Source organism: Drosophila novamexicana, unplaced genomic scaffold, assembly GCF_003285875.2.
Source record: "Drosophila novamexicana strain 15010-1031.04,08,12 unplaced genomic scaffold, DnovRS2.1 tig00000137-arrow-arrow-pilon, whole genome shotgun sequence".
Lineage (NCBI taxonomy): Eukaryota > Metazoa > Arthropoda > Insecta > Diptera > Drosophilidae > Drosophila > Drosophila novamexicana.
The window spans coordinates 790,798-1,023,205 of record NW_020824777.1 but is presented as its reverse complement, the minus strand read 5'-3'; the positions used below and the strand labels follow the sequence as shown (position 1 = coordinate 1,023,205).

General features: G+C 40.2%; 32 protein-coding genes and 1 long non-coding RNA gene across 41 annotated transcripts; 18 read left to right on the top strand and 15 right to left on the bottom strand.

Moving 5' to 3' along the window:
- Positions 1 to 11,722: 11,722 nt before the first annotated feature.
- LOC115758167 (ubiquitin-like modifier-activating enzyme 1) lies at positions 11,723 to 17,834 on the top strand. Its single transcript, XM_030698708.1, has 4 exons — positions 11,723 to 12,884; positions 13,769 to 15,484; positions 16,052 to 16,360; positions 16,428 to 17,834. The coding sequence occupies exons 1-4, from the start codon at positions 12,033 to 12,035 to the stop codon at positions 17,211 to 17,213; spliced, it is 3,663 nt and encodes a 1,220-aa protein (XP_030554568.1). The 5' UTR covers positions 11,723 to 12,032; the 3' UTR covers positions 17,214 to 17,834.
- A 171-nt stretch (positions 17,835 to 18,005) lies between these two features.
- On the top strand, positions 18,006 to 19,033 carry LOC115758243. Its single transcript, XR_004017415.1, has 3 exons — positions 18,006 to 18,431; positions 18,510 to 18,754; positions 18,828 to 19,033. It is a non-coding gene; the product is annotated as an uncharacterized LOC115758243 (long non-coding RNA).
- A 6,855-nt stretch (positions 19,034 to 25,888) lies between these two features.
- Positions 25,889 to 129,267, top strand: LOC115758261 (matrix metalloproteinase-2). Of its 2 annotated transcripts, XM_030698818.1 has the most exons (8): positions 25,889 to 25,929; positions 48,376 to 48,477; positions 48,626 to 48,831; positions 124,680 to 124,820; positions 125,298 to 125,443; positions 126,421 to 127,178; positions 127,622 to 127,763; positions 127,828 to 129,267. In XM_030698818.1, exons 1-8 carry the CDS (start codon positions 25,927 to 25,929, stop codon positions 128,367 to 128,369), a joined length of 2,040 nt encoding a protein of 679 aa, XP_030554678.1. In that variant the 5' UTR covers positions 25,889 to 25,926; the 3' UTR covers positions 128,370 to 129,267. The 2 variants fall into 2 exon arrangements, with proteins under 2 accessions (XP_030554678.1, XP_030554679.1); XM_030698819.1 differs by lacking the exons at positions 25,889 to 25,929; positions 48,376 to 48,477; positions 48,626 to 48,831 and adding an exon at positions 63,464 to 64,137.
- Positions 129,268 to 131,153: 1,886 nt separating this feature from the next.
- LOC115758298 (alpha-tocopherol transfer protein) lies at positions 131,154 to 133,219 on the top strand. Its single transcript, XM_030698864.1, has 4 exons — positions 131,154 to 131,480; positions 132,021 to 132,380; positions 132,439 to 132,811; positions 132,879 to 133,219. The coding sequence occupies exons 2-4, from the start codon at positions 132,058 to 132,060 to the stop codon at positions 133,131 to 133,133; spliced, it is 951 nt and encodes a 316-aa protein (XP_030554724.1). The 5' UTR covers positions 131,154 to 131,480; positions 132,021 to 132,057; the 3' UTR covers positions 133,134 to 133,219.
- A 51-nt stretch (positions 133,220 to 133,270) lies between these two features.
- Positions 133,271 to 134,445, bottom strand: LOC115758303 (glutathione S-transferase theta-3-like). The gene is made up of 4 exons (XM_030698871.1): positions 134,117 to 134,445; positions 133,935 to 134,037; positions 133,553 to 133,869; positions 133,271 to 133,493 (listed from the first exon to the last, which is right to left on the bottom strand). The coding sequence occupies exons 1-4, from the start codon at positions 134,232 to 134,234 to the stop codon at positions 133,345 to 133,347; spliced, it is 687 nt and encodes a 228-aa protein (XP_030554731.1). The 5' UTR covers positions 134,235 to 134,445; the 3' UTR covers positions 133,271 to 133,344.
- A 773-nt stretch (positions 134,446 to 135,218) lies between these two features.
- On the bottom strand, positions 135,219 to 149,052 carry LOC115758300 (alpha-tocopherol transfer protein-like). 2 transcript variants are annotated; one of them, XM_030698869.1, is made up of 4 exons: positions 148,973 to 149,052; positions 136,221 to 136,532; positions 135,785 to 136,151; positions 135,219 to 135,718 (listed from the first exon to the last, which is right to left on the bottom strand). In XM_030698869.1, the coding sequence occupies exons 2-4, from the start codon at positions 136,517 to 136,519 to the stop codon at positions 135,449 to 135,451; spliced, it is 936 nt and encodes a 311-aa protein (XP_030554729.1). In that variant the 5' UTR covers positions 136,520 to 136,532; positions 148,973 to 149,052; the 3' UTR covers positions 135,219 to 135,448. The 2 variants fall into 2 exon arrangements, with proteins under 2 accessions (XP_030554729.1, XP_030554728.1); XM_030698868.1 differs by lacking the exon at positions 148,973 to 149,052 and having other exon boundaries at positions 136,221 to 136,771.
- On the top strand, positions 137,135 to 139,930 carry LOC115758299 (alpha-tocopherol transfer protein-like). 2 transcript variants are annotated; one of them, XM_030698866.1, is made up of 5 exons: positions 137,135 to 137,172; positions 137,489 to 137,992; positions 138,055 to 138,427; positions 138,992 to 139,637; positions 139,700 to 139,930. In XM_030698866.1, the coding sequence occupies exons 2-4, from the start codon at positions 137,682 to 137,684 to the stop codon at positions 139,244 to 139,246; spliced, it is 939 nt and encodes a 312-aa protein (XP_030554726.1). In that variant the 5' UTR covers positions 137,135 to 137,172; positions 137,489 to 137,681; the 3' UTR covers positions 139,247 to 139,637; positions 139,700 to 139,930. The 2 variants fall into 2 exon arrangements, with proteins under 2 accessions (XP_030554726.1, XP_030554725.1); XM_030698865.1 differs by lacking the exons at positions 137,135 to 137,172; positions 139,700 to 139,930 and having other exon boundaries at positions 137,212 to 137,992; positions 138,992 to 139,246.
- Positions 140,254 to 141,616, top strand: LOC115758185 (neuropeptide FF receptor 2). Its single transcript, XM_030698725.1, has 3 exons — positions 140,254 to 140,280; positions 140,348 to 140,977; positions 141,039 to 141,616. Exons 1-3 carry the CDS (start codon positions 140,254 to 140,256, stop codon positions 141,549 to 141,551), a joined length of 1,170 nt encoding a protein of 389 aa, XP_030554585.1. The 3' UTR covers positions 141,552 to 141,616.
- Positions 141,731 to 155,576, top strand: LOC115758293. 2 transcript variants are annotated; one of them, XM_030698859.1, is made up of 14 exons: positions 141,731 to 141,807; positions 141,886 to 142,290; positions 143,830 to 144,704; positions 144,957 to 145,131; positions 145,197 to 145,363; positions 145,420 to 145,479; positions 145,691 to 146,425; positions 146,914 to 148,006; positions 148,071 to 148,453; positions 148,510 to 148,685; positions 149,296 to 150,038; positions 150,096 to 150,290; positions 154,669 to 155,110; positions 155,234 to 155,576. In XM_030698859.1, exons 2-14 carry the CDS (start codon positions 142,122 to 142,124, stop codon positions 155,556 to 155,558), a joined length of 5,538 nt encoding a protein of 1,845 aa, XP_030554719.1. In that variant the 5' UTR covers positions 141,731 to 141,807; positions 141,886 to 142,121; the 3' UTR covers positions 155,559 to 155,576. The 2 variants fall into 2 exon arrangements, with proteins under 2 accessions (XP_030554719.1, XP_030554720.1); XM_030698860.1 differs by lacking the exons at positions 154,669 to 155,110; positions 155,234 to 155,576 and adding an exon at positions 150,363 to 150,421.
- On the bottom strand, positions 142,323 to 149,052 carry LOC115758302 (RWD domain-containing protein 2B). The gene is made up of 2 exons (XM_030698870.1): positions 148,973 to 149,052; positions 142,323 to 143,209 (listed from the first exon to the last, which is right to left on the bottom strand). The coding sequence occupies exon 2, from the start codon at positions 143,198 to 143,200 to the stop codon at positions 142,361 to 142,363; it is 840 nt and encodes a 279-aa protein (XP_030554730.1). The 5' UTR covers positions 143,201 to 143,209; positions 148,973 to 149,052; the 3' UTR covers positions 142,323 to 142,360.
- On the bottom strand, positions 150,314 to 152,710 carry LOC115758294 (WW domain-containing adapter protein with coiled-coil). The gene is made up of 2 exons (XM_030698861.1): positions 152,173 to 152,710; positions 150,314 to 152,106 (listed from the first exon to the last, which is right to left on the bottom strand). Exons 1-2 carry the CDS (start codon positions 152,442 to 152,444, stop codon positions 150,984 to 150,986), a joined length of 1,395 nt encoding a protein of 464 aa, XP_030554721.1. The 5' UTR covers positions 152,445 to 152,710; the 3' UTR covers positions 150,314 to 150,983.
- LOC115758295 (putative N(4)-(beta-N-acetylglucosaminyl)-L-asparaginase GH22932) lies at positions 152,805 to 154,355 on the bottom strand. The gene has a single exon (XM_030698862.1). The coding sequence runs from the start codon at positions 154,255 to 154,257 to the stop codon at positions 153,022 to 153,024; it is 1,236 nt and encodes a 411-aa protein (XP_030554722.1). The 5' UTR covers positions 154,258 to 154,355; the 3' UTR covers positions 152,805 to 153,021.
- A 2,055-nt stretch (positions 155,577 to 157,631) lies between the features above and the next one.
- On the bottom strand, positions 157,632 to 158,144 carry LOC115758305 (60S ribosomal protein L31). Its single transcript, XM_030698873.1, has 2 exons — positions 157,901 to 158,144; positions 157,632 to 157,836 (listed from the first exon to the last, which is right to left on the bottom strand). Exons 1-2 carry the CDS (start codon positions 158,122 to 158,124, stop codon positions 157,686 to 157,688), a joined length of 375 nt encoding a protein of 124 aa, XP_030554733.1. The 5' UTR covers positions 158,125 to 158,144; the 3' UTR covers positions 157,632 to 157,685.
- Positions 158,145 to 158,475: 331 nt separating this feature from the next.
- LOC115758304 (transmembrane protein 234 homolog) lies at positions 158,476 to 159,295 on the top strand. Its single transcript, XM_030698872.1, has 4 exons — positions 158,476 to 158,562; positions 158,623 to 158,928; positions 158,983 to 159,066; positions 159,160 to 159,295. The coding sequence occupies exons 1-4, from the start codon at positions 158,547 to 158,549 to the stop codon at positions 159,270 to 159,272; spliced, it is 519 nt and encodes a 172-aa protein (XP_030554732.1). The 5' UTR covers positions 158,476 to 158,546; the 3' UTR covers positions 159,273 to 159,295.
- Positions 159,296 to 159,327: 32 nt separating this feature from the next.
- Positions 159,328 to 160,839, bottom strand: LOC115758296 (uroporphyrinogen decarboxylase). Its single transcript, XM_030698863.1, has 3 exons — positions 160,721 to 160,839; positions 159,794 to 160,537; positions 159,328 to 159,735 (listed from the first exon to the last, which is right to left on the bottom strand). Exons 1-3 carry the CDS (start codon positions 160,733 to 160,735, stop codon positions 159,424 to 159,426), a joined length of 1,071 nt encoding a protein of 356 aa, XP_030554723.1. The 5' UTR covers positions 160,736 to 160,839; the 3' UTR covers positions 159,328 to 159,423.
- A 103-nt stretch (positions 160,840 to 160,942) lies between these two features.
- LOC115758209 (death-associated protein 1) lies at positions 160,943 to 161,922 on the top strand. Its single transcript, XM_030698759.1, has 4 exons — positions 160,943 to 161,038; positions 161,098 to 161,162; positions 161,454 to 161,542; positions 161,620 to 161,922. Exons 2-4 carry the CDS (start codon positions 161,117 to 161,119, stop codon positions 161,773 to 161,775), a joined length of 291 nt encoding a protein of 96 aa, XP_030554619.1. The 5' UTR covers positions 160,943 to 161,038; positions 161,098 to 161,116; the 3' UTR covers positions 161,776 to 161,922.
- Positions 161,923 to 162,361: 439 nt separating this feature from the next.
- Positions 162,362 to 163,201, bottom strand: LOC115758231 (trypsin iota). The gene has a single exon (XM_030698783.1). The coding sequence runs from the start codon at positions 163,189 to 163,191 to the stop codon at positions 162,412 to 162,414; it is 780 nt and encodes a 259-aa protein (XP_030554643.1). The 5' UTR covers positions 163,192 to 163,201; the 3' UTR covers positions 162,362 to 162,411.
- A 159-nt stretch (positions 163,202 to 163,360) lies between these two features.
- On the top strand, positions 163,361 to 163,774 carry LOC115758205 (coiled-coil domain-containing protein 103). The gene is made up of 2 exons (XM_030698753.1): positions 163,361 to 163,582; positions 163,644 to 163,774. The coding sequence occupies exons 1-2, from the start codon at positions 163,434 to 163,436 to the stop codon at positions 163,750 to 163,752; spliced, it is 258 nt and encodes an 85-aa protein (XP_030554613.1). The 5' UTR covers positions 163,361 to 163,433; the 3' UTR covers positions 163,753 to 163,774.
- A 39-nt stretch (positions 163,775 to 163,813) lies between these two features.
- On the bottom strand, positions 163,814 to 164,713 carry LOC115758204 (trypsin beta-like). The gene has a single exon (XM_030698752.1). It carries the CDS (start codon positions 164,582 to 164,584, stop codon positions 163,814 to 163,816), a length of 771 nt encoding a protein of 256 aa, XP_030554612.1. The 5' UTR covers positions 164,585 to 164,713.
- A 2,563-nt stretch (positions 164,714 to 167,276) lies between these two features.
- LOC115758193 (trypsin beta-like) lies at positions 167,277 to 168,107 on the bottom strand. The gene has a single exon (XM_030698735.1). It carries the CDS (start codon positions 168,059 to 168,061, stop codon positions 167,291 to 167,293), a length of 771 nt encoding a protein of 256 aa, XP_030554595.1. The 5' UTR covers positions 168,062 to 168,107; the 3' UTR covers positions 167,277 to 167,290.
- An 865-nt stretch (positions 168,108 to 168,972) lies between these two features.
- On the bottom strand, positions 168,973 to 173,084 carry LOC115758279 (trypsin beta). Its single transcript, XM_030698841.1, has 2 exons — positions 172,310 to 173,084; positions 168,973 to 169,006 (listed from the first exon to the last, which is right to left on the bottom strand). Exon 1 carries the CDS (start codon positions 173,082 to 173,084, stop codon positions 172,314 to 172,316), a length of 771 nt encoding a protein of 256 aa, XP_030554701.1. The 3' UTR covers positions 168,973 to 169,006; positions 172,310 to 172,313.
- On the bottom strand, positions 168,976 to 169,804 carry LOC115758277 (trypsin beta-like). Its single transcript, XM_030698840.1, has one exon. It carries the CDS (start codon positions 169,779 to 169,781, stop codon positions 169,011 to 169,013), a length of 771 nt encoding a protein of 256 aa, XP_030554700.1. The 5' UTR covers positions 169,782 to 169,804; the 3' UTR covers positions 168,976 to 169,010.
- Positions 173,085 to 173,371: 287 nt separating the features above from the next.
- Positions 173,372 to 175,173, top strand: LOC115758184 (transmembrane protease serine 9-like). The gene is made up of 2 exons (XM_030698724.1): positions 173,372 to 174,154; positions 174,322 to 175,173. Exons 1-2 carry the CDS (start codon positions 173,387 to 173,389, stop codon positions 175,111 to 175,113), a joined length of 1,560 nt encoding a protein of 519 aa, XP_030554584.1. The 5' UTR covers positions 173,372 to 173,386; the 3' UTR covers positions 175,114 to 175,173.
- A 1,724-nt stretch (positions 175,174 to 176,897) lies between these two features.
- Positions 176,898 to 177,726, top strand: LOC115758183 (trypsin theta). Its single transcript, XM_030698723.1, has one exon. It carries the CDS (start codon positions 176,898 to 176,900, stop codon positions 177,681 to 177,683), a length of 786 nt encoding a protein of 261 aa, XP_030554583.1. The 3' UTR covers positions 177,684 to 177,726.
- A 1,320-nt stretch (positions 177,727 to 179,046) lies between these two features.
- On the top strand, positions 179,047 to 179,942 carry LOC115758181 (trypsin eta). The gene has a single exon (XM_030698722.1). It carries the CDS (start codon positions 179,047 to 179,049, stop codon positions 179,854 to 179,856), a length of 810 nt encoding a protein of 269 aa, XP_030554582.1. The 3' UTR covers positions 179,857 to 179,942.
- Positions 179,943 to 180,054: 112 nt separating this feature from the next.
- On the top strand, positions 180,055 to 180,926 carry LOC115758203 (trypsin zeta). The gene has a single exon (XM_030698751.1). It carries the CDS (start codon positions 180,055 to 180,057, stop codon positions 180,856 to 180,858), a length of 804 nt encoding a protein of 267 aa, XP_030554611.1. The 3' UTR covers positions 180,859 to 180,926.
- A 1,147-nt stretch (positions 180,927 to 182,073) lies between these two features.
- On the top strand, positions 182,074 to 182,915 carry LOC115758244 (trypsin eta). Its single transcript, XM_030698800.1, has one exon. The coding sequence runs from the start codon at positions 182,074 to 182,076 to the stop codon at positions 182,851 to 182,853; it is 780 nt and encodes a 259-aa protein (XP_030554660.1). The 3' UTR covers positions 182,854 to 182,915.
- Positions 182,916 to 183,406: 491 nt separating this feature from the next.
- LOC115758210 (trypsin alpha) lies at positions 183,407 to 184,265 on the bottom strand. Its single transcript, XM_030698760.1, has one exon. The coding sequence runs from the start codon at positions 184,263 to 184,265 to the stop codon at positions 183,468 to 183,470; it is 798 nt and encodes a 265-aa protein (XP_030554620.1). The 3' UTR covers positions 183,407 to 183,467.
- A 1,124-nt stretch (positions 184,266 to 185,389) lies between these two features.
- On the top strand, positions 185,390 to 186,434 carry LOC115758197 (trypsin alpha-3). The gene has a single exon (XM_030698742.1). It carries the CDS (start codon positions 185,574 to 185,576, stop codon positions 186,354 to 186,356), a length of 783 nt encoding a protein of 260 aa, XP_030554602.1. The 5' UTR covers positions 185,390 to 185,573; the 3' UTR covers positions 186,357 to 186,434.
- A 210-nt stretch (positions 186,435 to 186,644) lies between these two features.
- LOC115758157 (myeloid leukemia factor) lies at positions 186,645 to 192,684 on the top strand. 4 transcript variants are annotated; one of them, XM_030698695.1, is made up of 5 exons: positions 186,645 to 186,790; positions 188,001 to 188,230; positions 188,287 to 188,806; positions 190,004 to 190,270; positions 190,777 to 190,831. In XM_030698695.1, exons 1-5 carry the CDS (start codon positions 186,735 to 186,737, stop codon positions 190,814 to 190,816), a joined length of 1,113 nt encoding a protein of 370 aa, XP_030554555.1. In that variant the 5' UTR covers positions 186,645 to 186,734; the 3' UTR covers positions 190,817 to 190,831. The 4 variants fall into 4 exon arrangements, with proteins under 4 accessions (XP_030554555.1, XP_030554554.1, XP_030554553.1 ...); XM_030698694.1 differs by lacking the exon at positions 190,777 to 190,831 and adding an exon at positions 191,854 to 192,684 and having other exon boundaries at positions 186,646 to 186,790; XM_030698693.1 differs by lacking the exons at positions 190,004 to 190,270; positions 190,777 to 190,831 and adding an exon at positions 191,854 to 192,667 and having other exon boundaries at positions 186,652 to 186,790.
- LOC115758158 (thioredoxin domain-containing protein 15) lies at positions 192,681 to 193,821 on the bottom strand. Of its 2 annotated transcripts, none has more exons than XM_030698697.1 (2): positions 193,730 to 193,821; positions 192,681 to 193,671 (listed from the first exon to the last, which is right to left on the bottom strand). In XM_030698697.1, the coding sequence occupies exons 1-2, from the start codon at positions 193,767 to 193,769 to the stop codon at positions 192,791 to 192,793; spliced, it is 921 nt and encodes a 306-aa protein (XP_030554557.1). In that variant the 5' UTR covers positions 193,770 to 193,821; the 3' UTR covers positions 192,681 to 192,790. The 2 variants fall into 2 exon arrangements, with proteins under 2 accessions (XP_030554557.1, XP_030554556.1); XM_030698696.1 differs by having other exon boundaries at positions 192,681 to 193,674; positions 193,730 to 193,784.
- Positions 193,822 to 199,575: 5,754 nt separating this feature from the next.
- Positions 199,576 to 200,992, top strand: LOC115758276 (kelch-like protein 26). Its single transcript, XM_030698839.1, has 2 exons — positions 199,576 to 200,545; positions 200,606 to 200,992. The coding sequence occupies exons 1-2, from the start codon at positions 199,665 to 199,667 to the stop codon at positions 200,868 to 200,870; spliced, it is 1,146 nt and encodes a 381-aa protein (XP_030554699.1). The 5' UTR covers positions 199,576 to 199,664; the 3' UTR covers positions 200,871 to 200,992.
- A 13,529-nt stretch (positions 200,993 to 214,521) lies between these two features.
- Positions 214,522 to 215,946, bottom strand: LOC115758219 (lambda-crystallin homolog). The gene is made up of 2 exons (XM_030698768.1): positions 215,388 to 215,946; positions 214,522 to 215,202 (listed from the first exon to the last, which is right to left on the bottom strand). The coding sequence occupies exons 1-2, from the start codon at positions 215,796 to 215,798 to the stop codon at positions 214,666 to 214,668; spliced, it is 948 nt and encodes a 315-aa protein (XP_030554628.1). The 5' UTR covers positions 215,799 to 215,946; the 3' UTR covers positions 214,522 to 214,665.
- Between the last annotated feature and the right edge of the window lie 16,462 nt (positions 215,947 to 232,408).

Sequence of the window (232,408 nt, the reverse complement as noted above, 5' to 3'; positions counted from 1 at the left end):
AAAAATTAAGATAAATAAACTGTGGCAGTAAGACGTGGTTAAGCGTCTGTCCGAGAGTTGTCTTTGCGTTTTGGGTAGATGTTATCTCTGCTTCAACTTGAGGAGTTGCAATTGCTTCCTGTCGCACAGCTAATTACGCGCAGGATAACAATGCAAAACAGGAAGCGGAAACTAAAGTGGTCGCTTGGATGAGCCTCTAACTAAGTGACTAGCCAAAAGGCAATGTCACAACACACACACACACACACACACACGCACACACAGAACACGCAACTAAGCAAATTTAAATTACGTGCGCGTCGCTCCGGGCGCATTCATTAAACGTCTGCCCGATAATTAACGCCCTTATGCAGGACCTCAACGTTCAGTCCAGAGTAGCCCAGAGCCATAACAAAATATAGGGAATATCACATTCAACAATGCGCTCGCTACGTCCGGCTGGGCCAGGCAAAAACTGTCCCATTGGGCTATTGTGACTAATTGATTTGCTCGAAGCAAATGCGACGTCGCGTTTGTCCACAGTTTTTCTCAGTTTTTTCCACATTATCCGTTTGCAATTTATTGAGTCGAATTTGCGGCGGCTAGTTAATCGCATTGTAATGTCACTCGAAAAGATTTCCAAACACTTTTCGACTATGCTGTAAATAGACGATTCTGCATGCTCTTTCAATGGAAAACTTAAGATGTGTTGTTGGGCTATAATAGTACTTGTATAGCAAGCAAATGAGAAAGACAATAGTTCGTTTTCCGTAATAACAAATGGTGTATTATTAAACAAGAAAATCATCTATAAAGCGTTTTCATGACGTTGCCAGAAAAATGTTTGCAGATATTTTCTGGATTCAAAATAGAAAAATAATTTTAATAACAGATAATAAAAGTTGTATTGTTAGACAAGAAAATGAGCCTTAAGACGTGGACAGAAACAAGTTTGCATATTAATTTCCTTTATTTTTGAATAGAAAAAATGAAAATAATATATTTATAATAATAATAAAATATTTGATTAGCTGGCTCGAGTTTATCAAAATAATAATAATTAATATAATCTAATAATAAAAAAATATTATTAAGAATAATAATTGTAATAGTTTATAACTCTATTAATAATAATAATTATACTAATGATAATAATCATAGTAATAATAACAATATAATAATTATTATGATTGATAATCAAACTCATACTTTATTAGTACGACTTTTTGTGGTCCAATGAAATTAATTTACATATTAAAATAAATGTATGATTAATTTCAGATAATTGCAGTAATTATGCAGTTATCAGCAGTAGTAAGCAGTATTACAATCCCGAGAGTCCTTTGGCATATGGAAGGCATGTGGAAGGTAATTTCCATTTATTACCATTACATAGATCAATCATTATGCTATATACATATATATTTGTATTTCTTTTTTCTTTATATAAATTATATACTAGTAAACATTTGATATAGAGCTCCATTAACATGGTTGTGTATTTCTATATATGTTGTATTCACATTTTTATTAGTATTAATATTTCATATCATTAATATTTATATATTTTTTTAATACTTGTTCTGGCGACCTTACTATTTTATAAATTCTTATTTGGAACAGACCGCGATCCAGCTAAATAAACATTTAAATATGTTATATTTCTATATTTAGCCATGTTATGCTGCATTTAATTAAGTGAATTTTTAACTTGAACTGTTTTGGTTCTTACTTAAGTTAGGTGAGGTTAGAAAATGTTGGGTAAGGTTCGGTTAGATTAGGTTGGAAAAATTGGTATTATTTTGAGCCAACCAAAGTATGCTTCATTATTCTTACAAAATAACTTATATAACTTAATGCCATTGCATAGATATATATTTATATAAATAACTAATTACAAACTCATATTTTGGTTACAAAAAATACTTTTATCTAGCTGTAAGCTTATGATGACAAAATTAAAAATGGGTCTGGAAACTTTTATTAGGCGCGGCATAAAATACTTTCTGAAGCCTAAAAATACACGAGAATATTGTAATTTTATTACCAAAGAACGTTGCTAAGGAAGTCATTTCTTTTGCTGCGTCATTTCGAGCTGTGTTCACAACAAATAAAATTATTATTTTTAGCTTATTTGAAGAGTTCAAAATGCAGCCCACGACCTTTATGCACTCCGCGCAAACATCTTGAAGTGCGGAGCGGGGGGACACTAAGACATTTCGGCAAAAATTATTGACCCGTGCGGCGCATTCAAGTGAAGCAGTTTGGAAAATGTTCGAGTCACAGCCGATGCATGGGTATGACAGATAGAGGTCGCCGCCAAGAGGGGTACGGCAAGAGGAGGGGGAGCTTGATATATAGAGAAAAACTGGCTCAAGTGGTTTTCTCTTGAGCAACCCTTTGCAACTATCTACGCTTACAGGCTGCTTGAAAACTGTCAAAGGATTACATGAGGATTTTCTATGCCTGCATGTGTGTGTGTGTGTGTGTGTGTGTGTGTTGCCTGAAAAGGCTGACAGGAGGCTGTCGCTAACAGTTCTCCAGACGTTACATCATGACCAGTTTGTTGGGAGTGGGTAATAGTCAAACGATGAGGTGGAAGAGAGGGGGGGGGGGGGGGGGGCTGCTGCTGCACAATATCAACTGGCCAATGCCCGCAGCTGTTTAAAACGTGATGCTACGACTTCTGTCTCGAGCTGCTTCTGACTTATTGAAATTAATTTTGTAAGGTAGCCTTGGGCAGCCCTTTTGTTTTAGGGGCGCAACTACCCCGCTCTGCACCCTATACCCCCCACCCCTTCTTCTCCTATGCCTCTCTCAGCAATCACTCATAATAATTATGCTGCATTGTTGCAGCGAGTTTTTCATTCCGTAATGATTCAATTAACGGCAGAGCTGACCAATGGCTCGGCTCTCAGTGCATATATGTATATATTTTCATTTTATGTGCATTTATGTGGCATGTGGGAAAAACAAAAGGGGTAACTCTCGGACGCTTTTCTCTGATTACATGTCGCCTCTTTTTCCATTGTTGCATCTCAGACTTGTCATAACTTTGGCTACGAAATTTATGTGCCCGGGTTTCGCTTCTATCCTTGACTTTGTCTCCTGTTGATGGTCATTTGAGATGCGTAAAAAGCATTTGCTTCGTTCTTTTCATTTACATGGGGTTGAGTCAGGTAAAAGATTGCAGAACTGTTTTGCATCAACGGAAAATTAACATACATTCAAAATGGCATGAGAAAACTTCATTCACCGACAAACACTGAGTTTCGTGAAACGGAACAACAATTTTTAATTAAATGCAACTTCCTAAGAACTACAAAGAAACTAAAGATGCTTCGGAAAAGCCGAAATTTTTTATAGTAATGATAAAACCGATAAAATGGAAAGATCGTTATAAAATAAAATATACATAGATATAAAAAATCCGAACTAACTCCCTTCTACTCGATTCTCATGAGCTCAAGTAAGTCTTATATGCTTTACATCAAAAGAAGGAGGCGGCAGCTATTATATTGGAGGAGACAGCTTCAACCGAGGAGAAGACGACGGCTTGAACATCAAATTAAATAACTCCCTTCTCCGCGAATCTCATGAATTTAAGTAAGCTTCATAGGCTTCTACTGAAGGAGAGAAGGCGGCATTAACTTAACTGAGTCCCTTATATGCGATTCTCATAAATTCAAGTAATCATCTTAGGCTTCACTTCTAGAGGAAGAGGCGGCGTCCTTTATATTAGAGAAGGCAGCGACTATGACCTTGCGAAGTCCATTGAAAAAACTGATGCGTATTGTAAGCAAAACTTTGTCTTGTTATATTTAATATAAAAGTAACGACTATAACAATCGTATGTATGTATGTATGTGAGCTTGAATTCAAATATGTGAGTATGTTGAGCTGCCTTTCCAAACTAATTATCAATATCTCTGCTTTCCTGTACTTTCCGTGATAGGCTTATATAAAAGTTCGTCTCCCGTCTTCTGAAAGATGACGATTTAATAATCATGCGTCTAATCTCAACATAAGTATTTGTTCCGAATGATTGACTGACTGATTGATTGGTGATCAATGCACAGCCAAAATGGTTTTGGAAAATTCCACCCGCAAACGTGGAAAAAGCGTGACAAACGTTTGTACGAAACTTTTTTCGTTTAATTTTCAAAAATCGTTGTGAAAATTTAACTGATACCCGTTAGTATATTACATAATATTAATAATAAAAATAAAAATAATACCTTATGTACCATTAGTATACCTCAAAAAATGATAACATTTTTAAAGGGGTTATTGAGAAGCAAAAATGATCTGGACTTAATATTTTAGCCCAGAAAGCGGCGTGTGTGTTCGCTTCATGTTAAATTACTTTGGTATCACTAACTCAACCTCAAACAAAATTCCACGTATTGCCACATAGGAAAAATGAAACACACTCCTACACACACACACACACATACAGACACTGTGTGGGGCTGCCAAAAACGAAAAGAAGAAAACCATGTCCTTGTCCTTGTTCCTGTCCACAGCTGACAGCGACAGTTGCTCGGTTCTCAGTTTACGCTTGAGGCCGTATCATGTCAACGCTTTGAATGGCATTTAACTTGAGCTAACCTGGCGCTTAATGTTTTCCAGGGTATTTAAAAGGCTTAAGCTTTAATTAAAAGGTGAGGTGCAAGCGAATGAAAAGAAATACGCGCCACAGCTGTGCTCAGTCGGTAACTGAGAGCCGAGAAACCGAGGAACTGAGGAACTGAGGAACTGTTCGTTAGCATTTGATCTACGCGTTGACAGGCAGGGCCTGAGCCCGAGACGAGATCCTTTCAGTTGCGACGGCGACGTCATGTGAAAAAGTGCAGTTAGTAATCGGATACTTTTATTGCTGAAAGGATAAACCGCAAAATGCTTTTGTATGCAATGCCCATAATATAATACATTTTATAAGTTTGCGTTCTCGCTCTTTGTATACCCTGTATACCCACCCATTGAAACTGAGTAATAGTGGGTATAATGGTTTTTGTTTTCTCAGGAAACTATAAGCATAAGCGTTTTTATTTATATTTTCCGTTTCTTCGTAAAATGGTATATATTGATTTTGAAGTAGGCTTCTTTAAGGCATATCTCGAGGATTCTAAGAGCAACAGTTCTTAAAATTGGTATGTAGTTTCTCGAAAATTATACACATATGCAAAGTATTTGACTTTTATAATAACTTTTGCAGACTAAGTAAAAAATGGACATGAACCTCTAGTCTTGTGCTAGAATGTTGGCAAGAGGGTATCTACTAGTCGATCACCCTCTTGTCTACTCTAGCCCCTCTCTGTTATATATGGTCGCATAAGCAGCTTAAAGCCGACGCTGCAAACTTTACGACTGGCAACTGTTGTAACCATTTCGGCTGTTGGCAAGCGCGTCTTTTGTTTCAGACCAGAAGCTGGCGTTAGGGCCCAGCATGGAAGGTGGAGGGGGGAAGCCGCAAAAATGCCCCTCTCTCTCTGTGTGTGTGTGTGTGTGTGAAAAAGAATCATAATAATTGCATGGAATCGGAAAGGGAATTCGAACTGTGGCAACTGGGACATAAATAAAAATACTTGGCCATAAAATTGATGGATTCGCTGCGCGCATAAAACGTAAAGAGTAAGCGTTGGCCAAATCGAAAAAAACCAAAAAACCAAAAAACAAAAAAAAATTAAATCAAAATCACATATCTACACAAAAAGGTGCAGCAAAAGGCCGGAAGTGCAGCTCTACTGCTTCTTCTTCTTCGTCTTCGACGACGTTAACTCCTTCCGGGCTAAGCACATTAAAGCGTTAACTGTGCATTATTCAAATACGGGCCGCAATAAGCACATTAACGGGATTATGCATGGCCAATAAACGGTCAGAGTCGGCTTTAAAAAACGATATTACATATGCAAAGGACTAAAGATGAGAATATGAGAAAGTCCTTGCTCGCTAGCTTTGGCTCTGGCAGAAACAGATAGAAAAAGAGAGAGAGAGAGAGAGAGAGAGAGATAGCAGAGACTTCTCTAAAAGAACAACCCGTACAATGCGGGGTGGTTTGCTCAATTTAATTGTATGCCATAGAGTCTAGTAAAAGGAGTGTGGGGTGTAGATTATTTTGTAAAAAGGGTTACAGTTACATCCACACTCTTTTAATAGAGTCCTGTCAGTGCGAAATACTGCTGTGCCGCAAGGATCGTCACATTTTGCAAAAATCCTCGCCTTTGTTCGGTCTTGACGGCGATCTGATGTGCATGTTAAGTAGATGTGCGATAAATGGGATTTACGTATAGAGGGTTATTTCCTTCTCTTTTATCCCCTCTGCCGTTGGCCACGTTGTAATAAAATGTTTACAAATTTTTGCAAATGATTTTGCATTTGGCTATTGAAGTATTCGCAAAGGCTGTAAGTGATTTATTGTTGAATCAACGCTGGGAAATATTCAAAGATCTTGATGACTTTGTTAAGCCTGCCTAATAGATTGGGCCAGCGTGTTTCGAGAGAAGTTGTGAAAATGATATTCCCTGATAAGTTTATACAGCTTAAGGAAGAGGGCTAAGCATGCGGAAATGGGCTTTTATTTTGCTAGCTTTTTCGCGTTTTTGTTGCTTATAATTCACAAGTGGTTATAGCTTTGGACTATGAAGGGGACCTTGGGAGTCTCTAGAGTCGATAGCAAAGTCTGCTGATGCTAGAGATTGGAGTTGAGGTGATCTGTAAGAGTTAAGTTCGCCTGCTTATGCAGCTATACGAAGTCCAATTGAATAAACCCCAGCTACATATAGTCGGTTGTCTTATAAAAATAAACACGTACACGTTTGTTGTACTATTACTTTGTTTTTTTTTCGGAACCTTTGAAATAGTTAAACTTGCCTGAGCAATTCTCGGTACTACCAGATAAACTCTATACTGTTTAGTTCCGGAATAAAAATCTACTGACAGAATTTTCTGGATCGATGATTAAATAATGATATGAGCATACGGATATCTATCATATAATATAATTTGCAATAGATAAAGATTACTTTTATAATAAAATTAAAATTAAAATTAATCTTACTTTGTAAGATGGAATAAATGCCTGAATAAACTTAGTTTAAGTATAGCTATGAGGCTATAAGAACTGAACATCTTACAGAATTCAAAAGCATATGCCCAAAGATTAAGCCACAAATCGAAATAAGAAGTTAAGAAAAATATATTTTATTTCAAGAACAAAGAAGACGCATCCTAGAGTTTTTATAACCTCAGCCTCAAATGTCAGTTAATCTCTCGTAAGGTAACCTAACCCAGTGCCTCACATTTGAAGACATCGCACATTCCAACAATCGCTCATCAGAGAGAAAAGCGCATCTGAGAAAAGGCCACAGCGTATTTTTATGACTTGATGACCATCTTTTAATTGTCTGGGAAAATGCATTTTATCAACGCACCGAGATCAAGCGAACGCAACGCAACATAAATGATATCAGGGCCTCAAACGCCTTATATGTTGGGTGCGCCTAGGCAACCAGGAGGAAAGGAACAAAAAAATACGTTACAGATGTAACGCTTGGCTGACGAAGGCACCGGGAAACAACTACGCGGAGTTGGTCAAGTGCTGCGTGAAGTCGCTGAGACTTTTGATGTCGCCCCATTTTCGCGCCTGTGTTTCGTCTACACTAACTGCAGGGGTGTTATCACTTTGATGTGAAGCATGTGACGACTTGAGGGCGGCATTGAAAGCCGGGCTTGAACTGGCTTTAGAACGAACCGGGCAATGCCGGATAGCCCAATTTAGTATTCACAATTAAAAGTACCTTCAACCTGAGCCTTAATCAGACCCTCAACTTAATCACATTTTGAACAAAGTTGGCTTAACTGCATAGTTAAAAACAGTTCCAATAAATATTGCCAAATTCTCTTCTTATTTCAGAATTCCTTATATGAGAAATGTAAATATTTCGATCTTTAAAAACTATTTAGGCATCACAAAGTTAGTATACCATAAAAATAATTGTTGCATTGAAAATGATTGAAAGTGTGAAAATCTGGGTTTGAACTGTCAACTGGTTCAATTTAAGAGCCAGGTTGTACAAATTTGATAAAGATGAAAGTTTTGTTCAAAATCTTAGAAACAGGGTTCTAGCCGAGAACTGGTTCAATCTTAGCGCTAGGTTGTACAAATGATGCAAAAACTTTTATAAATAAAAGGCGCAGAGTTTGAACTGTGAACTGGTTCAACTTAAAATTTTGGTAAAGATGCAAGTTTTTTTTTATAAATTTCAGAAACAGGCTCGAACTGAGAACTATTTGAAACCAAATTATTTTACAGATGCGAGACACAGGGTTTGAACTGTGAAATGGTTCAACTTTTCAAGTTAGACCTTAACAATTTGGTAAAGATGCCACCAAAAATGATTTCCTTTTATGCTATGACTAATTGGGCTGCTATAGGTCTAAATTAAAATGATGTTTGTGAGTGTATTTAATAGTCGTCAACCCTCATTCGACTCATTTCCGCTGTTTTTTTTTTTCATTTCTCTTATGCTCATTGGGCAACGTGTGAACTGCGATGGCCGTAGGAAGTGTCTCTGGACTCGCTGCAATTTTGATTTGAGGCCCGCAGGCAAAACGGCTACAGGTGAGTGCTCCTCGACTTGGCCAGGGGTAACTTGTTAGCTTGCCAGGCTGGGCTGCTTGGTTGCGGGCCATCATCCCAGGCCGGGATGAGGGCGCGCTGCTAATTGGGCAACTGCTGGCAATTGGCGAATGCAAGCCGAACAGAATTGTTGCTGGCTGCAAAATGCCGCCAAATGCAATCAAAATATTTACTGCAGTCGCAGCCCAGTCGAGTGTAAGGATATGCAGTAAGAATGGGAAATCATAGAAAAAGGTGTGAAAGGACAATAAGCCCGCTGTGGGCAAAGAAGTCACAGTCAGACATGGGGGACAGCTGAGGAGATGCAAATGTGCCAAGGGAAAATGCGCTGGGAAATGCTTCAAAGAAAAGCCAGGTACTTGAGTTGGAAAAAGGGGTTTGTGCATTGTCCTTTTCGGGCAAGACAAAATATTTTCCAAGCATTTCGAGTGTCTTTTATTATTCTTCTACGGAGATTTATGCAGCGAAAATGTAAATGCGAAAAGTCGAAATTAAGTTGTAATCCTTGTAATTTTTGGCCGCCTCAAAGGGGTTGACAGCTGTCAGGAGAGAGAAAGTGAGAGAGAGAGAGAGAGGACAGTTGCGGCGCCTGCGCAGCGCCTCAGCTCACACCTTTTTGTTGGCAGGACATGTCCCATGTCCTGGCGCAGACAAAGCGACACATTTGTTTTGTAAATATTGCGTTCGTAATTAATGCACTCGCAATTTGAATATGTCGCTGCTCAGTCAAAAAAAATAGAATTTACATATCGATAGAAATTTTTTGCTGTTGATATCATTTTTCATTTTGCGTTGATAAATAGACATTTTTTTGTTGTTGTTGTTGGTGTTCTTCTGTTATTCAAATTTCCATCAAGATTAATGGCCTGGCAGTGGACAAAATTTGCATAGGGCCACGGCCAACTGTGCATTGGCCAGATGTTGACTGAGCCTTAATTAAGGGGCACGCGATCAGTTAGCCAAACTCGGTCTAAACAGATGCGCAGCCCAACCCCCCTCCCACTCAGACTCAGACTCACACATTCCGTATGCTAATTTTGTGGCCAGCCCACGCGACGCGACCGCACGCGATCAACAAAGGATCGTCAGGATCTGGCAGCTCCTGTGACTAAATTTAAGCGGCGGCTGCAGCTGTTTAACTGTAAATTAAAATGCATTTGACGCAACTGTGGCAGCCAGCTGTTCTAATGCCACGCACTTAGCACTTCAGAAAGGACATCCCCCACACACACTCACACACTCACACACACACACACACAGACACACACACGCCCGCGCTAGACGGGCTCATTGTCAGGATCTGTGTCGAGTTTTTGTGTTTTTCGTGGAAATTTCAGCATTTTCATGCTCGGCCGCACCGAAAATAGATTAGCTGCAGTGAAAGGATATTGAACCCAACTGGGCTAGACAAAAAAAATAAATGAAAGGGCAACAAGGATCGCGCCTAGCAGCAGCAGCAGTTAGGGCTCACTTAGCGGCTGCCTCGCAGGAGCAGTTGTTGAAAGGCGCGTGCCAAGCGGAAACTAGGACATTTGCAGGACTACCTTTAAATAGAACAAATGAATTCAGCAGCAAATTGACACGATCCAAAGGACATTGCATAAGACTGGACTATTTCGACGCGTACGCAGTTCTTTTATTCAAAGCACATTTGCTAAGCTATTTCTAATTGAATTTTTTTCAAATTACATTTTTAACGCTTTTTAAATTGTAATCAAATTGTTCAGAAATCAGAAAAGTTTGAGTTAATAATATTATCAACCTTTCTAGCTAGAAAATAAAAAGTTATAGAAATATAGGAAATATGATCTTGAAAATTATAAAAAAAAGAGAATCAAATACTCTTTAAGACATTGACTTTTTGCAAATATTTGAGAAGAGTTAAAAGTGAAGCTCGTAGTTTAGTTTGAAAATATCCTGTAAGATAGAATATTTGTTCATGTAAGATCCTACTATTCCTTTAATCTTTCCTACAGCAGCTATGATATAGTAGCCTGATGTTGATAGGCTTTTGCATATCTTTTGGGAGGACAGCGAAAGTTATAAATGCCGAATTTGATTAAAAATATTGATAAAGCTATTTTTCGCATACAAAAACGTACTTTTGAAGCGTTCTTTCCGATCGATAGATCCTGCCGTGTCCTACATAGGAACTGCCTGCAACGGAAAGACGGACCTTTAAGACTGAGAGACTAGTTTGCAGAAAACTAGACTGATAGACAAGTCTATATGAGCTCGGCTGTTGATCCTAATAAAGAATATATATACTTTATGGGCATCCTTCTGGCTCCTTTTTTGCGTTACACAATTCACGGGAAAATTGTAATACCCTCTAAAAGAGTATAAAAAGTTAGTTATTTTCTCTTATTGCTTATAACAGATTGAAGCAAAAAACTCGAAAAAAATAGAAGTAATATTATTATACTCTTGACAATGAGTTAGTATTAAAAATTCATATATAAAATATTTTCTTTGTTGTTGCTTTCTATATCTCAAACAATTGGCCAATAAAAATCATGAAATCAATGAATTTGATATATTAACAGCAAAGGCTCAGCTATTTGTTTTTTAAGTTGGATTTTCAGTAAACCGAATAACATTGAGAACTGCCTTGAGCGGCCAAGAAGTGTGCGCCGAATAGATGGTGAGAGGATATGCCCTTAATTAAATTCAGGTGCAAACTTTTGCAAGCTTTTACATTCATTACAACATAATAAGCTACCATTATTATGGCAAACTAATCCATATTCATTTTTTCAACCATAATTTACTCAAAGACTTTTCTCGCTGCCGTTGTTCGCATTTTCAAATAAGGCGCCAACATATTGCTTGTGCGTACAAAACGTAGTAGTCTGGCAGCGCTGTGCTGCTTGTCATGTGGCAACGCTATGGCAGCATGACGCCACATTTCGCCGCACCGCAACCACTTCGCCGCACATTTTACGCATAACCACCAATAGTTATCGCTCAGTACTGCTCAACTGATTTATCGAAATAGCTTACACAAGGAAATGTTATTTAAACCACAACTCTGTTATGTGGCAACTTATGCTGGTAAGTGCGTAGTCTAGGCCATCTGGCAAGGCCGCAAGCAACACTATTGTGAACCGCAGAGCGCAAGCAACACTAAAAAATTGCGAATTAATTTTTGGCAACAGCTTAGTTGAGTGCTGCTTATAAAAAATTACAGATAGTTAAACGTTCTAAGTGTAAAGTGTGTGCAATTAGTTGATCGCTGTTTGCGTTGTGCATCAGCATTGTGTGTGTGTGCCACAGACACAGCCGTATAATCGAAAGCCATTCAAAGAAACAGCAGTCGTCGCCGTCGCCGGACCCACACTCGTGCACATTTCGCAGTCGTCGGTCTGACCACGACACGCTATTTTAGGAATTAAGCATATAAACAATAAGCATGTCCCGCTCTGACTCAGCCTCCTGCACCAGCACCAGAGCCAGCAGCTCGGAGCCGCCGCTATGCAAACGCCTTAAATTGGATGAAGCCGGCGAGGATGGGGTTGCCGGTGGAGCAGCCGGGGTGCCAGAAGCATCATCGAGCAGCAGCACCACCACCACTAGCAGCGGCAGCCAGCAGCGGCGCAAGCTCGCTGCCAACAGTAGCAGCGGCAGCGGTGTCGGCGACAACGGCAGCAACAACAACTACGAAAATCACGACAAAGCAAACGACGTTGACATGTTGAATGTGACAGAGACAGCTATACCTACAGCTGCTCTTGCTGCAAACGAAACAGACGTGTGCGTATCGTCGTCTACTTCTGACACGGGCGCAGCGAATACGTCAAAGCAGCCAACTGCCGGTGGCGGGGACGTTAGTACATCGTCAGCAGTGAATAAGGAAAGTAGTAACAATTGTGCGTTGTCCTCGTCCGCGACAGAAACAAATTCACTGGATACGGCAACAATTGCGCGCACTGTCAGCTCAACAAACTCCAACGTTAGTTCCACCAACAGCAATAACCAGCACAGCAGCACCAGCAACAACAACAATAACAGTAATAACAGTGCAGTTATGGCTGCCAACAGCAACAGCGCTGCCGGAGCTTCAGCTGCCGCCGCCGCCGCTGGAGACATTGATGAGTCGCTTTATTCGCGCCAACTTTATGTGCTGGGACACGATGCGATGCGTCGCATGGCCAATTCGGACATTTTGCTGTCCGGTTTGGGCGGTCTTGGCCTCGAGATAGCCAAGAATGTCATTCTGGGCGGCGTTAAATCGATTACCCTGCATGACACAGCAACTTGTACGGTAAGTGCGGCCGTTTGCTTTTTGGCTAAAAATCAATAATTGACTTTGTGTCGAATTATAATTGCCGCGCGCGCGAAACAAAAATGAAAAAATGCAGCGGAACACGCAATCCGACCTGATTAGTGAGAAGAAAAAAAAGTCACACATGATTCATGATTCTGCAAAAAACAACAACAAAAAGAATTGGCGAACTCGCTAATTTTCATAGAGAGCAGCGCGTCGTTCTTTTTGTAGGTTATGTTTGCGCTTTGCCTAGTTTTCAACGCACTAGTTGGGCAAAAAAAAAAAAAAAAACGCTTAAGAAAAAAGAAATTGCTTAAACTTTTTTCATTCGTTTTTTTCTTCGGCGCTTTTTGCTATTCCCGCTCGCTTTTTGGTTCTCGCTATAAAGTGTGCGAGCGAGACGACTAGCGTGTGCGCTGACTGTAATTGTTTTTGCACTGCGCTTTGTGTGCACATTCGCTATTGTTTTACTTTGTGAGCAAGCAATCAGCAATGCACATCGGAGTTATTCGAATGTATTTAAGCAACATTAATCACATGCCGTGTAATTAAATATTACATTTCTTTTAGCTTTTATCTAAGTCTATTTTCCAATCGACTCGCGCATTAACAGCTATTTATGCGCTTGCAGAGCGTTGCCACATTGCACACAAATTAACAACTGTTATGCATATATCGCAATAAGAGCTTTCGTATAAACAGGTCACGACAATAGCGTCGTCGACCGTTCGTTGCTCCCCACACTCCCCTTTTGCGCCCTGCATCCCCTGTCAAAGAGTCAGCGACTTCAGTTGAATTTCACAATATTTTTTGCGTTCGCTGAACTTTTCCCATTTTGCTAATCTTCTTTATTCGTTGTCTTCTTCTACTACCTCCTGCAGCTCAACGACTTGGCTTCGCAATTCTATCTGACCAAGTCGGACATTGGCAAGAACCGTGCCGATGCCTCATGCGCCCAGCTGGCGGAGCTGAACAGCTATGTGCGCACCCACTCATACACTGGCGCTCTGACGGATGAGTTTCTCAGCCAGTTCCGTGTCATCGTCCTGACCAATTCGGATGCCGCCGAGCAGCAGCGCATCGGCCAGTTTGCCCATGCGAACAATATTGCTCTCATTATTGCCGAGACGCGCGGCCTGTTTGCCAAGGTGTTCTGTGACTTTGGCGACAAGTTCACCATTTACGATCAGGATGGCGCCCAGCCGGTGTCCACCATGATAGCCAGCATTACACACGATGCACAGGGCGTGGTTACCTGCCTGGATGAGACGCGTCATGGCTTCAACGATGGCGACTATGTCACCTTCTCAGAGGTGCAGGGCATGCACCAGCTGAACGGCTGCCAGCCCATCAAGATCAATGTGCTGGGTCCGTATACCTTTAGCATTGGTGACACCAGCAAATATGATGAATATAAGTCTGGCGGCGTGGCCACACAGGTGAAGATGCCCAAGACCATCAGCTTCAAGTCTCTGGCCGAGGCCGAGCAGGAGCCCGAGTTCTTGATCTCTGATTTTGCCAAGCTGGATGCGCCCGCCACACTGCATGTGGCCTTCAAAGCTCTGGACTGCTATTTGCAAAATAATCACGCCTTGCCTCGTCCCTGGAACAACGAGGATGCCGATAAGTTTTTGCAGCTGTGCAAGGGAATCAAGAGCGATATCGACGATCAGCTAGTGCTGCAGTTTGCCAAGATCTGTGCGGGCAACACCTGCCCGTTGGACGCCGCCATTGGTGGCATTGTTGCTCAGGAGGTGCTCAAAGCGTGCAGCGGTAAATTTACGCCCATCTTTCAGTGGTTCTACTATGATGCACTCGAGTGTCTGCCGGCCGAGGGTGTTACCGAGGAGGATGCACAGCCACTGGGCACACGCTATGATGCACAGATTGCCATATTTGGACGCAAGTTCCAGGAGCAGTTGGCCGATGCCAAATGGTTTATTGTCGGCGCTGGCGCCATTGGCTGTGAGCTGCTCAAGAACTTTGGCATGCTCGGACTGGGCGTTGGCAATGGCCAGATCTTTGTTACCGACATGGATCTCATTGAGAAATCAAATCTGAATCGTCAGTTTCTGTTCCGTCCGCACGATGTGCAGAAGCCGAAGGCGTTGACAGCTGCCGATGCCATCAAGCGCATGAATCCCGATGTCAAGGTGACGGCATATGAGCTGCGCGTCGGCGCCGAAACGGAGAAGGTATTCTCCGAGGACTTCTTTGGCAAGCTGCATGGTGTGGCCAATGCGTTGGACAATGTCGATGCACGCATCTATATGGATCGCAAATGCATCTTCAATCGCATACCGCTCGTCGAGACCGGCACCCTGGGCACCATGGGCAATGTGCAGGTGATTGTGCCATTTGCCACCGAATCGTACAGTTCGTCACAGGATCCGCCAGAGAAGAGCATACCCATTTGTACGCTTAAGAACTTTCCCAATGCCATTGAACATACCCTGCAATGGGCACGCGACTGCTTCGAGGGCGTCTTCAAGCAAATCGCCGAGAATGCTGCACAATACATCTCCGATCCGCAGTTCACCGAGCGCATCCTAAAGCTGCCTGGCATACAGCCACTGGAGATACTTGAGTCCATTAAGGTGAGTTGTAGACATCGGTTCTTTAACATTAACAATGAAAACCTGATTTAGCTAGTTATATGCTCAGATCTATGTGCTAAAAACTATTTTCCTATTTGATAAAACATAGGCATGTTCCCAAAGCTGTTTAATTTCTTATAAAAGAAATCGATATGTATCACGGTTTGCAGGCAAGATCGGAAATCGATTAAGATTTGTTTGACTACCAAAAGAATTTTATATGTATATTTGATATATTCTTTAATATTAAATATTTTAGATGCTCTAATGGTCCTTAAGTTATCCGCTTTCAGTAATATATTTTTAAATTATTTAAATAAATATCGAATACTATCTTAAGTTCTATCTAGAAGTCACCCATAAATTGTTGGATATGCATCTATTGCTTTCTGACAATTTCGAAACCGTCAGCTCTACATACTAAAAACTGATCGATACAAATTTAACTTTTCTTAAACACTAAAAAATAAAGAACTCTCAAATAATTTGGGTTTGAAGAACCCCCATTCTATAACGTTAAGCATTATGCACACTCATTTGCTTAAATTGGTCCCCTCTCTTTTTTAGAAAGCCCTGATCGATGACAAACCGAAAAGCTTTGCCCACTGCGTGGAATGGGCGCGTCTTCACTGGGAGGATCAGTATGCCAATCAAATCAAACAGCTGCTCTTCAATTTCCCACCCGAGCAGGTCACATCGAGCGGTCAGCCCTTCTGGTCTGGGCCCAAGCGCTGTCCCGAACCGCTTGTTTTCGATGTGAATGAACCGATGCATTTGGACTATATCTATGCGGCGGCCAATTTGCGTGCCGAGGTCTATGGCATACCCCAAGTGCGTGATCGCCAGAAAATTGCCGAGCTGGTGCAGCAGGTTAAGGTAAGGATTGGGGATAACAGCAAATCTATATAGGATTCAATCTCATGTACACAATTTTCTGTCTTAGGTGCCCGAATTTAAGCCACGTTCTGGCGTTAAGATTGAGACAAACGAGGCAGCCGCCGCTGCGGCAGCCAATAACTTTGATGATGGCGAGGTGGATCAGGATCGTGTGGACAAGATCATAACAGAGCTGCTGAAAAATGCGGATAAGAGCTCGAAGATAACGCCGCTGGAGTTCGAAAAGGATGATGATAACAATCTGCACATGGACTTTATTGTGGCCTGCTCCAATTTGCGTGCGACCAACTATAAAATCCCACCGGCCGATCGTCACAAGTCCAAGCTAATTGCTGGCAAGATTATACCGGCCATAGCCACCACTACCTCGGTGCTGTCCGGCCTGGCTGTGCTGGAGGTGATCAAACTGATTGCCGGTCATCGTGATTTGCCCAAGTTTAAGAATGCGTTTGCCAATTTGGCGCTGCCATTCCTGGCCTTCTCGGAGCCGCTGCCGGCGGCCAAGAACAAATACTACGACAAGGAATGGACACTGTGGGATCGTTTCGAGGTCACCGGCGAGATGTCGCTGCAGGAGTTCCTTAACTATTTCGACGATAGGGAGAAATTGAAGATCACAATGCTGTCGCAGGGCGTCTCAATGCTCTATTCATTCTTCATGCCCAAGGCCAAGTGCTCGGAGCGCCTGCCCCTGCCCATGTCCGAGGTGGTGCGACGTGTGTCCAAGCGGCGCATTGAGCCCTACGAGCGCTCCCTGGTGTTTGAGATATGCTGCAACGATGTCGATGGCGAGGATGTGGAGGTGCCCTATGTGCGTTACACGCTGCCCTAAGTCCCGGTGCAGCCGATATGCCACGCCCCCTAATCTTAATTGTAACAGTTAAATTATTATTTAAACAAAAGAGAAAATAACATTTTTTTTGGTCGTCGCGTTTGGAGTTGTGCGCCTGAAAGTTTACAGTGTGGAGCAGGTTTGCATTTTAAACAAAAAAAAAAAACAAAAACAAAACAAAACAAAATAGGAAAAACCAGAAAATGGCTAAAAACAACACACTCTCACCCACATCTCCCGCGCGCGCGCACACACACACACACACACACACAACCCACACACACGAACACAACTAATCGATATAGAAATTATATATTATATATGTATGTGTAATCCTATAAGGAAATGGCAAATATTGAATTCGCGTTACACGAAAATACAAAGACTCGACTTAAAAACTAAAAAAAAAAAAAAAATTTACAAAAGAGAAAAAACGAAACAATTAAAAATCAAATTTTGTGTCTGCTCATCATAGGTTAAAAATCGTTTAAATATGGAGCGCATTTCGTTTTTATTTTATTTGAAATTTGATATAAACTAAAAACAAAAAATTAAATTGTATTAAAGGCGAAGCAACTGAATAAAGCTGTATATTTCATATGCTAATCGAGTCTGGGTTAATTTCCCTCGCCTTAACTTCTTTTTTTTTTTTGCCATTTTGAAAACTAATTTCGTTTGGAACATCTTTTGCATAAAACCGCACACACAACCGCGCGACCACCCTTCTCCCGCCGCCGCCCCCCCCCCCCCCCCCCCCCCCCTCCCACCCAAGGAGCTTAAGCCAAATTGCTGCAAGCCCATCCATCTGCAGATGCAGCCCATCTCGCCCATCTTAACCCCGCTGCCATTATGTTTGTTGCACTCGCAGTCAGTTAGTAAAAAGTTACGTGACACAATTAAATATTTTATGCCCCAAGACGTTTATGCCGTGTCGGTGGCAGCGGCTGCCACTAAAGTGCAATTGGCAAGTGCCGCCCCCAGCACGCCTTGCCCCAGACCTAGCCGCCCCCTCGAAAGTTGTGTGTTATAATTAAATATTACACGCAATGCAACTGAAGTATAGCAAAGTTATGCAGCTTCTTTCTGCACTGCGGCCGGGCAAAGTTTTCCCTCAAATTATGCAGTTAATGAAACAAACTCCTGAGTGAAATACATATCGCGTGGGCATCACGTCGACCTGAAACTGGATACGCAACGCAGCAGCTGCTTATTTCACATGTACGTCATTTAATAGAAATAATATATAAAAACCCCGCCCATCATTTTTCACTTTAGCTAAAAGTTTCTTTATTTCAGGTAATTTGGCTGGAAGCTAACTTATCAAATTGACGGCGGCGCATAAGGTCCTTGCAATCCGTGTATTTCGTGTGATACGTGTAGAGCGAAGCAGCTATCAAAATCCTTGCAGGCAACATCCATTTGATTAAAGTAACAACATTTTGGGTGTATTTAGATTAACTGCGAAAGGGATTTCCAGCCACAAAGCCAACAGAAATCAAAAGGAATTAAATTGAATCTATGAGAAAACATCGCATACTCCGGTAAGATTTATAAAATAGTTGTCATTAAACTACATATAATTATTATATTATATTACAAAACAATCTTCAATAGCACTAAGGTACTATTCGACTAAGAAGAGGAATTTGAACTGGTAACCTTCTTGTTACTAGTTCAACTTGGACAACTTATGGACCACGACTTGCTTTTTATTATTGAAAACTTCTAAAAACCTCATAAAAGCCATCTGGAATAGCTCTCTATTAAACCTATAGATTAAATCTAAAAAAAAAAGCCCAACTATTTATGATAAGATTATTATAATGTGAAATAATCATATTATAGTATGTTTTATCATTTGTATCTAAAATACAATTATTCGTGATAATTAATTATAATATGATTATATCTGTCTATGATAAATAGAATACTCTCAAATTTGAGCTCTATTTGAATTTATGATAACTTAAGGAATTTTAGAATGGGTATTAAGGATTAAATACTTGATAAAAATTTGAAAAAGTTTATAAACTCAATATTATTATCCATATTTTATTACACATACCGAAGAGTTGGGTTTTTTGTTTTCAGGCATAATCGATAAACATATAGAATGCTAGCTGTCCATATAAAGCTCTTCTTGAGCTTATGATAACCTAAGGAACTTTTGAATTGGAATTTTGTAAGGATTAAATATACTAGTTTGAAAATTCTATAAACATAAAAATCACTCTTATTATGCACATTTTAAGCCGCATAAATAGTTAGATAATTTTTTATTATAATATAGTACAAGCTCTTCGTGACCAGCTCTATTCGAGTTTGTAATAATCCAAGCACTTTTTTATTTTTCAACTTTGTGCTTGGAATTTCTTAAATATTAAATGCTAGATTGAAATATAGCTCTGGGTTTTTATGCGACTACAGGACTAAAAGCCCATAAAGTGCGCTGCGTAAGATTTATTAGGTGCGGAAATCGATATAATCCACTTGTGAAAAATGGGTGTATTTCTCTGTAATATATTTCATATTATATTCACAGACATTTCATATGATTGTTCTCCAATAATTTATGCGAAAAACTTTCCATTCTCACGTATTTTAGCTCTTTGTGTCTTGGTCAATCCCATGCTCAATTCTGCGTAATATTACGAACCGGCAAAAGGCGTAATCTCGGAGCTTTGATGCATATCGCTCGGGGTTGTGCGTCAGCTTTTGTGATTTCGGGTTGAGTCATTGGAACTTGGCACAGTGTGTTGACGGGAAAGCACCCAAGCATGGCTTTCGAAAATTCGAAATTTCGCACAGAAAAGTTAACGGCAACGAAATCAGCTTATTGTACAAGCGACCGGCTGTCAGAACTGAGTGCGAATTATAATATTAACTGGAATTTCGCAGATAAGCTTACGTTGGAATTTGTGGAACATAATCGAATGGGTTATTTCTGATGCGTAAAGCGCATTTTTTAATAACACAAATTGGCATCAAATATGTATTATCTTATTAATTACGCCATTAACAATTATATTTAATGCGATGATACATTTAAAAGAGCATTTCAAATTCCCCATTATATGACTAAATACGTGTCTTTTGTGTGTTCCGCTTCTTTGTTGTTGTTGTTGTTGTTGTTGTTGTTGTTGTTATTGTTGTTTCATGACATTTTTTACGTATATCCGGTGACGTTGCAAACCTGTTAGCTAAAATCAAAAGAAAAAACTCGAGTTCTGCATTCGGGTCTATGCGAACTGCAGACACCCTGTACTCAGCGCCGAGCTACGTTTAAATTTCAAAAATTTCTCTCGCTCTTATAGGTTCTAAGATCCTTGCAAATGTACAGATGGACATGGCTAGATCGACTCGGCTTTTGATACTGACCAAGAATATATATATACTTTATAGGGTCAGAGGTGTTAAAAGCATTTGCCAAAAGCCATATACCCTTTTAAGGCATGGTTTTCATGGTTACAGGGTATAAAGAGTACAAAATAAATGTTAAATAAAAGTAACTTTTTTTCTGGTCGTTATGTTGGCAATTTGAATATTTTTCATATCTCACATTTGTTTTGTTGTTTAATTAATTAAATTCAATAAATTTTCACTCGCTTGTGACACTTTTGGTGATAATGAGGCGAAGCGGCAAAAACGCCAACATCGATCGAATCTGATTAATGGAACATTCTCCATTTAAATCGTCAAGGTGGACGCCAACCAGCTGATGGACACGGACACGGACATGGACATGGACACGGACCCGGGTGCATTGCACGGCGCTCGATTGGTCCAAGGGGAACTTGCAGCAATTGCAATTGTTATGACAACGAATTTGTTGTTGCTTTATTCAGTTTTTGTTGTTTCTGTAAATATTAATTGCACAGATAGCCAATTGGGGGCCATGTGAAGGCCGCTGCTTACAATTAGGCCGGCATTTCCTGTCTCCACATAAAATAAAACTTTTACATGCAGCTTGTTTCGATGAGACATTTGAATAATATTCAAGTCCGACATCCGCTGCCAAATTCATGCCAACAGCATGTTCAAATGTGGGAGTAGACACTAAATGGTTTTTTTTTTACAAGTATTTTATTCACCTGTTAAGTGATCCACCTGTAAAAGCTGGACGTATCTGTGCAGTGCAGCTAAACTCATAATTCGAATATATTATTTAATAAATTATTTCTGTAAAACGTTTAAAAGGTTTTTAAAGCAGTTTTATTGCTATGAGATTATATTTCTTATGGAAATATAAATTCTGAAATTAATATAAACTCATGATTTAAAGCTCTTTTTGTTAAATTACTTTCTCTGCAGAAGAATATTTCTTAGCTAAAGTCGATTTATGTCTATAAAGAAGTTTAAATATGTTTCATAATTGTTGACAAATTAAGATAAAAATTGATATTTAACCAGACAACAGCAATCGAGTAGAAGGCTCCTGGAATAGCTGAACCAAAATATTTTGGTGGGCTATAATTTATTTGTTTATTATATTAAAATATTGAATAAGCTGGCTCTTTAAAAATAAAAATAAAAATAAAAGGTCGCCAAAGCCAGCATTAAATATTAAATATATTTTTTATATAAATTATTTTATTAGCATTCTTATTCATAGACGAAGCTCAAGCAAGCTAAATTTAAATTGATTATTATATTTTAATATATTATATTAATTATCATTATAATATAATATTATAATTTTTATAATAAATATAAAACAACATTATTCTCGTGCCGTCTGGACTTACATAAGTATTTTTTAAATAAAATATTAAAATATTACTAAATAATATTATTAAATAATATTACAAAAATATCTAATGAAAATTATGAAAGTTGGAATCTTAAGCAGATTTTGAGTAATAATTTAAAATTGATATAGGAATAATATTGATAAAGGTATAAAACTAAAAATTTCTTATAAATGTAGTTTAAGTAAATGTCCGACTTACAGAGTTTATCATCTTAGTTTCGCACAGGGTATTTTGAGGTCCATCAACTAGCAATTGAGAGCACACATATTGGACAATTAATGGCAGTTAGCACAAATTTCGAAATAGTTTTTGATTTCCTGCCTCGTTTTGGACACCGTGTCGTCTGTGGAAGTGGAACGTGTTCGATTTTGCGCACCTCTAAAAATATGAATATAGATATATATACATATATATACTTATGCATATATGGCGACATGTAAATCGCATGTACACGCGGCCAGAGTCCATTTACGAAAGAGATCGTATGTAAATATTTAAATTGAGTCATTAAAAAAAAAACTCATTGCACAATGGAAAGCGGCGACAGGAACAACAGCTTATTAGACATTATCCATATCGGCCAGACGGCGACGTCCGTGCGTCGCCTCGCTCGGATCTATATAGTATAGTGCATAAGCGATCTCTACTTGGCACACGCTGCGGACCATAATTGATTTATGTCACGAACTTGCCACAGACGTTCAAAGCTACAAGATATAATGTATTTATCAACTGCAATTAATGTGAGAACGCAATATACATATAAAAAATAAATAAATATGCTTATATAAAGGAAAAACAACGTACAGATAATGCCCACTGAGTCATTGACATCGGCGTATGCTAACCTTAGCCCCCGACCAAATGCATCTCTTTTCTTCATATGCGCACTATCAATGCGTATGAAAACAAGAAAGAATATGACATATGCTCGGCACACCGAAGCCCAAATATCCTTAGGGTACTTTAAAAACAGAAAACTTATCCATAAAAATACTCATTTGGGAATGTTGAGTATTTCCTATAAAGCTCTATGATATAAGTAGTAAGCCTTAAAGCCTTAAGAGTCTTAAATGTCAAGTTTTTTTTAGATATATCGAAAGGCAAATACTTCTCCGATTATTCCTATAGCAGCTATACGATATGACGATTCAATCCGGCCGATTTCAACCTGCAGCAGAGGAACATGGCTATAAGGAACAAGAATAAATATAGCCATGATATAGACTATATATACTTTATGTTGCATGCCAAAATCATAATACCCTCGACAAGCGTATGAAAATGCAATAAATATAACATTATTATAAGGCACATAAATCTTATATGAAGCGGATGTGATGACATCCGCATATGCGTCTATACTGGCCCGATACCGAGAACCACTTTATCGATAAGTCAAGGCGTTTGATCTTGACCATGGCGGCGCTACGTCAACTAAAACTATGATCAATTACGGTTCTATTGATCGGAAGTTACGCCATGACGTACCTACGCACCTATCTAGAGGTATTGAGTGAATATTGTTGCTATTGATAACGTATTAGACTTATATTTATTTGGAAATTCTTATAATCATATTGGGTCTTTTTTGGGTCACAACGTGCATTGCTCAAACGACCACGCCCCTTGCACAGTGGGCCAGTGGAGTACTGAAAATTCAATTGACGATTGATCCCAAAAGACCTCAAGACTGACTCGTAATTTGAGCGATGAGATATATGTATCTATATATGTATATATATATATGGGAATATGTATAGTCGTTTCTGTGTTGTCTGGGGTCTAGGTCTACGATTATACGTACACACATGGTACACACATTGATTAAATGACAATAAATTACATTTAAATGAATATGGATCACAATTATCGACAGTATCACTCATCATCCACATAAGCACCGGGACTAGAGGAAATTTTTCATTTTTTTAAGTATTACCCATAAAAAATTTAAGAAATTTTGATCTCTTGATAACCAAAATAAATATAAATAAAAATAAATAGATAGTAAATATATTAAGAAATTTAATTTTAACTTTCTTAGCTATTTTCTAAACATTTATCAGTCTTCAAGTCTTCATCTCACAAGACTCTTCCGATCACTTCATTCTATAACTTAATTAAGAGCTAAATGATTTGATTTCATGCTCTTAAACTGACGTGTGCCACACGATCGCTCTTGAGGCAAGCTGCAGTTGCAACAAGGCAGTGACAAATATGTAAACAATGCGTGCGTGTCTTAGTTGAGTCAACTGCAGCTCTGCAACACTCGCAATTCGCACACGACAACACTCTCTTCCGAAGAAGCAATGGTCGTAAAACAGAAATGGCGAAGAGGCCTAAAAAAACATCGCCATAGACGAAGCGAACAGTAAAAACTGCACTCGCTTTAGGCCGCGCAGTCGTTGTGCAGTTATTGCTATGCCTCGAGCTCTTAGCAGCTGCGATCGCTGTACGCTCACGCGTCAGGCTCTCTCGCCACTTAACTAAATCAACAGTCAGACAAACCAAAACGGTTTTGTGTCGCGCTCATATACGCTGTCGCACTCAGTATCGGGCCGGCAGCCAAAGCCAGCACAAGGCGCACAAAAGGCGGTCTGATGAGATTTTCTGTGTTGTTTTATACGATAAAAAGAAGGATTATTTGAATATATGTATATAAAAAGCGAGCAAAACCGAAACGAGTAAAACGAAATAAAGAAGACGCATTGCCAGGCGAGCGAGTCGCGTGAGCTGTTTTTGTTTTTGTTTCTGTTACTGCGCCTTCTTTTGTAAAAAGGCGCGCACAAAAGCAAACAACAACAAGGCATTGCAGGCGTCTTGTCGGTGTGCGTGCGTGCGTGTGCGTGTGTGAGCGCGTGGGATTACAGCAACAAATGCAGCAGCAGCGCAGCAGCAGCAGCAGCGCAGCAGCAGCAGCAGCAGCAGCGCAGCAACAGCTCCTTTGTGTACGCATCGCGTGCTAGTTAATTGTGTCGTTGCATCTACAAAAACAAACAAAAGCAATAGCCCAACAGCCAAACAACAACATCAGCTAATGTGTGTTTAATAGTGTCGGTGTCGTGTCTTTTAGTTTCGAAATTTAAATTTAATTTATTACGAAAACGTCTGCGCTAACCCCCTCTGCTACATTTTGTATGCGTCATATGTGAAGAAAAAAAGGGCAAAGCCATAGCCCAAGAGCGAAGCAGTTGCCACAACAAAAACAAAAAAGAAAAGAAAAATAAGAACTACACCCCCGCAGTGTTGCTGCTTCCGCTGCTGCTGCCGGCTGTTTGGCACTGCGCATGTGTGTGGTAACGGCAACCACAGCAACAATAACAACAACACCAACAACAACAACAACAACAGCACGAAGCAGCATTCAAAATAAAAGTGAAATGTTCAAGCCGTAACGGTAAATTCTAATTTGTTTTTGTTGGCAGAAGAATTAATAAAGCTTCAAAGCTGACTGCAGCGTAGCATCTGCAGCAGCGTCAGCCAAAAGTGGAGTAGCAGCACTTAAGTGTAACGAAAAAAAGTGCGAGTGTTTTTTAAGTGTTGCCGACTTAAAGTTATTACATACAAAAGCACATGCAAACACTGTTCAAGTGTTGCCGACTTAAAGTTACAAATACATATAAATTTGCATATGCATGCATATATGTAAGTGAATTTGTTGGCATTGCACTGCACAACCTGCCAGTGTTTCCATGTTGGCATACAGGAGCAGAAAAATGTGTTACACATATGGATTCTTGTTTGCCCTGCCCCTGGTGGCCGCGCTTCTCTGTTTGGCGTCGCCAACTTCTGCATCAGCCAATAAGCATCAGCTGCAGATGCATCACAGCCACAACCAACAACATAACAACAACAATAATAATAATAATAATCACCATCATCAGTATGGCGAGCCAGGGGAGCAGCAGCAACTATTGGGAATGCCTGGCAAAGCGAAAAGCGCAGTCTCTGAGGATTTGATGGTAAGTTCTATCAGATTTTATATATCATTTACTAAACGATTGTCGATCGTATACATCATTTGAATTGCATTGATAGAACATTTTCCTGAATAGCGATAACTAATCACCATGTGTCTATAATAACTTACACAGCACGCCCTGTTGTTATAATTAGTTGAAATATCCTAATCATTGCATCTGCCAGCACACCCTGTGTTTTTGATTCTTCATTTTTGCATCTGCCCAGCACACCCTGTAACCATGCTTTGAAACATATTGTCTGCTTGAATGCTAAAAATATATTTACATTTTTTTTTGTAAAACAGGAAGAGACGCATAAACAAGCCGAAATATTTTTTCTAAACACAAATAGTTTAACGCTTGAAAAATGGAGAATACTAAAATATTCAAAATCTTCTTGAACTCTCTTGTTCTCAATGAAAACGAAACTAACAGAACAATTTATTGTTCTGAAGAACACTCGAAATTGGGCTAATGACTTAAACACTGATCAGACAGTTATCAGTAAGGCCAGCCAAAGATTTATAGAAACAAGTCATTCATGATGACTGCAATACAATAAAACTCAAGTTATCTTATCGGCTGTACGTATCTAAAAAGGCACTGACTTTCCGTCTAAGATACCACTGTAAAACTTATGTTAAGTGTGTCATTTTTTTTTGTATGCATTATTGAGACGCAGCGGGGAACATTGTTTTTGAACTTCAAACAAATGTTGATGTTTATCAGATTTTCATTATTTTTGACACTCGAGCAGTTCTTAAACTTTGATTTATTATTTTCCAATCAAGTAGTAGGATTTAGCATAAAGTGTGTGCACACAAGATTCTATTATAAATCTTTCTTGGCGCCCGAGCAGGGATCGCAATATGTAACCTCGCCTGAGTTAGGTTTTATGGACGCTATTCGAATTAACACAATTAATATAATTTAATTCAATATATTAGCATCAATATTTACTTTATTTTATGTCCAATTCCTGTTGTTTAAATTCCCAACCTAAAATAATCTTTGTTGGCGGGGGATCAAAAACATTTCTCATGAGTAATCGTAATTAACCTTATATTGTAATTAACCTTATATTATTGCAGTGTATTTACCTGTAATTCAATACTATTACATTAGCTGAGGTACCTTTTGTTTTTAAGTCCTTAAGTCCTACCACCCTTATGATTCATTGAAGGCAGCTCTTTTTTTCTCCACCCGAAATGCGACACCTGCCCGTTGCACATCCGCCAATCTAATTCTTTGAATTCATTAGAAAACTACCGAGTGACAGAGCAACCGAAAACAACTCGGGAAAACCGCACACAATGAATGGCAAACAAACACAAACACAAAGACAACAGACAACAAACAGTTGCAACAACAACAACAACAACAATAAAGGGGACTTCAATGTCTGCGAATGACATTTTCTTCGCTGTACTTTTGCCAATTAGAATTTGGAAAAGTTGAAAGCAAATTGCAACAGTTGCGCGACAGTGTCAGCAACTTTATAAACAACTCAGTGGCAAGCACAGCAACAACAACAACGACAACTCAAGCGTGCATGTGTGTGCGTGTGCGTGAGTGTGAGTGTGAGTGTGAGTGTGAGTGTGAGTGTGTGTGTGTAGATAACTGAACTTTATTTCACTTCACTTTCTATGTACATTTTCCGGGCAACTTCCGTTTGGGCATGCAACCGCAATCGCCTTTGCCCCCTTGTTGCATTCTACTGTTGCTGCTTTAACTCCGCCACCTCCAGCCCCCTCCCCTTTCTTCCTTCTACTTCTTGCTGCACCCGCTCCCCTATCATTTTGTCTTGGTCTTCGACTTCGACTTCCACTTCGCCGTTGCGTCGTTTATTTGATTACGCGCCACTCATAAGCGCGAGTGCGTGAGTGTATGTGAATACACTCATTGCCATGTGAGTGTATGTCAGCGTCTGCTGCTATGTGAGTGTGTGTGTGTGTGAGTGCGTTTGTTGAACCGGGAGCTGCGGCAGCGCCTAGCTGGCGACACAGCTACAGCCAGACGACGTTGTCGTCGTAGCTGCCGCTGCCACCGCGTCCGTTCGTCATGTGGCACATATCTACTTTGCTATGTACACGCACACACTCACACACACACACACACACACACACACACACACATGCGTACATTAAGCGAGGGCGGTTCCATTAATAAGCATAACTCTAAGCATAACTATTTAACAAATAAATATAGATGTGACTTTTATTTTACTTCAGACCTTTCCGAATTTGCGAAAAGTCTTGTTCAATTGTTTTCGAAACGGATTCCATCAAGAAGATATTTTTGTTTGTATTTTAAATTAATTAAAACCATTGAGCCACCCTAATAAAGATTTTAATGATTCATCTAAAAATGATATAAATTAAAAAATATAAACAAATTTTCCCTTATCATAGACCTTTTCATATTTCATGGTAAATAAATTTAGAATCTTAAAGTAATGCAAATAATAAAATAAAAGAAAAATAAATAAAAATAATTGAGTGGTAGATTGTAAATGAAAACTTTTTGTTTCTAGAAATGGTATTAAATTCCATAAAAAAATAGTTGGAAGTTCTTCAATTTGCGAATTCCTCAAAATTTCTTGAATATATAAAAGTCCTTTCAGTTCAGTCCGCCAAGTTATTTGAAGTAACTGCCCTCTCATACACACACACACACACATGCATGTACATCACATTGCCCAGCATAGCTCGGCATGTATGATATATGCGCCTGTGCCTCGGGTTTCGATATCCTTACTAAATAAACAATATGCGGGCTCGATTGGAGGGCTGCTCGCCTCCGTGTTGCAAGTAGTTTTTATTTCAGCTGCTCGCAACGCGACGTCGCTCAATTATAATTTTCTCACTCTGCATTTTGTTGAGGGCCTTTAATAAATATAAAAATTTTGTCTTTTTATATGCCATTCACACATACATATACTTAGTTTCTTGTAAGTATATTCTGCATGCCAATCCAGTGGACATGTTGTATAGTCTTGTTAGTGGTGGGCGTACTTAGTGCCACTTGCCACGTCGCGTGTCTGCAGCGGCTTGTTTCTGACTCATCAGCTGGGCGGGGCGTGGCGGGGCGGGTGGTTCAATGTCCTTAAGACTTTGCCCCGTTGCCTGAGCTCCTTGTGGCACGAATAAATCGCGCATATTTTGATTAAAAATATCAAAAAAAAAAAATAAAAGAAAAATTCGCCAAGACGCCCGCGCTTAATGAACGCCTGCTCAGAACAGGGGTTGCTGTGGCAGGGGTAGGGTTGGGGGTAGGTGGCATGGCAACTATGTTTAGTATGAATAACGACTCGAATGTGAATGTGAATATGAATGCGAACGCGTATATCCTAGCGGGCAGACAAAATGCATTAAGCCCTGGACTGCAGCCAAAACAAAAAGCGTGCATTGTGCGCTCAGCAACAGCTAACATATCGTGCATATATATTCATAATATATATATATATATATATATACATATAGTATATTTATATATAGAGTATATATATATATATATATATATATATATATAATATATGCATGCAATTATGTATGCAGCGCAACTCTTTGTGTGTGTAAGTGTGTGTGTGTGTAGTTCGTTTTGGGATTTTGGGGTCATACACTCAGAGAAAAAGCCTACTATGCCTGGGCAAGAATTACAACCAATTTCTGGTTAAAAAGTTACGATAATTTTATGCTGAAGTATTCTTAACTTAAATATGAATAATATATTTAATTTTTTTATTTTCATTTATTTACTATTCATTAAAAAAAATTGCTAAAAATAAAAGCATGCTTACATTACATTGAATATACTTAAAACTAGTATAAATATGTTACATTCAAAGTATTTGAAACTTAAACTCATGCATTTTTGGATTTTATGGCAAATACTAGAAATAAAAATTTCTTTTTAAGAACTCGACTTTTGTAGAGTAAAAACTCTTGATTTGTTGTATACCCTGTATCCTGTATTGTAAGCGGTTAAAAAGGGCATACTGTTTTTCTCTGAGTGTAGGCACGCGACGCCGGGCAGCCCATCTGCAGAGAGTCGGGCAGCCTTATCTTGATGTTGGTCCGCTTGGAAAATGCATAGCCCCAGATCTGTACACATACACATATATATGTGTATATATATATTAATATTTATATATATATATATATATATATGTGTATGCATATGTATGCGTGGCTGTGTGCTTGTAGCGCATGTAAATGTGCTACTGGGCGCTGCATGTGCATTTCTATGTGTTGATTTTATTTCCAGTTGTTAAAGTTATTGTCGTTGTTTGTTGTTGTCGTTGCTGCAGTTGTTGTTGCAGTTGTTGCTACTGACCTCCGGTGCACGCATTTCATGTTCTTCAATTTGTGTGCACACGCAGTATGTTGGGAATTCGTATTTGTTTACCAGCAATTTTCATTGTACATTCATAATTGTTAATAATGCATAACGCTCTCGACTGCAATTGCAATTCATTTATCGTTGCACATTTTTGGCTAAAGCTTTATTAAACGTTTCGACTTTACAAATTGTTCAATTCGCGGCAGATCCGTATTTAATAATTAGCATAGGCATATAGGCAAATAAATCAGAAAAATTAAAATACTTAACATAATACATAGAAATACAAAATATAGCTTACAAATCAATTATTTTTCAACCTATTTTGTATACATCCAATCTTTAAGAAATGCGCATTTTTGCGATTTTATAAAGAAAGGATCCTTATGAAAATACTCTTAAATAAGAGCAAGTGTATCAGTATGAGAAATAATCCAAAAGTCGCCAAAACATCGTTTTATCTTTAAACGATTTTCAATTCAAATTGATTCTTGATCATTCTTGACTCGAGATATATATTCCAGCAAGCCAGTCTCTCAGCTTAAAGCTAATGTCATACAGCTTCTGTCTAAGTGTTGTAGACATTATATGTGCGGTAACTGGCCGGATCGTAAGACTATATCATATAACAGCCATAGGAATGATCGGTGGAAAATTAAGTTGAGCAAACTGAGTAACATACTCCTGGCATATCAGCAATATCTTATCAATATCGGACTGCTAAAACACTTAGTTATTTAAAAAGAAACGGTAAAAACGAGTTTTCTTCTGCTATTTGTAACTTGCTTTCTTTTGCTAAAGAACCTCATACTAGCTAGTCATATTGCCGCCACCTTTGCCTGACAATCTTTGGGTTTTGCCCACACTTTCATTGATTCACATTCCAGCTAGTACGTTTTTTCTCCTCTTATCACTTACAAATGTTCAAGTATACTTGAACCTCTCGGCCGTGTTTTTGTCACACATTAGCGGCAGTTCGGCAAAACAAGTGCTGACGGATTTGTCACTGGGTGCCCACACACAGTCAAGCTTGCCGTTTGACAAATGATTTTCAATTTAAAAATGTAAATTTATTGCAAAATAAAAACGCTCGTCCAACAATGCAAACGGAAATATTTTATTGTCATTTGTAATTGCATTAAAACACCAACGGGATTTATTAAAAATATATATATATATATATACTCTGAATCAGCTTGACTTATGTGGCTCAGCTCAAGTTAACTCGACGCGACTTGCAATCGTCGTCACTTAATTAATAGCCGCACATTTAATCTGTTCCAAGCTGTCCCCTTTGGTTAATTGATACCCCTCTGCCACCGCTCACCGCTCACCCCTGCCCCGCCCCGACCCCTCGCTCGCTTTTATGGAGCCCGGAGCATGGCCATATAATAATTATACGATCGGTCGAGTCTTCAGCTTTTGTGCGCTTAGTGCATTCAACTGGAGCTCAAAAACGAATTGTCATAAGCCTATTAAGCAAGGCTTTATAATTATTATGATTGTTTTTTATTTTCTTCAGCTCGTATTGTTTTTCGTTGTTTTCTTAAAGTGAAATGCTGGCAAAGGCTTTAAGTGTGCCATAAAAAGTAAACACTGACCGAGGATTGGCCCAGGGGCGCCATTACCAGGAAGCCATTAAACGATCAACTAATTAATGAAAGCCATCCATCCAATATATATATATATATATATGTGTATATGTATTGAAGACCATATATGTTCTCAATATTTCCATTTATATTTTGGGACAATCATCAGACAGCTCTGCGGAAGAGAGATGAATGATCAGTTTGATGTGAACAAAAATCGTTTGGTATAATTAGTTGAAGCTTGTAAAAAGTTGAAAGAGATTTAGTCATCGTTGTGTGTACATAAATGTATGTGTATAGATACATGCATGAATAAATCTTTGCGGTTTTTTAAAATAAGTTTTGGTTTTTTTTTTAATTTTGTTTATATTACCATTCTACGGGCCATTATTTGATTTTTTATGAATGATAATGATTTTGCTTAGCTGTTGCTTTTATCGCCCAATGTTATTCATTGTTTTTAGAACTTAGGTATTTGTTATTATTATTATTTAAGAACTTATTATAAAAATGATATTGATATTGATCAACTTTAGTAATGCGTCTGCAGCTATACTTTATTGTTGTGCCATTTCTAACTTATATTATAAGAAAAGCTATATACGATAAGTAGCTCAGACCTGAGCAATAAAATGACAACGATTCCCGATAAAGTACTTTCTACTTAAAACAACTGTTTTCAATTTATGAATAGATTCCTGTAATATTGTTGGATGCACATTACATGACAATTGCTTTCATTTTTTTTTTGTTTGGATTCTTGGTATCTTTTAATCTTTGGGCTAGATATTGGGGTATTAGAATTAACCTAAGCGAGAGCGTAGTGTGTAGATTTGAATGACACTCGTTCCTTCGTTTCGTTGAATTTGTATCTTCATTGATCAGCTTTTTATTAAAAATTTGTTAAAAAATAATAAGTTATATATATACCTGGTATTTAGGCATACCACCCGCGCTCTTCTTCTTTTTTGTCTTTTACTGCTGTTAGTGAAAGACCTATATATTATTCCAAAGATACTTGTCTAACACTTACAAAAACTCAGTCACCTAATTCGACAAGTATTTTAATCTATGACGCTATGCATTCTGCTGATGTGAGTTCATACACGGAACTTGCTGAAAAATAATCCGAGTGGCCTTTCTTTTCATCTATTTAAGGTTGGGTTAATTGCAATATCAGTTTTTAGAGCTCATTTTTTAGAGCTCCTCTTTTAGAGCTCTCTTATTAGAGCTGCTCTTTTAGAGCTCCTATTTGTCCCCTGTTTTTCTGCTGCCCTTGCTTCCCTGTAATTTGCATACTAATTGCAGGCTTTTAATTTTTTGCTAGTTAAAAGAGGACGTTTTTTCTTTATCGCGGGGCATTAAGAGTGCGCCATACTGGAGTTGTGTGTGTCACCCCTGTTGGCCATGCATGCCGTCTGCTGGCTGCGCTTCTTTATGAAATTTCGCTTTCAATACAATATACGAGGCGTTTTTCTATTTTCCATTTAGTTTTCTATTTAGTTTTTTAATTGTGTCACGTAGAAAACTACACGCGGCCATTGAAAACACAGCTGCCTTTTTGGCTTTGCCACAACAAGCCACGTTTACGCGCGCGTGTGTGTGTGTGTGCGCGCACTTGTTGTTGTTGTTGTTGTTGTTGCTGTTGCACATTGAAATGCACGGCAGCGTAAAAATGTTCAACACAGTCGCACAGGAACAAATAATGCCCAATTTGCATTGGGAATGGCATTCAGCGAAATAAACCGAAGCGCAAAAATTTATGCACTAAAAAATATAAAAAAAAAAGAAAATAATTCGCAGTACAAAGAAAACAAACGAAATATAAGAAAGGAAAATAACGTGCTGTGCACAGCTAATATGCGATTGGGGCAAGTAAATAGGAAGTATTTTCTAAAATAAGTATATATGCCAGATGCACTCGCGTATACATTTTTGATATAGTATATATGTGTTTATAGAAGAATACAACGAGAAAGCGTCTTAATTAAAAGCTGATAAGCGTCATAAATAAAACGCACAAAATTTGATAAGCGCCAGCGAGCGGGCTGTCGGGGCATTTTTCATTTGTTTTATGTGCCATTGATTGATTTTTAATAGCATTAGGGTGCCAGGCACCCACACACACACACACATACAGATACACACTGACAAGCAGACAGACAGCAGCATTATCATCAGTGGCAGCAGCATCATCGCCAGGCAGTCCACGTGGCGTATGATTGATGCATCCACAGTTTTAACTTCAGTTTCCAGTTGCTGCCGCTGCTACTGCTACTGCTGCTGCTGCTGATGCAGCTGCTGTTGCATTTATGCATTTTGCGTATCCGCTTCGCATCATTATGACTGCGTACTTAAATATGAGAAATTTGTTGTGCATACAAATTTTGACAGTCAATGTGCATGCACATTAGCCAGTTACCCAACCGATTCCTGCCTCCACCTACTTCCAGTTTGCTTACCCCAAACATTTGCAATCTCAGCTCCATACACACACACACGCACACACACACATTCAATGTCCATCGATCCTGTGCACACTTTTGGTTACCAATGACAATGATTCATGTGAACAAGTGGGCCGAGCAGTTGGAGTTGGAGTGTACACACATATGGTTTGATTGGGTGTGGTTGGGCCTAGGTGCCTGCGCTTGGCAAATTGTGGGCGACAAAGTACTTGGACTCGCCAAACCGACCGCCCAAGCAAAGTATGCGGTTACATCGATCTGAGTGCATGTGTGTGCCCTACAATAACTCACAAATTGTCGATCTAAATGATGATGGGAAGAAGGCAAAAAGCGAAACGATTTAAAAGCTCTGGCATCAATGCAAATTGCATGAAGAAAATCTGCATTAAAGGGTAGAAGACGAAAAGGAAAAGTTTTTTCCAAATTTAGAAACACGTTAGAATTTATTTCTTGATTAAAATATATTGCAAAGAGTTGAATATGCTTGGTGTATGAGAATTGCATAGAAGAGCTCTTTAGCGAGGCATATTGTGCTTGGTGTGTGAGAATTGCATAGAAGAGCTCTTTAGCGAGGCATATTGTGTTAAAGGCCAAGCTGTTGAAAGATTTAAAGTCATTACATTTAGTTACATGAAGGTAGTGTGGTTGTGTGGTAATAACTTATTTCAGCCGAGGCTCGCCTTGTTTTCGCAAGTAGTTCAGCTAAAAGTTGCACTTCCCATTTCATTGTCAATTCGCTTAAAGTGGCTAAGAGCTCTAAACAGGTAACAAGTCTGTTAGACTCTAAGGCAAGAGTTGCCAAAGTGCGAAAAAAAATTGGACTATAAACAATTTGATTACAGTACTAAGTACTAAGAGCTTCAACTTATAATCTGCGATAGCAGATAAATATATAAATAAATTTAAATCTGCCTTCTCTCTGAGCAGACAAAAGAACAAATTGAACAAATTCTGTTACTGTCCCTATAATTCATACCACAAAATAAAAAGCTGTAAGATATTCTTTGCTGTTCCCCAAGGAGAGCATTCAAATTTCTTACCGTCTAACCACACACGCGCACACACACACACACAAACACACACACACACACACAAAATTCTAAGCTCCTTAGCTAAACGAATATCTTTCAGCCACAGATATATAAAAAAAAATGCATTATCGAAATTGCAAAATCGTTATTGTTATTGTGGGCTAAAAGTTTTCAGCTTTATCTGCTGAAGAAAGGCGACCAAAACGACAGATGCAGCTGGAAAGACAGGGAAATAGTGCCGGGGCTAGAGAGAGGTGGCAATACTGGACCCTCCATTAGCTGCAAAAAGAGATGCATAAAAGCGAACTATGCAGACTTCACCAGTTGGCACTTTTTTCACTCACATCTAATGGTGTCCTGCGCTTGTGTGTGTGTGTAGAATAAGTGTGCAATAAATCCAAGTGTAACATAAATAAATATATCTAACATTTTGAAAAAGATACAAAAAGTAAAGCAAACCAAATTTTGTTGTAGATAACATTTTCATATATAAACTGTTAAGGCGTGCGGCTTTTGTTGCTATGATTGTTGTAATTGTTATTGTTGTTCTTGTTGTTGTTGTTTATATTGTTCTTTGTGCTGCATAAAGAATTTATAAACAACATGTAAAGCAATTGAAGTTGACCCAGTTTCACAGCCTCAGTCTCAGCATCAGCTGCTTCTGCTTGCTTTTGGTCATTTTTGTTGGCTTGTTTTGTTTTTTCTCTCTTTTTTTGTATTAATTATCACATTTTGTGTGTGTGTGTGTGTATGTGCCTCCGATTGTGGCAACAACAACAGTCAAGAAAAACCAATAAAATCAATTTCTTGTACGATTTATTTTTGGGGACGGCACGCGAGCTAACGGGAGTCACGCTTGCCACGGGGGCCAGTGGAGGTCTCTCAATAAAATATTTGACATCTGACAAAAGGCTGCCCCCTAAAAAAAAATCGAACTTGATTTTAATGATGCACATGCAACAGTCGCCGCAGCAGCAGTTGCTTGAGTTGGCCTTTTCCAATGAAACACCGCTGCATTCTTGCAATATGTTGCCAGAACAACACGACAACGCCTTTTTGGGCCCAGTTGTGCATCCAGCAAGTTTCCTTTTAAGTGTCGCTGGCTTTGCCATCAATTATGCGGCATGTTGGCCAGTCTCATCCTCAGACTTGCAGTCGCAGTTACATTCACAGTCGCAGCCGTCAGCCGCGGCTCCAAGCGCTGCCTCAACCTTCGCTTTTGGCTTGTTTCAGTACGTGTGCCTGTGTGCTCGTCTGTGTGTGTGTGTTGCAAGTGGCAGCTGCCTGCCAAAGAAGGTGCGCGCCAGCCAAAACAGCAACGGCAACGGCAACGGCAACACGTAGGTGTGTAGTCGATTCTCAGTTTGTAAAAAGCGCTGAGTGGCAGGCAAAACGTCAACGTTTTCCAATACCCTGTGCATTATTCAAGAGTCGGGCTTATTAGTTTTACTTCCATTTGAATATAGACTATAGTCAACCAGTTCGAAGTACTTTAAAGTTTGCAATACTTTGTGTCAAATTCAAGCGGTGGTGTCACAAGTTCCTTCATAAAATTTATTCTAATTTACATTTAAGGTTCAATCAATCCGGTTGATAACAAAAGATAGTCTAGTGCAGACAAAGCTAAAATTATTTTGGGTTTCTATTCAAAATTGAATCTATTAAGTGAAAATGGGTTAGTTTAGTGCAAAGTTTGTCTTGTGAAGATATGATCGCTTAAAGCATACAAGTTTTATCAGGCAAAGCTTTCGAAAGTCAAAACCCTAAAAATACAGATAGATACAGAATAAACCTCAAAACCTTTGTATAATGTTACATATAGTTATATAGTATTATATTGTGTTATATAGTTTTTTATAATGTTGTTCAAAAATTGAAGATAGCATAGTGAAGATTTAATTTAATCTTCAAAAACATATACAGTATATTAAATAATTAAATTTAAAATTGTCTGTTTTATGAAACCGGTTTTCTATTAGTTCCCTCAGAACTCTTCAAGCAGAGATTCGAACGCATTTGAGTTTTCATTCGTTAGACTAAATGCTTCCTCTATCGATCTTTTGCTCTCAGGAACCGGTATAATAAACAGACATAATCTTAGAACTGTATAAAGTCAAAAAAGACAGATGTGTTCACACTTTAGGCTCAGTTATAATTTCCATTCTTTTTTTATTTTTGTTTACTTGTAGCGTTTGTATATAGATGTTGCTTGCTACAGGGTATCTGATAGTCAACGCCCAATCACTCGTTTGCCAATTTGCGGCTTACCTGTTTTTGCTTTTCATCATCTGAATCACATTTCTCGTTTCTGCTGCTCGCCCGGCTGCGGTTCAGAGTGCACAAATATTTGACCACTCATAAATGGCGCATTTGGGTTTTGCCCAAAAAGAAAAATACCCTTTACCCGCTGCGATACAGTCATTGATCGTTGATCAGCCGTGCAGCATCTCACCGCAACCTGCTAATTTAGTCGAAACAGTAGTCATCCGAGCCGGCTTCCAAACGGGTTTATTGGCCCGCAGTTATCTGTGCGCTGAGATCTGGTCAGTCGGGTGGCGCTTGGCTATAATCCCGCTCTATTAGTCGGGTTGTCCAAATAGCACAGCAGGTTTCTTGTTATTTTTATGTAACTATCCGCGCTGTATTGGCAAAAATTGTCTTTAGGCTTTTCAGCATAGCTAAGTTTCCAGAAAACATCGCACAGCACCGTGGGCAGAGAATGAAAATAGAAAGGGGTCTGGTAGGTGAAAGGAGTAATGGAAAGTTGTTAATATGCTAGGGGTCTATTGAATATAAATGAGAGAACATATAATATTAATAAAATAGCCTTAGATCTAGCAGTAGAAATTAGAATTGGCAAAATGTGACCATGGAGAGTAAATAAATAGTGTTTATCCATGATAAACACAAATAACCTGGAAACTGAACACAAAAACTTGCAATTGGTTTGAAAAATTGCAATATATTCCAGATGAAAAACGAATGCAAATATTTATTATAAAATGAATATAGATAATGTATGCACGAAATATAGGTTCGATCCCTAAACTCTACTATATGAGACGACTATTAAATTTGTATCCTATTTAAATTAAATATGTCTAAGCAGAAAATATTCAGTATACAAAATTTGATCTTGATATATTTAGTTTTTGCATTTAGTTACTTCAGTTTTGCAATAAGAAAACTAAATAAGATTCTTAACCCACTCCTTGTCCAGTTTCCAATATGTGTATATAGTATACAACTTGAAAGCCCCAAACCCAGTCATGGCCTCTTTTGGTGAACATTACCATTTCAAAGCATAAACTAGCTGAATATATGGGAAAACGCAATTGAATTATTAAATAAATTGTGTCGCGTTGCGGCAGCTCAAGTCTCAAGTCCCAGTCTTCAGTCCCCAGAGACTCGCACAGCGTCAGTTATCCAGGTCCCAGGCCCCAGGTTCCCAGTTCCCAGTTCCCGGCTTGCAGGTCTCAGCTCACAGTTCGCATTGGCCATAAACACAGCACACAATATATCAATGCCCATATCGGGTGGCTACGGCTTAATGTGCCTCTTGCCAGCAAATGGTTTTAATGTCATAAGTTAAAACGAAACCTTTTACCCCAAGCATCGATGCTTGATGGCCGATGCTTGTTGCTCTCGATGCCCGCAGATGTGTATGCCTGTGTGTGTGTGCGTGTGTGTAGCTGCCGTTTGTCCAGCGTCTACTCCGATTTCTCGGCATTTGTAGAATTTGCATATAATTGGACGGGAATCCGGGCCATTGGCAACTCAACTTGATTTGCACTGCAACCGTAGCTGCCATAGCTGCAACCATATGGTGCATTTCACAAGCGCAACGAGAAGGTGGAGTAGGAGGCGGAGCGCAGGGGAGGGTGGCAGGCTGATGATATTGGGGCTTCTGTCTGCTGTCAGTAATTTCTGTGTTTATTTAACTGTCGTGTGCAAGTCCATTGAACGCAAACTTTGTGGCTTTTGTTTTAAAAGGCAACTCAATGCGATTGTGCATAAATAATGATTTATTTGTTTATTGCAAAATGCGCACACATAAAGCGTAGTTAATCAATTTATTTAACGTTGTCTTTAATATGAACTCGGGCCAGGAAAAACCTTGGCTTGTTTCCCTGACTCGTAGCTCTTGTATGCGCTGCTTGTTTTTCTGTTCTTTTCTTTTCTTTTTTTAATGCACGCCATTTTCCATTTTGCCATTTTCCTATTTTCCACATTTTCTATTTACACAAGTTGCTCGGGCTGCAGCACACAGTCAGTTAGTTCGTCAGCCCAGCTGTGGGCCATGATGACTTGTTGCTTGCAGTCCCTCAGCTACTCTGCCCCTATCACACTCCCCTTCCCCTCCCAATAGCCATACCAAGTGGGCGTATCTCATCACTTTCCCATAAACATTCGAACCGTTTGGCAGCCAGGCTGGAGTTGAACGCGGGAGTGTGGGGCTGGTGATATTGCAATTTACGTTCTGTGGTCTAATTAAAGTGCAAGTACAACTAAACTTGCGGCAGGTTGAGACACGGTTTTAGGGCTCAGGGACAGGCAGCCCTTAGTTCAAGTGCCAGGCGCCATGCACATTGCGTGTTCGTTGTTTTGCGGTCAGTTCATTTGCTGGGTTCCACTTTAGAGATGCGAGCTTGTCGGATATATCTAAAAAGACACGAACACGAGACGCATATAAAACATGCACGCCCCATATAGAGACATATATACTTTTTGCCAGTAGGCTTTGGCTGTGTTAGCTTTGTCGCCTTTTTATTAGTTATGATTCGCAAGTGGGCTCTGCTTTGGACAGGGAATAAGGCCTTACAAGACTAGAATCGGTGGCAAAGTCTGCTGATGATAGAGCCAGGAGATTAACCAGGAGATTCGCATCAGAAAGCACGACACGCGCTCATCTCTAGTTGGTGCTGCAGCTGCCACACAATGTTGCAATATAGTTAATATATAGTACGAAGGCGTCTCATTCTGTGTATTTGTTTTTGTCTTTTGCAGCGACCGCTTCATTTTTCTCGCATCTCACATTAATCAATGTTGATTTCAATTAATTTAACCATCTCTTCACTTGCCAGTCATTGTGGCCGGCATCCTTTTTTTTATTAAACCAATAATACAACAAAAACAGAAATGGCAAGAAGAAAAGAAATCTGCCTTATGGGCTGACACACGCCCATCTTTCAGCTTGCGTGTCTTTTCTTTTCTTTTTTTAATAAAGTTTTGCAGTCTATAAATTTCCAAGAGGTGTTGCGCCTGGGTTAGGCCCAACGGACGGACGGGAAACGGACAGACAGCCGGCCAAAATACGGGGGCGTAACTGGAACGCATATGTTTTCCATGCATGTATAAATGTATGCATGTATGTATGTACGTAACTTACCATACATTAGGTATACATATACTTACATTTATGACGGCAAACGGAAATGCGTGGAGAGCGCTTGACTTCCATTGAAGCATAAAAAAGTATATGCATGGGAGTGCGATTCTGGACTGGAAAAAGTCTTTAACCAGCACGCTTCTGTGTGAGAAAACAAAAGAAAAAAATCTGAGAATTGGAGAATTGTTTCAAGTCAAAATCAAAGCAAGCCCAAAGGTTTTACATCTCAACTAAGTCTAGATTTCAATTACGAATATAAAGTAGAATTTTGAGGGTTTAATAGAAAAGATAAAAATTTTTTGAATGCCAAAAGTGTCTCGTAAATGGTGACTTTTTAAATTGAAGTGCCAAATTGAAATTGAGTACAAAAATTGTCCAAAATGCCATCAAGTATTAAATGCGATTCAGTTTTGATAAAGTTATCAATGCTTACAGTCTAGAAAGGAGCCCAATTATTTGGGTATCTGACACGTTTATATTTTCGTCTGAATTGTTTGCAAGCCGCGTGTCAAACTAATTTTAATTAACATTTTTTATTTCATCCCACAAATTCATATTGTCATAAACGAACTTATATTTTATAGTTAATTTCAAATAATTCAAGAGAAACAAGCATATTTTATTTTGACAGCTTACGTTAATTTAAAAGCTTCAAGCAATATTTATTCAAGGACAACATATTGACATTTTTATCCGACATTATCAAGGCTATTTCCGTATAACTATTGTCAAAACGCTCAATAGCTGTCCTTAAAGCTTAGCAATAATTTGCATGCAATTTTATTGATAGTTCTCAAGGACACACATACAACACGCACTCACCATATGGAATCCATTATCATTTGTCATGCTTGAGAATCGCATAGAAGCGCAGCAGCAGCAGCTTGCCAGTGAGTGCATATTCCAGTTTCTCAATTGAGTTTTGAAACATCTCATTCGATGCAGCAGTGAACATTTTTTATGTGGCACACGCAACACACACACGCGCACACACAGAGAGAGAAGCAATGCGACCATTATATGATTGAGTTATGTTTTGTTGTCCCTGCGGCGCAGCTAACACGTAAAATTCCATTCAATACCCTTCACATCTTGAACCCTATTCCTACCCCTATCCACTCGCCTGGCAGCCATAAATTTTGTCGGTAAAAACCTGTTGTTGTGTGTGTGTGCGTGTGTGTGTGGCAAGCAAGCCATATCATGGTCATATCCTGTCAATTTGGCCCCGTGCACTCCTTGCCGCCATGTTGCATGCAGCTTGCTAGCTGCTTGCGGCTGCTGCATTTTCGTTTTTTGCGCATTTCTCACAATTTGTTGCGCCTGGTCGCTTGCCTGGCGTTTGACTTGACTCGACTTGGCAGGCGAACAGGCTAACGCGACCCGCAACCCTCCCCTCCTCCACACGCCCTGCAGCCGCCTTGGCAAGGACAATGTGTCGCCTCTCGGATTTGCCTGGATCCGAGTTGTTGCCTCTGCATCTGGTTAGAGTTAGATAGATGCGCTCGTTTGTTGCAGTTGCTTGTCATTTTTATAGGTTTGTTTGCGGCTCAGTTGAGTGGGTGGCTCTCGGGCTTGGGTATCCTTTGGCTGCGGCCTTATTGGTTATTGCTCTGCCTTTATTAGTTGCTGCCTGTCGTCGCCGCTGCTGCTCGATGCCAAGAATTATGGCTGTCAATAGCCGTTGGGCCAATGCAGCCTCTTGCTGCCAGATAAACCAATTTGATCTGTTTGTGTGGCCAACTGCGCGGCCCCCAACCCCTCCCCGCCTGCCGCTTGATTAAAACATATGACCGCCCGCACAGCCCCCGCTTTTAGCTATTTGCTCAAGTAATTGAGTTAAGCGACACAGTGTGCTCCATTTAATTGTTGTTGCTACTGCTGCTGCTGTTGTGTTCTTATTGTCCATTCATAATTATAATCCAATAAAATAATAAACATATCGCATTGTTCAATTTACTTTCACACTCACACACACACACACACACACACACACACACACACACACACACAGTTTCCACATGCAGAACTTTTGTCACGCCAACTTAACTAAATTAAGCCAAAACATTTATGACATGCTCTGCTCACACTTTCACAATTGCTTTTATGCCCTTTCCTTGTGCTCTAGCACTGGGTATATTCGCTTTACAATGAACTGAATATCTGGCAGAATTTACATGTTTTTAGTTTAAATATATGTATATTTTTTAGTTATATTTTTTTGCCCATTTTGTGAAATTGGTTTTTGACTAAGATTAGAAAAAAACCGTAAAATTCCACTAAAAAGACTAAGTAATTGGCTATGAATAATTTGATAAAGATCTTTAGTGATTAGTAAAGAGTTGAAGTAATTTAAACTTATAATTTCTCTCTCTTTTGGGTTTGTTCATATTTAAAATTTTTCGTATTCTTCAACTCAAATTTATCTTTCTGTTCTTTCTCTTTTATCAACTCTTTTTCTCTCTTTCGTTCCTTTTAGCACTCTCTTGAATCGCCTTTCTATGCGAATTTCATGAATTGAATAAATTCATTTAAAATAACGCCTTGTCTGTGGCACAGGGTATGCCTTAGTCGATCATTTGAACATTTAAAACTTTTCTTATTCGTTTGGTTATATTGGTTTTTGTGCTTGTTATTATTTCTGTATCATGATTTTGTTTACACGCCAAATGCGCACGTACCGCGCTTCGCACTTTTTACTATGATTATTATTATTATTTTTTCCCAACTCTTTTTTGTTTTGTGTTCCTTTTGCTACTCACCTGTTGTGTTGTTGTTTTTGTTTCTGTCGCTTTTCTATTAGCCTGAAACGTCGCTTGACCACGTACGACATGCACCGAAGCCAATCCTCCCGCACACCTCGCTCGCACCTCTTTTCGATTTTGAAACACGTAGAGCGGCAGCAAATTTCCCATTTCCCATTAAAAGCGCAAAAGGCCAATGCATAAATGATTGATCCCCAGCCCGCCGCCAATATACCTGCCCAGGTCGTCGGGGGGTCGGAAGTAATGCGCTTTCGTTGAGCCCACTGCGAGAGGCTTGTGCAATTCATTCGCTTACTCACTCACACACTCATTGATTCACACTCATTCATTCATGCCACTATCAATGGCTATTGTAGTTTATTATCGACAGCGTCGGCGTCACAGCATGTGCTCATAAAAACAACGCCTGTCATCAGGCCCAGGTCTCTTTCTGTATCTGTATCTGTATCTGTATCTCTGACTGTCTTTGGAAGTGTGACTGGATCTTTATACTGGGTTCGGGTCGCGTATCCGTGACACACCTTGGCTTAAGTTATATTTAAGGCGAATGACTTCGATTAACCAAATTGACTAACAGTTTTGCGTCTCGTTGGCCCTCACTTCCGAGTGCTGGCGGGCCGCCAATTTCCTTGAATTCACAAGAACCCACTTAGCAATCAGTTTGTATTATGCATACGATATATTTGTCGCGAGCAGCTGAGTATATCCTTACTTACCGAATAAACTACAGGTTTCTGTAGTAACTGTTCGTGAATAAATGAAAAAAAAATTTTAGTTGCTTTTGATGTGTGTGGTTTTATTATAATAATAGAACTTATGTTACTTATGTTCTGCGCTTCAACGTATTCTTGCGAGTTATGTATCTAACTTCTAAAAAATGTTTGTTACTCAGATTTTGTGTTTAGAAATAAGGCAAATAATAAATAAGGCTGCCTGGTACTTAAGTCTAGGTGCTCGTTGCTCGTTTGCCTGAGGACCTTAACCGTCAAGCTGTCTTATATGTGCCAACTGTGCTGTTAGTCTAAGTAAGGGTTTTTCTACATAAGTTATAGGGTTTCTCTACGTATCGCACATTTGTTGTTGCAAGCAGACAAGCGGGCCCTATTAATCAGCTGTGCGTTAAAACAACTTGGGAATTCTAAACGAAAGCCATTTGATTGGACTTTTGTTGATTTTTATGTGAATCGTTAAATCTTTAATTATTGCTGTTATTAAAAAGATCAAGGCAATTTAATTCTTTTTTCCTCTCTCCCACTGTCTCCCCATTTCTCTCTCCCTTTCTCTTTCCCTCTCTTTCTCTCCACTCTTCTTTGCATAAACTCAAAATTGTTGAGCAGCGTTTTTTTCGCGCTTATAAAAAATGTATCAAGCGTCGCTGTTGCAGACATACAGTTTCCGCTCGTTAGATGCCCATTTGTCCACGTTCTCTCCACTTTGTTCCATTCCTTAGCTAATAAAACTTGTACATATTTTAATTGATATTGTTTTCATGTATGTTGCTGCAGTTGTTGCTGCTGTAGTTGCTGCTGTTGTTGGCCATTGGCTCTGGCTGTGCCTGTGTAGTTGTAGGCTCCCTGGCCCGATACGTTATATGAATTTCAATGTGCTTTTGTGTGGGCTTTCTTCGAAAACCCTCGACACTGGGTGACGCCAATGGCGCTACGTAACAGAAAAGGCGGCGTAACATTAACGTAACCACCTGAAGCAGACGCGTTGCAACAACGTGACAACTTTTGTGAATATGACGCACTTTGTGACCAACTGGTTGCATTGACATTTCTCTTCTTCACGTTGCTGCTGCTGCTGTTGTTTTTTGCCTTGTCCCCGCACAGCTGGGTATCGAGATGTTTTTTTTTCTTCTTTTTACACTTAGTTGCACTTGCAATGCTGCGGGGGTTCCACAGTTATATAAGAAATACCTTTAGGTCGGGCAAAGAAATAAATCGAAAGCAGTTTGTGGCATGTGCTGACAAGGTGGCGCGTTGATTCAGGTGGACAATAGAAGCCAATTAAACTAATTCCAAGTTAGGACAAACAACGGCATATCAAGCCATATTCGTTGAACTCTGCTAAATTTTATTTAAATATCATATTCAGCATACTCATGTCAATTTCCACACGCAGCGAATTGTTAATCCTTCTTCCATTAATCTATTTATGGTATGTGTTTTTTAATTTTCTTGGAAAAGTTTTGACTGTCTTAGAATGGATTATTTATAGCTAGATGCTCAGCAAAGTTTCCCAAATTTCCATGTCATAGGCAAAAGAGATTAGTCATAGCAATTTGTTGAATGTTGAGCAATTTTTTCATTTTTCAATTTCCATTTTTCAGTTTTAATTAATTTTTACAGTTGAACCAGAAAAAAAATGTTGAAATTATGTTGTCTTGAAAATACAATTATTTTGATTTGTACAAGTTATTCCATAAAAGTCATTTGAAGACTGTTTCAATTTGATAGTATTAAGATAGTTTGACCAAACTCAGAGTCCGATATATTCACAAACTTTCATTCAAAAATGCAGTTGAAGTTAACAAGCTCATCGAAAGACCTTTAAAGTCTGTACTTTATAGCCCACTTTTGTTTATGCTAATTTGCTAGCTACCGCATATTTGTATATCTTAATAATAATAAGTTTTTCAGTAAATGATCCAAAGTTAATTAGTAATTAAGTCATTTGTTGAATGTCGCCGACGAGTTCTACAACTTGTTTTCTTCATTTCATTTCTTCATTTCCAATTGCCACTTGCTTTGGCTTAAAGTAGTTTGGCAAGTTGTATGGCTACACCTACTCACCCTTTACCCTTATCCAGCCTTCTTATAGACCTGGCAATATCTCACTTAGTTTTATATGCATCACACGATCTATTGGGCAGCAGCACCATTCATCAATCGATTCACCAATAAATTGAACTAATCGCCACACATCACGTTCACGTCTCATAGCAATGAAATCTTAACTTGTTAACGATTCTTTGGCATGAAAATTTTTTTTGTCAATCGGCTTTTGACGCTGAGGGAAGCATATTCGACTCCATTCATTCAACAATAGGAGCTAGAGATTGGAAATTTGAAATCTTGTAATAAATATCGATGTTAGGATTTAGTTTTGTATAGTTAGCCCCACTCTTGCAGATTGGATATCTTTCTGTTGCGCACAGGATATCTTTCGAGCGAGTACTGCCGATTAGATTGTTATTTGATTTTTTTTTTTGCTAGTTTGTTGTTTGTTGTTTTTCACATGTTTTCAGCAAATTGCGTGTGTGGGCGGCCGGCCGGTCTCGGTGGGAGGCGTGGCAATGTGTGACAATTTTCTCATATAACCGAAATGAAAGAGAAAATTTAATTTGCAGGTCACGTAATTTGCTGGTGTGTGTGTCTCTATGTGCGTGCGTGTGTGGCACGCCCGAACCACCCCACGCAGTGTTGGTAAATAAATTTGCCCGGTTTTCTCTGCTGTGTGTATCTTCTCTCTGTATGTGTATGTGTGTGTGTGTGCGTGAATTACATGTAAAAATATGCAAATCCAGTCTACACATATGGCCAGCGAGCTGTTTTGTCGTCGCTGTCGCACACTTTACAGTTATGAGTGTTTATTTGGTTGCGGGCCATGGCCCAAAAATAAAAAAACAAAAACAAGTGGAGGAAGAGGTAGAAAAATATATATGCCCATCGATTGTGAACAGAACCGAAGAGGCCTGAAACTGAAACCCCGTAACTTCAGGCTTGCCTTCAAATACCCTGTAGTACTGCGCAGCACAAGGGCTATATTGTATATACAGAAGATTTAGTCATAATATTAAAAGTCTATTCATGGAGTTTTGACCTTAAGCAACTGACAATTCATATGTTCTTCTGAAAATACGGATAGTAATATTATTGTTCGAATTTGAAAACATTTTTTTTAGATTAATAAACTAAACTTATATTCGGGAGATTGAAAATGTGTACTTCTTTAAATCTTCTTACTGCCAGATTATATGTTAGATTGAGGAATAGGTCATTTTCGTGGTTGTATCCAAGTTTTTTTTTATTAAACTTATTTAGTTCTTCTTTCACATAAGTAACCTGTAGATCTTTGTGTGTGCATCATTAGAAACGTAAAAAGAAGCATTAATTATGGATCGCATTGTTTTTGATTGGAAGCGCTGAAGAATTTAAGCATACGAGTTGCTAGCTGTACCCCACAGTTTTGTAGCATATGCCCAGACAGGCTTTAGCATGGCTTTATAGAGGCTTACATTGTTTTCCAGGCTAGGTATTCAATCTTCAAAACCGAAACGAACTTGATTGTAGCACTATATAGTTAACAAAGTTAACTACACGAAAATTGATAAGAAATTTGTTATATCAAAATAACGGCTGCCGGGTTAACTTTCCTCTAAAGTTTAGCCATTAAAATTAGCTGCCAAATATCATGTCAGCCACAAGCGTAAACTCCAAGTCGAGCAGTCCGACAAGCTAAGCGTTACAGCTGCTTTTTCACATTCTTCTTTTTGTTTTTGTTGGAAGTCCTTTTTTGTGTGGCATACTTTTTGGCTTATTAATGTAACGTTAAACTTTGCTGTTGTTGCTTTTGGCATCTTTTAGTTGGTTGTTGCTGTTTCTTTTTTGTTGTTTTGGGCTGTTGCTGTGACTGTTGCTTTTATCATTAACTTTATGCAAAAAGTTTTTTACGCCAGCATCATTTGCCGATGCGCCTACATTAAGCCAACAAATAGTTTGGCTCACAACTGGCAGCCATTTTCAGTTTTTGGCACACTTCCCTAATGCATCTGTCTGTACGAAATACTCCAACAGACATCGCCTCCCCCTCCTCCCAACACTTATTGCCATTTTACTTACCACGTTTCCTTTTTTACAGTACAATTACCTCATGCAGTTTGATTATCTGCCCAAGTCGGATCTGGAAACGGGCGCTCTGCGCTCCGAGGAGCAGCTGATAGATGCAATACGTAATCTTCAGGTAGGTAGCTGCCAAGCAGATGCTGCTAGGCAACATTGCTGCTACTTCTGCTACATGCAACTGCTGCTGCTGCTGCTGCTGCTGCTTGCCACTGCCGCATGTATCATGCGCACAATTTCACAAACTAACATTTTCGTCCATTTTACAGAAATTTGGCAACATTCCAGTTACGGGCCAAATCGACCCAGCTACGGCCAAGCTAATACAAAAGCCCCGCTGCGGCGTGGGCGACAATAAGTATGCGTATAATTTCTCACCGGATAATCTGGATCATGGCAATAGTCATACACGTACACGTAAACGTCGCTATGTCCTCCAGGGCGCCAAATGGGATAAAACGGATCTAACATGGAGGTGAGTACTAAGCAAACAAACAATACACCTATTGTACATAAGCACTAAGTATGCCCAAACAGAAAAAGCTTCTCAATTAAATTATATTGGTCAGGCATCTGTTGCCTCATGTGGCATTTGTGTCGTTAGTTTATTAGTTTGCTGTTGGAGTTGAGCAGGCGACCTCTCGCTTGTTAGTTCGATGCTCAGATCAAGCCACGCAAGCTCTTAAAAAATCGAAAAAAAAATTAAAAATTGATTGCAATAATGGAACTCTGAGGTTTTTTTTTTGATAAAACAAGAGTGCTCTAGTCGTTCTAGTTAGTTCTACCTGCCTATAAAGTGAAAGATACTTCATCTGTTTAGAATATTCGAGAAACTACATGTCCAATTTGTTAACTCTAGCCTTTTAAAAATAAGATTTCAATATCGATTTGTGGAAACAGAGCAAGTTATCGATTATCGGAAATAAACTCGTAGAGCGTTGGCCCTAAGAGGATTTATGGTCAAAGTCTCTAGGCTCTAAGATCCTCGCATTCATACATACATATAATAATATTATTATAAATCAACATTTTAATTGCTTAAAGATGTTAAACACAAAGCAGGTTTAATAAACCAAATCTCAGCTAATAGGTTTGCTATATTTCAAACATTTTTAAATTATTTGAAAACGCATCGATTTTCTGCCTGATTGACTTATCTTATAATGATATGCTGTTCTCTACGGACTATCGAAGGATAAGGTTTCATGAGTTCAGCGCAAATATATTTTCCTTGCAAATTTTTGTTTATTTAAAATTTAAAAACTTTAGCTTGAGCTGGCGCGCAATTCTCTTCTTTTTTTTTTGTTTGTTTTCCAATTTCACCAACTGATGCATTTTGCTTAGTTTAAAATTGATTTTCATTATGCATTTTCCCACACAGTTGCCCCCAACTCTTGCACCGCCCCCGCCACCCTTTGGATGCGCATTTCAATTAAACTGCATTCAGTTCATTAATTTTGCAGCGCTCATTTAGACGCGAATTTATAATTTTATAAGGCAAGGGCCAGGGCCAGGGCCAGGGCCAAACTCATGCTCAGCTCCAAGCAGCTGAATGAGCTGCTGCTGCAATCTGCGCTATCCGCCCCCTTGCAGTCCCGCTTTGCCGGAATGTCCTGTGCATACGCGCTTTCAATTAATTCAAAACTCAAACGTAGCGTAGCTTGTTAATTTTTATTACAGCCATTGCATTTTGTCAGTGCGCAGAAAAAAAAGTGAGTGCCAACCACCCTGCGGACCCCAACCCACACTTATACTGCAGTCAATATGGTGGGCGGCGGGCTGGTGGCGCCCTGCATTGCATAATTTGATGTCTAAAGTGTGTTTTTATGTAAAACAAGTTGCTATATTTTCTTCACTCTTGTTGTTGTTGCTGCTGTTGTTTGGATCTTAGCCATGCGTAGCGACGTCTCCGTCTGAATTGTTAATGGCCAACTTGGCCCTCTGTGCTCCGAGGGCGGATGTCGGGGGTGTCGCCAACTTGGCGCTTTCATTAAACACTTTGCGCCAAATTGAATTTTATGATGGCTACCCAAACTCATCCCCTTCCCTGCCACAAAAAAACGAAAGCGAAACATCCTGATTGCAGCTGTCACTTTGAATGTAGTATTTGATTCTTAATGCGCAAGCTGCATAATTGCGCTTGAAATATTTAAAAAGCAAAAATTCGCAGCAGCTCATTAATAAAAAGTTTCACGCGTTTTCAATTAATTTGCATAGCTGCAGCGGATCAAAATGAAAAAAAAACTGTTGCATACTTTTGGGCTGTGTTTGAAAAATGAGTTCGCTCAAGTGTCTGGATTACGTATACGCTGCGTGTGCCTGGCGCCTGCTAGTCAGCCAGCTATTAACGCCATATAGAATGCCACTTGCCACATGCCACTTGCCGCCTGCCGCATGCCACATGCCACATGCCGCATGCCGCATGCCGCTAGGGCGCATTACATGCAGCGATTTAATTATTTCTTCTGTCGTCTCTCGCTTAATTGGCCATTAAGGCTAAAGGCAGCGCATGTGGCGGGGCAGCTAAACATTACTTGCCACACAGCGGTTGGTCAGCGCAAGTCAAATTGAGTTTACATGAAATATACATAAGGGGCAAATGCAAACCCAAGTCACACAGCGCCAACCATTACCCTGCCCGCACAACCTCCCAGCCAATATATATTGACCTGTTTTTTATGCCCTATGAAGCAGAGTTGATAGATATAACCGTTTCGTCTCTCAGTTTTGAAGTTAGCGTCATCTTTTTGTTGCAGGCGTTGCATATAACGAATTCGGCAATATCGCACTCTATATATTATAGCTGTCATGGGAAGAATCGGTCGAAAATTAGGTTCCTGTATTTAAATCTTGTATGTAAATCTTGACTAAACTGGACCTTAATGAGTTTAACCAAACTTCCATTATATGCAAACAAATCAGGATCGGACTACTATATAATATAGCTGTCATGGGAAGAATCGGTCGTAGAATGAGTGATTGCTATTCTTCTAATAAGTCTGAAAGAGACCCACACTTATAATTCATATATAAAAAGCAATCGATTGGAAATAAGACTTTAACATAAAAGTATGTTGAAGCAAAGGGCATTTCGTGTTCGGCTTGCCACAAATATTTGTTCTTTCTTGTTTTTTACTTGTTTCCCATTTTTTTTGTGCAGGGTCTTAGCTGCATGTGTTCACGCTTAATTGCAAACAAAGGGAGGCAAAATGGTAGGAAATGGGGGCCAGTTGCGGCACAGCGGCAACTGAGAAGTGTTTTTCCATTTCCGGCGCGCGGCGCAGCATGCAAATTGCCGAACCGGAAGTCGTTTTAAGCATTTTGTACTCATTTTGTTTTCGCACAAGGACAAGTGACAACATCCTGGCCACGGACAAAGTTGCGCCGCGTGCCACGGCAAATGTCTTGAGATGCGAGTATTAACTGTTGGAATTGCGGATGCCTCGACTGCTGCTGCTGCTGCTCCTAGTGCTGCTGTTGTTGTTGCAAGTGACAAAGACACAAATCAGCTGACAACAGCGACAAGCCGCAAAACGGAAGTGGTGGAAAAACTTGCGCGGCAAACGAAAATGTTTTAAGCCAAATTGACAATTGTTCTGTAATAGGAAACAGTCAAACGTTTTATAATATGCCATTTACGCGTCTGCAAATGAACTTTGTCTAGTTAGGGTATTTAGCTTTGAAGTAGAGCATTTGTTCAACAGCCACTGCTCCAGGTTGTTGCCACACTTTGTAAGGTGTTGAATAAAGTTTTTGCTCCCTTTCAATGCGGGGCGACACTTTTTATTTTTTTAATTTCTTTTATCTCACAAACAGTTCTTCAATGACTCTTAATTAAACTTGTTTAACTACGCAAAAAGTCAACAATTGTAACGCTCTGCAGGTTTGCATGCCATTTGCCTCTTGCTGCTTAACTCGGCTTCGTTTTGGGCTGTTCATATACCCTTTGAAATGCCTGATGTATATCAAATATACTAAACATATTCCAAATCGTCATAGCAAGACGAACCGATCTATGCCCGTACTACTTAGAAACTATGGGAATGCAATAATGAGATGCTTTGAATCAAATTGAGCTGTTATCGCCAACGTATCTTCCAGGCGATAAAGAAGGGATAGGGTAATAAAAGGCAATGCATCAAATTGAGCATCTATCGCCAATATATCTGGGAAAGAAAGAGATATTGTAGTGCAATAAGAAGAATCAAATTGCTAAGAATTAAATTGAATTGATATCGGCAATGCATCTTTTAGGCGATAAAATGGCGATATTGCTTATAATACTCAATACACAGTAAAAATGCACATTCCTATCTATCGCAATTGTCGGAATGATATCTTTTGGTGAAACACTCTCAACTGAAAGCATTTCTCACTTAGTTTCGGTGCTATTTTTACGTTTTTTTTTTGGTTTTCTGCGTAGATAGAGCGAGAGAATATTGAGTGAAAATAAAGTGAGATAGAATTGGCCATTGTTCAAATTGTTATCAAATGGTTGCTGCCAGTTTAATGCATTGGCAAACAGTTGCTCAACCCAAAAATGGTTCACAATGCGCCAATAAACTCGTTTAAAACTGTTGCATTTCGATTCGAGTTTTTGCACAATGCGCTTGATAAAACGATTCTCTATTTTTTGTGTTTGGCTTAAAATACCCAGAATAGAGTTGAATGCTTGAGATAAATATGCTCAGTTATTTTAATTGCTTTATAAATTTTGGACATTTTGTAACTTTTAGTTGAGTTGATACAATTTCGTATTACTAAAAACATTTAAACGGTTCAACTGTTAATAGCATTTTTGTGGTATATATAACTTTTTATTTTGTAAAATTTATTTTACTTTTGTTTATTTAAGGCCAGGCAAATGCTTTACTTTGTGGGTAAAACATTTATTATTTGTGTTTATTTGTAAATGTTATAATTGTTAAATTGAGTAGCTTGAAGCAAAAATTGCAAATAGTATGTTGTTATACGCTAAATTTGATATCTTGCAACTGAATAAATATCCTTGCAGTGATAGTCAAAATGTTGGGGGTACAAACGACGATTTATGAACTTCGCCAGTTTCCTTACAAGCGACTTTACAGTTTTAAGAGCTTTCATAACATAACATGTCAGAGCAACTTAGCAGCTGTAAACTATTTTTAGAAAATAGTTTTAATCTATTACTAATGTCATCAATATTTAAAACTCTAATGTATTCAGAGAACCTTAAATTATATGTATATGTTTTAAGTTATAAGACATAACACAACATGACAAGTCATAAAAAAAATAACGTAATATAACAGAGTAACTTAACAGCTGTAAACTATTTTCAGCAAACCTTTTATTAATTGATGAAAATAGAGAAAAAAAATTAAGGAAAGGTCATCAATATTAAAAAACTCTACTCTATCTAGAATACCTTAAATTATATATTATAGCATTAAATGTAAGTGATTTTATTACGCACACGACCTGTTGTTCGATATAAACCTGGACGGCACCTATTAAATGTGAGGCTTAGAGGCAAGTAGTGGCAGCCCTGTCAATTGGCAATGAGGCAACAAAGTTGCAGCACTGACCAGCTACAATAATTGGCACTTTTCTATGTGTGTGAGTGCGTGTGTGTTCGTTTGTGTTTTTGTTGGTGGACGTTAATAAAGCGCAACATGCAGCCAGCTGGACTGAAGTTTGTCTGGACTTGGGCTCTGGCTGTGGCAAGTTGTGCCATTTGTTAGATTTTTAATAACATTAATAAAGTGCACAAAGCAAAGAGTCAAAGAGCTGAGCACACGCCATGGGCCGCGCATGTCCAGGATGTGGCACACGCACACGGGCACGAAAGCCTGAAGAGCCAAACGGAAGGAAGTCGCAATCGAGTCACATGGCAACTTTGCGTTTATGCTTATTAGCGCTGGGCTCTCGTGCATTCAAGCCATTAATACAATGCAGAAGAATAGCAGCGGGAGACGGGCGATGGGAGACGGGGGCACCAACAGGAAGCTGTGGCATCCTTTTAGCTGCAACATAAAAAGAAGAAGAAGGAACGCAGAGAAAAAAACGTGTATGAATGTCTCTGGCATTGGCTGGCTCATAAAAAGCTCGACATACATCAGCCAGAGTTGCGTCAGGACTCTGCTGCGAGGACGTGGCCCCGCCTGTCATGTTACAATGATAAAAAGTAATTTTATGACGCACTCACAACAATGCATGGCCAGACTAAAACCAAGAGCACGCTGCACTTATTGGTTCGACAGGCGTTCATTGTCTTTGCCCAAGACGCATACAGGACCTCGCCAGTGTGTGTGTGTGTGTGTGCGTGTGTGTGAGTCCTTTTGTAATGACTGTAGCTGGGCATAAAAGGCGTCGCTTTTAAAAGCGCACTTTGCACGCCGCGTGTAACTTAAAACGCATGCCTCAGACGACAACCTCTACCCTCCCACTTCGCCCGCTCGCCTTCACTCTCCCTGCAAACCCCAACACTCGGCAAAAGAATGCCCTTATAAATTTAAGCAAAATCTATATAGAAATCAGAACATTTTTGTGTTTAAAGTATATACCATACTAAGAAAGATCAATAACAAAATACTAAAACGAAATTTAATTATGATTTATATTGATTAATACTAAGTAAAAAATGCTTAAAAAGATTTTGGAAGGCTAAAACAAGCCGTCATTTTGTTTACGAAATTTGCATGTTGTGTGCTGAAAAACTAGTTTTCATTATAATAAAATCTTGCTCAGATTAAATAACTATAATTTTGAAAACACAAAATGCTGCAATTTCGCTTCAAATCTAGCTCAGCTTTAAGACAAACCAAAACAGAATTGAACAAAAAATTTGACTAAATGTTCTAAAACCATTTTGGACGGCAATGGCTGCATTCTAATGTCATTTGTTGCAGCTGTTGCACTTGCCACAAAAACGCAAAACGAATCCAGGCCGCGACGCGTTGCAAGACTTAAATCAATTTCGGTTCGACGGGGCACCAAAAGCCAACATGTGGCAAGTGTCACTGTGCGCGCCGCCCCGCTGCTGCTGCCCCTGCTGCTGCCAACATGCCGCAGCGGCCGCCAATCTGGCAGTTTTGTGCGTTATTTCCGTTTCCGGTCGCCAAAGCCGCGGCCATTGTTTTTATTAATATATATATTTGTTTAAACTTAATTGTTTTGTTTGGTTTTTTGTTTTTGTTTGTTTGGCTCAACGTGTTTATTATAATTTATGCAACAAATGAAGTAAATCATACGCACAAAACGATTAAGAGAGCGAAAGAGATAGACTTCCCCCCTCTCTCTCTCTCTCTCTCTCTCTCTCTCTCTCTCTCTCTAGAGCGAGTGAGCGAGATGCAGCGCTGGCTCGTTAAATGCCGCAAACAGAATATGGCAATAGTTTTATATCAAAATTGTTGTTATTGCTGCTGCTGCTGCTGCTGATTTTTCAGCAGTCATTTGCAGTTGCTGCTGCTGCACTTTGTTGCCTGCCTGCCTTCGCACCTCCCACTCAAGCCGTTGCCCGCACAGCCCCCGTCGACCATCCCCCGCAACAGCGCCTAACCAAGTACGCTCTTCATTTTGGCCCCGTGGCAAGTCTAATGGACGTCATTGGCCATAGTTTTCTGACTTTTTGTATGCTGTCAAGTGCTCGCACTCGAAATTATTATCTGCCATTAATCATGGCTATAATGTTTTGGCTGGCTGCTATAAAATGGAAGTGGACCGAGTGGCTACCAACACAGAGCACAGCTCAGCTGACGCTCCACCTCCCGAGCACGCCCCTTTTTACTCTGGCAGCGTAACACCAAGAGAACTTTGGACACTATGGCAGCCATGTCGAGGGCAGCAAGAAATCGTAAGCTCTGATAAATGTGTATTCGCGGATTTCGTGAATTGTCGACGCTTAACTTTGGGATCAAAGCAGTTGATAACTGAGAATGTTAAATGGTTTATTACAATTGCCTCAGTTTGGCTTTTTTCTCGTATTGCCACAACTAGCAAAAGGTCTCCTATGGAAGTGCTTTAGGTTTGATCAGAATTAACATTTATTTATATGTATTTTTATTCAATGTTTTTTCTTTTTTCTTTCTTTATTTAAAGAACTTCTTAAACTGCCCGGGCATTTATAATTTTCTGCATCACTTTATTACAGTGACAATTATTTTAACTGCAGGGCATTTTTATTACGACAGTTCTTGTTGGCATTTTTTTGTTGTTCACCCCCCGCACTTTTCATTTATATATTTATATATATATATATTTTTCCCCCCCGCCACGCACTAGTCTGGGCTGTTTTTTGTTGTTTTTTCTTTTTTTTTTAACTGTACACAAAGCCACACGCTGGGCGTACAGCAGGGCGCAAAAACCCTAAAAACAGTCCACACAGTCGACGGTCCAAAAGTCCAGACTATGGCCATAAGGTATTGTAAACTATACATAAATAACAAGCTCAATTTAGGCTCATATTAAAATAGAAAATAGAAAATTTTATGCTGAGGCTGGCGAAAAAGGTGAGAGTGGGCGGCGCGGTGCGGTGCGTGTTAAGACACACCAAAAGTGTGTCAACAATATGTGCATGTGTGTGGTGGTTGTGGGTGTGTGTGCGTGTGTTTGTGTGCAAAGGATTGTTTATTCTTATATGGCTGGCTGAGCTGACTGTCTAAGAGCTAACACACTCCCACAGAGAGACACTCAGACCTGTATTCATATTCATATTCGTATAAAATTTATGACATGGCATATTTCCTTATGCTGGCTAAGGCTTTGCATTTTACATGAATACCGATACGAGGCATATATTTTTCCTTTTGTCTTAACGCCATAGCCATAGTGGCAATCTGATACGGCCCAAGGTGTAGCATTTCAAATTTAATAAACCACCACAGCAAGCTGGCAGCCAAACAACAACAATAACAATCCACCAAGATGAAGAGCAAGAAACCACATCTATTTTCAACGTATCGAAGACTAAATGCCCTTTCAGATTTGCAGCAATTAAATAAGTGTGCATATATATATTTATGTTGTTATTTGGCAATAGTCGTCCTGGAACTTTGATTATAAGATGATTGATAGGGTGAATATAGAGTCCACGCAATCAAGCTAAGCAAATATATTTATATAATCTTCAATACAACAACTACATGATATAGTTGTTCTAACCAATTAAGATTTTCAAACAGTTTTTTATAAATTAACAAAAAATTGGTACATTTGCTTTAAGTATTGTAAAACTTATAAATTTTCAATATTATATATACATTTTGTTCCGGTTTTTCTGTTTATTTCTTTATGTAATAAACAAGGTATTCAATACTTAGGTTGAGATTCGTTTTGTCGTCCATTAATAAATAAATAATAAATATTATTAATTATTAATTCTTCATATAAAACAGCGGTTTTTAAACGATTTTTCCAACAATAATTATATATGGATATATTAAGCAAGGATATTGATATAAGGAGTAATGTTAAAAGCATATTGCTGAGTCTAAAAAAACAGAACAATTGTCTATGCAAAAACAAATTTTTCGATCAGTTTTTGGGTTAGAGCTATAGGATATAAGTAGTAATACGATGTGACTCAGATTTGGTTTATATATAGGAAACATGGCTAAACAAACATATGTAAGCGGCAAATCTTTTTCAGATAAAAAATGGCAAGTTTGTTCGCGATATCTAAAACAAAATTTCAATATGAATAATACACGAATAATACACGAAATTACCTAAGAACTCAATAGTATTTTGACCCATTCTTATAAAGATGTCTTGAAGAACTAAATAGTTTGTTGTTTATGCAAAACGAACTCTCCGACAGATTATGCCCATACAAACTCTATAAAATACTGATTTGATCAGTCCAATTGCTTAATAGACAAATCTGTGCCAAGTTTTTGCCAGCAAGAACATCATACAGGACAGTATATCGCATATTAGACAAAGGATATTATTACTTGAGTGGGTTTTGAGATATCTTATTCAATGCGTTGCACATGCTTTGGCATAAATAAAATACCCGCTGCTTGGGGTAAGAACATGTGGCATTTACCTACCGCAAAAATTTCATAAGCCCGGCCACGTTCTATGCGGGCGAAAATGCTTCGTACCCACCCGAAATTTCCGAATCCATTGAAAACCCATTTAGTAATGCCCTGCTCAGACCTGTGTTCTGGGTTTCAGTTTCTCCGCCCGTCGTTTTCCTTGCTTCCTTTTGCTGTGCGTGTCAATGCAGCAAGCAAAGTTTTTGTGTGCCTGCCCTTTGCCCTTTTTTTTTCGCCACATCAGTCAAAGCACCGCAGCAACAGCAGCTTATACACACACACACCAGCTCAGACTCACACACATACACACACTCGCACACTCGCTTCGAGTGACTGATGCAATGTTGCATGCTAACGGATTTGTCGGTGGCAACTTAACACTCACAGCTGCCGTTGTTGCTGCCATTGCCTGGTTGCAGGCTGCTCAATTGCTGGTTGCATCAGTTTTCGGCTCCGGCTGCACTTTTCCCTATGTGTGTGTTTGTGTGCGTGCTAATTTGGCATCTAATTTTGCAGCATGGACAGCGGCAAATGAGCAACTTTCAACTGATGCCACCTACTGTTGCAACTGGCTGCTGCTGATTTTGCTTTTCTCTTGTACTTGCATTTGCAATCGCAACTGTCAAACCATCAAAATGAGATGACGCAAGCAGCAGAGGCGACAATTGCATTTTGTCACTCAGTCCACCAACAACAGCCACCTAACCCGACCCCCAAACCCCATTTCCTCCAGGCCGGGACAACACAACAAGAGCATCATTTTTGTTTTAGCCTAACAAACTTCATTAATGCGCATATGCAGCTCAATTGGCAGCTGTTAAGCGACGTACAGGCTGTGAGCTGTTAACTAACATGGCGAGCTATGTTATTGAATAATTAGAATGCACCTAACTTGCTCGGCAATCTGTGAATCTGGAGCCTGTTTAAGTTGATGTAGCTCACCTATCCTCAATTCGTATCACTTTATATAAAGTACAGCCTGTGCGTTGCATATTGGCATAACAGGCTGTCACAGCTGTTAAGTTAAAACTCTTAAAATGTTAAGACAAGACAAGCACTAAGAAACTATTTGTCTACTTAATGAGTTATCAGCTTGCTTTTAAGTGCTTTCAAAGACGCAACAGCTTAACCCGATTGTCTCACATGAACGCGCTGTTAGCTAATAAGCGAGCGCTGTTAATTAACAGCTGTTTGGTAATGTGCCGCAATTAAAAAACTGATGTTAATCTATTGCATAATTCCACTAATATCATGCGATGCCAATTAATATGTTATCGTAGAACCTTGCATTCAGGACTTGACGCCCAGGCAGTTGGCAGGACTATGAAGCACAATGAGCCAGCTATATTATCTATGTATGTACATAAATACGTGCGCGTGTGTGTGTGTGTGTGTAAATACGATATATGTAGGTTGTAACAGCGGCGTAATTATGTTTGCTTACGTGGCCAGTGTCGCCAGCAACAACCACAACAACAACAACAACAGCAGCAGCAACAGCAACAAGGATGTCGCCAGTGTGGACAACACCAACAATGTGGCCTGAAATTTGACACTTTCACAGTTGGTCAGTTGATTTGGTCGCTTACTCCGCCATAGCCTGAATGACTCCGCAACCGCACCCGGCCCGTGTCAAGCTTCTGCACCCTCTACCCGGTACCCGGCACCCGGCACCCCGTGCTCTCCTGCTCCCTGCCTGTCTGCATTTCGTTAGATTAATGTCCTGCTCAATCATCAATAGGTTCAGCGTATAGCGCCGTTTTGTTTGTACAGCACTTGTTTATCGGCCCTGGCGCCCGTTTTTGCCCTGGCCTCTTGCTTGGGTTCTTTCCGTTCCGATTCGCTGTTTTTTATACCCTGTACCCTTTGTAAATGGCTTCAAAGGGGTATTCAGGCTTTGTGTCAGCTTATGTGACAGGGAGCAGGACGCATCACTGTATGTACTATGTACTTGACAAGGTCTAAAATATGAATCAATCTAGCCATGTCCGTCTATCGGTTCACTCCTTTGGCATTCTGTCTGAATAGTTTGTAAATTTTTCTCTTTCGCAATCCTGTATTATTTCTATGCAATCGATAATTATCGATTTGAAGACATGGCTCTTAAGCCATATATATTAACACTTATCTTTTTTGACTAGCTTCCCAACTCCCCAAAAAATGAAAAAATATATTTTTAAATGGCTTTGAGATGCACGCACACTTGGAGGACATATTCATTTCCTGAACATTTTAGCAAGAACATACCATAAACTCCAAAGTTCTTTAAGAACGTATTTCGCATAGATTGTTGTTTAGGATAGAAGAAGCACAGTCGCAGCGAAAAATGCAGCTAGTTAGCTTGTGTATGTGTGTATATGTATTTTTGTGGATGTATGGAGGTGAATGTATTGAGGGAAGTACAAATTTGTGTGACGTCAGCGCGGCGCTGGGTACAGGGTATCGCCTGGGGCGCACTCCCAACTAGAGCACTCTTCTTTTTTTCTTGGTTCCGCTCCTTTTTTTTTCTTTTGCTGCGCTTTATTCTATTTATTACGGCTTTCATTTTGGCTTGTGCATTCATCCTTTGCTTTGTTCTTTCGTTTACTTTTAATTCATTTAGGTTTTCTTGTTGTTCATTTTGATTGATGACCACTTTAATTGCGGATATTAAATGACAAGCGAATGGTGGCGCATCCAAGCCCCACTTCCCCTACTCCCTCACACCACCCCTCTACGCCACACACTATGTCACCTTCTGTTCCTGCGCTGAACTTTAGCATTTTGTGGCTTCATTTTGGCGCTCTAATTTCCAGCTGTTCGGCAGCAAATGGCTCGGCTTTATCGATCTCTGCATGGGTGGGTTTTTCTTCACTGGATGCACACACAGCACATGTAGCTGCAGCAATTTGTTGAGTTTTCATGCACTTTTTCCACCCACACACACACACATCGAGTTAATCAAAGTGAAAAACAATTGCAATTTGATGTGCAGCTTGAAGTAGTTTTAAGCAATACTCGTTTTTTCTGAATTCGAAATGTAGTGTGCACAGTGTAAAAGAATTATATAACGATAAGCAACACTGTTCACTAACAAATAAGAACGCTTCGTTGCTAATTAACAACAAATTCTAATTAAAGAACGTCCTATTCTGCCAGGCATAAGTGGTAAATTAAGAATAAAAAAAATTAAAAATGAAAAAATATTTATTGAAAACTTTCATTGTGCATTATTAAATATTTTAAATCATTTAAAAGAAGAAAACGTTCAAAAAATGGGTTGGTTTAAAGCTTATTGTGCAATGCAAGATGAACAATTAATCTTTTGTACCATCTTTTGTACAATTAAGAATGTAAAATGTACAATTTTTAAGGAAGTCCACCATGTTTTTCGGTACTTTCTTGATTAAATGAAAACTTATAAGCTCTTGTATTGCAGCACTCCTTTCGTTAAAGTCTAAAGTGTTTAATTATTGTCATATCGTAAAATTTTGCATTAGAAATGTTTTTTAGTAGCTTACAAGTTCTCTAAAACTCTTACGCACTTTTCAAATTTTAGAGCCTCAAACTGTTAAAAGCTCAACCACAAAATTTCCATTTACCAGCTTTGCTGCTCTAATCAGGTATTCCGGCACGCATAAACACAATCTGCTGTTGATGGGGGAAGAGAATTCCAGAGTTCACGCTATTTTATGCCTTTGATGTGGGCGCTAAATAATGTTGACTTTGCCAGCCGGTTAACGTTCGAGGTTCACGATAATGATGAAGATGATGATGAAGTCGTGGACTGAAACGGAAACTGGGCTATAACTACATAATAATTCTAATGAAAAATGTCAAGCTGCAAATTTGATTACTTGCTTTGATTGTCAATTAAAGCACAACAACAAATTTGCACTGGAGAAATCTCGTTAGGTTCCTTGTATATAAATATACTATATGTATATATGTGTGTGTGTGTGTGTGTGTGTTCTATATATATATGGCACCGCAGTTGATGATGAGCGAATCCTAATTAATTTTGTGCTACACGCATATATTGTTGGGCCTTGCATTAAATGACACAGCAAATCAGTTGGCTCTCTCATTAGGCGGATTAATTGATAAATTGATATTGGCTGGATAGTGCCTGAGGGCGGGGGTTGAGGCGGGAGGAAATTGCTTGTAGCTGGAAGTTATGAACTAAAACTTAACTCAACTGAACTGAACTGAACTGATTTTACGACTTGTGTGGGTGTGTGTATGTGCACGCGTGTGTATTTTGACCACTTGCAATTCCAAGTTGTTAAAAAGTGTTCTGGGGCGAAAAGAAAAACATCAAATCGAACCCTGTCTGGCTGTCAAATCAAACTTTGATTTGATTTGATGCTTTTTGCCGTGCAACTTTTATGCGAGCTGACATGAAGTTTGGCAACAACAATCAGTTAATGCAATGCTTGTTGGAGAAAAAAAGCAAAAAATCAAACACCCAACGTGTGTGCGACAGAGTATTTGTTTGCAGTGTTGATTAATTGTGTTCGGTTTTTAGTGTCAGCAGCGGATCATGATTAATGCTATTGTTGTTGTTATTTGCTGAGGGTTCAAGTGTGACCAAATTGCTAATTGCTGTTAAGCTTTTTAATTTTCATATGTGAGACGACAGCAGCCGCAGCACTAACAGCAGCAGCAAAAATATTAACAGAACCAATAACAGCAGCAGTTACAGCAACAATAGCATTTACAACAACAGCATCAACAACATTTACAGCAACAACAACAACAACAACAGCAAAGGCTAACAGCAGCAGGTTAAATGCCACAGCGAAAGCATAAAAAAAACCAAGGCACGAAGCTGAAAGCGTAAACGAAGCCAAAAAGCGAACAGCCTTAAGCGAAAGCCGAACGCAACGCAGCCAATTAAGGATGCGCCTGCGCTGTGCACAAAGAGTGCGGCTACTCTCTCGCCCTCTCACTTACTCATAAGCGCTCTTAGAAAGCTTTTTGAAAAGCTTTGGGATCAGAGCAACGTAGCAGCGCGAAAAAAACGTTCTTATACGTCGCTTGGTTTCATTCAAATACCGCAGCACAGCTGCTCGAGCGTTCAGTTGCTGGCAAGTGGTCGGTGTGAGTGGTTGGTTGCACAGCAGCGGACAGCAAAGCCAACAGCATTGGAGCAGAAGCAGCAACAGCAACAGCAGCAACAACTACAGCAGTTGGTAGTGTGTGGTGGCAATCAAAGTTAAATTGCTGTTAAATTGATATGTGTTGTTGTTGTGGGCGCCGCTGCCAACAACGATCAGCAGCCGCAGCAGCGACGACGACGTCAACGACACTCGAATCAGCAACGCATTCAACGTCAACGTAATCCCTGCCACTTGACGAACAACAAGAAGAACTCAGACAACGTGCCCTTTTTTTACAATGGGACGCCCGATTAAAAACAAAAAAAAAAAGAAGAAAATTTACACAAAAAAAAAAAAGAAAAGAGGAGAAAAGAAAAGCCAGCGCGCTCAAGTGCTCAAGTGTTGGCCAAGTCATTTGTGCGTTCATTGTAGAGGATCCGCTGGCTGAAGGATGACTGTGGCATAAGGAGCGAAAGCAAAGGCAGCTTAGTGCAACGGCATCTTCGCCCTCATATAATGTCTGCTAATATTTGAAGAGTGCACCGCATTAATTGACAAAAAGAGGGCGACTACTTACAAAGGAAGAGAATGAGTAAGAGAAAGAATGAAAAGGAACTGCGGATGCCTAGACTTTGGCTTTTGGTTTGACTTCTAATGAGCGACGCTCTCTATTGCCAGGTAAGTGCCGGCTTAAGCCTAAGACCTGCTGCTGCCTCTAAACTTATACATATATGTGTGTTGAGTGTGCGTGTTTGTTTGTGTTGTGTGTGTGTGTGTGTGTGTGTGTTTTTTAGAGTGTGGGATTCTGTGATTTGGTGGCGAGGCCAAAGTGATTTATGTGCCAATAAATGCACGAAGCTCTCGCATTAATATTGCATCTACTCTAATACTGCAGCTCTCTCTTTCCCTCTTACTAAGCCAGTGCTGGCCAATATTTTATGGCAAATTAGCCTAGCTGCGTAATTTAGTGTTGCATACACAACAGGCGCAACGCCCCCCCCTCCTCGCTGAAACTGCCCAGACACTAAATTACATAACTCTAGTCAACCATATGGCACAAATTATACGGCAAATCGTTGTTGCTGTCAATTTGCAAATTAGAGACAGACCCACACACACAACACACACACACACACAACACTCTCACGCAACCATCAATTGCAAAATTTGTTTGTTTGTTTGGTTTCATCCCTTCTTCTGCCCTTTTTTTATGGGGCATGGCAATCAGCCATCAATTGTTTAACATATTGCACTTTATTACGGGCATTGGTTAGGGGTATTCCTCACACACGTCCCGCAATTTTATTGCCCTGATTTCTCGATTTGTCGGATTTTGAGCAGTTGATCTGTGTGCCATTTTGCGGTCGTTTTGTTTGTTTTTCATATAATTACATGCAATAACATATATATTTGGGTTTTATTTTGTTTTCTCTTTTATCAAATCGGTCTTCAATTCCTCTTTTTTTTGTGTATGTATATGTGCAATTTGAATGTTTTTTATCAAATATGATATGTGCTACAATTAATTAAACATAAACAATGCCCATCAATTGTGCTTTAAAGCTTACAAAAATAAAACACATTTTATATTGATATTATATTTATATTTAAAAATCTAAAATTCTTTAAGCTATTAAGAGTTTGCCTTAAAAAAATCCTTTACAGTCTTCGCAACTCTCACTTAATTGTCGTAAAAAACATATTTTTTTAATATATTGAAAGTATATTTATCATATTTGGTAAAGTTTTTGCGAAAGTTACTGTTCATACATAAAAACAAATCGTTTTTTTTTTTAAGTATTACAGATTTTTGATTTCGAAAAATGTTTTCAGCTCTTATTACAGTGTGTATAAATCTTGTGTATATATATTAAGTAAAATCATTGATAATGTTTTATATGTCATATATAAAATATTATTGAAAATATAAATATACAAAATACTATTAAAATATATGATATATATATATTAATAACAAAAATTTAAATATCATATATGTAGACGAAAAATTATTGAAAATGTTTTATATCAAAAGATGATTTTGTAATCATCGAATTAGGACATTCAAGTACAGGGAAAACTCTTGGTTACAAGTCCGAAACATACAAACTGTACAAAATGAATATATTTTAAATGCACAAATAAGCTAGAGAAAATGATAACCCCATAAGAAATCGGTACACTCTAAATAGATTTCCAAGTATTTTCACGAGGCAACAGCGTAAAAAACTAGCTCGTAAACGTTGGCTCAAAACAAAGCTAGTTTTTCAGTCAACTCAAAAGCAGCCTTTCGTCTACCTAGTTCAAATATTTTGCTCAAACACTTTCGCTTTCAATGGCGAATTCAATTAGGAACTGAAACAAAAAAGGCACAAAATGTGAAAAGTGAATAGAATAGAACGCAGTGAAAACGTGGCCCGTAGCGTTAGCTGCTGCTTTTGGCTGGCAAAAATCTTTTTTAATAATATTTAAATGGAATTACTTTTAATTAAGTCCAAAGTCCAAGAACAACCACAAAAGGCTGCAGTACTTAGGCGGCGGCGACTACGCAGCCAGCCAAACCCAAAATGTTAACAGTCTCAAATTACCAAGTCGAAACAGAAAATCATAAGAAAAAAAAAATCAAAATAAGATGCACAAAACTTTTACTAGCCGAAAATTAAATACTCTTCTTGTCTTAGTTGATTTAGACAGAAAAAGAGAAATTTCATTTTGAGAGGATGGTTCCTATGTGAACTATATAATATGCTATTTCTGATAAGCAACAAAATGTTTGTCAATCATTTTCAAGCACAATAAATCATGATTTTGCTTTCTTTGAAAATAAGAAAAAAAAAGTCTTGCAGTAACTAAATAAAATAAGTGTGAATAAAATATATTTCTCCTATTGTAAAACTTCTTTTTAATTACGAAGTCATAATTTTGCTGACATTTACGCTTTCCATAAAAATAAGGAGAACAAAAATGGTCTGCAACATTTAAAGAAAAAATATATGTTATTTCTTCTGATAAATTGAAAATCATTTCAGATTGAAACTCAAATCTGCTTTGCCTTTGAGATATTTAATTTATTTTGAAATGAATTGAATACGCATTATAGATTTTTTCCATATGTAAAAAAGTCCAGGAACAATTTTAGAAAAATATATGAAATTTTCTTGAATAATTTTCAAACTGAGCAGAAACTCAAAATTCAATTGCAATGCATATATTTAATTTATTTTTCATTTATTTATAAATTAATTTTATATGTTTTCCATCTTATTAAGTGAAAAGAAGATAATATACAATATTACAAATATTTTCTAAGATATTCTTTTATACAAAGGCAGCTATATGATATTGCTATGCTATTTATTTTATATATATATTCATGAAAGTAACTAACTTGCGAAGCCAAGCATACCTCTTGGAAGGGCATACAAATGAAGCGCAAGGAAGTGATTAAAATTTTACCTACCTAGGCAACTGCTGGTCGCTCGGTTTGGCCCTAAGTTTGCGCCTTTTTCTGTTGCCTTTTTGTACGGTATTTTACTTGTTGTGTTTTGTTTTTTAATAAGTAAGTATTAATTAATGCAAAAATGAAGAACTGGAACTTAAGTAGGGCTTCTGCTGCTGCTGCTGCTGCTGCTTCTTGTTTTACAAATGAGCAGCGCTTTTGCAGTTCTTTATTTTATTTTTTTTTTTTGGAAATTTGAGAGCGTGACGCAAATTAAGAACCCGATTGCCGTTCAGGGCGCAAGGAGTTGGCGTTCTGGTTGCAACAGCCAACGCTGCTGTCCACTCAAGCGGCAGCAACTTAATGAAAACGAAATTGACACCTGCCTGTCCCCCCTACTCCCTCCTCCCTCCTCCACGCCCCACGTAGCCCCACCAACAACTGCTGCGTACCTGTCGCCCTTACCGCTTATAACGTATTGTTTTCGTGTCTTTAGCCTCTTTTTTTTTGTGTATTTTTGCTGCTGTTGCTGACCGCAGTAAAATTATACGCACGTCTGAAGTTACGTGAAATGTCAATGATGGAGTGGGGTTGGGGAGGGGGGACACGGCGTGTCAATATTTGAAACACCACACGGCCAGGGCAACGCCGGGCAGCCCTGTTCCGGTTGTCCCCACGGCAGCGCCTTGTACGCCCGTACACTTCCTGTGCCCGTTGACATTCTGTACGCCATCATTGCAAACATCCGTGCATGTGTCTGCGGCCAGTGAAAATGCTCATAAATCTTCTCACATAGTGCGCCAATCCACGGCCCGATTCTCCACGCCCAAGTCTAGTGTGGCGTTATTTCGATTTCAAAATTCAGTGCGTATGTGTGTGTGTGCGAATGTGTGTGTGTTTGTTTGGTTGTGCGTGTGGCGACTTTATGTTTTATCTTGCTTTTACGCTTCCGTACTGCTGCTCCAGCTCCAGCTCCAGCTTCGCCTGTAGCCTTTGGCAATGCCCCTGTTAGCCCGTTCCAGTTCTCGGCCAGTGCTCGAATTGTCTCCAGTTATTTCAGTTTGTTGTTTAGCTCATAAATCTGCTTATCTGGTGAGTCGTCGCATTGGCTGCGCACCGCCTAACAGCTCAAAGTTGCCAACGCCTTTTTGTTTTCGATACCCTGTAATCAAAAGGGTTTAGTATTAGCGCTCAGTCGGCTTATAAGCCCACACAAAATAAGCCAATTGTAAGCTGAAGAACAGAATCTACAAATCTTTTGCAGCTGCTTTCTGAGAATATTCTAAGCGCCCGAGCAGAGATTTTTCTTTAAATGTCCACAATTTTGTGTATATTTTTGTTTTTCTGAGCAATTGCTTATACGCGTCCCGAATAGTGACATTTTTTACCATTTGGTGTATTTGTACTATTTTAGATTTAATTATGGCGCAAAACATAATTTTTTATGAAATTAGCTTGTCTTAACAGAAATTTAATCAAAGATTCATTCTTAAGATTATGCTTGGCTTGGCCGAGCAGGGACAACTTTTAATCCAACTAGGAATTTCGCATATATATCACACTCAAAATGATAACTGCCAAAATAAGAAGATATTCATGAGTAAAATTCAGCATCAAAATAACAGTTTATGTGGCGCCCGAGCAGGACATTTTTTATCCAAATGGGAAATTCCCATAGATATCATGCTCAAAATGTGCAAATATTCATGAGTTAGGTATTTTCGAAAACTGTTTGCAACTTCGAGTAAAATCAGGCATGTACGGCTTCCGAGCAGGGACATTTTCCACTTGTATTTCACTTAGCGTATCCCGAATTCGTTCAGCATCGACTGCTGCAGTCCTAGCAGAGTTCAAGTTTTGTGTGTGCGTAGGTTTTTTTTTTCGGTTTTGTTAGATCCGAGTTACAGATTTTGTGCGGACTCGGCCCAGCTGTGGCGCATTAAAGGATTTTGCAGAAACTTAACCCTATTGCAGTCATGCATAAATTTGTTAGATTTGGCCATTGACAAAAGCAGCAAAACCAAACGAAACCAAAAAACAAACACACACAACAACAAACGGCAAACGGCAAAACAATATTGAGCCAAAAATGTTGTGTAACCCAAAATGGTCGAGCGCCTAAAAGTTATAAATATTTTTTGGAATTAATTAAGCTCTTGCACGGCCGACGCCAGCAACAACTGGCCAGCTGGGGTTTGGGGCGTGCCAACAAAGGGGGCCAAAGTCCTGCTCACCCTTCGGCCCTTAGACAAAAAGTATGTTTGAAATATGCACGAAATGAAATTAGTAGCCAAAAGATAAAAACCTAATGAAATCAAATGCGGCCTAAATGTTTTGAGTTGTTCTTGGATTGTCGCTGGGGAGCAACAACAGCCCAAGAAATAACACAATGCCTTCCCCCAAGTGTGTGGGGCAACGGAGTCTGGCGTCGAGCGCCAAGAAAATTGAAATATGTGCGTCTATAAATGGGTTACAATGGGGTTTACTGAAGCGTAAAGTCAAATGCGCTAATGAAAGATTGCGCAGGCAATGCAAAAGATGATTAACAGAGCAGTTGAAATGATAACCCAAATACAAAAACAAAAAACGAAAAAAGAATAGGCAGGAAATTGGCAAAAAGAAGCTTGAGCCAAGAAATTAAATTGATAAATTGATAAGTGGAAATGCGAAGAAATTTATGAGAAATGTTTTGTAATTCATGGATTGACAGACGGAATGGGGAAAGGATTAAACATTTCCAAAAACTCAAATGCAAGCAGAAAATATTGTGTGGAAATTAAAACTCGAGACTTCTTGAAATGAACTGTTAAAAGTGAACTGGGAAATTTGTTAATTAAATTCCTTTGGTGTATCATTTTATTGAAGAACTCATCATTTGATATGAAAACAAAACAGTTGACAAATTGTTGAAGTGAAAAGAATTTAAATAATATTTCAGATATCAGTTGCAGGTTAAAAAAACAATTTTGCTTTTTGACTTATATTCAATTTTTAATTAAAATCCTTACAAGGTTTCATAGCGGCTGCAATGTATACAAAAGAGAAATGCTAAAATCTTAAATTTGTTATGTTTAATGCCTAAAATAATCGAAAATTGATAAAAGGGCATATTGGAACTTTAATACATGGACTTGAGATGCATATATTCTCCTATACGATGCGCAGCGTAATTTTATGAAGCTTTCAGCATTATCTCCTCCCATTTTAATAATATCAATAAAAATATAGGCTAGGTTTTTTAAGCATAACTTTAATATATTGAACTTGTTGAGAATTTTTTGTAATATTCGCGAAAAATCTTCTAATATCGATAAGAATCGATTTTATGACTCGAACACCAAACTTGGAATGCAGCTTCTTTTATATAAACAATTTTAAATTTTTTAAGAAATGTATTGTAATTTACTTGAAAAATGCTTGAAGTTCTTAAAGATATGGCCCCAGTTGACATAAGTTATAGCCCAACGGCCGCGGGTCTGTCATTCAGTTTTGATTGCCGTTGCGGCTACATGTTCCAAATTTAACTGCCATTTAAAATGACGGCTTTGCCGCGCCCCGCACCGTTCCCCCTCCCCTTGAGCCATCGGCACGGCTTAAAGTCGTAAAACGGTCTGTGAGTATGAGTAGAGTATGAGCCAAAATGCGGTGCCATTTAATTTGAATTTTAATGTGCGTACAAAATTCTTGCATGCCCCGGCACGACAAAATTTCCGTTTTTAATATTTATTTCAAATGGCTGAAACTGCAGGCGCAGTGGCTAAAAAGGACATGGCCAGAACTGTCGCTCTAGTGGAGTCGTCTGCATACGTCATCGAACTGTTGACCGAGTTGGCGTTTGGCCAGCATGTTGCCTGTTGCCGTTGGTTGAACAGGCAGCCACCGCCCACCCGCCTTCCGTCCGCCTTCCGCCCGCCTGTCAGCAAAACTGCACACAGATAGCAGCTAAAGGACACGCAGCTGCTGACTGCAGCCGGGGCTAGGACACTGTTTTATGCATTGCATGCATTAAGGCGCAAAGTGTTGATAGGCAGTGGGCACACAGCGCACACAGATTTCTGCTGAAACAGCACGGGCCATAAAAATGGTGCCAGGCGCTCTAGCCGCAGCTTCAGCTGCAGCTGGGCGTGGCATTTGGCTCAGAGTTGACCACTGCTAGGAGCAGCCAGCTACCTGCTGCAGCTTCGCTCACTCACCGACTAGCCACTGGCTTACTACCATCCCCTCACACCCCGCAGCGAGTGCCCCGCCCCGCAGTCAGTTGGCTCCTTGGCAGCCATCAAACGCTGCCATATTGAATCAACGCAAAATAATTGCTTTTTAAATGGGTTTTGTATGCGATCTGAGCGCGCACATAAATTCAAGGCGTCATTGCAGCGCCCCCTCGCGCACCCGCTCCTCTGCAACCGTTGCGCCTCCACGGCAACAGCATAGCGACGCCAACGCCAACGCCAACGCCATCGCCAACCCGGAGGCAAAGTTTTCAACGGCTACCAACTTAACCGGTGTTACGTGAATGTCTTGCTATTTGCCTTTTTTTTATATGTATATCTACATATTTTATTTGTTAGCTTTAATTTTCAGATTTATGTTCGCTGCTGCTGCAGGCCGCAAGGACATTTTTAATGAGATTTCTCTAGCCATAGCACGTAGTAGCTCACCCCATCCCCCCCAGCCACACCCCTCACAAAGGGGATGTGGGCGCTGTCTTCACTCTTCAGCGATGACAGACGCAGATTATGAGCCAAGCCAAAAAGTCACTGTGGTTAAGCAGCTGCTGGGAAAACAAAATGAAAAACGCCAATGGAAATGTGAACGGTAATGGGCTGGGGGGCGGTATGGGGGTAGAGCTTGGCTAGATTGAAGATTGAAGACGTTGCCTTCAGGTTTTGCACTTGGTTGGTTGAGTGGAAAGTTCTGCTGCTGCTTCTTCCTGCTGCTGCTGCTGCTGCTTGTTCTTCTTGTTCTTGTTCTTGTCGTGCTAGTAAATTTGCGTTTTAGCAAAGCAACGAAATAAGTGGCAAGCATTTTTGATTTGTTCTTTGCTGTCAACTCTCTCTTTCTCTCACTCTCCCTATCTCGCTCTCTTTCATTGCTTACTCCCTCTGCTGGCCAGAGACACGCAACATAATTGACTCATTTATCAAGTGAATTTGTGGTCCCACTGTCTTATTCCAACTACAAATAGCAATTGCTTTTTCCCAGTCTTTTTTCTTTTTTTTTTTTTTTTGATTTTAGTTTCTGTTTAGTGATGAAAAATGTGCAATTCTTATGCAAATTCTGTTGCACATTTTGTATATATATATATATATATACATTTATAATCGAATTTCGCAAAACTATTTCAAATGCGAAATCGATGCGAAATTGCAAATGAAAAAGTTTACGCATTTAGAGAAATGCTTGCATAAAGAAAATAGAATTGCAAAATAAATTAATTTGATATTATTCAATACGCAATGGACGATGTTTGATACGATTTTAATAATAAAGCAGACATATATTTTATATTTTGTTATATTTTTTAAAAAAGAAGAAAGCGTTAACAGAAATAAATGAAAAATTGGGCTTTGGAATATTTACGCAAATAAGATAAAAAAATATAATAATAATATAATCCGCCCAGTTAATCTGTGTAAAAGAGTTTGTGCGAATGAATGATAGACTGACTGACTGACTGATTGACTGAGTGAAGGTAGAGCAATGCACAGCCGAAAACTTTAAAGCTACAAAGCTCAAGATTGTACAGAAGCTGGGAAAGCTTGGCTTCTAAGAAGTGCAAATAGGTCTAATTTAGGGTCCAAAATTTTATAAAAAACATCAGAAACAATGCAGACTTACGTCAAAAGCTAGCATGCCTTGGATATCTAACATCTTTACCGACAAACAGCAGGTCGCCGGTTCGAGTTCAGCAGCAATTTTCATTTTTTGACGATCAAAGTCAAGCGCTTTGATTATTTGAGAATTTTTAATTATTAAAACTATTTCGTGAAAAAATGTAATTTTGTATCAGAAATAAAATTATTGAAGGGTTCCTAAGTTGCTGAATTTTTATAAATAAATAAATAAATAAGTAAATAAATAAATAACTATAAATATCTTGCAAAACATTTTATGTATATATTAAAACTTTATCCCAAATAGACAACCTTTTGAATAGCCTTCTTCACAATACAAAACTATTTTGACTTTTATAGTGCTCCAGTTTACAGCAAAGATTTCGTTTTAATTAAAATGGAACATTCCGATCAAAAGTTATGTGTGACAAAAACCCAAATAAATCGCATAGTTGCGCCACATTTTAAATTCTCGACGCAGAGCAAATTGAGCGCAATGTTTGACGCATAGCAACAATCAAATACAATTTTCATTAAGACTAAATGCCAATGTATGACAGAGTGTGCGAGCGAGATGCGTATAGAGCGCGCGAGCGAGATAGAGTATTAGACGAGGCCATAGATTTGTCATCGAATGTTGTTTATGCATAAACTTAATTGAGTTCAAATGAAAGTGTCAACTCATGTGGTACGAAGCTTCAAAGAGCGTTGAGGGGAGGAAGAGGAAGGCAGACGGAAAGAGAATGGGAAAGATGGTGAGCGAGAGAGAGGGGGGGGGGGGGGGGGGGGGGGGGGCGTTAGTTAGCGAATGAGCTAGAGTTGTGATTATATATAGACTGTCGAATGTTTGGCCGCAAATGTCAGCCATTTAACTGTCTATTGGGGCGAGGCTTTGGCTCAAAGGACTTGTGGCTGTGTGTGTGTGTGTGTAGAGAGGGAGTGTGCGTGTTTGCAGTTGAGGGGCTTGCGCTTTTGATTAGCAATTTGTTGGCTTTTGTGCAAAGTTATATCACTGCATGATAATTGCTGTCATCAGGCAAACGCATAAAAACGACTGCATTTAGCATATCCGGCAGCTCAAACGGAAACGGAAGTGTAAAAGCCGCAGCCAAATACACACGAAGCGTGTGCATGTGTGTGTGCGTGTGCTTAATGTTTCGTGTCTGTCGCAGCTGGCTGAGTGTGTGTGTGTGTGTATGTGTGTGGCAAAAACTCTTTTGAGCCAAGGTGCATTTATAATTAACATAATGATGGCATTTTGCTAAACAGCGTTTTCCGCACAACGCTCCGCAGCCAGCTCAGCCGCTACACATGTAACAAAAATACTCACACACACACACATTGCACACACCCACACACACAGAGTGACTACACTTGAGTGTGCGCTGGCATAGTTGACATGAAATGCCAACTTAATGTCAGAAAGTTAACATGCCACTTGAAATTAACAAGCCCCTAACCAAAGCAAACCCAACCACCCAAACCAGCCCAACCCAAACGCCCACACATGGCAGGCACAACCCTTTTACGGCATTGTTGTGCGTCCGCTGCTTATGTGTATGTGTGCATGGTGTGTGTGTGTGTGCTCCTGAAGTGCTCGACGTGCGGCTCGTCAGGTGAGCCGCATTAAAAATGTAGAATTTTCATCTTTTAGTCAGCAATTGTAACCGTTTTTTTTGCTCTTCTTGTTCTTCGTGTTTTTTCTCTATACTGTTAAGTGCCTGCCTGTCTAAGTACTCAAGTGTTTGCGCGAGGCAGCGTGCAGGCGTGTGGGGAGGAGCTGCTGTTTTATTTTAGCATTGTTTAAAACTGTCGCGCACTTTGGCAACCGCAACGGTGACAGGCGCTGTGTCCCTTTTCCTTTATGTTGCCTACTTGAAGCGCACATCCTTGTGCGACCTGGCGCTCAGCTCAATTATGAATTTATGCACGAGCACACACACACACACGCCGAAGACACACACCCATACATCTCTTACATAACTAACGAAATGCAGCTGATTTTCGACTGACAAAATTTGATGCTGCCAATAATCGAAGCCATTTCGAACTGGCAATCGGCCAGGCAGACAGCCAGCTGCACTCTACAAAAGTTTGCCAGAACGCTCAGACACTTATGTAGGAGAGGGGAAGAGGGGCAGATATGATTGAGAACGTGCCACATTATTCTGCATATACTCGAAAATGATTGAAGTGCAGTCAAGTTTTTATACCCTTACAATGGGTATTATATAGATTTATTCCAATACGACTCCGAATATTCCGATCGAGCCCCTTAAAGCATTCTTCTACCATAGGTAGAACAAGATCAACAAAAGTTGATCAATGTTTATTCAATAAAGGATTTCTATATATACGATATATAACTCTCATTGGATCAATACAGATCTTTTATATAATAGAGCTCCCATATTCGTTGACTATATCATAAAGATTTAGATGGAACAATTATTATTTTTATTGTTATTAATGGTTGACTTTTTTTAATATGATTTTCATATTATATATTATTATTACTATTTTTTGTATGATAAACCTTTTCAAAAACCTTTTCGATCCGTTGTGTAGCTTTATTTTGTTAGGGTACTTAAACATCGGCATTATCATGTGTTTTGCGTTTGGATTTTTGTGCACGCCCTGCTTTCATATAAAGGCACGACTGGCTGCTCGTCAAAGTATCCGTGTCCATAGTTAAAAGATTGAGTGTGGGTTTTTTTTTACAAATCTTTCAGTTTTGAGCTATTGATAATCTTTGAAGAAGAATTGTTAGACTATTAGCCAAATGGAGCACCTGCTAGAGATCTCACTATGCACAAAACTTTTAATATTTTGCCTGACAATGTTTAACTCTGCAATTGTAACAAACCAAAAAGTGTTGCTCAAGTGAAAAACAAATATTGATTTGTTTCGAAAAAAAATAAAATTCATTTTAAAACAACATTTATAAACAGTTGATGCTGCGATTATTTAGAATGCAAATATCAGCCAGAAAATCCGTTTAATTATATAATGCTATCAGAATCAACGAATTTGCTTTTGTATTGAATTTCAAATGAAAATCAGCGGAAAAATGTATTTCGAAACTCTTAAATGCTTAAATCTAATTTAATATTCACATTCCTAAGCAGCGTAAGGGAAAAATGAAAAAAAAAATAAATGCCAAGAAGGAAAACCCAAATTGGTCGTTAGCACATTGTATGTTTGTGGGGGGGCTGGGCTTTGGGCGGGGTCGGTTTGGGGCGGGCGTCAAAAAGGTTGCTGCAAATTACACGTGACAAGCGAATGGCAAACGCCAAAAATGATGTTGCCTGATGATGATGATGTTTCGAGCTCTCACCCAACCTCTAACAACTGCCCCCTCACCCAAAATGCTCATAAAATTAGCGGAGCCAAAGTAAAACATATGAGACGCGATTTGAATTTGACACCATTAGCTTCATTTGGCGCGGGCGTCCAAGGGGGGCATCGAGTCACAGACAAAAATGACGCAGCAGGCGCCAAAGTCATTTGCATAAGAGAGACTTTAAGTGTGTATGCGTGTATGTGTGTGTGTGTTTAAAAGTGTGTGTGTATTGCTACGAAGGGTGTTTGAATTTTTACGGCTGTGCACTTTTTATTGATGCCTGTAAAAAAGAGAAACAACACACAGACTGGCATACTAAGCGTTTTTCTTTCCTATACCTCACGCTGATAAAAACCACACACCCACACACATCCACATCCCAGACACACCTCTCATTATATGAGCTCCGATAGCGTTAATTATGCAGCGTACCAGCCTAATTATGATTTGTTGCCAAGCAGTCGTCGACGCCGCAGCGGAAGTGCGAGAAAAACGTTGCCTACTTGCAGGCGCGGGTATCTTTTCAACGCCCCTTCCTGCTGCTTAAGCAATCAATGGGGCTATTGTGCGGCTGTATAAAATTCGAAAACGCACTCGAAACTTGTTTCTATTTTTTCGTTGATGTGCGCAATCTACAATCTGTGTATGCATGTGTGTTTGTGTGTGTGTGTGTATGGGGGGAGGTTGGGGCGTGTCAGCGTTTAGTGCGCCACTTGAGCGAAACAAAAGACAAAAAGCGCACAGAGAATACAAAATGTATCTGACGGATGCGGCTACAGCCGCAATTATGTTACAAAACGTTGCAATTAAGCAAACTGTGACAATGGGCAAACGTCCAGCTGACAGGCCGAGCACAGACCCGACTATAGTCAACACTCGCAACAATGTTACGCTAACTTCCAAATACATACAAAAATAGATATATACATATATATTTATGTATATGTATGTGTATATAAAGAGCGGCTAAAGACAGCAGCTACTTCCGCTTGTCGCTGTCCTTATCAACACTTGAGTGCACTTTGTGTGTGTGTGTGTGAAACAAGCTTTTATACTGCAGCACAAAAGTTGCCTTCTTACATATATATATATATATATATATATATATATATATATGTGTGTGTGTGTGTGTCTGTGTTTGTATGTGTTGAAACGTGTTCAATTGATATTTCTGCATGCGCCGCTTTTGCTCAAGAAAAAGTTATAAATAACAAGAAGCGGGCAACTTGAGCCAAAAAGAAAGTAAGCAACTGCAATATTGCTTGTGTGTGTGCCAAAAAGGCAGACAGGTCTAAAAATACACTCTCACCCACACACACACCCACAGATAGACACACTCGCATACCCAGAGGGCACTTGAGCATGTGTAAGCAGCAACAGCAGCAGTGCAGCCACTCTGCTCCAGTTCCAGCTCCTGCGTCAGCTCCTGCTTCTGCTCCAGCTCCTGCTACTGCTCCTGCTTCTGCCACTCCAATGCTCTCTAGCTAGTGCTAGCTTTTGCACCTTGAAATAAGCTGCTTCTTTGTTGGCAAGTTTTGGTGGTGCGGCAAGCCAAACAAGTGCCTGTTACTCATATTGATTGCCAAAGCCCAGGCCAAAAAGTTATTGACATACCTCAAAAATAGCAAATAATATAAAAATCGAGCGACGAGAATGTAAAGCTGCGACATGTCGAAGCTTCAATACCCTTCCAGTAACATAAATAATGTTGTTAAAAGTTATAAAGTATCAATAGATATGGCTTTATTTTGGTATCGGAATACCAAGGTTTAGATAAGTCTTCTTCTTAGAGCAAACTTGATCATCAGATTGCTTGATATACTTATATACATACATATACATATGCATACATATTAATACATACATGACAAACATATACATAAACATAGATATGCACACATATACAATGAACATCTTACCATACCCTGCTGCGAGAAAGTGTATTTAGAAGAAGATGAAAACTTTGCATTGCACTAAAAAATTGGCTATGCTTTCATTTAGCTGTCACATGTTGCAAGAGGTGTCCCAAAAACCATTTACCTGCTTGCAACGAGCCCACAGCTCCCACCCTGCCCCCTGCAAGCCACTGCTCCAAATGTGAAGCTGCATATTGAAATTTTATTGCATTTGCTGTTGAGCGATGGTCGAGTGAAATCGGGGAGTGTACAGGGTGTACGGGTGTATGGGGGGTACGAGGTCAGTCAAGCGGCACAAATTCAAACATTTGTGTTGCTGAAATTGAAAAAGGTGTCGGGGCTGCAAATGAAAAATTATCCAGGAGCCAGGATGCTGCAGGAACTGAGCGGGAGGAAAAACAGCGAGTGGTCAGCAATGATAGCGGCGTTTTTGTCTTAATTTTTCTTTTTTTATTTTTTTTTTGTTTTTGTTTTTGTGTTGTCTAGCCAATTTACAGGCAAGAGCAGGCGGGGAGCGAGTTGCGGCTATGCAACATTTGTGCGGGCTCTTTTTGGGCAATTGTTTTTAGACAGCGAGCATTTGCTGTTATTTGTATTTTTAATAGTTAAATACGCTGATTTATCATATTTTCCCCCTGACTTTTTTGTGCACTTAATTAATGGCATAATTCATTGATTTGCATATATCATTCCATTATAAATGACATTTTAATGTTGCTTTCAGTTTTTATGTTCTTAATTAGCTGGCACGTTTTTTTGTTTTTATGCTTTTTTAATATTTGTATAAATTAAGAGCAATATGTAGCGAATAGTGATAAAAATTTGAAATTGCGCTCATTAGAAATTTGAAATTGGGTCATTAATATGATTTTTTATTCACTTCTAGAGTTACATGAAATTAATGTATTAATTGACTTCATGAATTTCGTATGAATTCATGTAATTTTTGCAATATGTGAGCTTAAGTACAAAATGTATTCTGGTTATGAAAATGAAATTTGGTTTATGCTGTGTTTGCATAAAGTAAAAAAAATATTACAGAATAAATTTGAATTATCCAAGCTAGCAAATCAGCAGCAAAAGTATCATAAATTCTCCTGAAACTAAGCGCCAAGCTTGACTTAACTCAAAATATTGACTGGCCAGAAAAGGCAGAACTACGAGTGAACATTCAGAGTAAAACGGATTCAAAAACTGTACTGAAATAGCTTAAAAGCCTTATCAGCTATAACACCATTTACGCCCTAGCTTCTAAGCCATATTTCAATAAAATTTCTTCTTCCATTCGGTTTTATTCTCTTTGCTATTGCAACAAAGCAATGTTAACTTCAAAACTGTCATCAATCTAACAAAACTCACACCATGCAACAAAAATCATATTCTCGTGTTGTTCTGAACTATTTTTATTTTTATTTTTTTGTTGGATGTTGCGAATCAGCAACATTGGCTCTGGCTCGCATTTTCTATCTCTGGCCTGGCTTTTCCTATTTCCTTGTGTGTATCTGTGTGTTGATGTTTGTTTTGTGCGTGTTTGCGAAATTTATCTTTCATTTTGATGCTGCTGCCATGCATTTATGCAAACATATGCCGCGTGAAGAGACATCAGCTATAAAAAGAAAATACTGCAAAAAATACTAGCAAAAATACTAGCATAAAAACGCGTAGACAGTCGAAAAAGTTTGGCTAGCTAAGCCCCAAACTCCAAGCCAGCAGGCAGCTGTCAGCAGTCAGCAATCTGCAACAGGCACACACACACACACACAGACATAAAATGTGGCCAAAGGGGCATGCGGCATGGGGCATAGCGACAGACTGCAATCTAAAGGATGATGACATTTTGGCCGCCTGACAGCTGCCCACCTCCATGTTCAGTTTTCCAGGCTTTTCAACAGCCAGTTGTTTGCTGTGTAGCTTATGCCTTATAAGTACTCACTGCCTATCCGCTCAAGCACACGCCATCTCAGTCACACACACACAGACACACACACACACACATCCACACACAAAGAGGGGGAGCTCAGCTAATGCTCTGGATTAATTATTCATGCATAAAAGCTATAAAAACAGCTGACTCGAAAGCCCTGCGTTGCGTTAAGTAAATTTCAATAATTCTAATTTTGAGCAACAGCTACAGCAAACCAAGGCGTATGACAAAAAACTTGATGTTGGCTCGAGGCTTGTAGGCGTGGGTGGGCGGAGAGGGGGGTGGGGACTGTGTGTGTGTGCGGCTCTGGGCTAACAAAAGCAGGCAACACCTGCCCCACGCTCTGAAATGAAAAAAAAAGGAGAAGCTCACTGAATGTTTGGCAAATGTAAACAAAGGCACAGACAGCAAGCGACCAGAGCAGGGCAGCGCACACACACACACACACACGCACAGAATGAGAGGCTGTCATTACACCAGCCGCCCGCCCTGCTACGCTGCGCCTGTTGGTAAACGTGCAACTCACGTTGTTTTGTTGTTTTGGCTTTTTCATGCACCATTTATATAACCAGACCGAGAGCGTCTGTTCTGGCAGCTGTTCCGGCTACAGCTCCGGCTTCTTACCGCAGCCCCTGCTCCCGCCTACAGCCCCCCTTTGCCCTTAGCTTAAGCTAGAATTTGACGTGTGCTCGTTTATCATTCATTTTGCGCTCGCTTACATTTAGAGTCTTTCAAAACTGAACCGAAAACATTAAATTTTAGCACGTTCTGCGTTAACGTGCGCTCATTTTGCAGCCCTTCGCATTGGTATTCGCCAATGTCTGGGCATTACGCACACCATAAAGCTTAGCCTTAGCCTCAGTATCAGCGTCAGCCTCAGCATCCCCCACAATGGCCCCGACTCTGCCCGCTCACCAAAACCTGCCCTTGCCATTCGGCACATCAGCATCGAAGACCTAATGAAGTTAAGTGACGGCGCGTCAAGGCAGCTTAACAATTTACGCTGCCAGAAATATTTCACAACAACAACAACGACGACGAAAAAAATGAAGAATAATAAGTAACATATAAATAAACAATAAAGTTAAGTTCGATGCTGTAGCTGAACTGCGGAACATTGCTGAGAAAGTGCTCGCAAAGGCCTCAGCCTAGATTTTGCAGGTTGAGAGTTTCGGCAACCGAATGAATTATTTATATTATTTACATTAGACAAAATTGAAAGGGGTGGAATATTTTGTTTGAAATGATTATTTTTACTGTTATGCTCCGAACAACAAGCGGCTGGCTTAAAATTTCAGGCTAGCATTGTTTCAGCAGAAGAATATAGCTGACAGTGCCATTTTGAAGCAAAGACAAGTTAGAATGCTCGACTGGGAGATACCCCTGTTACAAGTTATTTAGCTTCGTTTCTTTCTTTCTAAATAAACATATGTTCCAAGAGAATAGGCTATGTGCTTATTGTTACCTTCGCCCTATCTATGTATGCCACATACGTGCTTGTGAAGATTTTGAAATCTAAAAGTGTTCACATAACAATGTGCAGGGCTCTATCTTTATAAATGAGTTTTTTCCAATTTAGCAGGGAACTCATCTGAAAAAGTGAAATGCTTATTTTGCTCATATTTACTATATGCACTACACTACATACTATGTCAAATATGTCTGGCTCTTAACATTTTCAGGTTACATTTCTTGATCTTCGCTTAATTTTCTTAGTTTTATACTTTAACTTCTTTATCTTCGCCCTGTACTCTTCTCTATTTTGTTTAGTCTCAACGCAAATTGTTTTTTAAAATATTCCTTTATATAAATCAGCATTCTTTTTTTTTATGCTTTCGCTGCCGTGTATTTGATTTTTATTTAATTATGCAGTTTCTAAAAGTTTTTATCCCTCTGTTGTTTTCTGTTCAAATGAAATTTTATTAGAGATTTATGCAGCAGCTGCTTTTAGTGCAGTCAAAGAGGCAGCCACGGCGTGAGGCGCCACCAGCTTCAAAAAAATATGCGGCAAGCTCCACTCATAGTTGAAATAATTTTGTTTATGGCGCCAACATTTTTATGCTCTTCGCCTTAGGCAACAACGAAAACAACAATAACAACAACTAAAGCAACGTCCATTGCCATTAATTTCAGGCAGGTGCAATTTAATTACGCAACGCGAAAAAAAAAACAGAAATTTTCAGCACAGCTTATTTATTTATTTATTATTCATGCCGAAACGAAAAAATCACCACGGCTGCAAAGCTTTTAAACAATTACGCCTGGTTGGCCAGGTGCACTCCGGCCACGCCCACAAATTGCGTAAGACGCAACCAAAATGCTTGGCGCACTTTGGCGACATTTAAAATTCAATAAACATAATTAAATAGGCAAAAGAGAGCCGGAAAACAGGAGTACTTCTATACCCCGTGTATGTGTGTGTGTGTGTGTGTGTGTGTGTGTGTGTGTGTGTGTGGAAGGAAATATGAGAGGCCAAAGCCGAAAACTTTTAATGTTTTCTAACTGCAGCCGCGCAAGTTGTCAGCTGCGTGTATTTTGCCTTTTAATGGAAAACTTGTTTAAAAACTTTTAAATTAATTTTATTTTCAAGCGCGGCTACAAATGTCGCCCATTGTTGAACTCCAGTTCGAGTCGAGGGTCCGAGCTGGCAATTAAAATAACAATATTCCATGCAGTTGGCCCTTATCTAGCATTTGCGAGTGTATCTCTATAGCTCTGTCTTTCTCGCTCTCTCTCTCTCTCTCTCTCTCTCTCTTTCTCTCTCTATATATATATCTCCCCCACTCTCTATCTCTCTGCTTCACTTGATAACGTTCTCATGCTAAGCCAATTGTCTCCTCAGCACGGATTTCGACCCCAAATACAAATGCGAACACAAAGAGCTGCAACAAAAGTGCAGGAAAGATGCACAGATAATATTTTTAAAGACAAATATATATATATTTCTAAAAATATGTATATATTTGCTTAAAGTATATATATTCAACCCGTTGCTTGAAATGGGGACAAAGTTATAATCCATATAAATTGACATTTAATTCCGGATTAACGTGCGTCCTTTTTGTTGCTGGATATCAATAGAATCTTGCCAAATTTAAATTCAAGTTTTGTAATCACATTTCTTTCTTGTTTCGCAAAGTGCGCTGTAAATACTGAAAATATAAAAGGAAAACACTTGAAGAATTTTGCGTTTGCGCTCAGACTTAGCTCTCTGAGGTCAAGTTACCTTAAGAAAAGTTTTTTTATATTAAAATACAAGTTATTTAAAAGTTGAGAAACTGCTAGAACATTTCTTAGAATTACGTTGAATATAAAAAATTATAGACTGTACTTCTTTATTATTTAAGAAAAGTAAAAATTTCTCAAATTTGCTCTCCTTGCGCTCTCTAGAGCTAACTTAGCCATGCGGCCAGCTGTGAAAACACAAAATTGTGGTCGAGCATTTAACGAAGCCTGGCTAACGAACTGTGTCGAAGAATGCAACATTATATGGGCTAAGAAAATATGTAAAACTTTGACTTTACTTATTATTTTGTTAAACAACTTTTGTTAAATGCATATAGCTGGAGTATGTGTGAAATTTATTGGTGTATATCACAGAAAACTTTGCTGAAACAAACTTTCAATTTAGCAAATTTTCAATTTCCGAAACAAGTGACAAAAACTTTTCCATGCATATATGAGAGAACTGCCTGAACTGAACTTGCATGGCATGCAAAAATGTCTGCACCAAGCCAACGTTGAACTCTTGAACTGAAGCATCTAACCGACTGATGGTATATGGTATACTATGTGCTTATCATGATTGGCGCTAACTGACGTTCGTCTGGGTCGATATGGCCTAAGGCAGTCGCAATGTTAGACACGCAAGCCACCCAACTCTCCCACTCAATAGTACACTGTCCAGCACGCTTTTTGACCCCAGGGCCACGCAATCCGGTCTGGCCAGGGTGTTGTGCATTTTTAATGTTTGTTTGCTGTCGCTGTGTCGCAGTTTATTGTTTTTGCTTCTTTTTCTCTCTTTTTTTTTGTTGTTATTGTTTTTTTGACTTTCTTGCTGTTGAGTTTTTGTTGTTTGTGTGTGTTGCCGCAGTGTTGACGCTAGTTGTAGAACACGCACACTTTGACCGATAGGCCAGGGACAACACGGAGAAAAAAAGTGAGTAAGAATGTGGAAAGTTGCTCGACTACAGGGATTACCTGTAGTTGGTTAGCAGCTAATTATGGCTCCTACTTTAAACATACTTCAAAACGCCTTAAAAGTAACTCTTGCATTTGTTCAAACGATGCTTGAGAAATTCTTTGAATTTTTATCTAGTAACATAATTTCTATTTCTACGACCACTTCTACTTCTACCTCTACATCTACATTTCTTCTACTTCTAGTTCTAAGACGAACATTTTGCCCGTCAATCAAAAGCCCAAAGCTATTCACATATGTTTTAAAAACTCAGTTTGATTTTCGCGTGCAGCTTTTATGGGAAAATAATTATCTAAGCATGCAACATTCTTTGAGTTTGTGGTCAATGAAAGCTAAAAAAATATACTACTTCTTAAATTGACACGAGCTTTGAATCAACATTTGAATTCATGCTAATGAGAAACTGCTCTTAAAAGTCAAACTTAAGGACGCGGTATTCCAATCCTGAAACCAAACTCAGCAACAACAATTAAACAACAACAAAAAAAGATCTGTTCACTTTGAAGAGAAGAAAATGTTGCTTGTATTTATTGTATAATGTCTGCTTCGTTCAAAGAAGAAAGAAAATGTTGTCTGTATAAACTCTTTATCTGAATCCTAACAATATTAATGGGGCATCTTGATGAAATATATACAAATATTTTGATTTAGAGTTAAGTTTTGCTGAGCTTTTTTGTAGTCTTTTAAGATTTTTGTGTGCAGTCGGCTTTAGGTCTAAGATCTATATCATATATAGCACATGTTATTAGCTCGCAGTTGGATATTTTTCCAAGCTACCCTTCATCAGCAGCTGTCTGCATGGTGATTTAAAAAAAGTGACCAGCCGGCCAAGTGTGTTTTGTGTGTGTATGTGTGTTAACACAACAAACTTTCCAAATTACATTTTGTGTATTTTGTTTTTCCAATTGCCGCAGTCCGTCGTTGTCTGGCCTCTATAAATACACCATAAAAGTAGAATGCGACACGAGGTGGTCAGCCTTGTGCCTCTGTGGCTGTAGCTGTGGCGTTTTTCAGGGCGCATCATTTAAACGCTGCCAATTAACAAAGTAAATTGCGCAACCTGTTTTTTTTTTCTTATATTTTTTTATGATACGCTTCACCCCGGCTGACATTTGAGGGATTTGTGCCAAGCCCTTATTAATTTGTACATATCCTTTTCAATGCACTTTTCTCACTCGCTCTTTCTTTTGCTCTCTCTCTCTTTCTCTTTGCAGGTATGTATCTATTGATGTCTCAGCCTTTAACATGCAAACGCCACTTTGTGTGGCTGGCGGTGACGGGGCGTGTGGGCGTGGTGTCCACATCCGGCGCCCACTTTAATGCAGGCGTTGTTTTTTTTTTTTAACTTTTCATCTGCTGGAAGCTGCTGCAAAAGTAACATGCTGTCATTATGCCCAGGCGACACTTTGTGACAGCCAACCCACGCCCCGAATCCCCAACCTCACCAGCCCACCAGGCCGCCTGCCACTTGCCATTTCCGCCATTTTACTTTGCGAACGTACGGGCAAACCCCCTTCGACATTTATTTTTGTGCTTTTGCGGTAAGTTTTCGGCGCGCTTTGCGGACAAAGTTTCAAGTGTTGCTTTCAAATGTAATTAAAGTGCGCGGCCAAAATTATTGCAGCGCAAGAAAGGTTTATATAATCATAAAATGGATTTATTTGAATGTTCAGATCATGTTGTGTATACTTTGAGGCAATCAACAACTAATTTGAAGCAACAAATGAAAATCAAATAAAATGATCAGTGCAACGTGTGAACGCTTAACAAATTGACATTTGCCGCACGCCAACACAGCCAGACACGCACTCACAGACACACACACACACACTCCCACACTCATGTTGCTTGAAGGTGTCAAAAGGCGTGTGCGTCCTGCCACTTATGCTTACTGCGCACGTAGGCGATAATGTTTGCCTGCCAAGTGTGCCGAGACGGCAGCAGCAGGAAGGAGGGCGGCATCTGCTGTTAGTCCTTAAAAACTGCAAAATAGTGCGACGTGGCACATGCCACAAGGCCTAAACGTCTGCCACATCAAATACTCGTTTTATACATGCCATTTTATCCCGACCCAGCCTCTGCCTGCGTCCCGTATAAATCATTCTGTTTATCAACATCATATGCTAAAGTTATGCGAGCTGTCAACCTTTTGAGTTCTCTCTCTCTCTCTCTCTCTTTCTCTCAGAGAAAGCACTGTCGCGCGGCTTTTCAATATTTATCAATAATTTATATGCCGTGCGCCTGTGTGTATGCAATACATTTTTCATATGCCATTTGCTTCAATGTAATTAACCAATTTGTTCATTAAACTGACCTTTATGTAAATATACACATTGTAAATGCATATCAAGTAAATACATAGCACACATAAAACGCGCCACGTTTCAATTAAATATTGACTTTATTACCCGACCCGCAGCATGACATTATGAGCATGGCCAATAAAACGTTTAATTCAATCAAATACAGTAAATATTGCTTAAAGATTGACAGGAATCATTCGAAATAAAGGAAGAGCGCAGAATTAGCTAGGAGTAAGGATTTTTATTATCTGTTTGAATTTCGGATTCGTGTTCCTTAAATCTTAATCTCTACGAAATCGTCAATCGTGCAATGTCTTTTCTTTCCAAAAATGACACCTAGCAGTTCGTGATTATTAAGCTTAAAAATTAGGTTCATGATTTTGAAAATTCATTAACACTTACCAAGATCAATCTAAGGAGTAACTGCGTCGTCAATATATAACTAGCTCAAGTCTTATATAAATTTAATCAGATGACAGTCTACTCTTGGCAGAGCTCACTGTACCTGTTCATAAGCCATGCATCTATAACTCTCGCCCCTATTCGTATATACCTAACTCCCTGGCCTCAATTTTGGCCACGCATTCAGCTCATTGTCACGCAAGCCGCTGTATAGAGGTATATAAAGAGTATATATACAGCTACAATGCCAGATATTTATCTGGCTTTATTGACAATAGCGTTTTGTCGATTGTTCAAATAAATTATGCCCTTATCAATAAAAGTCTGCGCTGTGTGTTGCGGCGCCCCGCCTGGCCATTCCTAGTGCTAGTCCTACGCCCGAGTCCCTGCTCGGGCGCGTGCACATAGTGCGATGTGCCTGACGCTATTGCTACGTGATGTTGACTGTAACTGGCACAAGATTTGTTATGCCCATAATTTGAGTCAGGCCAAAATCAAGTGGTTTATATTTATGCGTCTTTATGAGCTGTTGAGCAAAACAAAACGAAACTCTATATTTCTTAAAGGAGCAGCGCCTTCTTTTTTATAACTTTCCAGGAGGCCAGTCGAATTTCAGCACGACATTCGTTTTGCGTTGAGAGGTAATAAAGTCTTAAAATGAGAAATAACCGAAGACTCACACTTTGCAGATTTAATTGTGCATATATTTGATCAGCTCAAAGGCCTTCTATGACTATTAGTTTAATGAAACTATTTTGTGGAAAATAGATTTATATATTTTATGTATTCCAAACGGCATATATTTCAGTTTTATGAAGTCTCAATAGTCACAGCAATTATAAAGCTTAACCAACTTTAATTAATTTATTTTTATGATCTACAAAAACTGTTTGGTTAAAAATTAGGTTAAATTGTTTTGAGAATAATTAAAACAGAATAATTAAAGGGTTTTGTTATGTTTGTTTAGATTTTAATAGAAATCATAAAACTCAATTTAATAGCATCAAAGTTATGCAATTTAAAGAAGATTTGAAATCATAATACAATATTTAATTTAGCATCCATCCATCCATTATCTGTCTAAAACTGAGTTTTCGTATACTGTTTCTTAAAATTTTGAAATATTCTGTGCCCCAAGCTTAAAAAACTTGACAGAAATAAGAGAATTTGCTTTTCGACAGCCTTAGCTTATTATATTATCAATTCGAAATGTTGGCTGCTGGTCTCACGCCCTCTGACCTGATGGGTTGGGGTCGGGGGTTGACTGTTTGGTCGAGACAAATCAAAAATCAAATTGTTTAAGTGATTTTTCATTTTGCGCTTTCACCTTGTTACGTTAACATAATTTTAGCGCCACTTCAAACAAACAGGAGCCAACGTCAAAATGGCAGCATAAGTGATTTCCACCTCTCTCGAGTTCGAGTTTCAGTTTGAGTTTGAGTTCGCGTTGTTGCTTAATGTTGTTGCAAGCCCAGCCCCGCAGCGCTCTACTTTGATATATATTGTTGTGCACAGTTTATACAGCCCACCCGCACCGCTCCACCGCCGCTCATTCATCCAACATCAGAGGCTACATGCCACGCTTGCCGTCAAACAAGCCACCCTGCCGCAAGCAGCCGTCATTTAATTTTATCGTGCGGAAGTTCTAAGTGCAATGTTTTTGCCGTTGCTGTTATTGTTGCTGTTGTTGCTGTTGTTGTTGTTATTGTTGGACAGGTGTGTACAGTATGTGTGTGTGTGTGTGTGTGTGTGTTCGGGGGAGCGACATTGCTTAAAAGCGCGCTAAAATGTTCAATTTACGTTTGCTTTTTTATTTTTGCTTTCAATTTTTTTTATTTTCGAGAAACATTGGAAATAAATTGAAAAATGTTGGCTCCCCTCATAAAAGCATGTTGACAACACAGCATAACAACAACAACAACAACAAGAACTACAACAACAGTGTGTACTATATGATAAATAAAAGCAAATGAAGAAGCAGCATCAGCTACATTGTCCAATATAAATATAAATTTATATTTATTTATTATGATTTTCCATTTTTGCCAAACCAGCAATTTAAAATGCGTTGACTTCTTCTTTATTCGAAATCGGCACAAAATGTGCCCCAGGGCCAGACCCCAACTACCCAGTCTCTATTTGGTTAAACAATACAAACAAAGGCATACCAAAAAAATAAATACAAAATCAAGCAAATGGAAATCTGTTAATATATATGGCCCGTAAAAAAACAGCAGCCCGAGGGCAATTTGTACTGGCCCCAGGCAAAAATAAATACTAGAAAACACAGCGCAGGGATATGATACGACATGATATGGGGCTACAATTGTTTGTGTACAGGCTTACCTTGGGACTGAGAGCATGAACTATGAATATATGGCTTATAGATGAGCTATAAAATGAAAATTTGTAAAGAAATTGCAAGAAAATTGCATGAATCAATGAATGCCAAATAACGCAGACTGATAAAGATGAAATAACGCAGAGGCATCGTATAAAGTATTGCAATAAGTTTGGTGTAGTTAATCGTAGAATGTGGAGATCAAATATCATATATTTATTTTCCTAAAATTCGATTTGAGATTTTTCATTATAGAAATATATTGTGCTTTATTTTGAAGCAAGATTCGGATATATCCGTCCATTGAAAATTTCAAATGTAAGCAAAGTTTTTATGAATCGTAACTTAAGCCGACACTTGATATTTTTTTGAAGACATTTCTTGAGATTTTTATATTAATTAAATGATTTGTTCTGCTCAATTTTGAAGAGATTTGGATATATTAAAAATGTCAGCTGTTTTAAATCCATCCCTTGCTAATTTTAATTGGGATCTTAATAAAACATAAAGCCAAAACTTGAAGGCAAATTTTTAGATTTTTGTATCAATTAAATTTCATTTTCCTCTTCATTTTGCAACAAGCTTTATATATATTAAAATGTCAGCTGTTTTAAGTCCATTAAACTAACTTTGTCTTATAGTTTCAGTAGTAAGCAAAGCTTTGGCTAGTCGTAAGATAATATAAAGCCAACACTTCAGGTTTTCTATTTAAACATTTCTCGAGATTTTTTTATTAATTAGATTATGTGTTCTGCTTCATTTTGTAAAAAGATGAGGATATATTAAAATGTCAGCTCTAAATGGATATAAATTTAATTTTTTTTCGTAAAATTTTAATAGTAAGCAAAGCTTTCGCAAGTCGAAAGATAATATAAAGCCAACACTTGAGGTTTTTATCCTTTGAACATATTTCTGTGGAATTATTTTTTTACGTAATGACAAGCTCAAGCGTAAATATTGTGTTTAATAATGGCCATATTGACAGCAGTTCCACGAATACGACGTCCACTTAAATATACTTTACTCCTTGTACTTGAAAAAGGCTTCTGCGAAAAGCATTTATGCGCGCAAATATCACATATATATATATCTATGTGTCGTTCACAGAACAAGCAACTCAATAAGCTAGACTGCAGAGTGAGAGAGAGAGAGGAAAGGAAAAAAAAAACTTAAGGAAAACAACTGAAAAAAGCCAAGTAAAAACATTTCCTGCAATTTTCGCACTGCATGGAACATTTGTGCGCATATTTTAAATACAGAGCATTATGTTTTGAGTGATTTACGGCGCAAGAACTGAAGAAACAATACACAGAAAAAAATTATATATATAAATTTTCTAAAGAACAACATTTTTTGTTGTTGTTTCTTAATATTTTTCTTGCTGCCTCTGCTGCTGCTGCTGTTGGGAATGATTTGTGTTGAAACTTTGTGCCTCGTGGCTAATGCTAATGCAAAAAAGTATGCTACACAATTTGTTGCCACTGCCACTGGGGCCGCCTGCGACGTCGACGCCGACGCCGTCGCCGACGCCATTAATGTCGCCAACAAACTTTAGATAACTAATTAGACGAAAGGCGAGTCATAGACCGAGTCCTGTCTCAGGCCATAGTTTTGTGCCAACCTTAGCGCAGCTAATTACATTTAATGTGTCGACTAAGCAACTGCAAAGTGTGGATGTATGGCAAACGCTTATTAAACATGAGCACATTTAAACGATAATGACACTTGCAGCATACCCTGTAAAACTTAGTAAAATATCAAGCTCTTGTATATACGAGGAAGAATATCTATTACGTTAATATAATATCAAGCTCACACAAGGAGAGAAGTATTCGACAAAAATTGGAACTCCTAACGACACTCTCTTCATTTACAAGTGTACGAGATACAGGGCATATCATATGCAGAGGATTATAAGCATACAATTTAATAAGCTTGTTTAGGCTCCAGATGTTACAGATGGGTACAATCAAAAGTTTATATCTAATGATTGCTACTGTGAAACTCATTTTTTTGCATTTTTTAATGCATTTATGTAATCAGTATACCCTATGGCTGTTCCCTATTACAGGGGATCAGCTTAGCACTTGCAAACAGGGCACGTAGCTCCTCGTACCGGCTGTGACTCTGTAACTGTAGCTCCTTAAGTGTTATGCAGGAGTCGCCAACGCCGCCGCCGACGCCCGGCAACGTGTGCTAAACTTAATTATAACTAATTTGTGGCATATGTAGAAACACAGACTGGGCAACTGAGCGGTGAGCAGAGCGGGCTAGTGGGCGACAGTGTGGAGGGCGTAATGTGGCACAGGTAATATAGAAAAAGTGCCAAACAAGCCGCAACTTTTGTGGCTCAAGTGGCCATTAAAGCATTAAAGACGAGACACACACACACACATACACAGAGAAACGCACAGCTTACTTCTAATGATATAGCAATTAGCCAAGAGTGTCTGTATGCGTGTCTGTCCATGTGTGTGGCTGTGTGTTGTGGCATATGCTCAAATTAAGCGCCCAAAACTATGCAACAGTAATCGCATTTTGTGCGAAATATGCGCGCGCGCCCTGCAAAAACACATTTGCATATTTATTAACGTTGATTTTAAGCGTGCGCGCGTTCTTTGCACTTTACCCTGTTGCCGCCGATGCTACGCTAACATGGCCGAACCAACTGGCCAGCAAAATGATTGAAATTAAAACCGCAAGCGTACATAAAAAATCGCTTACGCTTAAAAGCGATGCCCCTCTCACTCCCTTCCTCTCTCCCTCTCTGACACTGCCGTCATTGCGCTGAGTTGGCCAATGAATTCACGTAACCGCATAAAATCAAACGAAATAAGCCAAGCGCCGGCAAAAGTGGCAACAAAATGCACTTTATACCAGCCAGCAAACCCGGCCGCAGCCAACTTTATACGTGCCCCAAAGCCAACACAGACCCAACCCCCATTCGACACATCCACCCACCCATCAGAGAGGTGTAATAATGGCCAAAGGCTGTCCCGGCACGCACGTGCCCACCAATGCAGCCAATGGACCAAATGGTTCTGGACATGCACAGTGAAAATGCTGAGCATATTCTGTAAGCGGCAACGGATCCAACATCATGGCGAATGCAACTAACCAAGCTTAAGGCAACTTTTGGCCATAAATGTTGCCAACTACCGTTACCAAATAAAAAAACTATCCACAAACCGTTGAGCAAATCGTACGAAAATCAAGTTGAACATTTTGTTGAGGTTGAGGCGAAATGTTGAACACTCCATATAATGCTGCAGGCAGACAAAAATCACTCTTACAGGGACTACGATGCGGTGGGGGGAGGGGGGGAATGGCGGGTGCTAGAGCAGGTGCACGGCTAACTGTTTAATACTCAAGTGCTGCCCCATGCGATTTTGTTGAAGTTCTCGATATGCATCAAAAACGCAAACTAGTTAAAACTTTATAAATAAGAAATAACTCAACTAGCTAAAGGTCAAATTTTATTTCTAATTAAGTTAGAACTAGTTGCCAACTGAGCTAAAAGGTTTTTTATTAGTCAATTAATATGCCATTTAAAATTATAAATTTATATGGTATATTATATATTATTATAAATATTTATAATCATTTTTTTATTCTGAAAGCTTTTTACTACGATAAAAACTTATCTCTCATTAATAAAGTGAGATTTCGGTATATTACATTTTTTAGTGTGTTCTAAATACAATTTAAAAATTAATTAAACATTTAAATTTCACTAAAATCTATTTTTATATAATAATATTTAAAGCTGTTTTCGTCTAAATTTCAATTTTCTTCATTTAATTAGCTGGATCAAATTCCGGAGTTTTATTTATTAAAATCAAAAATAAAAACAAGTTTGTTTTTAATATATTTTTCTTTCCGATATATTTTGGTTGCAACTCGGCAATTATTTAACATGTCTCTTTAACGTGGAGGTTAAAATATTTGGAAGACCCTTTAAGATTTCATATTCTTAGCACTCTGTTAAACTATTATATAAACAATCATATATGTTTACGAGCAAATAGAATATTGGAATTGTAATACAAATCATAAATGAAATTTGGCTTTATCAGGGTTTTAAAGGGTTCGATATCTTCTGTTCTTATTATATTTTTTTTTTTATTAAAAACAACCAGTAAAGAACTATTTAGTCTAGCCAACTGACTAAAGCTTGGGCCATATGCTTAACTTCCTCTACCTTACCCAGCTTTATATAATAAGTTACAACTGGTTTATGTCAAACCATAATAAACTGACCGCAAGTTTACCTCATATAAAGTATGTAATGCGCCTTTCTATAAGCTTTATCTAAATTCAAGAAAATGCTCTGATTCTCGGTAATCGATTACTTCTGGATATATTAAATCCGAGCTCGAATCCATTAAACCAATGCAAGTTCAGGGCGTCGAATCTAGAAAGTCTGGCATAAAATTCAAAGATTGTGGCATTTCAATATCATGATATATATTGAAAACCTTTGTAAATAAGTTGTCTACGGCAGCTTAAAAGCCCCTAGAACAAGGCTTGCTCTCTACCCCACATAATATGGCTGAGCTATGTCTGAGCTCTATTGATTTCCATTATATTGTATTTTAAATTGTAAACTTCTGTCGCAGCACTTGAGCAATATGTAAATGTGGCTCATTTTAATGCGATATCTGTTCAAGTACTTAACGTATTTTGTACAGTCAATTGCTGGCCAATTGACTCAGGCTAGGGAGACGACAGACAAATCGACAGACTTCATTGGCCAGGCTTATCAAGCAGGCAAAGTTACAGACAGACGGACAGACAAGCAGAAGCAACAGCAGCAGGAACAGCAGCAACTCGTACGAGTGCTTCAATGTTCAATGGCTGTCAGATTGCCTAGCTCAACAGCACTTCCCCCAAAGCTGAGCACACACACACACACACACACCCACTGAAGACAATAACCCAAATGCAACTGCCAATATTACTTAGTTACATCAGCCAACTTTTCCCTCACACACACACGCACAAACACACACACACACACACACACACAGACACATGCTCTGCACAAAAATCGAACGTAGAGTCGACCTGAATAGAATAGAATCGAAAAACCCGGTAGAGCTAACGACATAAACGACATACGTGCCGGTCTGGCAGAATTGCCAGATTGGCTGAATGCTCCAATGTTGGCAGCAGCAACAAAAGGCACAACTTTTCTTTTACCCCTGACACCACACCCTAGCAAAATGAGAGACAAAAAACCGTCAAAAAGTAAATATGCAACAAACAATGGCATTATGCAACTGCAACTTTAAGTGCAGCAGCAGAAGCAGCTCAGCAACAATGGACCCCAAAATCCGATTAATGCAACTGCTATACTCCATACCCTACCCCATACACAAGATGACGAGCGGTGTTGCCGTTGCTCTTCACTAAATACAATGAATCGCTTCAATACACACACACACACGCGCGCACACACACGCACACACATGGCCAATAAACAAAAGGACAAACGCGTTGCATCGCGCCGCCCCAGAGCCAATCAATCGCTATGGCACCCCAGAGAGCCAAAGAAAGAGAGGGAGGGCGACAGAGGGAGAGAGTAGGTCGCTAGCTTTGGTAGGGGCTTTCAGATGGAGTGTGTGCTTGGGGGACTTGCGCTTGGTACTTTGCAGAGGCGATTGAACGCAACCTGACACGCAACCAGTTCAATGCACGTTCCCCCTTGCTTAGGTCAAAACCCCAAGCAATGTAATAGATTTTTGTCATACGACTACAATAACTAGAAATGTCGGGACCATCAGCGACCATCAAATGCACTGGAAAAAATCAAATAAAATGCCTAAAATCAAAGTAAGCTAATCAAAGTTTGGAAAATCTAAACAGTTATCCATATTAACAAAATGCCTAAAATAGGAAAACTTCAATCAGTTTTAAATAAATTTTCTTGACCAGAATAAAAATCAAGCATTCATTTAGAGCTGACTGAAGTATATTTTCTCCCAATATGAAGAAGATATTAAAAAATAACAAAGCTAATTATTTCATTCCAAATAAACCTTCCAGCTGTACTGTAAATTAAAAAAGAGCACAATTTAACATCTCCTTTCTATTCGATTCTCATGAATTCTAGTATGATATGCAGGTCTTCATGCTTTGATAGCTTGTAAAGATATGTTTGCTTTCATGTATGTATGTATGAATGTATGCATCTCCATACATAAAATGTATGTCCTGACTGTAAGTGCTAGGAAGCTGAAATTTTCACTGTAGTTCCCTTATGTGATGAAGGTGCACCTTAAGACAAGGTTTAGTGACCTCTGCAAATATGATCCAAAAATCTGAAAAAGTTGAATTACATCTCCGAAATGTTAAATGTATAGAATAAATGTGTGCACTAATGAAATCATGATGAACATATGGTATATATTTTACAATAAATTTAAACTAGAAACTAATTTAACTACTATTTAATACTGCCATCAAAACGGAATAGTAAGCACCTTTCTAATTGATTACGTAAAATGTTGTAATAGAACTTAAAAAAGTTCAAGCAGTGCAACAGCAGCTCAATAGATCAAATCATTTGTTTTGGTTGTGTCTAGCTTAATGCATATACATGCAACAATTACACACTCACACACACACGGAGATAGCCGCAGACAGCCACGCCCAGTGGAATGCAGTTACAATTTGGCTAGCGTATCGTGCGCTTGATTCAATTACATAAACCAGCCAGCGAGCGTTTGAAAACTTTAATTTGTATGCAAAGTCAATGCGAGGGCTGTTTGGCTGGGCAAAGGACGCAGCGGGTGCTGTGGCAGGGCAATGCATGCTGGCATCGTCATTGCTGTCATGTCCTTGCGCACTCAGGCGCCTAATCCTTTGAAATTGCCACACACACAGACACACACACATATATATAAACACACACAAAGACACAAACGTAAATACAAAACCAAATGCCAATACCAATACCCATGCGAATATACTGGCTTAAACGCTGTTTATATTACGCATACGCCGCGTGTGACGCGCGCGCGTTAAACTCGTAAATAAGCGGACAAAGCTCGTAAAATGTAATGCGTAAATGCGCCTGAATATTGCATAAACGAATTACAAAATGTTAACTGCCAGCACGAAATTAGTTAAAAGGCCAGACACAGTCGCAGTCGCCATCACAAGCGCAGTCACAGTTGCTGCCAAAAATATTTATAAATAATATTCGAGCATAAAAATTGCAAAGCAGCCTCTCCATTTGGACGCCAAATGTGCAGAAAAAAAGAAGTATTTTTCTCATTTCCGTGCCATACACAAAATATTTTTGCGATTTCCGCCACACCCTGGGCAATGGGACATCTTCCCTTCCAACCCAATGCAGTCACCACCACGGGCGACCGGCACAGCATGAAATATAAATACAATACAAATAAACGCGTGTCGCGCATATTGCACAATGTTGTATTTATTTACAGCTCACACACACACACAACAACAACAAAGGGGTTGGGCATCTGTGTGTTGACAATTTGTCAGCCTCCCATTTAGCCAGTTAGGCAATAAGCCCTCCTATTTTGCTACGCGCTGCATTAAATTCATGTGCAGGAACCAATGCAGCAGCCCATGCGAATATAAATATATATGCACATATATATATATATATATATATATACTTACACACAGTAAAATAGATCAGTTTGTAGTGTGCTCGGCAGAACAACGAAAAGCAAGTGCTGCAAAAATAAGCCTGGACTTCGAGCCAACTAATAAAATATTTAATATGAGCAAAGAAATTTTAGCAAATTTTGTTTTTTTTTTTTTATTTTTTATAAGATTATTGGGCTAGCAGTGGGCTAGGTTCTAGTTTAATTTATTCCAATACTCTCTCTCCTTTCTAAATGTAATTAAAAACTCGAATTCCTATGGCCTCAAAGAAAAATAACAATAATAACTTTTTGTACGTATTCAAGTTTTTACGACCAGTTTTAGTATTAATTTTCTTCACTATAAATATAGCTAACTTAATCCGCGCAAAGCAAACTACAGATTTAGACTTGCAAATTTTGATATATATACATGTAAATTATATCTTTTATATTCTGAAGTTTTGACAAAGACCATGAAATAGTCATGGAACTCGCTTGAGAGGCAAAAGCGTTGAAGCAATGAAATGAATTTGCACGCGCTCATAAATATTTTACATATGCATATTGGCCACCCTAACCCCATGCCACGCCCCGCCACAGCAGCTGACTCCAGCGGAAAGCTGCCTACAAAACGTGAAGATGTTAGCTGCTGGCACGTGAAATGAATGCATATATAATACGCACACACACGCACACTCTCATACATGCACTGCAAATTATTGTGACATAAAGTGCTTTGACAGCGACACCCAGTGCCAAGCTGCGAGCCTCTGCAACTGCGGCTGAGCCTGACATTTGAGCTGCTGCTGCTGCTGTTGCGTGTTGCTGCTGCGTGTTGCTGCTGCTGCTGCTGCTGCTGCTGTTGCTGACATTCATGCGCCACATAATTCACAGCATACTTCGAGGGTGACTGCCATTGCAAATTCAAATGCTGAGCACCCGGTATAGCGCGTCGTCTGATTAGTCCCGCACTCGCCTCGCACATATACACATATATGTATATGACATATTTAAGTGGGTTATGTTCTGCGCGCACTGTGCAACACACACAGACAATATTGCTCATTAAACCTGGCAACAGCCGGGCACAAAAAAGCACACAAAAAATAAATGAAATAAACATAACAGAAGCTCATAAGTCGCCAGTTCAGGCGAGTTATGCATATGAGTACATCATCTATATGTACATATGCGATATGGTCTATGTCTATATACGCTTCTTTTTTTGTTGTTGTCGTGAAATGCTTACATTTAAGCGCCTTAACTTTAGGCGCCGCATTGCCAGCCATTTGAAAAGAAATTGCGGCTCAATGAATTACAACAATAAGTACGACGAATTTGCCATACATTTTTCTTGCCTTTTTTGTCGCTTACTGCGTAAGCTAGGCAAATAAGAATGCTCGACTTGGCAACATACCCTGTACGCGTGTTAGATTGGAATGTTCTCAGCTAAGCTTTGTAAATATGAATGCAAGAATGCGAGATAGCTAATTAAACATATCTGCAACTCAACTCTATTAATGACTTTTGATTAAATAACTTAATAAATTCATTTAAATACTTCATAAAGTGTCTATAAACTTAAGAAGCCTATGAAGAATTAATTTCATCACTTCAAGATTTCTTGTTTAAGTGATGCATTAAGAATCGATAAACCTACAAAATCGAATAAATATTTAAACGAATCATTTAAGTTAACAAATCCTAAATTCCTTATTCGCAAAATGGTTGAACAGCTGCATTCACTTAAAATATGTTGAATATTCGTCAGCTATTTAATCAACTGTTAAAGCACGTGTTCATTTCATTTCAAACTGGCATTTCCATTTAATTACTTAGTCAATGTACACGAAATTAACCCCCGGCGGAATTTTAATGTGCAATTGACATTGAGATCCTTATAAGTTAAGCAGAAAATTCATCACTGAAATTAGCTGTCAATGGCTAAAGGATTCTCGTGTAGTTCGCAATAATTTCTGGAAATTGCAAATGGAATGTGGCATTTTATTCGATATTTTACAGTTTGGCCAATCTGACATGTTCTAAATTAATTTCTACACTTCATTGGGGACCTATTAAGTTGAATTCGAGATTATAATTTTAAAATCAGATGTTAAATTTGTTGCGAAAAGCATGCCTCACACACATAAATACACACGAATTGAACTTTTTTACCATTCTTGTTTGCGTCATATTCGCAAGCTTTCTTATGATAAGCCTGCTTATGCTCTGCTCTAGTGGGAGCTTCTTTGTATCACATTCGCAAATAATTGCATAAATCACACACTTAAATGCATACATCATATTGGCATACGTGGGCCTGCGTATCTTCTTCGCTTTCAGGAGCTCATTTCTTAATTTCTTCTTTGTGTCGCATTCGCAAATGACTCGCACACACATTTGCACACAATCTGCTTACGCTTGCATCAGTCGAGATTGCATCAATTTTGTCATTCTGTTTTGTGCTGTATTCGTAAAGGTTTTGCTACAGGGAAACGTTTCTTATTTTAACGGGCTTACACGATATTTTGCCTTACTTTGTCATGCTACATGACCAATTATCAGCTAATCCTCAGACATTGTATGGCATCGTAATTTATCAAATAAAGCTTATCTGTCTCCCTTTTCGTTTCTTAACCAATTTGCTTAACTTTTGCTGCAGTTTCGTGCTTGCCGGCTAATAAGTTTAGCATCTCTGCATATTTTCATGGTGGCTGCAGCTACACTCAAGAGAATCCATGCCAAAAAGCGGCAGCAACAACCAACAGTGGAAAACTGTCAAGCAACACACTTTTCCGTGACTCGCCCAACCACCCGCGTATCCAGTACCACGTCGGTTGTTGCCTTATTGCTGGCCCTTAGGGGCCGTTTTGCTGGCGCTTTTATTTATTTTTGTTTCTTATATATATATTTTTTTGTTATTTCTTTCACTTTGCCTTATCCAAAAGTAATTATTTTCCATTAAACGTAATAATGATGCCTAGAGACTGATAACAGCCGGTTCTGCCGCCTGTGGAAATTAAATTATGCGCCGTTTGTTTTCGCTTGGCGCTTGTAACGGACGCCGTCGGCGCGGACAATCCGCACTTTGCTGTTGTCCTGCCTCGGGGCTAACTTTGTCACCTTAAAAAAAGCTTGTGACAGCTCAAAAAAAAAAAGAATAATAATAAAAAAAGAATAAACTTATACTCCACACACACACACACAGAAATTGCTGCGTGTCCTCCTTCGAGGTTTGTTAAGCGCAGCCATAAAACGGCTCAGTACACTTGATCGACGCCACAAATGACTTTGGCTAGGGTTGCCACCTCTTCTCATCCCACCTACATCGCCCCAACACAACGGCTAGGTACACTCTCCTCTAGGCCTGGGCCAAGTGTACGCCTCGCTGGTTTTCTATGCGTTTATCAAAAGCATACATAATATCTGCGATATTCTGTGCCATGTCCCTATTTCTATGGCCAGCACATTATAACAAATTTCTCGCTTGCATAAGCAACACACACTCAACAAATATGGGCGTGTGTTAGCTTATTAGTGATGTGCACGTGAGCGTAAAATTATTAGTACATTTCTTCAAAAGTTTTACTTTTATTGATCTCAATTAAAGTTTTCTCAAACTAACTTTTCGCAGATTTGAGAAAAGCTTTTTTAGAATAAATATTTATGTGAATAAATTGTTTTTAATAAGCACTAAATTTTATAAAATTTGCTAACTTTTTTTTTCGTGCTTGTGCTTTTTATGATAATGGCAAAGAGTTCACGTGAAATTATATAGATTTTTTCTTATCTTTTAGCTCTTCATTTTTATACTTATACTCATATATATATTAACAAGTAAGAGGTTCTAGTCGGGAGCTCCCGACTAGGGGATACCCTGAACCAACATCATATATATATATATATATATATATATATATATATATTCTATTTTAGAAGCTATATGTCAAGTTTGGTGACTCTAGCTCTTATTATTTACCAAAATTGCCCAAAAACAGAATATCGATATCGATTTTTATCGATTGCTTGGAAACAGAGTAAGTTATCGAGTATCGGAAACAAACTCGATCTGCGCGGGAACTAGGAGCATCTACATCTAAAATAGGTTCTGAGATCCTTGCGTTCATACATACGGACGGACGGACGGACGGACGGACAGACAGACGGACTTGGCTAGATCGATTCGGCTATTGGTGCTGATCAAGAATATATATACTTTATGGGGTCGGAGATACTGCCTTCTGCCTATTATATACATTTGGATTTTGCACAAATACAATATACCCTTATACCCATTTTTAATGGGTTCAGGGTATAAAAAGGTTCCAACTCGTTTTGATTACTAAATATTTTAAAATAATTAATTAAATAATAATAAAAATCAAATTTATATTAAAAAAATTAATAACTTTTTAAATTGAATCTTCATGTTTTATCCGATATTTAAATTTTTTAAATTTGATTTTCATGTAAAAGCTGTATTTGAAACACACGCTCATCTCTGATAAGCATATGAAGCATATGAACGCTGGCTGTGCTAGCTGCCGCTATAGCACTGCATAACAAATGGCCGACACACACACACGCGCACACACCCATAAGTGTGTGTTAGTGTGGAGAGAAAAGCGACATGGCAGCAGTCCATAAAAATGGAACGGAACTGCAAGTAAATTAAAAGGCTGGGCACATGAAGGCGGCTGAAAAGCTAGCCGGAGAGTGGTTGAGGCGGGAGATTGGTTGAATGTCTGGCACTCTGTGCGCCTTGTTTTACATAATCAACCCCACATATGTGCGTGTGTGTGCGTGTGTGATGTTGGCTACTTAAGTTACACAATGACATTTTTCAATGTGTCAGAATTTTATTGTTGCAACTTGGGGCATTGTTGTTGACAACTGACATCTTTCTTTCTGCAGCTGACAGAGCGTCATGGCTGCTTTTCCTCTTCTGCTGCTGCTGTTACTGGTGCTACTACTGCTACTGCAACTCTGCCTCTGCTTCTTTCATTTCTATTACATTTTTACTGCTGCTGCTGCTACGGCTGCTATCCGGAACTGTTGCTGCTGTTTTTGCTGTTTTGTCTAGAAATGTTGACAACTGTTTTGCCACTTTTGCCGTAATTGAAAAAAAAGAATCGTATTCAAATATTGTTGTGTTTCGCTATGGAAGTCAGTTTTTGAGCAAAGTTAATGAAAATTTGTATGAAAAATCTATATTCATAAACCGGTTCAAAAGGCGATCTACTGACAATCGAATAAACTAAATTCTAGACTTAAATGATTAAAATGTTTTATCCTGTTTTTGTATATAGTTCTAATATGCATATGTCGGTTAGCCGGTTAAGTTACAGTCACAGAAACTAAAAGCGTATACAGACCTTAATCAGCATGATATATTGCCAGAAATTGTTAGAAAGCCTAGCTGTGGAGAGTTATATATTTATCAATTCCAATATTGATTACATTTACATTCAAAGCTTGTCATTATTTGCCTGTGAACCGGTTTAAAAGTGGTTCAGTGGCATGACTCAGCGTCCTTATTTTTAACATAAACGGACTCGCCTTTTGGTTCAGCTGTATTTTAGTAACTGATTTAGTTTAGGGATTGATTCATAAAAAAGTTAAATTGGAATTCCAGGCTCGAAGCAGTTCTCTTGAAAATCGATTTGCAGCCTGCGTTATTTAACTGCAAGCACACAAGTTTTTAGTGAAATATCTTTAATTGCCGCACATTTATTTGCCCAGAAGAACAATAGAAATAATCAACACAGTGCACAACACGCAGCTGCTCTGCCAAGCATTTCGAATATCAAAGAAAACTGTGGAAATTTTCCGAGCTGCAATTGCAATGGCATAGATAAGAAAAGCTCTAAGTGCAGTAGCTATAAGCAGTGCATTACTAGAAGCGTATTCATAAATATAGAGACCCACCCACTTATTGTTGCCGCTGCTGAAACTGTGCGCCAACTAAAGCAATTTACAGTTCCTAAAAAACAAGGCAGCCGTGTGGCATGCAACTGACCTGGCAAGGAGCGGCTGCAGGAACAGGAGCGCAGCCAAACCAAACAAATGGAAAAAATTCAAATTATCTGCAAGGCAAAAATAAAGGGAAAAGGCAGCTACAACAACAAGAACAACAACAACAACAACAACAACAACAACAAGAGCAACGGCAGCGGAAAGTGTGTGCCAAACTTGAGTTCTTTGCACACATTCTGGCACTTGAACATTTTTCTTATTGTGGCCCGCAGAGAGCGTAGGGGTAGATGTTGGGTCGGAGGGGCTGCTGAAAACGGGCTGTTGGCATTTTTGGTGGTACCAAATTGCGCGCGCTGTTCTCTAACGTGTTGGGCTTAAGTTGGCTTGGTTTCTGGTCTCGGTTTGGGCTCTTGTGTTTGTAGTAGCCGGCAAGCAGGGGAATGATGTCTGCCTTTTGGCCATTTTATTTGCATGCCAAAAGGCAACACACACACACACGCACACACACAGCACAAGCAGCTAAGTGAAAAGTGATTCTGCGTTATGTTTTTCTTTTATATACTTTTTGTTTTTTTTTTTTTTTTTTGAAAGTCAGGCAACTGCTTAATGCATGAAGGCAAATGGAAAATGAACTTAATACACTTGCAAGCTACATGAGGAGCGTGAGTTATGGGTAATTGCACGCTGATTTGCAAAATGCCCAAACACACACATACACATAAACACGCACACACACACACTACACTCGGCTATTAGCCTGCTTAAAGCTGGTGGGGCAATTTAAAGCCTGCCACAAACGGCCATAAAATGTGTTGCTGCTCTGCGGCTTTTTCGGCCAAACTTTTGGACAAGCTGCACAACAAAAAAAGAAGAAGAGCAGCAAGAATAAGAGCTGACAGTTGGCATTTGGCAACAGTTTAACAGTTAAACAAAATGTCAAGAGCACAAACATATTGAAATGTAAGCAATGTGGCAGCTACGCCCTGTCAACCCCTTCCATTTGCTGGTTTTCGGTTCTGGTCAGCCGACGAGCTCTTGTCCCTTCTGGTTAACTCCTTTGTCTGTGTGTGTGTTTGTGTGCGGCAAACGCAATCTGACAATTTATTCATTGTGCTTCTCGTTTTTCAGTTTAATCCATTAATGGCATCAACTACAAAGCGTTGACAAATGGCGTTGACATTTTTACATTTTCGGGTTTCAAATTTCAAGTTTTGTCAAAACTAATCTTTAGATTGCATTTTTGTTGCTTCTCTCAGCAATTTTATGCTTGAAATTTCAGTATTTGTTAGTTAGATATTATAAATATATATTATAAATATTTTGCAAAAGCAAGTTATTTAATTTATGCATATAAAATATTCACAGTCAATGATAAATAGGGAAGGAACAACAATTCTGTTAATAGATTTCACATTTGACTACTTAAATAAACTAAATCAAGTGAATCAAAAAAAAACATTTGTAGAGTAAAAAGCTCTGTACTTAATGTGATAATAAAAAGAAGAGAAGAATTTTAAAAACCTAAGCTATAGCTACACAGCTAAAACTCAAATAGGTGCAGCTCAGCTTAAAATATTGTTCTACTCCAACTTTTAAACCTCTTAAAAACTTCAAAAAACATCTTTAAAACATTTTTAAAGTCTCTTAATTCGCATAGTTAAAAGCCATACCCGTTCTGAACACAATTCCTTAAGTCTGGTTTTGTTAAAATACTGAAAAGTAACATAGAAATAATCCTTAATACCCAACTAAAGGCCAATTTTCGCTTTGAAGCCAAAGAGCTTTACTCTAGCATGACTTTTGAGTTACTTCTGCAACTCTTTAGAGCACTTTTCAATTGCTTGGCTTATAAAATATATCAAAAGGTAAATTCCAAGCTTCCCTTCAGCTGAAGCACTTTTAGTTTATCAAGTTTTTCTAACCCACCGAAACAAAAAAGGTTGCCTACTTTTTGGGGCGCCGAAATTTAAATGACTTGCCCTTTGCGTTACACTACAATTTGCAGTTTTGCCGGTATTCGAAGTTATCGCTTAGCCTGGCTGACAGCTAATGCACTTAAAACTTCACAAATGTCTTGTCAATGCTTAAATGTTTCGACTGTGGCAGCAGCAGCAGCAGCAGCAGCAGCAATGGCAGTGGCAATAGCTATGGCCACGCCCAGCGCCCAAAACGACAGCGACAACGACTTGAGTGCAAAATTCAATTAACTTGCTTAAGCACACACGCACACAATGTACTCACACTTGTGCTGCATGCATTTGCAATGTCTGTATGTGTGTGTGCGTGCTATCAATTTCATGTCCAATCAAGCAGGCAGCCAGGCAGCAGCAGCTGCAAATGAAACTGCAGCATTGGCTCGTAAAAGCCATGAGGATTGCCCAAAACCCCAGCCACTTAAGCAGATGTCAACTTCATTTTGCATATGCCACATGCCACATGCCACACACCGCTGCTGCTACGCTGCTGTGGCACTTAAAGGTGCGGCAGCAGCCTGAAAAAAAAAAACGAAGAGAAAAACCTTTGCGCCAATCAATCGAGGCAGCTGCGGCCTGACTTGCGGCCGTATATATAACTGCGGCTAATTGTTTTTGCGGTGCATTGTTTAATTATGATGTAAGTCCACACAGTCGCTCTCTCTCTCTCTCTCTCAGACTCCCTAATCTAATTAAAGCGCTTTGCATATTAAATGAGAGGCACTCGCTGTGGTTGCAGCTGTTTAATTGGGCTGCCGCATGTCATTGCCAAATGGCCTGTCAAATAAGAAAGCGTTTTGTCCAAATGTTACCGTTACGACACAGCACAACAAAGCTTGACATTTTATGATGGGACCACAGTTACAAACAAACAACCAACAACCAACGAGCCGACCAAACCAAAGCCAACCCCAACCGCACAGCCCTTTGCCTGTCAATTACATCAAAATTCTGAATTGTTGCTGTTATGTATTTGACATTTTCGAGTCAATATAAAACGAAAATAACTCTTAGTGTATGAGTCTGGGTGTGGCTGTGTGTGTATGTGTGTGTGTTACAATCAAATCTGGCAAACAATAGTCATACACCTTGTTTTTCTTTTCCTCCCCCATTTTGCGTGCCATAAATAAATAATCAATGAATTTATACGATTGCCATGTCGACTCGACGGTATACGTAATATTCTGTGCAAATCACTTGGCCCAGCACAGATGAAAGCGTAATTTGATTGTGCTCTGATTTATATGTGACTTTGGCATCTGGACAGCTGTAAAGCTGGGAACAACTAAGTGTCAATTGCCGACCCATTACATTAGACATTGTGCCCCAAGAGTTGTCCCAACTAATGTGGCGGCAATTTTTCCAAACAGCCTGCAAATATAAAAATCAACACACACTTGCAAGAGACTTTTATTAATGTTAAAGGCAACTAGCATTTTAATTTAATTATTTATTCATATTTCATTTTTTCATATTGCAGGACTTTTATTCAATTTGTACCTGAAAGATATTCCTAAAAGTAAAGCATAATTGTTTGCAGTCCTTTTACTATCCTTTTTTATTTTTATATACTTATATATAATTGTATTTTTATATTTTAGCATTTACATGCTGAAAAAGTTGAATACCATTTCTGACTGTTAAAAACCATACAGCTTGTCCTTAAATTTGGCTTACACGAAGCTCAATTTACAAAGAAAAAAAGTTCATCTAAAATTCCATTTGATTCGTTGCCTTTTGCACCTAAGCAATTTATGTCAATTGCGCATTGATTTATTTGCGCTAAATTATTTATTCATTTATTTATTTATTTATTGCTTTTGCTCAATGCCTAATGTCGTGACTAGAAAGTAAATTAGTTTTGATTTTTTATTTTCGGCAGAAGCTCTCGTGACCAGACGGCAGTGCAGTTCGATAAAACATTCTGAGCTTAAATAAATAGCCAACAGTTTTTAGAACAAGGTGCAAGGTAGAAAAATAGAAAATAAAGCTAAAAAAAAATTAAATGAAGTACAAAACAAGAAACTTAACTCCAAAATGCGCACCAGCCGAATTCCCCTTGCGCATAAATTGTTGTGTCGAATAAAAAAAAAATAACAAAAAATATATATATCTATATTTAGAATGTCAGGCGAGCGGGCGTTGGGTTGGCGTTGGACGGGGGGCAACGCAAGGAACAAACAAAACGTGGCCAATGCAAAAACTCGTGTTAACTACACATTTGGGTATTTGTGTATTAACACTTTGGCAGTAAGAGGGGCAGCTAGAAGTAGGTCCTGGCAGGATCCATACAGAGGCAAATGGCTGAGCTGTTGTTTTGCGTCTAGTCCAAAGTTTAATTGGCTAGTTTAATTGTCAGCAAATGGAAAAAAAGAGATGAATAAAACAAAAACAAAGAAATTTAATCAAGCAAGGAACAATTGCCAAACAAACACCCACACGGACACACAGCCACATCCAGGCACAGATATACATATAAATAAAATAAAAAAGTGCAAACGTTTATTGGATTTAACGAGCTCTCAGTGTGTCGTCGCATGTGGCATGCGGCATGCGGCATGCGACATGCGGCATAGTGCAGCGCGAGGCAACATGAAAGCACTTTTAGCGAACAACGATGCCAGCTTAATTTAAATGTCACCTGCACTAAACAAATACCAGAACAAGGGATCGCACCAAGCCAGACAAACAGCCAAGTAGACAGACAGACGATGATATTGTTAGTGACACTCTTTCAGCATTAAGTGTGTACATGAAAAACACACACCCACACACACAAATACACACGTGTGTCTGTGTGTGTGTGTGTGTGTGTGTGTAACTGGCTGCACTTCAAAAGCCACTCAGCACATCAACAAACGGCAGCCAGGAGCCGGAAAAAAATATACTTACATAGCTGAAGCACAGCATATTGGCCGGCCATGTGGGCCGACAGCTGCTTAAATATTTTTATTAAATTGTTACCGCCGCAAACGAAATTAAAATACAGTCAAGCAGCGCTATGAAAAACATGACAGGATAATAAAAAAAAAGGAACAAAATATTTAATGCACATATTGTAAAATAGGTTACAGTCAAACAACGCTGTAATGAACCCAAAAAAATAAAAAGAAAAAAATGAGTCAAATGATTAATAACATTTATTTTCAATTTATGAAAAAGGATAAAAGAAATCCTTTCGAAAATAAATACATGCGGAACAATAGATTTAGGAACAATAAAACGTAGTAAGGTCGAGTTAAAATATATTTTATAAATAAATAATACGATAAATCTATAATTTATTAAATAAAAAAAAAAAAAAATATTCTGTATCAAAGAACTTAATATATATACAAAATTGTGTTAAATATGAAATCAATATATTTAAGAAAACCTTATAAAAATTTTATATTCATATGTTCTGTGGTCAATTTCATGGGAGTTTCTGTAATCAATCTATATTATATTTGAATTCAATTCATCATTGTAAAGCCTGTCTGTGATAACGTTGACATTCTCCAGTTCCATTACAACGTGGCCAAAGAAATCATTATAATGCTAATAAAAATAAATAATTTAGAAGTCTGCAAAAACTGTGTAGCGTCCATTTAGCTAAGCAAACGCAGCAGTTGCCATACCATTTGCCATTCCCTCACCGCCCGCTTTTCCAAACACCCCCGCCCACAAGCTGTTTATTATTGTGTGTTTGTGTATGTGGTTTTTGTGGGTAATGGGCCGCATCTTGTGGCTCATATCATTATGCATCATTAAGTTGATGGGCCAAGAGCAACGGGGCAACACACTTCGATTTTATGGCCATGGCCAAGTCCTGGCCAGGCAAGACCAGACTAGGCGAGCCATATGTCCTCATTCCTTAGCGCCTTCTGTGCGCGCCATTTAACGCATATTATTCATCGAACAATATTTTTGTCGCTTTCGTTTCGATTGTAAATGACATAAGAGACATAGTTTTACGAGTGTGCACAACTTACGTCGAAGCTAATAATTTTATAGTTAGTTTGTGTTCCTATGTGTGTGTGGGTGTGTGTGTGGTGGGTGATGGGAATGTGTTGCGAGCCAATTTTGACGCAACTTTAGCGGTTTTATGGTCACACAACTTGTAAATTATTAAATCTCTTTGTGTAACGTAAGCCTGACGTAAGCAACTGCATTAGTTTGGCTAAAACATAGCTTTTCTAATTGATATTGTCATTAAAATAAGTTTCTGTTACGTCACATAAGCATTTACGCAACGTCCATTAATGTAACAATTAGTCTATTTTACGTGACGTAATCCATTCAGTTGTATTAACAAGCATAAATTATACTCATTAACACCAACCTGACGGTCATAGGTGTCAATTACATTTACTCGCAAATTATTAACTTACGTAGCGTAAGGCCAATTTACGTGTTATCATGGAGCGTACTCGGATGGAGCTAATTGCAAATACTTATTTATTAATTGGCAGACAGCGTTTCTAAATAAACATATATTACGAATTTAATATAAACAAGAGGTTCTAGTCGGGAGCTCCCGACTAGGGGATACCCTGTACCCTCTTCTTCCAACATCAAATGCATATATATATTCTATTTTAGAAGCTATATGTCAAGTTTGGTGACTGTAGCTCTTATTATTTACCAAAATTGACCAAAAAACAGGATATCGATATAGATTTCTCGATTTATCGATTGCTTGGAAACGGAGTAAGTTATCGATTATCGGAAACAAACTCGATCTGCGCGGGAGCTAGGAGCATCTACATCTAAAATTTCAATTGTCTTTAGCTCTTATAGGTTCTGAGATCCTTGCGTTCATACATACGGACGGACGGACGGACGGATCAAGAATATATATACTTTATGGGGTCGGAGATGCTTCCTTCTGCCTGTTACATACATTTGGCTTTCGCACAAATACAATATACCCTTGTACCCATTTTTAATGGGTTCAGGGTATAAAAAGCAAGCAATTTTAAGGTAACGTCAAACTATACGTTGTGTCTGTTACGTTGCATGTAAAGTTGCATTGGAAAAATGTTAGTCGACAATTAAAAAGTAGTAGCTACTTAAGCATTGATTTTACTTAAACGTAAGCACATTCAACACAACTAACGTAAGATTCCCACGTAACGTAAGAAATAGGGTTTGAACTCACAATCGAAACGTAAAACAACAAGAAGTGTGTAAGCAAGATAAATTACACATGAAAGTGCAACTTTATTTGACACTGCTCCCAAATGGTTGACAACTTAACGTAAGTGCTTACGTCATAGTGTGCACAACTGTACTTTTTATTGTTGTGTATTGTGAGGGTTAGCAAGCAAGCGACTCGCTGGCTTTTTCATGCTATAACTTTCCATCTTTGCGTCAACTTTTTGGCACATTTGCTTGACAAATTGTTTTGTTTGCGCCGCTCGACGTCAGCAATCGATATATACGTGTATGTGGCAGTATATACACGCTACAGATATATATTAGATATAGACCGATTGCCGGCTTAGGGTGTGGGCAATATAAACAGCAACAGTAAATGTCAACGTAACAGGCGGCCACACCCATACAAACTAACTAAGTGAAGTAGTTGTCACAGCAACCAAACATTTTTCTGAGCCAACGCTGTCAGCTAAATAAATACAAATATATATACATATATATATATACATATATATGTATATATGGTGGTGTATATGTATATATATACCATATAACACTTATATAGATTGACTACAATTTCAATTTCTTTATATGTATTTTTGTTTTGCTTCTTTTCAGGTAAGTCGCAAAACGCTGTTTGGCGCTTCACAGACGCTCGATTTGGTTATAAAATCAAAGTATGTACTTCTTTTTGACACCCACACACACATACACACACACACACACACAGTGTCCACAATGGCGCCATTAGAGACGTCTGAGGCAGTACAAGAGATGAAATCAATAAAGTCGAACGTATCCTGCTGATAGCTGTTTAATGTTTACAATATGTCTTTATTTCTTTTTCTGCTCCTGCTTTTTCTCCTTCCACTTCCACTTCTTTCTCATCTTTTCATTTCCTATTTACCCCTAGACACATTTGCCTTTGACTTTACCTTCAGCAACACGCCCACTCCTCGATCCGCTTAGCTATGCAAAACGATTTGATAATACCCAACGTTATGGGTCCTGGCCAGCAGCTGCAGTTGTTATGATAGCAATATGCCAAGCATTGGGCCAGGGGCGAGGGGGAAACAGGTTCTAATGCCAAACAATTTAGTGCAGTTGCTTCTCTGGTGTCGCTTGACAAAGGTAACCTCCATTATCCGATTTGCATTTAGGTTTAGGTGAATGCGCTCAAATGTGCAATTCAATTTAAGCAAAACTTGCTGCCAAACAAACAGGCTAACCGGGGTTGGAGCCTGAAATTTGGGAGAGGGGAGGCTACTGCTGAGTTTTGGCATGCAGCTAACCAAAAAAAAACAGCGCAAAAAAGCAGCTTAACTCCCGGGGCCAACTGCAGGGGGCAAGCGGCAGGAGAGAAAAAGGTCGACATGCCGTATAAAAAATTCAAAGTCAGTGAAACGCAACTTAAGCTTTTTTTTACACCGGTTACCAAGTGGCTTTGGGGCAAAGACTAACACAAAATCGGGATAAACACACATGTACAACACAGCAATGGAGGGGCACCGTTTGACAGAGAGCAGCAGAGAGAGTGAGGGAGAGAGAGAGAGATAGAGAGAGAGAGAGAGAGTGGGAGAGGCGATGCGGCAGACAGACAGCTGAGCAGGCGGAAAAGCGTTGCAGGAAGTTAGCACATAAGCAAAGTAGATTACACACCGCAAAACATGCGCTCAATGAGTCACATGCAAAATGTCTGTCGGCAACAACACAGCACAACAAAGTTGAGATTTTTATTATTTTTTAAGGCTCTGTTCATACCCTATACCCATCGAAAAATGTTCAATTATGAGCATGACTGTTTTGTGCAATTTTACACTCAAAAAATATTTTTGCTACATTTGAGAAAATCGAAACGAAAATTTTTTTATTTATCAAGAATACTTTCTAAAAATGTATACTTTTTTGACAAAAAAAATGTACAGTCAAACAATTGTGCTCAAAAAAATACGTTTTAGTTGATTATCACCTCCAAATGAATTTTTGGTATATTTCAAATAATATATATTCTCCAAATTTATATTTGTGGGTCATTCTTTCAAAAAAAAAAATTGTTGTTATTTATTAACTGGTTTTATATTAGAGCAATTTCTTAAATGTTTGCAACAATTTTTTCGTGCAGTGCAAAAACTTAGCTTATAAGAGTTAAAGACAGAGATGTTAGCATCTGGCAGCTGGTTGCAGGGTATCTACCAGTCGGGCACTCCTGGCCCGAGCACTTGAATTCCTTATTTTATTTTATTTTTATTTTCGTAAGCCATTCAAAGCCGACAAAGTGCGCTTAAAAATGTCAAAACAAAGCGGAGCCAACGGTTTTTCTGTCCATTGCCTGTCCATCTGAATTTTCGCATGGGTCTAACCGCATTCCAAACTCGTTCCCAAAACAACCAAATTTTTGGCAACAGTCTGTGCAGAAACCCCCAACTTTTGTTGACCAAAATAAACTTTTGTTGCTCAGCTCATGGAAATGTTTAGACCATATCTAAATTACAATAAGCTCCACATTATGCCAAAAAAAAAAGTTGCAAGCCCTTTGCCAGATATTTAGTTATAATCAACTACATGCAATTCAGAGCTGCAGTTAGTATAAACACACGGAAAAGTGCTTAAACTTTCTTTAAAAAAAAAGGATAATAAAAAACTAGAATAATGAATATTAATAGCTGGTAAAATTGTTTTAACAGTAAGTCTAAGCTGCCATTTAGCGCGCAATGCTAATTTAAACCATTAGCTAAAATATTCGTTTAAATTTTATTCAAATTAATCAAACTTTTTCCATTTCGCCGCAAGAAGCGCTGCAATAAGCAAAAAGCGACCAAATGCTCAGCAGTTTGTTCTACTCGCAATCGCTTAAGGTTTGACAGAGCTTAACTCAAGTGAGAAGCGCTAAGAGAAGCTATATAAAATTCAAATTTATTGCTTCGTTTTTGTGTAAGAGCAAGAAGCGTTTAGAGAAGCAAGTCACTTGATGCTGCTTTACTAATGCGTCAGAGTTCTGGATTGCGCGCTGTTATCTAGTATTTGGTCTATGATGTTTGTTAAACGAGAAGCGATCAAAGAAGCTGAGCTAACCAATTAACGAAACGCTTCTCGGTCGCTCGGTCGCGTCTTTTAATTAGATTGAAAATGTATTCCCGTCAGTCTATTGACTTGTGAAATGAAAAAGTCAAAGCACAGCGAATGGCTCTAAGAGAAGCAAATCAACTTTTTTAATCAGACTCAAAGCCTTTTATATTTATAAAAAAAACATAAGCCAGGTGCGATTTCAGCAGCATATAATTATCTCTGCCCTTTTCATTGGCTGGATAAGTTTACCGCGTGCGTACAAAGAGCTGTTTCTTTTTAATGTGTTTCAATTACCTATTTCGCCAAAGCTTCTCGGTTGCTTTTAATCTGATAATTTTCAGTGTTGGTAAACACACGCAGATGTTTGTAGTGAAGAGCAATTCGTAGCTCTCAAATAAACTGAAATACTTTCTCTAGCCAAACTCATTGCAGTAAACAGATTTTGATTATTTGAGTAAACAGTGCTGATAATTGCCTTGGCAATCATATTAAATAAGCGAAATACAATCGAAATATATAATTAACATTCCAATGGATACGCTTTGTTGATGCACACTTAACACACTCAATAATTGAGTGAAAATTTTAGTATATCTATCGCACATGCTTAGGTCTCACAATATATGCATGAAGTCCAAATATTTGTGTAAATGGCATAACAATTATTGTTGACTCTATAATCAACATATTGTATGCATACTATTCGAATTAAACATTTGTGGCAGAGCGAAGCGAACCCTGCTCGTATCTAGATATACATATAAATATTAAATATGCATTAGCATTAGCACACGCACACCACACAAAATTTGTACCGAGCGCCCGTTTGTATGCTACACCTTTTTTTACTTTTAATGCTCTCTTGCACAACCTCAGTCGCTGCCGCAGCCACGTGGCGCCGCAATGTGTTAAATTTTTACAGTTGAATTTGTTATGCGTCCGTCTGCTTGTGAGTGTGCGTGCTAGTGTGTGTGTGTGTGTTTGCGTAGTAAATTTGAATTTGATTGAAAAGCATGTGACATAGCGCTAACAAACCGCGCCACAGCCCTGCCCCGCTGCTGCTGCTGTTGCTGTTGTTGCTGCTGTTGCTGCCCCACCCGCCACCGCATCACAATCATCTGAAAGAGGTCCTGGCTCAAGGCTGCTCCTTTTTACCTGGCGCTACGACGTTTCCTTTTGCCGCTTCCTTGCCGCGTTCTCTGCCTGATGTCGCCTGCAGTTTAGATAACGTTGAACGGTGCGCATCATTTGGCGCTCAGGTTTGACTGCTTACTTTGCCACACGTTGCGGCAAGGTACGGTGCGGTGTGGTGCGGTGCGGTCCGCTGCGTTGCGTCTTCTGCTTGTCAAACGGTTTTGTATAGATTTCTGGGCCGCGCCCATCTGCTAGAACTACCCACTAACCAGGCCGAGGCCTTTGTGAGTTTTTGTGACAGCTTGTTAGACGTGGCATGTATTCTAGTTGGTCGCTGCACGGGCCAAAGGGGCATGTGGGGCACCATTGTGCAGCAAACTGACAGCGATGAATGTAAGCGATTTATTTTATGATTTATTGCGAATACTCATTGTATTCGCTGCCATGGATTTACTACATGTACATGTACATTAGTAAATATATATATATACATATAGATGCGCATGTATGTCAAAGTGTATTTGTATTTGTGCCCATTTATTTGCCGCATTGTTAACACTTGCAAATCACTTGGCTGTTGCAATTTTCCGTGCGGAAATCCATTTCAACAAAAGAAATTTTTAAAAAAATTGAAAAGTTTACTTTGATTTACTGAGCTCTTCATAACCTGCAGATATTTGATCTAGGTAATATTTTAGTATGAAAATTACTAGTTCTGGAAGAATATAATATAATTATTAAGTGGACTCCTATGGAGTTCTATGCTATCTATGCAATAGAGGAATCCCTTTCGACTGATTCCGACATTTGTGCAAGGTTTATGAAACCAAGTGAATCTTTTACAAGTCTTATCAGTATAGATTTTAAGCTGAACTAGTTCATATGGATGTAAAAAGAACTGGTAAGAGATATGTGAACATTTACAGATACATAATAAAACTGGAAATGAATTAATTTTATATATTATATAAATTCCTTTTTTTCAAAAGACCCCAACTCTTGACCCCTTATTACAAATACATAAAGACTACAAGCTGGTTCCGACCGGAACATAAAATTGACCTCAAGTAAATGTTAATTGACTTAATACAGCTCGAATATAGCAATATCTCCTTTGCAATACTCGAAACTACATTTTTCAAGCTTACCAAGTCTCTCTGGAAATTGTTGCTACCCCTTTAAGAGCATTTACAATAACGGAGAAACTGAAACAGTCTGAATTGTTTAAAAATTTAAATTCAATCAAGTGTCAAATTAGTGCGGATTTTTAATTTAAGCGTCCCTTTTTTTGTACTGCTATTTGCTTCTTTTTTTTTTGGTTGCCATTCGACTTATAAATAAAACATGTACCTGCCACTCAATTAAGAGCCCGGACCCAGCTGAACCTAGTGGGACAAGGAGGCAGGGAGGCGTGGCACTGCCAAGTGCCAAGAGTTACAAATCAAAATGTATAAAACATGCAATTTGTTTGCCAAAAAGTCACGCGTAAGTTGCGCCCCGCCCGCTCAACCGAACTACTCGAGGGATGAACTAAGAATAAGAATTTGACTTAGTCGAAGAAGGTCTGTGTTTGTGTGCGTCTGTGTGATGTGTCAAACTTTATGTAAATGAAGTGTTAAAGTTACGAAAAAGTGCAAAAGTGACAAAATAAACCGAACATTTTGTCTTGCTTTGACTCACTCAACCTGGGTGTGATGTTAGTTCGATTTGGTATCCATCACAACCTCCTTGAGTGAGCGATAGCAGGATAGAGTATCCACTAAGCCAAAGCAATTGAGCATTAAGCAAACTAACTTTGCTTTGAGCGCAAAAAAAAAGGTGAAACTAAAACAAGAAAGTGTCAAATTTATACAGCACAATAGATGCTGTAGTAATAGATGTAAAATATACAGATAGAAGTTTTTGCAGCCAATTATTGAGTAACCCGGTTTGAATTATTTTGCGTCAGCTTGAACCTTCTCGGAAAGACAACTTCAAAGTTTTTTCAGTAGCAGTTCAACATCCTATATAATAAATACTCACTTATTCCTGCTTCTTCTATCAATACATAGTCTTAACATGCTATTAGCATTCTGTTAAGATATTCACAAGCTATTTAAAAAACGTCTCCATTATTCCTGCCTCTTCTTGGCTACGTATAAATACTTTGTTATTTCTGCCTCTTCTTGTGTCTCTTCTCAATCTTTTCTGTTTGCGGCGATTTATTTAAACATGAAAGCCACTTAACATAGTGTTAACATGCTGTTAACATTCTGTTAAGACATCTCAGGCTGTACAGAACACTAGGCAACACAAGATTGATGTGATTTCTAAATAAATATTATTTGTAGATCCTTATATAAATTTTTCTTAAAAGCCAACTATTTAATGCACCTTAGCTAAGTTTTGAAAATATTGAAATACCATCTAATAACACAATTGGCCGTAATCTTAGCCCCGCTGCTTCTATATGCAACCAATTTGCAATCAAAATAATGCGAAATGGGATGCCCACCCCAATATGCACGCCAAGTCATTGCCCACGGTCGAGATGCCCCAAATGGCTGTTAGAGCCTTAGGACAAAAGTCAAGCTGCGTATGCATAATAAAATTTTGAAATGCCAATTTAATAATGCTTAATGGCAAAAATCATTTTTGGTAATAAATTTATGAGCGCATGGCTAGATGTACACCACGTGTATGTGTGTTTGTACGTGTATGTGAGTGTGTGTGCGTCTGCCCTCGGGCCAAGCACTCAAGTTGAAGCTATAGCATACTTCTAGGCACAGGGACAAAAAGGTGGGCAGCGCAAGGGAGTCTTGTGGCAAATATTTACCTTTTGAGAGGTTTTGCTCCCAACGCATGTGAAAATAACATTTGCAATTTCAAACACTTGAGACTTGTCGCCAGCTGCCAGCCCCAATACATGTGTGTGCGTGTGTGTGTTGTGTCCTTGTGTGTGTGTCTGTCAATTTCGGCTTATACTAATGACAATTTTCATTCCCATACATACACTTTTTTGTTGCTGTTGATGCTTATTACTCTAGTGGTTACATTGTGATTATTTATTAATTAAATTTGCGATGAGACAGCAGCTAAAGCAAATTCGTTTTATGTTTGTGTTGGGTTTTTGTGGCTGTCGGCTTTCGGCTTTCGTCTTTTTTGGGTTTCCCCCAGCTCGAACCGCAACACACAAAGCACACAGCTCTGGCCCATTATTTGAAGACTTAGCCCAGCTTTGTTGCGTGCGAGCAATTTTTTACAGCAATTTATTGACTTTATTTTCTAGCCCTTTTGGCCTGTCCAACCTGACCAACAAGCAGCCGCGGTCCGTCAGGGCCTGGCTCTAAATAATTAATATGCCAACTCGGAAGCTCAAGCGTAATTATCTGTACTCCATATACGAGTTGCCAGGACAGGTAGGCCGCTAGCGCAAAGGACCTGAGTTATGTGCACTGCGCCTAGGTGACTCCAGCTGCAATAAATTTACAGTTTACAGACCCTTTAAAGGATCAACAAAATATGCTGACAATTATGAATGTGTGAACTGTGAATATGTGAAGCACATACATCAAGAGTGAACTGTGCCTACGTGAGCTGAATAGCATCACATTGGGAAAACTTCAAATAAGCAACTGTTCTGTGGGAAACTGATTGCTGGTTACCTCAGTTCAATAAAAAAAACACCTGAATTAGCATTGCATATAATCATAATGAAAACCTAATTAGCTCATAAACTAGATAGTTATCTACTGTAGCATAGCAAAATAATGAAATCAGAGTTAAATTAGGAAATAGCATTTACGGAGAGAACCCCTTTCATCATAATCGATAACCTTGTTAAAGTGTTCGCACTGATCGATAGTAGATTAAAGTACAATTTTGCAATACTATCGATATATAATACTGACAACTGGTAAGGCAAAAGTAATACCAAGCGCTCGCTGCTTTCCGTCCTTTCCGTTATCTACAAATGCACTAATGAAAATTATCTTAAAAACGTAAAGCTCATGCATTCTTTCGAACAGTCTCAATTCAGTCAACAACAGGGGGGGTACAGCAATATGATTTCAAGACTTTTGCTGTGGAAAAGCAATGCTGCTGCTGTGTCCAATGAATCCACAATATTCATATTCAAACGGCACATATTATCATATTATCATATTATCATATTCAATGATGCGCAACAGTCCGTCAATAAGGTTAATTAAGTGTTCATTTTTTAATTGTTTAGCAACATTCCAGGTACCTATAAAAACTGGTACGGAATAGGTGGTTAACAAGCTGGATCATCATTTGTAATTATTCAAAATGCAATAAAGTGACGAAAAGTGTTCTTCGCAATATTTGTATAGATTTCTCAGTTACAAGTCGATTACCCAAATAGAGAGCTTAAGCAAATCGTTTAAGAATGTGGCGAAAAAAGGCATTTAAAGAAAGTTTTGAGAGCGTGCGCAAAGTGAAATGACACAAAGCCTTTCACATAAGTTGAGTCATAAATTTTAAGGAGTTTTTCATTTAAAGTGCAAGTAGCAATATCTTTAATATGAAAAGAATTACCCCGTGTTGACCCCTTTGGCCGAAAGGTGACGGCAAATCAAAAGCCTTTGGCTGCCATTCCTCACTTGCCGGCATGTCACCATTACGCCAAGCTGTGACAGCCTATCACAGTCATGTCACAAAGTATTCACACACATACGCGCATAATATTTTGATTAAAATTGCAGGTACAATCTGCGACCTGTGTGTGTGATCTGTGGTGTGAGATCTCTCTCTGTGTGTGTGTGTGTGTGTGTGTGTGTGTGTGACGACTGCTGTTGCTGCCTGTCTGGCAACGATTTGTTCGCCCTTCGTTGCCAATTGATTGAATTGAGCACATTGAGCCATGAAATGTTTGCCCGACGGCTAACAACTAAATCACCGTTGGCAGCTTTGCATGTTTTTTGCAACGTCTAAGAAGAGTCCGTGACTTACAAATTTTGGGGTGAACTAGGGATACTACGTACTCACACAACATAATAAAAATATATTAAATTTTGATTCTGTAGTTCGAACTTTGGTTTATTTATTTATATTCATTAAATATGCTATGAAATAAACATAGCTGCAATCGCACAACTAATTTTAACAAAGACAATTACCAAAATCTTTGGGAGGGTAAATTTAACTAAATGCTATATTAATGCAGATTGGGTTAGACTATAATTATGGGTATTAAATTATAATTAATTATATATTAAAAACAACAATAAACCTTCTCTATTTATCGTAAGTTGTTTGGCAACAATGACAATAGCTGTTACGTGCTTTGTGTAAGCGGCGCATACCCCATGCACGTTAGTAATTACAGAGTATTGGAAGATGGCGTAATAGAAAATGCCTCTGGCCGCTGACTGCAAGCGTAGACAACGTTGGCGTTGGCGGTGGCGCATTCTGCAATTTTTCCTGAATCGCATAGATTTTTCTTGGCGTAGCGGAGACAATTTTGTGCACATTTTCGCCAGAGTTTTACTTTTTTTTTCCTCCTATAAACTTCCGTTGAAAGTTTCGCTGGATATTTCTCCTTTATTTTTTTTTTTTTTTTTTTTTGGTTTTGTTGTCAGACAGCTATCGAAAAAGTTTTCGGCAATGTTTGGCCAAGAGCGTAGCGAACTAACAAAATGAGTTTATTTTTTGCTTAATTTCGCACAAATTAAAAACGTCGAATCCGGCTCAGTTACGGCTCCAAAAATCTGTAGATAGAAAAAGCAAGAGCAAGAAGCCCAGAAACAAGATTGAAAAGAAGGCAAAGTTTAAGCTGCATGCGTTTTGCTGGGAAACAGCAATTTTTCGTCTCGCAAACTTTTTGACGGCACTACTATATAATAAATATATACTATATGCGTATATGTGCATATGTATGTGTGCGAGTAAATTACATAATTTTTATTAAGAGTTTTGGTAGATATCGTATGCTGCCTTCTTAAAAAACGTCGATATCACGAACTTAACCAAACTTAACGGGCATTCAATGTGTTGGCAAAGTGCTTAATGCGGCTCTCTTATAAAAAGCGTCAGCTGAGCAGATTTCAGATTTCAGGAAGCCGAAAGCGTTTCGCTTTACGCTTAAATAAAAACTGGATTATGGTTGGCCACAAGCGCCAACAGCGCCATTAAATGCGGGGGCCACAAGATGTACACAAGTCGCTGATAAAAAGTATTAAATGACGGGGTACTTACGTCTTCGTTGGTTTTTTAAACTTACGACGGTGAGGAACCAAATTACATTCTCTTCCAGGTTAAAGGGTTATATTTCGAAATGGAAATGTTGAGGTTCGTTAAAATTCAAAAGGTTAAACAATTAGATTAACGTTGATCTATGTAAGTATATTACTTGGCAAACAAAACGTAGCTTCAGCTCTATAAGTATCTGGACCTTAGTCTAAACTACGTTCTGTTCCAGGTATGGTATATTTCGAATTGGAAACGTTGTTTTAAAAAGATTTTAGTTGATTTATGTTGGTTTATTACTTGGCCAAACAAAAAAGCATAGAGTATGCTCTAAAAGTATCTGGTCATTTTTCTGATATTATTTTGAGCAGCTAATCAGCAACAGCCTGATAGTCATGACTGCCAGAATTTAAATGCTTATTAATTATCTAAAAAAAAAAAATAAATATATTAAATCAATCTAAAACTTTATAAAGAAAATATAAAACAAACCTAAGAAATATATATAAAAAAAAATAATAAAAATAATAAAAAAAAAAATGGATTGAACCAATGCCTAAGTTCGGTTTATTAAGCACTCTTTCATTGTATTATACAATGTTCGTAGCTCGGTAAGATAAAATAGTTTGAAACTTGGATCACAAACCAATTGCAGCCTTAGTGCTCAGTAAATGTTATATAAGTAAATGTTTTAGTAAATTATCTAATTTGTTTACTTGATACTGTTCTGAATTCGAATTCCAACAACACTTCCTCAGATCTAGAAAATTTCTGTAAAGTCGTCAAAGCTTGGGCTAGAACTTTAAATGATTTATAAATACTGCAACTACTTTTGAAAGAATTGTTAGCTACCAATGTGCTGTTAACATGCATTACCCCAGCATGCCCCCACCACGCCCATCCTTGCCCCAACCCAAGTAATTTTGTCTGCCGCCTGCCGCAGCCTATTTGAAATGAAGCGAATGAACTCGCGCAGCCATTTGGCTAATTGTTCAGTTTGTTTTACGTGTAAGGCAACAAATTGGCCAAAGCACACGTTTGCCAACGGCAGCAGGAGTCCAGAGGTAGTCGAAGCCCGCATTGGCAGTGACATGACCTGCCCTGCCCCCTCTCTGTTGTCGTCCCTCGTCACTAGCTAACATTTAGTGAGGCGGGTTTCATAATAATTTAAATGCTCGGCACACAAAGTGACATTGCAAAGACAAACAAAGGTCAAACAGAGGCTACTGTTGCTGCTGCGGCTGCTTTTACTGCGACTGCTCCTGCAGCTGGAAATGGCTACGTGACATGACGCAGTGCAATGGCTCGCATTTAAATCCAAGCGCAGTAGCAACAAAATTAGCACGACAAAGGGACTTGCCAGCTAGATGGTTAGGACTGGGTGCTGTGCTGAGGAGCAGCTGGTTGAAGGGGGGTACTTGAGGCAACTGGGCGTAGTGCAGTTAATTTGCCATTGCAAAGCAACAGCAAACGCTGAGCAAATAGCAAACGAGCCGCGTCAACAGCAGAAGCAGCAACAGGAGCAGGTTCTCTCTCTTTCCCTATGCTGAGCCTGTGCAACTGCCTCCTGCCTCCTGCGGGCTGCCCGCTGCCTGGACAAACGGATCAACAACTAAGCAAACAAATGGCGTTGCAATTGAGCACGTTTTGGGCAAAGCGCTCGAAATCACAGTCAAACGTCGTAGCCCAATGGAAATGAACTGCGACACGAACTGGACACAGGACACAGGAAAAAAAGGACACGGACACACCAGACTCCACTCAACACAACCGATCCGACAACTGAGCTGAACTGAGGATAAGCTGGTTGGGTCATGCAGAAGCCGGCTTCAATTCAACGTACGTGTGGCTAATGATGTTGCAGTCAGTTACAGGCAGACATTCAGATTCAGCTTTCGATTCGGATGCAGATGTGAATGCGAATGCGAATGCGATGCCTTGACTTGACTTGGCGACGTGTCGGCTGGGCCAATGGTTACGCACAATTTGATTGGAAAATGTGGGCAGCAATAACTAGAAACTGAACCACTTAAGTGCCCACAAGTTAAAATGTCACATGGCAGAAAATACGCATACGCACCGTATGCCACAAATAAGAAACTACGAGCTGTGCCAGTCACAAAAGCCAGCACTAAAAGCCAGCTAAACGTTGCCAGGCAAAAAATAAATAGAAAAAGAATACTGAAAAAAAATAGATGTAAAATTAAGAAACAGAGGACAAGAGCAGCTGCCCAGGCGAGCGTCCTGCTAGCACAGGCCCGAGGACTTTAGGTAAACCATACACACACACACGCACGCACACACACATATACTACAATACAACTAAAAATGTTCTAGTTAGGAGCGTCCGATAAAAAGATACCCTGTGCAGAGGCTTAATAAGGATTCGCAATGGCAGCTAGGCTACTCCTTTCACTCAAAAATGTATTCTAAAATAACTTCCTTGTTTATTGTCTATTATTGATGGAATATAAATACTGCATTGAAGTGTGTGGTAATACAATATTTGGTATGTCTACATCTCTGGAATTCAACTCTTTTGTGGCTTGAGGGGCAAGCTTACCAAAAATATAAATATTCATCAATTCCGTATTTAAGAAACGAAAGGACATATACAAAACTGGGCATCACAAACTTTTCTTGTTTTCGAGATATGCGCCAAGAAACTAGGCTGCAAATCGTTATATATATCGACTTCTCATAAACTATCGAAAAGCCTGTCATATCTAAGATAAGTGCCTGACAGACAAGTCCGCATGGCTTTATAAACCCAGCTCGTCATCCTGATCAAGTGCATGTACACTTTATGGGAACGAACATGCTTTTTTCTGCCCCCCTTAAATAAATTTGCACAACTTCATTATACCTATTTTTTTTTCGTGCCCATTTTCAATGGGTACAGGGTCTCTAAAAAGGGAGAGAAAAAAAATATAACGAAAGCAGGATGAAACTTTTTGCTTTAGTTAAGAGCAACAGACGGCTACGCCCGGTCTGCAATGGCATAAAAGAAACATAACTAATTTGCATAAAATGTGAAAAACATGCTGCCCATATAGAGCCAAGCAACGCCCAGAGGCGGACTCTACGGGCGGACTCTACGGGCGGTTCGGTGGGATCCCGGCCTGCTGCCAACTTCTCGCCGTCCAAGCGAGGAAATCGAGGAAAAGTCGTAAGTGAAGAGTTGCGCGTGCTGGTCCGTAGTGCAGGTAAATTTGCAGACTACTTTTGGCAAACAATTTTACCCAAAAGTAGTGAGCTAAATGAAAGCGCCACGCCCCCTCCACATACACTGCACGCCCACCGGTCGGCAAAACGCCCCAACCATACACTTCAACTAACTTGTATATGCGGCAAAACAAAAGATATTTTTGCATCACAAAGTGAAAGTTATGTGTCTGTGTGTGTGAAGGGGTATGAGTGTGTGTGTGTGTGTGTATGTGTCGTTCCCTCATATTAGCGGTTTGTATCTTTTGCAGCATGACCACGTTGAGACAAAGTTCTAGGCCAAATTGTCAGAGAACAATGTGCAAAGTGTGTCCACTCTAAAGTGTCCTGTGAGTGTGGGGGCATATGTGTGTGATGCTGCGTGTTTAAGTGCGCTCATGTGTCCAACTATGCATAAGAAGAGAATCTTTGTTGGGTATTCGCTTTGAAGTAAGAGTTTCAAGTGAAATCTGTGATGAAAAGAGTTGCCACCCTGACAAAAACTGAATTCGTTGAAATATGCGACAATTCTTCTTCTTCGCTTCCAGTATAACAAATTCCGTTGTCCCAATGAAATTGCTTGCTTTTCCATAATACATGCCAAATTTTTAAGCCGTACAATACGTGCATGAAAAAATGTATTAAAAGATGCAAAAATTCAATGGATTTTTTGTATTTTGACATAAGTATTTTATACAATTTAGTTCTGAAGCTATATGACAAAGGGTTGCCAGAGAATATGCATACGATTGCAATCCATTTTTTTCTTTGATCAAATTCCATTATGTTTCGCTGATAATGCTTTTGCTTAGCATGCAAACTCTTTAACAGAGAGTTGCTACTCCCATAAAAAGTTACAATTCCAAACTTTTGTGCATTTGTTCAATTTTTATACAATTTCTGTGCCCACACGAAGTTAAGCGTAAAGTCAAGAAAATTCACATAAAAATTGCATAATACTATAGAATTTTGCATAACCAGTAATAAAAAGCTGTTACATCCATACAAAAGTCATGTAATCATCATTCTCTAATTTAAATTTATTTTTAAATGCCACTTTTGTTTTTTTACAGACTCGAAATCATTTATATGCTAACGTTGCAATGTTTTTTTAATAACTTTTGTTTATTTTTAATATTTATATTATATACCTTGAGTCGAAACCCTTTACTAATTCAACTTTTGTGCATTTGTATTCTTTTCAGTTTGGTGAACCAATCGATGCCGGAAGCGGGCAAAATACGAATGATGGTGGCTCGGGCATTGCGCGTGTGGGAGAATAATTCCAAGTTGACATTTCGCGAAGTGTATAGCGATCAGGCGGATATACAAGTTCTGTTTGCACGGTGCGTATAAAAGAGGGTTGTGCAAGAGTGGGCTACGGGGTGCGGGGTGCGGGGGGGCTGTGTATTGGGGCACCTCGTGCAGACCATAAAAAGAAGCATTCTTTAATGCCATAAAGATGGGCAGCGTGGGCAAAAGCACATAAAATTGCACTTAAAACCAGGCAACGATAAATAAGCCAAGTATTAAACCATGAAACCAATGCTGATGATGATGATGACGACAACGTGGGATTGACTGGAGTTGGGCTTGGATGCAGCCCGACTGCCAATTTCAAATCAAAGAGTTTATGTGTGTGGGTGTGTGTGTGTGTGTGTGTGTGTATTTTCTTAGATAAGCTGCGCATAGGATTTATTATATTTGCAGCCTCGTAACTTCGATGCCATTGAATTGACTAATCAAAGCTCCGCCACAAGCAACTGCCAACTCCATAAACAGCTGCGCTCATCAACTGCCAACTTCTTTTTGCTCTTTTGCAGGCGCGATCACGGCGATGGCTATAAATTCGATGGACCCGGCCAGGTGCTGGCGCATGCCTTCTATCCGGGCGTGGGGCGCGGCGGCGATGCGCATTTCGACTCGGAGGAGACGTGGGAGTTCGATGCCAGCAATGATGATAGTCGTGGTGAGTGGGCGGCAGCTGCTGCTGCGGTCGCTAAATTTAGTTGGCAGACGCAATGCATAAATTATTAACATTAGAAAATAATGCACAATAATAATAATAATAATCATCGGCAGCCGCAGCCGCAGCCACAACAGCTGTGGATGCAGCGCCTGTTGTTGCGGTCAGGTCGTGGCTAAAAGCCTGCGGGCAAATTGCAGGCGCCAAAACCGCAGCCGATGCCCCGCCAGGAGGCAGCTCTGCCAGTTGCAAGTGGCAAAATCAATAAACGTTGCATACGCAACGGCGCACGGACCCGCGACTGGCGCCGGCTGCCTGCATGCGTTTTGTAATTTAGCGCTATAAATTGTGACCCTAGCAACAGACCCAAACCGTAACCCCAAGCGGACCCCAGCCAGAATCCAGTGTCGACATTTTTAATGGTTTTTAATGCCAATAAAAAATTGTCAGCATGACGCGTGACGTTGGTAAACACTGCAAGCGAACAATCTTTCAATACCCTGTAAACATAAAATCCATAAAGTATGCATGATAACACATAACTATCTGCAGCTTCGTTTAAAAAGAAAAAAGAAGAACAAAAGCTGTTAATCTACTTTCAAGAACATGATAAAGTTTGGTCGTGCTCAGGCGAATTCGAACAGTTTTTCAGGTTGATTTGCCTTGTGCCCAATCGACCATTTCTTCGACCTGTTTAACTAAATTTTACTAAGCCCGCAACGCTGGCATTACAGTCAATGTATTGGGGATTCGTTGCCTTAAGCTAAAATCCACCCTAAACTACTCTTTATCTCCCTATAGAATATCTCAAAGTCGAGCTTACCCGCCTCTTGCCCTGCAACTTGTGTTTTTCATTGTAAATGTTGCAACGACGCCATTTTTATGCCACTTACAAAGTCGTCAAGACGACGGACGCGTTGTTGTCTTTTAGCCCGGTCGCTGCTGCCATTAACCAATCGCATGTTCTTCCATTTTTACAGGCACCAACTTTCTGAATGTGGCGCTGCATGAACTGGGGCACTCGCTGGGCCTGGGCCACTCCTCTGTCTCGGATGCGGTCATGTTTCCCTGGTATCAGAACAATGAGGTCGATGGCATATTGCCCGACGATGATCGGAATGGCATACAGGAGCTATACGGTGCCAAGGATAAGGTTTGGGGACCGTATCGACCACAACCGACCACCAGCACCAGCACAACAACAACAACAACAACTACAACGATGCGCTCGCTCACTTACTATCCACAACAGCGGCCCAACTATAACAATAACTATCCGAACTATTATCCCAACTATTATCCAAATAGAGATCGCACGCGTGATCGAGAGCGTGAGCGTGAGCGTGAACGTGAGCGCGAAGAGCGACAGCGTGAACGAGATCGACAACGTGAGGAGCGAGAACGAGAGCGTCATCGAGAAATAGAACGAGAACGAGAGCGTGAACATGAGCGAGAACGAGATCGTCAACGGGAACGAGAACGAGAACGAGAACGCGATCGACAGTCAACAACAACAACAACAACAACAACAACAACAACAGCTCCAATAACAACGAGAACGACATTAGCAGCGAGAAGAGCAGCAGCCACACATCCAACTCACAGACCATACAACTATCCCACTGTGCATCGGCACAATAAACCGCACAAACCACGCAAACCGAAGCCAGACAGTTGCATGACCAGCTACGATGCCATCTCCATGATACGCAGAGAGTTGTTCATCTTTAGAGGACAGGTGAGTGACAAAGTGAAAGATAACGTGTGCCATTTTATATAATTATAAAATATATATAATATTTTAGCCAAAAACTTAAATAGCTATTCTTGCTCAAGAAGCACGCATTCATTATTTTTCCTGAAAAGATATAAAAAAAATTTTAATTTTTCTTAAATCTTGAAATTTGTTCCCTAAAAAATAAAAATTCAATTCATTAATAAAATAATAATCGTTTTTCAAAGAATGCACTTTGAAGCATTTAAATAATGGAAATAACATAAGTACCTAAAAAGTTTCTCGATTTAAGTGAAAATGGGTTCTTAAGATTATAAGATATATATTTATATAAATAATAGCCATATCTAGAAGCTATTGACTAGAAAAGAATCCTTTTTTATTATTCTGACAATGCAGCTGATATATCTTGCATATGCCTTTAATATTATCTCTTATCCTTGCAGTTCCTGTGGCGCATAGGTGCTAGGGGCTTATACAATGGCTACCCGACGGAAACCCGACGTCACTGGGCCGCACTGCCCGAAGACTTCAACAAAGTGGACGCGGTCTATGAGAATCAACAGCGTCAGATTGTCTTCTTCATAGGTGAGCAGCATTCGAACTCTACCTTGACTAAACTCTATTAAACTATATACCAATTGCCCTGCAGGTCGACAGTATTACGTCTTTGATTCGGTCACCCTGGCGCCGGGCTATCCTCAGCCATTGACCAGCTTGGGATTACCGGCAACACTCACCCATGTGGATGCAGCCTTTGTGTGGGGCTACAATAATCGCACATATTTAACCAGTGGCACGCTGTACTGGCGCATCGATGACAATACGGGCACGGTGGAGCTGGATTATCCGCGCGACATGTCCATTTGGGCGGGCGTCGGCTACAATATCGATGCAGCATTCCAGTACACAAACGGCAAGACCTACTTCTTCAAGAACTTGGGCTACTGGGAGTTCAACGATGATCGTATGAAAGTCGCACACGCTCGCCCCAAGCTCTCCTCCCGCATGTGGATGCAGTGCGCGCGCAACGTCAACGATGTCGACGAGGAGCAGCGCTGGACGGCGCCACTGGTATCCGGAGCCAATGAGACGACAGATGGCAGCTCTGCGGCGGCCAGCCCGAGTCAGCAGCGGCATAGTATAATGGGCTTACTTCTAGTTGCACTCACCTGCTTAGCCTGGCGTAGTTAAGAGTGGGAATGCAGTTGATCTATAAAAGTTTAGGCATAGCTTTAAGCTAAGTTTAAGGCAGAGGTTCTCAAAACATTACGTCTAACGCCCATTATTTTAAAATATTTCCTCTACATTATCGCATCTTAATAATCACATTAAACTATAGAGTCTTATCTTGTTTCTGTGCCCTTTACCGCCCATACACGTGTTGGCGGTATCGTTCGCTTTAAGAAAGACTATTCCCGCCCATCAGACATCCCCATATATATATCTATATATATATATAAATATAATCTATATACGGTGTGCATAAAAGCTCTACTGTCAGACAGTAGATCGCTTCAATCTGCACCCAGAAGATACAACACGCAGCGGCCTTACAAATCTTCTACATGAAACTCATCACTTGTGAAATGCATCCTGTATGGATAAAAATACATAAAAAGAAAAACTATCTAAAACTTGCCAGACGCCATATATGCAACAGAATAACAGGATTGCTTATTTTCGTAACGCATCATATATTTTATAAAGTTACGAGTTCTATGCATGATAATCTATAGATATATAGTTTTATACCGAATCCAGATGAGAATTTCTCGAATTTTCTCAGCCACCACTGCCTTATATAATTAAGTACAGTATTGCTTCATATGAACGAACCGATTGGCCCGAGCCTAGTAGCTATGATCTGCCCGCATTTGTTTTGTGTTTTTATTTTGGTTGTATAAAAAAAAAAAAAAAAACACCTTTCTAATTATTTATATTTAAATAATTGTGGGATTCCTGAAACTGATTTAGATGTGATCTAGATTTCGTAAAAGCAAAATAAGCTAAGGCGCGAAAGCACAAAATACCGAATTAAAATGTGAAAACTATTTTTAAGCCTTTTAATAATAACTTTTTGCTTGGAGAGTATTTAGCTTTTTATTTTTTTATTTATAATGTTTTAGCTGCAATTTTAACATTTTCAGCTCCCTTTCTATCTCCATTTCCTTTACTTCCACAATAAATAAATAATTATTGAACTAAAACTTGAAATATTGAAATGACATCAGAAAACGGTCTGCCAAGCAAGCAAACGAAGTCCAATCTAAATCAAATCTAAATCACCTTAAACTGATTTTGTTCTCTTTCAATGTGACCTCAATTTCCGTATGTTTTCTGGGCACACTGCACTTTTGAATGGAGAAGTTGTGAACAACTGATCAACGAAATCTAAAGCAAATCAAAACTATTTCAGGAATCCCACTAATGTGATATTATAATAAAATTGTATGTGTGCGATTCAACAATGAACCATAAAAAAAAACAGGCAAGAACAAAACCACTTATAAACAATTCGAGTTATAACATTTATTAGAAATATATTTTGATAGTATTAGTTCATTACATCTGTATATTTGTATCCTTTAAAAAAAAGCCCATTTAAGCTGAATAAATCCTTTCATACATATTTTGGTGAGATAAATAAATGCAGTCGTTTGCGAAATACACTGGGAAAATATTTGTATATCTCTTTACTCGCTCACATTTTATAACTCTATAATTATACGTTTTTTCAACTTACAAGAAGGAAAATCTGAAGATCATTATAAAAATGTCACCTTATAAAATTACTTAAAATTAAAAAAATCCTTACTGGACCAAGAAAGAGTGTTTTGTAAATGATCTTGGGCTAATTTATATCCTCCTAAGGCATTTAGAGGCAAAATTTAAATGATAAATAATTTTTTAGTACATCATTCGAAAATCATAAAATAAAGTCCGCAAATGATCCTATAATATTCAGAATTATCAGAAACAGTTTGTTTTGATCATTGTGGATAGTTCTTAGAAATCCCATAATTATTGACTGCTGATTGATATAGTTGGTTCTTGGGATCCCACTGACTGTTTAAAGATGAGAAGGAATTATTTCATTGAAAGGGATCTACTTCCAATGTAACTATTAAGTATTCTCTGATATCGCTTGATGTATGACAAAAAACTATAATCTATGATGTAATCTGGCAAGCATATGAAAACCATTTCGATATCGTGTTTGGTTTACTGTTTATATCAAAGGTGAATGATAACAGAGTGCACAGATTGTGCAGTAAAATGATTCGTCAGCTTTGACAAATCAAATTGCTTTTGTATCGCTTCATGACGAGTTTTACGATCTTTTCAATTTATGTGAAAAATAACTTAAGTACGGCGCCTATTTTTCGAGGTAATGAAGCTTGTTGTCAAACTCTGAGTATTTTATGTCTGTTGGCAAGTTCCCTGTGTTTTATATATTACGAAAAGCTTTATGAACGAGTATCTACTAAATACGATAACAAATGATAATTAGTTGGACTACGTAAAAATGTAGCAAGCCAAAAAACTCTATTTAAGTAAAAAAAAAACAGATGTATCATGTTTAACGATAATGCCCTTATCTAGCGCTATAGACAGGTAAATAAAAATGCTTTAGATATATATGTATATATAGATAAATATATACGTATATATAACCGATAACTGATAACTGGGGCTGTGACAGTCAAACAATTGAAGCCGGAAGAGAGTCAAAAAATGTGTTATTTATAGATCTGCATGGTACTCTATAATTGGTAAATATTCACGGATTGAATATGTTGAGCCCTGCCTGCTGTAACTGTTCGAGTGATAGCTTTATAATGTCCACTTAAATGTTACATATATAAAATTACAGGCTTTTGTTATCTTATCTTTCGTTTAATGTCGTTTGACACAAGGTGCTGAATTATTATTGTAACAATCGCTCGGCAGACACAGAACAGAGCAGAAGCTCAAATTCTCCCGCTCAGTCGCACTCGGGGCTTCAGTCTTTCAGCCAGCACTTGTGTGATATATTCAATATTGTCATTATTGTCCATGCGTCATGGCCCGTGACGACACCATCAAGAGAGTGTCCCGAAACCGAGTCCCCCGAGCCCGAGCCCAAGCCCGAACACGAACACCCAAAAATCAGATCCAAAAACGCCAATCGCACAACCGGAGCGTTGACAGTCGCGCATAGACCACAGTCGTGGGCAGTAGCACAAAGTGGTTCAATATTTAAATACGGACTTAAATTACACGGCTATCCAAATCTATGTGCATACACCTACACAGCAATACGTACGTCGGCCCAGATACATATATAAATATATATACATATATATAAATTCATATATATAACTGCTTATATTAAATTAGAGACAATTGTGAGTAGAGGTCGAGCAACAGTGGAAATTGTACAAAGCTTTGCGCCGCCTAGTTAAAGACAAGTCAAGGCCCACACCTACTATATATATATATATATATAGAGATATAGATATCGCTTAGGGCTGAACTCGACCGGCATTGATAACGCCCACCTTGTCTTGGCTATGACTAGGCCCAAGCAGGCAGATAGTTGTGCCTTAAGCAAATGCTATTAACTGTGAACGCAGAATCTAATCAATAGTGCTTAATGTGTGGTGTTGGCTCCAAGGGCTTGTCCAATCTATGACGAATCTGGTTCGTTAAATTCTAGCACCTGGTTGCCTTAGTCCATATCTAATCGCTGCCCGCAAAAACCATGACAGCTTCAAATTGCCCGGAAGTTCACTTTTGACTATTATCTATCGATCGCCTAGAACAAATTTCAATAAATCAAAACTCTATGTGTATTATCAGATAAGTGTGCCCACCCAAAAACCGTACCGCCAAAATCATGTCGACCAATCAGAGCAACGAAGATAATGCCATACGTCCGCTGTGCGCTGAGCTGGCGCTGAAGGCGCAACAGGAGCTGGGTGAGGTGCCCGAACGTGTGCCTGAGGACATCGAGACGGTGCGCACATGGATCTCAAAGCAGCCGCATCTGAAGGCACGCCAGGATGCGCAATTTCTGGTCGCCTTTCTGCGCGGCTGCAAATACAGTCTGGAGAAGACCAAGCTCAAGCTGGACAATTTCTACGCCATGCGTGGCGCGGTGCCGGAGCTGTACAAGAATCGTTTTGTGGGCGAGAAGCAACTCAACATCATCAAAACTGCGTAGGTTCTGTTAAGACTAGAAATCTTGCCAGTTTTCATATATTTTGCATCCCTGCAGCTGCCTGCTACGTCTACCCCAACCACTTCAGCTGGACGGTCCGCGCATACATATCTCACGCTATGGCCAATACGATTCCAACAAGTATTCCATTGCGGAGGTCATGCAGGTTAACACAATGCTCGGCGAGATCCAAATAAGAGAGGATGACAATGCGATGGTCTGTGGTTTTGTGGAGATTATTGACATGAAGGGCATTACCACCGGCCACATGTTCCAATTCGATGCCGTGCTGATCAAGAAACTGGCCGTGCTGGGCGATAAGGCGCTGCCCTATAGACCCAAAGGTTTCCACTTTATCAATGCGCCAACCATGGCCGAGAAGGCAATGTCCATAGCCAAGAGTTTAATGAGCGACAAGATACGCAAGCGGGTAAGTCGAAATATCAATAACAAATCGAATGATTATTTCTATCTATATATGTATAAATCCTTCTCAGTTCCATATACACTCTAAACTGGATACACTTTATAAGCACGTGCCCAAGGAATGCCTGCCCATTGAATACGGCGGCACCAATGGCAATATACAGGATGTTGTCGATATCTGGACGCAAAAGCTGTTGGACTATACGGACTTCTTCCAGCAGGATGCGATATATGGTACAAATGAGAAACTGCGACGCGGACAGCCCATTAATTCCGAAACACTTTTCGGCATCGAGGGCTCCTTTCGCAAATTGGACATTGATTAGTTTATACATCTGATACTAGTACATATTTTAACAATAAATAATTATTTTTTTAATGTCGTAGCAAAAGAAAAATCGATTAAAGCACAAACAACAAGTAGGTTAATTTAAAAAAAAGAAAGATAGAAAAACCAAAATAATATTAACTGGGCAGTATATATAATTCATATGCAGTCGTAAAGGGCAAAGGCCAAGCAGAGCTGTCTGGAACAGCTTAAATCTTAGCCCGGACTGGCTGCTTGGACTTCTTCTGAACAAATTCATAGGCCACATCATGATAAGGCTGGGCCGCATCGCGCACACGCTGCAACCATTTGGCCACCTTGGGAAACTGTCGCTCATTTACATTGAACTGGCAGAGCTCTGGAAATTATGATAAGGCATAAGGTGAAGCCTAGCGGCGAACCTGTTGATACACTTACTCAGCTGTTCGATTTCGGAGGCGCCTAATAAATCGGCAACGGTCAGCTTATTTCCGACCAAGAACTCCTCCTTCATCCAGAGGTGCTCCAACGCACCCAATGAGCCTTCAACATCTTTCAAAAGTTTTTCGGCCACCTCTGGCTTAGGCTTAGCGGCCAGTCCATTGACGGGCAGCAGCCAGCCCTTGATGAAGTATGTGCCACAGGGCACACGGACATTTATATGCTGCCACTCCAAGCACTCATCCACACGTGCACGTGCCTGCAGGCCTTTCGGATAAAGCTGTTCGCTCAGTTGGTTTTTATCCGAGAGATAGCTGCAATGATGCAAGTTATTTATATTATTTTCAAATGACCTTTGGCACTTGGTGCGAAGACATACCGTATCATGGCCACGCTCTCGGATAGATGGAAATCGCCATCCACCAGTGCCGGCACCTTCTGGAGGCGATTGATCTTTTTGTACTCATCGGTCAATTGTTCGCCTGCAACAACAACAACAACAAGAACAACGAAGTCGAGTTTGATTTGCCGGCCTGCGGCGTCAGGTGCAGTTGAACTCACGTTTGCGCAGCGCCACGGGGCAGTCTTCGAATGGGGTTTTACACAATTTGAGCGCCAGCCACATTGCACGCGATGGCGGCGACAAAAAGTCATAATATAACTTAATAGCTTGTGCCATGTTGATGAATTGAACCGGACAAATTTCTTCGCGGCGATCAAATCAGCTGCGGTACAAAGTCCAAATTACCCTGCTACACAACACTAATTCGTATTAAGGCCGTTTGTTAGCACTGCTGTTGCGCACCTATAGAGCTGTCTCGCTCACACCTATAACTAGCTATTTAAGAAGTTGCGCGCGTTCAATTAAAATTTGAAAGGCAGAGTAAAATATGAATTCAATGTACAATACATTCCTACATCTAAGCTGACATAATTTGTCATTTAAAAATGTCAAATTTTGGCATTTCAAATATGAATAAATGGATTTTGTCGCTTAGTTTTAAACATTTTATCAGCAACCTTGCCTTCGCGTAAGCCTTTATCTAATGCATAGATAATATCGCAACATAAATGCCAAGGTGCGACACGTCATCGGCGCTTATCAGCTTGTTATTTACAAACGGTTACTATATATATGTATATATCATGGTAAGAATAAATGGAAATATCAGTTGGATGATATCTTTTTGCGTTTCAAATGTATTTTGTTTGACATTTAAACAAATTCGCTTTAATTTATTAACGTATTCAACATGGGTCGCTACAATACACCGTCAATTATATATGTAGTGTGTATGTACTATATATATATATATATACTATATATATATATATATATATATGTTTAGGAATATGTATATGTGTAAACTAGTATCAAAAATTAGTAGAAACGACACTTAACGCAAAAATGATCGAAAAATTAGATATTTATATATGTATGTATGTATATGTATTAAAATAAAAGACAACAAGAACTTAGCATAGTATATAAGTAGAAGACGTCCATTGTAAGCAAAATGTGGCGAGAACGATTTGGGGGCGACTAACCGTAGACATGGGGGTATGTGCGTTGATAAGACCGACAATAAATTATAATCGACATTCATGAGGTTTTTGCCATTTGATGGCGTTTTTTGTTGTTTTTTCTTTCTTTCATTATTTCTTTTTTTTAGTGTGCACTTTGTTTTAGTTGTAACATTGTTCAATTTGCTTTAGGTTTCGATGTTGCTTTCTATCAATTGTTATAAAATATCAGGTTCAGCTATGTCCCAAAGTTCGCTGTAGTATGGATGGGGTATGTATATATATATATATATATGTAAATATAGAGAGAGGTGTGTATAGTATGTGCATCTGAATATACAACTAACTGCCACCGCCGCTGTCACAGCCTCAATCAAAGGTCAGCTTGCGAAAGGCGCCGTCCTCATTGGCGGACCCGGCGACCAGTGTAGGGCGCTGCTCCTTCTCGCTGGCAGCCCGCAGCTTCTCGTCAACACCAAAACGCTCCTCATCCTTGAAGTAATTCGTAAAGCTGTTCAGTTGCAGCTCATAGCGTGTGATGGCTTCGTTCAGTGAGCCATTATTGCCGCCCAGCTCCGCCGGCAGATACTCTTTGCCAATGGCCTTGTACAACGACTCCAAATTGGGATGTATGTGCAGCTAAAGCAAAATAATTGAATGAAAAATAACGAACGATTTTTTTTATATGTTCCTTTTGCTACGCACCAGTTCCTTCTGTTTCATAACATTGCGGATTATGGTGAGCACAAACTGTGTTTCTCGCGAGGCATTCACAATGTGCGTGGCTACTAAGCTCGTGGGTAAACCATGCTCGAGGAAGGCATTCATGCGCTTGAACAAGCTGGGATCGAACTGCAGCAGCAACGAGTAAGGTATTTTAGTAAAATCAATAACCTCCACAACGCCGGCAATGTTCCAGTTGTCGTCGGTGTTGATCTCAATTTCAGAGCGGAAGGCATGGAAGCGAAAAATGTCGGAAACGCTATGCTTGGAAGTCTCTATGTGCCCCATGCGTGTGTAATGGATACGTGGACCGCCTGGTCCAATGGGATTGGGTAGTGTAGCAAATATACTGCAAAATGATGAAATCAGAAATTCAATTATATCGTTAATACATACTCTTGACGCTCTCTGATCTCACCCTGATCTGGCCAGCTCGAGGACCTTGTCATCTACCGAGCGACACTTGAGTAGGCTGCGTTCCTTGGACTTGTAGTTGTAGAAGAAGAGCACACGCTTTTTGGCCTCCTCCAAATCCCATTGACAGAAACGCAGAAATGCGACCAGAAACTGATCTTCGGTGCGCGCCACCAGATAGTTCTGCTCATCGATCCAAGTGCGCAGGGCCACAATTAACGCATCTCTGTTCGCCTCATCCTCGTTCAGCTCCGAGCGCGCCACTTCCGCCAGCTCTGGCACCAGCTCTCTTATTTTGGCCATAGTGTTTTGATAACTGCAAATTTGATTATCAGAACTTCAAGTAATTGTGACAATGTGTACTCCTGGCCAGAAAGGTGTTGGATAGACTTGTGTGCTCCGTCTAGGTTCAAACACAACTAATAGCAAACTCGTTGCCTGCTTCGAGGTGGCCAGCACTTGGCAAACAAGTGTACACTAAACTAGCAGAAGCTACAAGGCGATATTGACATGGCCAATGTACAATGGGACAGACCGTTAAAATTTCACTTAAAAAAATATCAAGTAGTTGAGAGAGCATATACAAAAAAAAAACAGAAAATTTACTTTAGCGGCTATGCTCGTTCTTATAATTTGTTATTTTGAACAAAGAAAATCCTAAAGATATACGAAAATCGTATTAACAACCCCTAATTAAAAGCTTTACGACCTTAAATTAATACAACTATAGATTACGAAAGAATGATTTAGCATAAAACTTTAAAAAATATATAAAGATTGCTATATTAAGTCTATATAATTCTTCCCAACAAATCAAATTGACAGTTGATGCTTTTTCAAATTATTCAGCAGTTGCTCTCAAATTTCAAGCATTTAATTTGGTCTTTTAATGCAATTTTTAAAAATTTTAAATAGCGTCTAATTTTACTTATTTCAGTTTATTTTTAATAACATAGGTACGTAGTAGTTTCACAATAAGGTTTTCTAAGCGCACATTTTGCCTGTGAAACGTGCGATTTGGTGCCACTGTGCAGCGACAGTTTGGCGATAAGATAAGCCTTTAGGCAGATATAACTGTAGCGTGGTTCGATTAACAGACAGATATCAGCAGAAGCGAACTTTGCTATGCGCCTTTTGCAGCTGCATCGCCTCAGCAGCGATTCCAACTTCGTGGAGCCCCGTAAAGCTATCGCCAACAGCTGCAATCTTATTTTTGACAATTAACAATTAGCAAGCATGATTTTCTAACACTTTTCTCAATCTAATCGATAGCAGCGACCTGTACAGTGAGCATTCAGAGTGCAGCAGCACTCGAGAGCAGAACAGCGGCGAGCATTATCAAATAGCCAAATGAATGGGCCCATAAAAGCGCAAGATTAGCGCCAACTGATTAAAGGCCAAAGGAGAATGGGCCTGTTTCAGTAGTCGCACAGTTGCCACGAGACACGGTCGAGTTTTGGTCTAGATGCTGGTTATAGCCGAGTTTGTACGTCCACTCAGCGCCGAGTTGCGCCACATTGCTGAGACGGAGCTAAATGAGGTGGCGGAACGTTTGCCTGCGGATCTGCAGGCTCTGCGGGATTGGCTGGCCAAGCAGCCGCATCTGAAATGCCGCCAGGATGCACAGTTTTTGGTTGCCTTTCTGCGTGGCTGCAAATTCAGCCTGGAGAAGGCCAAGTCCAAGCTGGATCATTTCTATACCATAAAGACCATGATGCCCGAAGTATTTGGCAATCGTCAAATGGATGAGCGTAACATTGCGCTGTGTCGCACGGGGTAAGTCACAAAGTGCTGACCAGCTCAACATAAGCCATGCAACGTTCTCTTTATGCCACCAGCACATATGTGCGGCTACCCAAACCCTTTGGCCCCGCCGGACCACGCATCACGCTAACGGATTACTCCAAATTCGATCCTAAGATCTTTAAAATGCTCGACCTGTTTCGCTATCAGACGCTGCTTATGGAGCGCCAGATACGCGAGGATGACAATAGCATCATCAGTGGCTACATTGAGATTCTCGATTTGTCCGAGATGAGTCTCAGCTTTGTGGCCCAAATGGACTTTTCGCTCATCAAAAAAATGGGCGTGTTTGCGGAAAAGGCGTCGCCAACGCGCATGAAGGGCGTCCATTTGGTCAACTGTCCCAAGGAGGCGGCTGCTGTGCTCAACCTGGCCAAGAGTCTTATGCCCACCAAGCTACAAAATCGAGTGAGTCGCGGGAGAGCGGGAGGGCGGGTTCCAATTTCAGTCACTAGACGATAATCCAATGCATTTGTTATCAAGCCCTTATCGGAGTTTACTCAGCTGTTCCAAACCACATTTCGTTCGATAAGCTGAAAAGCTCTTCAATCGCTTTCCAATTATAGAAAATCAATAATCGTTTCGATTAGCCCTTGTGTTACATGAACTGATATTCAAATAACCCCAATATAATTGGAGTGCTTAACTTGGGAAATTCACAATTTTATTTAAGATGCGTAATGTTTCCTTATCGACAACAAATTAGTTTTACAACTAGACTGAACAACTGTCATAAATTATTATTCCTTTAATCAGAAATTTTTAACTCAAACGTATATTTGACTAAACAAATAATTACTTCAAGAGTGACAACCAGAAGATATTCCAAAATATTCTTGATAACCGGATTTACTAGAAATGTACGACACCTTCTTTTTAGACAGCTTTAACTAGCTGATAAATCTAGAAATTTACAAGTGTTTTTTTATTTTATTTTTATTTCCACTTTATTAACTTTTATTCCTTTCACAGTTCTATGTGCACAAAAACATGGACCAACTTTTCGAGATAATACCACGCGAATATCTGCCAGAGGAGTACGGCGGCGACAATGGACGCATTGGTGATATCATTGCCCAGATGGAGCAGGAGATGCTCGGCTATAACGACTACTTGAAGGAGGAGAACGATTACGGCGTTAACGAACAGCTGCGTCCGGGCAAACGTCTAAGTCCCGACACGCTGTTCGGCATTGAGGGCTCCTTCCGTAAATTGGACATCGATTAGATTAGCTCACAACATGAACTGAAATTGAATGGGAAAAAAATTCCCGAAATTGCCTTAACTTTAAATTTAATTAAATGCCAAGAGCAAACTGAACTCAAGCCATTCAATAAGCACAAGCTCTTTGGGGGTTGAAAGCGAATAAGATGCCCTCTAACATAGGTCATTTAGAGGGTAAGGAACTCATGATTATGTAGAGGGTTCAAGACACGAGGAGGATAAGCCAACTGATTACGCATAAGGATCAGATTCAAGCTTGGCTAAAATGAGTGACAGGACTGGTGACATTTATGATAGTTTCCCGCGCTGCAATGATAATTAAAAAAAAGTACTTTGAAATATCACCCTTCTTAGCGCTTCTCATGAATTCAAGTAAGGCTTACAGGTTTTCATAGTAAGTGTTATAATATTAACAAACTGTGTTGGCAATCTAATTAACTTTATGACCCAATATAGTTTACTCTTTTCAAAATGTCGCCCTGCGCGTCTCATGAATTCAAGTAAGGCTAACCGGGTTTCCTGCTTCCATAGTAAGTGTAATATGAACCAATTGTGTTGGCAATCTAATAAACTTATGGCTTTCTATCTGATGCGCCCCTCTTCGTCTTGCTCGTTCGACTTTTTATTGATGTGTGATATAATAATATAGATCTCTCATTTTCAAAAAATAACCTATTTAAATACTTGCAATTAAATGTCTGAGAATAAAATAGAGAAGCGATGTTATAAAACTGTTTGTTTGAGAAGCGCACAGAGAGGCGGCGCCTAATGGACAGCTTGCAGAGTTGTATGTACTTACATTACTAAAGGTAAACATCACCCACGTTGACACTCAGCAAAGCGTCAAGTTCGTAAGCTTTTAGTATGCGATATCAGTGACAAGTGTTAATAGCCTTATCTATCAGTTAAGTGAATTAGACAGGATCAATAAAAATGGTCATGTAAATTTGCATGTTAGGCCAGCTGTCCAACTCAGTTGCGCTCCAGGCGTCGACTAGTTAAGAGCCAACATGACTGCATATAATTATAGCATACAGGTGAGTTTTTTGTCTACATATAAAGAATTATTAGATTTACCGCATGCTCCATACTATGTCCAAGCAGTTTGACTTTAGTCAATGGGATTTTCCTGCGGAGCGCATTTGGCTGCACAAAGCGAATGAGGAGATTGCATGGAAAATCATCTCATTCTTGCCACTGATTATTTTTGGTTTATATGGAAACTACATCCTTATCTACCTGATAGCCACGAATCGATCTCTGAGATCGCCAACGAATTTGATAATAGCCAATATGGCAATGGCCGACTTTCTAACGCTGCTCATTTGCCCTGCCATGTTTCTGATCAACGACTTCTATCAGAACTACCAACTGGGCTGTGTGGGCTGCAAGCTGGAGGGCTTTCTAGTGGTTGTCTTTCTGATCACAGCCGTACTGAATCTCTCGGTGGTCAGCTATGATCGGCTCACAGCGATTGTGTTGCCCCAGGAGACGCGACTAACGCTGTGCGGTGCAAGAATTGTGATCGCTGGCACCTGGCTGGCGGGGCTGTTGCTGGCTCTACCCTTGGCCATTTATCGGCAGTACAGGGTGCGTATTTGGCGAAACTTTACGGAACGCTACTGCAAGGAGAATATGACTGTGCTGCCAAAGTACTGGTATGTGCTGATCACGGTACTGGTCTGGCTTCCACTGGGCATTATGCTCATCTGCTATACGGCCATATTTATAAAGGTAAAAACTTGGAAAGTATACGATTATAGCTTAACTTATCTAACCACTTTACAACTTGCAGCTGGATCGCTATGAGAAGCGCGTCTTGAGTCGCGAAAATCCACTCAGTGTCAACTATAAGCGCAGCGTGGCCAAAACGCTTTTCATTGTGGTCATTGTTTTCGTGTTGCTGCGTTTGCCCTTCACCATTTTCGTGGTGCTGCGCGAAAAGTATTACAGCAGCGAGTCGAGCGTGGATTGTGGCATGAAGTACTTTTCATACTTTTCGCAGTATCTCATATTTGTCAATGCCGCCGTCAATCCCATCATCTATGGCTTCAACAATGAGAACTTCAGACGTGCCTATGCACAAATCGCATGTGTGCAAAAACGCAGAGCTGCCAACGCAAATCGAATTCATCATTGTTTGTATTGTGATTTCATTCAGAATAACAAATCTGGACAAGCAAATGCCGAGCTGAGATCGGACAAGGAGATATCACAGTCTGCGGCTAGGGAAACTAAAAAGCTGGGCGAAACATCCAATATCAATGAGACTCTCATGCCACAGCTTAATGGCGAGGGGTTTATTTAAAGTCTCAATTTGTGGTTTTTATATACGGTCTTCTATTCAGGGGTATCCCAATAATTATCTTTTTTTGTCATAATTCAAACGATTTTCATAAGAATTCTAAGTAAATACACTTCCAAAGCATTAAACTCTGATTACTTTGACAAAACTCAACCAATTTTGCTTGTGGAGTATTCATTTGTATTAGCTATCACTATCTGACTTAATAACTAAATTAAAGTACATTAATTTAATCGGAAACATTTTGAAATTTTCTATGGTAAGAGAACTCTTTTTATAATCTAAATCAACTTCAAATACTTTTTTAATTTTTTCACTGATTTTGGGCTCAAAAAAGTCTCAGGTATTTCAAAACTTATGAACCCGGAATTGTAGCGCATCTGCACAGCTGATCATGATCACATCCGCAAGAAGAAGATTCTTACACATTCTCTCTCCCTGTCGCTCTCATGGAGTTCCTGCGCTCATTCAACAGCAACTGGAGCTTTTGAAACCGTTTTAAAAGCTTCAGGTCTATAGTTAAGCGTACGACTGGGCTGTTTCAGCACGTGTTTAGCTCCGTTTCAATTAAGTATGTGTCGTTTAGTATATGTATTAATATTCGTGTGGCTAGTATGGAGGCATGGCCATGCGTTTGAGGTGCGCTTCGAGGAGAGCTATCCTGGTTACCGCATCGCCTCGGACCTGGACGCGGAGTCGCAGCGCCTGCACAAGCGCGAGATGCAGCAGTTTTTCGACAAAGGTTTTACGAATTACAAAAATGAAACAATCAAATTTTATTTACAGTCGATTTGAAAAAGACGCAGAAAAGCTCAGGCTAAACCAAACAACTCAGATTTCATATAGCCCGTGCCATGGGCCTCCAGGAACTTGATGAACTGGCCCATGTTTATGACGCCCTCCTCGCCATCGGCGACATTGAACAGCTGCTCGGTGAAGTTCTCAAAGCGGCGCTTGCGGCAGGTCTCGGTTCGCACCAGGCTGATCTTTTGCCAGCGCAGGGCTTTGATGCTTCGCCAGTATTCCTGCACTTGCTCCGGCTCGCCCTCGATGCAGATTATGCCCGGCTTGCCGGGTCTGCTGAAGCCGCTCAGCTCCAGCTGACGTGCTTGCCGTATCAGCTCCTGCCGTTTCATGCTCGACTTGATGTGATGCGAGTAAATCCAAAGGCGCTCCAGCTGTGCTGTTTTGGGCTGTGCCTCTGCCGGCTCGCCCTCTAGTTCGCTGGTCGGACGCAATATCAGCGATTCGATCTGATCTTGGAGCCAGCTGAGCAGCTGATATATATAGGGCTCCTCGGCTTCACGCTGATCCATCAAATAGTTAGCGATTTCCAGCTTTAGATGCTGCTCCTTGATCTTGTCCAGCAGCGTTGTATGTACGCTAATCATGGCCAGCTCCAGCTGCGGATACAAATGCGGCAGCTCAATGCGCACATCCACAAACTCCATGGCTGGCAAGCTGAGCCGAATGATGTACTCCAAATTGGAGCGTAGCGGCACCTGCGACTCCGTTTGCAGAAACTCATTGAAATCGGCCACGACGCCAGCGTCGAGCAGCTGCAGTTCACCAGCAGCGCAGTAAATGGAACTGAGCAGCTCCAGCTCCTCCAGCTGCTGGCCAATGCAGCGTCGATAGGCCTGCAGATCCATGGCCAATGGCTGGCGAAAATTGAGAGAGAGTTGTTTGGTTTAGTCTCGGGCATTGACAACCTCGCATTGACAACCTAAAGTCTAAAAATTGAAAGCTAGTTACTTGAAAATTAATAGAGCTCTAAGAAAGGTTGAAACTAAAAGCTCTTAGCGAATGTTAATGGTATATAAATGATTTTTATATATATAAATGATACTTATATATATACTTGTCTACCATTGGATTCTAGAAAGCTTGGGATAATATATAGCTGTAAGCTATCGACAAGTGTATAATGAACAATGTCGGTGCGTCGGTGCTTATTGTCCGATCTTTGTGAAATTTTAAGAGCTTTACAATGTCACTCAACTACTAAATCGCATTTTTATTTCTAAATTTAAATTTAAATCTTTTTCAATTTTGGGAAGATATATTATAAATTCGAGCTCCTTGGCCTGCACACAAATATCTTAGCCTTTTTAGCTATTTTTGATGGGTTCTGAGTAGATCATATATATTTTCCAGCTTCCAGTGCTTCGATAGAAGGATTTTAATTATAGTCATTTTTAAATCCAAATATTTATGAAAACAACTATTCCAAGAGTAGATCCAGTGTATAATATGCCCTTTACTCTTTCACCCAACTCAGCCGCCTACAGTTTTAATGGTCTAGAGCGTGTTGCCTCTGTTCCCGTGCCCTTTCCACTGGATATCTGTATGCTGCAGTTGCCCACTGTGAAGTATGCGACGGCTCTGCACAAGGATGCGGCGGGTGTGCGCCATTTTGCCGTCTACGTGTGGCGTGCGGCAGAGCAGGACTATGCGCTATTGCTGCAGCAGCCGGCGCCCAAGGCCGTGGCACTGGACTGCCTGGCATATGCGGGTCTGGGCTATGTGGCGCTCAGCTATAATCACACCGCGCCCGTGCTGCAGGCGCGTGACGGTTCGCCCATCTATGAGCTGTCGCCGGAGCGCGGTCTGCGCACGGTGCAATATTTTGCCGGTTTGCGATTGCGGGGCATGTATTTAAGGATAAGCAGCCAGGAGCTGACGCTGCTGCAGGCCTACGATGGTGGCGCCCAAACGGAGCAACAGCGTTGTCCCTACTTCAAGTGGACGAGCGGCACATTTCAACGCCTCGGCGCCATACCCTGCAGCAATGCCCGCCGTCTGGAGGCCTTTGGCATTGACTATGCCGACTATGTGGCGGTGGCCAATTATGCGAACGCCGATGGACGCACCTCCACGCACTCGGAGATCTACAAATACGATGCGACAGCGCGTCGCTTTCAGCTGTTCCAAAGACTGCGCAGCAACGGTGCCGTCGATGTCAAGTATTTTAGTCTGCCGGTGAATGAGGTGACTCGTCGACACTTTCTCATATTGGGCAATACGGTGGCTGCTGGAGGGGGCGGCGCTGGCGATGGCGAGGCGGATACGGTGATCTATGTCTATGATAATGGACAGTTTGTGCCCTATCAACGTTTGAGTTTCTATGCACTGGAACGTTTTTTGCCCGTGACGGTAAGTACTATACACAATGGCTGTCAAACCGTTATACTTAGTCTAACTATGCCTAGGCCAAGCATGCTGTTTTGCAAGCAAAACGGTTTATTTCATATAAATGCAAAAAGAAATAAATATATATATATATATTATCAATCCCTTTTCTCATTTAAAAACAAAGTCAAAACAAATGTTTGCAATTAAATAACGGCATACGCCACCTAAAAATAATCAGGTGAAATTAAATCACGCGTTTCCGTTCACTTGCAGCATGCGGTTTCGGAAAAGTTTCTGCTCTTTGTGGCCTGCAAAAAGCAAGATGTAAAAATCTACAACCTCAACGATTGGAAATTCGAGGAATCAACAGTGCAGTTCACCGAAGGCGCATTCAGCAGGGGCGTGGCACGCATGCGCAGCTACGAAGAGAACGAACAAAGCTACCTAGGTGAGTTATTGTGGAATCGATCATTAAAATCGATTTATTATTACCTAGCCCCCTTCTCTTAACAGTTATTGCCAATGAGAATATGGCCGCCAATGAGACTAACATATTCCAACCGCTCTACAAACAGGACGAACATGCGAATGTTCTGCGTCAGGAAATTATAGAATGGGCACGCGAGCAGACAAAAAGGTTGGAGCAAGTGAATGTGGAACATTTATTGTTGGGTCTGCAGGTGAGTTGCAGATTTCATCGATTCAGAATCCAAATTGATCAAATTTTATTCCACAGCAAAAACTCAAAAAACTGGAACAACAGAGAATGCATATCAAGCGTGTGAATACCAAGTCGGTGAGTAGCAAATAGTATAAGTTATATTATTATTATAGTTATTACAAATAGATGTCCAATAGCTTATTGTGTATGCATGTGTATATAATTAAAACTAGCATTAAATATACCATGTTTCAAATCTTTTCATAAACTAGGTGTTCAAAATTTAAATTCCAATTTATAATTGGAAGCCAATAATAGTTTCAATCTATCTTGACCCACTCAATAGCTAGTCGATGCGCAACAGAAGCTAACCACAAACTATTGGGATGCTCTGCGCTATGCGAAACGTGCTCTGGATGTGATCGAACAGGATGCAGCTCAGGCTCAGCATCATCCTGTCAAGCGGGATGCCTTGGAGCAGCCGAAAGAGCAGCACGAGTTCGATGAGATAACAGTGGGCACTTTGGTGGTGCATGAGACGTTGCGAGCGGAGCAGGTTAATGGAGTGGACAGGCATAAGCCCATCTACGAGTCGGTCAATGCCAGCAAAGTGTATGTGAGCAAAGATTACAGGGAGGCAGCCACGGATCAGCTTGTGCCCGAATTGGAGCAACTGAGCGTGCAGGAACTGCAGCTAGCAGGCAAACTCAATGGCCACAACTGGACACAGCTGCTGGAGCAAACGCTCAAGCGGCGTGGCAGCGAGGTGCAATTCGTCAAAGCGCCCATGGACATAAGCAACCTAAAGGCCGAGGCGGTGCGTGTCAACAGCAATGAGATTAACGACCGGCCGCTGGGTCAGCTTGTCTCCATCGATGGAGGCGACTACATTGTGCAGCAGGACGTGCAATTCGCACAGCCCATCGAGGTGAACCGGCTGCTCATCAATCAGCGACTCAATCAGATACACGTGGATCGCCAGCGTTTCGATGTGCTGCTTCACCAGGCGAATCACACCCAGGTGATCGAGGGTGCGAAACGTTTTCAGAATATACGAGTGCTGGAGCCCATCACGATTGCGGTGAGTGCAGAAGTCTTGTTTTAATTTCATATAAAACACGGTTAAATTATAATTTCCTTTCACTGCCAAACATTTATGGCACTATAATTAAATATTATTGGGAAATTTACAAGGGAAATAATTCGTTCCCGCATTTGGAGAAAATTTACATAAAAGTTTAGCTCATTTTAGTCATTAATCTTAACTGTATCCAAAGAATCTTCACACATAAATTTCAAACAAATTTATTACGTTACTTTAATGGAAATCAATGCCCTGTGGTCATTCTATGAATGGTGTTGAATGGAAAAAATAAATGCGTGACGAATTCGCATAGAATGATGCATTCAAATAGGGAAAATTTACAAGGGAAATTCACGTTATTTGGGTAATTTGAAAGTTGAAAGTGAAAGTTATATCCTAAATCCTTAGAAATATGACTTATGAAATATTTTTTATGAAAATGCATATATAATTTATAACTTAGCGATTCGTATATTCCCTAACAGGGTCAATTGCTGGGCAACGAGCTGCTCGCCATGTCGCCCATGAAGGTGACACATGAGGCGTTGCAACTGCAGGGCGACTATGTGATCGACGGAGACGTGACCATTGGTGAGCTGCTGCAAGTGCAGGATGTTCGTGATGCAGTCACACAGAGGTCAGCCGCCGTGATCTTGCAGCAGGCGTTGCGTGTGGATCAATCTTTAGAGAATGTGAATTTGCGCTTTGAGCAACCGCTAAGCGCCAACGACACCCAGCTAAGCTTCATCAATGCGCTGGATATGCAGGAGCTGGTGCAGCTGAATGTCGAGCAGGTACAGGTGATTGAGGGCGTCAAATTTCTGCCCCAAAGTCTAACCATACGCGATGGCTTCGGCGAGGTCAACATACTGAATGGCATCAATGTGGAGCAGCTGCCGCAGCTGCTGCTGCTCAAAAGTAGCAACCAAAGCATTAAATTCCCCATGCAGCTGGCCGGCCTGGAGGCGCCGCAATTGAATGCTAATAAACTGCTGCTAAATGGTCTGGAATTGCAGGAATATATGCGACACAGCGGCGAGCAGCTCTCCAATAATAGCTTGTACGTGGAATACCTTCAGGCCGAGGAGCTAGGCGTGGATCAGCTGCACATGCATGGCAGCATTTTTGGCCACACTTTGGACGAGCTCTTTCAGCAGGGCGCACAGCGACCGCACAGCTGGCAACTGCCGGAGCATTTCAATGGCACCATCCACGCGAGAAACGTATGGCTCAAGGGGCACATAAACAACGCGAGCGTCGCGCAGGTGGAGCAACAGCTGCAGCAATTAGCGGGCAATATTAAATACGTGGGCGACTTCACCTTTAGACATGCGGTCAACATAAGTGGCCTCAGCTTTGGCGACACTCTAAACGGGATCGCAGCTCCCAGATTGGGAAACTGCTGGCTGGAGAGCAACGAGAAGCCGCAACAGTTTACAGCACCACAAGCCCTGGCGGCTATCGCAAGCGACAAGGATGTGCTGCTCCAGGGTCGCCTTAATAACTTTACGCTGGAGCAGCTGGTCAAAGGCAGCTACAGGTTGAATGGTACGGAACACCTGCAAGCGGTTAAATTTGGTAAGAACCAGGACTTGTTGAGATATGTGCAAGCACCCTTAACGAATCGTAAAACTCTACTCAGTCAATCCCATTGTGTTGCAACAATCACTGAGCGTTGGCCGTGTGAATGGACTGCGTGTGCCAGAGGATATGCTGTATGCGCAAGGAGGCGGCATGCTGCAAGCGCCGCTCAAGATCAATGGTCAGTTGTTGGCGTCGCCGCAGCAGTGCAATGTGAGCAGCCTGAATGGCTTTCAGCTGGACGCACTGACGCATTACCTGAGCGGTGGATATGACATGCTGCACGTGGAGCAAGCACAGTTTGAGATGGCGCCCAAGTATGAAAAGCTAAACGGACATAAACTGCAGCAGTGGCTCAATGATGTGTGGCTGGACAATGAGATGGTTGAGCTGAAAGCTGTGCAACTGGCAAACGCCAGTTTCGAGGGATTGGTCGAGTTTGAGGTGAGCTAAGCGGAATTATTGCGCTGGCAAACAGTTGTGAAACAATTGCATTGCAGGGCACACTTAATGGCTTGGATGTGGAGCATGTCGGTCGCAACTATTTTAGCCGTACGCGCAGTCAGCTTCTCAATGTGGCATTTAATTTCAACCATGACGTCACTTTTGCAGAGACGCTGGCCGCCAAGCAAGTACAGCTACGTGTTAAAGATGGCGCACTTGTTGAGGGCATAGGGTAAGTGGTTTGCAAAGACTTGGACTTTAATTGGTATCATGTTTCATTGCATTTGTTTACGCGCTAAAAGCAGTTTGACATGCACTGCATACACACGCACACACGCACACACTTACACACAGATATACGTAGACAGCGTTCCCCACACCGCCCCCACCTAAAACTCACACACACACAAGGTAAAATCAGCTGTGCGCGCTACTGTATGCAGGTGAAATTTCTGTACACGTTGCAATTGGCGCTGAATACAAGCACTGTGTCTAGTGTGGGCTTAATGTAGATTTTACCTTATGTTTTGTGGATGTTAAAGTTTAAATTAAATGCACTTTCTACGGGCAGGCACAATATTCAAAGTTTCGACACTTCACGAGAAGAAAAACAATAAAGTGACAGTACCAGGGCTGCCAAACAAATGATGGCACTACAAAAAAATATCGAACTATCGAAACAATCGTTTTGCTTATGCTCAGAGTAACCGTACATTTGAAAACGCGGTTATTTTTAAATGTTAAACATTTGCCTAAATATGTGTTATATTAATAAGCTCAAATACTTTAAACATGGTATTCGCAACTGCTTAAATTCGAAATTTTTCAAAAACTTTTAACAGCAATGTCTCGGTAAATTTTGACGATTTCGTGGCAAGCACCTTGAAAACTGCTGGACCACACATCATCACAGGCCAATGGAGCTTATCGGAGGCTCTTGTTTCGGGCGATTTAAATAATGTGCTCATAAATCAATTAAATTTAGTCGATGACGTTCTACGCAACGATACCCAGGGCGTTACCTTGGTAGATGCAACTAAAAGAGCTGCCAGCGCCACTATAAAACGACTCTTCGCAACGGCCACTAGCACAGTGGCAAATGTGCCTGTGGCACACTGGATCAACGATACGGTGTACATTTATGGTAATCATAGCATTGCCGGCACAACAATACTGGAAACCTTGAATCTCTACAATAATCTGCGCGTTAAGGGTCCAGTTAATGGCATCCACTGGCAAGCAGATCAGCTGCTGCTATGCGATGGGGAGCAGCATATCGCTGGCTCGCTGCTGGTGGAGAATGCGTTGTCGGAGCAACGGCGCATATTGAGCAGCAACATTGAGGAGCTTTGGGTGGATCGTATCAATGGACTGACTGTGAACGAGCTATTGGCAAACAAGGCGCACAATCGTCCAAATCTGCATGTGGCCAGTCACTTGATCTTCACGCAGCCGCTGAGCGTGGCCAACTATGAGCTGGGCGAGGTGCCACTCGAAGGCTACAAATGGAAACGCGCGGCAAATGCTGTAGAGAATTGGCAGCAGCTGAATGCCCATGTGGCTGCAGTGCAGCAGCGTCTAGCGGGTGAGACATCCACATATATTTCAATGTAACCAGTTGCTCATGATTCCCCCACAACAGCGCCCGCTTATGTGCTGGAGGGCTTTGAGCTGCTGCAGCAGCTGCCACTAAATGCCACTAGCCAGTTGGAGATGATGCCCGGGCAGAGCTCAAATACGGATGTGCTGGCCATTTGGCATGGCAACAACAAGAAAGCGCTGCAAATGGAAGTCTATGCCTGGCAAGACCAGGAGCGGCAATTCAAGCACAATGCAAGTAAGTGAGCTATAATGCGTCTTTATTTATCATATAATTTAATGAAATGGTTTACGAACTTATTTACTAAAGTCTATGAATGAATTTCGTGAGTGGAAGGGGTAGATGGCGGGGAATATTTACGTTTAAGCAAAGCGCCTCATAATCCTGACAATACAGCTTATAAAATCACTTTAATTTATATATTTATATTTATATAAATATAAAATAAATAAGATCTGGGCTCTTTGCATGAACGTAGCAATTTATAATTAAAATGCGTAGCTGACACGAGCTCTTAGAAAAACACACGTTTCTTACACTCAACTATTTTTGCTTAGGTCATATTGTTGCCAATAGCTGATGCTTGTGCGCCAATTATAGAGTAAAAGTTAGAAATTCTAAAGCTGCTTGTTCAGTTTACGCGTGTCAAATAGCTGGCGAATTATGCCTAGAATGCATAGAATAAGTCATTGAATTAATGTTGAAACTAACCCTAGTTGAAAATGGGCATAGTTAAATATTTTAAAATCTGCTAAAAAATTATACATATATATTTCATGAATATATAGTATTTTTCCGTTTGTCCGCCAAATGAGAACAGGCTCGTGTAAACGCAAATTAAATAATATCGTTAATTAAACGGATCTCTACTTGACTATCTCTAAAATGGGTTTTTTTCTGTTTTTTTGTCCGTCAATCTTGATCAAGTTGTTACTGCTCCAGCTCGTCGCTTTGCACGTCCACAATGGCACGTAGTATGCCCAGCTCCAGTTTGGCAGCGGCACGTTGTGAGATTCGATTCATCACATTGGCCACATAGAGACCGAGTGCCTCATGGCGCGTTGAATTGCATAGATTCTTGAAGAAGGTCGGCGGCAGCGAGTTATCAAAGTTGCCCAAATTAATAATTTCCGCTGTATTATGGGAGCCGGCATTCACTTTGCTCGAGTCAAATATGATTTCGTTTTTAAAGTCCAGCTCCTCGAGGTGCGGAGAGTAGCCATTGGTGCTGGCCACCGATGTGGAGGCCATTGTAGCCCCTGTCGAAGAGTTGGCACCGCCGCCACCGCCGAGATTGCCATTGAGCTGCTGTGAGGCGGCAGGTATGGTTATGATGTTAATGCCCGGCGGCGGTGACTGATTGCTCTCACGCTCTTTCTTTACCTGCAGCAACTGAGCAGTGGTCGTGTGCACTACATTGGTTGGAGCAGACGTTGGAGTTGAAGGTTCAGCTGCTGCTGCTGCTGCTGCTGCCTGGCTGCCCTTGGGGCTAGTCTGTGTTTTCTGGAGTTTCTTTTGCGATGCCGAACTGGCGCACTCATCCGACAATTTGCGCTTCATCGAATCGGGAAGTTGGATGGTGGTGCGTACGGAGGTCGTGGCCTTATTGCTGTTCGATTGATGTTGTTGCGCCGTTGCCGCTGCCGTGGATTTGTGTCCAGCTGCGGCGCTGCTCGGCGTCTTTTTCAAGGTAATACCCTTCTTTTGAAGGGCCGCTGCCGCCACGGATACAGCATTGGCTTGTGAGTTGGTCTGTGAGCGTTGCGGATTGTTGTTGGCCATGGTATTGAGCAGCTTCTTCTCCTCGAATGCTGGACGTGGCGTATCCACAATGGGCTTAGCGTATGGTTTATCCTCTTTTTCGGGTGTGCCGCCACCAGTGCTATTCGATTTTGTGGGACTGTCGCCATCCGAGCTGGCTGAACCTGTGGAATTGGTTGGCTGGCCATATTGTTGCCGAGTCGTAGTGGCAGAGCTATCGTCATCATCTTCTTCCTGCTCCTGCACCTCCAGCATTTCATACTCCTCCACTTCCTCCATTGGCAATTGCTCACTTTGCAGACAAGAGAAACGCAATTGTTAATATACAAATATTTAAGCAATTACTTTATGTACTCACTCTTCGGTTTTGACTACCGTCTTGGGCTCCTGGTGGATTTTTTGCATGAGCCCAAACAATTTCCAGCCGGAGTTACCTTTCAGTTTCTCCTGCTCGTATTTTTTTTGCAGCACTATGAAAATGGAGCGCGACTCGTGCACAGTCAGCTTGTTGAGGCGGCCAATGCGCGCCCAGGCGTCATCCTGCTCCTGTTTGGTGGCACTGGCGTTGTTTGGATGCAGGGCCTTTTCCTTGGAAATGTCCGCCAGAATCTTGTCCAGCTGTATAGCCATTTTAGTCAGCGACTTTCGGCCTGCGTTTTGAGCGTTTTTAATAATTTTGACGGCGTTTTTATGACCACTTTTTCACTTAATTTTTGGCCCTGCCGCTCTTTTCTAGCGTTTGCGCTGTTTCTGCTTCGTTTTGCAACTTCGCTTTTTCACGTATGCGGCGTCTGCTGCGACGCTGATTTGGCGGAAAAATAATTTGATGGTCTATGCACGGTCAGACAAGATGGCTCACCACAGTATGCTCAAAGCGAATAGCATTGCCTTAACCATATATAAATCAACATGCTATTTTATCATTTATTTATTTAACTTTACTTAAAACGTATTTGACTCATTCAAACAACTTTAAAACTTATTTCATTAGCTGTGTTGGCCGACGATATGCTTGGCAGAGTAAACAGATACATATCATGCAGACTGAACGTGTTTGCTTATCACAACATATTCAAAAGCAAATGCAAAAACTTTGCATCGTTTTACAGCACTACTAAACTAACAAAACAACAGCTCAAAAGGAAATGAATAAAACTTGCTTCTAATTATATTTATTGTTTATATTTACGCAAATATAAACCAAATCTTACAATCCTACCACACTTACAACTGTCTCAGTCGGTAAACATTTAACCGTCTTCACGAGCATAGCTTGCACCGGGCTGCTAACAACAAATGGAAACTCCGGCATGCCGTAACAGGCAGCTGCATAATTTCCCAGACGATTCACAGCGATGACAGCGCCAGAAAAGTCCTTATGATAGTTTATAATACGTCTTATAGCCACATCGACGGCTGCCTCCGGTGTCTTGCCCGCCCGCATGGCCTCCACGGCCAGCAGCGAGGGCAGAAAACGCATCATAATGTCCCCATCGCCAGTGGCTACAGCGGCGCCAACTTCGTTATCCGCATAACTGCCGGCGCCGGCAATGGGTGAGTCGCCAACGCGGCCAGGTATCTTGTTTCGAGCCCCATTGGTAGAGGTACCCGTATGTATATGGTGGTCCACATCAATGGCAATCATGCCGATAGTATCGTGATGCTGCTGCCCCATCTTGTACTCAGTGCGAGCGCGATCCTCCTTCCAGCGCGTTAGGGGCGTTGCCTTGGGAACGTAGGGACCACAAGAAAGCTTAGGATCGGGATTAACGTTATGCCAGAAATTTGGCTGGCAATTCTCAGCCTTCCACTGCTGCCACATAGCTCTCGACTCGGGCGTCACCAGTGAGTCAGTGCGGAATCCCATAGCCACAGCGAAATTTGTGGCACCTTGTCCCACGAGCATAGTGTGCGATGTGCGCTCCAGCACAAACCTGGCCACTCGTATGGCGTCCTTAATGCCTATTAAACCAGCCACGGCACCCACATCCATGTTAGAGCCATCCATGACCATAGCGTCCAATGTAGTATCGCCCAGCTCATCCGGCGAACCGCCGTAGCCGACGGTGCCATCGCATTGCATCTGCTCGCACTTGGTGCAGCCCTCCACGACGGCGTTTCGTGTCTGCCTCAGACCGCCCTCCGACTGCTTGAGTATGCGCCAGGCCAGCGCATTTGCGTCTCTGAAGTTCCATGTATTGATCACCATTGGTAACAGTGATCCCGATCCGCTTGATTGTGTCGTGACGGCAGACCTCATTTGCTTGGTCGTGGCAACTGTGGTGAAAGACGGCTTTGTGCTAAAGCCTCGAGCGGAAGTCGTCTTGGCGCTGGTGCTGGTCGTGGTTGTGGTTGAGCTTGGCTTCTTGTAGCTCCAACCGGAGGGCAAGACGGCCATAGACACCGCGGCACAGCAAATCAGCCAAAAGCATATTTTTAACATTCTCAATGTGTATTCACTTGTTCTCCGATGGTTCCTCACTGAATGCACCTGCAGTCGATGTGCCCGTGCTTTTAAACGTAGCGTAGGAGCCGCCCAATACAAAGCATAACCTCACTTTTGTTTTGTTTTGGCTTATCTTGGTTGTGCTTATGCCCTGTAGCTATGCATTAAGCTGGGTATATACGGTTTACAGGAAACTTAAAATTTAAAACAAACTTAAAATCATAAACAAATTTAAAACTTGATTTAAAGCAAATGCTCAATATTTTATTTATTTTTATTTTTTTTCAATAAATATAAGGAATAACCAAATGCTAGCAGGTTGTCATATATACATAGTTTATAGGGTATAGTTGAGTTGGACATGCAGCTTGCAGTTTTTAAATTATTTTGTTCTCATTCTTTTTGCAGGCCTAACAAAAAGATTGCAACCCCATGAGAAATTTGCTGAGCAGTACAACACAGTTTTTGCACCGATTAGCAACGGCGCCTCGTTCCGTAGCCCCCTACGTCTAATGTTTTTAGACTGTCTGGCGCTACAAAAAGAACTGGAAGAACTCGTCATCTACTGCCTGGCCAATAGTAGCATCAATAGTACAATCTGGCGCCAGGCCGCGATACCAACTGGACGCGTAAAACAGCTGCTGCCCGTTGTTGATAATATTGGCTCTGCTCTGGCCCTGCTCGTTGACAACTCTGTCGAGTTCTGGCGGTGGACAGTCGACGGCAGCTCCAAGTTGCAGCAGCGTCTGCCGCTAATGCAGGCTGAGCAAATGGCACTGGCGCGTCATGAGAACCGTTATTACTTGGCCGTTTTGACTGCAGTCCCAGCAGCCGCCCTCCACATATACAGGCAAGTGCTGCCAGTTTAGCTATTTTCAAGCTTGATTTGGCTACTTAGATATTGTATGCTCAGATAACTAATCCAGCTGTTTTAAACATAACTAAACGAATAATTATCTTCCATACTGTACAGTGCCGACAACAGCAACGCCTTGGAATACCACCTGGAGCAAATATTTGAATTGGACGAGTCGCCGCAGCAGCGTCGGCTGCTTTTTGTACATCTAAACAAATCCAAAGATCTGCTGCTTTGCTTGTCCAATGCTGCTGTCACGCAAACCCTGCGCATTTATCAACACCAAGGCGTGGCAGGCTTTCAGCCGATCCTCAATGAAAGCACGCTGCCTGCGGCTCAGTTCTTGCAAACTCTGGAGCTGCCAGTCTCGCAAAATACGGTCTTGGCACTAGTCAATGGTGAAGGCGTCTTTTTGGTGGAGCCTCACTTCACAAGGCTTTGAGGCCAAATAATGTATATTACTGTTTATTGATTATTTTTGATATAATAAGCATTTCAAATGTACATAAAATAATTTTGTACTATATATTTGATAGTTTTCTAACAATTCTATGTTCTCAGTGAATCACCATGCAGACTGAACGTGTTCACTGCATATAACGTATTCCAAATTTCAAATACATACGAAATAGCATCGTTGGCACCACAAGCGATTTGAAAAAGGGCAACAAGTATTAACGAGCAATTACGTTTTTGCCTCCAATGGCACCTCAGGCTGGCACCCTCGTCTCCAGTCGCACTGGACTATGTAGGGAAACAACAACTTCATTGTCCGCATAGTTTCCTGCTCCAGCTATGGGCGAGTCCCCAACGCGGCCGTGCTTCTTGTACTTAAAGCCATTGGTGGAGGTAGATGAATGTATTTGGTGGTCTTCATCTATGGCTACCATTCCTATGGTATCGTGATTATCCGGCCCAATATTGTGATAACATTAAAGCCCCATTTGCACGGCAAAATCTGAGGCCCCTTGTCCCACCAGAAAAGGCTGCGACGTGCGCTCCAGCACAAATCTGGCCGCCAGTATAGCATCTCTAATGTCAGTAAGACCAGCTACAGCGCCTATATCTATTGTGGCTCCATACATTACCATAGCGTCCAGTGTTGTCTGGCCTCGCTCATCCGGGTGTCCGTCATACCCAACAAACATACCACACTGATCTATCTCGCACTAGTTGAGGCCTCCCACGAGAGCATTGCGGGTCTGATGAAGACCTTCCTCCGACTGACTTAGAATGCGCCATGCCTCTACTGAGGCATTGGCAGGAGTTGCTCCTCTTCATTTGTTACTGTGCTATACCCTGCGTCTAAATCTGGACTCGAGACCTTTCTCGACATCAATTCGGTGCAGCTGCTTTTGCAGCACCCAGATGAAAGTTTTTTATCATTTTTATTAATTTGATTTCAGATTGTTTAATGTAAGCTTGTTGCTATTTGATCACTAATTCTCCGGTTCCCGCCCAGCAATTAACATAACCTAACTTTTTCATCCTGTTCTATCTTTTGTGAAACAAATATACTCTGTTACCCAAGGTGAAGGGTATAGACGACTTGTGAAACATCTTGATCCGCACTACGGTACTTGCGTTTTCGCAAACTGGATACTTTTAAAATATCAAATCTAAAATAAAAAACTGAATTATGTAATAATTTTGATGTTTTATTTAAAAAATATTTAAAGAGCACAAAAGGGATTTCTGACACGGACTGATCTCGATAAGGTTAACCATCATCGCCTACTTTTTAGTTAAGATTGTCTCTTAGTTATAGAACTTACCGGATTAGGCATAGTTAAGTCGACCTTTACTTTATGGTAACCTTATGATCTTATCAAAGCTATTGTTGGCCTCCAGAGAAAATAATCATGAGGCATGTTTTTTGATATGCTTCTAATGTGCTCTCAAAAATGGACGTTTATTTGCAGTCTTACCAATTCAGCTCTATTCCAGCTAAATATGGTTAATTTGCGAGATCGTTGGCCGAAAAAACGAGTTTTAAACTCTTTTGGATTTTATGAAAACTCAATCACAGGTATCACGATTGTTTCCAATTTATAATCAAAAAGCAAATTGATCGCTTCGTTCCCTGCTTGGTCAAGTCTTGTGGAGTTTTGACAGTGGGCAGAAGATAACGCCAAGCTGATGCAGGCTTAGTAAACGGAGCTGGCGGATCCTTCTGATGGATCACTTTTGCAGACATTTGGCTCAAACATACTCCCAACTAATCCTTAAGTACCTCATCAACAAGTACAACACATTCGATTTTCAACTTTAGCAAATCTTTTAAGATATTAAAGGCTCCACAGCCGTCAACTACTGTACAAATCCAAAGGTCATCTATGGTAACTATCTAATGTAATTAATTTCTGCAGTTTCTATAAGTTGCAAGCGGCTCAGCACGAGTCGTTGGCATTGGCATCAAGTTGGTGGCGCCGGTTTACGTGATTTCTCAAGAGACGATTTTACAGATTATTCAACGGTTTAATTATTTCTAAATAAAAATTACTTTTTATTAACGTTTTTTTTTTTGTTAGCGGCGTAAACTCTTTAGTTATTTGTGTTTCTCATTAGTTTAATCGTCGCTGGACTCAACGTTCTCCGTTTGCAAGTTCTTGAATGTTGGCACAGGCACGTACGTGACCAGTGTGTACAGTTTGTTGGGAGAATCCTCATCGTCATTGCGGCGACGCGCTAGACGGACACGAACGCGGAAGGGCGTTGATCTGTATCGTAAACAAACGATATTAGTTTGGGCATAAACGATATAAATATACGCGTGCCACTCACCTGATACCCTTGGACCAGATGTGCTTGTTGAGGCGGGTATCGATGCGAACATCATTGGTGCCCATCTCGCGCTCGGCAAACTTGCGGATCTCCTTGATGGCGCGCGGCGCACGCTTCTTGAAGCCGATGTTGTGCACACGCTTGGCCAAATGAATTGTGCACTCGCGGGTGACAACTTCGTTGATCGCCGACTTATTGCGTTTCTCGCCCTTGGTCTTTGCCATTGCTATTGCTATTCAATATCCTATTGAATAAACGGAAACACAATTCGGTTAGATTTAAGTTATCAAATGATACTACGGCATACAGCCCAATCAAAACACAAGAGCAATTTTCAGACGCCATTTAAACACACATAGCACTGCGACCGCCATAACATTTCGGTGGTTAAGTTAAGCATTTTATGTGCCGTGTACATTTTCATACATTTCATTGCATTTATTTTGCCATAAATTGCGATGTTTTCTGATTATATTTAGGGTAATATGCAAAAACCCACCTATAGGAAATGAAAGCTAGACGTAAAAGAATTTGACAGCTGCCAAGTGCTGTCAAAGTCAGAGCACAATTAGTGTTGGTAAATAGTCGCATACAACCCTGCATATGACAGCCGGCCCCGCAGCTGATGTTGGCAAGTAAATAAACAATGCTTGCCACTGCATGTAAGACATGTTTACATTGTTTATGTGAGTTAAATAACAATAATTTGCAATTACTTGCAGTGCAACTACTGACCGTTGGCCTGCTGTGGGGCGTCACGAATCCCTTTATACGCCTGGGAAGCCAAGGCATTGAGTCTGTTAAGGACACAGGCTCCAGATATCGAAATTTTCTTGCAGAGCTGCGGATGATTGGCTCACGCCTGCATTACTGGATACCATTTGGGCTCAATCAGTGTGGCAGTGTGCTGTATGTGTGGACACTGCGTACCGCCAATATAACTGTTGCTGTGCCCGTGGCGAATTCGTTAAGTTTTGCCTTTACAGCTATAACGGGCTATCTGCTTGGCGAACAGCTGCCTGGCAAAAGTGAGTGAGCTGTCACATAATAATATTTTGTTTAATTTGTTTCATTCGGTGCAGAGATAATCATTGGAACGTTGCTTATATGTTGCGGTAGCATACTCATGATATGTGACAAGTTGCTACAAGAACAGCAGAGCCAAAGTATAGATTTCCAATAAACATTTTTTTCTTATTTCTTTTCTTTATGCATTGTGCCACATATTAACTAAATTCTAATTAAAATTGTGTTTACAGGAATATACCATCTTAGGTTGAATTACAGATCTGTGTTCAAATTCTGTGTGTCATTAGTGGTATGCCTGCAATTTATCAATTTCACTTTAGTTATCGATCGTGCATTACTGTAACTAATTTATCGACCCTCTGACTGACCGGAATTCAAAAATACTCAAATTTTTCGTTTTCCTTTTTACATTTATTACCCTAACCCAAGGCCAAATTGTCTTTATTATTATGTAAATACAATATTGAAAAAATTCAATCAATTATAATTGCAATCTATAACGCATTATGTACCGCCTCAACGAGCACTTCCATGCTTGTGATGGGCGTCTGAGGCGTTATGCCGTGTCCCAAATTTGCAATGTAGCGTGATTTGCCAAATTTGTGCACCATTTCAGTGGCGAGCGAGCGCAATTCACTCGGTTCACAGTACATGCTTTGTGGATCGAGATTGCCCTGTAGTGTTATATTTGGACCGACCACTGCACGCGCCTCCACCGGATCCACAGTCCAGTCTAGCCCAATAACATCGTAGCCCAGCTCGCTTTGCTCCTTAAGTGAATGTCCAGCGCCCTTGGCAAATATAATCTATAAAGATATTTAATAAGTTAGCTAAGTAAATATGTTATTTTAGATAGCTACTTACAAGGGGCACCACTGGTATTACTTTCTTGGTGAGGCGATCTACAAGATCGTCGCGTATGCGACGCAGATAGGGTGCCGACCAAAGCAAAAACTCCTCCTTGCTTAGGTGCTCGGCAGATGACTCAAAGACCTGCAGCATTTGGGCGCCTGCTATGACCTGCATCTCCAGATAATCCACAATAACATCCGTAAGCAGATTTAAAAACAGTTTCGTGTCCTCCGGATAGTTGGTCAGCCAGGCCTTCGCCTTGGACATGGTCTTACTACCGCCACCTTCAATCATGTAGCCCATGAGTGTCCAGGGTGCGCCGGTGAAGCCAATCAAGGGCACGCGGCCATCCAATTTGTGGCGCATCATGGTTATAGCATCGCCCACGTACGTTAACCGCGACAGAGCGCCGTCTGGTGTCAAACGCTTCAAGTCCTCGGGTGTGCAGATGGGCTGTGGTAGCACGGGGCCCACGCCGGCGTGCATCTCTACCGTCAAGCCAAGGGCTTGGGGTATAACCAATATGTCCGAGAATATTATGGAAGCGTCCAAATCGAAACGTCGCAATGGCTGCATGGTCACCTCGCAAGCCAGCTCCGGTGTACGACAAACAGTAAAAAAGTCGTGTTGCTTGCGCAGCTCCTGGAACTCGGGTAAGTAGCGTCCAGCTTGACGCATCACCCAGACGGGCACCCGATCCACAACTTCTCCACGTGCGGCACGTAGCAAATTGTCATTCTTAAGGGGCGGGAAGGGCTGTAAGTGTTTAAGCGTGTTGTTGTTATTATTTTTAATTGTCATTCGCGCAGCGGGCAGCAACAGCAGCAGCACCAAAAATGATAATCGAAGTCCAAGAGTCTGCATTGTTTAATTGAGGTCAAACTGCTTTTGTTGGTGATGTAACTAAATAATGGCGGCCTAAAAGTTACTGGTACCTACCCTATTGTCTTTCATTCTTAAATAAATATCTTTATATTTGTAATTTTGCGAGAACGGCTCTATTCTTATTCAACAACACAGCAAATTTTGATAAATTATTTTATAAATTCGGCGAGCATCTGCATTCGATAAATGTTTTATCGATATGTTGTTGTGCCAGCAGCACGTTTGTTTTGTTTACGTTTTGTAGAGTTGCCGGATCGTGTGTGTGTCGGCATGTGCCGCCGTGATTTGCACATCACTAACTAAATTGCATTCGTGTCACAAACTAGAACGTAGAAGCTGGCAATCACTTATTTTCCTTATTAGAGGTTATTGGTAAATTTTGGTCTTTTTCGTTAAACCAAGTTATTTAACCTTTCTTCAATCATTTTTAGATTATTATTGATCGTAAACATGGCTGATGAACAACCAAATTTGGTAGCTGGACATCCACCTGCATGTAAGTGCACTAACCGTTTCTGTTTTTTTTTCTCTGGGTATTCGAGGGTCTTTAAATCAATTGTGAAATGTTTTGGTAAACTTTATTGACTACATAAATAGATTGAATGCTACGTTGGCGGCATATAACTAGCCCATTCAATGAAATATCTCTGTCCTATCAATTCTTTAACCCACAAATTGCTGATAAAGTATCCACATACACACATACATGCATGTCAAACTATTGCGTTGTGCAGCCGCTTACCAAAAATCATTGAAAATAAGCTGACGTCATAATATTCATTTACAGTGAAGGCCGGTGGAATGCGCATTGTGCAGCACAAGGCGCCTGTGTCAGAACGTCCGGCAAAGGATGCTGAGGATTGCACAGGTCTTACGGTAAATATAAGTTCATTCGATCATTTATATATATGTATATTGTTTTGATAACTGTTTTTTTTTTTTTTTTGCTGCAGAAACCAATCAATGTGAACTCGGCTTCAGTGAGCGGTGCACCCGTTAAGGGAAACACAGATTTTACGCCAGCTGGTGCGCAGGTGGCTCACTCTCACAAGCCGCCGGTGGCTGTGCAGCAGAAGGTTCAGTCACACATACAGCAGCCACGCAAATGAATAATCAACTAATTTGTTTATGTCATACGATAGTAGACCTATCGCACTGACTTACTGTATTCGATTGCTGTTTAAAGGGAGATTATTTTAAATATGCCTTGTATTTTGCTACACTAATATTGTTTGAATAATATTGCTTAACATTAATCATTCCAAATGAATTTTTGCGCGAAGATCGTAAATCAAATAAAATATATTATGGTTTTTTGTAGATAAAATATTTGAGAGTGTTTGAAGATAAGAGATGAATTTTCTGGTTGAAATTCCCAAGTGCTTTTTCAGCCAACAGTGCTTACAAATACAGCTTTTTGTGAACTAACGATGCCTCACTGAGCTTCGGTGGTCCGGGGTGCGGACTTCAAATCCGCAGTCGATTAACGTCGAAGTGGTTCGATTCCACCTGGGGGGCGATTCTCTTAGATGTCAGTTGGCTTTTTGCGGCGAATATAGTAATACACGGAAGAAGAGAGGGACAAAAATGTCTTAAAATAATATGCAACAAACGAATTTGCGGCGAATTGCTCTTAGACCCTCTTATTGAGAGTGTGTGTGAGAATTGTTTTTACAGTTACTCTCATCAATGCAATTATTCTTTTATTGTATAACAACTTTGGTGTAAATTATAATTCAACTTTTTTATATGGCATTTGCTGTTTTAATTATCCAGGATCGCAGTATGGCGACATCTACATAAACGCCCGGATAATTGGGCTGCGCACAGCCGTACCCCCAGGCCACGATGCCCGCCAGCAAACGGTCGGAGACCATGGGACCTCCGGAATCGCCGGCGCAGGCATCCTTGCCGGCTGCAGCGGCGCATATCATTTCCGTGCCGACAAAATCCCAACCATAGCCGTATTTGGCGGAGGCGCAGTCGCCACGCTCAATAATCTGCAGTTGCACCAACTGCAGGCTTTGGGCAAAGCCAGTGTCGCCACTCTCTTCCGTATGGCCCCAGCCGCTGACGGAGACACTGCTGCCCGCTGTTGGACTCGTGCTGGTCAGCGCAATGGCCTTGACGGACAGACTGAATGTGAGCTGCTTGGCCAGACGCACCAACGCAATGTCGTAGTGCAGCAGCCTTCCATCGTATTGTTCGTGGATCTGGTAGGTTGCTACAGGTAAAAGACTTCCGCCGGAATTGTGTTGATTGGCGCCCACGCGCACCTGCAGCAACGTCACGGATGTACCCTGCACACAATGACCCGCTGTGATGATGATATCCTTGCTGTAGATAGCGCCGCCGCATACATGACGCGCGCTCACTTGTATGGACACCTGCCAGGGTGCATTGTGTATGACCAAATCGTTGCCGCCCACAATGCGACCATAGTCCTGACTGGCCGGTTTTGCCAGGCCGCTAGCGCAGCAAAGCACGATCAACGCAAGGATGACAATGGAGCTGGTATGAGCCATATCTCGGAGCGTGTTCCAAGCAAGCCAAGTGGAAACTGAACGTACCTTGGTCGAGCGAGCATGTTGCCGCAAGCTTATCGGTTGCCCAAGTGCCGTAAACGTTAATCGCCTGCTAATGGCTTATCGAAGCCAGCGCTTCGAGTGGGTTACCCAGGCAACCATTGATAAACAAATTTATTTCTAGTCGCTATCGCATTGTGTGTAATAAATATTTTTAAATTTCAGCTGCTGTACAAAGTAGGATGTCCGATCCGTTTGCCATTACATCTGAGGAACTGCAGCGTCTGCGCGACATTTGCTTGGACCAGCTGCGCCAGGATGAGCTCCACAAGCTGCGCAACGATGCCAAATTACGGGCAGTAACTAGCACTGAAAGCTACGAGGAGTTCAAGTGAGTAGATAGTATTTTGTCGGCCTGATTTCAGTGCCCCACCCACATTTGTCACTTGCAGGGACATTGTGGATGCCGCTCATCTGCGCCCCGTCAGCAAGCAGGACAAGGCCAATGCCAAGACCAAGAGTCGTCTGTGGAACTCGGCGGCGCGTGAGCAATCGCCCTGAAATGTAGTCAATAAAGCGTAAACTAATAATCTTTAAAGCATTGTTTTATTGCAAAATTTCTTTAGACGGAGCCGGCGTTGTTGACCACCCAGGAACGGAGATCAGCCACATTGGCGTAGACACCGGGATAGTTGGCGTAGGCGCAGCCATAGCCCCATGATACAACACCAACGAGCACACCACCGGACACCAATGGGCCACCAGAGTCACCCTGGCAGGCATCCTTGCCGCTGGCGGCGGCGCAGATCATGGAGCTCTTGATCTCGCTACCATAGCCGTAAGTGGAGGAAGCGCACACGGACTGGCTGACAATGTTCACGTTCACGTACTGCAGGGTGGTTGGAATAGAGCTGGAGCCATAGGACTGAGTACCCCATCCAGAGACGGAGGCAGAAGCGCCGTTAGCGGGAGCAGAGCTAGCCAGACCGACAGCCTTGATGGTCGAGCTTAACGCCAGGGAAGAGCTCAGACGGATGACAGCAATATCGTTGACCATGGTGTTGGCGTTGTATCCTTCGTGGTTCCTGAAGGCGGCGACCTGGACCAGGGTGCCACCAGAGTTCCAGTAGGTGGAACCAGCGCGCACCTTCAAGCTGGAGGCGGACACGGACTGCAGGCAGTGAGCAGCAGTCACAATGATGTTGGCAGAGTAGACCGAACCACCGCAGGAGTGGCTGCCACTGCGCTGCAGCGAGATTTGCCAGGGGAAGCTGCTGATGGTGGTGGCGGTGCCGCCAACGATGCGTCCATCCAGCTGGGGCAGGAGACCCTCAGGGATCGCAGCACCAAAGGCGCAGGCAACAACCGACAACAAGATCACGAACTTGAACATATTGACTCAACAATGTGCCCCACTTGGCAATGCCTTCGACTTTTATAGTGCTCCGAGCCGTCTACTATCTCCAGCTAATCAAAAGCTTTCAATCCATTTTATCAGATAGCTGCCACAAAAACGAAGAAACAGTTCTCGCCTCTGTTAAAAAGAGGAAAAACCCACAGAAGCTTCAACGTCAGCTGATAGCGAAAGGAGTTGATTTTTATAATAATTTTCATTTAGATATTGTTGGTAGAATGACTATTATAAATATCTGCTTTTAATTAGCCGAAGCATAAGTAGGATTTATTAGTTTTCTATAATTTAAAAAATTGCCTATAGGGCATGACCCTACATATTATTAATAATATCAATTGAGTATTTTAATAATATCAATAATAATTTTGGCTATGCAGGTAATATTTTTCTATGTATAAAAATCGGAAAAGTTCCCCGGCATTGCCAGGGTCAAACAAAATAAGAAATTCAGGCACAAAATAAGAAATTCAGGCAGGGAAAATACGGTCAAGTGGTCAGGGACCTGCCGTAACTGTCTTGCCCGCATACATATTGCTGCCTGTTCCTATTTCGGCCCACTCACAACATTAATTAAACTCTTTTATTTTATTCATTTCTTCATTATAATTATTGCTATTGAATAATGAAATAAATAAACTGCTCCTGCCTTGGAATCGGCGGCCGCATATGTTATGATATCACTTTTACCTGCAAAATTTATCACCTTTCCACCCCACTTGGAGGTATAAAATATCGTTTAAGTGCCTCTTTTCGTTCCAAAAGAAGACTCGCAGAAAGTTCATAGGTACAGTACGATGGTCGCCGTCCGGTTAGTCAGAACAACATGGACATAACGACATAATTCCGGAGATATGCCCCATCAGAACGCCATAATTTCCGTGATATGTCATTTTAAAGCGCCATATCTCCGCGCGGAATGTCGGTATTAAGCACCATATTTCCGCGCGGAATTATGTCGCCTTAAAATAACATAATTCCGAAGTTGGCCCCCGCGAGATTATCTCGTTTTAAGGCGACATCAATCCACCGATCTAAAAGGGAAATATTTCCGCGCGGAATTATGTCGTTTTTAACGTCAAATCTCCGCGCGGAATTATGTCGTTCTTTGTATGGCAGGGTTATGTCTTAAAAGATGAGAACTCATTGTACGATACACAAATTGTCCTCAGAATACTGCAATAAGCTTTTTCGAAAAACTAATGTTTATTTTTTCATAACCAAACAAATACACAAAACATTTCTTGACCTAGAACCTATTGCGAATGTGTGAAATGGGTTTAATGTATTTTTGCAAATCAATGTAACATGAGAAAGGGAGCGTCTCCGTCCCCATAAAGTATATATATTCTTGATCAGGACTACGGATTAAGTTGATCAGTCATGTCTGCCTGTTCTTCTGCGTAATTGTACCGATCCTGGAAAATATAATGGTTAAGTAACTTGAAATTTTAAAGACATATTGTTCGATATCAAATGCAGAACGACTTTATAGTTTTTTTTTATACCATGTACCCTTTTAAAATTGGTTAAAGGGGTATAATATATTTATGAAAATGTATGTCCGTCTGTCTGGCCGTCTGTCCGCCCTTATGTATCTATAAGAGCTAGAGTCTTGAAACTTGGAACGTAGTGCCCGCGCTGTACGAGTTTGTTGCCGATAATCGAAAACTTGCCCAGCTTCCAAGTAATCGATCAAATCATGTTTTTTGAGCAAATATCTTACGTTTTTGGAGCTCAAACTTGACATGTAGCTTCTAGAATAGTAAATATATATCAAGTTTCTTTCATTTTATAGCTATCGTCACCCCGCCAGCACCACATATTTATTAATGCAATAATCTTTTTGAGGATACACGAATATTTATAGGACAATAAGATCTACTGTTGAAAATTTAATCAAGATCGTTTAAGAAACACAGATGTTATAATAGAAAATGTGGTCTGTAGCAGGTTCAAGTCATATTGGGGAAACTATTTTCTTCTTTTTATACCCTGAACCCATTTTAAAGGGGTATAAGGGTATATTGTATTTGTGCAAAATCCAAATGTATGTAACAGGCAGAAGAAAGCTTCTCCGACCCCATAAAGTATATATATTCTTGATCAGCATCAATAGCCGAGTCGATCTAGCCATGTCCGTCTGTCTGTCCGTCCGTATGTATGAACGCAAGGATCTCAGAACCTATAAGAGCTAGAGACTTGAAATTTGTTAGATGTAGATGCTCCTAGTTCCCGCGCAGATCGAGTTTGTTTCCGATAATCGATAACTTACTCCGTTTCCAAGCAATCGATAAAAATCGATATCGATATCCTGTTTTTTGGGCAATTTTGGTAAATAAAAAGAGCTAGAGTCACCAAACTTGACATATAGCTTCTAAAATAGAATATTTGCATTTGATGTTGGAAGAAGAGGGTTCAGGGTATCCCGTAGTCGGCGGCTCCCGACTAGAACCTCTTACTTGTTTTTATTTTGCAACATGAAATTTAGACATCCCTTAGGTTTCCTTGTGTATTATTAGGAAGTTATGAGGCATATTTCATTTTTATCTGCCGCCTCGCGACCTGACTAAACTAAATTATTCATTTTTCTAGTGTCTTCATACCCTTTTCATGTTAAAGAGTTACTTCGCAATAAGAAAAAAACATCAGTGGATTTTGTAAGGAAGTTTTTATTTCAATATATGTTTAGACGGAGCCGGCGTTGCTGACCACCCACGAGCGGAGATCAGCCACATTGGCGTAGACACCGGGATAGTTGGCGTAGGCGCAGCCATAGCCCCATGATACAACACCAACGAGCACACCACCGGACACCAATGGGCCACCAGAGTCACCCTGGCAGGCATCCTTGCCGCTGGCGGCGGCGCAGATCATGGAGCTCTTGATCTCGCTACCATAGCCGTAAGTGGAGGAAGCGCACACGGACTGGCTGACAATGTTCACGTTCACGTACTGCAGGGTGGTTGGAATAGAGCTGGAGCCATAGGACTGAGTACCCCATCCAGAGACGGAGGCAGAAGCGCCGTTCGCGGGAGCAGAGCTAGCCAGACCGACAGCCTTGATGGTCGAGCTTAACGCCAGGGAAGAGCTCAGACGGATGACAGCAATATCGTTGACCATGGTGTTGGCGTTGTATCCTTCGTGGTTCCTGAAGGCGGCGACCTGGACCAGGGTGCCACCAGAGTTCCAGTAGGTGGAACCAGCGCGCACCTTCAAGCTGGAGGCGGACACGGACTGCAGGCAGTGAGCAGCAGTCACAATGATGTTGGCAGAGTAGACCGAACCACCGCAGGAGTGGCTGCCACTACGCTGCAGCGAGATTTGCCAGGGGAAGCTGCTGATGGTGGTGGCGGTGCCGCCAACGATGCGTCCATCCAGCTGGGGCAGGAGACCCTCAGGGATCGCAGCACCAAAGGCGCAGGCAACAACCGACAACAAGATCACGAACTTGAACATATTGACTCAACAATGTGCCCCACTTGGCAATGCCTTCGACTTTTATAGTGCTCCGAGCCGTCTACTATCTCCAGCTAATCAAAAGCTTTCAATCCATTTTATCAGATAGCTGCCAAAAAAAAAAAAAAAAAAAAACAAGTAAGATGTTCTAGTCGGGAGTTCCCGACTAGGGGATACCCTGAACCCCTTCTTCCAATATCAAATGCATATATATATTCTATTTTAGAAGCTATATATCAGTTTGGTGACTCTAGCTCTTATTATTTACCAAAATTGACCAAAAAACAGGATATCGATATAGATTTTTATCGATTGCTTGGACGCGGAGTAAGTTATCGATTATCGGAAACAAACTCGATATGCGCGGGAACAAGGAGCACCTACATCAATTTCAAGTCTCAAGCTCTTATAGGTTCTGAGATCCTTGCTTTCATACATACGGACGGACAGACGGACGGACAGACAGACGGACATGGCTAGATCGACACGGCTATTTATGCTGATCAAGAATATATATACTTATATATGGGGTCGGAGATGCTTCCTTCTGCCTGTTAAATACATTTGGCTTTCGCACAAATACAATATAGCCTTATACCCATTTTTAATGGGTTCAATGTATAAAAATGACACTGATAAAAAAAAGAAAAACCCATAGAAGATTCAGCGCTCGAAAGAAATTGAATTTTATTATAATTATTCCACCAAATCTGCAACTCTTGAAGGGGACAAAGTTTGAATCTTTACAGAAGATGGTATTTTCGTTATTGGATTCAGCACTCGGAACGATATAGACAGTTTTTTAATATTTTGCTCAAGTTTTAAAAAACTTGATAATGTGTAGTGTAGATCAGGTTGATAGCTCATCAGCTTTGCAGCTGAAATGCTTCTTCCCCAAAAGGAAAATACATAAGTAGCTATTAAAATCAGTTTTTATTTCAATATGTTCTTAGATTGAGTTGGAGTTGTTGATCACCCAGTTGCGGAGGACAGCAACATCGGCGTAGACACCTGGGTAGTTGCTGTAAGCACAGCCATAGCCCCAGGAGACGACACCAACGAGCACACCACCGGACACCAATGGGCCACCAGAGTCACCCTGGCAGGCATCCTTGCCGCTGGCGGCGGCGCAGATCATGGTGCTCTTGATCTCGCTACCATAGCTGTAGGCGGACGAGGCGCACACGGATTGGCTGACAATGTTCACGTTGACGTACTGCAGCTGGGTGGGGATGGAGCTGGAGCCGGAAGACTGAGTACCCCAGCCAGAGACGGAGGCAGAAGCGCCGTTACCGGGAGCAGAGCTGGCCAGACCGATAGACTTGATGTTGGAGGTGAAGGATAGGGCAGACGACAGCTTGATGATGGCGATGTCGTTGACCATGGTTTTGGCATTGTATCCCTCGTGGTTCCTGAAGGAGGCAACCTTGACGACAACGCCACCGGAGTTCCAGTAGCTGGAGCCGGCGCGAATCTGCAGGCTGGAGGCGGACACGGACTGCAGGCAGTGAGCAGCAGTCACAATGATCTTGGAGTTGTAGATGGAACCACCGCAGGAGTGGCCGCCATTACGCTGCAGGGAGATCTGCCAGGGGAAGCTGCCGATGGTGGTGGCAGTGCCGCCAACAATGCGACCATCCAGCTGGGGCAGGAGACCCTCAGGGATCGCAGCACCGAAGGCGCAGGCAACAACCGACAACAAAATCACGAACTTGAACATATTGCTCGTACAATGTGGTTGTGATAATATGCTCGCGCTTATATAGGCCGGGTGGGACGGCTTCTATCTTATTGCTATCACTCCATACTAACGTTAGTATGTACTATATTATCAATAAGTTCTAATCCTAAGAATCACGCGTGGCCTGAGTAAGTATATAAGAATATCAGAACAATGAACGTTAGATTCTTGAGTGCTTCACAATAACATCCGGCTAAACACATAAGAACCACTCGAGAATGGGACGAAAAGATTTTGGCGACTGTGATACGAATTTATAGTGCAAGTGCTTATTCTAAAAATGTGCTAAGAATTATTTTGGTTTGAACCAAACATCACAATAACCATTACCTGACTATCTACTATATAGAAATATAATTCTATGTTCGCCATTTTTAAATTTATATAGACTTTATAACGCACTTATCTAATGTTCTATGTCACAGGCACGAATGGTGCTCGATCTATTATATCATTTGTATACGCTTGGAGAGGCTATTCGAAAAATTGCTTTTCATGAAATTCTTTACATATTGACAAGTAATTTCCGATCACATAAAGTATATATAGTTATATATATATATATATATATATATATATATATATATATATATATATATATATATATATATATATATATATATAGTTATATATATATATATATATATATATATATATATATATATATATATATATATATAGATATAATACTAATTTATAATATTATTTATAAACGCTATCAGACTAATACTATGGATCATAGGAACTATAAAGACACTATAGGGTGGCTAAGATAAACAACGCATATATGATATTCTGTCTAAAAATAAAGGGATGTTACGTTAATTGTGTTTTGCTTATCTTGAAAACTTGATTTCTTTGGAATAGTTCACTATTTGCAAATACAAAATCCCCCACTAATTAAAAGTCTTAAAATAGAAAATGTTTTATCATGAACCTTATCTGTGTGTTCCCTTTTAATCTAGCTAAAAGTTTAACTAAGACAATTTATTAACTAAAAATTGCCAATATTATATTAATTTAATTGAAGTATCTACATTGCTTTTATATTAACAAATATAAATCTAGCCAATGCTTGGTTCTGTTTATTAGCTACAAAAATATGTTACGCAATTTATGAAGCATACTTTTTGGAGCATAGAAAAGGTTTTTATAACTCACATGAGCTGTATAAGCAGAACAAATTAGTAACCCATCAAAAGTGTGTACACAGCAACCCCATTAAAAATGCTCGGCTTATGCGATTCGCGGGACACTTCATTTGATCTCTATGTATAAAACTGTTTGCCCTGACTGACTGACTGGCTGACTGGCTGACCGACGTTTTGACTGACTGATTGGTGATCAAGGCACAGTCCAAACATAAGAGCTAGGTAGCTAAAATTTTGGTTTACCATCCGATCGGCATTAAATTCAATTTCAAAGATCTTTATTCAAATTCATATAGGGGCTGTTTTGGAAAAAGCCATCCCACCTTGGTGGAAATGGGTGTCAAATATTAGGTGGGTGACGCTTCGCGGGCAAATTCATTTCCAAGGAAGTTTTACGTTTTGTTCGATTTGTTTCATAATAATTTTTAAAGTTCTACATAAGAACTTAATGAATACGCGTTGATACGTTCTTGGGTAGCAAATGCGGGTCAAAGGTTTATTAAATGAAAGTTTATTCTTCAGCTTTAATATTCTCACCACAAGACTAACATGAGCGGAAACCATTGATTCTTTTTTTAATGCATTTAAAACATATTTAAAATTTTAATTATTAGCACAAAACGTTCTACGTGCAAGGCCGGGCAATACCCGCTAGTTATAAATACATTTTATTATATAAACATATTTTTATTTATCAGTTAACAATTATTCTAAATTTTTTGTATATACATTAAAATTAACTAATCTTTCATATTTTAAGTACTGAAACAATCGACGAATCAATGTCTAAAACTAACTAACTTGCCGATATTTAGCTATCCAAGTAAAACTTCGTGTACAACCAAAACAACTTTTCAAATAATATGGTTCTTTAGCTTTTTATTAAATACAAAATTGGTATTCCGGGCATATACCTGTTCGCTTGCTTGAAGCCTATATGACGGTTTTTGCAATTAATGCATGGTTTTTTTCTAGTCCCGGTGTTCGCTTAAATATTAAACAAGGCTTGAGGGTGGGTATATCCAGCTATCAAACATTTTAGAATACTTAAATGGTTTCGAATATATAACCTACACTTAGGTCCGCCTTACAAAATATGAGAAGAGCTGCGGCTTATTTCTTTAATGCTCCAAAGATTAATAAATTCACATTTCTTCTTTAATTTTAAGAAGAGTTTCGGAAGCAGGATGCTTAAAACAATGAAAGAGATAGAATTTTTGTATACCTCACACTTTTTATCATCTAAGAAACCTAACTGAATATCAGGCAGGATTAACAGCTGTATCCACGATAAACAAAGAAATTTGAAGAGGCAAACAAAGAGAATAATTTTTAACTCATGATTTATTTTGCAATGTTCTTAGATTGAGTTGGAGTTGTTGATCACCCAGTTGCGGAGGACAGCAACATCGGCGTAGACACCTGGGTAGTTGCTGTAAGCACAGCCATAGCCCCAAGAGACGACACCAACGAGCACACCACCGGACACCAATGGGCCACCAGAGTCACCCTGGCAGGCATCCTTGCCGCTGGCGGCGGCGCAGATCATGGTGCTCTTGATCTCGCTACCATAGCCGTAAGAGGAGGAACCGCACACGGACTGGCTGACAATGTTCACGTTGACGTACTGCAGCTGGGTGGGGATGGAGCTGGAGCCGGAAGACTGAGTACCCCAGCCAGAGACGGAGGCAGAAGCGCCGTTAGCGGGAGCAGAGCTGGCCAGACCGATAGACTTGATGTTGGAGGTGAAGGACAGGGCAGACGACAGCTTGATGATGGCAATGTCGTTGACCATGGTGTTGGCATTGTATCCCTCGTGGTTCCTGAAGGAGGCAACCTTGACGACAACGCCACCGGAGTTCCAGTAGCTGGAGCCGGCGCGAATCTGCAGGCTGGAGGCGGACACGGACTGCAGGCAGTGAGCAGCAGTCACAATGATCTTGGAGTTGTAGATGGAACCACCGCAGGAGTGGCCGCCATTACGCTGCAGGGAGATCTGCCAGGGGAAGCTGCCGATGGTGGTGGCAGTGCCGCCAACAATGCGACCATCCAGCTGGGGCAGGAGACCCTCAGGGATCGCAGCACCGAAGGCGCAGGCAACAACCGACAACAAAATCACGAACTTGAACATATTGCTCTTATAATGTAGTTATGATAATATGCTCGCGCTTTTATAGCTATACGAGGTGTTTGCTATCTGCAAAAAGCGTAACTTATCTTAACTATTTGATTAATTTTACGCGAATAGGAAAAAAAAATCGAGCAAAAAAATTCCCATTAAGCTGTTAAGTGGTGAACGTCAAGATTTGGCTGATCACACCATCTCTGTGAGATATCTAAGTTGGACTGGAATATTACAAGTACCTAAAATTCAGTGGGAGTTGTACTATAAAACGGCTGTGTCTGCAGGTAGTTGGATTATAACGCAGCAACATGTTGAAATTTGTGGTACTTCTTTCCCTGGCCGCTTGTGTCTTGGCCGGCACAGTGCCGGAGGGCCTCCTGCCCCAGTTGGATGGCCGCATTGTTGGTGGCTACGAGACCAGCATCGATGATCATCCCTATCAGGTGTCGCTACAGCGCAATGGAGCTCATTTCTGCGGTGGTTCCATCTACTCTGGTGATATTGTGGTCACCGCGGCCCACTGCTTGCAGTCGATCACAGCTGGAGAGCTGAAGGTGCGTGTGGGTACCACCTACTGGCGTTCCGGTGGCAGCGTGCACTCGGTGCGTTCTTTCAGAAATCATGAGGGCTACAACTCCAAAACCATGATCAACGATGTGGCCGTTATTCGCATGTCTTCTTCGGTCAGCTTCCGCTCAAACGTTCGTGCTATTGGTCTTGCTGAATCCAATCCTCGCAATGGTGCTGAGGCTGTTGTCTCTGGCTGGGGCACCACCGAGTCCGGTAGCTCTACCATTCCCGATCATCTGCTGGCTGTGAACTTGAGGATCGTTGATCGTGAGGAGTGCGCCTCCAAGGAGTTCAGCTATGGTAGCAAGATCAAGGACACAATGATCTGCGCCTATGCCGAGCATAAGGATGCCTGCCAGGGTGACTCCGGCGGCCCATTGGTCTCTGGCGGTCGTCTTGTCGGCGTTGTGTCCTGGGGCTATGGCTGCGCTGATGTCAAATATCCCGGTGTCTATGCTGATGTCGCCCACTTCCGTAGCTGGATCGAGAAGACCGCCGACGAGCTCTAAGCTCAAACTCTTGACAATTCCTCAATAAACTGCGTACATTCAAGTTGAACGTCTTTCATTTGTCATTTCCCAATGAGTGTAATCCCCTAAACTCTTGAGTCTACGACTGATAACGGCTCGCCTAGGGCCCTATAAAAACACCGCGCGAAGCGTTGTAACCCAAGCATTTCCCAATTACGTTTGATATGTTCAAGTTTGTGATTTTGTTGTCAGTCGTTGCCTGCGCCTTCGGTGCTGCAGTTCCCGAGGGTCTGCTGCCCCAGCTGGATGGACGCATCGTTGGCGGCACTGGCACCACCATCAGCAGCTTTCCCTGGCAAATATCGCTGCAGCGTAGTGGCAGCCACTCCTGCGGTGGTTCGGTCTACTCTGCGAAGATCATCGTGACGGCTGCTCATTGCCTGCAATCCGTGTCCGCCTCCAGCTTGAAGGTGCGCGCTGGTTCCACCTACTGGAACTCTGGCGGCACTCTGGTCCAGGTCGCCGCCTTCAGAAACCATGAGGGTTACAACGCCAACACCATGGTCAACGATATTGCTGTCATCCGCCTGAGCGCTTCACTCTCCTTCAGCTCCACCATTAAGGCTATTGGTCTGGCTACTTATAATCCTGCCAATGGTGCTTCCGCTGCCGTCTCTGGCTGGGGTACTCTGTCCTCGGGCTCCAGCTCAATTCCCAGTCAGTTGCAGTATGTGAACTTGAATATTGTCAGCCAGTCCAAGTGCGCCTCCTCCAGCTACGGTTACGGCAGTCAAATCAGAAGCACCATGATCTGCGCATCCGCCAGCGGCAAGGATTCCTGCCAGGGTGACTCTGGTGGCCCACTGGTGTCCGGTGGTGTGCTCGTTGGTGTCGTCTCCTGGGGCTATGGCTGTGCTTACAGCAACTATCCCGGTGTCTACGCCGATGTGTCTGTGCTCCGCTCCTGGGTGGTCAGCGCTGCCAACTCGATCTAAATAGATCGGTCATACGATTTTATAATATCTTCAATAAAAATCTTAGCAACAGAAAAAAAATTCCTCCCCATTTTGCTGAATTTTGCTTCCGGGTCACTTGTCGGGACAATGACGTGCGTCGCTTATCGTCAGGGAATATCAGCTAAATTACAAATAGTTATGAATGATTTTTTATCTGGAGAGCTGGCTAAAGGGCCATCAGTTTGTCTAGTCATTATCTAGTTATGATTCTTAGCTGTCTCAAGTGGAGGCTTGCGAAAACGCTTCAGCCACCCAGATACGATGAGCTGATGTCCACCATTACGTGCACTATTATCTAATCGGCATGGAGTGGGACACACGCCTGAAATAACAAAGTTTGCGACTAGATGACTAGTTGAAATCACTAACAATTTTAAATGATAGCTATGCGACAGCTGATACGGAGCATGTGCTACATCCTGCGTTGGTCGTGGGCCGTTAACTTCGCCACATCAAGATTAATTGACCACAGCTCAAGTGTCTGATATGATAGATGGGCTTTGGGTAGAACAGTTGTCGTAATTTGACAGACTTAAGTTGTAGTGCGGCTCCTTGTCACATCTTGCCAATGAAAATGAGGAGGATCTTCATGAGAACGGAATAACGGAATAATACGATCAATTCTTTCTCCATACTACAACCTGAGTTTGAACCTCCTTGACCTCATAATTCCAATTTCTTTTTACCGAAAATTAAATCATTAATAAATTTTTCTATAAATGGTTTGGTTGAAATATAAAAAAAAAGTAGAGGGTTCCCTCGGCTTGTTTTTTTCGTACCTTCTGAATTTATTTATAATAAAATTTATTGCGGTTGATAAGTTTGTTTTTAATTAAAATTCTTGAAAAAAATACGCATATCAACGATGAAGCGCTAGACAATACCACGTTCTGCGCATATAATTTATGATAATACGAAATTCTACACAAAAGAAAGCAAATTTCAAGAGTAGGTTAATTAACCAAAATCAGCGCAAGTCAAGCAAATGATATCAAAGATATCTATGTCAAAATACATTGGAAACGCATTACACACTTGATTACTAACAAAAAATTCAAGGCAAGAGTCAGACAGACGGGTGTGTTTCTTAAGAACAGCGAAAACCCCGATATTTTACCATATTAGTGCTCAATAGACTATAGAAGATAGTGCCAGATATGACAATAAAGGCATAAAAAGCTTATTGGGTCTTATGAGTAGTCACTGCGCAGATTTGCACAAGACAAAAACAAAACCGCCAAAGTAACGAATTCCACATTTCGAATGGTGTCTTTGACAGATAACAAACCGAACAAGGCAGTTAGCCATGGTCAGAAATGGGTACGTTTTGCAAGCCCATTGATTCGGGTTGGGCTCTTAAAAGTCACTGCAGAAGGCTATATTATGCATGCTTATAACGGGAGTTAAGGTATTAGACCAACCAATAGTGGTTGGCTGACTGCGAGAATACCCTGTACAAGGTTCTCAGTTACTCAAAAAGTTAATCACAAATCCATAGAACATATTAACCGAAGATATTTTCATGAAAATATACCGTACTCGCTTGATGACCAGTTTTGCAGGACGTCGCAAGAATTTTTTGTATACCTTTTTATCTCTAATAAATACAGGGTATAAAATGCACAAATTTCTGATAGTGTCAAAATGTTAAGCACTTGCTGTAAGAAGTTTAGCTAAAGTCCATCAATCATGGTAAAAGACTCGGAAACTAACTAATATAAATAAAGGCCTTTGGGGCTAGCAGCTATTAGTTTCTGGACAACATGCAGGGTCTTGAAGCATTGTTGCTCTGCCTGGTGGTTGGCACCACAGTGGCGGGCACTATAAGTCCAGCTCCCAATCCCTTTGAGCGTGAGGGCCGCATTGTGGGTGGCGAGGACACGACCATTGAGGCGCATCCCTATCAGGTTTCGCTGCAGAAGAAAAGTGGCTCCCACTTCTGTGGTGGCAGCTTGATTAGCCACAATATGGTGGTTACTGCCGCTCACTGCCTGCAGGGCATCAAGGTGTCCAGCATACGAGTGCGTTTGGGCTCAACCCGGTACAACGAAGGGGGCTTGCTCGTCACCGTCGAAAGTTTGGTCTACAACGATCAGTACAACAGCCAGACACTGGCTAACGATGTGGGCCTGCTCAAGCTGGCGGAGAGTGTGGCCGAATCGGACTCTATTCGTTATATACCATTGGCTGAGGTAACACCGCCAACAGGCACACCGGCTGTGGTCACGGGCTGGGGCACCAAGTGCTACTTCTGGTGCATGTCCCTGCCAAAGACCCTTCAGGCTGTCGTTGTCTACATTGTGGATTGGAAAACGTGCGCCTCCGATGAGTACAAATACGGGGACATTGTTTTGGACACCATGGTCTGTGGCTATGAGAAGGATAAGGATGCCTGCCAGGGTGACTCCGGCGGACCTCTGGTGGCCAACAATCAGCTGGTGGGCATTGTGTCCTGGGGCTACGGCTGCGCCGGCAAGCTGCTGCCTGGTGTCTACGCCGATGTGGCAGCTTTACGCAGTTGGATCGAGGAAAACGCCAAAACTTTGTAAATACAAATCGCTTTGAATAAAATAATGAAATTGATAACGAAATAATGATAGATCGATTGGATTGAAGAACCGAACCTTTCTTGAGAGTATTTTATTATGTAAGGTATAAAGCTCAGTGCGGTATGTTTATAGGAACGAGCTTTAAAAGCTCCAGTTGCAAGCTTTATGAAACCGAAATCAGAGTGGAAAATATGCTCTTCGGGTAGGTTATCTTCCAATGTTTTAATTGAGTCTATCAGCTTTTGCTTCTATATACATTTTTTACCCATTTTATTTTACTGATAATCCATTTAGATTCATGTTTTGTCATTTGAAGAAGTTTTATTGTCAAACCCAAGGAGATATAGGTTTGTCCACTATTTGATCCATTGGTAGTCGTTCTTCGTTCTCAGATGTTTTAGGAGTTGCGCACACTTTTGAATTTTTTAGGATAGGGTATCTTCAGTTGAGCACTGGCGGCGACTTCAGTGTTTCTTGATTTGTCCCAGTCTCCTTTTTACTCTGTTTACAAAGGGAGTATATTAGCTTAAGGCTATACCCGAGTTGGCGCCTTCTAAAAAAATGTTAAAAAATCTTCTTGAAAACTGAACCCAATATTTTTGGGCCACGCCCACCATCTTAAATAGCGAGGATCAATAACTTGTTCGAGCTTAAATAACAAAAGCTTAGAAAGACGTTTTTCGAGATCTATTCAAAAAAAATTTTAGAACGAATTGGGAAAATCTATATATTGTAAAGTTTTATATTTAAGTCGGGTTTAGCTGTATTGTCTACAGTTCTTGAACTTGTATGACAAAAACTTAGTATAAATTCTATTGGTGATCTTCTGTTAAAATCGATTCAAAAAGAATTTGACCATGAATCGGAAATATCGATAGCGTCGTCAATCAATTAGAGATATCAGGAACATCTTTTGTAATACTCTTAAATACCAACAAAACTTCGAAATGTCGACTATTCTATATCTTCTACAACAGTAGCTGCTGCAGTTCTATATCTGATGAGTTCTACTTAGGAGCGATTCATATTTTGCCTATGCCCAATATCTCTTAATAAGCTCGGCGGGTTTTTAGATGTTATTGGACTGTAATAGAGTATTGCGCAGTCGGTTGTACGCGACTGAAGCAATATGATAACAAATATTTTTATTATTTTCTTTGTTTTTTTTGGTAACAACTAATCTTGGCCATGAGTAATATTACATTAATGCTTAACCCGATTTCACGAACTTTCCCTGCGCATTATCGAGCGCCTTATCGGGCAATTAATAAATCGGTTTATTGTCGGGCTAAATAACGCTGCTGATACCTACCGCTGTCCGAGTCGGACCTAGTGTCCAGTTAGTCTTTGCTGAAACATTGAAATGGACAACGCTTTGCTCGCAGTCGTCGTCGTCGTGGGGCTGCTGCTGACCGGCAGCTGCAGCTGCCGCGACAGCTCGCATCTGGCGCCGGACGGACGCATCGTTGGAGGCGAGGTCATCTCTGCCTATTATCTGCCGTATCAGGTATCAGTGCGCCGAAGAAATAGCGCTCGGAGCGCCTATGCCCACTCCTGTGGTGGCGCTCTACTGGACGAGCGCACCGTCCTGACCGCGGCACATTGTGTGTACAATCGACAGGAGGAGAATTTCCTGGTGGTGGCCGGCACTGAGCTGCGTGCTGGCATGGATGGTGGTGTCGTCTCCCGCGTGGAGAAGCTAGTGCCAAATGAGCTGTACAATGCCTCCATAACGGATAATGATATTGCGCTGATCTTTGTCACGCCGCCCTTTCCCCTGGACAGCCAACGCAAAATTGCGATCATTCAGGTCGCCCCGGAGCTGCCGGCCGTGGGCACATTGGCCACCGTCTCAGGCTGGGGCATGACCACAGAGGATGGTTTCGGCTCCACGCAGCTACGGCAGGTGCAGGTGCCACTGGTGGACAGAGACGTCTGCAAGGCTGCCTACAATTGGCGCCCCATTACCGAGGGCATGCTTTGCGCCGCAGCGTCTGGCGGTGGCAAGGATGCCTGTCAGGGTGACAATGGCGGGCCGCTGGTCGTGGACAACAAGGTTGTCGGCATTGTGTCCTTTGGCGAGGGCTGTGCACGTGCCCAGTATCCGGGTGTTTATGCCGCCGTGCCTTTTTTCCAGGAATGGATTGCCGAGCAGCGCGCGGCACATGCCTGATTACCAAATGATTGCGCGATGGCCGTAAAAGTAGTATTTAGCTTTATCGCCCATGTTATATGTATCCAGTAAAGTTTATATGGCAGCCAGTTAAATGATCTAATCTTCGATGACCGGCGTTGATAAGTGGCTTTACCCTATTGCTCGTAGCTGGGCTCTTTGGGTCTGGTCTGGTCAGTCTTTCAGCTGTTTTTCAACATGGTGCACGCGCTGCTGCTTGGCCTTTGCCTTGGCCTTTGGGTCTGTGCCTGGGCACATCCGCTGCAGGATATCGATTTGAGTTCGCCCAATGGACGCATTGTGGGCGGCTATGAGACGCACATTGCCCTCTATCCGCATCAGATTTCGCTGCGTCGCAAGGCAATTACCGCACCAAAGAATCCCTTTTCGCATATCTGCGGCGGCTCCATAATTGCCGAGGATATCATTGCAACGGCGGCGCACTGCATTATTGCCACGGTCCCAAGTCAGTATAAGGTGGTCGCTGGCACCAGTCGCCGCAATGGCAGCGACGGCATCATTGTCTCCGTCTCCGAGATCATCATGCACGAAAAGTACAACCCGGCTAACTATGATAATGATATTGCGTTGCTACGCCTGAGTTCGCCGCTGCCGTTGAACAACTTTACAATCCAGGCCATTGAGCTGGCCAGTACGGACGCGACACCAGGTGCCATTAGCACCATTACTGGCTGGGGCACCACCAGTGCCGGCGGCACTGCATCCGATCAATTGCGCGCTGTCGATGTGCCCATTGTCAGCAATGAGCTCTGCGATGAGGATTATGGTGGCAACCGCATTACGGCGGGCATGCTGTGCGCGGGTGTGCGCGGCGATGGTGGCAAGGATGCCTGCCAGGGCGATTCTGGTGGTCCGCTGATCATTGGCAACAAGCTGCATGGCATTGTCTCATGGGGCAACTCATGCGCCTTGCCCACACATCCGGGCGTCTATGCCAAGGTCTTTTATTATCTCGATTGGATCGCGTCCAAGTTGCCTTGAACTCGATCTAGCTAAAAAAAAATCCTAGGAATTCAAGCATCCAATTGTGTCACATGCCTGAATAAACTTGTAAATGTCGCCCAACTGGCCGTGTTTGATGACTTATCATTTTCCATTTAATCAGCTAAGATTAGGGCAATATTACTCCAATAGGGTTACTTTTTGGTGTAAGGCTTTGATTGCCCTTATCTAGATTACGGGTGCTGCTTATGAGATTACCAAACCTTGAAAAACCCCAATTGAATAACTCACTAGGTATGTTTCTTTTGGCATTGTTTAAGCCGATTGCCAAAAGTATGCAATAAAAATTGAGCAATGCCAGCGAAGCACGGGTAGATCGATATATTTTTTGAAAATCGATTAAAATTTGTTGCGGCCGTTATTCCAAGTTCTTTTCAAAAAGCTTAATTTTATTTAAACTTGACGGAATAGCTTGGATTTAATCTAAGTATTTCACTTTAAATAGTAAAAACGGAATGTAACAAATTGTTTCGTAATTAATCAGAGAAAATCAAATTAAATATGATGAAATATAAATAAATCTTGATTAATTCCAAATAAACTAGAGTAGGTAGAATTAATCTAATTAAATAAAAAATGTTCGTTAATAAGACAACATATTTCGGGATAGTTGGGGAATTTTGAATAATACGGAAGAAACGGAATAAAGAAAAGGAAGAAACTAGCTGGATATAAATCGTATCCAAAAACAATTAAATAAAATAATTCCGATTAGTTAAAGATATTGTCAAATTGCCAGAGAATGCAGTTCTTGAAAGGGGAGTCTTTCCTATATACAAAATATTTGGTATAAAATCCGAAATGTGTGACATATGCGAACTTTTCCAACGACTGCGCCAATTTAGTAAAGCTTCGTGAACCTATGAGTACGTAGCACGAGATAATCCAAAATCGGTTAAAAGCTTAAACAAAAATAAACGTAACGATGAGCGTAAACAGTCTTAAAACGTAGCATATCAGATATTGGCAGTTCCATTCACTTGCAGTTGCCATTGGAGCTTCGTTATCAGGACGGACCCTGTACACGGGCCTATCTCTAACAGCGGCTATTAAGCTAATCTGGCCGAATACCATTGGAAAAATGCAAACGGCTAAAACTACACGCCTATAAAATGTAATTAGTTCGATATGTGCCGATCGCTCGAGCAGATGCCAACGACGAGAAGAAACATGGATATTTTACGGTTCAGCCTGATGCTGCTCTTCGCGCTGGCAGCTGTTGTTGCTTGGGGCTCTGAGGTGCGTCCCGAGGCGCGCATCATCAATGGCTCCAAGGTGGACATAGCCCGCCATCCGTATTGCGTTTCGCTGCGCTTTCGGCGCAACAACGAATCCGCTTACCTGCACGAATGTGCGGGTGTCATCTACTCGGAACGTGCGGTTCTGACCGCGGCTCAGTGTCTGAATGATCTGGCCGAGGGTACCAAGCTGTTGGTGCTTGCTGGCGCCAATACCCGCAATGGCAGCGATGGATTGGTTTACCCCGTCACCAGCTGGAGTTACCATCCAAATTTCACCACCATCACTGCAGACTATGACATTGGCGTGCTCGTGCTGGATACACCCTTTGATCTTAACTACTATGGCATACGCAAAATTGGATTGCGTCCGGAACGCCCTGCCACTGGACGGAATGCCACTGTGGTTGGCTGGGGCTATCGTGAGGAATGGGGTCCCTCTAGTTATTATCTGGAACAGGTGCATGTGCCCATCGTTAGCTCGGAACAGTGTAATAGTATCTATGGTGCTGGTGAGGTTACCGAACGCATGATCTGCGCTGGTGATGTGGCCCAAGGTGGTCGCGACGCCTGTCAAGGAGACACGGGCGGTCCATTGATCATAGACGAACAGCTAGTGGGTCTTGTCTCCTGGGGTCGTGGCTGTGGCCGCCCTGGCTATCCCACAGTTTATACGTACGTTCCTAGCCTTAAAACGTGGATCGATGAAACTCTGGAGGCCGCCGGAGCGCTATAAATGTGCGCTGATAGCCGCTATCAAAAGTTGTTAAACACGCTAATTATGTGGCTTTCCATTACCAATTTACCGCCCATTTAATAATAAAACAAACTATTTAGTACCTACTGGATACAATTTGGTTTCGCCGAGGAGCGAACTGAGAGCAGGTGAACATTTCTTTTAATTAGAAAAGTTGCCCAAATAAGCTGAGCGCATTGAGAAGAGGCGTCTTAAGTTATCTTATCTACATCTATCGTCTATTCGCGGACAGTTGGAAGCAAAAAGAAATTGCCACTTAAATCTAAATCAAAACAAAGACAGTGAAAAATATTGATTTCCACTCTCTTTGGGTAATGTTAATGGTCGTTGCTTGTGCACTCTCGAAAGCTGACTGCTATAGACATGCTTGACGAAGAAACATTTGGCGTTTGATTGAACAAGCAGTTTTTGCGATAGTTCTTAAACTTACGATACATCGCAACGGCTTTTTAAGCGTGTAGATCACAACCTGCATTATTTAATCGTCTTTAATACCTGTTATCAGTTAATACTGGTAAAGCCCACAATCAAAGATTAGACCGCAGTTAGTTTATTATGTTTACAAGTTCTTAGATTATGCCAGAGTTGAGCATTTATAGAAATTCAATACTACCCACATTGGCCTTGGAATTACGAGTAGCCAGTATCCATTCCCGCAATTCGGGAACGGCAGCATAAACGCCAGGATATTTGGCACGCGCGCATCCTGTGCCCCACGAAACAATGCCCAACAGCTCATTGTTGTAGATCAGCGGACCACCCGAGTCGCCCTGACAGGCATCCTTGCCGCCGCCATCAACGCCGGCGCACAGCATGCGACCGGTTAGCATAATGGAATACGAGCTCTTGCATTGAGCGTTCTCAACCAAATTGACTTCCACTTGCTGCAGTATGTTGGATATAACACCGCCTTCGCTGGTCGTGCCCCAGCCGGTTACAATGACGGGTGTGCCATGCTCCGGACGCTCCTTGGCCAGTTCGATGGGCTGCACAGCTTCATTGAACTCGAAATCACCATCCAACACTAGAACGGCGGTGTCGTAGTCCTGATACAGGGACTTGTACTTCTCGTGTATGATAATTTCGCGTACAGCCAACTCCTGGCCTTCTGGCCAGATTGTTTGGGTGGTACCAGCTATGATCGTGAGATCAGCCACACCTGACAGCGTATTCACACAATGAGCAGCGGAAACGATGATGTTGCTGGCAATTATTGAGCCTCCGCATCTATGATTTCCCCTGTACCTCATGGATATTTGATGCGGATAGCTACGTATGTCCGCATCCTGACCACCCACAATGCGACCATCGGGCATTGGCACACCGCTCTGAAAAACGGTGCCAGCCAGCGATAATCCGAAAAGGCACAAACCGATCAAGATGCGAAACATAACTTCTAAGAACTAAAGCGAATTTTTGAGTGCTGTGTGCTTTTATAGAAGGCTTATCATTAGATTAATACCTTAATCAGCCAAAATGAAAGCAATAATAGAAGGGTCATAAATCTATCTGGAATGTCATGAAGGTGTGGTCTTATCGATGGTCTGTGGTTGTGATACGACCAGCTAATTTTGCCAAATTTCGAAGGCTGATCGCTATGAAATCTAACGGTCACACTTAGCGATTAACGTCGATAACAAATAATCGAAGTGGGAAAATAACAGTAACATATTTAAAAACTAATTTATGTTAAAGAAAATTTGGAAGATGAAGATAAACTAATGTACAATGAAAACTTCAATTTAAGTAAATGAGGTTTCAAACAAAAAAAAAAAAACATGGTATGGATAAAAAAGCATATCTATATTTTTAAATATAACAGTAAATTATATTTGAAACAATGCCTTATATACTCCAAACTTTTTAGAAGTGTACTGGCAGCGATAATTGAATTCATTCCAAGAAGGTGTCACTTTAGCACTAAGCGTGTACTTATATGATCTAGTGGGTAAGCACCAACGACTACTTTTTGGTCTGATTCATCAATCATATTTATGAGTAAGTACATGTCAGCGTAATCTTTAAATAAACTTATTGACACGATATAGTAGCAGTCCAATATTTGTTTATATCGAAACATAAAAATTATATGGGAAACATAAAAATCTTAGCTATAAGCGCTTATCATGGAAGCAATTTTTTTTTTTTGGTGCTTGGGTACTTGGGCCCGATTATAAATCTCGGCGCTGGACAACCAGGCGACGACGATTTTAATCTATAGACGAGTTAAAGGGTATAAGGAATAAGATTACATAAATCGCAGACATCTCAGTGAAGTAGCAAAGTTCATTGCAAATAAAATGAAAATGACTCAACGTAATTTAGTGATAATTTTTTGAGGGGTATAGTACTACTTATGCGAAATAATGTCAATTATGTGAACTTGTTTGTTTGATTTGTGTTTTCTTTTGTTTCTTTTTTTTTGCTATATCGTAAAAGACTTATCGTAGAGCTTATGGGGCTATGGTTTAATTATGGGTTAGAATTTCTCTTTAGAAGACCACCGACCGCCATGTTTATAATGGATATAAAACAGTTGGTCAAATAAACTTTATAATATCGTAGAATTCCCTAATTGAAATCCGTGGGTATTCGTGGATTTCGTGCGATTTCGGGTAAGCAGCGATAAGCACGGCACAGCCCATATATAAAGCCGTGGGCCATCCATGAATTAACATTAGAGTCTTTGAATTTGCTTAATGTCGTCGTGTTTTGGATTAATCGTTTTGGGCCTGCTTTCGCTAGCGGCCTTGAACAGTGGCGCCTCCATTAGCACCCACATTGTGGGCGGCATCGAGACGGATATTGTGAACTATCCGTATCAGGTGTCGGTGCGTCTGGAAACGTACATGCTGCTGCACATTTGCGGTGGCAGCATCTATGCACCACGTGTGGTATTGACCGCTGCCCATTGTATTAAGGGACGCTTCGCCTCGTACATACGCATTGTGGCCGGAAAGAATTCCATAGCCGATCTGGATGAGCAGGGCGTGAAGGTCACCAAGCTGATTTATCACAGTGGCTACAATAAGAAGACTCATGTGAATGATGTGGGCATGATAATAACCACCGAACCACTGGCTTACTCCAGTCTAGTGCAGCCGATTGCTTTGGCTGTAGACTCGCCCGCGCCGGGCACTCACGCTATTGTCAGCGGCTGGGGCAAGCGCACCGAGGAGGATGAAGCACTGCCAGCCATGTTGCGAGCGGTTGAAGTTGAAATTATGGACACCAACACCTGTGGCGCCCAGTATCTGACCAAGGATTACACTATCACCGATGAAATGTTGTGCGCTGGCGTTGACGAGGGCGGCAAAGATGCCTGTCAGGGTGATTCCGGTGGTCCATTGACTGTGGATGGCATATTAGTGGGCATTGTGTCCTGGGGCGTGGGCTGTGCTAGGGAAGGCTTTCCCGGCGTGTATACAAGTGTCAGGCACCACACCGCTTGGATTGAAGAACAGTCTGCTCCTTACCTGTAAGGAATCGGGCGTTATGTTGTGTATGCGAGCTGAAAAACGAACAAAATAAGCGAACAAATTAAATTAACATTATTATAAATATAATTATACCAAAATAAACAATTAAATTGAACATTACAAAAGTATTTTGAATCTCCGAGCTAATTCAAATGTACACAGTTATTTTTATTTGAGTTAAATTGGCAGCACTGTACTTGCAGTATTTTTTTTACGGTATTTTCTTTTTTCACCCAGTCACATAGTTTAGATATTTCACGATTGCTGCCACGCGGTCACATTGCCTTCGAGAAAACTCGTGAAGTTACAACAAAAAAGAAAAAAAGAGACAAGAATTAAAATTTTAATATTACTGGATTGTAAACAAGGTATATTACAATTATGTCGCTATTTGGTGCGTTAATGGGCGATTTCGACGATGATCTTGGATTCATGAAGTAAGTTGGCAAATAACCATGTCGATGTAGGTATTCAACTAAGTAGTTGTTGTTTTTGGGGCGTGGAAAATTTGCAAGAAAATTGTCAAAGAAAATTGCCCAAATGTACGAAACGAGCCAGACATTTGGGCTTAAAATTGCTGGTTGTGAGCTTTTCAATTTAAATTCAATTGCTGATTAGGTGCTCCGCTGGGCAGTGCGTGCGTTGCGGTGTGTTTGTCAATTTTACACAATACACACAACACAGTTTTTCGTTTTGCGTGTGTGTGTGCGTGTGTGTGTGTGTGCCTGAGTGAGAGTGTTAGTGCGCAGCTTGCCGTCGTTAAAGCAGTCGCAGCAGCAGGAAGAAAAGACAAGACGAGGGCCCGCAATTAATCGATATTTTCGATTGCACGCTTGCGGCTGTCAATATAATTAAGATTAGTTCAGCTTGATTGCAAAAACAACAACATATAGGCTTATACGTCATATCATGTTCTAGATTTCAGACATAACGTCATTTCCTTTTAATTCTATTCATTATGTCATTTGCGTCTTATTTAAATATCAACTTAAAATACATTTTTCTATTTAATATGCTCTATTGTTTTACCTCTTGCAAAGTAAGCTTGTCACTGAATCTATAACATGTCGAAGCAGATATCTCCGACTCCATTCAGTTGTTAAATATTCTTTAGTATTAACCACGAAGCAAATCTAACCATATCTGTCTGTCTGACCATGCAATTAATTACTTTAATTACATACTAATTACTTGATCGGATCGGACCATCTTATCATGTAGCTTCTTGCAAATTGATTTATAAAATCTCCAAAACTAAACTCCAGACATTACATTTTTACGAGAGTTTTCACAGCTGTTCTAAATAAGTGAACCTGAAAGGCATATTTGGAGTACTGTTATCGCCAAAAAGGCCAACGTATAAACGTAACTGAAACAGCAGGCTAACATTCATATATCATGTCTGTTTTGACAATCCCTGTCCGTCCGGTTATGTTTTCATTTGAATAGTTTTCAGTTCTTGAAATGTTAAATCAGACATCATTTGATTTTGTAATTCCTTATTTCGGCGTACTTTATTTGAGTTATGAAACGCAAACGAAATTCAAGCCGCAAGAAAAAAACTGAGACTCAAGAAATGGACACAAAGTTTGTAATTCTCTTGTAAGTTAAACAAAAACTAAATGCGTTTTCTTTGTGTATTCACAGCAATCACATGAACCATCACATGAACGCCATGAATATGCAAATGCGTTCGATGAACCGCTTGATGAACTCTTTTATGCCCGATCCGTTCAATATGCTGGGACCATCGCCATTTGATCCTGGCTTTCAGCAGGGCGCATTGATGGAGCGCGGCCAACAGTCTATGGCTCCCATGGGCGGCGGTCTATTTGGATTTCCAGCTATGCCCGGTTTTAATCGTTTGATTAATGCCGGTACGTCTTGATCAAATTTTAAATAGAATTTCTTAACTTATGCTTTGCACCTACAGATATTGGCGCTAATAATGGCGCATCGTTTTGCCAAAGCACCGTGATGACCATGTCCTCGGGTCCAGATGGACGACCGCAGATTTATCAGGCTAGCACTAGCACCAAAACCGGACCTGGAGGTGTGCGTGAAACACGCAAGACGGTTCAAGATTCGCGCTCGGGACTTAAAAAGATGGCCATTGGTCATCATATTGGCGAGCGCGCACACATTATCGAAAAGGAACAGGACTTACGCTCTGGCCAGCTGGAAGAGCGTCAGGAGTTTATAAATTTGGATGAGGAGGAGGCCGAGCAATTTGATCGCGAGTTTACCACTCGCGCCACACGCGGCATCATGCCACACGGAAGTGGCCATGGCGGCTTGCAGGCCATACGCGGCGCTCGCCCAACTGCTGGGGGCTCAACAGTCACCATTGAGCCGCTTGACGACGATGATGACGATTGTGTGATTCAAGAGCCGCCTCGCACAGGCCGTCAATTGCCCGCTTTGCCAGCGCCTCCAACAGCACCGCATAGCAGGTGAGCTTAAGTGGCTTTGATATATCTCCTGTCAGCCGTTTGCAGGTTTAACGCGTCGCATTTCGTGAGTTGCATTAGATTTGATTGTTTTCAACATTTCGTTCCACTTGACACTCAAGAGCTTTGGCCTTTAACACGCAATGTTTAACACAAATATTAACAAATGGATATGTCTTGTGACGATGCTAGATGATTATTTTTATATGTTGCTATTATTGCTTAACATGCTCATAACAGCGCGGGATCTAAAATAATGTTGGATCTAAAATAATGTTAGGAACCATACTAAAATCTTGAAAATAGAGCTTTTCCATGCTATTTGTTATACACTCTGTTAAATTTATAAATAATTATATTACTATATATATTGACAATTGGAATTGTCCTTTAAAAATCATGATTTTTAAACCGTCCGCTTATTAACAGCCGTGCAACATGTTACTTTACAGAGCTCCAGTTACAGCTATTTTAGGGAGCATTAACATATTTGCAAATCCGTTTTTGATTCAAAAAGCTTAAATATTTTGATTTGTTATTGACTGCAGACTGTTTGCACAAGGCATGTCCAAGACACGATCGTAACACACTTTTCAGATTTAGGCTGTTTCCTTTTTGTACCCTTTCTTTGTCACAATGCCCGCTAAATTAAAACGTTTGTATTTACTTGCAGATATAATAATTACTAATTCAAGCAAAGTACATACAGTATATTTTACTAATTATATATAAATATATATACATATATATATATTTATCAGAGTCAAAGAATCCCAATGCAATTGCATATATTAACAAAAATTTCTGCTTTTACATTCCTACTACGTTCAAATACTAAAAGATAAATTAAAAAAGAGAACAATTTGAGGTAGGCGGCAAAGCAATTTGTAATTATATAATAATTTTCATCATTTTCCAAATGCAATTCTTTTTTTAGTTAGTTAAATATAATTTTTAGTTCACTTCATATACCATTAACATACATATTACGCATACACGTAAAGACCCACAACGCGTTACGTTTATGAATTGCAACGTTATTTCAAGTTTAAAAAAAAGCTACCACTACTACTACCAACCGTTTACTACCCATAGTAACACAGTTTAAGTGCCCGAAAGACATTCGCCAAATGAGTTTTGTTGTAATCTCTTTTAAATTTTCTTCGCATCGATTCCATACGGCGACACCAACAACAGCAGCGACACTGTAGCAGCAGCAGCAACAACAACTTCGCCACGTCGTGCCATTACAACAACAACGACACCAACAGTGTCTTCGCCCCCAACTTTCGACGTAACAAACAACAACAACCACTATTTGAGCACCGGAAATATGCCAGCATCGCGTCGCGCCTATTTGCGCAACGGTCAGCATTTGGCCACGCCCCGTCGCCCGCTACGTACGCCTTCCTCGTCACCGCTGGCCACCGTATCCAGCGCTAGTCACAGCATTGCCGGCACGCCAAGGTTTGTTCGCATAAGCAAAACAAGACAACAACAACAGCAACATTCAACCAAATGAAAGATACATATTTCCACAACTAGGCCCCAGAGATCTGCCTAGTTTCCAAATAAAAGGCAACGATAACTTTATGTTATCATAATGTTAACCTTACGTCATTTGCCTGTATGCAAAGTTGAGCTTTTAATTACATTTCGCAAACTATAGAATCGTCGCATATAGAACAATAAATCGTCGTCTCCGTTAGCTTGCCTTGAATCAATTTTAAACCTTTTCTTAAGAAACCTATGAAATTCTAAATTTATAAAACCAAAAGTGGAATTTCCGTTATCAATCCTTACCCTTCGTTACGTTACGCTATTTGGCTGTTCACCATTTTGAGCTTTTTCCTACGCTAAGACATAGTTGCTAAACTATATGATAACTTTTATATCTTTAATAACAACTTTTCGCTCTGTTTCTCTCTCCTCTCTACCAACATATAAAAATATATATTGCGATTCTAATGCAGAGATTGGCGTTTATATAATTCACGTTTCTATCGCAAGTAGAAATATATATGCATAATATATCATAAACTATAATCAATACACACATAAATCTATAATATACACACCACAATGTAATTGAGCAACCATCAGCGATATTATTGACGCGCTACGTCCAACTACGTAATTACAACTACCTACTAACCAGTCACGGCGTTTGGCGACGACGCTTCAATTTTTCCTCGCTGCGCTCCGCCATGAAAAATCATCGCTGCGACGCTACGCATCATCTACGTTACACATCTGCAACGTCACACACGTCGTTACGTGTCAAATGCTACGTGTAAGGCCGCCTGCGAAACTCAAAACAAATAACAGCTATGTACATAAATTCTACTACTATACACATTCTCTATATAGTTATTGTAAAACAAATAAGGCGACGTACACGTAATCAGCATGTTGCGTCACAATTGTCTTATTTGCGTATTACGTAAGCCCTTCACATAAAATACCAAAAATAGTATTCCTTCAGTTCCAAGTTGAAGAGCCGCGTGTTGGACACTTATTGTTTGGTTGCCTTTTGACAAATTCCATTACGTTTTTCATTTACCTCTTACGCATTAAATCATCGTTACGTTACGCTACGCTACGTCACACAACGCTTAATTGGTCAACGTTACTCACATATATATATTCTCTACGTACTACGTGACACAACTACTACGCTTATCAAAATTCTAACGCTGTTGTTGCTGCGGTGCTGCTGCTGCTGCTACGTTTTGTTGTCTTTCGTGGGGGAGACTGCTGCAATAACAAACATATTAACTGCGTACCTTTCATAATACGTAACGGTGCGACCGAAACTGACCGCCCGCCCGCCCACTCATCCAGCTTACGCCTCTCTTTGTCATCTGAATAACACACTATCGCCTCGCCTCGCTCTCACAATTTTAAGATTTACGTTCGAATTGGCCTGTGTACGGAATGATTATAATTACTCTATAAATCTCTTACGTTTTCATATTTTATTTACCTATTACGTATTCTTTGCGCTGCCAGTTACGTTACGTTATTAATGTTTTCCTCTCTTTAAACAGCATACATCCACATCCCTATGCTGCAAATCCCGCTGCCGCTCGTCGCCAGCAACGCCTAAAGCATCACCACCAACAGTCGAGCGCCACACGTGGATTGGAGGATGCGAGCGAGCCCCGTGTCAAATCGGCTAAGCGGAATAAACCTCAATAATAGGATGTGGGCAAGGATACACACACACACACACCTAACAGCACACAACACATACCTAACAGCACACACAGACAGCGTTAGTTTAGCCTCCAATTGCAAAGCGCAAACTTATAGTACATGTTATCGATCACAGTCATACACACACACACACACACACACATACAAACACACACATTTCTAATTATATGTTAATACCTTCTATTAGATTCGCGTATCTGCAGTGTGCGCGTTTTCCCCACTTTATACCAATGATTTTTGGCCAGGCCAAACCAAAAATCAAATTGACTATTTCCATATTTTTAGCGACAACGCGTGTCTCAGTTTTGTATTAAAATATATTTGGCACAGAGCGTGACACGCAGGCTCGCGAATCTGCGATAACACTTTGTAATCAATAGTTTTTCGGACGCCGGGCAACTGTTCACACCCCACACGAACAATACAAACACTTACAATCCCCACACCCACATCTAAAATGTTAATGAAAATTTTTAGTTGTATTAAAGTTAAAAAAAAGCTCTAATTTTAAGTTGAATCGTTTAAAATATTCTCAAGATTTTAGTTATTTATAGAGCGTAAGCTGAACTCTATACAGAGGAGTGCAAGCTTAATATCTTGCAGCGACAAGGATTAAGCCGCCTCCTAAACTATAAAACCAATATTATTAAGGCATAACTAAATGTTTATGTGAATTTAATTAAACGAAAATACATACACACATAGTAAATTTAAAGCGTAAACAATATGTAACTACTTAATTCATCCTCTCCTGTGCCTAAAGTTGGTCTAATCAATCATTTCCATTTGCGTCTCTTCGGACTCTCGCCAATTGCGCTGCACCATTTCCACAAGCTGCTTCCAAAATAGCGTCTGCCGCACGTAGTTGGCCAGGCAGATCAGTATAAATGCCCAAGCCAAGATCAAATAAAAATCTGTCGTCACTGTCGGTACCGAGGCCAGCGGGCCGTCTTTTGCCCACGCCAGAATATAGGGACGTAGGGTCCTTGGATTCACATACTTGAGGTTCGTGTGGCGCATTATGAAGCTGGGCACGCTGACATTTTCATTACTAGGCGGATCATACTTGATAAGCGGCCGTCCCTGATGGAATATCATCAACGTGGGCAGCGATGCAATGCCAAACTCTGCATTGAAACGTGTAAACTCGTAGGCATCAATATAGGCCACAGGCAGCGTTGGAAACAGATGTGGTAAGAGATTGACATATGCCGCCACGCGAGCGCACTCCAAGCTGGTGGGTGTGCAGAAGTGTACTAAAACGCAGCTGCCCGGCTCATGTCGCTTGGTAGCATTCCCTATTGGCTTCAGAAGATTCACAATGTCCTTGGCGCTCTGCATGATCAGCAACTTGGGCACAGTTACGACGCCAGCTTGCGGCGCTGGATCCGGCTGCAGGCATTTGATCATAAGCGGAGGCTTGCGTTGCTGCGGCAGCTCCGACAGATGCACTATATGCTCATCATCCGGAAAACAGATGTGTCGATCCTGCATCAATGCATACGACTCGAAGCTGTAGGGGCACTGGCCCCGGGTTACCCTGCCCAGCGCCGCGGATCCTGTGCCGTTCGATTGCAGATTGAGACCAAAGTATTGCAGAATACCTAGCAGACCAGACAGCTCTGCCTGAGCTCGCGCCGCAAACAGGCCTACTTATACAGATAAAAAACTTGATTGGAGCATAATACACTTTCGTTATAAACTCACCCAAAAATATTAATATTAATAAATTTACATTTGGATGCATTTTTGTTTTGCTTGGATACAGTGTGGCTGCATGCGTGTAGCGACAAAATACTTTTAAATACTAAATAACTTTAAGGGCAACACTTGCTAGGTTTTAGGGTGTCCCAACAGAAAATACCGAAATTCCCATTAGCAAATATTCAATACTAAAAAAAAATACTGTAAAGCTCATTGCTACGAAACGTGCGCGCTCAAATTTAAAGTATCCTTTTGGTAAACTTTATAAATTAAGCACTAAATTTATGGGACCGCAAGTGCGTTGTTGTTGCCTTGTCCTTCGACTCAGCAGTGTGGCAATTATGCAGGGTCATAAACACGCACACAGCCTGTCTCCACCAAACGCACACAACAGACGCAAAGCTATTCCTACTCAGCACTTTCAGTTAAAATTGTATACCCTATCCAAATTGTAAATAGGGTATGCAAATTTAAAAAGCTTGTATTGCTAAAACGTTTGACAGAATCAAACATAAGACAGACTATTTGGTAGGGTAAAATCATGTGTAGATATCAGTGTGTATATATTATGTAGACTATATATATACTCTATAAATACGGGTATAAAGTAGTCAAGTGCACATCAGGCGTGCAGCTTGTTGTTGCTGCTGCTGGAGACCCGGTGTTTATATGTTTTCGTTTTTCGTTTTTAAAAACGGCAACATCAATTTATCATGCTGAAGTGGTGTCCATATAAGCGGAAGTTGTTCTCCTACAAGCTGCCTGCGCACAGGCCATGCCAGGCGTATGCACAACAACAACAGCAACAGAAATGTGCGACCTTTTGTGGCTTTCTTTTTGAGAGGCGTGTGGTGGGGTGGCTTGGGGTGTCGCAACTATTTTCAACATTGTGCACACATTTCATTCATTGAGTGCATGTTGAGCATATTTACAACTAGTTACAGAACGATGATGATGACGCCGACAAGCCAACTGTGCTGTTAAAAGGCACTTTATGCGCATTTATGAGATTTTATGGGGCCCATCTTAAAACGTCAGTAGTGTTCCTGTTTCTTATACCCTATGTGGATTAAACAACAGTAAAATGGGTATAATGGGTCAACTGTGCTCCAACTGTTCTCCAAATCGATAAGTATCGATTGCCAAGACTCCTTTTTTTTTTTTTAGCTTTAAGAATAGAAAAAATTTGATGTGTAGAGTCTCGTATGCCCGAACTCTCATGCAATTGCCTCAATTTTGATAAGGAATTGATAAAAATAGAAATATATACATTTTAAAACATTTATCTGTAAAGTTACATAGACAAGTTTCTAACTAAAGGGCATACACAAGTCAAAAACTCTGGACTAATTTTTTTTCAAAGTGCTTTTGTTCTGACTGAAAATGCGTTGATAATTATCTTCTTGGGAGCAGTTGCGTGGAGCGGCGGCAACGGCATTTGCAATCAAATGAATTCAATTGAAAATTTGTGCCATTCCCTTCGATGCCTAGTTATTTACAACTTGAATTTGAACAGCGTCTGTGGGCGGTCTGAGCGTGGGCTGTCGGCCAAATCGGAAGTATTTCTGGTGTCTGCATCGGTGCGAGCTCCGAGGGGTTGCCCGGAGCCAGTCGCCAAGTCGAAGACCAAGTCGTCGAACTTCTTGCAGGGCCAGGCACTCGATATGTGACACTGACGACGGCAAAAACACCAACAACAAAGCTGGCTGCGCTTTTCTTCAACTGATAAAGATAAGACCAAGGAGTTGAGTGCTCTCTGCAAGAGTCTTGAGGCAAACTTTTGCCAGCCTTTGCGGTTGCTGCTGCCGGCTGCCGGCTGCCGCTGCTCAAGTTGGCCAGCATTTTGTGACAATTTATTTTCTATGCTTTGGCGTTTGCTTTCAACAAATCGAAAAACTATTAAATTGGGCTGTGAGCCAAAAAGATAACAAAAATAAAAAGAATCCAGTGTGAACAGCCGAAGCTTCAATACCCTAACTGCCAGCTGCAGTCCGCTTCCACGTGCTCAGCACTCGCATCATTTGTGTTATTTACATAGATCGATAAATTATGCACAGCTGACAAATAGTCCAGACATCGGCTTATCGTTGGAGTTGTTACAGTACAAACTAAGGTCTTATACATATGTTTACAAAACATGACTTATGACCATATTGCTAGTCCGATAATTAATCGATAGTTGCGATATTTCACTAAGCTTTGCACTGCTTTGCATATGAAATGTATCCGCAGCAAGGGTATTTCGACAAAAGTCTTGCACGCTGTTCGCAGCTAGAAAATTTCACTGGCTGACAGTCACGCGATTTCGCCATGCTTTGGCACATTTGATATCAACTAGAACTTTTCACCTTTGCACGCCGCTGACAGGCCGTCGACGACGTCTGCTTAATTGGATAGGAAATGGCAGAGTTTGGTCAAGGCAGCGGGCCAGCTGCGATACGATCTCTGAAAGAGCCAAGTGGATACGATGAACGTGTTATAAAGCATACAAAAAAATGTACCATTTTAAGTTGATTGCCCATTTTAAACATTTTTCACATTTATAGCTTAAGCAATATTGGTACTATTTTAGTTTTTATAAATAGCCATCAAAGAATCGTTAAAATTTCCCACAATCGATAAGAATCGATTACCAACCTCCGCTTATCATCCATATCTGTAGCATATCTTTAAGGTTATATGATTTGAAGAGCGAAAGTTATCCGGTACATTCTTCTAGAACATGCACAGATCATTTTAAGAGGTCTTATTTTTGTAACATTCACATATTTGAGTGATATCTTTAAGTTTCATGTTTCAAGTTTTATAAAATTTGCGCAATAAGCACAAAATGTTTGAAAAATTCAATTATCTAAAGCCAGGTCAAAAGTAAACGCTGCCAACATATATACTCAGGAAATGTAGAGCTGTGTATTGGGTATTATTTAGCTTGGAACCACGAGCTAGACGCTTCTCACCTGTAATGTCTGGACACATCCTCAATTGCCAGTGCCTCGCAGTTGGTCAACAGCCTTGCGCACACATTAACAACCGGCGGCACATACTATTTGTATATCTATAAATATGGGCGTGCTTAAAAAGAATAAATAAAAAAATAAATAAAAGATAAAAATGTTCATTGAAATGGGCTGCCTGACAACGCTGACAGACTGCTGAAGGCGAAGACTAAACTAATTAAAACTTTTCGGTTTTCTGGGCTCCGGCTAAGCCATATGGCTGGCAATGGGTTCGACTTGAGGCTACCGGAACCTGGCATAAATTACGCATTGAAATCACGTAAATGCTGGCAAATTTAATCAGCCTGACATCACAGTGCGGCTGGTTACTAAGCAAAAATTAAATCTAACAACATAACCAAATAAGGACACAAAAAATCCACAAAAAAAAAGAAATCCAATAAAAAAAAAAAAATTGTTAGTGTCAAACGTACAAAAAATTTGCACACAGCTACGTGACTTCAATTTCTCACTCAGCCGCAGCGCCGTACCGGTCCTAGATTGCCCACAAAGGTGTCTCTCTCTCTGTGTGTGTGTGAGTGTGTGTGTGTGTGTGTATTAGGGTGTTGTGTTTTTCGGTTCAGCTTTGCCTGCCTCTGCCGAACTTTTAATCCTTTGCACTTTTGTCAATGCCAGTCGGGTGGGCCAATGACAAACACGAACCAGAAACCGAAAAAACACATGAAAGATACCATCGAAAGGATGTTTATGTCTATATGCCCTTACCATAGGAAGTACTCAATTGATCAGCCCGTGGCGAGCCAGTCTATATGCACTTGTACTTTTACTCTTTCTGTCTTGTTCATTTTACAGACAATGTACTTAACATGTTTTTTTCTTTTTGAGATTTCACGACTGCTTCTTGTAAACTAAAACAAAGGGTTTTTAAAGGCTTGGAATGTTTTCAGATGGTATCAGATACTTTGGTTAATTACAAATAAAAACTTGAATTCAAATCCTGCAATAGTCTGAATAATCTATTTATTATTTACGTTGCTTCAGAAAAATATTATATAATTAGTTCAAGGCACTAGGCCAAAAATGTTGTAGAATTAAGGTAGTTCATAGGATTCCTAGTTTTTAACTTTCATAAAGATTGTCTCTTAATGATATATGTATGTATGATATTCGATTTAAAGCAATGGCTACAATTTATACATCTCAGTATATATCTTTAAAGTTAGTTAACAAGTGAATTGATTTATTGATAAAGCAAATGGAATTTACAAATATTTATAAGCTTAACAAATAGAGTATTCAAGAGTATACAATGTATATACCTCAGAATTATAATTGACTCAAAAATGTTTGCGTTGCAAACCTGATGCGAGTTTTGTAGGTAAATCCCTTTAGAGTGTGTCACACAACATGCTTCTACGTATTCTCGCATAGTTTCTACCACAATGACATTTCAGTTTGGAAAACAAAAAACAAAAAAAGGGGGCAGCCAATAAAATTAATTGATTTTGAGGTTTTCCATTTGCCGTGTGCAAAGCGATTTTGATTTTTAGTCTCGACAGTCAGCCGCGGTTGACAGAGACTATTGGGTCAGCGCTTACATGCGAATTGCCTTTTCAAAGTGTCTTAAAGCTTTTAACAAAATTTACAGTGTACAATTTAAAATTTAATATTCATTATAATTCGTGTGGCAATCAAATTAAATGACCGCAAACAGCAGAGTGTGACCGCATTCTGTTATGCTAGCAATGCCAAAAATGTTCAAATATCAAATTGCAACCGCAAAAGCTGGCAAAGTTGTTGCGAGGTCTTTCGGTTAGCAAATTGTCAATGTATTTGGCTTTGCTTATGAAAAAGCTAAGAAAGCTAGTTCCTGGCAATTGCCTATATTTATTTATTTAATGCTATCCCTCTGTTTTCAACATGTACAAACTTTTAGCATGCCCATTTACAGATTCATTGTGACTTTGACAGGCATTTCAACTGGATTAGTCACAATTTGGACGGGTGTCAACTGAATGCATAGCTTGTCCGGGAATGCTGCCCCCTCTTTCCCGGGTACCCCCCTTACCGCAAATCCGCTTTCTACGCCGCTCGCATTATCAATTATGCGTTCGTATTGCGTCCCGTGTCCGAGCCCTGTAAACTTGGCAATTTATTTGCACCGGAAACTCAACATAAATCAAACTAATTTCTCCAGGGATTTTTGAACAACTTTCGGCGTGTCGCTCGGCTGCTGCCCTTGTCTCTCTCTCTGTGTGTGTGTGTGTGTGTATACCTCACTTTGTGCCCGGCTGTTGTTGGGCACGTGTTTGGGGCATAGCAAATTGAATTTGTCGCGCCATGTTGCATAATTTGGGGCCCATTGTGCGTCTAATTGGCCAAAATGTTGGCGAACAACAAGGAGCTCTCGAGAGCTCCTTGAAATCTTGACATTTGGCTGTTCAAATTATCTATGCCATACGTATGCCAGTCTAGACTCTAGGCATTGATTATGGAGAATATTTTAACCATTCCAGCAATAACTTATTGTGCAGATGCCTAATCCCTTGGGCATGGCTATGAGAGGATGATACAAACGAAATGCTGGTATTGTCAGCTCTTATAAGCACGGAGATAGATCGATATTTATCGACTTACCAAGTCGATATTTATCGACTTACCAAGACTTACCAAGTAGTTATTTAAAATAAAATATCTCATTTTCATAGACATGCATACTTGACTCGGATCATTTTGTCGTTCTGGTACGCTACAAAAAATTGTTAAGTTTTAGATATTCACCGAAAAATTCACAAGATTTTTCTTGATTTTTTATGATACTTATATGATATGCTTGACTGTACCCAAAAAGCTAAACGGCTTTTCTAAAAACACATTTTCGTTATTAAATTCAGCTGGAAGTCTATTTAAATCGTACCCACACACAAGCTCAGTAGTCTGCCACAACGATATATTCCCAAAATTTCCAGTTTTTAAGCAAAATGTTTGACTTGTCGCAAAATGTGGAGAAAGCGGCCCTTGAGCCGAGCCTGCCGAAGGTGGCTTTGGGCGAGTTTCGTGGCGGCAATCAGCTGCCCATATGGGACATAGCCGAGAAGGACTTTCAGATGAAGAAACAGGACTCGCTAGTGCCGCTGGTGCTGCAGTTTTGGGAGAGAAATGATGCCACAGATCTGGTGCTGAAGCTGGGCACAAAGCAGATATGCGTGAATCGGCTGTGTTTCATGTGCCAATCGAAGTTCATCAAGGACAATCTGAAGGGTGGACAGCGGGAGCTGGTATTACCCGAGGATAGGGTGCCGGCTGAGGGACTGGTGCGCGTTTGCGATTGGATAAATAAGCCCGATCCGAAGCTGGAACGTTGTCATATAATGAAAGTGCTGGCGGCAGCCATATACCTCGAGATCGAGCCGCTGGTCAAGCAGGTGTGGTTCTGTCTGGACCTCGTTGACGATTTTCGCGAGGATCAGGCCTTTGTGGTATCTTTTGAGGCGCTTAAACTGGGTGATAAGCTGCCCTTGCTGGGCCTGGACACCACAATGCTGCTTCGCATTCAATGCTTCTTTCTCACCCTGGTCGCCAGCGTTGAGTTTGTTCAACTGCCACTGCAGCATGTCCGTTGCCTGCTCAGCTCTGAGAATGTGGCGGTCAACAGCGAGAAGGAGATCTTCTTTTCCGCCGTGCGCTGGCTCAATCACGACTGGGCGGCACGGGCTAAACACACCTTGGATATCATGGAGACGGTGCGTTTCCTGTTGCTGCCCCGCACATTTATCATGGAGCTGCAGGCGCCCACAGACGAGCCCTCGCTCAACTGCATCATCGAGATGGCCGAATTCCAGCAGATCATCTACGAAGCTTAGTAAGTAGCCCTCCACATGTACATTGTTTAAGATTTGTCTAACACTGTTTTTTCCTACAGCTCGGCCTACACCATGTTGATCTTCAACGATGGCTCCGAGCTATTTGGACAGCTATACGATATATTTAAGGTAGAGGTGCCTGTGCGACGGCCTTTCATTTGTCACAAAGAGTGCACCTATCACAGGGCACATCCCGACGATCCATCTGATGATTTTACGTACAAACATTTTCTATGCTATTTGCGTTTGCTGCAAACCAGCGGCGCATATACCTGGAAGGACCTGCAGGTGCAGCATATTACCTGCCCCTACAAGCCGCTCTGAAAACTAGACTTCCATTTCCTGTTAAGTTCAGCAAAACAATTTGCATGTTTTTCTTCAACCTTTGCTGCATAGCTTGAGAAATTTTATAATATAGGATATAGGCGATTGTTTGTATGCATTTTTATAAATATATTAAAATGATATATATTCAGAAAGCGATGTTTTATTTACAAAATGGCGTATATTTTCTATACCGAATATTCCGATTAAGGAATATCGCGTACACAAGACCTAAGAACTCTAGATCAGTTAGGTCTAATACGACTGTAAGCTGCCTTGAGAATAGCTGCTAGATGTGTGCTGTAAAGCTGCACAAACATTTGTATCAAGCCTTACAGGTACTTTTCAACACTGATTAAAGCATTAAAAATGAATATCAGGTTGCTGAGTGCTGCATAACCCAACAGACATTTTGCAACGCATGAGAATTTATGTTTTAATTTGAAATAAGACTCTTTTTAACACATTTTCCCGAGATTTACTACACTGACGATTTGTGTGTTCCCATTGTGATTGATACGGTTATCGATAACTATTTTTAACTCTTATCGTGTGAATTAATTTGAAATATTTTTGTAAATTTGATCTACAAACATTTATGGAGCACCTTAAATCCAACTGCTGGAATTTGTAAATGACATTCTACACTTTTGGCAAAGTTTGTCACGATATACATACATACATACTATGTACTAAGTATGTAGGTGTATCTGCTTGTTCTGCAGCTTTTTGCAATTTTCAAAACAATTTCCTCATCAGCCCCAACAGCAACGGCAACAGCAACAACAACAGCATGAACAACGAAAAAACATGGGGAATAAGTGCAACCACATCGTCAACATCGTCATCTCGTCGCCTGTTTTGGTTTCAATGCTCGCGGCGTTGCTTGTGCGCTAACCACGCCCATAACCGCCCCCCACTGTGTCATCCTGCCACCAGAATGCTTGCAGCAAACTACTCGTATCTGCCGCTGTGACCGAAACCACCTGGCGCCAAACCACCTGCCCCGTTGTTGGCAAATTGAAAATGTTGTGCGGCCAAGGAAAAGATGTCTGCAAAGTTGCGCAAGCGAGATTGCTGGCAAATGTTGGTGCTGCTGTTGCAGTTGTTGTTGTTGTTGTTGTTGTTGTTGTTGTATTGCTTGGCCTAATGATACTCAGCTAATAAATGCAGTGCCAGCAATGTAGCAGTGCAGCTTAGGCTAACGAAAGCCGCCTATACCAAATCATTTGCATAATTATGTATGGCAAAAGTAGCTTTAAGCGGCTTGCAAATAATTTAAGATACGGCCGAGCAAAATTCCAATAGCGAGACAGCAGCTCACCAGCTTTAGGCTGAGCATGCATTTAATAAACATTTTAATAATCATTTCAAATTTAAGCTATTTTAGCTATCATACATTCAGAAAGATCTGGACCACTTTTGTTTGCACCCGTTTGGAGTCTAGAAGTATATATACATTATATTTTTACATTATTTTAGGTTCTTTAATGTTAATCCTTTCTCTCCCTTACTCTCTCTTACTCACTATTTGTATCGCCAAGTGCAAAGGTGGTAAAGGTAAAGGTAAAGGTAAAGGTAAAGGTAAAGCAGGCCTTCAATTTTATCAATATATCTATATTTTGACTCAATAACAATACATGTTTGGCTACAATTATTTTTCTATGGCTTTTTTGCCAAAGCAAATCAAATTTGCATTTGTTACATTTTATTCGGTTCTAGATAACTTTCATTTAAAATCGATTTGAAATTCTGTTGTATGCAAAAAACATTGTTAACTAAGCATGCAAAGAAATGTTTGCAATAATTAAAAAAGAAAATATCAAATATCCGCAACAACTAAACTGCTTTAAGCTCTCAAGCTTAATTAAGGTATATTTTTTTTCTTTTATTTTTAATCCTTTTTATGGCATTTTAAATTCTAAAAATCCTTTAATTAATGCTAGGCAAAATATTTGCTCAATAGTTAGCTTTTGAATTTAGGTATGCTAATGCATATTTCAAAAGATTTCGAAATACTTGAGTGTCAGGTATTCCGCAATCTACTGGAGTTGCGCTCTAAGCGCTTCCCACAGTTCTAATTAATTATTTTTGATTCCTTTTGCATTAATTAAATATCCTGCTGGCAGGAGACGCCTGCCACTTGCGGGTTTTGTCTGCCGCACTTCGGACCCTTTTTGACACTTCTGTGCATAATAAATACAAAAATGAAATTGCGCGTGAAACAATGCATTTCCGGTTGTTCAGGACAGCATTCACATTCACATTCACATTCACATGCCCCATTCACACAGCTCCCAATTCACATTCACATACCCCATTCACATTGCATTGGCGTTGCTTCCGCTTCAACTCTTTTCGCGCCCCGGCTTCGATTACGATTCACACGCCCAGCTGTAGATGTGTATGTGTGTGTGTGTGTGTGTGGTTGGGAGGGAGGGAGCGGGTGTGCTGCTGCAAGTCCTCCTAACGCCTCAGCATTGGAAACTGTTGAAATTGTTGGCAACATAAAGCGTTGTCATTCCATTAATTATCGCTCGTTATTTTAACTTTTAGCATAGAGTACAGCATTTTCTCTCACCCCGCCCCCTTTTCTTTTTTTGCCATTGTGCGCCGTCTGCACTTTACAAATACTTCATAACATTTGACAAGCTTTTCTTTCTCTTTTTTCTTTTATTCCTTTTTGCTGTATATCCTTTTTTTTAATTTTATTTTTTTCCGTATTTTGTGTTGCCAACGCCTTTTGTTTGCACATTAAATGGCGTCGGTGGCGGCCATGCGAATTGTTGTGTGCATGTGTGTGTGTGTGTGTGTGGTAGGGGTAATGAATTACTAGCCACATGGTTTTTGTGCACCACCGCCCGCTGTCTCTCGCAACAATGACATTGCAATTTTTAGCCAACGCCAACAATGTCAGGGACAGCAGCAAGTGGGGGATAGTGAAGGAAGGCGGGGGGGGGGGGGGGGGGGGGTGGGGAAGGAAGGCAGACACGTCTATGAACGAAACCCGGCGCATAGGCTGCCAGAAATTATGCGGCTTTAATTGCTCGCAAATTGTTATATGGCTGCAGCAGTATTAAAGGAAGTGAAAACTTATTTTGTATGACTAAGTTATCGAATCGACCTACCGATAAATTTTCAATATTTGTACGAGCTGTAGATATTAAACCAAAACTACAAAATAACTATTTCAAGAGTACAGAATTTGATGACAACTATTAAACATGGTCAAATAGAACTTGCCGAAAATCCCTCTATATTTAATTTATCCCTCATTTAATCGATTGCATTAACTGTTATCGTTATCGATCTTATACAGGCGTTAGAGATATCACTATGGACGATTACTGCTAGCTAGAAGATGGTGCTTTTTTATATATATTTGAACTACATTTTTCTTTTAAACAATAAAAACATTTTTAAAATATTAAAATATTATTTTTAAAATATTTTAAATAAAAAGCTTAAATATATGTAAACATGAAATTCATACTTTTCGAGATATGCTTAAAGATATATTCATATGGAAGTCTCAAACAAAAGGTTCATAGCTGGCATTTCGGCAGCTCTCAATTAAATGTGGAGCAGTTTGGTCAGAAAGGCTTTAAGGACGCTTTGAAATTGGGAAGCTCATAAAGAGAAGAACTCCAACAACTAGTAGTTACTTTTTAATTTTTCTTTAATTTACGTTTACAAAAATAATTAAAATATTGTAAATATTTCTTCATGTTCCTTTTAATAACTTTTAACTAATTTATAAATATAAAATTCTATAGATAATTTTTGTAGATATATGAAAGAAAAGCTGCCCTCAGTATAATCCTTGTCAGCCTTTTCATGCATATTCCTATTATCCGAAAATACCCGCCTATATGCGTACCATGGAAAGGGCCGCACAATTATTTGTTTTATGAGTTGTTAACAATCGATTGAATGTATTTTTTGCAGTCATTAGTCTATTGCTACAAACGGGATTTATGTTGCCTGTGGGCGGTGCCACGCCCAGCAATAGGAGCAGGCGTATAATAAATCATGTTGTTGTACCTATTGAGGCATAGACGCACACACACACACACACACACACTCACACATACACACACACACACACGCAGGCAGCAGCTACTTTGATTCATTGCATCTGGGCAGCAGAGCATGAACCTCGGTAGGGAGGCAGCGCGGAGTTTAACCGGATGATAAATAATAAGCAACAAAGGCTGACAGCAACAATCACAGATGCTCGTTGGATGTCTACATTTTGTAGCTGTTTAACAAATAAATAAAATGAAAAAATGAAAGCAAAACAAATTAAACATAGGCACAGGTCGGGGAAGTTAGGTCACGTGCGGTATGTCTGTTAGTTTGACCTGCGACTTAACCTTTTCATTTATCAATCGCCATTGGCCAACAGACAATTCAATACATTAATTTAATTTGCCCATTTCAAGTGCTTTGACATTAAGTTACAGCCTCACAATATCATCAAACATCAGACAATGGGCCGCCCCTCGCCCCTTGCCCCTCGCACTGTACCCACCTCTGGAATTCTGTGTTGTGGCATTTATCTCGATCGACCTGAGTGACACTTTTTGTACCGCACCAAATTCAATTTGCTTTATTGATAACACACACAATGTAAGGCAATACAAAACAGTTATAACAAACTTATTGTACATTTGTGGTGCAAATACAACGACTCTTTGATGCGCTACCCAAGCAATTGCAAATTTTTATAATCAACACTTTCATGGTGTTAAATGTTGCTTCTTTCTGTTTTTACAACAGTAAATTAAGTTGTTAAATTTGCAGTAATATTTGTTTTTGTGTCTATTACAAATTTTAATATATTTGTCAAATTTTAACTAATTTTTTAATTTTATATTTTTTTAATGCCGTACAAGGAATACAAAAGGGAACCTTTACACGTGGAAATTAAATTCTTCTAAATTCCTTTTGTGCAAAAGCCCTTATCAAGGGGCTAAAAAATAATATATATATTTATATATATAAAGAAACGTTAAATTAAAATTTATATTTTACTATCAAAATTTCTATCACATTAATATTATTATTATTATTACTTTAAGTTTTATTTTACAAAACGAAGTAAATTTGTAGCTTAAGCTTTTCATGCTTTTCATACTTGATATATTGCATATACTCCTTTATTAGTGTACACACAAGTAAAAAAAAGGTTTAGATATCTACAAGAAAAAAGAAACACCGAAGTTTCTAGCCTTTATCTTAAATATTAATTACGTTAAGTTCTTCCAAGAAATGAAGGTAACTTTGTTAGCGTACACACATGAAGAGAAAATGTGAATATATTTGCTTGACTTTATTCTAAATATTAAGTATGTTGAGTTCTTCTACAAAACTTTTTATTCCAGGTCCATGCACTTGCTATATTGCATATACCCTTTTATGAGTGTACACACAAGAAAAGAAAATGTTTGGATATCTACAAGAAAAAAGGAACACAGATTCGCGCTGTCTTTATCGGCGCCATGTAACAGAGTAGCTGTGAAAATTTATGGACATTCGAGGAATTTTCATTTATTGGCTTGGCTTACACAATGTATTTTATATAGATATATGTGAATAGTGTTATACGAATAATGAGTATGAGTGTGGGTACTCGCTAATTGTTTGCCAACTCATGCCATTTGGCTTAATTTGTTTGCACTGCAGCAAAGCCCTAAAGGACTAAAGAATTCTTTTATCTCATTTCGTTGCAATATTAAACAGTTAAAGGATTTCAGCGGACAACTGATTGCAACTGTTGTCGGGGAAGCCCTCTTGAATGTGGAACTGGAAATAGCTGCTGCCCACGGCCAGTCACGTCGTGCGTCCTGCCTGCTCCCAGACCCAGATTTAAGCTGCCTGTCAGCGTTTTGTCTGAGCTCCCGCCCTAAAATGTAGCCGCAGACATTTGAAGCGGTGGCTGCGGTGGTGCTGGCGGTGCTGCTGCTGCTGGTGGTGGTGTTGTTGCTCCTCCTGTTGGTGGTGCTCCTAGATGCTGGGCAAATTGTTGGCCCAGCACAAAGTTTATTTAATTTTTGTGCACTGTGCTCCTCTACGTGCCCCTTTTTGACTTTGTTGATTAAAACAAATTGCGCGCTGCTTCAAGTGCGGCAGACGTCCAACAAAGCCAAGCAGCACAGATAGTGGCATCAAGCAGCTGTTGGGGCAGCTTCGGTGGGGAGTGAAGGATGTCAGACAGAATGCCATAGAGCTGCAGCAAGGGTTGGGCTGGGATTCCCAGACGTTGGTCTGGGCGTCAAGATGAAATTGGTTTTATTAGACAACTAGCCTAATTGAGGTGCTTGCAGTTTCTCCTGTCGAAACCCAAGAAAATTGATACATTTTGTAACCAATTTTGAATAGTTAGGCAGTTGACCTGAACTATTCTTGTTTAAAGCTTAAATTTAGGTTTGAACTAGAAAAGGTTTAATTTAGGTTCAGTAAACCTTGGATAGGCTGCCTGGGAGCTAAGAACTTTGCCTGTTTCATGTTTAAATGTTGCTGGAAGAACATTATTACAATTAAGCTTGTTTACAAAAAGATTAAATTGCATATTCTTAATAGGCCAACCCGGATACACATATTTTTTGCTTACTTTAAGTGTATTTAAATGTATTGCGCTTTTCTATGCGATTCTCACATACGAAGTAGCTCACTTTGCTATGGATAAAGCTTTCATTTTTTGCTAATTAGTTTCTCGGCTGCACAATACACAATCCGTTGAGTTGATTTTGTCTACATCTTTCAGCCACGAGCATCAAATTTGTTGGCAATTGTCATAACTTTAATGCAATTAACCCTTGACAAGTGACCCAAGCTCTTATCCAGCATCCGGCATCAGCGGCGGCAAAGGAAAGTGAGTTAGCGAAAGGAAGAGAAGAAAAACACATATAGATGGAGAACAGGAACGAGGCAAAAAGTAAATACAGCCATAGAGTAAACCTAAATATTTAATTAGGATTATAACGAAGCGAGCTTATCGCTACACACTCCCAGGATGGAGCAGGCGAAGGGTTAGTGGGTGTAGGGGTAGATCTGTGAGCTGGCGCTGGCATCAAAGTGATGAGGGAGCCGGCGAACGACGAATGTCAAAGACATCGCGTCCTGACATCAGGCCTGCGGGCGAAGCTTCCCGCTATCCTGGCCCAGGCTATAAACGGGACGCTGTCTGCCTGCCTCTGTGTGTGTGCGAGTGTGTGTGTCTTGTATTGCGTTTTCGCTTATGCCGTTTCACTTTTCGTTGACTTAATTTAATTAATTTCCCTGCCCCAAAGGGTCCGATACGTTTGCTTGCGTCCTGTTGAATCCGTGTGCCTCGCATGCACCGCATCCTTCATTTGTTGCGTTACGTATACGCCACGTCGCAGGCAAACAAAATGTATGTACAGCCGGGTATGTATTCCACCTCTATCGATGCGCAATATAATTCGTCTGCTGCGTCAGTGTGTAATATGCTGTAAATAATGTAAATCCAATTTTTTGCTGCTGCTGTGGCCGTATACCCTGTACTCCGGTAGTTGCATGTCCAATGTCTTAGCCTTCAGTTTGATGTTCACAATATAAAAGAGCGGAAAACTAGTTTGGAAGGTTGCCAAAAGCATCACAGCTGCAACTTGGTGGGTGAACAGCACAAGCCAATTTCTAATCTATTTTAACTTAAAATTCGAAACTTGTTTAGGCACAAACTTAACGCAACATTGTGGCATGCTCGCACTTAGCTAACTGTGCAAAATTGGTCAAGCTACAAAAATATAGTTATATGCATAAAATCTATTTCATATTCGTATTCGTATTTGGAAAGGGCATTTCAACTTCAGCGTACAAACATTTTTTGTTTGCCTAGTTTTGGCTGCTTAGCATTCCCAGCCTAGGTCTTTGCCTTGCGCATTCCATTCAACTTTTCTTTTGCGGCCATTTTTATTTTGCGTTTTTCTTTTTCTTCCCATTTATTTGCTGTACTTTCCCGTACACCAGAGTTGAAATAATCAAGTAATGAAACTGCCTGGAATGAAAAACAGGAAATATTTGTTATCATTAGGTTTATCTTAACTTGAAAATACCCTTGAACACGTATTCATAAAACTGTTTCTTGGGCAACAATCATTTATATAGGTAAGATTTTTGTAAGCTCGATGATATTAAAAAGTGTTAACAGCGAAACTCAGTTAAAATGTTTCGATAGGGAATATAAATTGGAATTAAAAATTTTCAATTTTACACTTTGATCTAAATTGACAAAACGGCAGAATGGCATAAGATCAGAATTTCTGCACAAATTGTGTCTGTTCTGAAGTCCCCCTTTTCCTGGATTTCATCGAATCAATAGATAGACTTTTAATAAATTAATTATTTACAATTTTGATATATATTTTTATTTTCAAAATGCAAATAATTGACTACCTAGGTCTTGAATATACGAAATAATATTTAGAAGACACATTTACATTTGGTGAACCTTTGCATTACGTATTGGACTATTTGCTGATTCAGTTGACTACGATTTATTCAAAGTTAACAAGTTTTCATCAATATTAATGCCTGAGCCAAATGTGATTAAAGTCGAGCTAGGAATTTAGGTTGGCGAGCTGCTTACAGACGACTTTCGACTTGGACTTGGGGCGTACAGCGGCGGCAATCAAATTAAACCTGAAGTGATTTTCAATTGGAAATTCTTGCGACGGCCCTGGCAGACCGCAGTCGCAGTACACTTAAGTGTATTCAAATTAAACTGACGCAGACCCACAACAATCAGGCAGCAGTCAGACAACAACCAACAACCAACACACACAACCAGACCATGGCCTCAGAATTGAAACGGAGACAATGCCAAAACCAGCAAACGGCATTCTCCTAGTGGGCCATCAAAATGAAAGGCATGGTTAGAGCTGCGGCAATAGCTCTGCCGTTTCCACTGCTTCAGCTCTAGTGGCTGCCTCGGCTCCGGCTCCAGCTCTAGCTCCTGCTACCATGCATCCCTCTCCAGCTGCTGGGTCGGCCTTCGGCTTTGGTTTTGTTCAAGTGGCAGCCGTTTTAGTGGACATTTCGCTTGTAATGCGTTGTCCCAGTTGCTATTGTTGTTGTTTTTGTTGTACTTATCTGATTGTGTATCTGTATTCTGTAAATGGGGCGCTGTCAACGCAACAACTACCCGTTGTCGTTCCCTTTCCGGTTTCAGACTCAACTCCTTCTCCCACGCCCAACTACATCGCTTACTTTGCGGTCCTTTGGCAACGTTTAGCGCGTGTGCGCGGTTTTTGAGCTGCCGGTGATTAGATTGTCTGATACTTTAATAGGATTGTAAAAGCCCTCACAAACACGCACACACACACACACACACACATACACACACACACTGCTCTATTGTTGCTGTGTGTTTGTGTTGCGCTTTTCAAACGCGACTTTTAACCAAAAACAACTGCATCAGCTCACACGGCTCTAAAGTGTCCTGGGGTTTGGACCTTGTGCGCCACCTGCTGGTAAAATGGGGCAGGTAGTCGCGCGCCATCTGGCGGTTGTACATGTTTTATAGATATTTAAATTGCATTACTTTTATGGGTTGAAATTAAAAAATGTCAACTATTAACTTGAAGCAGGCATCTAATGGACGATAATCGGCTTGTTGGCTGGATGCATCTAAGAACTCGCTTGAAAGGATGTTTCTCGAAGACAAAAATACCGATATATATATCGATAAGTTATTAAAGCGGTCATTTATCATTAATCAGATATCGATCATTTTAAATATTGTAACGCATTTACTAGATTATGACCTTTGCGCTTCAAAGTATAGATTTCTTATAAGAATAAAAATGTAATCAGTTATATGAAGTACAAAAGTTGAACTATGCTTTTCTTGAATTTATAATTTACTTGACTCAATAATAAGTTTTTTATCTTGAATAAAGTACACTTGGATTTACTCATTGGTGTGCTCTTCTAAACTCTCCATTCGATGCAGCTTTTCTATGCGATTCTCACGATACTAATAATATAAAATCAAACGAATCGAATATTGGATTGTTCCTACAAATGCAAAATTGCAATGCGTACGTGAGTTAAGCGGCTTAAGCGCTTAAAATTCGGTACAAACAGACCACAAGACGATTTCCAAGCATCAAAAAGAGATAGCGAGACAGAGACAGAGTGTGTATGAAAGAGAAAGAGGGAAACTGAATGCTAGTTGTCAGCTATTAAATACTTATTACTCTGATAAACAACTCCTTCGACTGATGGAATGACAACCAATTTCTGTGTACCAGCACATAAACAGTTAAAGGCTTATGAATTGCACACATATGTATGTATATACATACACAGCACAACATAATGGAGCTTAGCTTTGCCAAGGTTGCCCCAGGAAATCAGTATTAAAATCGCACTATGTGCACCTCACTTGACAATGGGGGCAAATGCAAAATTGCAGGCAGAGGGAAAACTTGAAAGCTGTACAAAAAATAAGAAATACAAAAAAATTGAAGAGAGAAGAATTTTACCAAATGTACTGGCAGGCAGAATGTTGAGCAAGTTTATAAAACCTGCAAGCCTTGCAAGCCCCGCAAATGGCTGAACCCCAACTGTGGCCTGGCTGGGTGGCTGCTTAGTTGCCAGATCTACGTTTTGGCCAGGGGCATTAACCTCAAAATGCATTTGCAGTTGGGTTACTGCTACTGCCACTCCCATTGCCACTGCCACTGCTGTGTCGTGTGGGCGAAAGGCGACTGCAGCAAACGGTTGCCAGTAGCTGCCCAGAAGCTGGCAGCATGGAAAAAGCTGCCAGCCTGCTGCCAGCAAATGCCAGTAAAAATGAAAAGTTGCATGTTGCCGGGGCAGCAATTGTGGTTTCTAATTGTTTGGGGTATTTTACACTAACAATTGACTGCAACGAACTTTTGAACTTTTCAGTGCAACGCAAACAACAACAAAATAAGAAAAACAACCAATTTGATTGGTTCGGACATTTTCGAGTTTACACGTATAGCGCAACAAAATAATATTAAAAAGGCAATTTTATTTAATTTTTCCCTGAGAAAATTTTACATTAAGCCAAGCAATGCAGAATACAAGATTTTAATAAAAGAGTTTAATAATAGCGGGAATTCCCCTAATATAAGTTTGTGAACATCGAGTAATTCTCAAATAAACATTTAGGTTTATTTAATGATCATTTAAGTCTCAGGGTGGTTAATTTAAAAGATTCCATTTATTTCAATATCTAGGCTGTCCCGGATTAAAGGGCGATGGATTGAAATTAAAGGGATTCCATTGATTTCCAGGTGGTGGCGGCGGCAGATGATGACGATGTATATTCGACTGACCCTGATGAAAGCAGCAGGCGATTATTGCAAATAGAAAAACGTAGAATATTTTGTGCATCTTGAAGTTGATATTCAGACTGACAAATCGAAGACTCAAGATTGCCTTTTATAGGGAAAAGTAGTGTATAAAAATCTGCTGTGAATCCCGCCGTGTATTTTACTCGCCCGCTTATCTCGGGTTAATAACCCACAATGATCACCTTAGTGATGAGCACGAACCTGTGATTGTGAGACTGACTGTGACTTGCAATTGAAATAATAAAATATATTACTCTACACCGACCACAATTTAAGCAATATACGAATTTTTTAAACAAACATATACAAAAAGCTTAATTTAAAAAACGGTTCAAAAGAAGCTAAGCCAAAATCTACTAAAACAAAGTAGTACCAAAATTATTAGCAATATTTTGAATAGCACTCATATATTAATTTTACACAAACTCACATTAACTAAAAATGTTGGTGGTCTAGGATCAAAAGGCGATGGCCTGAAATCAAAGGGATTCCAATCGGTCCCCGGTGGAGAAGGTACGGGATTGTGCCTCAGGTTGGGAAAAATAATTGCTGCCTGATTCAGAACAATGCAACAGGCAATGATTGCGATAAGAAGAGGAATAAAGCACCGTTCATCTTGGATTCAAATTTTGTGGACTGCCAGCACTTGCAGCTCAGATAGTAAATATACAGCACAGATAGGTTTAAAATACATCCCGGCATGTACTTTACTTAGCTTATCTAGGCGGGGATTTTATTTTAACTTACCTAATATATAATTGAAAGACTAAAAAAAAAACTACCGAAAACAAAATTCAAGCTATATATAGTAAGAAAAAGAAACAATCAGACTTAACGCTTAGCAGGGTTTAGTAAATGTACTCTTACCTCAACTACAACAGCTCCTAAGCCGAGAAAAAACCGAAGCTTGATATATGTAACTGGCAGCCAGAGCAGCTTTCGGTCTCATTTATAAGGCTTTCTCCCTGGCTGAAGGCAGGCAAATGTGACAATGAGCTATATTAAAGTGGTTTTTAATCAATTTTTTTTTCTGTATTATTCGCATTTTTTTTTGTGGCGTAAGCGAAATAAATTACAGAATGCCATGAATAGCGCCCATGTGTGTACGCGCGTGTGTGTGTATGTGTATGTGTGTGTGTGTGTGTGTGTGTGTGCTTGGTACATGGTAAATGGGATGTACGAGCATGTGCTTAGAGACAGCTGAGAGTTTATTAAAAAAGAAGAGAGCGAGAGAAAAAAATTGCGACTAAAAATGAAAAATGCTTTTCCGGCAGCGGGCTGCGAGTTAAATATATAAAGCGGTTTGTTGGGCAATGCCAGCCACATACGCAGAGAAATACGCTTACATACGTACATGTAACTACAGGCAAGCGCACTTAATGCAGATTTATGATTTTAATAAAAGCACACACACACACACACACACACACACGCACATCTACTTAAGCCGCAAAGTGTTAAGGAGCATTAACAAATTCCTTTCTCTTTTAGGTCTCATAATAAACTTAAGGAGAAAAACACACATCACATTTTTTACAGGATTCAAAATTGAAGCGACTAAAATTAATAATTTTTAATAAATGTTTAAGCAACGCGAGAGATTAGCTTATGTGCTTTTATCAAAAGCAAACTGCGAGCTCTTTTTATTTTATAAAACACAAATCAACTTGAAGCTTTGTGTGCGCTCTGTTGTTTTTCTGCTTCTTCCAATAAAGTTCACTTAAAGCTGCTTGCGATCTCAAAACAAGCTTTTACTCTCCCGACTTTTAAATAAATAAGAAATATTTCCATACCCCTTGTTAACAGTTGCCAGTTAACGTCTTGCTTGTATAGTATCATAGTTTCCAGTAAAAGCTTTAAGTCATAAGTAAAGCTTTATTGAAGCTTGGAAACCATATGGAAGCTTTGCTTCAGTAAAGTCTCGTCTTAAAGCTTTTGCAATTGTATGCATTACTGTTTAGCTCGCGAGACTTTTAATTAAAAGTTAACTATGATCTATTCCTATTCGTGAGTCCAGCTGTTGGGCTAATGGTTTTTTATTAACAATTGGTTCTCTGGCGGAATTTTTCGTATCCAGTGGAAATTGAATTAAAGCTGATTGCAGTCGAGCAGGTCAAGTATCGAAACTGGAAATGGTAATGGAAAAGGAAAAGCGACTGCACAGCAGATGTGAAGCTGGTCAAAGTGAAAGGCAAAGCCAAAACGGAAATGTGACACGTTGTACTTCAATGCGCTGTGGCAATGGCTGCCAGCGTTTCCGGTTGCCACAAAAATTAATTTCATTAATGCACACGGCTAGCTGCAAATGAATGGAAAGCGGACTCTGCAATTACGCAATGAGGCACTCAATGAATGGGTGGGTGGCTGCTTCGATAGCTTCCATTCACAGAGCGCGCACCGCTTTAATCAACACAAATGGAAATACAGTTGTGCAATCTATTTTATGGCAGGTGCCGCTTCAGCTCCGATAGGCGCGTTAGAAACTCATCCCGTGCCGCGCGCCGCTGCCCCAACGCCTCCAGCGGCACAAGCTGCTCGCACTGGCGCGCTATCTCGGCCAGCGTCTCGCTCTCGGCGCACACATTCGGCGTCGGTCCGTAGGTGGCGCTCACAGCGGCAATCTCGCCACCAAAGCGCTGAAAATAGTCCGACACGCCGCCGGGCGCATTCAGATGTGCCGTCTCCAATGAACCCATCAGTGCATAGCGCATGCCCAGGCCATCGCTCAGCACGCGATCCGCATCTGCCACACTGATGATGCCCGCTGCCACCAGGCGCCACACCTCATTCAGTATAGCGTACTGTATGCGATTTGTGGCAAAGCCCTGAATCTCACGTTTCAGCACCACCGGACGCTGACCCAGCGCCAGCATCAGCGTACGTGTGCGCTCCACAGCCTCTGCGTTGGTCCAGGGTGCTGGCACCAGTTCTACGAGGGGTATAAAGTAGGGTGGATTAAGTGGATGCGCCACAAGCATCTGTATTCAGCGAGACGAGAAGAAAGCAGTCAGACAGTCAGTATTGTGAATATAGAGAGATTTAGAGAGCGAGAGATAGAAATAGAGTTAAAGTTATAGAGAGAGAGAGAGAGAGAGATAGACCTAGAGTTAGATAGAAAGATAGAGGTAGAGAAGAAGATAGAGATGGAGATAGATTATCTAGCCTGAGAGCGTCGTTTCAGCGGTTCGGTGTAGAGCGAGGGCATAAATGTGCTCGTCGAGCTGGCCACCACGGTTTGAGGCTCCAGCAGCTCATCCAATTGGGCATAGAGCGAACGCTTCAGCTCCAGCTGCTCCGGCACGCATTCCTGTATGTGCAGAGCATTCTGCACCAATTGCTCCATCTGCGTGCAGCCACTGATAAGCGCGTATTGCCGCTCAGCCGACAACTCTCCACGCAGTCTGCCTTTTGACTCCAATTGCTGCAACTCCTTGCGCAGCTCTGCCAGAGCTGTGGTCACCTGCGACTCCAGGATGTCATAGAGCTGCACACGATAGCCGGCCGAGACGAAAAGCATCGCCCAGGCACGCCCAATCAGTCCGCTGCCCACGATGCCGATCTTCTGGCCACTCATTTTGTACTGTCGCCAGACGCCAGACTCAGCGACGGGTTGAGCCCAAGATTTATCGCTTCGAGTTCGAGTTCAAGCCGCATACACATAATTAAAATGCCATTAATGATAATGACTTGTTGATTTTTGTGCTTTGGTTTTGGTTTTGGGGCATGCGGATTCTGTTTATCACTCTGTAATGCAAAGTGGACACAAAAATTTAAATGGAATCGACAGCCAGAAAAATATGCATACAATATTGTGCATATGTGACATAATTGGAAAAGTTCCACAAAATAAAAAAATAAAAAATTTATTATCCGACAAAAATATTCTTTCTTGTTTAATGCAAATTTAATAAATAATAAAAGTGTTATATTAAAATGTTATGTGATTTTTTATTCAGCATTTTTTCCAGATTTTTCCACAGCTAGAACTCTATTAAATCAAGTCATACTTAGTGGCTTCTTCTTGTTTTCCAGCTAAGGTTATTTTGTATTTTATTTATTTTGTATTTACTTCTGCAATTCGTATTATATTCCAGTTTAAGAGTATGCATTATTTATAATCAGCATTGGCTCAATAGTTGCTTTTGTATTCAAATACTAAACTAAGCAACTTTTAAGGCTTATCAGCCTATGATTCAGTACTATCAATTGTTTTCTGTATATGATGTGTTCAAACTAATAGTACTTTTAGTGCGCGTTGGCAAAACTATTTAAATTAATTTATATAGCTTGACAGCCAATTGATAGATAATAAGGGCACACTTTGGAAGCCGATCTGTACATATTAAAGTATTATCTATTGAATGGCGTGCAGTTATAAATAGCTTTTCAATTGGAAGCCATATGAAAGGGCACGTAATACTCATGTTTCGGATTGTTAGTTGAGTGTTTGGGGTTGAGATTTTTTTCTTTTTTTTTTTCATTTTTTTGTGTGGCAATAACAGCAAAGTCTGCATGTTATACTTTTATGCATATTTCGCGCATATTTTTCTGACATTGTAAGTGGCTGCGGCTGGCAGCTATAAATTATTGAATAAGCACTGCCGCCAGCAACAACAATAACAAAAACAGCAAAAGGAGCATAAGAGACAGAAGCAGACACAGAGACATACGTTGCCACAGTTTGGTTCATGGCGTTGCCAGTCGTTTTCATATGTAAACCACATTAATCATACGCCCCGTTTGCGTTTTCATTTACGCCACTGACATATGAAAAACGAACGGCAGCAGCAACAACCACAACAACAACAACATTGACTGGAGCAATAGCTGGCATAACGGTGACGCTGTTAGGCGCTTCAGACCAGGTTAAATCAGCCATGAAATGCCAACTACACCAAGCACAATACAATGAATAAATACAAGTAAAAAAAAAGAAAGCGAAATAAAAAAGAGAAATGTATACAAAAAATACTCACTTCAAGCGTTGAGCATTGTATTTCAGTTCATTGCATTTAAATGATTGTTAATAAAATGGAAATCAATACGAAACGCTTACAATTTGCTTATATCCCTGGCCAGGATTTAACAAGCAGAGCTCAATGCACCCAAAGCTGAGAACAATTTGTGTATATTAACTTATCAATCGTTTCTCCCTCTCTCTCTGTCTCTTGACAGTCCGAAATGCGTCTCGAGCAAAGCTGCAAACAGAAATCAAAGTGCAACTCGAGAGCTTAATTTTTGAATATTCGGTCAAAGCAAATGATTTGCATTAGAGGGGCTTATAGATGAGACTGATTGACTACTCGTAGGATCAACCGAATTGTTGATTCGCAAATCATCTTCAAAAATATAAACATAACCATACATTTTTCTTTGTATTCTTCTTTATGTAACAATGGTATGAATTACATTAAAATTTAATGTAATATCAAATGGAGACACGAAACTTAAGAATCTTTTCTTAGATCTTTTTTTTCCGGGAATTTAAAAAACTGTGAGTTTTTTCCCAATTATAAATATAAGACAATTATTAATTATAAATACAACATTTGAAAATTTTTTATTGTTATGATTCGGGAAGATTTTGGGAATCTCTGTTTTCCTCAGCTTAAGCCTAAACTGTTTGATTATGCACTTACCAGAGAATATGCCAGTTGCTTCCGCCTGAAGAACAGCAGCTTTGTATTCCCTAATTTCATACTCTGAAGACGTATATACATTTTTTTCTTGTAGCTCTTAAATCCTGTGCGAGTACATACAAATCCTTGCCTTGCACTTCAGACCTGCTGCTTGTTAGCCAGGGCCAATGTCAAAGCTACAACAAAAACAAGAAAATAATGACAATAACAACAAAACAACGCAGAAAAGCAACAAAAAAAGAACACAGCACAAAAAACTGACAAACTTTTCATGCACGCACACAAAATAAAATCAAACAGAACCAGCGAAAGGCAGCAGTACCTGGCATATGCTACAGGACATATGGCCGCTGATATTTTTGGCCATGTTTTTGGTTATTTTGTCGTTTTTTTTTGTAATTTTTTTTAGTTGTTTTTTGTATTTTGTTTTGTTGGTGCTGTATTTTGTTGTGCTTGTGTTTGATCTGAGTCTGGCTGAGTGGCAACTTTTGGCCCTTTGCTGCCAGATTTCACCTGTTTGTTTAATAAAGTTTTCGGTCTCTGCCCTCCCACCACGCCCCTCACCGGCTTTTGCAACTGCATTCGTTGCGCAACTAAAGTACTTAAGCAATTTTTATCGCTGGACTTTGTCAGTTCAAATTGTTTGCTGTTTGCTTCAAACTTGTCGCAAGTCGATTTTGGCTCTGGCTAAATAAAAAAAATAGTTTTTTCTGCAAATTGCAGTTTACTTGATGCTTACGACCAGAAACCTGCAACATCATAAATGCCACAGTATGGCTTTGGCTTTACATTGTAGGTGGGGCATGCTAAAATGCCTCCCACCACCCACAAATTCAGTCGCCTGGGTTATTGTGCTTGGCTTGAAACAAAGGGCCGCCAGCTTTGGTCTGTGCAAGTTTTGCTTTGACACTTTGACATTGACAATGATGTATGTGCTCACTACTGGAAGTGTATCTATGTGTGTGCTTTCGTGTGAATATGTGTGTGTGATGTGCATGGGCGTGGCTATGCTGTGTCATTAAATATCGATTTGTGTTCATAAAACTGCATAAAACTGAGTTAATAGCTGTACTTATGCTCATAGGCATGCGAATCAGTGAAATTAAGATTATGTTAGATTTATTTTAGATTTTAAGTACATTATTAATGAATTTGTAAGCAGCATAGTTGTACACGTTCCACTAGCATACCACCGATGTCACACAGTTATTTCGATAACTAGACAACAATAATATTAATGGGTAATAATGATAATAACAATATCAATATATTAATAATGATAAATAATGAAAATTCTTATAATAACAATGGCAATAATAATGACATAATAAATGGAATAATAATAATAATACTAATAATAATAATAGTAACAATAATAATTAAAATAATAATAATAATAATAATAATAATAATAATATTACTAATAATAATAATAATAATAGTAACAATAATAATTAAAATAATAATAATAATAATAATAATAATAATAATAATAATAATAATAATAATAATAATAATACTAATAATAACAATAATAGAAATAAAAATAATAAAGCATTGTAGAAAAATATATTTTAGCAAATTATGTATTTTATTCAAATGTAATATTCCCCAGTCTCTACTTCCATTCAGTAAATAAATCAATAAAACGCCACAAAAATTATTTAATTAAGTTCCCTAATTGATGCAAGTCATTTGTCACTAACAAATTTATTGCCGCTATTACCTCTTAACCTTTGAACCATTTACCATTTATTTATAAATCAATTTACGGCTAGTTGGTCAATTTAATATTCCAGCAGGCGCCCGGAAAGCAAAGTCGTTATCGTGAAATATATATATATATATATATATATATATATATATATATATATATATATATATATATATATATATATAAATATATTACTTTTACAATTTTCACAACATATTTTCTTTCTTTATTTTGTTGTGTTTGTAGAATTTTATTAGGAACAATTTATGATGACATGTCGAACGAATTGTTTCATGGCGCTTTTGTTTTATTGCTGCCATGTGGCACGCTGGAAGGACACTAAAAACAACAAATAGAACTATAAAATATGAAATATATATAAGCGATTTGATATACGTTTTATGGTTTTGGCTATTACAATAACATTTTACATGCAGGTAAATAAATTTGCCATTGATTGAATATTTTTTGGCTTTTGTGTGTTTTGTGTTTTGCGCTTGCAGATTTGCATCTCAAATTGTCATTTGCAAATAATTAATGGCTAAATTGTTGTTGTTGCTAGCGTGCGAAACTAATTAAATGTGCATGCTGTACAAATATGCATTGACAGTGCGTGTGTGTGTGTGTGTGTGTGTGTGTGTGTGCATGGGTATGGGTGTGTGCCACAGCTAACCACACGTTAAATCTATTGAAACTGTGTGCATATTTGTGGTATACGCCTATTTTATTGTTCTAGAAACTAACACAACTCCTGCCGCGTCCCTTAAGAGTCCGCTTTTGCCGCACTTAACTGTCAATTTAATGATGCATTTGATGCATCAACAGACAATGAAAGCAACTGAACAATCGAAATGATTGTGCGCAGACTGCAGGGAATTATCCATAAAGGATAGGTAGATATATATATACATATATGCTTTAGTCTTCAGAAAACTGAGCAAGCAGAATCTATTTATTTCTTAAATTATTAACTTTTATTAATTTTTTTCTATATTTGGAAATTTATTACACTTCCATATAAATAATATAAAGGAACGTATTCAAATGAATATTGAAATGGACTCAAATCCTAAAAATATTCGAACCATCATTCAAAGAAATTTAATTTGTATACATTTTAGCTGCAGAATATATAGATAACAAATTCAAAGTAGGTTTTAGCTTAAAGATTAATGATGATTATTATTATGTGTTATTATCATATTATTATTTTATTGTAAAATAGTTTTATAGCCTCTCAAATAAAACCCTAGTTATAATTCCTATATTATTATTCTTCTTATTATATATTATTATTATCTTGTATTATCATTATTATATATCATCAAAATATAGTTTTAATAAACCTCAATATTTAGCATGATGGCCAACCAAAGAGTACGCCGTCTTAATTGAATGCTTTTGTTTATTCTTAATTTGAGTAAATGAAATATTTTAGAAAAAAGTTTATTTTTTCTTAAACAGACAGATATTTTGTTAATGTTAATGAAAATCAAAACAACATTTTTTCTATTTAAATCGTACATTGAAGTGCAGAATAAACGAAAAAGGACAAACAATTTGGCGTCAAGTATGCATATCGTTACAAATGTGGCCAAGTTGTTCGAGTTGGGACTGAGGTTTGCAAATTAAGCAACAAAATCTGTACGCATGGCCTTGTTTGCTCGCCCCTCATACAATATGGTAGAATGTCTGTGTGCTGGACATAATTAAATTATGCGCTTTTGCCATGATATGCAAACATAGGTAATTTTGTTGATTTTCTTTGGTTACCATGGCAACAGTTAAATGGGAGTACATGTATCTATTTTAATTGTTTTATTTAACATTTAAAACCAATTTATATTTATGAAATTGTAAATTGCCAGCAACACACAAAAGAACACACACACGCACACACACACAGAGGACCCTGAGGCACGGGCCGTGTACGCAACGTTTCCATTTTGCCATTAAAATGTGCGAAACATGTCGCGAAATGTGGCCCGTGCCAATTTGGGGTTACCGGTTTGCCTGTTATGCAGGTAATTAAAATGAATATGCGACGTTTCGTTGCTGCTTGTCAATTTTTACGTTCAGCGTGGCGTATGCGTAATGCGAAATGTGTATATAAATATTAAAGTACAGCAACAGGAGCGAGACGGGGAGATAGGGGGTGGTGGGGAAGGGACTACGGCTGAAGCACTGTTAATTAATTAGCATGTTGTAGTGTGACGAGACAAAATTTAAGCTGCTTCAAGTGTTTGGCGGCAAATCGCATTAGCAGATTGCGGACAGCTGCCAGAGGCACAGCCAGGCCAACGGTAGCTGAGCGTCGACACCCAAACTCCAATTTAAGTTGCAAGTGCACTTAGTGCCACAGGCTGAAGCTAAGGCTGAGTTCATTTGCCATTGCGGTTTTGCTGAAGTCCCTGCAGTTCATGGAAATTGTTTGCATTTGTCGTCTAAGCGAGCACAACGTTGCCAACGGGCCGTATGATTAATTTCAACAACAGTCTATTCATAATAAAGGCAATAAAAATACGCTCCCTGTTAGCATTTAATTGGTTGATAAATATTTGCTCCGCCAATGAGTTAGGCCCAAGCTTTTAAGTGCTACTCAAATAGAAAATACCGAAATAAAAATGTACTGCAAAGTATGATCGAAAGTGATTGTCTAGGTGATACCCTGTGATAGGAGCAAAAAAACTGTTAGGATTAGTTATTTGATAACAAATATCGATGACATATATCTAATAATATCGTTAATGTTATCGATAGATACGCAGCCCTGAGTTGTTTTTGCTTCAAAACTATCGATTTCCACGTTTGACAATCGTGACAATCAATATCAAAAAGGACAACTAACATCAAAAGAGACACAAAGAATGCTATCGTCTGTGTTATCGATTGTTTATCGTTACATTCGATATACATTTTTACAACATATTTCGACAGTAACAACGATAGGATAGTATCAACTGTGTTCTCGATAGCATTTTGTAGCAATCTTATGACTTTCTCTATTTCTTATACATTTTGATGATTACGGGACATAATTTAGACCCTTCTCGCTTGATGAACATTAAGTTTAATAGCAAAAGTTGTCCTCGCACACACCGTTGATTTCTTGTTGCATGCATTATCGGCATACGCTGCTGTTTTATATAACTTTGACTGGAAAACTTTGCCGCTTTGCTGCTTGACAAAATATTCGCGTTTTAGCGTAGGGGTTGATCGGGGGGAAACCCCCGCTTTGATACTCGTATTTATATGCAAAAATCTTAAGTGAAGTATCGATTTTGCCGCCAGCTAGAAAATTATTTACAAACGAATGAACTTTGCAAGCAAAAAAAAAAAAAATATATATATATATATATATACAGGAACTGAGTATACATTGAGTACGTATATACGAATGTATTTGCATGTGTTTGTGGCGTGGAGTTTTGTTTATCTGTTCGGTTGGTCTTTTGTGTGCTTGCTTGGAGCACTTCAAAAGAAAATTCACTGGCTATGAAGTTGCGATAGAGTTCAATAGAATATGTCTGTCATGCTGTCAGACAAGTATAAGGAGTGCCTCTGATGTCCTTTGAATATCCTTTGAATTAAATGCTTTAATATCACTTAATGAATGCTTTATCTATTAATTGAAGGCGTATTTTTTTGCTGAATAACACGACGCTCAGCAAAAAAAACTGAATGAATGAAATTAAAAAACAAAATAATAAAATTAATCTTGATGTGCTTTAAAGCTCACTAAAGCTTTCTAGTAGGTCTAGCTTTTACATACAACAATATATAAATATAGCCGCCTTGCACGTAGCAAGTCTAATCTTACAACTTTGGTATAACTTTTTCATTCAGTTTCCGCCCGTGTCTTCCTTGATCTCCACGTCTTAAGTTAAATTTTACAGAGATATTTAAAAATCCGTCAAGATATATCGAAAAAAAATTAAATGAGCTTTAAAGCTTTATTGAACACCTTTATTCCTTTGTAATCGTTAGAATTTATTTATAATTAACTTTTTCAGTACTGCGAGTTGAAAAACAGATTAGCTATAAGCTTAACTGTGCTTTTTTATTGGGTCTGCACCTTGGTAACAGCAGATGAAGCTGAATACTAATTGATAGAAGCTGTAATTTAGTTGTAAGAGACATGTTAATTATGTTAAACTTTGTGCTCTATAACTCACCGTCTTTTTATCTATTTACAATTGAGATCTCACTAAGGAGCTGGTGCAAATAAATTTGTAAATTTATGTGACGACTTCATTGGAAATGTATTAGCCTTTTAGTATTTTAGCATTTTACCCTTTCGCGTTTGCCATGGCGCTTTACGCATTAATCTTTTGGCGCAAAAGTTTCACTTGGCTGTGGCCCAAGAAACTGCAAAAGTAATTTAAACTTTTCCTTTTACTTTTGTCTAAGCTTCTGCTTTTTATTTTCTTTTTTACAATTTTTTTCTTGTGTATTTTCGTTCCACTCAATAAACGCCAGACAAATTTTGCTTAACACTTTTGCCTATTGGCAGCATTCGAATTGTAAGTAGAACGAAATGAATGCAAGAAGAAAATCGCATAAGAATTTTGGATTGTTACATTTTGCATAAGCCTCTTAGGCGCTTACTTTGATTCTGTTTAACGTGCTCGCAATTTGCCATTTCAAGTTTATGGCCAAAGACGTAAATTCCTTTTTATTTAATGTAAGTCAGAATCAAGTGTGTCGAACCGGAGGCGGAGACTCGGGCAGGGCATGGTTACCTACGCGCTTCCTTTACCTGCTCATGTAACTTCATGGGCTTCCTGTCATGTGTAGTACGTGTTACACATACACAAAACGTTATGATTCACTTGTATGTGCTATACACTTACTTTAAGGACGTATCAACTATGTCAACGGGTTTGAAAGTCTCTAAAAGAAGCAGGAAATTGAACCGAAATATTGATATTATGTTAAATTGCAGTGACTTTTGTAGGATTAGTCGGTGTATTACAGCTTGGAAATGATGGACTAGCATCTACCCTTTAACTATTATAAAAGCTTTTTATCTCTGTAGAGAATAGAAAAATACAAGTAGATGGATTTACAGATGAATTTACAGACGTAGTTCTACTAAATCTGCTATTGATGTTGTTTAAGAATGCGTAATATTCCCAAATATTTGTACTATTCTATATTAAACCCTGATCAAATGTTACAAGAGTAGATATAATATTGAAATATTTCATATAACATTTTATGATAAATTATTTAAAAATTATAAATAAATATAAATATATATATAAAATTGAACATTGAAATAATATAATATTGTAAAAGCTTAAAAGAAATAAAAAAGGGAGAAAAAAGTGTTAATCGGCAGTGTATACAAAAGTCTAATAATTGCCAATAAAATGTTCACTTTTATAGCCAGACAAATTTTAGCTGGCAATGGTTTTTGTTGCCTTTGTGTGTGTGTGTTTGTGGGATTTTAATCAAATGGCACTCAATAATTAAAGAGCCAAGCCGAAAGGGCGATAGATGCAGCTAGCCCTCGGGACATAAATCTAGCTGCCATAACTTCCTGCTGCAAATATTGAAAGTCCATTAACAGTAAAACATGGCTGTTCGTCTATTGGCTGTGCCCTGTTGTAGATCCTTTGTCTGGCTCCGAGTTGGTGTCTCGCAACAATTGCAGTTGCGCTGCTTTTTTGCGTCTGGGTTAGGTGCAGGTGCATAGTCGGCGTTTGTGGCATATGTCCTGTCTGCATCTGATAAATGCGTCCAAACAACTTTAATTAAAACATTTGCCGTGGCACACGCCCCACCGCCCCCCATCGGCCTGCCCCTTTAGACGTCAATAGACATCAAATAGGTTTTTCTGTGTATTTTTCAACACAATCGAGGCGTAAACATAACAAATAGCAAAACGGAAATAACACCACACACACACACACAGCTAGAGGACCACCCTCTACACACACACAGACAGGCTCACACCTACTTATTTGTCGCTTTTGTTGCTGTTGGCATTTGACGTTTGTTTGTTCGCCTTGACATGTTGCTCAAATTGCATGTGTGTGTTTTGCTGTTGTTGTTGTTTTAACTTGGTCTATTTGTATTTGCTTTGGACATTATTAACGCGTTCTGTACATCCCGCTGCCTAACTCATTATGGAATTTCGAAAAAAATAACGGATATGTACACAGATATATACGCTGATGAGCACATTTTGTTAAAGTGCTATTAAGTACTTGACTAATTGAATGATTAACTTAATTTAAGTGAAAGCTAATTAAAGCAGTGGCTAAAAATATCAGCAGCTATAGTTTCTTCTGGTGAGCTTAAATAATTAGGAAAGGGGAAATATGCATTCAGATTTTAGTTTTATTAGGCCCATTCTTTTTGTCCATTATAAATTTCACATACTTATAACTTTATAGCTTTAAGTTTTCTTTCAAATCAGATAGTATAATCTTGGGATTTCAATTCTTTTTCTATCGCTTAAACAAATACAACTGAACATGAAAACGTTTTTCTCAAAGTAATTTCAATTGGCTAGATTATGTTTTGGGTTTGAGTGTAGCAGGAACCCAACCACATTCCCATTCACCCAACCCCAGTGGCTTCTATTTTTTTTCTGTTCACCTGTCAAACTAAAAATTCATTTTCATTAGGCTTCTTGTCTCAACGTAGAACATTTGAGTGCCAGGTTTGACCTCAATGTGGGAGAGTTGTTTGTGTCTGTTGTGGCAGTTGGCTCAGTTCTCAGTTCAGCTTGAGCTTGAGTGGTCGAACTCTGGCCGAAAAATGGCAGATTGATGTGTATTCCTGATTTTGACATGCTCAGTGTCTGTGTTTGTCTCTGAGCCGTCTACTCAGCCGGTAACCGGGGCAATCAGCCCTGGGCTAACTAACAAGCGAAGCAAACATGCTCGTAAGCTGAGCAAAGGCTCATCGTCAACTTGTTCCTCATCAAGGGACGGGCTAATCGGGTGAGGAAAACGGGGCATGAATGGGTCACCCCGTAAGCGGCTTGGTTCGCAGATTAACAGATTATGATCTGACATGAAGAGAAAATGTAGTTAGAGAACTTCATTAGCAACATGTGTACAATTCGAGAGCGTATTTTGTTGCCCTCGACGCGCACCAGTGGGCAATTAAAGCAATAAAAGCGCAGACGAGTGCACATTGAAACGCCGAATCCATACAGGAACACAGTTCCAGCTCCATGGCCTCAGCACTCAGAATCATTCCCCGTCTGCATCCCCTACTCGTCACTGCGGAAGCCATACTTAAAAAAGTCGTCGAGTGGACGGCAAAAAATAATTGAAAAGCGCACTTTGGCTTTGGTTTTGTTTGCCTTTTTAAAGAAATCATTTTCAAGAGGGTATACAGATTTAGCAATGGCAATTGTAACGTACGCGCATCGATTGCAAATAAATTACACTGGGAATAAAACGAGGTTATATTACTAAGAAACTTGAGAGGTTATATAGTGTTAACATCTATGACTCACATTAACATAATGTTACTGCTAAAATTTTGAGGGCATATGGGATAAGGATCTGTTAATGCTCAAGATGCTGTTAATATACTTCTGTTAAAACGTACCCGAATAAACGTTGTTAAAATAACAGCACTGTTAACAGCGCATGCTAAGTTATTTATTTTACAGTCTGTGCGAGATGTGTTCAACAAATCATATTAGAATTCTTTTGGGTGTTTTTTTTTTGATAAAATGTCACATTTTTAAAGCAATGATTTGTTAGAGTATGCACAGTTCGGTTTCGACGTTAATTCCCCTTAATGCCACTTGGATTTTATTTGGTTCTCTTTATGTGGCAGCTGTGATTGGGTCGTGCCCTCGCTAATCCCCACTTGGCATATCGAAACTCAGAGCCTATTTTCAATTTTATTTAATGCAATTTTCGTTTTAAAATCAGCTTGTATGTGCGCGTATTTATTTAATTGACAGCGTATTAAATAGACAAAAGAGGCATTAGAAATTAATTTTTGGCCATGCGGCTAAACGCGGCATTTAGTAATTGGAATTGGAATAGCTGCAAATACAAACAGCGATTAAAATCAACGCTCTGAAATTTGTATGTGAAATGTGAAATCATGCATCAGTCTTTGCCAGTTCAAATCCTAGAATGCACTCTATTAAATGTTGAATAAAATCACAGATAGCCGTACATACACAGAGGGAGGAGCGAGCGAGCGAGCTGTAGATTGCGGTTACACTGTAAATTAAATATAAAATGTCCTGCGGACTGTCGCTCTTTATGCGGCTGCCCCCAACGACAACAACAACAACATCGTCGACATTGCAACCAAAAGTTTTGCACATTTTTGAAATGCTTTTTGCAAACGAATGCAGACAGAATGTGGGGAGCGTAATAGGTGCCGGGATTGGGCGGTTTGCAGTTCTGCAACAACACAAAACAAAAGAAAACTTGACAGCAAGTTTAAGCACTCACACTCACACATATACGTGCACACGCACACACAGAAAGAGAGGCACATACATATAAGGCCCGGCTTAGCAGTCCCATCAACAATTTCAAGTGCACTTTTGCTTTTGCTTGCTGTTTGCGTACGAAAAAGTTGAACAGGCGACGAGTAAAACAAATTCGTTAATGTTTGCATCACAAACAAGTGTTGTGTATTTTATAAAAATAAAACAAAATTATTTAACAGCAACAATTCAATAAAGATGCGCGGTGAATTAGTTTGCGCTAGCTGCTCTAAACACGTGGCCAGACAACACTCGCTTTCTTTAATAACTTTTATATTTCTTTACTGCTCTTGATGAAATACCGTAGAACTTATTGTACTATAGAATATAAGTGTAATCTCAATAGATAATCAGGTTCTAAGATCCTAGCGTTCGATGGACAGACAGACAGACATGGCTAGATCGAGCTATTGATGCTCAAGAATATATATACCTTATTGGGGTCAGAGATGCTTTCTTCTGCCAGTTACATACATTTGCACAAAAGCATTAAACTCCTTTTATCCATTTTTAATGGGTTCAGGGTATAAAAATTATATATATATTTAGTGCATATTTACCATATTTTATAATTTTCAATATAACTTTTGTCTTATCAAATACTTAACAACATTTTCTTAGCGGACATATATAAAATATAGGTGCTCGTCCGTGACTTTTCAGTGGATCATTTTAATTTCAGTATAGGTATTTCAGCATAGTCAAAATAAATACAACTGTTAATGTTGCTAACCTGTAATATCAAGTACGACATTTTTGTGTGATGCACTGAAACTTCAATAAAAGTACGAGTATATTTGAATGTATGCGTGTAATTTGTTTGTGTCGCTTGATGAAAATAATTGTAGCATACTTTGCTGCAACAATTTAAAAGGCCATGGTCACATATACAGCAACTACAACTAACTACAACAGCAACAACATCATCAGCAACGTCAACGACAATTGCAGCTGGCCAACAGTCAACAAGAGACCAGACGCCGACTTTAACGTTATTGCAGCCACTCTTGAGACGCAAACAGTCGACTGAGCACTGCATAATATGAAATATAATTTGCCTTATATAATATGCAAAATGCGCTCACTTGTCACAAATTGGCCGGCAGTGCAGCAAAAGCAACAACAACGTCAACAGTTGCAATTGTTGAATAGCATTTGGCAAGGGCCAAGAACAGGCTGACATATTGCCAATAGTTTTGCCTGTCAGATTTGGCTGGGATTGGCTTTCGAATTGCGTGCATTGAATAAATGAAAGTAAAGAGCCAGAGCGAATGGCTTGCGGCTGGTACATATTAATATGCAGACACTGTTACACTGGCCGTAAGTCACCTGCGCATCAAAAGCGCAGCAGTTCAAGAAGCTCTTGTGGCAACGACGTAAGAAGTTGCTGAAATAGCAGCAGCTGCAGAAACAGAAGCGCCTATAGGAGAGGTGTAAGAAGCTGCATAAGCAGTAGCAGCAGCAGCCGTAGTAGCAACAACAGCAGTAACTGTAGCACAGGTTTCAATTGCAGCAGCAGCAGTAGTAGTTGCAGCAGCAGCAGCAACAATAGCAGAAGTAACTATAACAACGATTGCTCAGGAAGCACTAGGAACAGCAATAGAAAGAATGCAAGATAAAACAAAGGCAGCAGCAGCAACAGCAACAACAGAGTCTGCAACAGCAGCAGTTGCTTCAGTAGAAGAAACTGTAGGAGCAACAGCAACAAAATCAGCAACATCCGCAGCGATAGTAACTATCAGAATAACAAGCAACAGACACAACAGCAGCAGCAATAACAATAGCAACTACCATATGAGTAATGGCGACAACAGCATCAGCATCGGTAGCAGCAACAGCATTATAAGCAGCAGAAGTTATGAAAATGTTGTAGAAGAGCCCACAGCAACATCTGTGACGACAACAACAGCAGCGTAGTCGCCGCTCAAGAAAAGGTTCGCATCAGTAACATAAGCAATGTGTAAAGCTTCAACAACAGCAGCAGTAGCAGTCAAAGAAAGCGCAACAGCAGCAGCAAGACCGGCATCAACAACAGCAGCAGCCGCTGCCTCCTAAGAAAAGGTGGGCATAAGTAACAACAGCAATTAAGCGACAACAGCAGCAGCAACTCCAGCACCAAGAATAACAACTGCAGCAGCGATCGCTGAAGAAAAGATTTGCATTAGCAATATGTAAAGCTACAACAGCAGCAGCAACAACAACAGTAGCAACGGCAGCAGTAGTGAAAGAGAGATTAGTATCAGTTAGATCAGCAATATGTAAAGCTACAATCGCAGCCGCAACAGCAGCAGCAATAAGAGGGTAGAAAAAGTAACAGCAGCAATATCCAAAACAGCAGTCGAAATTGCAGCAAAAGCAGCAGCCAAAGAAAATGTTAACATAAGTAACATCAGCATTATGTAAGGTGACAACAGCAGCAACAACACCAGCACCAAGAATAACAACAGCCACAGCGAACGCTAAAGAAAATGTTTGCATCAGCAACATTGGCAATATGTTAAAGTACAACAGCAGCATCAACATGACAACAGCAATAGCAGCAGTTGTCGCTTAAGAATATTGCATCAGCAATATGTAAAGCTACAATAGTAGCCGCAACACCAGCAGCAATTAATTGGTAGCAAAAGTAACAGCAGCAATATGCAAAACTACAACCGCTGTAGAAATTGCAGAAAAATAAGCAGCCAAAGAAATAGTTAACATAACTAACATCAGCAATATGTAAGGTTACAACAACAACAGCAACACCAGCAGCAGCAACAAAAACTACAGCAACAGTTGCAGCAGTCGCCACCGCAGCAGCAGCAGCTGTTAATTTGGCGTGTGCTTAAAGTAAACTTTTCAACCGAGCCACAAAACTTGAACACAGCGAAAAGTTCAAGCAAAAATGAAGATTTATGTGTCTAGGCAGCGGAACTCATAGACGGCAACTCTATGCATAGTGATAGTCTGTCTGTCCGTGAAGCTCTCCGTCTGACCGTGCGCCTGTCTTCTGGTCGGTCTGTGTGTCTGTCCGGGCCGTGCTATGATCACGTGTCTCGTTGCAATTTCCGCACCGGATATTTGCTTGGGCTTATGCGAGTAGATGAGGCAAACTAAGTGCCAACTTGGCACTAATTTGTTGCACAAACTTCCAACAATGCGAATGTGCAGCACACACATACACACACACACACACGAAAACAGAAGGCTCGTCTCATTATTGCAAGCGATTTTAATGGCATTCGAAATGTGGCTCGAACTTTGAAAATGCGAACTCTTAAGTTGCCACGCTGATGCGTGTTGCTGCATTTATGATGTACACACAGCCCGAACCATAACTTGCACAGTTGTCTGACAGTCTGGCCGTCTGGCAGTCTGGCAGTCTGGCTATGTGGCAGTCTGGCAGCTTATGTTTGTGTTAATGAACAGTTGCCGGCACGACAGCAACTGGAGCTGTTGTCTACCATGTGTCTGAGTCCTGTGTCTATTACGTAGTAAATTATTGTGTGTGAGCGTATGTATGTCCATGTCTATAGTCTATACCCATGCCCAGCTGTCAATTTGCGGCCTGGCCGGGACAGTCGGACAGCCAAATGGACAATGGACGTCAAATGTTCCCTCAGCTCCTGACTTTTGACAGTCGTTTGCTTGTTTCGCCCATTTTAATTACATTTCGCAAAGTTCATCTCTATGTAAATTGAGTATTTGCCACTTTTTTGTTGTTATTTTTAAAGCTGCCACCAGGTCTGCAGATTGTATTTAAAATAGTAACAAAAATATTGTCCTCTTATCCTCACATAAATGTTCTTATCTCTTTTGCTGAGCTGAGCTGCATTTTTTTATGTTTTTTTTTGGGGCCATAGCTCACACTTTACCGTCTAAAAATTTCCACATCAGTTAACTAACGAGCCTTTTAAGACTCACACACATATGCGAGTGTCTAACATTGGTTCCATCCACTCATACACACGCACTCACACTCGCACACTTATAGCTGGCATATGAATACTCAAAAGCTGGCAAACTGATTCTGCTTTTGACCAAATGCACATCTGATAAGCAGTTGAATACTTAAAATGTTGTGAACAAACATTTTTTTTAATTATAAAGAGATTTCAATCAAGTGTGTATTGAATTCATTTCAAAAAGCTTTTAAGTTTATTGAAACGTGTGAACTGAACTATAATGACACTTGCTTCATGATAAGATTTCAGTAAGGATTATAAAACAAAAGCCTCTTGCATGTGGAGTTGAATTGCAGAGCTTTGAATTTAAGAAAGGTTAGGCTTAAAAGAAAAAGAGTCGATGCGATTCTGCTTAGCTGCCAACGCTGGACAAGCTAGCCAGTGTTAATAAATGTGAGTTGT

Excerpts from the sequence above, each read along its gene's own strand:
- LOC115758293 (XM_030698859.1), top strand. The coding sequence starts at position 142,122 with ATGTGTCGTTTAGTATATGTATTAATATTCGTGTGGCTAGTATGGAGG. Across the intron at positions 148,007-148,070 it reads CCTGCAAGCGGTTAAATTTG|TCAATCCCATTGTGTTGCAA; the intron begins GTAAGAACCAGG and ends AACTCTACTCAG. Across the intron at positions 148,686-149,295 it reads GCACTTGTTGAGGGCATAGG|CAATGTCTCGGTAAATTTTG; the intron begins GTAAGTGGTTTG and ends AACTTTTAACAG.
- LOC115758210 (XM_030698760.1), bottom strand. The coding sequence starts at position 184,265 with ATGTTTCGCATCTTGATCGGTTTGTGCCTTTTCGGATTATCGCTGGCT.
- LOC115758205 (XM_030698753.1), top strand. The coding sequence starts at position 163,434 with ATGTCCGATCCGTTTGCCATTACATCTGAGGAACTGCAGCGTCTGCGC. Across the intron at positions 163,583-163,643 it reads GAAAGCTACGAGGAGTTCAA|GGACATTGTGGATGCCGCTC; the intron begins GTGAGTAGATAG and ends TGTCACTTGCAG.
- LOC115758294 (XM_030698861.1), bottom strand. The coding sequence starts at position 152,444 with ATGGCTATACAGCTGGACAAGATTCTGGCGGACATTTCCAAGGAAAAG. Across the intron at positions 152,107-152,172 it reads ACGGTAGTCAAAACCGAAGA|TGAGCAATTGCCAATGGAGG; the intron begins GTGAGTACATAA and ends TTGTCTGCAAAG.
- LOC115758277 (XM_030698840.1), bottom strand. The coding sequence starts at position 169,781 with ATGTTCAAGTTCGTGATTTTGTTGTCGGTTGTTGCCTGCGCCTTCGGT.
- LOC115758298 (XM_030698864.1), top strand. The coding sequence starts at position 132,058 with ATGTCGACCAATCAGAGCAACGAAGATAATGCCATACGTCCGCTGTGC. Across the intron at positions 132,381-132,438 it reads CTCAACATCATCAAAACTGC|CTGCCTGCTACGTCTACCCC; the intron begins GTAGGTTCTGTT and ends GCATCCCTGCAG. Across the intron at positions 132,812-132,878 it reads GCGACAAGATACGCAAGCGG|TTCCATATACACTCTAAACT; the intron begins GTAAGTCGAAAT and ends AATCCTTCTCAG.
- LOC115758304 (XM_030698872.1), top strand. Across the intron at positions 158,929-158,982 it reads CGAACAGCTGCCTGGCAAAA|AGATAATCATTGGAACGTTG; the intron begins GTGAGTGAGCTG and ends CATTCGGTGCAG. Across the intron at positions 159,067-159,159 it reads ACAAGAACAGCAGAGCCAAA|GAATATACCATCTTAGGTTG; the intron begins GTATAGATTTCC and ends TTGTGTTTACAG.
- LOC115758183 (XM_030698723.1), top strand. The coding sequence starts at position 176,898 with ATGCAGGGTCTTGAAGCATTGTTGCTCTGCCTGGTGGTTGGCACCACA.
- LOC115758204 (XM_030698752.1), bottom strand. The coding sequence starts at position 164,584 with ATGTTCAAGTTCGTGATCTTGTTGTCGGTTGTTGCCTGCGCCTTTGGT.
- LOC115758303 (XM_030698871.1), bottom strand. The coding sequence starts at position 134,234 with ATGGCACAAGCTATTAAGTTATATTATGACTTTTTGTCGCCGCCATCG. Across the intron at positions 133,870-133,934 it reads GAGAGCGTGGCCATGATACG|CTATCTCTCGGATAAAAACC; the intron begins GTATGTCTTCGC and ends GCATCATTGCAG. Across the intron at positions 133,494-133,552 it reads CTCCGAAATCGAACAGCTGA|AGCTCTGCCAGTTCAATGTA; the intron begins GTAAGTGTATCA and ends CATAATTTCCAG.
- LOC115758203 (XM_030698751.1), top strand. The coding sequence starts at position 180,055 with ATGGTGCACGCGCTGCTGCTTGGCCTTTGCCTTGGCCTTTGGGTCTGT.
- LOC115758197 (XM_030698742.1), top strand. The coding sequence starts at position 185,574 with ATGTCGTCGTGTTTTGGATTAATCGTTTTGGGCCTGCTTTCGCTAGCG.
- LOC115758261 (XM_030698818.1), top strand. Across the intron at positions 48,832-124,679 it reads AAAACGGATCTAACATGGAG|TTTGGTGAACCAATCGATGC; the intron begins GTGAGTACTAAG and ends TATTCTTTTCAG. Across the intron at positions 127,764-127,827 it reads TCAGATTGTCTTCTTCATAG|GTCGACAGTATTACGTCTTT; the intron begins GTGAGCAGCATT and ends ATTGCCCTGCAG.
- LOC115758193 (XM_030698735.1), bottom strand. The coding sequence starts at position 168,061 with ATGTTCAAGTTCGTGATCTTGTTGTCGGTTGTTGCCTGCGCCTTTGGT.
- LOC115758279 (XM_030698841.1), bottom strand. The coding sequence starts at position 173,084 with ATGTTCAAGTTCGTGATTTTGTTGTCGGTTGTTGCCTGCGCCTTCGGT.
- LOC115758244 (XM_030698800.1), top strand. The coding sequence starts at position 182,074 with ATGCTGCTCTTCGCGCTGGCAGCTGTTGTTGCTTGGGGCTCTGAGGTG.
- LOC115758184 (XM_030698724.1), top strand. The coding sequence starts at position 173,387 with ATGTTGAAATTTGTGGTACTTCTTTCCCTGGCCGCTTGTGTCTTGGCC. Across the intron at positions 174,155-174,321 it reads AGAAGACCGCCGACGAGCTC|CATTTCCCAATTACGTTTGA; the intron begins TAAGCTCAAACT and ends TTGTAACCCAAG.
- LOC115758300 (XM_030698869.1), bottom strand. The coding sequence starts at position 136,519 with ATGGCCAAAATAAGAGAGCTGGTGCCAGAGCTGGCGGAAGTGGCGCGC. Across the intron at positions 136,152-136,220 it reads CTCGAGCTGGCCAGATCAGG|TATATTTGCTACACTACCCA; the intron begins GTGAGATCAGAG and ends ATCATTTTGCAG. Across the intron at positions 135,719-135,784 it reads TTATGAAACAGAAGGAACTG|CTGCACATACATCCCAATTT; the intron begins GTGCGTAGCAAA and ends ATTTTGCTTTAG.
- LOC115758231 (XM_030698783.1), bottom strand. The coding sequence starts at position 163,191 with ATGGCTCATACCAGCTCCATTGTCATCCTTGCGTTGATCGTGCTTTGC.
- LOC115758158 (XM_030698696.1), bottom strand. The coding sequence starts at position 193,769 with ATGCATCCAAATGTAAATTTATTAATATTAATATTTTTGG. Across the intron at positions 193,675-193,729 it reads ATTAATATTAATATTTTTGG|TAGGCCTGTTTGCGGCGCGA; the intron begins GTGAGTTTATAA and ends TATCTGTATAAG.
- LOC115758219 (XM_030698768.1), bottom strand. The coding sequence starts at position 215,798 with ATGAGTGGCCAGAAGATCGGCATCGTGGGCAGCGGACTGATTGGGCGT. Across the intron at positions 215,203-215,387 it reads CGCTGAAACGACGCTCTCAG|ATGCTTGTGGCGCATCCACT; the intron begins GCTAGATAATCT and ends CGCTGAATACAG.
- LOC115758296 (XM_030698863.1), bottom strand. Across the intron at positions 159,736-159,793 it reads TAATACCAGTGGTGCCCCTT|ATTATATTTGCCAAGGGCGC; the intron begins GTAAGTAGCTAT and ends ATATCTTTATAG.
- LOC115758276 (XM_030698839.1), top strand. The coding sequence starts at position 199,665 with ATGTTTGACTTGTCGCAAAATGTGGAGAAAGCGGCCCTTGAGCCGAGC. Across the intron at positions 200,546-200,605 it reads CAGATCATCTACGAAGCTTA|CTCGGCCTACACCATGTTGA; the intron begins GTAAGTAGCCCT and ends TTTTTCCTACAG.
- LOC115758157 (XM_030698694.1), top strand. The coding sequence starts at position 186,735 with ATGTCGCTATTTGGTGCGTTAATGGGCGATTTCGACGATGATCTTGGA. Across the intron at positions 188,231-188,286 it reads TAATCGTTTGATTAATGCCG|ATATTGGCGCTAATAATGGC; the intron begins GTACGTCTTGAT and ends TTGCACCTACAG. Across the intron at positions 190,271-191,853 it reads AGCATTGCCGGCACGCCAAG|CATACATCCACATCCCTATG; the intron begins GTTTGTTCGCAT and ends CTCTTTAAACAG.
- LOC115758209 (XM_030698759.1), top strand. The coding sequence starts at position 161,117 with ATGGCTGATGAACAACCAAATTTGGTAGCTGGACATCCACCTGCAT. Across the intron at positions 161,163-161,453 it reads AGCTGGACATCCACCTGCAT|TGAAGGCCGGTGGAATGCGC; the intron begins GTAAGTGCACTA and ends ATTCATTTACAG. Across the intron at positions 161,543-161,619 it reads AGGATTGCACAGGTCTTACG|AAACCAATCAATGTGAACTC; the intron begins GTAAATATAAGT and ends TTTTTGCTGCAG.
- LOC115758302 (XM_030698870.1), bottom strand. The coding sequence starts at position 143,200 with ATGGATCTGCAGGCCTATCGACGCTGCATTGGCCAGCAGCTGGAGGAG.
- LOC115758167 (XM_030698708.1), top strand. The coding sequence starts at position 12,033 with ATGTCCCGCTCTGACTCAGCCTCCTGCACCAGCACCAGAGCCAGCAGC. Across the intron at positions 12,885-13,768 it reads ATGACACAGCAACTTGTACG|CTCAACGACTTGGCTTCGCA; the intron begins GTAAGTGCGGCC and ends TACCTCCTGCAG. Across the intron at positions 15,485-16,051 it reads AGATACTTGAGTCCATTAAG|AAAGCCCTGATCGATGACAA; the intron begins GTGAGTTGTAGA and ends TCTCTTTTTTAG.
- LOC115758181 (XM_030698722.1), top strand. The coding sequence starts at position 179,047 with ATGGACAACGCTTTGCTCGCAGTCGTCGTCGTCGTGGGGCTGCTGCTG.
- LOC115758299 (XM_030698866.1), top strand. The coding sequence starts at position 137,682 with ATGCTGGTTATAGCCGAGTTTGTACGTCCACTCAGCGCCGAGTTGCGC. Across the intron at positions 137,993-138,054 it reads ATTGCGCTGTGTCGCACGGG|CACATATGTGCGGCTACCCA; the intron begins GTAAGTCACAAA and ends TTATGCCACCAG. Across the intron at positions 138,428-138,991 it reads CCACCAAGCTACAAAATCGA|TTCTATGTGCACAAAAACAT; the intron begins GTGAGTCGCGGG and ends TTCCTTTCACAG.
- LOC115758305 (XM_030698873.1), bottom strand. The coding sequence starts at position 158,124 with ATGGCAAAGACCAAGGGCGAGAAACGCAATAAGTCGGCGATCAACGAA. Across the intron at positions 157,837-157,900 it reads ATCTGGTCCAAGGGTATCAG|ATCAACGCCCTTCCGCGTTC; the intron begins GTGAGTGGCACG and ends TTTACGATACAG.
- LOC115758295 (XM_030698862.1), bottom strand. The coding sequence starts at position 154,257 with ATGTTAAAAATATGCTTTTGGCTGATTTGCTGTGCCGCGGTGTCTATG.
- LOC115758185 (XM_030698725.1), top strand. The coding sequence starts at position 140,254 with ATGACTGCATATAATTATAGCATACAG. Across the intron at positions 140,281-140,347 it reads CATATAATTATAGCATACAG|TTTGACTTTAGTCAATGGGA; the intron begins GTGAGTTTTTTG and ends ATGTCCAAGCAG. Across the intron at positions 140,978-141,038 it reads ATACGGCCATATTTATAAAG|CTGGATCGCTATGAGAAGCG; the intron begins GTAAAAACTTGG and ends TACAACTTGCAG.